General features: G+C 42.5%; 7 protein-coding genes across 17 annotated transcripts; 5 read left to right on the top strand and 2 right to left on the bottom strand.

Annotated features, from left to right (window-relative positions):
- Positions 1-29,938: 29,938 nt before the first annotated feature.
- mitfa (melanocyte inducing transcription factor a) lies at positions 29,939-74,772 on the bottom strand. 3 transcript variants are annotated; one of them, XM_061219210.1, is made up of 10 exons: positions 74,571-74,772; positions 55,870-56,104; positions 35,328-35,555; positions 34,087-34,182; positions 33,633-33,750; positions 32,221-32,313; positions 31,583-31,633; positions 31,166-31,241; positions 30,771-30,918; positions 29,939-30,518 (listed from the first exon to the last, which is right to left on the bottom strand). In XM_061219210.1, exons 1-10 carry the CDS (start codon positions 74,672-74,674, stop codon positions 30,123-30,125), a joined length of 1,545 nt encoding a protein of 514 aa, XP_061075194.1. In that variant the 5' UTR covers positions 74,675-74,772; the 3' UTR covers positions 29,939-30,122. The 3 variants fall into 3 exon arrangements, with proteins under 3 accessions (XP_061075194.1, XP_061075193.1, XP_061075192.1); XM_061219209.1 differs by having other exon boundaries at positions 31,583-31,636; XM_061219208.1 differs by having other exon boundaries at positions 31,583-31,639.
- Positions 74,773-81,912: 7,140 nt separating this feature from the next.
- On the top strand, positions 81,913-140,288 carry frmd4ba (FERM domain containing 4Ba). 5 transcript variants are annotated; one of them, XM_061219430.1, is made up of 24 exons: positions 81,913-82,096; positions 108,151-108,216; positions 108,835-108,929; positions 110,920-111,012; positions 111,773-111,857; positions 114,658-114,714; positions 115,283-115,305; positions 121,340-121,423; positions 122,548-122,613; positions 123,141-123,198; positions 123,846-123,932; positions 129,939-130,015; positions 130,568-130,706; positions 131,390-131,531; positions 131,667-131,800; positions 132,162-132,278; positions 132,760-132,982; positions 133,349-133,405; positions 133,918-134,062; positions 134,923-135,087; positions 135,392-136,140; positions 136,417-136,555; positions 136,935-137,171; positions 138,217-140,288. In XM_061219430.1, coding segments are annotated over exons 2-24 (3,039 nt in total). In that variant the 5' UTR covers positions 81,913-82,096; the 3' UTR covers positions 138,218-140,288. The 5 variants fall into 5 exon arrangements, with proteins under 5 accessions (XP_061075414.1, XP_061075415.1, XP_061075413.1 ...); XM_061219431.1 differs by having other exon boundaries at positions 81,962-82,073; XM_061219429.1 differs by lacking the exon at positions 81,913-82,096 and having other exon boundaries at positions 108,127-108,216.
- Positions 140,289-144,114: 3,826 nt separating this feature from the next.
- Positions 144,115-150,369, bottom strand: arl6ip5a (ADP-ribosylation factor-like 6 interacting protein 5a). The gene is made up of 3 exons (XM_061220192.1): positions 150,139-150,369; positions 147,109-147,326; positions 144,115-145,731 (listed from the first exon to the last, which is right to left on the bottom strand). Exons 1-3 carry the CDS (start codon positions 150,315-150,317, stop codon positions 145,556-145,558), a joined length of 573 nt encoding a protein of 190 aa, XP_061076176.1. The 5' UTR covers positions 150,318-150,369; the 3' UTR covers positions 144,115-145,555.
- An 899-nt stretch (positions 150,370-151,268) lies between these two features.
- Positions 151,269-161,369, top strand: uba3 (ubiquitin-like modifier activating enzyme 3). Of its 3 annotated transcripts, XM_061219322.1 has the most exons (18): positions 151,302-151,348; positions 151,467-151,505; positions 152,687-152,807; positions 153,332-153,412; positions 155,357-155,439; positions 155,971-156,051; positions 156,189-156,232; positions 156,488-156,552; positions 156,647-156,802; positions 157,132-157,234; positions 158,118-158,231; positions 158,466-158,519; positions 158,676-158,712; positions 158,803-158,884; positions 159,501-159,601; positions 159,744-159,807; positions 160,501-160,555; positions 160,731-161,369. In XM_061219322.1, the coding sequence occupies exons 1-18, from the start codon at positions 151,329-151,331 to the stop codon at positions 160,814-160,816; spliced, it is 1,386 nt and encodes a 461-aa protein (XP_061075306.1). In that variant the 5' UTR covers positions 151,302-151,328; the 3' UTR covers positions 160,817-161,369. The 3 variants fall into 3 exon arrangements, with proteins under 3 accessions (XP_061075305.1, XP_061075306.1, XP_061075307.1); XM_061219321.1 differs by lacking the exon at positions 151,467-151,505 and having other exon boundaries at positions 151,269-151,348; XM_061219323.1 differs by lacking the exon at positions 151,302-151,348 and having other exon boundaries at positions 151,474-151,537.
- Positions 161,370-161,579: 210 nt separating this feature from the next.
- Positions 161,580-177,924, top strand: tmf1 (TATA element modulatory factor 1). 2 transcript variants are annotated; one of them, XM_061219204.1, is made up of 17 exons: positions 161,580-162,105; positions 162,663-163,972; positions 164,394-164,497; positions 164,976-165,102; positions 165,518-165,623; positions 165,778-165,920; positions 167,734-167,900; positions 168,326-168,482; positions 169,481-169,573; positions 170,112-170,268; positions 171,359-171,551; positions 171,786-171,855; positions 171,940-172,032; positions 172,330-172,449; positions 173,059-173,208; positions 173,752-173,877; positions 176,801-177,924. In XM_061219204.1, exons 1-17 carry the CDS (start codon positions 161,958-161,960, stop codon positions 176,939-176,941), a joined length of 3,405 nt encoding a protein of 1,134 aa, XP_061075188.1. In that variant the 5' UTR covers positions 161,580-161,957; the 3' UTR covers positions 176,942-177,924. The 2 variants fall into 2 exon arrangements, with proteins under 2 accessions (XP_061075188.1, XP_061075189.1); XM_061219205.1 differs by having other exon boundaries at positions 173,062-173,208.
- A 140-nt stretch (positions 177,925-178,064) lies between these two features.
- eogt (EGF domain-specific O-linked N-acetylglucosamine (GlcNAc) transferase) lies at positions 178,065-192,309 on the top strand. Of its 2 annotated transcripts, none has more exons than XM_061219206.1 (16): positions 178,065-178,171; positions 179,397-179,660; positions 179,943-180,043; positions 180,323-180,431; positions 181,222-181,316; positions 181,654-181,758; positions 182,634-182,740; positions 182,828-182,931; positions 183,760-183,852; positions 184,828-184,899; positions 185,692-185,778; positions 187,455-187,523; positions 187,672-187,733; positions 187,838-187,957; positions 189,678-189,780; positions 191,013-192,309. In XM_061219206.1, exons 2-16 carry the CDS (start codon positions 179,451-179,453, stop codon positions 191,157-191,159), a joined length of 1,584 nt encoding a protein of 527 aa, XP_061075190.1. In that variant the 5' UTR covers positions 178,065-178,171; positions 179,397-179,450; the 3' UTR covers positions 191,160-192,309. The 2 variants fall into 2 exon arrangements, with proteins under 2 accessions (XP_061075190.1, XP_061075191.1); XM_061219207.1 differs by lacking the exon at positions 178,065-178,171 and adding an exon at positions 178,700-178,801.
- A 5,511-nt stretch (positions 192,310-197,820) lies between these two features.
- tafa4b (TAFA chemokine like family member 4b) lies at positions 197,821-240,202 on the top strand. The gene is made up of 6 exons (XM_061220371.1): positions 197,821-198,345; positions 209,508-209,620; positions 211,168-211,283; positions 222,691-222,846; positions 236,424-236,548; positions 239,461-240,202. The coding sequence occupies exons 3-6, from the start codon at positions 211,169-211,171 to the stop codon at positions 239,470-239,472; spliced, it is 408 nt and encodes a 135-aa protein (XP_061076355.1). The 5' UTR covers positions 197,821-198,345; positions 209,508-209,620; position 211,168; the 3' UTR covers positions 239,473-240,202.
- Positions 240,203-279,345: the final 39,143 nt, after the last annotated feature.

The raw sequence follows: 279,345 nt of genomic DNA on the forward strand, positions 1-279,345 counted from the left end.
GCAGACTATGTCTACAGTGTAAACAAATGTATCTATTTTAGCATTAAAGTGAACATTTTTTTAAATGAGGCAAAAGCAAAAACAATTTGCAAATGTCAAGACAGGTTGGGCTTTGCATATGGCTTTGTACTGTATATGACTGAACTAAATAGCCATGTAAATATTTCAGGTTTTATTCTTTGAATTAAACCAAAGAGAAACCAAAGACAGTTTCAGATTTGCACTTATTATGCTTTAAGCAAGGAAAGATATTTCATATTTCAGTTTTACGGGGAAGTTACTACTTCCTGTACCAGTTTATGTGATTACTGGTGTTTGCACTGCTGCATGCCGTTCAGAAAGACATTTTTAAAGCATTCCTTGTTCAGAATGCAGAGCCTAGAGTGCACTTGTACGAACATCAAGAGTTACACACCTAGCCTAACCGCAGGACGCTGGTCTTTGTAGAACCCATTGACCTTTGACCTTGCTTGTGGGCTGTGGTGAATGTGAATTGATTTAGATGTATCCAGTCTGACGCAGGTGATTGTCTCATGAAAGGTTTTGAACTGCAGAGCACACAGTACGTCGTAGCTAGAATGATGTGCTGCTGCCATGCAGTATGGATTTTACCGGACGTTTGGCCCAAGAGAATGCTCACGGTGCACTGTACTGAGAAGGAACGTTATTGTATTGACAAATATGCATTTTCTGTTACTCTAACGGTGTCTTCATTTCATTCAAATAATAAGAATGCAGTTGTACAGATCGCTGCCATACAAAGATCCCTTGTCGTTCTGTTTAAGCACATATTTTAGACAAAGTTTTGGAATTTGTCTGGAAAATACAGACATTTCAAGTACTCAATTAGCTAAGCATTTTTCCCTAGAAGGGCACACCTCCTGAACAGAAACATATTGAAAGTATTCTCAGAGCGCTGAGACAGAGTTTCAAGCAGATTTCTGGTCCTGGTTGAGTTTGTACAGAACACCCAAGCTTACGGGCACTGTCAGCTCTGTTCTGTGTTTTGGCCACATTTAGAGGAAACGCTGCTTGCGACCAATTTGCCTATTACACGCTGGGCCACAATTACAAAGCTGACTGCTCTAACTAATACTTTGTCATAAAATCCATTGGAGGCCTCTTTGTGGTCTGTAACATAAAATGTGTCTGCATAAACAGATGCCCAGTTTAAACCAAAAACATCTGTGCAGTGCATGTCTTTAAGTTGCTGGAACACTTTCAAATTACCTGATCATTATGGGGGGAGTGGGGGCTGGAGGGCTGAGGCTTTTTTAATTTAGTCCAAATGTTGCTTTTTTTTAAGCACATCTTTGAAAGCGGGTTTGAAAGTTTCGCCGAGGTGGGGTTTTTTGCAGGGAATTTCATGTCGGTTTTTAAGTGGTACTGCATCCCAGCTGTTCGTATTGATTCTGTTTCTGATACACAGAACATATCTGAGGAAAAAGAACTGTCACAGAACCCATGTAATGTCAGGTTGAGTCAGTCACCCTGAATAAACATCTCTTTCCCAGGCAAGAATGAGATTAATTAAGAAAGAAAAAGACATCATATAAGATGAAAAAAACTTCACAAGTTAGTATTATTCTTGATAATCATTTAGCGATGCGAGACCGAAAGTGAACATTAACTAAATGATCTCATTTTGTGCTGCATGCTCTGTTTACATGCATTTCTGCTCTCTAATCGAGTGTTTTTGGTGTTTAGCTCCCAGTGGCTTCATTAACAGACGAGCTCTTCCTCCAAACCACACAGCACTAATAGTATCTCCCATCAGTGGCTCTCTCATCCAGCCCAGAGTGGCCTCCTGGGGAAAAGTGTGCCATGAAATATTAACATCCTGTGTTTCCACCATTTTTTTTAAACATCGGTTTTGTCAGCATCTTCTGTACGGCTCTCCGAGCCTCAATCCGTCTGGAAACAGTCGCGACGCTCCGCCTCGTTCCCTGACTTCGGAATAATTTAAGCGTCTCGTATTTGTAATGGACTTTCTGTGTAAACAGGCATGGCGTTTCACAGTGACTTTGCGTAAGAAACGGAGCGCCAGTCGCCGTATTCAAACGGCGAACCGGGGATTAGCGTGAGTGGCGAACGTTAGGCGTTAGGAAGAAAGGAAGGAGCGGATGTGCAGGGAAGCGTTTGCGTCACTACTGACACTTTCTCTGAAGCAGGTGTTTCTCATTCGCTCTCCCAATTCCCTCTCCGCCAGGCATTCAGGAAGTTTCCCTTTTCCACAGTGATGCTGTTATTAAAGAATGTCTGCTTGTGATTACACTCTCCTCTGCCGATCCTGCTCTTCTAAAGAAAGCACACTTCATGGAAATCAAAATAATCTTGAAAAAGGTTGTATTTTTCAGCTAATGGTACATTTTCTTTTTACGATGGTTTAAAATAAAAATAAACTCGAGATTTTAAAATGTAGAGAAGGGGACACACTTTGTTTGAAAAACAGGCTTACAATGAGAGAACTGTGGTTAATAATGTTTATGATATGTCTTGCAGCTGCATTTTATTTACATTTGGCAGTGCCTTACTTAATATTTATTCAATTATATATATGCAGGGGGCCTCAGATTTTTTGGCACCCTTCCTAAGTTGTTCATATAATAAACAACACAGATAATATGTTCAATACAGGACAACTAGTATATACTATTATTTCTATACATTTACTTATATTATATATTTTAATGTTTTTTGGTCAGTAATCTCATTATTCCTGAAAACATGTCATAGGTGTCAAAATTATTGGCATCCCTACAATTATTGTAAATAAAATCAAACAAAATGAAATTGGCAATTTTGGTTTCACAAGAGTAAAAGTGAGGTGGAAAGCATCCCTTTGTCATCCATCAGCATGGGAAACGGCAAAACGGCAAACGGCAAACCCAAGCATCCCGGTTCAAGAATTGCTGAGATTGGTGGTCACAAAGTCTCAAAAAGAACTATAAAATGGCACACCTATACCAACAAACTCTTTGGAAGGGTAGCACGAAGACCATCCAGCTGAGCACAATAATCAAAACCAAGCATCTGTAGTTTACCACTAACGTCATTAGAATTATGACTGGAAGAGAGTGCTATGGTCATGTGAGGCCAAAATTGAACATTTTGCCATACACGCACACAACATGTTTGGTGGCAAAAGAGGCACTTCATACCTACTGTCAATAATGATTGGGAAAGGTTCTCCATAGAGGAATCAAAAATCCCTCCAAATGTCATTCATTTGCCAGGGGTGTCAATAATCCTGAGATATGTTTTTGGGCATTTTTTATTTTTTATTTAAGATTTTGGTTGATTCCCTTTAATCATTACTAAAGCACACTACTTTACACATATTTGGAAATAAAGCGTATGCCAATTACTGTCTTTTTAGTTAATTTACAATATTTTTTGTGCTATGCATATTTATCAAGAGTACCAATAATTCTGTGGCCCTATAAACATGTATGTGTGTGTTTGCATGTGGGCACAGGGTCAAGTGTATGGTTCAGTCGAGTCGAGGTTCAGTCTGCACTGAGACAGTATACAGTACAGATCTTTATTAGGGTCATGAGTATGGTTCAGTCTGCACTGAGACAGTATGCAGTACAGATCTTTATTAGGGTCATGTGTATGGTTCAGTATGCACTGAGACAGTATGCAGTACAGATCTTTATCAGGGTCATGAGTATGGTTCAGTATGCACTGAGACAGTATGCAGTACAGATCTTTATTAGGGTCGTGAGTCTGGTTCAGTCTGCACTGAGACAGTATGCAGTACAGATCTTTATTAGGGTCGTGAGTCTGGTTCAGTATACCATCTCCCTCAGAAACCTCACTGAGCCCATGAGCTGAAACAAAATGGAAAATCCCCGCGGGCGAGTCCATCCCAGGTCCCGCTCAGGTTTTCCAGGTAGCCCTTGCTGATTTCCACCTGGAATTCCCGCTGATTCGACTCACCCCCCAATTAATGACCTCGTTTTAACAATTAAGAGCGGAGGAAGAGGGGGAAGCTCCACGGAGGAGGAGGGGGACGGAGAGAGGGCCCGCGACCGTTCACTCGTGAAGGGAAGCTCCACGCGGCGTGCGCTCTCCTTCGCCGCGCGGGATTGGCTCTCGTTACCCCCGGCCCCGACGCCCCGCCACCCGCCCAGGTGCTGCCGCCGGTGAAGCCCGGTTCCCCCGCGAGGGCAGGGCGAGGTGGGCCAGGTTGCGCGCATACACCCCCCTCGGCGCGGAGGAAATTAAAGAGCCGTGGAAAGCGGGAGGGAGAGGGGGAGGGAGAGAGGAGGAGGGGGGAGGTGATTCGTGGCACTGCACGGGGGAAGGGGGGATGGATGGCGTCGGAGTTAATTACTGAATAATGAGGAACAATTCATTGTGTTCTTGTTAGAGACATCAAAATGCCGGATGGAGCTCACGGCTCAGAGAGGGGGGAAGCAACGTCTCTCTTTCGCTCCTCTTTCGGCGTCCGTCTGTAATGGCGGCGTTGAAGTTGTCCGGGTTTATTGCGAAAGTCCTTGACGGTGCGTATTTAACCTCGTCCCTGACAGCGGGGAGATGTAGGCACTGGTGACTGATGGAGGGACCACGAGGCCTGCCCTGATACCAGGTGCTTTCCCTGTCTGTCCTCATGTGTGGAGAATTTATATAAGGAAACAGCGAGAGCTGCATTAGCCTCGGATCGATTGTTCCTTTCCAGCCCTGAGTCACAGGTCACACTGAAACCCCTCACACTCAGCCCTCTCACCCCGGCGCAGCCCTGTTACTTCCGCTTATGAGCATCCCCCGAGTCTGTCCTGTGATTTCTCAGCACTAAATCAGCCCATGTGCAGCGGTGACCGGGAACAAACTTAAACCTTTTTAAGAGCATTTTGTGAAGGAGCATTACTACAGTATGCTAGTGCTACTGCCTTTCTCTTGATATTAAATGATTTTTGGAGGCCCATCTTTTTGTACAGCCATCTGCATTTTTGTTTTCCTTTTATGGACTGTTGTAACAGCAGTCAGTGCGCATGTTGACTGTTCCCCGTACACAGGGTGATGAAGGGGATCCCCTGCTGCCTGAAACCCTCCCTCCCACAGCTACAGAGGCCACCACCAGCACCAGCATAGCCAGGATACATTAAATGGTAAATGGCTGGTATCTATATAACACCTTTATCCTAAGTGCCGTGTAATTGATGCTTCTCATTCACCCATTCACACATATACTCACACACTAACAGCGATTGGCTGCCATGCAAGGCAGCAACCAGCTCGTCAGGAGCATTTAGGGGTTAGGTGTCTTGCTCAGGGACACTTAGACACAGCCCGGGCGGGGGATTGAACCAGCAACCCTCCGACTGCCAGACAACTGCTCTTCCCTCCTGAGCTAATGTCGCCGAAGGCCTAGGGTGCTGGACTTATGCCATAACTAGTCGAGAATAGTTGTTGACAATGGCTGGAAGATCACAGCTCTCCCAAATTCCCAGTACATTTACTTAACATTGTGGCAATATTGCACTCATGATGACCTATGTCGTAAACATAATCTAGGGTAACACTTTATTTGAACATACGTGAGAGCTTTTTACATGAGGACATAAATAGGAGCTATACAACTTTTATAAGCCCTACATTGCTACATAAACACTACGTAAGCATTCATAAGCACTTGTGTCAATAAATGACATCACGTAAGCGCTTATGAATGCTTACATAGTACTTATGAATGTGCTATGTAGTGCTCAGTGTTACCCAATGTAGATATATGGCAGAGAAAGATCATGGCTGTAACATTGGTACAGTCCTCAGAAGGTCCTGAGAGATATTAGTTGAAGCGTTCAAATGAGCCGGCAGTGCCACTGCACTGCTCTGAAGGAGACATACGGAGCACAACAGTGCTTCCTCTACGAGCCCCTCTCTGCTCTACTGGTGCTACACACACACACACACACACACACACTTTGATGTGTTAAGTACAAAATCTGACCGTGGAACAAAGAAACTGTCATCTGAAGACAGATGTCAAAGGCAAACTGCACCAATTATTATTGAATATCTGTCATGCACAACTCACGAGCTTTCTGTCTGTCTGTGAAACGTATGAGAGGATGAGGAAACTAATACACCCTTCATAAAACGATCATAGAATGCACATTAAACAACCATTAATCAAGAAGCGTGTTAAACAATTACCCGAATGATTTATATTATTTTTCATTTGATTCACTTCTATATGAAGAATGCTGAGGGGGAAGGAATCAAACATGCAAAACAATTAGCTTGTGCAATTCAACTAAATTGTGCAGTCTTTAGATTTCGACAACCATTCATTTTAGAGGATAGTTCAATACCGTGGCCAAAGGTTTATTAAATACAGTAAATAGGTAAATGTGCAAAATGTTTTAAAAATTGTTTTGATGCGGATGCACCAAGCCGGCAGCCTTTTCACGAGAGACAGATACATTTTCAAGTGTCCAAACAAAACACTCCCTGAATTGATTCTTTGTGTCATTTTTCCCCGAGATCACGCACAGGTCCCCTTTAGCACATCCTGTATGTCACAGGACAGAACGTCAGGAAAGGTTCCGTGTTCGCGGAACCTCCGGGCTCTGCTAGTTCAGGTCAGTCTTCTTCAAGCGATCTGCATCGCTCCATCTCAGAAGCACTGAATATGAATGACATGTAAATCAATGCCAATGTATTCAGAATATATCTGAAGGCTTGCATTTCCAAAAGGACATTTTTTTTACCTGAGTCCAGGCAAAGAGGAACAAATGTAATTGAGAGAGAAGCTGAGTAGCCAACCATGTACCGGCGTCTCGATAAATAAAAACGTAAGTAACATCTGTGGCTGACGAAGCCTTTGAAATGTCCATTGTAGACAGATGAAGGCCGATCTCTCAAATGTAAATGAGCTCTTTTTCACTCCTGCATAAATTACATGATTAGATGTTTGGCATCTAATGCAAACCGATATATATCCTCTGATATACGGTTTGAAACCCAGTTCTGTGTACCATATGTCTCCGTGCGTAAGATGTACCACTTGAACACCCTAAATACCCTTTGAAAAGCAAAGCTATAGTTCTTAATTACCAACAAATGAATAGTTGTTCTCCTTTGATATGCTGAAAGCATCCATAAATCTCTGGGTTTATTGAAGTGGGCAGGGAGGAATCACTGTTGGTGATACCAGCTTCACGTGATAATTCATCCTTTATGATAATTGTGGTCAAAGAGAAAACACCAAAGAGGGTGGACGTCCAGCTGTCGCAATATATAACACCACACTTTTTTTTACCTTCAAAAAATATTTAATCTTCTAAATGGCTCAGCCCTTGCTTCTAATTGAAGACCCGGAGTACAAGGTTTCTTAAATGTGGCAGGGCAATTTTCACCCCTTATGTAAAACTGTGTGAGCGAGTACCACAACTTAGAAGGCTCATAGTATTTCCTGACTGTACTGCTGTGTGTCTGTAGTTCCTCCAGCTCCCCGGGAATGCACAGACAGACCATTGACCGTGCAGCTCCCTAAAGGCCTACACCTGGCTCAGGGCTTGTCCCAATCCTGCATGCCATAGCTCTCTCAATTACAAAAATATTTGAATCACAATTTCACATACGACTTTAACGTGTATTAAAGTATTCACATACTGTATTCATTTATTAACCTTTATTTATACAGGGTAAGTTGACTGAGCACATGTACTCTTTTGCAGCAACTCTCTGTTAATGCCCCCCCAAGTAGCCTAATCTGCATGTCTTTGTACTGTGGGACGAAACTGGAGTACCCGGAGGAAAGCCACACAGACACGAGGAGAACATGCAAACTCCACACAGAAAGGCCCAGGCCATTATTTGAACCCAGGACCTTCTTGCTGAGAGGCAACAATGCTAGCCACTGTGCCACCGTGCCACCACAAACAGAAAATAACTTTCCACATGTGAAAAGAAAACAGGTCATATTGAAACACTTGACAATTGACACATTTTAATTACCATTAATGAACATAAAAGTTATATAAACAATAACTGAACTAACCCAATGAGCATTAAAACTACCTCACACAAATGCAAGAAACTGACCCAAGGCTCTGGAAAAGAAGTAACAGCCCATCAGTATAAATATACTGGAAGGGGTCGGGGTGGAGGAGCCAAGCTGTCATCTGAAGACTTGGGTCTTCAATCTGCGTCAGAAGACAGCCAACACCTCTGCCGTTCTGACCAATGAGAGAGGCTCATTTCACCACGGAGGAGCCAGAAGAGACAGCAGACATGACTGGGAGGTGTAGGCTCAGAGAGGGGGTGGAGGCGCACCACCCGAGGCTGCAGAACAGACGGTCCTGGCTGCCGTGTGGAGTAAAAGCATGTCCCTCCACCAATGAGCCTTGACCAATGGACTGAGTCCTTCAACAAACACGCCAGATTCTCATAACTTTCTGCTGCCGCGGGCCCTGAACACATGTGAGGGCATCAATCTTTTCTTCTGTCTCCTACCCTCGACATTACATCTTGTCAATCCCGACAATTTAAACCAAGGCTCAAAATGCGGTGTGTTAATACTAAACAAAACTAACACCCAGATATCTCGGCGAGGAATTTAAGAGGTGCTCATTTCAGATGCCCAGACAGTGATGTGCAGTCTAGCCTAAGAGCCGTGTTGCTTTGTCTTGGGTCAGGTTGCTGCGATTGTGTCATTATTCCTTACAAAACGAATCTTCCGCCAACACGGAACCAAATGACAGCCGTCATTTTTTAGAAAGAGTGAAAATAGGTCCGGTCATCCTCGGAGAATCCAGATTTCAGTAATATTTCTTGCAGATCCTCGTTTTTTTGCCCCCTATTTATTAGGATAATGAATTTCTGAGTGGTGTGCCAGTTCCGCTGAGCCGGCTTCTCGCCCTAATTCTCTGTAACATTTCCACATCGCCGCTGGGGAATATTATATGAAGGCAGGGCTTACAATGCCATCAATATGGCCAGGACCACAATCGGACGTTTCATAGATATTAATGAAACGGCAAATTAAATCAAAGTTCGAGTGGTGCTATCGAGGTTATGATCAATGTCTTTTGCACAGTCAGATTTAATACTGGGCCTGTAATCTGAGCATCCCAAACAAAACATGCATCTTAATAGGGAGATTGTGATTAATAAGTGAATGAGCCGGAAGGGGGGGTGATGCATCATTTGCATTGTAACTGGGGAAAATGAACACTGCTTGACTCCAGCATTGACACTGGGTAACACTGGCCTTAGCATCCCCACATATTGACATAAAGTTCAGCCTCTCAGGTTAAACTTAATACTTACTCTGATGTAAAGTAATGATGCAAAGTACAGGGGCGGCCTGTCGCGTAGCGGTTGCAGTACATGACTCTAGGACCCGCAAGGTTGGAGGTGCAGCCACAATAAGATCCGCACAGCTGTTGGGCCCTTGAGCAAGGCCCTTAACCCTGCATTGCTCCAGGGTGGATTGTCTCCTGCTTAGTCTAATCAACTGTAAGTCGCTTTGGATAAAAGCATAAGCTAAAAAAAAACGTAATGTAGTGAAACCTATTAAAAAGAGATGTAATAAAAAGAAGTGAATTACGCTAAACTAAAACACCTACGTAAACATATTTAAACATACAGTATAATACGAATAATTAAAATAATAATTTTGAACATTAAAGACCTTAAAGACCTAAAAGACACCACATGCACATTTTATTTCAGAACTTCAAGAATTATTTACCAGTTTCAGTCATTGCTTAAAGAAAGTTTTAAACCAACCCGGTTGCAAGTTGCTTGGTCAGCACAACCATACATTAGCGTGGATATGAGTTGGGGATGCACATATTTTTATTAAAGATAAAAAAAATCATAAATTCACGAGGTTTACATTTAAAGCAGATAATGCAGCATGGAGAGTGATTCATGAAAACAAAAAAGGGAGCTCTCAGGAAGTATTTGCATTAATAATGTACGCATATGCTTCTATTCTCCTGCCCCTATTCAAGTGCTATATGGACTTATAATACAGCCTGACAGAATGTTAACCCTTTCATTATTCATTGAAAATGTGTTTTTCTTTTTTTTTACCTGATTCACACATCTGAATTCCTTCATGTCGGAACAGCGGGCGAGCACGACACAAACAAACGGCACACGCTTTCGTCGATGAATAACGCATGAGGTCACAAACAAAATAGGAACTGGACGCTAGGCCCAAAACCTGCCTCCAACTCACAGTTCAGTCCTAAAAAGTTGTTTTTTGTCAGAGATGTTACTCAGTGTAACCACCGAAACACAGCCCAATCCAACACGCCTTCTCAAGGGGTTTCAGCTAGTTTTTTTTGTCAGCGTTGACCTGACACTCCCCCCCTTGCGTTCCGAGAAAATAAAATTCCACAGTGGTATAAGAGCAGTTTTTCAGAGTGAAATTAAATTAAATGTACTTTCAGGAGCTTTAAGAGATGAATTAAACAGCCTTGACGGCCATTTCCATCCCTTGGGCTCAAGCAACTGGGGTTTATCAATAATTGCTCATTTAAACATGCATATAATTAAAACCCTTTTATTCCCAAGTTTAAATCAAGGTCCCTCAAATGTCAACTGCTCGGCTGTTTATAAAGGTTACCCAGCATCCCCGTGTGTGTCCCACATTTTTTAAACGTTTTCACTTTCCGATCTCACCGGAGTTGAGTTGTTCAAATTTTGAAGGACATGACTTTCTCTGAGACAAAATGCAGTTGTGAATAGAAAGCAGAACACCCAGCAGACTTGTTGGTATATTACATATGTTCCCTAATGTATATTTGATACTTTGTTTCAATATTCATCTTTTGCCTGAAACCTCAAGTAGAAGGATGTTTTTTTTTCCCCACAACTAAAACTCATGAGTAAAGCAGAAACACTTATTATTCTTTCTGTTGCAGTCTTTCTGGAACAGGGAAAAGGTCTTCAATTTATCAGTTGAACTTTACTTAAAGAGCCCAAAATTAGAAGGCACAGTGCCATCGGTTAATAGTGGATTTATGGACTAATAATTCTTAATGTGCTATTTAATGTGATACTTATTCGGTATGTACATATAGGACATGTAGTTTGCGAATCCTCCACAAGTTCAGTGCATTGAATTATAGAGCAGTAACTGGAGATCTGTATTAATAAAGCTCACCGCACGTTGATATGTAGTGTTATATTTAATTCCTTTATCCAAATGGGACATACAGTGTATGCAGTTTATAAATCTTTCATTAATTCTGTGCATTGAAGTACCAGATATTTTATATTTATATCAGAGTCATATTTAGGGAACTGTCATTGAAAAAGGCTTCAGCCGCAGTTAGCCGTTATTTTCCCATAAATCATACCATTTTCCTTGGCTGAATTGCACACGTACGGTGCTGTGCATCGTTCACTGGCCCTGCGTCACGGCCAGCCCGTTACATGGAGTTGTCTCTTCTGCAGGACGGGGGTTTTGTATTAATCAGCGTCACGGCCGGTCCTGTACATGGAGTTGTCTCTTCTGTAGAACGCCGTTTCCAAGGACGGGGGTTTTGTATTAATCAAAGTTGATTTGAAGTGCGGAGACACGAGTGCTTTCGGGCTGGAGAAGTGTTTAGCACAACACTGCAGCTCTTCATGGCCCACGCTGCTGACGGTAATTGCAGCACAAGGAGGTCATCAATAATGTATTCAAGATCACTTACACCTCAGCGAGCAAGCCATAGGTCTGTGGAGGATCATATTCTCGCTTGAAAATACTGATCGGGCTCTCCTGGCTACACTTGCAGGGCAAAACAGAGCCTTCCAAAAGGGTTTTGAAACAGTTTGGAGAGACACAGTACATAATAACAGCAAACAAGCTTTTAGTGTGGCAATGTGTTTTGAATTAAGTCCCATCTAACACTTGGAGAGGGTAAGGTGGGAGTTTTCTAGAACATGTTCAGGAAGAAATTGTCAGGCACTAACTGCCACACCATGTTTTTCTGGGAAGGAAACCTTACATCATATTATATTCAAGAATGAAACATTTATGTTCAGAATTAAACATGTGTTGTTATTACTGGAAACAGAAAATGTTAAGTAAAAAAAAGTGTAGACTTAATTTCATGGAAAACTACTACTGCACAAAAGATTGATATTTCCATTATGATTAACAGGAGCCTGCATTTTACACAATTATTTCACATCACCTCAAGGCACACAGCAATAAGACAATTATTATAATTACATTTAATTCTATATTGGAAATTGAACTTGTTTTGGTTACTTGGTGTTTATAATTATGAATGTCTGGACATGTTATTTATTTCTATATGCCGGTATGATTGTTTGTGAACTTGCAAAATCATTATTATATGATATCAAAGCAGAAAAACATGCATATATATGACTTAATTTCCCATTTGATTTTTAGGCTGTATAGGCTAGTACATATTGCTTAGAGCTAACTATAAATCATATCCAGAATAAGCACGTATTACACTGACAAGTCACATATAAAACATTAACACAGTAAGAAATTAACGGCTCAGTATCTTCAGAATACTGGGGCTCTGACTGAAGTTTGCTGCGTGAACAAGCCCATAGATCAGACTGTCCCCAAGCACACGTATCCGCCGTCTCCAGCCTGCCCCCTTGTGGCCATTCAAAGAATAGTCTCCTGAAGATCCCTTACAAATTCTGAACAGCTGTAGTTAACCTCCAAGCAAAGTCTTTTCTCATATACCCAATGTCCCCTGCAATCATCTCTAACTGTCTTGTCACTTTAGACACAGACAATTAATATTGATTATATACCCATGCACTATTTCTTACTGTGTGTTTTCTGCTGAATATTAATGGAGACTGGTGTATGTTAAGGAGGTGAAGCTGCAGTTGCAAAGGTGGCAGTTAGGTGCCATAATGTATGGTGCCATTCGCAGTTGTGATTGCATCTATTGAGTCAATCCTCCAGTGGGCTCCATCACATAAGGAGTCTTCAGCAGAACCTTTGACAGGGAAGCGCGGGCAATTACGATATTAAGGCCATTACACCCGCAAACAAGGGACGCCGCTGTCCAATCACAGGTATCTTTGTGCGTCTGTGCATGACCCATTCAAGCGGCTCTCCCTGAAAAGCTGTTGATGACTCACACTGCTGTAGACAAGAAGTATCACATTCTAATTGGCAGCCGCTATGGAATAACCACAGTAACCCCTACCAGGCTCGGTTAACCTTTATTTCAAGTATTTGTGTTTTCGCTCGCCAAATGGGACGGATAGCAATTACGAAAGCACAAGCACCGCTTCACGTAGAACGATTTGAGGGGTCACTGTGGGTAACCATAACAATGAGAGGAGAGGGGGAAAGAGGGAGGAGAGGGATGGCAGGAGAGATGAAGTTTGGTCTATCACGCTGTTTGTGGCTCAGAGGATTTGATTCTTCTTGAAGGGGCATTGTGTGGGAGAGTATTGTCACTCTAGGATGAGATAGACAGTTGACTGGCAGACAATCAATCTGGCAGTATCAATTGTTTTGTTCCTTCCAAATACAGTACGTGGGCATGTGAAGATAGGAAGAATAATAATAATAATAATAATAATAATAATAATAATAATAATAATAACAATAATAATACTAATCATGTCAATAACAATAATAACAATAACAATAACAGTAATAATAATAATATAAGTGTACTGTTTTGCACCTCAGGATCTCAAAATCTCTTAGTAAAAGGGAAGAAATTCACCTCAACCACAACCTATAATTAGCACACACCCAGATTATACAAGGCAGCCATTTCACATCAAAACAGTCACCACACATCATTTACACACGTGATCAGGATGAGAGGCTTGACAGCAGAGCCATATCTGGAAGTGTAGTGCAGCAGGATGTGGAAATGTAAGACACGTCCCTTTTTAAGGAGGCCGCCCCATCAATGACCACCCTGCACTGTGGGAGCAGAGAGAATAAAGAGCCGGTGCTCCTTCACAGGAGGTGATGCCTCAGGCACACAGCTTAGGAAGGAGAAAAGAGACCAGACGTATGACTTCACATTCACTACCTTAACTGTAGAAGATGTTTCAGTACCAAAACACAGCTAGTAAATACCACAGGCCTCTTAAGAGTAGAGGAAGACAACCCTTTCTTTGAAAGACCAGAGATCTTTAAGATTTTAATCCGAATTGCCCTTTGCACAATTGGATTGCCTGTATTAATAACTACAAACAAACTTGATTTGTCTGAACAAAGAACTGAGGAAAGCTCAAAGCTGCAATATGACTAGGTTTAATTGAAGCTGTTGAATTCCTACAAAAACACAGTTGTGTAGATAGCAGAATCATGGGGTAGAAAAGAATAAATTAAAGTAAATAAATCAGAGACATAGTCAAAACATTGGGTGTGTCAAAATCAACTGTCTGATACATTGTTAAGAAGCAGGAAGGCACAGCAATAGCAAACAACCTGGTAGACCACAGAAGATGACTGAACAATATTATCAATTGTCAAACAGGATACAGGCATATACTGAAATATACTGGCATGTGCTGTTTGTGTTAATAACGAGAAGGCTACACCAGTATAACCCCAGAGGGTTCACTGCAAGATGCCAACCACCGGTAAGCCTCCAGAACAGAAGAGGCAGGTTAGCTAAACATTGATGGACAGGTGAGATCAGTATTAACCTATACCAAAGTGGTGGTAAGAAGCTGCTGCCACTGGAACCAGCTCACTTGTCTGTATTGATGATGATACTGCTGAGGAATTCTGAAGTGTACAGAACCATCTTCTGAGCTCAGATCCAACCACATGCCTCGAAACTCCCTGGGTGGTGTAGCATCCTGCAGCAAACACACAGCTCAAGGACATTTTTCAACAAATTTAGTGGAATGATTTTGATTGACCAGTTCAATCAACCGACCTGAATCTGAAACTGAACATGCGTTTCGCTCGCTGAAGACAGGTTTACAAGCAAAGATCCACAGAAGCAGGAACTGAAGACAGCTGCAGTACAGGCCTGGCAGAGCATCACCAGAGAAGACGCCCAGTCTCTGGTGATATGTATAGGTCACAGACCTCAGGCAGTCCTCGAATGCAAAGGATGTGCATAAACATGATGACTTATGACCCTAAAAAGAGCTGCATTTCTTATAGGGATCACTGACAGTCTGCACTTCATATTCATTGATTCATTTCAAATCCAATATGCTGGAATATGTGTCACTGTCCAAGTACTTACGCACTGTACCATATTCCCATATAGCTTGAGCTGGCCAAACCTTGTTGAGCCTGGAGCTGATCAACCAGCTGCCAATGGTTTCAAAACCTAGCTTGAGCTGTTTTTTTCAGGAGGGCACCAACCAAATTTTTAAACACTTGGACGCGTTACATGTTAAAGACACTTAAATGAACGAGTGTAAATGAAGACGTAATTGTAATGTGCATTAGGCCATGTACATTGTCCATTCCCGTATGGCTGCCTCCCTGCGTTCACCCCTCAAGAACAAAGGAAAGTTTCCCTCCCGCAGGCCTTGCCCACCCTCTATGACTAAGTTATGCCCTGTCATGTACTCAGAGGCATCAGATGCCAAGTAGACCACTGCGGCTTGCAGGTCTGTCACTTGAGCCAGTCGTCCAGCGGGGATATCTGACAGCCAGAGGCCTCCGACTCGCAGAGAGGATGAGAGGGGTGTCAACAATCCCCCCGGAAAGAGGGAAGGGGGGAGAGGGAGAGGGAGAGGGGGAAAAAGAGAAGAGGAACCAGACATCAGGCATGAGGTCCGGAGTGACAGTGTCATTTCAGGACCGCTTCTCCAGTGACGAAAATAAACCCAATTATCCTTGAGGGAGGGCAGAGCGCAGCGTTTCTGAGCAGGCCGTGGTGATGTTTACAGGGCACGCCTTTCGCTTAATGACCTTCATCTCCTCAAACGGCAACGGGTATGCCCGGGACCCTCCATGTAATTTTCTTCAAATATCCACAGATAAGCTCTTTCTGCCTCTCCTCCTTCTCTCTCTCTCCCTCTCTCTCTCTCTCACACACACACATAAACACACTCACCCCCGCCCTCTGATACTTGGCAGATTTGTGTTTCATGTTAACATTAGTTCAGGTTGTGCTACTGTACAGTACGCCCGAACAGTATTTAAACGGAGCAGGTGCCAGCCGGGGTAGGGCAGCAGGCTTCCTCTGTCAGCACCATCCCTCACTGCAAGGACAACAACACTACAAGCGCTTAGCGAAGCAAGCCGCCCGCTGAACCTCCAAAACAAACATATTTACACAATAATAATGAGAAATTACCCGACTTCACACAGACATGACAGCGAGCCAAAGCCAAAGCGCCCAGCCCTTCCCCATTAGCCCGGCATAAAGGTATCCCTCACCTTGATACAAATTCCCAACATTCTGATAAATTAGCGCTTCCGAGGAGCACGCGACACCTGGTTAACATATTCCACCTCAATTATATTTCTCTTCAGCACCCTGTTATCTGGAACCTTTCCTGGCAATCAGAGGTGCTGTTTTCCCCGGGCCAATTTTCTAGATAATGCAGCTTATCACCGTGGCAGCTAAAGTTGCCAATGAAATCAGGCCGCAGTCAACCTCGCGCTCGCTAATTGTGTCCTTTTTTTATGCATATTTACCGACTGTCACTTCAAAGAAATCAGCGGCCCATTGAGAGCTCCGGTTAGCGGGGAGAATTGCTTCTTGCAAATTAAAATTAGCAAACAAGCCGGGGATAAATAGAAGTGAGCGTAGCGCGCGGACGCGTGGCTCTGAGCGGGGCCGCGCCGGGGCGCGTCGCGAAACCCCGCCGGATTCGCTACGGGATCAGGGAGAGATTCGCCACGCCTCGCTACACAACACCGCTCTTCCTCTGTTCTTCTCTCAGAAGAGCTTCGTAGACAAATAGACGCAAACAACGCCCCATTGTTGTGTGACATTTCCAGTTAAGATGCTAATTTGATTCCCTAATTGAATAAAACAATTAAAACAACTGTTGGTTAATTTATCCCTGAAGACATTATTTAATTAAGCTAAAAATGCATTGTTCGGGACCTTAAATTAGCACTTTGTGAACAAATGTATTCGTTCCCTCCAGTGGCAAAATATTTTCAGTCTTCACCATGTTGGCCATAAAGGGATACTCCTTATGTGAAAACACTTGAGTGAAAAAAATGTGTCCAACCTATACTGTATGTCAACAAGAGCGATACCAGGATATTGTAAATATGTTTGAAAAATGTCCACATCCTCAAGTATTCTTCACTGATGATTAGTGTGTAAGATAGTGAACATTTTCAGGATGTTTAGTGTGATGCAGTGGAAAATGGTTGAGAAGTTTAAGTATCTGTTTATACACCTCGGGAAGTGATGCTCAACCTTGTCAGTCCATTGCTAATGCTGTCAAAGAGTGCGGAACTGAGCATTCTTAACGTCTATTTATGTTGTTGAGAGAGCCATTCTGAATGTCATCCTGGGATTTTTATGCAGTCTAAAGAGATGTGCACTCCATTCTTAGGATCTCCCCTGGTTTCATGTCTGCTGAGACTGTTCGTCAGTGAAGAAATGTACCATTTAAATGTAGGCATTTAGTACAGGTTTTTAGCCAAAGCGACTTAAACAAGGTGCGTTTTACACGGCTGGACTTAAGTAAAGCAAGAAACAAACCAGAGCCGTCACACAAATATCTGCCACAAGACCTGCAAAACAAAAGGAAATAATGGACTCCATCCAACAATTCCAGTGGGTGTGGAAACACTTACGGGGACAGGCAGTTGTCTTGGACACCTCTGTGGACCCAGTGTGTCCAGTGACTGCCTCAGTTTCCCCACACCCACTGTGGATGTGTATATGACAGCTGTTTCTGTGGGTGTGACACTGGACAAGAGCAAACAGGAAGCGACAATGACTCACAATCACAATACAGACACTGTCACAGTACAGTCCCATACTGTCTGCACTTAAAACCCTGATATAATCACTTTTTACCATTTTGCTATTTTTCCATTTCAAGATTTTATTTGCTTAACAGAGACTCTTTCATTTTCACATATTCCTCCTTACAACATGAAGCCTTAATTCCAGACAAACACAGAGCTGGTTAACATCAGCTTCATATTTAACTCGAGTACACATAACTTTCTCATGGTGCTCATATTACTAAATGTTTGACATACAAAAGGATACACTGTAAATCACTAATAACAAATTGCTATTGACTTAAACAGTGTGCTCATTTGATACAGTACATTACTCTATTTACATCACGGATTAATTGAGTAATTTATATTGAATGCAACACGAAAACACTCTAATAAGCAGTCGGGGCCCAGATGAGGTAGCGGAGTGAAATTAATTACTTCTTCTTTTACACGCCGCCCTCTCTAACAAAAGAGGCACGCCATTTGTTGCCTTGACCATCACAGATGCTGCACACTGCATGGGATGGTGGTAGCAGGGCTCATTTTCTTTAAGTTGATTAATTATCACACGGAGGCTCCAAGTTACATACAACTTTAGTAGTTAACCTCCTCACCCGGTGATCTCACTGCCAAATGGCCAGGGCCAGAGAGGGAGATGATGAATAAGACACAGCTGTAAAACAGGGGGGCCGCTTCTGAGGAGGCTGACTTTGAGTTTTCCCCCAGTTTGCTGTGGGAGGAGGGAGGGGAGGGGGTGAGTGGGAGATCAGGAGGGGTGATTGGGTGATAAAGTGAAGGGGAGACAGTCGCCGAGGGGAGAGGGGGGCTTGGGAGGAGCAGAGCCGAGAGCTTACAAACAGATTGAGGGAGAAATCCGACTTATCAGAGCAGGAAGCGCGGCTAAAAAAGACTAACAGCGCTAATCCTCGCGGAAGAAAAGGATGATACAGCCGCCGTTACGCGGTTCAAAATGTATTTATCCCTCAAATACACCGCATTGATGTCCTCTCTCTTAAAAGGCAATGAGCTCAAGAGAGAGCAGGAGAGATGGAGAGGGAAAGAGAGAGGGAGAGAGAGAGGGAGAGGGGAGTAAAAAATAAAAAAAATAAAAAAACATCTTTCAGATCTGCCCAGCAATTTATTCCCATTTCAAGTGGTGAAAATATCTATATCTTTGGTGCCAGTCACTTTTATACTCCAAAGGCTGTGAAGTTTAGACCGGTGTCATCTATGCTCATTTTCACAGAAAGGCTGATGATATGGATTTTATTCCCATGTGCATTATCATTCAGCGGGTCTCCCTTTGACTCGCACGGGGAAAAAAGATCACCGCGACATCTTTTGTTCTCGCTCGGGTCAAACACATCATCTCCCGTCCTCAGCCGGCAGCATTATAAATGTGACCGTTTCCGTTTTGAATTTTTAATAATCTAAAGAGGTATTTAATGTTGTTCCATCTCAGGGCAAAGTGGGTGGCGCACCTTTGTTCTCTCCAGAAAGAGAGAGAAAAAAAAAAAAAAGTATTTTATTTAAGCCAGCAGATGGACGGAATGCTGTCATTGTGCATTTTAATAGAGGTTTCATTGCTGCGTTTTCTTACCCAACTTGGCCAGAACAATCCCCATCTGATTATACATTATGACAATATTATAACAGATGTCCAGACCGATAAAGCAAACTCCTACAGGACTGGGCTTAATGTGAGTAATTGATCACTTTTTTTACACGGGCCTCTATTTACCAGCGTGTTCTGGTGTAACAGATTACCCCCGCTGCTGGGACCACAGCCCATATGGTAGTGAAGTTTATTGGCTATTTGACTACATGGCTGATGAAGTGCTGCAGTTCTACTAGAGTAACCTGTTGGAAAAAAAAATTACACAGCACCATGAATAATTCTGATTTTTACAATGCACTCAGTAATATCATATACCATCTCTGTTGCTAAAATACAGCCTCTGCCAGGGGACCGGTTCGGAGGGACCTGCTTTCGCGCTTGAACTTCGGGCGGCTTTTTTACATGCCTATGTAAAACACCCGTCCGCAGTCTCAACGTTAATTATGATTTGAAAATAGCAAGCCAGTAAAAAAAAGCAGCCAGTAAAATTATGGGCACAGTAAAAACGGTGTTGATGCTAACCGAGCGCTGATGTCCTGGATAAATAACAGACTGGTTGTCCCTTTGGGTGAGGGGGTGGCGCATAAGGACCCCCCTCACATCTGGGGTAGAAGGGGCTCCAGATGGGTGTGAGGATGAGAGTGCAGGACTGGGGTCATCTGATGGGCATATGGGAAAATCTCCACCGAGGTCATTTGTAGTGCAACTGCATTAACTACCTCTGCTTAAAAATATTCTCTGTTTGAAGACAGACGCATTATCAGATAGGAGTATGTTTGCCGGCACATGTTTTCAGTATGTATGATTCAGGCACTGAATTCCATTCATGATAAAGATTATAAAGTTAGGAGGATCTTTAAAAACTGGCTGAAAGGCTCAAACGGGAGTTAGAACGTCACTAGCTTCCGTGATATGATGAGTTCACGAGTTAAACGGATCTTTCGGGGGGAATTTTTTATTTTTGGGTGGGGAGTCTATTTGATTGACGTCAAATGGGAGGGGGACGTCCAATGAGGATGCATGCCGCTGTGTGAAAAGGATACTGATTGGAGGGGAAAGGACATTTCATGGGCATGCACGGCCATTGGTACACAATGACATCAAACGATGTAAAATTGAAAACACACTTTGGTGTGAAAATAAATTGAGGAAAAAGTGAATTTTGGATTAAGCATGTCTTTAGCAGGGATGCAGGAACAGGAAAGTGTGCTGTAACAGAGATACAGGAATTACAATGTGTGTGTAACATGACTACAGAAGTAAGTACAAACTGCACTTGGACAAACTGCACATGGTTACTAAAGAACAATCTGCACAGGGTTGTAAAATATTTTAGAAATATATATATATATATATATATATATATACAGTATATGGAAGTGTACAATCTGAGCACAGCTACAGAAACCCACAGGGTCGTCCTTCTAGTCATACGGTACCTGTTCTGACATTCACTGCACGGCCCTGTGAGACACCAAACTGAAGTTTCCCCTTCCTTTTAACAAGGTTTATCAAATCAAAAGAGGAGGTGCGGAGTAAAAATAAAACCTAAAATAAAAAATAAACTCATTATTCACCCATTAAGCCGGCTATGGAAGCTGTATTTATTATCTTCCTGTATTCCTGCTTCTGCATAACATGACCTGCTGCCTGCAGCGGGAATTAAGAGAAACATGACAAATGTGCCTTTTACAAGCCTCTTGATATTGGCACAGTTCTACCAACGAATCAGAGCATTGCAGGGACCAGCCAGGCAAAGACAGACCTTACGAGCACCTGGAAGGGAAAGACAGGAGGAGATGTATACCATGTAAACAGTGACATTTTCATCAGATCCATTTTTTTTTTTACATTTTTTTTTGCTATACATATAAAAGGTTGCGGGTTCAGGTTGAGGTTTCAGCTGGAGCATTGCCATTGCACCCTTGATGCACTCGCCCTGAATAAATTCAGTAAAAATTACCCGGCTTTATAAATTGCATAGTATAGTGGATTGTATAGTATGTAAAAATGTAATAGTGACTTGTGACTCCATGCTGACACTACTGAATGTCTACTGCATGCAGAAATATAACATGAAGGACACTGAAGACGTACTAGGCAAGATGAACCGTACTTTGTATTTGCACTGATCTACACTTCGTGAGCACTTTATTGGGTATTTATTAGGCTTATGTTCTGGACGTGTTGGTATTCTGCTGCTGTAGCCTACCCACGTAAGAAGTTTAACGCATTGTGTGTTCTTCTGCATACCACTGTTGTAATGTAATGTAACTGTTGTAGTGTGGTTATTTGAATTACGGTCACCTTCCTGTCAGCTTTGGCCAGTCGGGCCCTTCTCCACTGACCTCCCTTATTAACAAGGCAGTTTCTGAGATATTCAAACCACCCTGTCTGGCACCAACAATCATTCCACGGTCAAAGTCACTTAGAACACATTTCTTCCCCATTCTGTCATTTGGTCTGAAAAACATCTGAACCTCTTGACCATGTCTGCATGCTTTTATGCCTTTAGTTGCTGCCACACGGTTGGCCAATTAATTATTTGCATTAACAAGCTGGTGTACAGGTCTACCTAATAAAGTGCTCAGTGAGTGTATATCATGTCCTTTCACTTGGACGTCAGATGTTTTCAGCGTTAGAGCAGAGTGAGCTCTGACATGTGCATTGTATGTCCAGTGTAAATCCATCTTTAGTACACGCTGGCCACCGACCAAAATGTGCTGTTATGTGCACACCATGCCAAAGTGAGTCGGCCATGTGCACTTGGCAGAGCATGAAAGTTTCCCTCAGGGTAACGTTAAATTGGGTCCCAGTTTTTCAGGGTTGTCTCATTTGCCAAGTTCATGTTGATTCAGGCATTGTTACATGTTATTACATGCATGCTAAATTTGAGTAAGCCAGTAAAATTTAAGTGCGCATTTTAGCTTTTCATAAATTCTGGTTTTCAAACTACAAACTAAAATATCTTACCCTAATCTTTTTTTATATAATAAATATCACTAATATATCCTAATGTCTACATTTTATTCTGGTGGTATATTCACAACATGAAACAAAATATGAATGCTACCATCATTCCATTAAGATATTGCTATATAATGCTTCTGGAGTGTCATATTCCTGCTATTTTTCAATGAGTGATATGATGGAGACTAGTGGCCGCATACAGACAGAAACATCGCTTTCCAGCATCCGTCTCACATTACACAAAACAATCATATACACGTCTTCATTCTGGCGTCAGAGCGACATCTGCTGGCCGACTATGGAAGTACATTTTCTGGCTGCATTTCAGAGCTCTTCAGGTACAGCACTTCTGCCTCTTAAAGAATTGCTTTGATCTGCTTCTACATTTTTGCATACTGTACCTCAGTAATGTTGAGATAGCAATTTTATTGTACAAAAACTCTAAACAACTGCCTTCCCTTGAACTAACAGTGCGCACATGGAGAGGCTGTTCAGTGTGTTGAAAAAGAAAACACTTAAGTGCTGTGACTGAAGTCTGAATGTGCCTGCTGGGATAATGGGCTAAAGTTGACTACAGTTGAAGTTGTTTCATAGGTATCAAAATAGTCCAGGACAGACTGCAACAACTATAAAACAGGAAAACTCAGTGGACCAACGAGACCCAGAATACGGAAATGTATGACCACTGTAAATTCTGAGTTAACCTTGAGTCCATCCACACTGACCTGACAGAGTTAGCTCCTCTGCCACCATGTCAGCCTTCTCTCCCTGTCCATATCCACCGCCTCCACCCTGGTGCCGACCTCCACCAGGACTTTCACAAAGCCCCTGCTGACCTCATCACCCACCTGTTACACGGATCACCCAGCAGTCCGCCTACAACCTCTATCCCACTTTAACGCCCACAGCCATGGAACTCTCCGGATGATGCTGATGCCATCTCCCAAGGGAAAGATCACCTTCAGCAGGAAGAAAGTTCCCATAAAAATAAAATATGAGAACTGGCTGGAAGAGGCACCGTTGCCACACCAGGCCGGTGGAAACTGTAATTCCTCCGAGCAGCATGGGGATGAGATAAGGGAGTTTTGTCATAAATGTGAGAATGTGCACATTAAAAATGGTCAGGGTGTTTCTGCGGAGTCTTAGTCTTCACACCTGCTCCTCCACGAGGGTTGTCCTTAACACGGTAATCCCACAGTGACCTGCAGGTAGCCTACACCATGACCTTAAACACAGTCACCCCACCCATGGGAAAGAGACTGTTGTCCAACATAAACTTAAAGCCGCGGAGGTACTGTAGTTAGATTTGAATGCATCATTAATACCATGTCAAACCGCTCTCCTGTAGCAGCTAGCTCCTGAGAATGACCAAATGCCAAGATCACAAGGCCAGTGAGTTTAACATATGCAGGACAATGGACTGAACAGCCAGACCAGCTGTCCACTCTTTAGCTACTAACTTTTGAGAAAATGTTTTCATAATACAGTACACTCTGCATTCTGTCCCAAAAGAAGGCCTCAAGACTAAAGCGCTGTTAAATTTTCAGACAATATTACTTTTTAACATCTACAAAAATACAATCGTTTTTTTGCATACATTTGCTATTTCATAGGCAGTTTGAAAGTCTTATAAATGGCAGGTGTCCAAACACAGCAACATTGCTGCCCCTAAAAATAAACCAAATATCAATACTGACGTTATGAATAATGAACAACCTATGCAGCAAAGACTAATTATGTCTTTCCAACGTGATATGTGCTGTAAGATATGAGGCACCAACTACACAAAGCCAATTCCGAGGAGTGAGTTGCCTTTGAGAATGGTTCCATTGCATTTATAAAAAGTACTAACATGGACGTTTCCCTGTAAACACCGCTGATAAAGCACTACATTGTAGTCTCTGTTCCACAGAAGTCTCCCAGCGCGTACTGCAAAGCGATTACAATCTCGGACAATACCATGGAAGAATGAAATACCTTCTGCTTCCAAACAATTTCCGACCCCTTTCTAAATTAACGTTTTTATATCAGAGGGAGCTTTGTGGTGTACCGAAGGCGCCAGTGAACTTCATGCATAATTTATTCCCCCGTTTCCGCGCTGAACACAAAAGTCCTTGACTTTGTGAAGGTTGGCTCCACTGGTGGCGAGGGCAAAGCTCACATTGGAACCGCAGCTTAACCCTCCAGCCCCGGGCCAGCCGTGTGCCCGCAGAGATGTTTATGGACGCATCTGGAACCGCCACCCGCCGACTCCTGACCTGCCTGCGACAGGGATCGGGGACACAATACGGTGGATTACCGCTCCCGCCGGTGTCTGACGTTGTCAAAGGCCTCAAGGAACTCACGCCATGCCCCGTCTACAACGGAGCCCAAAATAAGTTTAAAAGGAATGTGACCCACAACTCTCTATATCATGTAATATGACTAGAAAATTACATTAACATGGATTCTGCGGTTTTGTATCGTGACTTCAGGTGCCCTGGCTTGCCAAACAATTTATTTTAAGACATTCCCTTTGTAAAACTCAATGAAGGGTCCCACCATTCATACTCTTATTTCTGACGTTTTTATCCCGCGATTTAATTAAGCATATAGCAATAGTAGCCTAACCTACTGCTTTTACATGCAATGGTATTTACTTTCAAGAACAAAAACATAGCCTATACTACGGAACCCACGAAGTCCCGAAATGCTTTACTATGTTCGCATGGCTACCTATTTCCCCTACCTATTCCCCCTTTTCTGTAGCTTGTTGGCTCTTGTGGACCGTTATCGTCCACTTACTTTTTGATAAATATTCAGTAATTGCATTACATTACAATCACTTAGCAGGTGCTCTTATCCACATCGAGGTACAGAAGTGAGTTCAAGGGGGATATGAGACTTAATGGGAAATTACACGATCCATTTGGCAATTGGAAATTACCAGCGCAATAATACCTTCGTTCAAGTCCACACCAGCAATACAAACAAAATATTTGTTCCATCGTGGACAGCAGACAAATATTAAAATATGTATCGTGGACATGGAGCCATATAGCCACTAGATGGGGTTACAGTCCCATAAGATATACACACATTTTAGGCCTCTTTCTCACACACACACACACACACACACACACACACACACACACACACAGGTGGAGACTCACCGCAGGGCTCCGCTGGTATATCATCAGAGGAGGAGCAGGGTGAGGGTCAGGCAGAAGGTGAGCAGGTAGAACTACTGAAAACAAGACTAATTATTACAAACTGCTCAGTTATTACTTTATTATTACTTATTAATTTAAACCGCACATACTGTGATTATAATACATTTTAAACTCATTTAATTTAATAGCAGTAATATTGCCTATGTACTATGACATACAATTTTGCTTACATTTCAATCCTATTGAACATGTTTTGACTGCAGCTCAATTGGTTGAAATAAACATTAACTATATACTGCAGTGTACCTGGTTTTTAAGATTATCTAGGATACAGATGCAGTCAAACCTGTTGTAAATGTGTTTCAAATGCTGTGCATGTAAGTGTATCAGGTAACATTTAATCTCATGCAAACAGTTTTGTTATGCCTCATGAATGCAGCTGTGTACAGTATAATACTGTTCCGCAATCTTCCTATATTTGCTCAGCGTATGCATATGTAAGCAGCAACATAGCGCTTTTTGCTCCTGAACTGTACTGTAAGCTGTAGCATTCTGACCATCCATTTTGTGGAACATGGGCTCTCCAGGAAAGTGGTCAGCCCCATAAATCTTCACCCGTCATCTTCACCCGCAAGCCATCCAGTCCCAGAACCTGCTGGAGTCCAGCCACGACACACCCCTGTGTGGAACCTTCTGGCCCAAGCCCAGACCAAGGCCCGGAAAGTTGTACACAAGATCCTCCTACCACAGATGATGACGACCCGAGGGCCAGTACACCGGCTCAACATCGACAGGCGCGTAGCCCATCATTGCCCCTGTTGTTTTTTTCAAAAGGCCGCAAACAACGCCGTAGCCACCAGACACAAAACGAAATCACCCATAACACACAGTTGTGAAAACCAAGTAGTTTAATATGTCTTATCATGACAATGTTTCCACATTCACTTTCAAAGAAAACAGCGCAATCTCTGATCAGTATCTGACACGGATCGGGGACGCGCAGGCATCGATCACCTTACAGTACCGTGGGGGTCTCCCGGGGAGACCGTGTGTGAGCACCCCCTGCTGGGGGAACCTCAGGCTGACGTGTGCTGGGTCCAGGAGGGCTTCGCTCCAGTGCATCACTTGTTTTGAGAACATCCCTGTAAGTGCATAATCCTTTGTGCTTTACCCAAGGTCTCTGATTGCAACCACTGAAACTATTGCTTTGTACTGTACTTTGGACAATACCGCCTGAAGAAACAGTAACAAGTTCATTAGCTAGAAACAGACAAGAAAAGAAAAAAAAAAAAAACATATTTCAATAAAGTAGTCTATTGCATTACACACCTCGGTCACATTTATTTTGGCAACAGGTTTTGGCAGTCCATATAAGATCACATTCAGACAAAAACAAACAAACACTCTTTGATAAAGAGTGAATATTCAGATTATACACTTTTATTTAATAGTTTTATTGTTAAGGCTATGCTGAAGGCTATGTTTAGACCAGCGTGCTGTCGGAGCCTGACTGACATTCGTGAGAGGTAACTTTCAGCGTTCTCAAACGGAGTGGTCATAGGAGATAACACTAATGGGTATTGCTACAGATTGAGCCACCTTAAAGTTTTTCCTGCACTGAAAAGGCTGGTAGAGAAAGGGACACCATTTCCACCACTGCAAACTGCGTGGCCCCTGTCTTCCTTGCCTGACACAGCCCAAAAACGTTCCGATTGGTTTAAAGTCACCACAACAGTCCAATCAGCATGCGTTAGCAAGAGCAGTACACCAACCAGAACCTCACCAGAAAAACCCCTGTACTTCTTCAGTCAGTGCAAGATTTAAAAAAGACCTACTTCTGAAATGTAAGGCACTTCATTCTGAACTAACTTCTCCAGTCCTTTTCATCACATTATTCAGTACACACTAAAATCAGACTCTCCAGCATGGCATCGACGTCTTTGTAAAACACAGGCACGATAAATATTCAAATACAAATACGGTATCTTAATTGCATAGTTCTACAAGTGCTGTAGATAATGCATCAAAACTACGTTCACAACAATCTCGTTTGGTAAAAAGGACACCTATTAGGTAACAGTTATCTGGAGACTTTTCCTCAAACTGCAATATAGAGCTAATCAATATATCCAACATTTTAACAGTTACTGTCATGAAGGCATAGTTCTAAATACTTTGCTACACTTGAACAATATTAAACAGTAGAAATATAGCAATCAAGCCATAGTTACTTATTTAACTACAATCAGTCATACAATACCATGTGTACATATATACTCTAAGTATGATTGTTAGAATAATCAAAATGTAGGTTACCAATCTCTGTTTCAGTCCTTGAATTAACATTCCTTCCAGTGTTAACACTAATGCAAATATCTTACATTTAAATCCGCAAGTCTCCCTATAGTCCATAACAATATAAACACTCGAACAGTTAAAAAATAAAAAATAAAATATATATTTATATATTTATATATATATATATATATATATATATATATATATATATATATATATATATATATATAATCTCCTAAATACTACTGTTAAACACACTGGCAGAGGGCAGTATGCCAATCAAAGCACTGTGTAACAACATGAGAAATAATTTAAATGTTAGGAAGAGACCAGGTTAGACAGGTGGAGTTCTTGAGTTAATGAGCATCGTAAGAGGTATTATCCCTATGGTTAAAAGACAAAATAACAGTCTCAGATACAGCAACAGAAGGTAACAGATCCTTTAAACTGGTGAGGAATGAAGTTGCAGATTTTGGGGATTCCACAGCAGAGTATTGCTTCTTCATTTCAAAAGAATATAATACGTATCATAAAGTCTGCATAGCGTCTGTAGGACGACCCCACGCAAGGAAATGAGAGTCGGACACACCCAATAAAATCACGTCAACCAGTAGCGGCGCAGCATCTTGTGATGTGCTGAGCCGGTGGAGCCCAAGAACAGAAGGCCGGAAGAAGCTTTTCACCGCTCACGGCTGCGTCTTACGGCCGCGTAGAGTCACGAGAGCGACACTAGAACAGGAAAGAGTTCGTGTTTGCCCGTTCCCGGAGGCCGCGCCATTCAACTTTGTTATCTAGTGAGAATATACTAGATTCTTAAATGTGTCCATGTGCAGTGTTTTCAAATTCATTAAAGAGGAAGATGGTTCTTAGTTGACAATGACTTAATATGAACAGTCCCAAGGATCTGCGCACACGGATGCCCCAGCAGCCGTTCGTGCTGTGCAGGATGGAAACAGTTAATTTGCTAAAACAGAAGTAACGTAATGAGTCACCCTTGACCTTTGGCCTGTACAACTGAGGTCCCCTGAGGCTCACAAAGACCCTGCCCAAAGTGTATATTTAGGGGCAGCTGTTGTGGTGGTTTATTACTCAGTTTATTTTATAAATATGCATGACAAAATTTCTCAAAGGCAAGGCAGCCTTTTCCTGGAGGCCGTTTTGTAAAGAATGGGTTAATGTAGATTCAATCAGAATTAAATTAATCTAATAGATCTTTTCTGAAGTCATGTAGCTGTATCTACAGCTTTGTACCGCCAATGCTGTATTCACTAAGTGCTGTGAATATAACAAGCCATACATGCATGATGACTTTGGTTTTTCCTCATGATCATTGTAGGGCTTTTAAAAGAAGTTTAATAATCTCAATGGCAGTTAAATTAAACAAAGGTCTGATTTTCATTTCATAACCAAACCATATATTGTATAACTAAATATTTTAGCTTCAGAATAAAATTACTGCAATTTCCGATCAAATGAACAATTAGTTCTATAGTAATTATTTATTTACTAGGCATTGAATATACCTTCTGAAACAGATTTACATTCAAGAAAGGCAATATCTGCATATAGAGGTTATCAGTGTTGTTATAATTATTTATGAACATACTGCAAATTCCAAAGAGGTTAGAAATGGGTACCAATAAAAATATAGCAACAGCTATTTTTAAATAGAATTCCTGCACACCTTTATAAATCAATAGAAGCGTATATTGTATGTTGGGTTTTTATCTTCATATTTGGTTATCCCATCCACTATATGTGGAGTGGACTCGGATTTGTTTTGCAAGAGCAAATAAGTTCAATAAATTACAGGAATAACTTTCTTGGGATGATGTAATGAGGTTTTTTTTTGCTGAAGGCTTCTGTTTGATGTGGGTCCTCTGTAAGCATTTCAGTTAGGGACGATATAGTATTCCTTTAGATACTGATCTTGACTGAGTTTGCTACTTTGCACAGCCAGATCAGATCTGATAACAAACAAAACCAGACCCCCCCCCCCCCCCCCCAACAAAAGATGGTAAAAAAGATTTGCATAAAACATCACTCTGTAACCTTCAACTCGGGAGTGTGGAAGACATTTTTGCAGTAATTGTGGACTTCGAAGGAGTGACGTTACCTGCCGCCACCAGCAGAGGGTGCTGTAGCAGAGGAGTTACGGCGTAAAACGTTAGTAAGAGTTTGTGCTAGCGGCTAGCGGCTAGCGCTAACACCCGCGGTCGTTCTCCTCCATGCTGATGCTGCTCTGCCGGCTGCTGTCGTCGGAGTCGTGGGAGATGGAGCCCAGCAGGGGGTCTCCGGCCTGCACGGGCGACAGGGTGTTGTCCATCAGAATGTCCTCCAGCTTGGACGCCGCTTTGGAGGGGGTGCTGTAGGCACCAGAGTCCGCACCGCTGCCGTCGCTGAAGCTGATGGTTCCGTCGGACAGGTCCAGCGTGGTGGGCCGGCTCAGGTCCGAGTGGTGCTGGTGGGGGTACAGGTCCTGGTTGCAGTCCCCCAGGACGGGCTCCTGCTTGATGGCCCGGGCAGCGAGTTCTGCCGAGCAGAGCGCCGAGGAGGCCACCACCGCCAGGCCGTGAGCCCGAGCCTGCATCTCCAGCTCCTGAACACCAGCACAAAACACAACATAAAGCACTTCCGCAAGGCACAACACAAGCACTTTGTGACATTAAAGCGCAGACTGTCAGCTTCAACCCTTCCACATACTAGTGTTAAAAGACCACTGCACAGCAGACTGTAGCGGCAGCTGGATAAGGGTGTCAGATAAAGGCATTAGCCTCAGGGGGTCATTTTAGGGGTTCTTGACATTACAGAGACCGTGTCATTCACTTGGGCGCCCCCTGGTATGTGTTACCTGTATCCTCAGCATCAGGTGTCTGTTGGCATGTTCCAGTCTCTTCTGCCTGTTCTCCAGCTCCTTGGCTCTCTGCTGCTCACGCTGAAGTTTCCTTATGTAGTCTACAGAGGCCTTCAAAATGGTTCCCTTGTTCCACCTCATGTCCCTGAGGGTTTAGACGGTCATCGCCAAGCAACAGCAGCAAAACACCAGCAAACAGAAGAGAGAGAAAACAACAAAACAAACAGAAAAGTTATGAGCACACTATGAAAAGAGTTTTATGCATGCTAAGATCAATGCAGACAAAAGATGTCTTTTATACAGCTATTGATGGATTGGATGACAGTAAAACAGTAGTCAACAGATCCTATTTGGTATGAGGATGGAAAAAAACTACTAATTTGATGACTTACGGATCATTTGATTTTGGAATCAAGGTTCCCAGTTCTTTGATGCGATCGTTGATGTTAAACCGTCGTCTCCTTTCAACTAAGGAGTTAAGAGAAGAAGTGGAAAAAGATGAGCACAGAATTTGAGATACAGAATGGACTCCATTTCACCTTAATACTATGATATTACTTGTCCTAGTTGAGTTGTGAACTCTCTCAATAACTTACAAACACAAACAATATTTTAATGGTTAAGGACAGACTTCCTGAATACTTTCTAATTTCACACTATTGTACACCAACATTACATTTTCTGCACAACTAGCTCAAATTATGCAATCCTGGTGCAATACAAATTGTTAACAGTTATTTTCATTAGTAACATTAAACAACATTACAATAATAACCTCAATAACACCAAAAACAGCAGTTACAACATACTTAAGTTGTGGTTGTCCTTCTTCTGCCTCTCCTTGGCAAGAGCTCTTACCTCTGCTTCTTGAAGAAAATAATTTTATTAAGCCACTGTCTGTCAGACTCAGTACATACAATTTAGTAAGTGACAAATTGCAAATGTCTATCAATATGTTTTGCGTATGCAAATGAAAGACATTTGCACAGTTCTCTAGGGGAGTTGCCACAATTTTGACTTGAAACACAAATTCATTACTATATAGGAAGATAAGAAAGGGTTTGTTATCTGTTCTTTCCAGCCACCAAGACATTAACAGAAAAAATAGACTTTGGAGATTAATTGCTTGATTAAAGTAAGATATCACCAGCGACTGTGAACAGCTCAACAATCTCACCTCAGTCTTAGTATTTCAATATCTAAAATAAATAAATAAACAAATACATAAATAAATGCAGATGTTCATTAGACTTTCATTCCATATTGTGTGCCTTTGAAATGAACATTCAGCCAGTTGACTGGGCATAGAACGAGCCATCACATTAACAGTAACATTAATTTAATCGTGATATTTTACATTACTCAACAACAGTACACCGGTCATTAAAGAAAACTAGCAGGGGAAGTGCCATGGTTGAAAGTGGGGTAAGAACATACGATAACATACCCACGGGAAAGCCTTCAGGCCTCTGATAATTTTCGAACTTGCCGCAGGATCCAGGTTTGTCCAGAACGTGCATCATGGCAGGAGCTGGGGTAACTAATCATCACATGTTGTTAGCGTATGTACTGTAAGTATATTGTTTTATATATGTAACACAGGTAGGCTGAAGTCTGGTAATTTGGGACACTTCACTTATTAAGACTGGTGGTAAGGGCAGACTCAGAAACTGAAGTGTACCAAATTACCTGAATTCACCCAACACTCTATTTATACAGTGAGCTCCATAAACCTTGGGACAAAGGTTTTGTCACTTTATTCCATAATTATAGATTTGTAATAAAACAATTTGCATGTGGCTAAAATACAGATTTTCAGCTTTTATTAAAGGGCATGTTTATGTATTTTGGTTTCACCATGTAGAAATTACAATCCCCCCATTTCAGGGCACCATAACATTTGAAACATGGCTTCATAGGTGTTTCTGTGTTCAGGTGTGTTAAATCACTGTTTTAGTGCAGGTATCAGTATCTAGTCTTCATTCTAGGCTTTTGCGTTTGTTATTAGAGTTTGGCAACATGAGGACCAGAGTTGTGTCAATGAAAGGCAAGGAAGCCATTATGAGGCTATGAAATAAGAAGAAAAAAAAAAAAACTGCCACAGAAAGGAAAAATCAGCTTACCAAAATAAACAGTTGGAAATATCATTATCATAATCACAATAAAAGCTGAAAATCCACTTTAACAATATGTGAATTGCTTGATAACAAATATGAATTGTGGGATCAATTTGGTTAAACCATTAAACCCATTCCAAAATGCATTTTGTATGATTTGCCATTAATAATATAAATAAAATGGACACCAGCGTAATACTCTCATACTTCATTCATTTTAACATTTTCTGTTGCAAATTACACCTCAGGAATGCTCATTTTCCAGATGTTACTTGATGTGGACTATTCCAAATGATCAAGTCTGATTCAAGGTGTATAGTATGTCACTAGAACCAGGAAATGAGTCTGCAAGCTAACCTCAGCATTTCAGCCTGACAAGCCCATGATGACTATAAACTACCCATAAAGGCACCAGATTCATATTCATATTCAATAACTATTTCAATGGATGGGCCTATCAAAAAACAATGAAGCAGGTCATCTAGTCAGTTTAAATCTCTTCGGTTCCTTAGCCTGAAAAGGTTATGCAAACTACAGAGCTGGAATCCAGGCAATTGAGAAGTATAGGATTTTAAAAAATACATTTTAAAGTACTTAACTTGATCGCCAATACTCGTCATTAATCTTAGCTAGCAGGCATTACTTATAGTGCGTATTCCTGCCAGTGCACACAGCAGCATAGACAATGACAGGAGCATGGTAAAGGAGGATTATCAGCCTGAGAAAGAGGGAGGAGACCTACCTGAGAATTCCCTTTTGATGTTGCTCAGGTTGGCGGGGCAGGAGTTGCTAATGGTCAGGCCAGGTGGGGGCAAACCCTGGCTGCTGTACATATCGAGGAGGTTGGCAGATACAGGAAGCTGAGGAGGACCAACAGAAACCATACGTTAACAATGAAAACAAAACTCGTAGAGCATAGGAGCACATTTTCTGGAAAGTCCACATTCCAAAGATATCACTGGTTCTTCCTGACTATGCACATTCATTTTTGGGAAAGGTGGCATAAACTACTATTAGGGAATGGCTGTAACTATTCACTGTAATACACTGGTAGTGATTATACGACGCTTTCACTATGGTGCAGTTACGCTTCCTTAGCAGGTGACTAGCAAATTAAATTATTAAGTACAGAGGCCATTTTCTATTAAAAAAGAGAAGTATTTGCAGAAAGTGAAGTGGAGAGAGAAGACAGTTACCGCATTGGTCATTTGGAGTGCTGGGTCCATAAGTCCCAGGATATCATCATTGTAACTTGATTCCAAGCTAATAATGTCATCAATGACATCATCCATCTGCAAAGAAAAGAAAAGCTACTAACATTATACTTAAGACATAGACACCAGATCATAACTATTCATATGAAAAACTGACCATTGATAAAGAGTGATGCAGTGCACAGTACACACTACACCATAAAAATAGGTCTCCATTTTTAGGTCTCAAAACTGACCTAACATTGCAACTTGATTGGCAGCATGGTTCCAAAATATAGGCTAAAATAAGCCCAATCCCTGGAATAACTCTGACCTTGTCCCCAGCCCAAAAGCTTTCAGGTGCCATAGTAATCATTATGACAATAACCCCTCTCTGAGGGAGCTCAGAGGTAGCAGAAGAAAAATGGCGTCTGCTACGACTGTGTCCTTACTGAAGGGGCACACAATCTAACTACTGCGTGCACTGGCTTTCCCTTCTAAGCCCAGTAACATTTCTAAGCCTGTTTTAAATATTCATTCAAATATATTTTTAAATGAATATTACTGACAATAATTTAACATTAATCATCACTGAACTTATGAAAAAAGCAATGCTTTTTTGATTCCCAAAGTTACAATGTGGTTCGACAAAAAGCATCTAAAACTGCAGTCATCATATGCAACCTGTTTTTGATTCAACTTATAAAGTAAATAAATAAAAGTAAGGAGCAAAATGTCTGGGGTGAAAGTGTTATCCAGTGAAATTTCTACACAGTTCTGATGCATGCAGGTGCACTCCAGAGTTGGGAAAACCTCAGCAATGGATTGCTGACTATTTTGATTATGTGGGGTAATATGACTGATTCACTTTAACAAGAACTAGTATAGAACTAGTTTTGCACTGAGACAAGATGTTTTTTGTTATCACATAATTGAATTTTTTTTTTTTTTTTACACTTCACAAAGGTAGACATTTCAGTAATAGCACAAGGAAACAGGCGCACACATGTATGCATGCATGTACACACACACACGCACACACACACACACACACACACGCATGTACACATACCCACACATTCTCTCACTCTCACTCTCACTCTCACTCTCACTCTCACTCTCACTCTCACTCTCACTCTCTCTCTCTCTCTCTCTCTCTCTCTCTCTCTCACACACACACACACACACACACACACACACACAGACGCACACGCACACACAGTCTTAGAGGCCTGGTCACACACCTCTTTCTCGCAGTTGGAGTTGAGCGTCAGTAAGGCCATGGGGCTGTTGGGGGCGCTGTTGCCCGGTCCGGGGGGCATCCCGTGCTCGGAGGGCTGGTTGGTGCAGGGCAGGCTGAGGGCCTGGGTGCTGAGCTTGCTGCCCAGCGTGGTGGAGAGGTACTGCTTCACCTGCTGCCTCTGGGCCTGCTGGATGTGGTACTTAGTGGGGTTTTCAAGGTGGGTCTGCACCTGCCAGGGAGCCAATCAACAACAGCGATATACGAGTGACCACGACTATTAGCATAGTAACCCTCCACATTACGAGGATAAGAATCCGTTTGCAGAGGTACTGATCTTCTTCACATTCTATATAAAATGGACACAGTCTCTTACCTACTTGCGAGGCACTTGGTGAATGACAATGCTATTTTAATTTCAATTTTATATTTATTCTTTGTTTCAAAGGAGGATTCAGCCAGAGATAGATACACCTAATTTCTGGCCTTACAATCCACATTTGGTGTATGCAAGACGTATGCATTAGGCATTCATTTATTTAAGTTTGGACTGACCCAAAAGTCTAAAAACAATTCAAACTGTCATGAGTATTCTCATTAACTGATACTAGTGCCATGTAAACTATTTCCTGAAGACATTAAGACAATTAACATTTTTGTCAACGTCAAAGCTTATGATTCAAGGACCGAAAAAAATAAAATAAAAGTAACATTCCATCTCTAACGATCACTGAGGCAAAAATCTAATTTAAAATAAATGAAAACACATAATATTATGTAATGTAAAACATTACATTGTAAAAATGCTAATAAAGCTCACCTGATAATGGCTGTATTCTAGCATCTCCAGCATATTGAAGTACGTATATTCCGTTTGTGCGCCTCTATTAAGATATTCCCTTTGCCTGACTAGTCAAACAGAGCACTGGACATAAAAATAAGGAGCTCAAAAAGGAGAGGACAGTTTGCCTGCCGCACGTCTTAAAGGCAACAACCCAATTAGTCATGCATATAAAGGAATCTGAAGAGGACACAGGGAACCTTTTTCACGTTCTGTTATTTTATCTAGAATATGAATTTACGGCTTTATAGAGGTCACTTGACGTCACAATCCCCGTGTCACAAAAGGCTCTTTCTACTGGTGGGTTGGTAGTCTCCACACTGGCACTCGCTTACGGCTAACTACCATTTCATCTTTCGTTCCGCTCAGCCGGCATAGAACGCTGTTTGTTCCGAGCAGCCGGCACTCTATTCCTCCTGCTTCAGATTTAAAACGAGGCGACGAATGACATTACAAACTTGCTGTTTGCAGGCATTCAGAAAGTTCATCCTGACCAGATAGGGCTTTCTTCGACGTTTACACGAGTTTGTGTGCGTGTGAGCTGAGTACGCATGTGTATGCGTGTGTGTGTGTGTGTGTGTGTGTGTGTTTCCCCACTGCGGTCAGGAAGACAGACAGTACAACATCAGTGAGCAGCAGTTTGTTTTCAGGAAAAAGTTATAATTTTGATTATAATATCTAATGATATGGGAAAGCAGACTATTAAAGGTAAAAAAAGGCCCTTCCCTGATTCACACCCAAAGCCCACAGTTGTTCTTCAGTCCTCCACCTAAGCATGCCAGCTTTGAGTATCCACTATGGCCCACTATGTGTCCAGAAGCTGTGCATACACATTACCATATTATTATAAAAAATATTTGCAATACTGGTTTCAGTTGGAACCATTTCCCAAGGAAACAAACGCTGGCACAAAATAAGAAATGGTTTGCCATTGTGAATAAACGCAACAGAATCTGTTCCTATGCACAAAGTCGGGAAATGGTGTCATTGCACACAATGCGCTGGAGTACTTCAAACCATGAACCCCTAACACCCCCCTACGAGCCTCTGTAAACCAACCAGGAAGAAACCTGTTTTTATCATTTTCATCATGCACAAAATACTAATTAAATACAAATACTAAACCTAAAATACCAAAAAAGAAAAGTAAACTAAAACTGGAGCAGAATATAGTGGGTTAAGTAGAATATAGTTGAGCCATATTCCCATTTTCATTAATTTAATGTACCAACAACAGCTTACCACTCGTGTGAATAGGCCACACACAGAAGCTACTGAATAAAATATTCTACCTGTAAGAGAGGAAATGCACTCCCAATTTCTGTGACTAAATATTCAGTATTAAATTCCATTTCCTCAATTATCTTTTACCAGGATAGTGCAATTTTAGAAGGCCAGTGTATGTGTTCTGATTCTGATGTTTTTAAACATTTACATACAGTATGCCAGAATTAAATAGCAGTGTTGGTTTACTCGTATTTTGCACCAAAGTAAAACATTTCCACCAAGGATACAAGTGCAGTCTCCAGCTTTACCACATGAGTAGCGTCAGATCAAATAAATCAATGGGCAAATTAAATATTTGACCTGAAATCCAAACACGTTTTCCCCCTTTACTATATCTCACTGTAGGCAAAAAAAAGTGTACGAAATAATACAGTATGCGATTCTAGATTACTCTGCCTTGTTACTTTGGTAAACAAAATGTTTTGTTTGAGATTCTTCAGACAATTAACTTGTCACTGCAGGGTGCCTGTCTGGAGACCTGGATTATACGTCTGTCCAACTGGAGACACAAACACTGGAGACCATGTGACCTACACCAGACTCAATTTAAACGAGTGGGATAATTAGAAAAAAGGAAGACGAGCCCTCGGTCTAATGCAGTATATGTACCGCACTTGTATAGACATGTAGTTAATAGTCTTCCAGCTTCTGAGGATGACCATGTGAACCAACACACTCCAGGCACAGTTGCCTGTCTCTTAGATTACACCATGTCAGTGTGAGTCTTCCAATGAAACCAACCTCTTGTTCTTATGAACTGCCAAAATGTTTCCTTTCTGCGGATACTCTTCCGATGGTATATCCTTTTTTTTGCGACTTGGCTTCTTTGAAGTGCATGGGCCATACAGTTGTGGTTGAACACAAGTGGCAACAGAAGGAAGAGAAGAATAAAATACGAAACTGCGGTTAAGTTATATACATATATATATACACACACACATACACATACACACACACACTCACAAGCACTTCATTAGAAACCCAATTGTGTAGCAGCAGTCAGAATCTAGGGGAGTCTCGGTGGCGCAGCCTGTAGAGCACTGACCGCATGCTCATTGCGAGCCGCGACGTTGGCGGTTGGAATCCAACCGTCCGACATTTGTCACATGTCTTCCCCTCTCTCTCGCTCCCATTCTTCCTGTCTCTCTATACTATATACTGTCCAATAAAGCTGAAAAAATAAAATAAAATATATATATATATATATATATATATATATATATATATATATATATATATTTTTTTTTTTAAACCCATCAGAATCTAAGTGACTTTGACTATGGAATGAATGTTGGTGGCAGACAGGGTGGTTTGAGTATCTCAGAAACTGCTGATCTACTGGCATTTTCACACACACTAGTCTCTAGAGTTTGCAAAGAATGGTGCACAAAAAATAATAATAATCCAGTGAGCAGCAGTTCTGCAGACACAAACGCCTTGTTAATGAGAGACATTAGAGAATGGCCAGACTGGTCAAAGCTGACAGGAAGGTGACAGTAACAGAAATAACCACACATTACAACAGTAGTATGCAGAAGAGCATCTCTGAACACACAACGCCAACTCTAAGTGGAGAGGCTACAGCGGTAGATGTAAAAAATAATAATAATAATAGAAAAAAGTCGAATAAATAGTACTTAATAAAGTGCTCAGCGAGCGTATATATATATATATATATATATATATATATATATATATATATATATATATATATGCGTGTTTTTGTCAGGACCCCCTCAAAAATGAGATGGTACATCTCAAGGGATTTTATCCTGAAAAAAAGACATTAAAAAAAATGTAATCACAAAAAAACGTCCACAGAAATGTAAGATTTATTTGCATCATTATCAACTTTATATTTTAAAGCATCATATCTACAAATATAGCCATAAGACAGCAGAAAGCTACAGTATTAGATTACCATTAGACAACTATAGTCTAGCAGAGAAAACAACATTTGATATTCAAATGCTCCTTTTAAATAGCCAGCCTATGACACTCTTAAATGAATGGGCAGGCGAGAATATGACATACACTACACAACATGCAAAGACAAACAAAGAACTTCCTCCAGTATAACCTGTAAAATTCTTCCACCACAAGGACCATATTCTTCTCAATAATCAATTGAAGCATACAATTACAGACGTAATAAACCTTGAGAAAACAAGCATCTTGCACGTTCTACACAAGCTATGTTCCATGTGTAAAAGAAGGATTTGTCATGCACAAAGCCTCCATGCAATATCAAATGTTTTCCTCGTCTGTGACACGGAGAGTATCTGACTGCGGATATTTACGACGCAGGAAAAGAATTGCTAACATCCGACCAATTCATGCATTCAGAAATTCTCGTCACAACTATGGATGGATTAAACAATATCAATACTGACATGTTTCCAAAAGCATTCCATATTTCTGGTCTATAAAACGAACAGCACTAGTAAAATCCACGTCAACATCAACATTGTCCTGTTATGACAAAAATGCCAAAGGTGCCTCTAATCTCTGAGACAAATCGAGATAAATGTGTGAACTTTCTTTGCTAATAGCAGCATTTAAGTGTTACATTTCCAATTATTACAATAAATTGATTTGTAAAATGAAGCAATCACTATTCAGGGGTAAACGGAATCACAGAAAAAGCTTCTCACATTCAAAAACATTCAGAGAAGTCCTCTATCATGAATTAATTATGAAACGTATGAGAAGACGCATGTATTTCTAGTACTTTCCATACAATTCTCAATCCTCCAACAATAGTTTTTGATTTCAAATATTTTTTCCTCCCCAGATACAGAAAGTGCGTTATGAACCCTGTGTGTTTGATGCACAGGGTTCGATCAGCACCAAACTATTTTCTTCACAAACACAGACTGGTTGGTTTGGGGATTGTTGTATGTGAAACTCTTAAGAAAAAGAACTATGCTCATTGTTGTTTGAATCCTCCCAAGGATTTCTGTCATTACAAAAGCTACAATTTCCCTTTGAGCTTATGGAGTTGCCTGTAATCACATACTCTGGCTACCCCAGGGCATGGTTTCTTCTCCCTGTATTAATTAAAACATAACTTTTCCCTCTCTTTAGATCTTAGTTTAAAATTAATGCAAATGAAATAGAACATCATTCATCGGGCATATATTTTTCCACCTCAGGTTTAACTTGCTAGTTTGCATTTTAGCACTCTTAAATAAAAATATCTCATAACAAAATTGATAAGAGTATTGCAGGATCTCTCTGGGGACTTTAATATGTCCCGGGAAGTCCCATCGGTTTCACCGAGCGGAATGTAGTGGAAGTGTTTTCCATTTTATCCTGCATGATTGTGTCCAGGCCACAGGCAGTGCTTCTTTTTGGAGATTACACTCAAATTCAATTAAATATACACTCCATAAGTAATACATTAGGAAGACCTGTACACCAAGCAAATATTTAATCAGCCAATCATGTGGCAGCAACTAAAGGCAATAATGCATGCAGATGTGGTCAAGAGGTTCAGCTGTTGTTCAGACCGAATGTCAGAATGGTTTGAGTATCTCAGAAACTGCTGATCTCCTGGGATTTTCACACACAACGAGTTTGCAGAGAATGGTGCGAAAAACAAAAAACATCCAGAGAGCAGCAGTTCTGCGGGAAGAAACGCGTTGTTAATGAGAGAGATCAGAGGAGAAGGGCCAGACTGGTCGAAGCTGACAGGAAAGTAACAGTTGCACAAATAACCACGCATTACAACAGTGGTATGCAGTAGAGAATCTCTGAACATACAACATGTCAAACCTCTAAGTGGATAGGCTACAGCAACAGAAGACTTAATAAGTCTGAAAAATAATTTGAATAAGTACCTAATAAAGTGCTCACTGTGTGTGTATGAGAGATTAATAGAGAGATGATGTCTTTCATCCGATAAGAATGTAAACATATGTTTGGCTGCACGATTACCATGTTATTTCATTTTCAAAGGGCAATGCTGAGGTAGTGCCATTGAGTATTTTGTCACACAAGCCTTGCTTGGCCAATATGCAACGCATAAAAACGAAACAAAAGAACGTTCAAATGGCTTTTGAAAAAGCCTGTCTCAGATGTCTCACTCAAGTGCTCTGATGAAGTTCAACTGGCCAAAATCTTAGCACGTTACGAGAGGCTCGCCATCCATATCCAAGTTTTTTCTAAGTTTACTTTGCTGCACAAGGATGTATTTTGACTGTTGGATGTGCCAACACTCCCTATATTGCTGTTCATTGTGTAAAAGGAAATTAGTAAAAAGCTGTTCATGAAAAAGGCAAGCTGGATGAATAAAACCACACATTGTATAATGCACATTAAATGGCAATTTTAGAACCATCTCAAGTACATCTGGGGTTAAGCATCCGCTTATATAGCATGACAATATACTACTGTAGACTGATCTATTGAGAGAAGTTCACATTAGGACGCAGTAATTCCCATGATCGGTCTTCACAAGGAGAGGAGAAGAGAGTATGCTCCCCCACCCCATCCAGACAACAACATGGGCCTTCTCTGGAATGAGAGAGTAGAAACTGAGGTCACACAGCGAGGCCGGCTTTGGGAACCCTGTTTTTACATTCACATTAACCTCAGGAAGCCTTTGGGATGAGGCACAGCGAGGACCCATGTCTGTCCTTCATCCCCGCTATAATTTACCACGTAAGTAGGCTTTTATAGTATTCTATAAAGTGCACAATTAAACATTTCCTTAATTACCGAGCATGGCCAACATTTATCCTTTAAGAAAACATACCAACATAAGCCTAAAATAGAACCTATGAAAGACACTTTAAGACCATACTAAAAATGTAGCTACTTGAAGCTAATACTACTATTGCAATACCACACGTCAGTATTCATACGGTACCACTCATTCAACTAGAAGTCACAGCTTATTTGAAATTGCCTTGACCCAAAATACCTTAATTGCAGTGTGTAATAGCGATCTCTAGGATCAATATGAGAAGTGTTGGTGTAATTGGATAATTCATGTGAAATTTGAACATGACTAAGGGCCATCAGTTAGCATGACAGCTCAACATTAGATTAGCAATGACTTGAAGTTTGGTATGGACGGCGAGGAAGGAACTGGCAGACGACCAGAGATTGCCAAGTGGGATGTAAGGTCTTTGTGTGTAGAGTTCAATAAACTCATTTTCTCAGAGATGTCCTTTTATTTTACAAATATTCACCTTTTACAAATATCGACCTTCACAAAAGCTGTTATTGTCAAAAACTCCATAACCTAAAAAACATCACTGTTTTTCGTCCAAGATTTAAAACTTGTTTTGAGTATAACTTGATTTTTAAACCATATCACAGTATGCATTGTTCTAATTTTCTGACAAAGTGAGGACTAAACCCAGCAACCTAATGGTTGTGACTGTGACCGTTATCCCACACTCACAATCCAATACTCCAGCTCACCATGACCCTCGTAGAAACAGTCCAACACCTTGCAGATACGACCAAATAAATATATCTGATCAATTAAATATAGACATGACAAATATTAAATAGACACATGGCAGGCATTGTCATATCATCAAATAATTTAATCATCTGGGAAAATGTAATTTGATAAAGGTGTGTGTTGATGTCAAAATCTATGATGAGCAAGTGGGGCCCAATGGTGAGAAGGTAAATAATCCTACATGTTTTCCACGCATTGGAGAATTACAGTCATTAGCCATAACATCACCCACTGAGGAATGGCTCCAGCTAGCAAGCTTTCCTCATCATTCATATCGTCATTCAGGAGCGACTCCTCGGTTGGGCTGTAGGCTGCCTATGCCAGTGTTAACTGTACTCGGAAGGAGGACACATGATAGCATTTCAAACTGGGAAACAACAAAACATGAACTGACATTCACATCGTAACTCACTTTAGCATACCGTATCATGGAAACTGAAAGTATCAACTCTTTCTCTAGCACAATGCGACTGTGTCCCTATGCCCATCTAGAGACAATGAAGACTAATTAAATTAGTTACTAACCAACCCGCTAAATCAGTACACAACTCTACAGCTTTGGTTAAAGTTGTTAAATTAAACAGGTCTCCGATTTAATTATCTTTCAACCAAGTCACCCAAGAGGCAGGAATAAATGATAAATGTACATTATCCATAGTTAATAAATAATCATTCATTATCTCAATAAAAAATTATTAAATGGTTTAAAAAAATAAAAAGACAAACCACCAATGTGCGAGAAGAACGGCTTGAAACAACTGAAATGAAATATCACTGCCTTCATATTACACAAAAGTCAAACTGATAAAATATTTTGACAGCCCTTTCCTCCCTCTCTCCATAGCCCTGGAGAAGAGCGAGCGAGGAGGGAGCGGTCAGGCTGAGCGCGTCGGGCGAGGTCACGTGAAGGGGAACACGTGACGCGTTTGGCTTCCTCAGCGGCTTCGCGCTCCCCTCTCCACGGGCAGGGTGGCCGTTCCGTACGCTGCCGTACACGTGAGGACGCAGGAGTCCTGCTCTGCACAGCAGTCACACGCAGCCTGCTCTTACACTCACTCACAGTCTAATGCTGAACAATTAACACCTTCCTCTGAAGTGGACTAGATCACGGTAATGCGCCATTTTCTGGCCTTTCAAAGCACAGTCTAGAAAGATTGATTGTCTCAAAATTCTGTTGCAGGGGTACAACAGCTATAGCATTGCAAAGATATGATAGCATTGATACTATACAGCGAAGATACTACAGCATTGATAATATATAGCAAAGATACTATGGCATTGATACTATAGCATTGGTATCTTTGCACTGGCTATTCATTTTAGAATGGAGTTCAAAAGTGCCCATCAAACTGTCAAGGCCGACTTCTCTGTTTTGAGAGGCATTGAGATGGTTTTAAATGGCAGTTGAATACTCATATTTTTACTTCAGCTTTCAGTTGATTCAGATTTATCTTATGCTTTCATTCTTACTTCACTTTTAATCTTCTTTTTATTAAATAAATCCTGCTTTAATTTATGACTATTGAATGATAAACAAATTTGGTACTTTCTAAAAGTATAGGTTCAATAAGCAATCTTAAATGCTGTAAACAATTTCCATTTTAGAAATGGATTGACACAAATAACTATCAGGTTGATATAATATTTGTTAATATTTCGATACATGTGCAGAAATCTGGTTTAAATGTCTGTTACAATTACATTATTGACATTTGGCAGATGCTCTTATCCTCTTATTTTGTGTACATTTGTTTGATTTGAAGCCTATTCAAAATATGCTGATGGGCAGCTCAGTTGTTTTTTTCCAAAGAAGGACTTATTAATAAATTAATCCAAGAGTTCGACATCTGTTCACTTACAAACATGAATGAAAAGGTGTGGATATTTTCACTCTGTTCCCATTTTAAATACACCCTTTAATGATGCTCTGAACAACTGTCATACTAGCTTCCCAAAAAATATACCTTCTCAGAAAGAAATGAGCTAAAGCAAACATAATTATGCAGACTTTTAGTCTACAAAAATATTAAAGGGTAAAGAAGTTGGTCACATGGGCATGGCATGAAACTTTTTTATATTAAAAAAGGGGAATGCAACTGAAGCGACAGAAATCATTGGTTCTATTTACGTATTAATTTATTTAAAGTTTCGATGAGCTCAACCCTTCAAAGTTGGGCTGGGGTGACGGTCACAGGTCACTTGAGTAAGTGAACTTAAAATACCATGGCTGGGAGACATTGAATGGGATCCATAAAATGTTGAGTTTTTTTTTTCCTTCTTTAAACCAAGAGAGACTTGTGTTTATATGACCCACCATGCGTTTTACTGCTTCTTGGGGGCCAGAGTTTCTTCATCTGGTTAAAAGTAGATGACTTTAGAGGCTGAGCAGGGCCCCGATGACACAGGCTGCTCAGTTCAGAAGAGGAACAGTGAACAAAGATGCGTCTTCTTTTACGAGCGTAGTGTGCCTTTGGCCTGGAGCAAGAATGATAAAGAATGTTCCTTCTCAACTCCTCACAAGCAGAATAGGAAACATTGTCTGACTTACGAGCGATTAACAAAATCCACTTGCAAACTGCCGAACAATAATGCTTGTGTCCAGCTGCACAAACGCACTGGGGCTTATTAAGATGCTTGATACAAGCCTAAAATGATCTCTAAGAAGGGTTTGTTTTGACAGATGCCCACAAACAGGATCCCAAAAGAGGACTGATATGACACATATCCTGACAGAGGGTGACAAATGGGCACAATTTGTCCTGTGCGCAGGGTAATATAAAAACTGCTATTCTTCATGGTGGAAATATTTACATTTTACAAAGGCAGCTTTGTGGAGCAGAGATTTGGGGAGGGTCAAGTCTCAAACCAAAGGAATTTAGCTGCAGTGTGGCCGAGTTATAATCCAGTGAGAAAGCTTGTAAGTCTGTAGTAAGGTCACCCGCAACAACAGTATGAACAACAATGAAGCGCCCTATTAGAGCTATCTGTTTAGATCTACGTAGTTGCCTTACACACACGCAAAGCCCAGATAATTAGAGTCTAATTTTTCATTCGTCAAACATAAGAAGTAAATGCCAGAGACCAAAATGATCCTATGACATCATTATAGGTTGTTATACTATGTAGTATTCTCATAAACTAATACAATTCTCTCATATTTTGAGCATACCATGTAGTTCAATACCAGTGTTTATTTGACACAGCTTTTTTTGCTAATCTTTATCGAAGGTGGCAATAATTCTGGGCAGCAAAGTAATCTCTGTTCAAAGGACAATGATTGATGACCATGACTATTATTGATGTTAGGAGGCCAAGCAGGGTATGACTGGATTTCTTCTTACTTTGATTTTTTTTTTTTTTATGTAAAAAAAGGAAAAAGGCCCTGTGCAAAAGTCTTGGAAACCTGTCAGTTAGTACTTTGTAACTCCTCCTCGGACAACTATAATAGCGTGTAAACGCTTCCTGTAACCAGTCTTTCAATTCTCGCTTTTGGAATTTTCCCCCATTCTTCCTGGCAGAACACCTCTAGCTCAGAAATACTCTTCGGCCTTCTTGCACGTACGGCAAGTTTGAGATCTCTCCATAGATTTTCAATAATATTGAAGTCTGGGGACTGTGGTGGCCATTCCAAAACCTTCATCTGTCTTCCCTAGAGGTACTTCATGATTGATTTTAAGGTATGCTTTGGATCATGTCTTGCTGGAATACCCAACTTAGCCTCTAGAGATTCCTGTAGGTTTAGTGGAAACCATTGCTCCTTCCACTCGCACAATATATCCTGTGCTCCTAGTTGCCACACAACCCCAAAGCATAATGGATCCATGCTTAACAGCTGGCAATGTGTTCTTCTCTACAAAGACTTTTACACCATTTTTTCTCCACATACCTTCTTTGGTGGTGGCCTAAAAGTAAAATTTTGGTTTTGTCTGTCCAAAGCACATTGTTCCAAAAGGCTTCATGCTCCTCAATGTTTTTTTTTTGCGTACTTCAGATGCTTAATTTTGTGTTGAGGTGTTGAGGTGATGGTGTCGGTGAAAGGCTTCTTTCATGGTGTCGGTGGTCATTCTGTTCTTGGTCTCTGGTTATTGCTATTGTACTTATATCAATGATTCTGATGGCATGAAGACTGATACTTGCAGTACTACGAATCATCAGCGTCATTTTCATCATCATCACCACCTTGGCGTGCCAGCTATAAAGGTCAACAGTACCATTAACATGCTGAATACAGATATTTACGTTTTCACAACCTGGCCGTAAACTAAGGCCCAGACCAGATTCTCAGAAATTCTCACCAATGTAGCCTTTCTCAGCATTTCAACAAAGGCCTGTTTTGTTGGGTAATGATTATGACAAAGCATAAACCCCAGAGCGCATTCTGCCCAAAGGAAGTAGGAAACGTACACAATGGCAGAGCACTATGCAGCCTGGCCTGCAGACGTACATTCAGAAGGTCATCGCGGCCACCAACCAGACGAGCAGAAAGCACAGGCCTGTCCTCTCAGGGCAGAATACCATGCTGCCAGGCCTATCAGATGGTATTTAAAAGTCAACTGCAGAGAAAGCGTTTGTTCCGGGGCCTTCCTGAAGCAGCGGTATCGCAGGAGCGCAAGTCGGAGTAATTCGCTATAACATCCGCAGTTGTTTTTCTTACAAAGCAAAAACGAGGGTCAGGGAGAGGTCACGCTGACACAATCTTAATCCTATCTAATGTACATATCTGCTACAACATGCCTGCACTTTCACACATTTCACAACAGAGAACAGAATGAATGTGGCAAGCACATTTAAATCAATTTTTAGTATACAATTCAATATTTAGTAGTTGACTAATTTAATGCAGAAACAAGCACATTTCTGAAAGATTCGCTTTAGCAGAGTATATGAAAGCATTAAGAAGTAACAACATAAAAGGTCAGAGGGTACATAAGCAGAGTTCCCTGACCTGTATTTTCCCTTATGCTAATCTCCCATTCCTTTTTGACCTGAGCTGGAGACCAATGCCTGCAACACATATTTTGCTGTTCTGCATATGTACTCACGGCATGCAATTTAAAGGAGGGAAATTAATAGTCAATTACACTGACAGACTAAAGGAATTTTATGCCACTAATGGTGAGTTCAACTAAACTTTGCTTAGCTTCATATAATACATACAAATGTCCACATTGTTCAGGGTTGAACTATAACAGGCATAAATGTTGAATGTACAATGAGCACTTTCAGAATCTTTTGGAGCTGGTCCATGAGGCAGCTTGGCTTAAATAGTGCATCGTTGATTTCTTGCTAGCCTAGGAGATATGGGCATTTTTCCACATGAACTGAAGTTAATCGATGCGTGCTGGACTGGGAACTGATAAGCATTGCAGTGAGGTAGCTAGACGCTTCAAGAAAAATAACAGAAGGGCAAGATTTGAGTCTTTTCACAAAATGACAGAGAGCAATATTTGTAAATGCCATATGCATGCTTAAAAAAATCCATTTAAAATGACTATTTAATCAGTGAAAAGCTTGCTGATTTAGACCATACCAAGGCAACGAATAATCCGTTCCAAAAGATCGGCCAGCCTTGCGAGCAGGACCTGACAGCTCTGCTACTTCAGCTGCAGCCAGTTAGGTGAAGCTTACAGGTCAAATAAATCCCCATTTGTGCTCACCGCAGGTAGTAAACGCTAACTACGCCCCAGCTGTGTTAATCAGGGCAACTACTCTTTCCCCAACCCTGCTGTCCATATTTCTGTCCCTGCACACCAGTGTAGCACAGGCACTGCTTCATCTGTAAGTTTCAGTAACAGCAACAGTAACGGAGTAATGATAACGAGTAAACTCTTAATTGTTTTAATAAGAGCCAGAGGATTATGATTACATGAAGTGGTATAATATGACCTATATTCACTCAACATTTTATCTTAAATTTCACAAAGTAAAACACACATAAACACTTTGGTGAGTTCAGCACTCCCAAATATTTACTAGCCAACTTGGCATTTATTTGCAAGCCAAAGTTCAGGATAATATTGATTAAATCCAGGCCAATTCGTTTTTAGCTCAACTGTGGAAAAAAGATAGTTATGCAATTGCTAATGATGGTATTAGGTAACAGTAGGCGTGTACTAAACAGTCTCTGGTACACACGTCAGCGCATTGCCATAAGAATGACAAATATTAAATTATGATATGTAGCAGCCACCTTAACCTGCCAGTATGTTAATCACCATTATACACATTACTCACCTTTAAAAAATGCAAAGGCATTAACAGTGAGCCCTACATACATGAAGAAGTTGCATTTAAAAAAGTAAACAACCTACCACAGATATACAGGGCTACAGGCACTGAGCCACAATGAGCACTTTCATCTGTGGTATTTATCTCATTTACAATGAGTAAATACAGTAAATACAAGCTGCCAATTTACTGTCTTTATCTGATCAATATTTACCCTTAACTTTGACTTCCAATTACATGCTAGGATCCAACAAACACAAAAAATCAGTGAAATAATGTGTGGTTAAATTGAAAAAAGTAGCAGTAACAGTAGTTGATTTGGTACAGGCAGTTACTCAGAAAACCAGTGCAAATTATCTTTTGTCACTGAGAACAATGACACTAAACTCAGTGAATATGATCCTGCAGTCATTATTTCTAAGCATTGTGCTCTTTTCCCTTAAATAAGCCCAAGAATGAAAGCAGCAGGCCTAATTACCAGCATTCTTTGCTGAATTAGTGTTCAGTGTGTGGTAAAACTGTGCTTGCCTTTGTCTTGATCCATAAAGTTATCCCTTACTTATTTCTCAAAGGTTAGAGGTTATGTGGCTAATTAAGGGACCAATCAGTCTTTACAAAAACTCATCGGAGCTTAATGTTTTCACTTTTATGGCCCTGCAGCTCTGCCTGGTACCTCTAAGCTAATTTTCGCCTGCCCGCGGAGCTTTAAGGGGGCTCTAATCTAATCATAGACAGGCGGGTTCAAACTGCCCAGCGATCCTGGCCAAACCAGCGCTTTCTGGGGCTAATTCAGACAGCGAAAAATGCATTTAAGTACCTCCTGAATGACAAGAATTTCTTCAGTTTGTCACCTTTGATTGGGTCAGTGCGATGGCCTAACCCCTGGGAGAGTGGATAAAGGATCTAAGGCTGATGCAACTCAGATAGAAGAGCTACATTTGCCAGTAGTTAACTAGCCTGTTCCCAAACTATTGGTATTGTGTATATACTAAGGGATGAAGTTAGAAATCTCAGTAAAAAGCTGAGAGGAGGTATTGGAGTGATACAAACATCCATGTACATCCACTTTTTGTCATTGTGTTTAAGCAGTGAAATATACACACAGTGAGCACTTTATTAGGTATTTATTAGACCTATTTTTTAGACTTCTGCTGCTGCAGTGGACCTACTTAGAGGCTTTACGTGTTGGGTGTTCAGAGAGATGCTCTTCTGCATACCGCTGTTGTAACGTGTGGTTATTTGCGCAGAACTGCGGGTCACTGGATGTTTTTAGTTTTTCACACCATTCTCTGCAAACTCTAGACAGTTTTGCTTGAAAATCCCAGAAGATCAGTAGTTTCTGAGATACTGAAACTACCCTGTCTGGCAGCAACAATCATTCCACGGTCAAAGGAACTAAGATCACATTTCTTCCCCATTCTGACATTTGGTCTGAAAAACAGCTGAACCTCTTGACCACATCTGCGTGGTTTCATGCATTGAGTTGCTACCACATGATTGGCTGATTAAATATTTGCATTAACAAGCTGGTGTACAGGTCTACCTAATAAAGTGATCACTGAGTGTACATCCAGCTACTAGATGTATAAATATATGCATTGTGAGTGTATGACCTTCACGTGTCCAGCATGAACTTCACACTGCAATATCTTATCAAACGCAACACCATTTTACACAGGTTATGGAGTGGCTAGTTTTCTAACTAAATTGCAGTTAAAATAGTGCTTAGTGAAGATACCTAAAATATTGTGCAAAACCTACTATGTTTGCTATATCAATTCATTAGGCTAGCGCAGCATTTCACAGAGTGCACAAGGTGTATGTTGGTTTTCTTCCAACTGGAGTTACTAATTAGCTGAGCTGAGCTAATGAGCTGTCAATGGAATGATGGCATGAGTCTACCACCATTTCACAGCACTGTGCTGTTCGTCATTGTTTTCAGAGAAATGTCTTTGATGAAAGAAAGGGTGTTCATGCTAAACAAAAACATTTCACAATTGTATGTTCCTTAAGTGGCACTAAAATGCCGGAGTAGAGAATAAAAATAAATCCTCATCAGCAGTTGTACAAGCATATTTCTAGCAGCCAAACACACATCACCTACACATTCCTTCACCAGGGATGTGCAGCAGATTGTGGGTCATATTTTGAGGGGGCCAAACACTAAAGCAAGCAATGAATCTAACCAAACAAAGGAATGTTCGGGAATGAAATGTTCAGAGAAATTAAAATTAGTTTACACAATTTAATGCATGCTCTACATCCACCCATGTGGACTTTCTAGATTACCTGCTAGCTCAATACCTGAACTGTTACCATCTTAACCTATAGGCCAGTGGAGGATGGGCATTCCCCTATAGCTGGGTTACTCTCGAGATTTCTTCCCATCGGGGAGTTTTTTCTCACCACTGTTTGAGGGTAAATGGTAAATGGTTGGCATTTATATAGCGCCTTTATCCAAAGCGCTGTACAATTGATGCTTCTCATTCACCCATTCATACACACACTCACACACAAACGGCAATTGGCTGCCATGCAAGGCGCCGACCAGCTCGTCAGGAGCATTTGGGGGTTAGGTGTCTTGCTCAGGGACACTTTGACACAGCCCGGGCGGGGGATCGAACCACCAACTGCCAGACGACTGCTCTTACTGCATGAGCCATGTCGCCCGCCCTCCTACCAGGGAGTAATTTACCTCATATGCTATTTGGGGGCTTAGGCTGATATTTCCCGTGTTCCTTTCTGTAAAACGTCTTTGTGAAAGTCTACTGTGAAAAGCGCGATACAAATAAAATTGAATTGAATTGAAAATTGAATGCAGGGTTGTGGTTTCCACATTCCTTTCAAATGAAAGGTTGTTTTTGAATACAATGTAGAATCTAAAATATCCTTAGTTGCACAGAAAAACCATCTGGTCCAATCACAAACATACACTAAAGCTGAAATAATATGTGAATAATAAGTTAATTATCCCTTCAGTGTGAAATAGTTAGACCTGGGTCTCAGGGGTCATCTCTGGGTTATCTACAGCCAGTGCTTATTCTGTAGGACAATCAAAAGAGCAAAGATTATCAAAGAGTTTGCTCTCCTGTCTCCATGTACTGTATGTGTCTCTGGAACTGAGCGTGACACTGCTGTTCACCTGTGGTCTGTCAGCAGTGTAGAGATGCATTCTCTGAAGAAGAAAACTGTATGCAGACATAAACCATTTCATCTTTCTGTGCGGCCTCCTGTACACATAATATATATATATATATATCTTTTTTAAATCCCAGGTTTGTTTCTTGCCATGCAACTAAACTGGAGAGGAGGGCATTCAAGTTCAATGTTGCAAGTGCTGCATGTTACACATGCACTTTGTGTTTGTGACCATGCACTTTGTGATTTGTACTGACCAACAACCCACAAATGACTGATCCTGCCCCTGTTCGTTCAGTCGACCAACACGAGCACAGAAAACAGGAATGAACATACCAAACGGTGGCACTCACGCAGCTCCAAAATACCAACTCAGTGGGCAGCTTAATCACACCTAATTAAAAGCATCTGGAAGGAACACCAGGAAACGCAGCGGGTACACGGGACTAGGGTTGGGAAACAGCGGCTTAACAGATGCACTGATTGAGGGGACTTACATGGCGTACTTATTATCCATTTAGAGCGCAGGGCTGAAACAACAGAGTCGCTAAATTACACAACAGCCCTATTCCACGCTGGGCTCTAACCTGTCATATTCTGCTTGTGAATGCAGTTCATTATTGCAGCCACTGCTTGCAGACGGACTGCATGAACAGTGTCACACCTGTTAAGACGCGGGCTACAGGAGCGAGTTCTGGTCACATCTGTAAACTTGATTATGTTTGGTTGTTTCCTTCACTTGAGAGAGGAGCCTTTTTGAAGCAAAAAAATACAAGTATGTCCTTTGTACTCGCACGATCCATCACCCAGGAACGTTCTTCACTCATCCAATATTTCACCGTGAAGAAGTTTGACTCCATGCATATTAACCAATTGTATCATGTTCAACCATGCAGACCCCCATAATCAATCCAGGCAAATTCCACTGGCACAATACGTTTGCATTTAAGCTGTCACATTTCAATAGAATTTCCACGGCCATTGTGATAACAAAAGATCATTGCAGTCTAAGGAGCATCTGCATTGATTGCGCCTTTTAAATCAATTATTAAAAATTAAAAACTTTTTCTTTTTTTTGAAGAATGACACAATAAATGTGTTTTCACAGCCACTGAAAGTGACTTTAGTGATGTCTAAACTAAAATGCAACTAAAACGGCAACGTCTCAATGAGCGATGTGGCAGTTGTAAAGGGCCGGTTACAGTAATTAAGTGTGCAACATTTCTGAAATTGTATCAAAGTTAGGCTATTGTAAATGAGGCATTGCCAATTTGGCCAGCGTCTGTGGTGCATGTCTGTGGAGAAGGAAAGCTGCCGGAGAAGTGTGACCACAATAACCGATTGCCTCGGTAGGATCTTCGCGTTTCATTAGCTGCACATTTTCACTCAAAAAATTCCAGTCTCTTAAGCGGTCAGCTCCCCTTTGAAGTCACAGTGGAAAGCTGATAGAATCGTGCAGTTGGTAATGGCTGTCGTTGGCCTTGTTTCTATAAGCTTTAATAGATGAACATGCATATATGTGAAAGGAGGGTTCTCAAAAAAAATGCTAAATGTACGCAATTACACGTAACGTCTTTATATGGTTCGCTGCACACCTACCTAAATAGTCCGCGTACACACAGAGAAAACACTCGTCCTTTGATGTTGCTCAAGTGCTCACAGGATTCCTGCACTTCATTCACTGAGACGAGACCTGACACACGGGCAGTGGGTGGCCATCTGTACATTTGGCATGAGTAAGCAATAGGATTGAGCCCACAAGCTAACCTCACCGGTTCGGAGATTCAATTATTTTGATTTGTCCATGGCACGCTTGGGTTGACATTATCGAGACCATTTTGTATCATGCCTCTATGCTGATGCAGTTGAGTCCGAGTACAAGCATTCTTTTTCCATGACGGAATTCAACATCCAAGAAGAAAATGGCGACATAAATTAGATAAAAGGAACAGACAGTGCCAACATGGAAGAATAATGAACACTATTTGGAACTGTCAACCATTCCATAAAGTTGTTACACCGTTAAATGCTATTACATACAAAGGTCTCCACAGTAGTGGTCATAGTTGTACATGGATTATGAAAACTGTTCAATGGTATTTAAACCTGCTCAATGAAGAAACACCATTTACAAACAACTAAAATTAAGTAAGCATAAAGGAGAGGTACTCCATCTGTAATCAAGAAAAATGACAACTTGCTGAAGATTAACCTATGAAGATTTCAGTTTCTGGTGGGTATTTTTTAAATGATATTGCTTTAAGATCGCCAAATCAATGGATAATGTCACTAAATCATACGGCATTTCATAATCAGGAATTTTAACAAAAAAAAAGTGAAAAAGAAAAAAAAAAGAAAAAAAAACTACACATCAGAGTGAATACACATGTAAAATGTTTAGTAGAGATGGTGCATCAAGTATAGTTGAAACAAACTGTCAAAGGCATCTGGCTTAGTAGTGTAATGATAATTAATGAATGCAAATGAATCTGAAAACACTGCAAAACTTTAAAACCTAACCCATCTCCAGTTCAGATCATCTTTCAGCTGTAAATGACTGATCTGAATGTATCGTTTTGTCCAAAATAAGAATATGCTGTCAAATATAGCACGTAAATAACATCAACTTTTTTGTCTGCACATTTGTACCATTCTTAGAGTCAGACCCTCTAATTTAACCCTTTAGCAGTGAACGCAATTCACGTTCTCCTAATGGACATGAAGCAGTCAATATACATATAGCTAGCACCAGTATCTGTTCTCCTTTCATTTAAAACCATGCAATGATGACCTTTCACTTGCAGTACAATAAAATTAGAAGTTCTAAAATTGTACCTTCGGTTCTCACTGTTGAAATTTGCATATTCATTAAGAAGAATCGTTGAGTGTCAAACATTTACACTTCCACAGGCTGCTGTGAATGTCAATTTCCATTAAGAGCCGCCGCCCTCATTTCTATTCCCAAAAGCGAACCGCAGACACTGCGAACACTCGAAGCCGCTCTTACCAGATCACGACAGTTGGGTGTATTCTGGGCTGCATGCTCATTTTTGGAGTAATTGTAACATTTTTATCCCCCGCCGAAATACGAGCATCAGTTTGTAGTCCACCGGACGGCCGAGGAATCAAAGCAGCGAATGCGCGTCAACGTAGCTGAGCAAATAGGATTAAACCCGTCTAATGCCAGGAGGCTGGAAATACAGCCTGCATTAAAGAGGAATTCTCTCTAGAAAGCTAATCCCCGTATGGATTTGAGCACAGTTCATTTGGTCGGGCTAGATTTTTTTTTTCTTCTCCTACATTGCAGCACACTTGGGCTAAATGAGCCACAGAGGTTACGGAGGGCAAAGTGAAAACACACCCTCTCTCTCCGCAACACAACACAAGAATTCAGCATCATCGCCCACCTGCTAATATCCACCAAGGCCGTAGTGTTAGCCCAGTCACAAACACAGTGGAACTCCACTGATAGCCAAACGCAGTTAAATTACTAAAGCAGGTCCTCCGTGTCACTACGACGGCCAGGCGAGAGGCAGCCTTGCAGGTGAGGACCCACAGGAAGCGGGGCGTTACCTTGAGCACTTCCATGGGGACCTGCGTGGCGGGGGCCAGGCCGGGGGGCGCGCTGACGTTGATGGCGGGGGTCTGGGGCCCGGGGAAGAGCGAGGCCTGCCTCTGTCTGCGCTGCTCCTGCCGCTCCTGCTCCGCCAGCTGCTCCCTCATCAGCTGCTGCCGCAGGAGCACCCGTGAGGTCATCGCTGACACGCTCGCCGGGGCCTTCGAGGAGCCATGCTGCTCCGACGGGTTACTGCGGCCGCGGAGGAGAGAGGAGGAGAGCGGAGGAGAGAGGAGGAGAGCGGAGGAGAGAGGAGCACACTCAGATCAGGACACAAACACTACAGACAGGTAACCACATTATTTTGAGAGGCGCAGCTTTAATAAGATGGGTGACACCTCTGAGTGTCGCTTTCAGGCAGATGAAAAGATGGGGGAGAGAGAGAGAGAGAGAGGAGAGAGAAGAGAGAGAGCATTCAATAAACAGGCATACAAATGGAAGAATAAATATTCCTATAAATGACTATAATGTTTTCCATTTTCTGGAAGTAAACATTTTACTGCAGTTTAAAGTCATAAATGAAATGCACAGGAAGTCCTTCTTTTAAAATGTAGACTGGATGGCTCGATGAACACCATGTATTTCTGAATGAGAACAGGGATTCACATTAAGGACAGAACTCGTAGGTTTTCTCCTCATGTTCAGCGTGTTCCATTAGTCGCGGCTGTTTCCATACCTCCCATTCCTGCCACTAAGCAGATAACTCCGCCAGGAACGTCGGGAGAAATGTGAACAATTCCGGAGTACGTGCCACCCACATTTTCACATGGCTGGAGCTACACGCCGGGCTCTTTGACCTGCGAGGCTGGTCAGGAGCAGGGTAGGCCCCAGTGTGACCTGCTTAACCCGACACAAGGGCCCACTTTTCACACTCAAACACTTCTGGGCCAATGACTACCCTTAGATCAAAACCACAACTCAACCGCGCAAAGCACCCCTCATGCAAGGTCGAGCATTACCGGTCTACCTCTCTGTAGCCTAATCCGACTGGTCTCTAGAAGCATTTAACAACCAAAGTTTCAGTAAAGTTCCTCAGTGTTCAGAGGATTCAGTGAGGAATCAACCAGTTTGATTTATTCAGGATGTACATGTTTGGAGTTTGGATGTAAATGTGATGCCACACATACTATAAGTATGGGTCATGCACAGCATTTTGGATCGACACAGGTATTTTGGATTTTATACGCGCCTCTTCTCCCACTCCCCCCCGGTCCACTTCCAGGAGTAAATTTAGAAGTATCCTCCTCCAGACTGAACCCCCCAACCCCAAAAAATAAAGAGATCTCGCTGTGTGGAAGCTGTCGAGACGAGGTATTCCCGGGGAGTGATCCTTTTGATAAGGCTTTCCAGCCAATGCAGCTGTGCGATAATCGTACTAATTAGCCGGTCAAACACAGCCCTGGCTCATAGCAGCGCTGGTATTTCCATAGATTTACACTATGGTAAGCCTTATTTAAGATAATTGCATCACCTGCACACATGAACTTTTTGACCTTCATTTGCATGGTCTGCCAGGGGCCGATGAGACCACAACAACACCCTTCTCTCACGCGGGGTCCTTAACTGACATTCCCAATGGGTTTCTGCAACTCCACTACAAGCATGACGAGCGACGAAAGCCATGTAATCGATGAAATTATCCACTTCAAATAGATCATTATCATTTTTGAAACAATTTGTTGCAACGAGGGAAGAATATGTGTGCATTAAAAGGAAACACGCTGCATGTGAGATAATAATAAGAAACTCAGAAAAAGGAACTGAAAGGACAGGTGCTAAAAAATAAATAAATAGAATATTAAGCCCCAAAGTGCAAAATGGCTTGATATGAAAACAGAAAGCCACACTTTGCGCTTTTCCATGCCATCATCAGAAATGGGAAGTGGTGGCGTCGCCTTTGAGACCATGCCTGGGGAGTCCCTGACATGCCTGGGCTCCACAGGAGTCTGATTCTAACCACCTGACCAGCTGCCATTGTTAACCTGATGCTGCAGCATCTCTGTCAAACTACCATCGTTGAAAGATATAATGTGCACCTTTGTTGTGGTTTAGTTATAGGTTTAGGCATGAAAGTATACTGTACATATAGACTAGCACAAGCAGCAATGCACCCAGAATAATAGAAGCTAGCTAGAAATAGTAATGCTGGCACTGTCATCTCATTACATCACTCTCACCCAGTTACCTTTCTCTACCACCTGTCCGTTTTAAGTCAGCACAGACTTCACTCCTAACACTCTCTGTCAATCCTGTAATTGAAATTCTAAAATCATAACCTGATCTCAGAATATTCTCTGTAGAGAATGGGGCATTGAGTCTGGCTGCAAAACCTTGTGCATCTCACACAGATAATCTGCTAATGGCTTAAACGTAAATGTTACCAAGCAACAACAAAAAATCATAGTACTGAGACACTGTGGTGGGGGAATGGTCTAGTCAGCAGTGATATCGTATCGGAGTCTCACTTACTCTCCAGTGTTAATCCATTTGAACCTGGAGGTCAGATATTAGATACTTGTGTACAGTATCTAGTGAGCTGACTGACTCAACAGTATTCATAACATTCAGCCGAAGCTATGAGAAATCATTTTCGCTAAGAAGTTTGTCCTTTCCCCACCCCCTGTTTAGATTGAAAACTTAGCATACAACAAATGCTGCATACTTATTGGACACAAGTAAATGTATCACATTATGCAATGCATCCAGCAGGGGGTGCTAATGCTGCCTTTCCAGCAGTGAGCAAACTGAAGTGCTGTCGTACAAACCGTACTTACACACATGCCATTGTGTAACATGTACGTCCTATGCCGGCTCATATAAGAGATGTCCTGTGAAATTCCCACAAAAGCACAGTCTCAGATGACTCCCTCTAGGAAGCTGGCTATAATGATCCTGGGATCTTGCACTTGTCAGGTCTATATTTAGTACGGTATTTATGATCCGGAGCGACATTAATGTGATGAACACAGGTGCAAACATATCAGCTCCCTGTTCTAATGACGAGGCAGTCATAAATAAGGACAGCTGTATTTATGCAACACAAACTTGGTGCACACACACACATACGGACGCATGCATGCATACACTCATGCACACATCCTCTCACTCTCTCACTCTCTCACTCTCTCACTCTCTCACTCTCTCACTCTCTCACTCTCTCACTCACTCACTCACTCACTCAGTTCAAACACTGAGGACAGCGATCCAGTCAAATTTACGACTAATGACCTTTGGAACTCGTGGCTCCTCCCGCAGTAAAATCATGTTTGGGTTGTCATAAAAGTAAATGTTTACTGATGCACTTTACATAAACAGTAGCCCACATTATTCAGCCTGACCTCTTGTTTAGGGCCTGCTTTGGAGAGGAAACCCTCTCTCTTTCCATCTTCAGAAACTCTAGTCAGGAAAAACATATTTGAACTGAGAGGGAAAGATGTTCTTAATTTTGCATTTGGCAACAGAACTACTGTACACATACGACTACACTACAACCATTTTGGTTTTTCTGGCCTGCTCTATCAAAATCAGTCGTATTGACCCCAAAACGTATTTTGAGTTTTAACTAACCGAAAGAGGAGAATGAAACGATTAACAATACCAAAGTTATCTCTCTACTTCAAATATCAAGGAAGTTGAGATCCATTTCATTTTGAGCGCCACCAAACCATGTTTTCGAGAACGGCTTCAAAATTTTGTGAGAGTTGGGAGGCTGGCAGACTACCGACAATGGGCTAACGAACCTCCAGGGCTACCACTTGTCATCTTATGTATAAACCCTTTAAAACTATATTTTTACTCTGCACATTTACTCTTGACATTAAGATATACAGACTATGAAAGCAAATATATTAACATGTAGCCACGAATGCAGCTGATGTGGTTGTTTATGACTGGCGACAAGCTGGCTAGCCTCCAAACAATGCAACTCCTGTTGTGACATGATAATATGACATGACTGATTATGATAGAACGGGTCCCATGCGTACATGTAGTGTTAAACCCTGCAAGTGCACAAACGATCAGAGAACGCAAAATCACACTAGGTCATAGTTTATTAGAACTGACAGACCTATTCTTGCATCCTAGTAACTGCCAACTATTTCAAGCTGCCATTTCTTCATAGTGATTCTATAAATACATAAGACCTTTGGTTTGGTATGGTCCGGGCGTAATTTTTCACTTGTGCAAGTGTGAGTGTGTCACACCTCCACACACTCTCTCTGTTAGTAAACACAATGTTCGCACAGTCCTCTAGAGCCCCTCCCACAACTAACCAAACAAACCAACCAATCACTGCCCAGCTCAGAGGGCGGCCTGGTGACACCTCTAAGAGGGAGAATGAGGTGCTTTATTGTGTTTGGCATATCTTTGTCCTCATGCTAGATCCAAAGAAAGATATGAATGCATTTACATCCAGTAGGATGGTTTTTGAATGACCTCCAAATATTGACGAAGAAACAATTATACACATACCCACACACACAAACAGGCACAGAGCATTATTGTAAATGTGTGTGTATGTACACAAATACAATGTAGGTGACAAATTGTGACCAGTGTTTGAATATAAGGCTTATAAGGCATAAGGTTTGAATGTGTGCAATAAAGACCAACATCAACGATTATGATTAAATTAAATCGGCTAAAAAATAGGGAGCAATCCAAAAGTCAAGTTAGCTACTTAACAAATAACAGTCTTTAGCAAAGCTTCTAAATTATTGTACTTACATGAAAAGATGAGCAGCCAGGAATCAATGATCTCAAGTTTTAATATTGAAAAATGAGTATAATAATAAAATAATCCTACCACTGCATTCACCACTGCCACTCAAGTACCAACCGCACTGTGAGAGAGTACGAGACTACTGCCGTCTGCCCCAACAATACGGCACAGCTGCTAGTGCAAAAGTCATGATGATTCATAAAAGGTCTGCTCAACAGCTCAACTGTACTCCCCCATTGACTTTTGGTACAATATTTCCTCATCTAATAAAATAGACTATTTCAAAAAAATATTTTTTCTTAGGGAGCTACATTTCACCATCCCCAAAAGACACTGGAGGAAATGGTACATTCTACGTGGTACACATTACCCTGATAAGCTAACTCCAGTTCTTTCTGTACAAGCACAGTCATCTGTATGTTTATGATGAGATGGGTTCAGTTTAGTCTGGACTTGCTGGACATAAAGCTGTGGAACCACTGATCTCTGTTTCGTCACCACAGGACAAATGTCAGTCAGGACATTGACAGGGGCAGCACAAGTCTACAGTCGGGATGCCCAACCCTCATCCTGGAGGGACTGATAAACCCAATAAACCAGATGAGGTGAATTAACTGTGTAATCAATTAGGCTCTTAGTAACGCCAACCTCCAGGGCCAGGGTTCAGGGGCCCTACGCAGTATGTACAGAACACACAGAGCACACAGCACACACAGTACACACACTTCATACAGCACAGCACAGCACAGCACAGCACAGACAAGAACATCTATCCACAATATACACAGTATGGCCTGAATTACCTAATTCCCAGCAACAAACAGTACACACAGAATATTATGTACGTAACACACTCAATTATTACACACAATTACTACACACAATATACACAGAATACATCATGGAGTCATTCCGTGAAAAATCAACCAGAGGTGTAGGGGGGAGCCCACTCAATAGAGAATATTCAATAGAGAACATGCAAAGAATGAGCCTCTTTGGATCCGTTGTTCTAGAGATTATAACCTTTATTTGACTAGGAAGTCACATTGAGATTAAAACCTCTTTTACAAATGAGACCTAGCCAAGACAGGGTCATATAGCAGCATAACAAAATCACAATCCATTATTCTTATTTTAAAATCGTTTAATGAAATAAAATAATCAAGATATTAGCTCTTAAAAAATGGAGTGGTCAACCCCCACAGCTTTACAGAATTACCCCATGTACAGCTGTGCTTATTCTGGGCAATGGATAGCAGTTCATACTACAATCATAGCTGCCACGTATGGCACGATAGACTGTAAAAACTACACATCAGAGTCTACAGACCCTTTACACAGTTCACTCAGACAGAGTGAAACACCTGCTAATCGATACATACAAACTTTAAGAAGAACGACACTGATGGTTACACACACGACCCCTCTAAACCTGTAGAATACCACTGCATAACCAAGTGTGGCAAACCCAATTCTCCAATACGCTCGCACACAAACACATAGGCAGCAGTATGTGTCCGATGCACACACACATTTATTGACACGGAGCCCGTAGCATTCAAGCTATGTGAGGAAGGGGAGAAATGTCAGACATCCATCATCAGCACAATTAGTCGAGCGGTGAGGAGCGTGTAATCGCACAGTCACTCCGAGACCTTTCGCCACTGCGAGCTCCGCCGCTGAGCGTTCATCGAGAGCGTGGCATGAGCTTCAGAACATCCCGATTTCAGAGAGGCATCTGGCTTCGTTGTGAAGCCGGTTAAATAAAAATGAATTTCACGAAGGAATGCATACGATGCATACGATTTCACTGGCTTTAGACAGAGAATGTGTCCCGTCGTATCATTCAGAGGGAAAGCCGTGAAAGGAATGCATTCACCACACAGCATAAACACCATTAATGTGTGTCATTTTCCAATCTGCGCTGATAAATGTTGTAAGACATGGCTGTCAAGCAATGAGCATTAGCAACTATGAACCGGCCCCTTATAATCAGTATATGAAACATTCCACATGGAGTAATACGCTATAATAGACCGCATATCAGAAAAAAGGAAAGAAAATGCAAGGTGACCAGGCTGTTGGAATTCTCAGTCTGGGGGCTGATTTCCATGGGTTAACATCAGGCTTACACAACCCAGTTTTGAAGATAGAAGACACAGGGAATGCTGTTTGCCTGAAAGAAACATGCTCAGTGTTTTGTTCAGCATTTGGACGAAGGGATGAGGGTTGCCCACTCTGAGCATGCTCAGTACAAGTGGACATGCTGACCTGCCTTAAAAAAGATTGTTTCAGGTGAGGACGCAGAGATAAAGATTGACACAAAATGGCCGAACATATCCTTGAGTTTTGGGATGTTTCATGTCGCTCTGATGGACCACAGTAAGAAGGAGAGGTCTGATATGGAAGCTCTGCTGTGCAGCCGGTGCTGTGAAATCTCATCCTCTCAGGAAAGGCGGCACCTCACAGAGAACCATATGTTTCAAAAGCAGAGCCAGCGGGCGTTTCTACACATCAGAAACGACAGCCAGCTCTACGTGCAAACCCACGCCGTCATACCGTCAACTGACACCAGCCTACAGACAGTCATCACCTACAGAGAATAGATAAAGTAGTCTCAGTTACACAGATACATCTAGGTGACATATGGCGGACTATCAAAGGAACCCATCATGTGTGACAATGATTTCTTCGTTTGATTCACCATATTTATAAAAGAGTAGGACAAATATGTACTACTGTACAAAAAGTATAAGTGCAACATTTGGGCAGAGGCTACATCCTACAGTACCTGGCCCTCCCACATAGGAAAGAATCATCAAGAGATGATCAGTCTGTCCACCAGAGGGCACACTCCAGCTTTGTGGTTACACTTCTAAAGCTATCTGTCACCATACAAAGTCAGATGGAAAGCATTAAATTAGACAATGCAGGATAACTACGAACACGATTAAGGCAGGAACAGGCCTAAGAGTTTTCAGGAGATGATGCGAATTCATTGCCTTCGTCACTTTAGTCAGAAATATTTTCCCAAAATTGAGCATGATTTTACATTCATTTTTTGTGCTCTAGTTAGATTGTAACTTTGTTACCATTGCAAGTTTTGGGGCGGAACTTTAGTTTTAAATCTGCAAAACCCTCTGCCAAATGCTGATTCTCCCTGGGCTGAATCCGGTCTGCTCAGTGAACATGCTGGGTCAATTGCTTCATGTAATTACAGTGCTTCATTACATTACAGCCAGAGCAGCTGTGCGAGAGGGCAACAGCGCTTTCAATAAACAACATGTAGCAAAACCATAGACGGAACCCCATTCATTTTCTATTTGCACTGATGGCACCCTACAACAAACACTTCATAGAAATGTCCACGGTTAAAAACATTTTATGAAAAGTGCAATGCATAATTAGCTTATTATTACAACACTTTAGAATCCAGTTTCTACTACACTCATGACTGAAATCTGACTGCAGCTCTGCCACAATCTACAGTATGGGTCTGCTCATATGTGCTGCATATTCAGCCTTCAGAGATCATAGGCTGGTCTCTTCCCAACATGTCTGAACATGTCCTATATCCTACTTCCACATTTTTTTAAAAGAACAGAACTTTTCACACAGTCCCTGCAAATCACTAGGCTAAATCCTGATCCGGCTAATGCACTCTAATTATTTGCTTATCATTTGCTCTCAAATGCAGGATGGTTAGCATAGCTTATACTTTGAACACTACACATCACACATCAATATGAATGGATAATCACAAAGGGATTCAGGTTCAGTACCTAGGCCCAGGTTTCAGACTCACCTCAGCACCCTCTCTGGATAATGAGACTCCCAACTTCATATCTCAAGTCTAGTTCCTCACCCACTACCCGACACTGCTTCCCCTACAGACAGCGTGGAAATTACGTAATGGACTGCATGCAAGTTACAGACCTCTGAAGTACATGCATAGAGTAAATGTTTGGCTTCCAACATAATTGCCCCCCCAAAAGGCAAGGGAAGACTACCTTAGCAGGTAAGGGCTGAAATGGGAACCTCAGTCAGTTACTATTATGCAGTAGTGTCATAAAATATGCGTGGCTGAACTGAACGGTCATGTTGGCTATTAGGGGTTGATATTCATAATAGCCTTGCCAAGCACATTAGTATTCTCAAAGTGTGTATATAGCACACACACACACACATGCACACACAGACGTGCAAACAAGTACCAATTTCATTCAGTCTTTTACAGTTAAATTAAAATTAAGGATTTTGTAAAAGTGGTAATATACGTTTAGATTAAAATACATAAACATTGTAAAAATGATCTCACCTTACCTGATTACTCTCATTATTTGCAGTTTGGTTATTCACAGTACTGCAGTTTGCTTCAGCCTGTCAGTGGAAACTTGACGCAACGCGACACTTGGGGGGGGCCTATTTAAGCGCATGCTGTGTCACCGTTTCCACAAGATGACAGAGTTTAGGCCTACTCTCTTTCTCGCTCATCGTCTCTTTTTTGAAGCTAGGACACAGAATGAATTAAGTTTCTACACATCAACCAGTGTTTCATTTCTAGTTCATAATTGACTAAGAATTGTGAGTAAGTTTAAGCCAAAAACAGTCTTGAGGGTTTTCTGCTGGAGCCAAGCACCCAAACATCAACAGCATGCAGCATCAACCAACACATCAGTCTCCACTGCAGTGCTAGACCAGACCAGACTATGAGCACGATCCCCTGTAAGAAAAATGACTTCCGCTTTGAGAGGGCAGTGAAAATACAAGAATGCTTTGCACGAGTCTCAATTATGTGTGCTCAGCATTGGCTCAACACAGAGCCTCATGGACCTGGAGCAGACAGAGAGCACACACTGTTCACAACTGGGCTCTCCTGTGTTTGTCTACCCTGCAGACAGAGAAGGCCATGGAGACTGGTAAAGTTGACATGTTCGCCCCTGTGGGTGTCTCCAGCTATTACAGTGAACTCAAATTCAACAGCCAGCACAAGTATTCTCAGATGGAATTTATAAAGCATTCTCTCACTGGAATTTGAAAGCTTTCAGTCATCCCAGTACACACTACGCTTCATACACAACGTACAACACAGATAGCATTGATACAAGGCTTAGTGTTCTCTGACTAAGCCAGAGAGAACAGACTTCAAATGTATTTTTAAGAATCCTCATGATTTTGACTCAACAAAGTCCAACTCACGTTATATTTTTGTAATGCGATTGCTGGAAAAAACTTATTGGATATTGTCAATATGCCCTGCGGTTTCACAAAACAGGAAGAGGGAGATGTGACTCAAGTGTTTCCATCTACTAATTGGGCCTAAAAATACACCCCTTTGTTCCAGCCTCCTGTGAGTTTCTTCACCTCCCTCTGTGAAATATCCCACAAATCTGCCTCTCCACTCTGCAGCACTTAAGAGTCTTCAACACTTTCCGAGGTAAGGCGAGAGAACAGCTCTGTCAGCATAACTCACTTTATTCTCAGACATGTCATTATCGGGCACCTATCTATCTGTTCACTTCTTTCCAAGAGACCTGATGAACCTACTGTAATGAAGGTCATCTAGATAATGCCCTACTTGTTGTTATTATTATTACTACTACTACTAAAATTGTCATCATTCGTAGTATTAGCAGTCGTAGTCGTAGTAGTAGTAGTAGTAATGGTAGTAATAGTAATAGTAATGGTAGTATTAGCAGTAGTAGTAGTAATAGTAATAGTAGCAGCAGTAGTAGTAGTAGTAGTAGTAGTAGTACTGCTATTACTACCATTACTATTACTACCACTACTACTACTGCTGCTACTATTACTATTACTACTACTACTGCTAATACTACCATTACTATTGGTAGTATTAGCAATAGTAGTAATAGTAGTAGTAGTAGTAGTAGTAGTAGTAGTAGTGGTGGTGGTAGTAGCAACATAGATCTTACACATAGGAACTGCAGAGAGTATGAGGCCAGGAAGTGAACCGGTAGGGAGACATGTTGAGTGCAGAAGAGCCTGCTGCCCATTGAATTCAACGCATTTTGTGCATTCAATTATGTTTTACAAAACATCAGGGGTTCATTGGTCACTGAATTCAATGACCAACTCCAACAGATTCCTTATATTTGGTGGTTTTACTGAATGGGGCACTAAAGGTAGTTAAATATACTGCATTGGCAGTGCAACCATACAGTAACTGCAGTAGGGCTGAGGGCTGAACGCAAAAAGCCCTCCAGGTTACAGTGATAATGTAATGCAAGCATTAAAATGAGCAGAAGCAGAAACAACATAAAATATCATCTTTCATTTCAATCCAAAATTAATTACTGTGGATCACTCAAAAAAAATGTCATACAGTGAGACTGTACAATATAGGCCAGGCATTCATATTTCAAGTGGATCTATTCTAAGTAATCTATCAGTCTATTAATAAGCATATTCACCACATATTCACCAACAAACGGTGAGAATTTGAGACTTTTCAATGACAGAGCTTAGGTGTGAAAGAGGCGAGTTTCTCAGCTTGATTAGCCAGGCACCCACTGAGAGTGTCTGCAATCAAATAACAGCAATCTCCAGCATGCTGAGAAACACAGGCATGGTCTCCGGCCACTTTATATCTCTGAAGTGACAAAGCATGCTGTACTTACACAACCATGTCTGAAGGGAGCCACAGGCACACGTGTTTGTCTGTCAAACCCTGAGTCCACCTTCAACACCCTGCGAGAGATGAAAATCTATCCAAATCCTCCCTGGCACAACTTGCAGACTGATTTGCACAGTGGCTCTGATACACTTTCCATCCCTGATAGTGAATCCATACACTTTCTCCATACTCAAACACCATTCAGAGGCAAACCCAAGCGTAATCATAAAGATAAGGCAGGTATAAAAGGCCCTCAATGCAACTGCTGAAAACAGTAGCAGAGTCATATTCACGGTTAAAGCTCGTCATGGTGATAAGAACAGATTGAACGAACGTGGCCTTTATTTTCACCACCGGGCCTTTAAGGGTCAGCCACCCACGATTGTACAGTCACTGAGAACTCTTGTTCTATAGTCATTTAAAACACTGAAAGCATTTGTATTTGAAAATGAAATTTACACATCCTAACCTGTATATTGTTTTTTTATATGATATATTCGTCCTTTTTGAGGGGCTGGGGTGAAGTCAAAGCATCTTTATTGGTGGGCTCTGATGCCATTACATTATGCAATGGTCCTCCAAACAAAAGAACTACACTGTAATCCTCAGAGACATACCAAACAACAGAACTACACTGCAATCTAATAACTATTGTTTATGAAGTACTTTGAATAAGGAATGAATATGCCATAGAATCTCACTTTAGCTGGTAATTCTTAAAACCATTAAAAAAACTAGAAACTATTCAAATAGTACCAAATTCCACATATTTACATTAAACCTAGTTTAATACAAAAACAATACTCATAAAAATAACTTGCTTACTGTATCGCCGTTGCCCTATATGAAATCGAGGCCTAGAATCAAAACTAGGTAATGAAAGCTCTCTTATACCTGCACTTAGAAAGCGATTGAACATCCCTGGCTAATTACAGTAGAAACACACATGAGGTAATTTGTCCCAAACATTATGGTACCCTGAAATGGGGGGTTATGAATAAAAAGCGCTGTCATTTCTACACAGTGAATGAAGTGTATAAAAATACCAGGTTCATTATTTAATTGCAAATCGAAAATTGCGGCATACAGAGAAATTAAGAAATTAAATCTTTATCCCGAGATATACAGAGCTCAGTGTGTGTATGCTTCCCCCCCCCCCCCCCTCATAAAATCCTTTTTTTAAATAAAGCCAGCACGATCAAAACTGCAACATCTCTTTCCCTCAGGAATCTCACATTCTTTTCTAAATTTATAAGACTAATTTACACTGCATATAGCACGGCGTGCATCGGGAGCATTTTACAGTCTGCCAGTCTTCTAAATGAGGAACATTCATTTTATTTCCAGGCCTTCAAGTGAGTCTGCTTCACACCTAACAAATCTCTTTTACCAGATTACAAGCCAGTAAGATACAAGAAAGCATTTCTATCATTTTGTCCCTCGGCAAAACAAACAAACAAAAAAAAATCTCATTCTGATTTCCGGAGGTTCACACACCACTGAAAACAAAAGTGGGACTGTAGAGTGTAACGATACCTGCTAGTTCCGTGGTGTGCTAACTGGCCTGTAAATGATACTGCACATGAAACCAACTGGGCTATTCCATGCCAACTCTAGGAGGCTGCACCACAGCACCTCTTCGATTTTCCTCTTTTTCTGTGTACTGATAGACACTAATGAGATATAAAAAACTTGAGCTTCATACTCCATTTTGTTTTCCCAAAAGAGCCATTAAAACGTTACAGGATGTCGCAAAGAACAACACGCCATGGCACAAAATGTGATTTATAGAGGTCCATAACTGAGTAAGAAAAGCCAGAAATCTGTGAAAATGTGTATCTAGCTGTAATTGTTTATGTAGACTTCATATACAGCCTCAGAAAACATGCATCTACTTTCGTATATTTGGCCCTAAATGGCCCAATGTCAGAAATTTCATCCAACCCTCTACTTCGGATATGTTGAATTTACATCCTTAATCAACTTTTCTAGAAAGAATGAGCTTTGGTACTCAATGGGCTTTGTTTATACAACACTTCCAACAATCCTAACTTCATACATCTTTACATACATCTAACGCCCCTATTATATAAAATTAAACTCCGATTGCAGTTACGAGTATAGCCACTGTGGACTATTCCACTTTAAATGGGGGTGTAATCTATTACTACAGAAAGATTCCTACATGCAAATCTACAGTACAAATATTTACGCCTTTCCTCACAAAGTTATGAACCTCTAAATATCACATTTTGTGCCATGATGGCTTTTTCATTGTGATACCCGCAACATTTTAAATGGTTCAACCTGGAAAATTTAATGGAGCATGAAGATAAAATTCAGGAATTTTATATCTCATAATTGTCAAAACAAAACACAGAAAAAGAGAAAGATCCACACATAGGAATCTTGAAATTCTCAGACCCTTCCCTTTCCCTTCTCTTTATCTCATGATCAAGTTCTTCTATCTCCAAATGGCGGCACAATTTTCCTCAGCACCCATGTTCTTCCTTACTTTCATTAACCCCCTTCAGGATGTATAATTTCTTTCTACACTCCTACTCAACCACTGCGATAATCATTCCCGGGCAGACTGACTGTTCAGTCTCCACCTTGTTCCACTGCTATAATCTCTTCGGTCTGTTATCCAGCATTGAACACAGCCACTCCGTAACTTGTAAAGCGTCTCTTGCCACATGCAAACTCTTTCAGACACACTTCTTGAAAAACTTCTGCTTTCCTATGCTCCCGGTTTTAAGAAAAATACACAAGCCACAACTTGCTTAATAGTTTCTTTTTTGTCATTATGCCCCTGTTGACCCTTTCTAAGTACCTTGCTTACTTTCCCCAGACGGGGGAAGCCACAGTGCGGGATCAGGCCATGGGCACATATGGTTGAGAGTGGACAGCTCAGAGGACTGCACTGCATGGTCTTCAGCACTGGTTCCTTTACCTCATAGGCCTATATTGTTCAGGGCTCTTTCATCAGAGCTGTATTACACTATTTTCTGTAGTACTATGCTAGAACTCACTGCTGATGCTGTCATATGGTAGAATATGAAATCTTTATGATGATGAAGATGAAAACAAAGATGAAGAAGAAGAAGAAGAAAAAGAAGAAGAAGAATCCTTTAAGTGTGAAGACAGGGTGTTTCACTTCCCATGTAATGGACTGATTTGGAAGGAAGTGAGACTCCTCCCTTCCCCATTTTATACATTTTACCATTCCAAACGGCTATTATGAAATACCTTACTCAACTCATCAATGATGAGACACACACACACATCGGAAAAGAGCCTACAGACAGAGTCAGTAATACATACGACACAAAATATAAATAGAAATATCATGATTCACTGGCCACATTAGAAGAACATATTGAAATATTTACAATGCATACCTTGAACAAATTACTCTTTGACCTAAAATTCAATGGGATTCCTGGGGAAATAATACATGGAAAATATTCTCCTGCAGACTATGGAGTATAATCGCATACAGAACTGGCCATGACTTTGATGCGATTGAACTTTTGACCTGAAAATGTCAAAGTGTTTTGGGAAATAGTGAGTTGTAAATTCTGTCCCTTCATCGGGAACATGGTCGAGGCTCTGTTATGGCTTGGGCATGTTTTCAAAATGCATGCACTGCTAAAGCAACCAAGGAGTTTTTCAAGGCCAAAAAGTGGAATGTTCTTGTCTGGCCAAGTCAATCACCCATCTTGAATCCAGTTGAACATGTGCTTGTTCAAACCCCCTCCCTAAGTGTGTCTAATTGTCGCTGAGCAAGACACCTTACCTCCAATTGCTCCTGACGAGCTGATTGGTGTCTTGCCTGGCAGCCTATCTCCGTTGTGCGAATGGGTGGCATCAATTCTAAAGCACTTTGTAAAATAAATACATTTACCGCAGCGCAATATAAGTGCAGTCCATTTACTGGAACTGAAGATGGCTGCAGTACAGGCCAGACAGAGCATCACCTGGTAACGTATGCCTGTGGGTCGCAGACAAGTACTAGATTATATCGCAACTTTTTAGATCGCAACAGATTAATAAATAAACAGATTATGTTTATTTGACCCACTACTTTTGCACCCCTAAATTGGGTGGACTACAGAATTGATAAAAAATGGATGTGCTGGAGTACAGAAGCGAAAGAAAATGATGTTACTGTCCCAATGCTTCTGCATTTAACGATATGTAATTATTACTACTGGCATACACAATTTAAAGGTAGAACCATTGTGCCGACAAAGAATCCCCTTTTAATAGCAAGATAGATGTAACTAAACTAAATGTAGCCTATTTTCCACCCGTAGTGATAAACTGAAAAGGTTGGTGACACTGAGATTTAATTGTTTTGGATTTAATTGCCAAACACTGAGGTGTAAATGGAAATTTAAACTGTAGATATTTATAACCCATAATGCAACAACCCACACAATAACTACTAATGCAAAGCAGCCCTTGCAATGTTCCTCTTACCTCACACTTATCCTCTGAGATAGTTAACTGTTCCCTCCTGTTCAGCTTGTAGTTCAAACTGAAGACCCAAGTAGCATTAAGTGATATTTTCTGCATAATGTATAGAAAAACAAATGTGCTTGAAGATAAATGCTCTTCTGTTAAACTCGTTTGTTTAATTATCTAAAAATTTGCATTTTTCACTTTGTTTGCCCTCTATCTGTTTGTTTATGCATACCACACCGCTCAAAGCTAAAAAGCCCATTCCGTTTCTGATTACTTGTGCTTTTTAACTATCAATATAATTTACTAAAAAAATAAAAGTATCCTCTTTAAAAGCTCTGCCCTTGGTATGCGCCTGTGCATAAACTTTACTGATGAGTTAGATAGGCTACTGTAAAAACATAGTTTGGACTCTAACACTACAACTTTTAATAAGTGGGAAAATAACACAAAAATAAGAGCCTTTAGAGACTGCAGCACACTCCTGCTGTAATGAACGCATCGTTGCACCGCTATTTTTAAAAATCATTCTCAACAGGAATTACAAGTAAAATAATTAGTATTTCTTCCCAAGGAAATCGTCGTTGTGCTTAAAAACAAATGAACTCACACAAATATGGGTTCTAAACAAGTAATCACGTTAAGAAATTTACTGACGGAAAAAAGGAATCAGTTTAGAATTTAGATAACAGCTTCCCTGCAGCGGCCGATCACAGTTTCCTTCTGCTGATCACAGTTTCGTCCCGTTTCGCAGGAAAAAGCAGCGGTTTCACGGCGCATACTTGGGCGCAGTGTTAAATTGGGTGAACACAGGGGAGCAGTGTTGAGGCACGGTCGAGGACCCACTGCTTTTCATTCCAGGATAATGCCGTTCAGTGGTCCGGTCACATGTTTCTGCCACTGAAAGGTTAGCTGCAGAGCCCAGGCCTCAGCCAGTGTGGGATATATTGTTTGGACCAAGGTCTGGACAGTGGGGAGAGGTCAGAAAATTTGGTCAGAAAAAGAGTCAGTGCTGTCTTACCAGTTCCATTCCCCACTTTGATAGACAATATAAAATGTTTGTCTATCAATAAATATTGATGAATTTGGCAATAACTAGACACTTCCCGTGTTGGACATGTTTGGGAGAATATAAACACAATAAGCTCTTGACTTACCAGTTTGTGGTGGTTACAACATCACTATCCGCGTGGAGATAGTGATGCTGTACCCAACACTTAAGAATTCTAAGTGTGACTTACGATCCTGGCACATTGGCTAACATCTATGTCAATGCTGCCTACCAACTACCAAATCCAGTTGTGGTGTACACAATGATCGCTGGAACAAGAAGAGAGTAAAGAAGTTAGGCTAATAAATATATTTTTTTAATGTAGTACCATTTACATGCTTTTATTTAATTTCATAACAATAATCTATAGCCTAACAACATTTTTGACAAAATAAAAATGTCAAAATAAATTAATTTTAAAAATCGACACACACCCACACACCACCAAAAGGAAAGCGATAGTTAGTTCAGCCGAACTAGGCTACACCGTCTTCTTAGCTGAACTTGACTCAATGACTCTCTACGCAAAACATTGTATTTTTCTCATCATCATGTTGCCTGAGTGCAATGAAAAGAAAGGCTTAGTTCTTCACGGTTATGTTATCTATGCTGCTTCCATTTTTCAAAGTTAATCATTTAATTAACTGCAGATTGCAAGTAATTTCAAGAGGAAATCATTCTAATGCTTCTTAAAATAGCTACTTGAACTAAAACGTCCACATTCCATGTGTGGCTCAAGACAGACAATATAAGAGCAATTTAATTACTGAGACAAATAATAATACAATGACGAGGGGCAATTAGAACTTCTCGGTGTTTTTCCCCGATTTGTCCACAGTACTCGCTGATCCATTGTTATTGTAAGAAGTACTCCTCTAAAACGACCACCATTAAAACCACCAGTTAACGTGTGTGTGCATGTGTACGTGTGTGTGTGTGTGTGTGTGTGTGTGCGTGTGCGTATTCGTATGTGTATGTGTGTGTGTGTGTGTGTGTGTGTGTGTGTGTGTGTGTGTGTGTTGGGGGGATACGGTATAGAAATTGCATCGTTTCAGGCTATACATTTTCCAAAGCGTTTTCCCAGAAGCTACAACTCAATAGCATTCCTAAAATAAGTGCCCCATTCCTGTATGAAATAGCAGTGTTTTAATTAGCCTATCAGTTGAAAAAACACTGTCCTCTTTACTTTTTCTCCTTTTGCGTTTTTAGTATTTTTTTCCGCATACGTTATACAATTGCACAAACTGAAATTAATGATCAAATAGAGCAATTAGCTACTTAATCATAATGGCCCATGCAATGCACAGCCTAGTCTCATTTTAACAAACTAATGAATGCCACGACGACTTAATATTCGAATCCAGTATGGTCCAATATTATTTCTGGACAGCATTATCCTGACAACACCCGAACATTTTACAAAACAATGTTATTAGCAGAACGACCAGAAACCCAGTCAAACAAATCCCTCCCAGAAAGCTATCACAGACAGGGAGTGATGACAGTGTGCTTATAATAATCTGAACGGAAAAGCAGCGTTAACATATGGAACGAATCCAACAAGAAAATCGTTTACTTAAAACTTAGCAAGCTGTCTTACATGACATTGCATCTACCATACGCCAGATTCAATGTCTGTATAAAACCAACTACACTGTTGACAGCATTACTTGCTAAGTTTTTTTTTTTAGACTGAAACATGAAAACTGTAAATTATGCAGCTAGCACGCAAACAGCAAGCTAGCTGTTTAGCTCGCTAACATTTCATTTGCTACGCACTAACCTGTTTTTCAAAGGTTGGCTTTTCAGTTCATAGTATGTTTTTGGTTCTTCGTGAAATTCTTCGCCGACTTCAAAGTCTGCTACGATCCCCGATTCCGATTGCATCCTTCTAGCTGTCAATGTCAAAAGTTGCGCCAATATACACGAATAACAGAAAACAAGAAATGTAGCTTGATAAGTGTAAACCACGCAGTACCAGTCGATATGCTTGCAAACTGCTGACCTCCCTACACGTAGATGGCGCTAAAAACTATAGAATATGTAGTCCTCTATAATGTATACGCCGTATGAGGAAAACGACGTTTGCGCATTAATAAAACTACAAGTACCGTGTGTTAACATTATTCCGTTTTCGCCATCATAATATCCCCGGGACTGATGTCAATGTCAGCAGCTTTTCGTTTTCACTGTCTCATGGAATTTTCCCAATTTCTTTCCTTGGTAATATTATTTTAGTAATAATGGGTTTAAAATGTTTTTAATTGTATAAGGGCTTTAAGAAACGTATGAGCTACGATGGAATGGCTCAGGTTCACACAAAAACTTAACTAACTAGTTCATATTAGTTTGTGAAAATGTTTTACATTTTCCTATAAGCGGAGGAACATATTTCCAACTGGCATAGACTACTGTGTCAATATGCATACATGAAAATTTTCTAATTTTGTAAAGTCTGTCAGAAGTACCTGAAAAGCCTATTCACACGCCCGCACGCAGTTGACCACATGCAGGTTCGTTTAAAACAATACTTACACAGTACTAACGCATTTACAAATGAATAAAACAACGTTTTCAGAGATAGTATTTGAATGCCATTAAGAAATATAAACATACGATACCATTAAATAACAAACTGGCTACGTAAGCAAAACGAGCGGCACTGTCTACTGGATACATACAGAATACTACAGGGTCTAACCTACTAGGGCAGCTGAGAATAAAAAAGTAATACGTGTTGGTACAAATTCTAGAAATGTTCCTGATGGTTTGAGCTTTTTTGAGGGGGTATTTCTTTCAAGTATACTTTAAATCAAACTGAATACTGCTATGCACTAATACATAATCTAGTGATACAACAAAAATGATTCAAATTCAACCAGTTCAAGGATTATTTTTAAATATATTTGGAACTGTTGCAGTTTATTATCTAAATTGCGCTCCCTATTGGTTTTTATCTTTGCTGAATTTTTTTCTGAGCCCAATTTGGCAGTTAGTGACTTTTATCCACTGGGTGGCAGTGCAAGACAAGAAAACGGTGTCTGTGTTTTGTCCGTTTTGCTGTTCTGTGGATATCTTCCTACCAAGTTCTAAGGATCAGGCATTTTGTTTGAGTTTTAAAACGTGAATTTTGGTTCAGAATTCAGATTTTCCTGTATGTTATTAATCAGCCAGTTAGTCTGTCAGGTTGTTAGAACCAGTAATGTGAATGACAGCAAACATATTGTATTGGTTGGATGTTTGAGTTATTGTTTTCACCACAAAAAAACAAAAAACAATATTCATATATTTAGATAAATGTTTAACTTTAGATGAATGTTGAACCCACATCCTGCCTTCATACATGGGGTGCCTGTAGTGTAGTGGTTAAGGTATATTACTGGGACCAGCAAGGTCAGTGGTTCCTTCCCCAGTGTAGCAAAGAGGAAATCCACACAGCTGTTGGGCCCTTGCGCAAGGTCCTTAAACCCACACTTCTCCAGGGGGTATTGTCACCTGCTTAGTCTAATCAACTGTAAGGCACTTTGGATAAATGTGTCAGCCAAATAACATGTAATATAGTACATTATTATCATATCACACTTATATAAATTCTTGGTAACCATCTGCATCAAGGTCCTGCACAAAGATGCCAATTAATGTATTACCAAATAAGATCTGCAATACATTATGCATTTACATTGCAAATCCCTGTGTCCATGGTGACCTTACATTAATGCCTGCTATTCATTAATACAACTGGGCCTTGACTGGAACTTCCTTTGTCTGATTCGCTTTAATGCCAATGGCTTGTGGGCCAGCTACAGTGACACCTATTCCCAGCACCCTGTCTGGCCTCCTCGCACTGCACTGTCACAGGTGGGTGGTCCCAATGCTAACAGGCTATGCCTACATTCCCCACATATCCCTGACCCGATGCTGAATATAAGCAAAAGCAACCACATGAAACATATCAGCAAAACAGAGATGCTGACAGCTCCCAAACGACACTTATATTATTATTAATACCCCAGTGTTTATATGGGCTCATTCATAACTAATCGATTACTTGATGTTTATTTAATTAACTAATCTCCCTTATCCAGGAAAACATATGTACATACTATTTCATATGTTTTATGCAGTTGAATAATTTTTTATTTAATATCTGATTTCATTCTAATATTCATTTTATACAAAATCTGGGGAGTGGTGTATGAAATTGGTCTTGACCTGAAACCTATCAACACTATGTTTCTCGTTATTGACTTATGTTAAATTGTCTCCTAAATGTATACATACATTAAATACAGTGGGCGGGCGGCACGGATGGTGCAGTGGGTAGCACTGCCACCTCACAGTAAGGAGGTCCTGGGTTCGAATCCCGGTCAGCCAGGGCCTCTCTGTGTGGAGTTTGCATGTTCTCCCCGTGTTTGCGTGGGTTTCCTCCGGGTACTCCGGTTTCCTCCCACAGTCCAAAGACATGCAGGTTAGGCTGATTGGAGTGTCTAAATTGCCTGTGGGTATGAGTGTGTGAGTCAATGGTGTGTGTGCGCCCTGCGATGGACTGGCGACCTGTCCAGGGTGTATTCCTGCCTTTCGCCCAATGTATGCTGGGATAGGCTCCAGCCCCCCTGCAACCCTGTTCAGGAAAAGCGGGTTAGGATAATGAATGAATAAATGAAATACAGTGGGCCCCAGAATTATTGGCAATACACAAAAAAAAACAATATGATTACAACTCAAAATGCTTAATTAATGTTTCACTGGACCAATCAAAATCGAACATTAATTGAATAAAGATAGATTTCACCAAATTTGGTTCCATAATTATTGGCACCTCTGGTTTCTTTGTGTATCTTTGTACCACTGGCAAGGATAACAACCTGGAGTTTTTTCTTGTAATGCTTGACAAGGTTTGGAGGGATTTTGGACCATTCCTCTATGCTGTGTCTCTTAATTATGGTTATAGTCAAACAGTTGATTTTGGTAAGCCTATGGTTTGGCCAATGTCTCTAACCGTTTTATTCTTGTTTCTCAGTCTCATAATAGCTTCTTTGACTTTCATTAGCACAACATTGGTCCTCATGTTGATAAACAGCAATACTAGTTTCCAAAGGTGATCAAAGGACCAGAGGAAAGACTAGGAGCTGAGAGCTCTCTTATACCTGCATTAAGGAGGCACTTAAACACACCTGAGCAATTACAAACACCTGTGAAGCCATGTGTCCCAATCATTATGGTGCCCTGAAATGGGGGGACTATCTATAACCACTGCTGTAATTCTCAACATGGTGAAACCAACATCAAAATATAAAAATACAATTTGAGATATAGCCACATGTTAATTGTATGATTCCAAATCTAAAATTGTGGCAAATCAGAGGCAAATCAGGCAAATCAGAGGCAAATCAACATTATGGAGGCCATTGTATCTGTCTGATTGTCTGTCTATCCACTATCCATGCAGTACCATGTCTGTTCTACCTATCTGTCTATCTGTCTATCTATATATCCATCTGTCTGTCTGTCCGTCCATCCTCTGTCCATCACTCTGCCTATATAATCATGCTACACTGTATATCGCATATAAGAGGATCCTTTCTTGGTTTTTTTGTGGCTAGTTCTGTTTTTCTATTTTGGCCCTCAGGGTGTGAATTTTGAATTGTGCATTTTAACTCTCTCTAGCTCACGGAGATGTTGCAGACCAGACTGGTGATATCAACTAAGTGACAGGAGAACAAAGAAATAAGAGCCATGTTTCCTCGAACAAAACGGTTTAACCATGACCCAGAAAACCCCAAATGGTGGTTTCTTTATTCTGGTGACATAAAAGGCATGGCTTTGGCAAGGCATGGAGGCAGAGTTAATGCCAATGTACAATGGCAACAATGACGGTGTACAATAGAGCATTTTGACTTTTGTCTTGCGAGGCGTTAGCTGGGAGATTTTGACAGGATGTGACAGCGTGGCTCTGGGTTTGGCACTGTACTGATGCCTCTGTGGGGGAGCCCAGCAGTCTTCATCTCTGCACCGGCTCCAGGAGGAGTCCTGATTGGTCCTAGTGTCGGGTGTTAACATTCATCCTTTCAACCTCAGCAATTGAGAAAGTAGACGAGTCTTCCTCCACTGCCAAATATTCAGTGAACAGCAGGTCTAAGAAAATAAAGGGGCCTTTGTGTTTCACAATACTGCTGGTTATTGGTCATATTCAATCAAAGATTGTTACCCTTCCATATGTGGAAACAAAATAGTTCTTAGTATAATTAGCAAGCAATTACTTATTTTTTTATTTTTTCTGTTTCATTGTTGTTAATGTAAGGTGTTACGTTCCATTCTAATGTGAGACGATGTATATACACTCTTGGTGTTCATGTGGAATTGAAAAACATATTTTTGTGTGTATTGAACAAAATTGTATTGTGTTTTAACCGCAAAATCCCACCACTGTCTCCTGTACTTTGTACATATTCAGCCTCATAACAACGGTGGAAAATTGCCCATTCATTTCTGACTTACCTTCAGCTAAAAGATCATGTGGATTTATTTTATTTGTTCACAATGGTGAAATAAACTATAATTTATCATGGGTTGTGATGTATTTTTCAGTAACGAACCCCAGCTTCTCGTACGCATGTGGGTAATCATCATGTTCACACATGCATGCATAAATAAATGCTTTCTCTTTCATATAAGACATCTGCTGCTTGAACCAAATGTGCTAATTTGAGCACTGATTCAGCCACTGTCTTTAGTGAGGAAATGTCTACTCAGTCTCATGACAAATCTATTTCATTGTACCTTTTATACTCTTCATTGTGAAATGAATGTAATTGTACCATTTCTGTGACAAAACCAAGTGCCTTGTGTCATCCCCCATTTGAGGTAGTTGGAAAGGGATCAAAATAATTCTCCAAACAACAGGAAAAAAGAAATGCAAAATTGTTGGTGTGACAAGCCTCTCTTTTAATCCCTCCTGCACCTGAGGCCAAATTGAGATTTCGGGGAGGAGGGGGGAGGGACGGGGGGTAGAGACGCACAGACGGTTTTGGGGCTCGCCTAATGAGATACTCATTTATGGTCGGTGGCAGAAATCCGAGAAAGGGGGGGGGGGGGGGGGTGCCTAATTCCCCGGAGGGATCCACTTAGGCTTTGAAGGAACCGCACCACTCCAGTAACACACCAGTCGGTTGCCTAGACACAAATAATAATCTGCTTTGATGGGGAATACATTGAAAATTGTCCGTTTTATTGTTGGCCACCGATGGATGTTCCATGTCTGCCATTAAGTTTCGATGCTGCCTGAGATTGGGTGTTCCTGCCTCCAGTTACACGGGGCCTGCGCAACTGCTCCATTGTGCACAGTTGTGTGTGACTGCCTGGGCTTCAGGCACACCCTTCCTTCCCCTCATATCTGTCCCCTCCTGTGCTTTGCGCTCTTTGTCCTTACGGGGCCAGTCACTCCCGTCAATGAGAGAAGGTTCCGGCAGGCGCTCCGCTGAAAATGAAACCTTAAGCTCAATGGTGAAGATGCAATATGAATTGCCCTAATATCTCTGCAAATATTATATGTGTTATTTCTGTTCTTTCTAGTTTAAATGCTTTTCTAATTTGTCATGGTAATGGTGTAAAGTATGGTTATATCCATTATAGGAAGATGATGCCTTTCTATTATGGAAATGATCTATATTTTTTAAATGATATTACCATATTTAAATATTTAAATATTCACGACATGTTGGTATAGTGAATATCATTCTCCATATGTTGGTACTGCTGAAGATATCACTGGCATCATAATGTTGTTTAGGTTTCTAGCATCAAAACCAAAATGAACTCCCTGTTCCATGAGTACTGCAGGTGCCACAATTTACTGATGATTAAGGCAATCCCATTGCCTATATCATGAAAACTCAGGAACCTTTCCAGAGAGACACTCAGTCCATGACAAACATAAGAAAGCAGGCAACCTGTTACCTTTAATGATTCAGTCAGTTATGCAACCAGTACCTGCAACAGCACCAATTACATGCTAAACATATTTTACATTGAAATTGCATTTTGTCTGGTACTATTAGAAAGCATCTATGCAGACAAATCTATGCAGACAAAAATGTTCCTCAAGCTTGTAAAAATGCTGGTAAAATCAAAGGGGCTGAAGAGCTCAGGGGAAAGATGCAGAAGGCTAACACACTGCTACATGAGTAGACCCTATTCTTCTCACTTGTCTATCATTCTGCTGACCACCATCTTGTTTCCCAGTGTGATTGACATTCAGATGGCCAGAGACAACATAAGGAAGGGCATTCTTTACACAGTCACCATGAGGAAGAGCAGGATCTGCTTCCACCAAACATCCTGTGGAAGTCAAAACAACCAGCCTCAGACACAGGAAAGAGGAAAAGGATAGAGAACAGCAGAACTTGGAGAACTTTGGAGTGTGTGTGTGTGTGTGTGTGTGTGTGTGTGTGTGTGTGTGTGCATGCCTTTGTGTCCAAACAACCAGCCTTAGACCATGAGAAAGATAAAAAGGGTAGTGAACAGCATTTTTGGAGGGTGCGTGTATGCATACATGTGTTCAAAATAGTTTAAATAAGTACAATTTTATAATAATAATAATAATAATAATAATAATAATAATAATAATAATAATAATACAAAGAAGAAGAAGACGGAGAAGAAGAAGAAGAAGAATTGTTAACAATAAATAATATAATGCTATTAATTGCCGTGAATATAGTCTATTAATATTGTCCTACTGTCCATACTAATCCAGAAGCTCCATTTACCGTGTCTGATTGCTTTGAAACCCGTTCATTTCCCTTCCAGCATCTTGGCAGGACAATCATTATTTCTTGTTGCCTTGGACACTATAGAAGCTATTGCATTGGCAGGAGTAGCCTACAGTCGGTGAGCTGCATGAACGATGGGGACTCGCGTACCGTGTGTGTTACTATTGTATTCAAAGGCTTCCATGTCACTGCACGACGTGAACGTTGAGCAGCGGTAATCGTGTCAATAGCGGTCATGCCATGTTAGATGCGATTGTTGGGCATTGGTGTTTCTGGTGTATTGGCTGCGAGGCAAGAAGAGAAGGCGTGGTGTCTGTGGATTGAACGGTGAGCTATTAGGATATGCGGATCAAGAAAGCTTCCTGATAGAACAGCAGCAGAGCAGCGTGCCGGGCGAGTGAGTTTCTGTGAGTACACTGCACTTCTACTGAAGAGAAGAATAACGGATTTAAGACGGTTCGCGGTACCGGGAAAGATCCGCTTTTGATACAAAAAGCGAGGAGCTGAATCTAAAGGTAACGCCGCTGGGAAAGAAAAGGTGAGGCTTTGTTCATCTGCGAGAGTGTATCATGGTTGTGGTATTGTGGTGTGCACTGGGATATATAGCGCTCATTCGCGCTTTGAAAATGCAATTTAAAAGGGTAGTATCCATGGAAGAAATTGGGATAATGCATCATTTCGCTAGTTGTGACACATATTGTAAACCATACAGCCGCGCACAGTTGCCTATTCAGTAGATTAACCTATTAATTTACACTATTTCTTTTGATTGCTCATATGTTGTGTTAAGCGTAGAAGTGAAACGATCCCGATAATGACAAGACCTACACGTAGCCTATTACTGGATGAACTGGCTTCCCCAGAATATATGACGTGTTGTGACATGAGTGAAATGAGTGCATGTTATACTCGTCAATACTCCATAAAATTCAGTCCTTAAAGGCCAGGGTGCCATTACATATTGGACATTATCTTTTTAATTTATGTTATTTTTCTTTGTGCTTCGGATGTTAAAACTGTTTTTTGTATTAATTCACATATAATGCAGGCTAATCGTCTTCAGAATATATCCTTGCAGAAAAAGTGCCACAACTTTCCCACATTTTGATATCCTGTAACTGACATGTGATTTGCTGTAGTCCCAAAGCCTACCATAGGGCATTGCTCTGTGTAGCCTGCCCATTTGGCTCTATTACTAAATAACAAAATAGATAATGTAGCTACTCCTAGTTAAGGAAATTGTCAGCTGATTCGTCTAAATGTAGCTTAATTTAATTCCATTCATTATAGAATGGAGTTTAGATGATTTAGCTAGAGTATCTGCACTGGAAATAAAAACAATAGAAATGCACTGGGGAAAAAAAGGCCCATATCATGCCCCTCTTGTGTCTAGCCCTTCGTGGGCTCTTTTGTGAGAGATGGTGGTGGTGGTGCTTGATAAGCATGTGCCTGCTTGTTTCCTTGTAAACACATGAGGAAAGTGTTGATTAAAGGAACATGTTTTTTTTTTTTTTTTGGGGGGGGGGCTTCAAAGAGCCTCTTGTTCAGCTGATGACTGCCTTGACAAATTCTGTCACTGAGTTTCCTGTTTCCTGTATGTGTGTGTTTGTATGGGATGGGGGGAATGGGGGGTGAACAATAACATTGGTCAAAACACTAATTTTTATAGTACCCATTTGAGGTCCTGTCACTTTGGTACAAACACTAGGCACATTGAAATGAGCTTATTCATTCATTCATTCATTCATTATCCTAACCCGCTTATCCTGAACAGGGTCGCAGGGGGGCTTGAGCCTATCCCATCATACATTGGGCGAAAGGCAGGAATACACTCTGGACAGGTCGCCAGTCCATCGCAGGGCACACACACCATTCACTCACACACTCATACCTATGGGCAATTTAGACTCTCCAATCAGCCTAACCTGCATGTCTTTGGACTGTGGGAGGAAACCGGAGTACCCGGAGGAAACCTGAGGGGGATTCGAACCCAGGACCTCCTTGCTGTGAAACAGCAGTGCTACCCACTGCACCATCCGTGCTACCCTTGAGCCATAATTACACATTAAATTACAGGAAAGTTTCATGAAACCGCAACAATTAGTGTTTTGCTATTGTACATTTTTATCATTTTATTATTATTTTCTGTTGAAATGAACCAAAAAAAATCCAATGAGTCAAAACCATTGCTGCATTTCCTATATTACATTTTTGATCAGCGTTTCATTTAATACTTCTGAGGAGAAAAAAAGAAATGCTTCCTGTTTTTGAATGCATTTATGGCAGTTGTTTAAGGAAAAGGATGTGAAGTTTATCTGCTACATGGCGTGGAACAACATACGTCAAAATCAAATGTTGGCAGGCACTAATGTTTTTTAAATAAAAGTCAAATTTGGCATCTCCACTCGCACCTGAATTTGGAATGTCCAATTTGCAAACCACATAGGCTACAAATGGGCTCATTCATGAACTCTGCTACCGGCTCACAGTATTCTGCCAACACGTGGTTTTAACCAGCTTTCACACCACAGCCACAAAGCATGAATAGAACAAGAATAGAGTGGAGGAGACCCAATCATATGTGTGTGCCCGGATGGCCAACAGGGGTCACTCCAGCAATATCTGCTTTCCCTGCTGACAGAACCTCTCCCATGCATCCCATGGTGCTCACTCATGGCACAGTGCTTTTGCCCTGTGACCCACACCCAGCAGCCATCGCAGGCACTAAAATATTAAAGTGGCTTTAAAATATTTACAGGTGAAACCCATAAACATTGTCCGTGACATTGCTGTTTACTTCTAAGCAATTGATCATGCACTAGATGCCAGGTACCAATACACCAATAAGCTTCCACGGTGCCAAGCAGCTGTGGTTCCACAAATTCAGGGGGACACAAGGGCTCAGACGACTATGCACACACACACACACACACACACACACACCAAATAAACACTCACAGGCACACGCAAATACACAAAATGAGCTCACAACAAAGAAAAAAAGCAGGCACGCATTGTGTTGACTTTAGTCTAGGATGTTCAGTTGCTTTTAATGGGGTCAGCAGTTCCAATTCAATAAACCTATTAACTGACTCAGAAAATTCCATCGCTGGAATCCAGCCAGCATAAATAAGAGTTATTTGCCAATCATGGGACATGAATAGTTTCATCAATACGACACAGTTTTTATTAAACACTTTAAACATAATAAAATGGACTGGGCAGACACCACTCTGTTTTACCTTCTGGAATTACGCTGTACAGAGCAACATACAGAATTCAAGTATCATGTTCGTTCTGCTCCCCTGCCCTCCCCCAATGCCTTGCCATTTAGTCATCAGCACTTTTTTCACAGTGTCAAACAGTATATTATTTCAACACGTTTTTGTGCTGATAATAAAGAAAAAAATGAAGAGTTATGTGATATTGTGGTAAAGCTGGTCTGCATTCAGCGTGTTGAATGAAAAATGAGCGTTTCCTGCTTTGCATTTTCACATTGCTTGCTTTGTAGATTTTAAATTAAAACACGAATCTAAGAACCAGTTCTTCTACTCCCATTTTGGAGCTGAAACCTTTAAACATGCCTAAGGCACAGCTTCAATAACACTTAGTTTTTTAGTTTTGGGTCATGAGTCATGACTTTAACTGATGAGTGTAACCAAGTTGTGTTTTTTTTTTGTACTGTTAAATACGTCAAATCACTTTCAGAAATAAGCAACAGTGTCAGCTCATTAGGTTTTCCCATAAATTGTAACAAAAGTGCTCAAATTTACATTTAAAATGTATTTATTGTAGCTAGGGAAAACTGAGTATAAAAGTCAAGAACAGCAATCTAATTATTAACTATATTTAATCTATACTGTATAATGTTTGACGCATTATATTGAGCATTTTTGTGCTGGATGTATTTTTGCTGGATTGTTTTAATGTTTGGCAATGTTTTAATGGTTGTTTAGTTGGCCTACTGCCCCTTGATTGTTTGAGTTTATGTCAATCTGAACTTTACAACACTTACAGTCAGTGTCTGTTTGTGGGTCAATGGTAATCTTTCAGGTTATGGTGGGAAATCAATAGAAAGCCCATACATCTGTGAAATGGCCGCAATAGTGCCCTGCAGGGACACCTGAGTTAGGTTTCAGTGAAGCCTTCACAATTAGGATGATGGAAGTATGTCAGTGTGCCATGTAAATGAAGTGAAGTGCCTGTTAATAAACAATCACGTGTCACATTAGTTGCAATGCACAAAGTGGGTGTAATACAAATGTATTGCATCAGCAATGCCAACAGAATGTACAGTTTTATATCAATGACTAATTAATACACTAACTAACTAATAAGTCATTGTCCCCAGTTTGAAACTCCCAGTCAGATTTGTAAAGAATGCAGATGATGTGCTCTCTTTCAAAGAAGCCACTGCTTCTTTTAACTGCAGTCCAGTTCACCAGCTGAGCTGTGCATTGTATCGGAGGAGTATATAGTTATTGTAGGCCCATTGCAGTCACCCAAGCTTCCCCCAGGATAGCCCCACTGAGTGAAACCCTCCCTCCATGATCAAGGCTAAGGCACATTAGCGCCCTGTAGCGTTAGGGTTAAGATGTATGACTGGGACCCAATGCTAAGCACCATGCAGCTGCATCCCTTAAGCCCACATTCAGATAAATAACCTGTAAAATTATGCACAGCCCCCTGTAGCCCCCACACTGGCAGAGTCACCTATTACTGCCCAGAGTGGAGCATATCACAGCATGGGGGCATATTTTAGAATATAGTGTTTTGTTTGATGAATGTTAGCATGCATGTCAAATGAAAAATCTACTTCTACTGACGTCTCAGGAAGAGACTTTTCCTGACAGAGGTTCATACCCCAGTCACATAAACAGGAATTGTTGCTTTGCCGGCTGTTTACCAATATGGAAGTGGGCTGGTAGGGTGAGTCTGTGTCTTTTCCATGTGTGGTGTCTCCTCTACTTTTCTGACAGGAAATCCCTTGCTAGGACAACAGTTGTTGCTTACTGAACACTACAAAATAAGGAAGGTAAACAGGACCCTCACCACAACAGTGCTTTGAACAGCCTCAAGAATGGTACAAACAAATTTGCTCTAACAAATTGGGACACTGCTGACAGGTGCAAAACAAAATATATGTTCCCAGTTTTAGCAAGTGGGCAAAATAAGCTACGGTACTTTTTTTTTACAAATTCTATAGATCACTCATTATCCATTACTGGATTAGCACAGATATTTTTAGTCCCTCCTTGCCTAAACAAGTAGCTGACAGTGACATCCCTGCTTTTCCTTCTTTGACGGTAGGCAGAGAGCACTTGAGCCTGGTGGAAAGGGACTCTTCACTGACAGAGATTTCCATGGGGACTGTAGTTTACTTCCTCCGAGCAGAGATAAAAGAAGCAACATGGCGATATGAATGATCTTTTTAGGGATAAAATATACCCCAGTTTGTATCTACTCCAATGGCTGAATAACATGTTCGGTGTTCAGGGACATATGACTCATGACTTTAAATGCAGTCGTGTACATTTCACATGGGACATACAGCTGAATACTTCAATACGTCAATCAGGCGGGGGCCGTGTCTTTGCTCCACGGCTTAGGGCAACAGTAGCAGAGACTACTCCCTTCACGACAAGTCTGTGCAGCAGCACTGCATTCACTACAGTGATTACTCAAGAGGAAGTGCGCAGATCCAATGTGGAGGCATAAGGTGTGATGTTCTACACAGGAAAATGTTCTGTGTGAAATCATCTCTCGTAGAGTATATATTGCTCTAATATTGTATTCGGCTCCTATTGGGCTCTTGGACTGAAATCTTGGCTGCATAATAGCCGGCTCCTCTCTCTATAAAGGTTTCCAGCTCAGGGATAGACCCCCTGCTGTAAAATCCAGCTAGGACAGCTTGATCAGCTGGTTATAAACTGGTCTAGCTGGATATGAGCTGGTCAACTAGCATGGCCAAGCTGGTCATAAAGCTGGTCTAGCTGGGTATGCGCTATTCTACCTGCTAGTGCTTGTGAGTTGTCTGAGCTGGTAGCTGGTCTGAACTGGTCTAAACTGGTCAACCAGCTAAGCCACGTTAAGGTGGGAGCTGGTCAACCAGCTACCAGCTTTTTCAAAACCTAGATTGAGCTGTTTTTTTCAGCTGGGCCAGCTGTCTGAGAAGCAGTTTCATCTGCATTCTGGTGAACAGGTCATTGCCCATATGCCTTCGGTGTGTGTTGGGATGGTGTAACGCGGTATCGATCGCTCTGGATGTGTGTGAAAGCAGAGAGCGCTCGGTGTTTGTCCTTCCCCTGTGCATTCATCACACTGACTCATATACTACAGAGCCGATGGTGTAAAATACAATCAGATAGAGCGCAGTATCGCATTACTGCCTGCCTCACGTGTGAGGGGGCGGGACGCAGGAAACTTGCAGCTGATTTTCCACAACTGTGCTTGTCGCACACCCTATTACAGTCTGATCCTTAATTCCCAAGATGTGGCAGGAGCTGAATAATAATGACTGCTAAACGATTTTACGCTGTGAAACACGGGAGGAAGGGGTGCACTGGAGGACTGTGAGACACTCTAGTTCCACTCCGTATCTCTCTCGACAAATATAGACTGAAACAGCAGACATGTCCTGGGGTCTGGGGCTGGAGCAATCAATAGCGCTCTATCGTTAAAGCCCCCATGTGTGTTTCGCACAGCCCCATACTGGAGGGGAGGAGGGGGGAGGCAAACGGAAACAAATACCCCCCCCGTGTTGCACTGCCTTTATTCAGCTGAAAAGCCCTCAGGCACTGGCTGAATCCATCTGCGGTCTCCACTGTGCAGCTGGGTTGGGGTCTGTTTGAAACCTCCACCATTGACTCCATCGGCTGCTGTGTGCTTCTGTGTAGCTCTGCCGCCACCCTTCAAAATGTCCCCTTCGAGCACTGAAGGTTTGGTCGTTGTGTAAGTAAAGCTAGGCTAGATGGTCCCTGGTGGCCCTGCACTGCTGACGGCTGAGACCTCAGGACTGCGGTCCCCAGCGCTGCCTCTCTAAAGGGAAATGCAGCAGTCACCTTCAGCCAGGCCGTTCCTCAACTCCACGACAACAGGAGGTGAGAGGAATCACCTGCCTCTCGAACCGGAACCGAGAGGAGGGCACCTGACCAATCACAACGTACAGCACAGGGACGGAGGGAGCGGCAGCACTGCAGTGAAGGGAGAGGGGAAATCAGCTGGCTAATGCCGAGTACAGAGATATTGCTGGGCTTGGTTACTGCAGTAAGATTACGGTATCTGGTCGCTGCAGTATACAGAGTTAGCTGTGCCTGGTCGCTGCAGTATACATTATTAGCTGGGCTTGGTCACTGCAGTATACAGAGTTAGCTGTGCCTGGTCACTGCAGTATACTGAGTTAGCTGTGCTTGGTCGCTGCAGTATACTGGGTTAGCTGTGCTTGGTTGCTGCAGTATACTGAGTTAGCTGTGCTTGGTTGCTGCAGTATACAGTATTAGCTGGGCTTGGTCACTGCAGTATACTGAGTTAGCTGTGCTTGGGTGCTGCAGTATCCTGAGTTAGCTGGGCTTGGTCATTGCAGTATTCTGAGTTAGCTGTGCTTGGTCACTGCAGTATTCTGAGTTAGCTGTGCCTGGTCACTGCCATGTTCAGACAGATCACTGTGTCTGGTCAGTGTGGCATACCGTTTGATAACCATACCTGGTCACAGCAGTGTACTGATCGAGGAAATTACATTGTCATTGTAGTGCGCCAAGAGCAGTGTGCGATCTCTGCAGAGTGAACTCTGAGCCTGCTCATGGATGTTTACACAGACCTAACCATGCCTGGCCAACGCTCTCACAGTGTAGAGACTGTGAACGATAACTGTGACTGTTACTCAGAGATAAGGTGCATTTCCTGGATCCTGCAGTATATGGAGTGGGGAGGGCCATTTCCTCTGTTGCCTAGTGACAGAGGGGGCATTGTTTGGCCACTGGGGACAGTCTTTTACACATCTGCTGTGGTACGGCGGTAGAGTGGCTGTCACTCTACGTGCGGCAAGGAGAACAAAGCAGTGCTATACAGTCTCCTCCTTCCTGCAGTATCACGCTCTCTGTGCACTGCACACATCCTCAGATTATACAAGGCACTCCTTTTCAGGTCTGACCTGCTGAAAAAAACAGCCCAAGATGGTTTTGAAACAGCTGGTGGCTGGTTGACCAGTTCAGACCAGCTCCCAACTAGAAATGGTTTGACCTGCTAATACCCAGCTAAACCAGCTTTATTACCAGTTTGGCCAGCTCAATTTTAAGGCTGGCATAACTGAATTTCACTTGCAAAAATAAGAGCCTTTTGAGTTCAGTGAGGCCACTGACATTGAGATCCAGGCTTTGAAGGAAACCGGACACGCCGGCGCTGGGCTGTCCAGGATTGGGTAATGAAGATGGCCTCTTAAGAGGTGACAACAGGTGGCCCCACACAGGACAGTCTAGCTGCTCCCTCAGGCTGCACAGAGTCAGTTTGCGGGCTGGGTGTTAAATGTTGGTGACCCTTCATTATTACCAGGGCAACAGGAATGTAAATGTCAACAACAATGAGGTAGGGGAGTTCTAGAGGAGTTCATGTTTCAGCTGCACTTTGAAGCTTTTTACACTTATACCTCATAGACTTGGTAAAGGATGTCTAACTGAGCCTCAATGTCACCCTAGGGAGTATTTCAGTTGAATGTAAGGCTGTAATGCCCTAGCTTACAAAAATCTGGACATCACATTACTTTTCGCCAAGTTCAACAATAGTTGTGCTTTGAGACACCGTAACAACCACTCATTTGATCGAACCTTTGAGGAACATTTTTTCAAGCCAAGACAACCAGCATCAGACACAGGAAAGTCATGAAAAAGAGGGAATGGGTTGTGAACAGCAAAACTGGGAGTGTTTGTGTATGTGAGAGAGAGAGTGTCACAAGTGCCTTCACAAAGGCTATGTCCAAACTGCTATGTTCTTTAATTGAATGGCCTCCCTCTGTTCAATTTAACAGGATGTGAAATGAGACCCAAATTCCTGCCAAAGCCTTTCAGTCGGTAGATTAGGGACAAACACTATTCTTTAGTCTGGAGCTTCACTGCGTGGTACTCACTGCTCCCCATTCTTCCTGTTCTGTCAAGATGGACCCTTGTGTCCGGCCCTTATTCCTCTTCTGTGGAGTCTTCTCCCGACGGCTTACATGCCTCTGAAATGAATTGGCTGAAAGAATCTTTGACCTTGGAGATGGAGGCCATTTCGGAAGGTCTTCAGAAAGGACAGGAAGAATTTGTTTTGGGCCCTTCAATTTTTTCCTCCTTTGTTTCAAAGTAGCAGGAGTCACAATGTAGCAAAAAAATCACCTTGCTTGGAGGTATAGTTCCTGTGGAGTTGTGGGTGACTGGTACAGTTCCTTGAGACTAAGGTCAGCAGGTACTAAAAGCCTTGTGCACATGGTTAAGCATAATTAAGCCTTACAATTGATCCAAAAAAGTAACGTGATTACATTTACAGTATAAGCAGGAGCACAATGTCTCATTAATTATTGCTGTTGGCAGAGCATATCAAAGGAATATCTATTAAAATAAATCCAAGTATTAAAAAATGTATGGTCGATGTATTAGATTAATTATTGATTTAAATGAACTTGAATATAATGAGAATGCCACTTAAATTTTATTGCTCTGTTTTTAGTTGTCCTCTCAAGGATGGATATTTACATCATTTTAAAGGTTGCTGCTGTTCCAATCACAAGTACAATTATGAATTATAAAAATGTATCTCTTAGTCATACATGACTACGTGCAGGGTTAATGGAAAGTGATCTCTCGACCAGGCATTGTGTGAAGCGTGTGACATGTCAAAGGACCCTATGAAACCTGCATGAGAACTGCAGACTGGAAAAGATTGGCCTTGCACTGGACATCTCTCAAGTATGAACACTGGCATCTATTTCAGCAAAATACATTGTACATAAAGTGCTTAAAAATGTTGAGATGAAGCTGGACCTCATTTCCCTAGCCTGTTTAAATGCCTGTATAAAAATGGAATACAAAGCTCAGGGAAAAACCCTTCCTAGTTCCAGGGTGGCCTGGTGATGCATGCTGTTGACAGAAGTTCACAACAGTCCTTTTTATCTCAGTTGGTAATGCATTACTTATAATAACTGCTTCCTGAACATGCAGGACAGGTGTACTGGTGTTCTAATTCTCACAGTAGTTCACTTCACCATAATTAATAACAGCCTTTAGCTTTTTTTCCCCTGCTATTATCCAACCGTGATTATAGGTAGCAGTTTATCGTAATTAATGAAAGTCTCACTTCAAGAACACGCGGGACAGATGTATACCACTGCTAGCCCTCCGTGAATACAGCTTACAGTGCATTGTAATTAAGCACAGTTAGGACTTGAAGAATCTTTTTAAGCAGGTGTTTGATGTTCACAAGCCATTTGCTTCCATTTGCATCTTGTGGGACCTGGGAACTATTCCAAATATGGAAATACTGGTGGTGCCACCTGGGGGAAAAGGGGTGGGCGGTGCTTTTCCAGGTCAGGGTGTTGTTGAGCTGAGCAGAGGGCTGGGCGGAGCTTTGTCAGTTGGGCGTTGGTGGGGCTTCTTTGGGGAGGCTGTCATAGGGCGTGTACTGATTTTGGGTTCAGCTACTGGAGGTGCAGTAGGGTGTGTGCTGGTTTTGGGTGGAGCTATTGGAGATGCAGTAGGGTGTGTGCTGGTTTTGGGTGGAGCTACTGGAGGTGCAGTAGGTTCTGCCGGGCAGTGCAGTGGATGTTGGGAGCTCCGGTAGTGCTTCCCAGTGTATTTCCTTGGTGGCCATGTTTTCTCTGTTTGAATGAGGGTAATATTTCCATAAACCTGAAAATCCTAGATCTTGAAGAAGGTGGTTGGGGGTGGTGGGCTGTTCACAGTTTTGGATAAAGGTCATTCTCATTCTCTCACACATTTTGAGAAAAGCACTCCATTGCTGACGCAAGGTCAGTGTTTTATCATGATGCTTTCAGCTTCAGTATGTCTTTGATAAAATCACTTCAGCTGTGAAGAAAGGTTCATGTCTCTTCTGTCTGTATTTCACGGTGAGATGTTGAAGCTCCTGTACCCCATCAGTCACAATGTCCCCTGAGAGGAACTGTTCTGTGAAAGGGAGTCTCTCCAACCCACCCCCTGCTCCTTCTCTCTCTTTCCCTCTCTCTCTTTTTCTCTCTCCCTCCATCTCTCTGAACACCTGCGACACTCAACTCCCAAACGTCCCCTCCTGCATAGATAATCAAGCCCATCGGCAGCAAATTTTTCAGGGGCGCCATACGTGCAGTTACCGCTGGGGGCTCACTGCAGACAGTGCTCCTCACATGACGAGAATCCCCCTGCAGACCCCCGTAGTTTCAACTCCCTCTGATGTGTGAGAGCAGAGTCCCGCATAGCAGAAGGCCAGGCCTTAAATCCCGGTTATAGCGGACATCTGAATGGGGTGTTGGTGGCACTCCAAACGTCAGGCTCCGCTCAGCCCTCCCCATCCCTCTACCCCCCACCTCGCCTGGCCAGGCAGGGTACGGCCGCAGTGTGGAGGCACATACAAAAGCTTTTCTCTCTCCTATCTCTGCACCACACGGTGTTTCATCACACAGTGTTAATGCGTGTGACTGAGACTGTGTGTGTGAGGTATTCCCTTAAAGTACAGCATGCATGGGTGTGTGTCTACGTGTGTTTGTGTGTACATGTATACATGAGTATGAGATGGTGTGTGTGTGTGTGTGTGTGTGTGTGTGTGTAAGCTAGTTGACAGAGAGGAAGGCCTTGTCTGCCTTTGTCTCTTTATTCTTATAATGTAGACAAAGTGTCTCTCAGCTTGAGCAGTCCCTGTAGGGGGACAAAGGGACACCAGCGAGACACTTCAATTATTCTCTTCCATTTGTGACAATATTTTCACTGTGTAATACCAGGCACTTTCATATTACATTAATGCCATGTAATATGCTTACAGTTAATTGAAACGCTGGCTTGTTATTGATTTTCCTGGGGGATTTGGTATGTTCTTAAAGAAACAGCATGCTAGCTCTGATCAGTTGGATTAAAGTGAGGAAATGATATTCACTGCAAATCCTCTAATCTGATGTAGCAAGTAGCAACTGCTCTAGTAATGCCCTCTGGAATGATTTGTGGAAATCATAATAATTATTTTCATCCCAGACAGAATGCCCACTTGCATTGTAAGCCACAACACCCCCTCCCATGAGATCAGATCAACATGTGTGTCCTTTTTATTCTTCTGTTTGAATTATGTATGTGGTCTGCTGCTGGTGACAATGTGAATTTCCCCCCTGGGGATCAATACAGTCAGTCAGTTAAAGCATTAGCTGCCAGCCGCTGCTTACTCTAGCTGCAGAGAACTGTGCAGTCAGTGCATCAGCGGATTATGTATGTAAGATAAGGATGGACTTTATTACCCGTTTACACGGATACTGCCCAAAAACAACACAATTGCAGTAAAAAAAAGAAGAAGAAAAAACGGCACATAATCTATCATCCGTATACAGTGGGTTCCAGATTAAGTGGGTTCCCATAATAAATATGCACAAAAAGTGCTGTCAACAAAAAATAATACAGTTATTAACATGAGCTTTATTTTCATAAAGTAGTGTGCTTTATTAATGATTCAATGGAATAAACCTTATATTTTTCTAATAAAAAAAATATTTTGCCCCCAAAACAAGTTCCACAATTATTGGCACCCCTGCTTTAATTCTGTGTGCAAACAGAATCCTTGGGTTGGCACTTATGGACCCCCTCTTCAGTTCTGACCACAGGTTTTTGATGGGATTTAAGTCTGGAGACTGAGACGGTCATTGCAGAACATGGATGTTGTTTTTATTTAACCATTTCTGTGTGGATGATTTTGATGTATGTCTGGAGTCATTCTAATCTACCTATGATCAAGTCTCAGCTTCCTAGCAAAGGCAACCAGATTTTCTGTCAAGATGTCCTGGTACTTTGTTGAATTAATTGTGCCATTGATCTTAAATAGTGACCCTGGACCGCTGGCAGCAAAACATCAATGACCCACTGCCATATTTGACAATAGGAAAGATGTACTTCTCCTTATATGCATTCCTCTTATTGGTCTTCTGCTGCTGTAGTCTATCCACATAAGAGGTTTGATGCGTTGTGTGTTCTGAGATGCTCTTCTGCATACCACTGTTGTAATGTGTGGTTATTTGCGTTAATGTCACCTTCCTGTCAGCTTCAACCAGCCTGGCCTTTCTCCTCTGACGTCTCTCATTAACAGCGCATTTATGGCCGCAGAACTGCCACTCACTGGATGTTTTTGGTTTTTCGCACCATTCTCTGCAAACTCTACGGACTATTGTTTGTGGAAATCACAGGAGATAAGCAGTTTATGAGATATTGAAACCTCTTGCCGTGTATGCATGCAAGTGCACATTATAATGCAAGTGTACATTATAATGCAAGTGTACATTGTTATACATGTTGTTTAGTATACTGTATGAAGCCTTTTTGTTAATCTATTTTTATTAAGGGTGCCAATAATTCTGGAGCCCACTGTACCTGTATACATACAACAACGATGACTAAAATAACTGCCCCAATCATATGTCTATTCATGGATACCTGCACATACATATTACACAAAATCCATCCAAGTACAATATAACTGAATTCAAGAGCTCCATTTGCAATTCATATTGGACCAGTTTTTCAGACACAGATTGAGCCTAGTCCTAAACTAATTTCAATTTTGAAGGGAGAATCTCCATACAAAACTCAATTTAGTACAGCTGTAAGCTTAATCTGTGTCTGTTTAACCAGCCGTAGACCTCAGTTTGTTTCATACACATCTGCTGCCACCAGACTGCAGGTGATATAACCGGGCGGAAAGCCCACTGAAAGTGTCCCCCTCCCTGTGCAACACTCGGCCCGAATGTCTAAATGACCGAATCGGGTCTTGGAAACACTAGAAGCTGGGCAATCAGGATTTTCTATTATGCTTTTCTGTTCCAATTAGGACCCATTGGAGTGATAATACGGTGACAAAGCACGTATGAAATTGAAGGGTAGGGACTGCTAATGTGGTACTGTACAGTCCTGACATCGCCACAGATGGGCCGTATTGGGACTGTCAGCAGGCATGTGTAGACAGCTGTTCCTGTGTCATGTGTGCTACAACAGCGAGAAGGAGGGCTTCCTCTTTTACAAAATTAATGCACAATTTAATGTACATGGTAATTGGCATCATAATATAATCAGCCCTGAGACAAAGACAGATGATAATCTTGGCTGCAGTGTAAATGTGTCATAGTATTCCCCGAAGATGGTGCTCTCTACAAGTCTGTTGATCCTGCTGAAGTGGGATCCTGCTTTTTAATAATTAATTATTTAACTAAGCCCGGGAATGGCTGTCTCAGAAGTGAAATATGTTTTTAAACCAGCTCTAAATTTCCTGGGTTGTGGATAGCTTCATTATCTTGGGTAATATGACTCCACCTACTGGTGATCAATGTTTGCCTCAGAGCCAGCAGTGAACAGTCAACTTGAACAACATCTAATAATGCTCTCTTTATGAAAACACACCAGCCCATTCCTTCACTGCAAAGATAATGGCCATTGTGCCTGGACATTGTAATGTATTTGTCACTTAGTAGCACATGATTTGTCAGTACAGAGGCTACAGGGGTGACATCACAGCAGTATCACTGAGTGTGATGTCACCTATCTTTCCACTGAAGACTTTGTCATCCTCTGCCCTTCTGTGTCTGTTTCTGATGGTTAGGAATTTGAATGGGACTGAGCTGTCTGTATTCCCTCGCCAGTTCTTATCTTGTAAACTATATTTGCAAAAGGATCTATTTGTGTTGAGTACAGAGTGTGTACCGTGTGAGTTTCAGTGAAATCATAGCCAGCTTTTTTATTGCATGTACTCTGGACATTTTGTCCTAGTATGCATGCTCATGAGTGAAGTCATTACCGCACACTGTACTATGCATAATAAGTATGCAATTATCCAAAATGCAGTTATGAGGAGTCAGGTGTATCATTTGCCTTGGCTCCTTGACAATGACATATTGTGAAACATGATACAGCGCAAAATAATAAATGAAACCATGCGACACGGGTGTATGCAGAATATGTTTATGCTGTACTGTATGTAGCTCATGTGTACACTCTTACACGCTAAGGCAATGAAAAATTAAGTGATATTCAAATAACTTTAGAAACGCACATTTTTATTCTTCTGAGATGTCCATTTTAATAAGTTAAATGAATTGCCCTACGTCGCGTTGTGGCATCTCTTAATCCATGTTAATGTAGAGAGATCACATTTAACTTGTGGTCTGCATGCATTTATTGGCATTCAGTGTAAGTAGGTACTAGGCCGAGCATAGCAAATGCATTTCTCCCATTGTTAGAAGTGCTATGTTGATGCCGCAAGGCTTTACTTGGCTTTGCGCGGCGAAGCGAGGTTTGGCTCGAGGAGCGTACCATCTGGGGAGATGCAGAAAGATCTTGTCTCGAAGCAGAAGGTTTTTAGACGTTGGTGATAGTGTTGGTTTGCCCCTCCTTTTTCGCCAAAGGTCATTCAATTCTCCGGCTCCCCAGGGACTCCCGTCTCGTTTTGAATCCGGGCCCCCGATTCAAAGGTTGCTGTCTGCTCTCGTCTGGTCTCGTAGCCACACCGCGCGCATAGCGCAGAGCACGGATATGATCTGTGTTGATCATCCACCTGCAGGCTGTGTATGCGCTCCAGCCCTGCTCTTCTGCGTGCTTTGGCCTCAAAGCTGCTCACGTCTCTGTTTCTCCCTGAAAGAAAACCCAAAGAACCGCCATGCCCTCATGTATTATTTAAGTAAACAGACCTTTTGCCACCACCAACCCCCCCATTTAGAATTCATTGTTTGACTGACACCATACTTACCCATTCCGACTCCCCCTATCCCCAAAAGAGAAAAGAGACATCTCCCATAGGTAGCAGAAGCTATTGGAAACTCTCCAGAAACAATCTTGGGCTGTTTTGAAAAAACAATCACAGGAACGCTACATAACTTTGCTTTTGGTAGTATGTGTATACAAAGCACACCTTTGTCCTACTTTGAACCCGATGGAACAGTACTTGGCAGGTCTGTCACGAGCTTCCACCCTTCTCAGCATTCTAGGCAGTATGACAGTGGGCTTTTTGGGCTTGGCCACAGCAGAGGTGCTAGGCACTGCGATTAAGAATACTGATGATGTACAAACACGCCCTTATGTTCTCTGACTGTTTTTCTTTTCTAAATTCTTCAAGGTCGGGCGAAGATTACTTTTAAGGAAAAATATGTATACCCTGGCTGTCAGGATAAAAAAATATATATCCTAAGGAAATTATGCCCTAATATTATGCGAGATATGGATTCTAATCTGTTGTTTAGTTGACAAAATGATGTGTTATATTGGGCCAAGTACAATGGCTGCAGTTGTGTTATTGCATGGCCAATCCAGAGATGGGAAGTAGTTTCAATCATTTTCCGTAAGATCAGGGTGCCTCAGTTGCAGCTGATCTGCCTACTGAGTTACATACATATGACATAAATGCATGTGTAATGTATGTGCTGCTACAAACCAGTTATGTTTTTTTTTTTTAAACAGCATTATGTTTCAGGCTTGTTTGATCATAACACCACAGTGATGGGTCGAAAAAAGACAGTTTCAATCTGGGGTTAAATTTCGAGTTTATTTAAACGATTTGTCTGCCTGTCTCTGAGCACTATGTTCAACCAATTAAGTGCCTCAGGGGAAGTTAATATGGTTACGGGCTCTCTGTCCTCCCCCTGTGCATTTAGACCTTTGACATTTACTCTGTTACTGTCAAACAACATGGCATTTAGTGTTTTACTCCACAGAGTGAACAATTATTTAAACCAAGATAAGTGTCTGACTTCTGTAGATATTTTCTGGATGACTCAAAAGAAGACAGTAACATAAATGACAGTAACAAGCTTGCGTCTACTGCATCTGGCTATCTGTGACTGTGACAGCTAAATGCTAATGTACATGTGTGTGCGTGTGTGCATGTGTGTGTGTATGTGTGTGTGTGCATGTATGTGTGTGTGTGTGTGTGTGTGTGTACACGTGTGTGAATGTGTGTGTGTGTGTGTGTGAGAGAGAGAGAGAGATATATAGAGAGAGGGTGGGAGTAAAAACGCTGAGATCGCGGTGGCACCCAGCTGTACATTACTTCCATAGCCGCTAACACTCTCTCAGTGCAGCTCTCAAACCATATTGATTCACCTGTCTTCATGAAGCTAGGATTAGCATTGATTTTAACCTTTGGAATATATGAAGAAATGGGTCCTTCAGCTACTATTTGGAACATGCTTTTATGTTTCACCAAACTTCAGATTCTAGTGGGCAGTAAAATGAATACTTGCGGGTTGATTCTGGCATGGGATATGATTCATTTTTAACGCTTCCGGGCAGATTGCTGGGTCAGTTACTTAGCCGGCTCGAGAGAGAGAGAGAGAGAGAGAAAGAGAGAAAGAGAGAGAGAGAGTCAGATTTACGTCTTGTCTCCTCATTCTTCGTATGCAGTACCCACTTCACACAAACTGAGCTGTAACCCACACTTCCTCATCTCTGTAATCCTCTGATACCTCACAAGTTCTGTGCTGCATTTTGTAACTGTTAACAAAATAGTCCGGGGAGATTTCAATCTCACTGACAAATAACAGGATATTGTTCATCCAGATGAAGCGCAGCTTGACGTGACTGTTTTGTGTTCAGTTTGTCACACCGGTCGGTCATCATGTTCTGTTCGCCACGCTGCACTTTTTTCAGCCGACAACGTGGCTGAAGAGTCTTCACTGGAGAATCTGCATCATCACTTTCTCAAATATATTCAAGATGTCATGTCAATGAATTCTCTCTGTACAGTTAAATGGGTTTTTTTTTCTTAGCTTATGACAAGCTATTTTTATTTGCCCTTGTAAAATGAAGTGTAAAAAATACAGAACATTGAGAAAGAAAATGACAGTGAATAGACATGCTAGTCGTGTCTTTATGATTTCCTGTTCTGGAGCAAAGCGTTGTCGCTTTGCATGCCAACCTAAAGCCACAGCCTCTGTTAATGAACTATTTTAGTGTTCTTCTGGAAAACAAGATGGATGGGTGGAGATGTCTGGTGTCCTGAGGAAACTGCACCCCTCGTGTGGAGAAAAGAAATGACCTTTTCAGACTCCCCCTGATGAGTCATGTCTGAAAACAAGGCACTAAAATCTGCAAATATAAATGCCACCACATCGCATATGGAAAAATAGCAGTGCAAAATAGAATTCCATGCGCTTTAAAGAAGTAAATATTAATTAGCAAAGAAGGATGAATGTGTATCTTCTATCTTCTAGACTTCCAGACTGGGGTTCTTTTCATTATGAAATCAACAGTGGAATATCTGAAATATATTGTATGTGTGTCGCATGAGAGTGTGTGAGAGAGAGACAGAGAGAGAGAGGGTGTTGAGCTGGTAGAACATGCAGAGCAGGGCAGTGTGGCAGTCTCTATGTGTGTGGGTGTGGGTGTGTTGGTCTGTATGAGCGTGTGTGTTTTTGGTTTGTACGGTATGTATGTGTTTGTACTGTATGAGTGGTTTGTTTGTGTGCGGTGTGTATGTGTGTGTATTAGTCTGTATTTGTTTGTGTGTTTATGTGCATATTAGTCTGTATGTGTATGTGTGTACTAACCTGTATGTGTGTATGTGTGTGTGAGAGTACAGTGGGTAGGCAGGGCTCAGTAGCAGCTCTGTAGAGTACTGTGTGTGGGGCTGTGCTGGACCAGACCCAGGGGTCCTGCTCTGAGTGTCGTGTGTTTGAGGCTGTGTGTGCTGTGTGTTTGGGGCTGTGTGTGTGCTGTGTGTTTGGGGCTGTGTGTGTGCTGTGTGTTTGGGGCTGTGTGTGTGCTGTGTGTTTGAGGCTGTGTGTGTGCTGTGTGTTTGGGGCTGTGCTGGACCAGGGGTCCTGCTCTCAGTGCTGTGTGTGTGGGGCTGTGCTGGAACAGGGGTCCTGCTCTGAATGCTGTGTGAGTGCTGTGTGTGTGGGGCTGTGTGTGAGTGCTGTGTGTGTGTGTGTGTGTGTGTGAGTGCTGTGTGTGTGGGGCTGTGTGTGAGTGCTGTGTGTGTGTGTGTGTGTGTGTGTGGGGCTGTGTGTGTGTGAGTGCTGTGTGTGAGGCTGGGTGTGTGTGCTGTGTGTGTGGGGCTGTGTGTGTGTGCTGTGTGTGTGGGGCTGTGTGAGTGCTGTGTGTGTGTGTGTGTGTGAGTGCTGTGTGTGTGGGGCTGTGTGTGAGTGCTGTGTGTGTGTGTGTGTGTGGGGCTGTGTGTGTGTGAGTGCTGTGTGTGAGGCTGGGTGTGTGTGCTGTGTGTGTGGGGCTGTGTGTGTGTGCTGTGTGTGTGGGGCTGTGTGAGTGCTGTGTGTGTGCTGTGTGTGTGTGTGGGGCTGTGTGAGTGCTGTGTGTGTGCTGTGTGTGTGTGCTATGTGTGTGGGGCTGTGTGTGTGTGTGTGTGCTGTGTGTGTGGGGCTGTGTGTGTGAGGCTGTGTGTGAGTGCTGTGTGTGTGGGGCTGTGTGTGTGTGAGGCTGTGTGTGAGTGCTGTGTGTGTGGGGCTGTGTGTGTGTGAGTGCTGTGTGTGTGGGGCTGTGCTGGACCAGGCCCAGGGCTCCTGCTGAAAGGGCCTCCCTGTGGGCTCGGCCCCAGACCGCTCCAGACCGCTCCGGCTCGCTCAGTCCTCTCTGAGGTTACATCAGCCGGCGGAGCGAGCACCAGCCGTCTCTGAGCCCTGCTCCCGGGAGACGGTCATGGCTGTGAGTCTGATGTGTGGCGTGGAGGAACTGCTGCTCAGCGGGGGCCAGTTTGTGTGGAACCTGGCGAGCCGCGTTTTCACAAAGTGGTACACGCGGGGAATGAGGCCGTGCCAGCGGTTTGTGCAGAACTGGTGCCACTACGGAGAGCTCTACCAGGTATGACAGCTCAAAGCTCTTTTTATCCCGATTGAGGCGAATACTTCTGGAGCTCTCGCTCGTCTTCTTCAATGAACGCTAGCTTCAAACGAATCATTGTGGCGGTTAGGATTTGATCTAAATATGATAAACGTGTTATTGTGAAGAATCCCGCAGCTGCTTGGGGCAGTTTTCTGGCTGTTTATTGTAAGAGCTGGTGGTGTAGAACGTGTCTTTGAACTGTAATCTGGTGGCTTTTCTACGTGCAGCACCACATGCGATATCCTGTTATATTGGTGAACGCTTATCATGGGTTAAAATTATATAGCTTCTGTTCATCTTTGATACTATTCCCCTCACTCAGAAGAAGTGGGAGAGTGTTTAAAATGCATATGTTGTGCTTCATTATGAATGCCTCTTCTGTGTACTGTACTGTAGCTCTACTGTCAGAGCAGCTGGGGGTTAATCCTGTTCCCCCAGGTGATACTCTATCTGTCATCTGTTTCATTGGCTTACAGCAGCACTAATGCTATTACTGACCTGTTCATATTTTCTACAAATTTTTAATATTACTTGTTTTCAAATGTTTTTAGATATTTTTTTTTTACATTCAAACTGGATTTCTCTGATTGAAAACTGTACTTAGAGGTAGCTGTAATTGTTTTCAGTCAGTGACATCTTTCATTTCAGAATGCCCAAATCAATGTGGAATTATTGATCTTTTTCTTCCACAGTCTCAAATCAATTACCCAGAAGCAACAGGAGCAAAGCCTGTTACCCAAGGATATATGTTTTTACAGCTTTTTTAATAACGCAAGAAACTTCTTTCGCTCATGAAAAGGTAAAGGTGCAAATAAAAGACAAGGCTTGGCTGATTGTGAGTGTTATTTCAGTGGGAGTCTTATAAAACCACTGGAAGGGAAAGACCCATGGGACACATGGAAGCCATTTTGAAGGTCCTTGTCCGGCCCTTTTATTGGCAGATTTGCACAGTGGTTGCACAGAGACGAGTCTCTCTCTCTGAGGTAGTGCATCAGGGCTGATCCGGTGCGCGCTCAGTACAAACATCTCCATTCGGCCAGTCTTTCAGTAATCACAGGGTGCCTTGTGTGGGAGGTCTTCTTTGAACTTTGCTTTAAGTCTGCTCGGTTGTGAAATGTCTAAACACAAAGCTTCTAATTATCCGTAATCATTGCAGAGTCCTGAGGTACCACAGCGTATGAAGGACTTGTTGTTGTAAGTGTGTGTGTTTCGTTTTGGTCTTAAAATCGGCTGTGAACTAATATTTATTGCATCCAGCAACATAATTAGTTTTATATTTTATTAGGTTTGTTCAGTACAGCCAAAGGAAGCTGTGAGTCAAATGACTTGTTTGATTTACAGAAGCCACTGTCACTGACATTGGGATTTTAATGGCAATTTAGTGTGGAGGTGAGATGGGAATTGGCACAGCTATGCGAGGCTGTGTGCAGTGAATGGTAAGTAGCTAATTGCGTTAGGGGGAGAGTAAGGCTGTGGGCTGTGGGGTGGTTCTTAAGCCCCTGCAGGTCACTGGCTGGGGGCTTGTGTGAAGGGGCAGTGTTTGAAGTCCCTACCCCTGAGACACTGCCTCGGTGTGCTGACCTCTTGGTCATGGCTATTAGACATCACATGACCCTACTTTTGACATTTATAACCTCTCTTTCTGCCTGAAGACTCTCTGATGTCCTCTACCTATGGACCACTTCTCTCTCTCTCTACCTTTGGACCACTGCTGTGTGTGTGTTCACAGTTCCCGCCTGTTTTTGTCATAAACACTTTGGTTGAGCAGGAAGATTGAGGGTTTTACACCCAGTAATAGGCCCAGATTATACACTCAGTGATCACTTTATTAGGTAGACCTGCACATCAGCTTGTTAACGCAAACATTTAAACAGCCAATCATGTGGCAGCAACTAAATGCATACAAGCATGCAGACATGGCCAAGAGGTTTTCAGACCAAATGTCAGAATGGGGAAGAAATGTGATCTGGACCGTGACCGTGGAATGATTGTTGGTGCCAGACAGGGTGGTTGATTATCTCAGAAACTGCTGATCTCCTGGGATTTTCACACACAACAGTCTGTAGACTGAAAACAAAAAACATCCAGTGAGCAGCAGTTCTGCGGCAGAAACGTTGTGGTAATGAGAGAGGTCAGAAGAGAAGGGCCAGACTGCAAGCTGACTGCAAGGTGACAGTACCCATCGCAGGTGTGGTATGCAGAAGAGCCTCTTTGAACACACAATGCATCAAACCTCTAAGTGGATAGGCGTATAAGGGATAAGAATAAGTAAAAAAGAATAATAAGTCTAATAAATAGCTAATAAAGTGCTCACTGGGTGCTTATTAAAATAAATAAATTAGGCTAAAAATACAAGCTATGAATAACTGGAGAATAAATGAATCACACATGGATAGTAGGCTTGCTGCTGCACGACTAAAAGCCTGTGGGATCCCAATCCCACAGAATCAATCTCATCTTCTGTTATCTTTCTTGTACCAGAAAGATCTGGATTTCTTTCTTTTCACATCAAATATTTAGTGGTCGAAACCCCCTTGCTAAACAAGCTAAGGCCTTGTCTATTCCTGCCCGTTTCGCTTGGGTTAACTTAGTTTCAATTTGTGCTTTTCTTCAAATGAAACGCTCTCGCACCTCATTCCAGACGTGAAATACCACACCTGAGCCGCAGTGCTCCATGTATACGGTGACTACACGCCCTGGCTGTGGTGTAGAGTGTCCCCCTTGTGTCTTTGTAGTAGGCCAGTTTACAGTCTCCTTAATGCCCATGGCAAACCCCTGGTTTCAGCTCAAAGAGGGTGAGCGCCATTAACCCTCCAGTGGCAAATCATCTGAGATACAGGCACGTGGGGTCAAAGGTCAGCATATGTGAGCACACATCATCATTAAGTCAGTGGTGTGGAGGTGTCTTGTGTGAAATGTTAAAAGATTCCTCAGTCAACTGCTCATATATATATATATATATATATATATATATATACACACAGTCAGGTCCATAAATATTGGGACATCGACGCAATTCTCATCTTTTTGGCTCAATACACCACCAGAATTGAAATCAAACAAACAAGATGTGCAGACTTTCAGCTTTAATTTGAGGGTATTTATATCCAAATCAGGTGAACGGTGTGGGAATTACAACAGCTTCTATATGTGCCTCCCACTTTTTAAGGGACCAAAAGTAATGGGACAAACTAACAATCATAAATCAAACTTTCACTTTTTAATACTTGGTTGCAAATCCTTTGCAGTCAATTACAGCCTGGAGTCTGGAATGCATAGACATCACCAGACGCTGGGTTTCATCCCTGGTGATGCCCTGCCAGGCCTCTACTGCAACTGTTCTTCAGTTCCTGCTTGTTCTTGGGGCATTTTCCCTTCAGTTTTGTCTTCAGCAAGTGAAATGCATGTTCAATCGGATTCAGGTCAGGTGATTGACTTGGCCATTGCATAACATTCCACTTCTTTGCCTTAAAAAACTCTTTGGTTGCTTTTGCAGTATGCTTCGGGTGATTGTCCATCTGCACCGTGAAGCGCCGTCCAATGAGTTCTGAAGCATTTGGCTGAATATAAGCAGATAATATTGTCCGAAACACTTCAGAACTCATCCTGCTGCTTTTGTCAGCAGTCACATCATCAATAAATACAAGGGAACCAGTTCCATTGGCAGCCATACATGCCCACACCATGACACTACCACCACCATGCTTCACTGATGAGGTGATATGTTTTGGATCATGAGCAGTTCCTTTCCTTCTCCATACTCTTCTCTTCCCATCATTCCGGTACAAGTTGATCTTTGTCTCATCTGTCCATAGGATGTTGTTCCAGAACTGTAAAGGGATGTTGTTTGGCAAACTCTAATCTGGTCTTCCTGTTTTTGAGGCTCACCAATGGTTTACATCTTGTGGTGAACCCTCTGTATTCACTCTGGTGAAGTCTTCTCTTGATTGTTGACTTTGAGACACATACACCTACCTCCTGGAGAGTGTTCTTGATCTGGCCAACTGTTGTGAAAGGGTTTTTCTTCACCAGGGAAATAATTCTTCTGTCATCCACCACAGTTGTTTTCCGTGGTCTTCCAGGTCTTTTGGTGTTACTGAGCTCACCGGTGCGTTCTTTCTTTTTAAGAATGTTCCAAACTGTTGATTTGGCCACACCTATCTTTCTGATGGGTTTGTTTTGATTTTTCAGCCTAATGATGGCTTGCTTCACTGATAGTGACAGCTCTTTGGATCTCATATTGAGAGTTGACAGCAACAGATTCCAAATGCAAATAGCACACTTGAAATGAACTCTAGACCTTTTATCTGCTCCTTGTAAATGAGATAATGAGGGAATAACACACACCTGGCCATGGAACAGCTGAGCAGCCAATTGTCCCATTACTTTTGGTCCCTTAAAAATTGGGAACTGTTGTAATTCCTACACTGTTCACCTGATTTGGATGTAAATACCCTCAAATTAAAGCTGAAAGTCTGCAGTTAAAGCATATCTTGTTCGTTTCATTTCAAATCCATTGTGGTGGTGTATAGAGCCAAAAAGAGGAGAATTGTGTCGATGTCCCAATATTTATGGACCTGACTGTATATATAATGTTAATATAAATATAAAGTCACATATATAAGGTGCTAATATAAGTATGTCATTTTGTGTTGAAGAGACATTGACATTGAAGGGACAATGAAAATGATAGAATATATACATTTTATGTGACCTGTGTTTACTAGATGCTAGATGATTTGACGTAATTTCTTGGTAACAATGCCGCATTCATACTGATACATGTACCCTAGATCACACACTGGACAATCCCACAATCCTTTAAGGGTTACTATAGTGACTAATCCCCTCTTAGACAATGGAGCTTGTGTAATTAACAGCTACAATAATTCTCTCTATTAAGATAGATTAGACACAGGCTTATGTTGTTGTATTGACTAGGCCCATAGTTCTCCTCTGTTTTTCAAATATGTTATAAGCTTTCTATTGTAACAACATAAATTATTGGTTTTATTTTTAATTTCCTTCATAATGTTATGCATAACAGTCTGACTGAAAAATATTTGATCAGTATAATTTAGCAATACTGAAACACAAATGCCATTTTGAAAATCAGGAAAATACCACATAATTGGGACATTATATAAAATATAAAATTTCTTAGTGAATGAATTAGGGCAAATTAAAAGGCTGTCTGTGAATAAAGACCACCTTACTAATTTTTATTTGTTACTCTGAATAATACTGTTTGGATATAGTTTTTTGGAGGGTTTTGTTACTGAAAAAGGACAGATTATGTGCAGACATTTTGTAATTGACCATGGCCGTGTCATCCAGTGAGGGAGGTATTCAGTCGGCCAAAGTGACCATGGGTGCATCATACAAGAAAGATTCCTCCTCCTTTCCTCCACTCGATTCCTCCCCCCATACTTCCAGATAGGAGAAAGGAGGATACATTTTTCTTGAGAATTGGGATGCACTCCGCGTTTCACTGCTCAATAGTGACTCCTGCTGGCCAAACAGCAGTTCAGGAAGTGCTTTCCTCCAGTGTGTGGACAGCAGTATGGAAAGATGCACTGGCTTAGTGTCACATGTTCTGGAGCAGACCATGTCAGTGCTCTGATAATGCATGTTGCTGCAATACGCTCAGCTGGTGAATAGAATTGCCATTCCAAATTGGGCGAAAGGGTCATAAAAGCGTAAAAGACAACAGAAGGTGTGTAAATGTCTATTTGAATGGGAGTAGTTGTGAATGGGACAATGGCAGATCAGATTGCACATAACACAGCCAGGGTTAGTTTCATCATGCCCTACGGTGGCTGGGTTCCCGTGAGACTGTCAGTTTCCATTGTACGGGCCAGACCAGACCGACTGGAAGCCAGCTGGTTTTAACCCTGAGTGAAACAAGGAATAAATTACACCTTTCCCACATTCTTGTGGGAGGAAACTCAGGAGTCAACAGGTGAATGAACCACCCCAATGTTTGGGTGTGAAAAAGTTGTGTGTATTTTTACAAGCATGTTCCCTTTTTTTTTTTACAGTCTGTGGTATTCACTACCATTTATTTGCATACTTATTCCCTCATTTGTGAGCAGCATTGTCTAATGTTTACTGTCTGTCCAGGAAGCTCAGAACAAGAAGTGCAGACAATAGGCTGGAAAATATCACTCAGGTGAACATAGCGAGAATCCCGATGGATCTTTCTGTGTCTGGTCTCCCTCTCCAGGCTGCGTAATTCATTTACCCAAATAAATAAAACAGCTGAAAAACAAACGGCTCAGCGAAACCCTCACCTGTGAAATGTGCTGACTCTGCCAAACGACGCACAACCGGCTTTGAGCCGGAGTAACGGCGATCCAATTTATTCCGAGCGCTGGATGACCATAATTATTTCTACTGGAAATTGAATTGTCAGTTCTTTAAACGTGACCCTTTTATGACACGATGGCGGTGGAAGGCAGGGGCAGAGGGGGGTGCTTTTTTGAGTGCGGCCGGTGTTAGTCAGGGTCACGTTTTTTTGGCGGCAGCCAAATGATGTCAAATGATGTACCTCCCTGTTCTGCAGATGACGGAGGGTCGAGTGTGCCAAGTGCTTCTCCTGGACGACAGGAAACTAGAACTGCTGGTTCAGGTATGGCCTCTCCCCTCCCCTCGTTCACCTCACCTCACGTCACAATGAAGGGTTCAGAGGTCGTGGTGTGTAACATTCCTGTTTCTTAAACGTGCGCTGGTGTTTTCAAGAGCATGGTCACTCAGTTTGACTTCAGCTTTTAAGCTTTGGTGAGATGAGGACAAGCTTAGTCATAACAGCCATAGGATAAAAAATTAGTCCCCACGGCGCCACCTTATGATTTATTGTGCTTAGTTTGAATTTTAATTTTTACTGGAGAAAAGCCCTGGTCTCGCGCGAGGCAAGACTAATTCCTAAAATGTGTTATTATCCAATTTTAACCCTCATGTGATTTTAAAAAATCCATTACATTATTCTTAGCGAACAGGTGGGGTCGTAAATCCTCAATAGCATGTGTCCTGAATCTATATTTTATCGTACATTTTATCATACATTGCCTGGACCTGCAATACCAGCACAGAACATTTGTAGGGATTGTATGTCATAGTGGTGTGTATATTGTCACGTTATTTAGAAAAAAAATACAAATGCATACTGTACACTGTATAGGTAAATAAACATTTTTCAGATGAGATCCCAACCTCCTAATTCATGTGACGCTGTTTCTGTTTACTGCAGCCAAAGCTCCTGTCACGGGAACTCTTGGATTTGGTTTCTTCCCATTTTAACCTCAAAGAAAAGGAGTACTTTGGAATAACCTTCATTGATGACACGTAAGTACAACTCTATGTACCCGAGAGGGAAACATGATAATTTCAGGTGTTGTTATAGCTGCTCACCATTTAGAAACAGCAATCATAACAGTGCCTAAAGTGACATGACACATGACTCTGTTTATCCAATTACACACATCCTAGTTTCAAACAACCGGACTTATGAAGTGACTGTCTCAGCCCAAGTGATAGTTATGAGACAAGGTAGACTGAACAACTTTCTTGTTTTCCTCAAAGTGTTTCCGTACTTAATGTGGCAAACAGTCTCTCTGTGTATGAACAAGAGCTGCAGCTGGGGCTCTGCGAGGGAAAGCCAACATTCTGCATTGGTTCACATTTACAGTACTGTGCAGAAGTCTTAGGCGCCTGTATAACATTCTGTACAGATAAGATTCTTTCAAAAAGAATTCACTGAAAGGTCCTAAATAAACGTACTATGCATTTTATATTACATTTTAGTAATTTGGCAGAATAGTTAAAAACTGAATCAAATCAATATTTTTTGTGACCACCCTTCGGCGTTAAAACTGCATCACTTCTCTGAGATAGCTAACGATGTCCTGCAGTTCTATAAGACAATCAGCTGGGAGGTTGTTCTAAGCATGTTGGAGAACTTGCCACAGTTCTTCTGCAGACTTTGGTTGGCTCCTTGCTTCTGATGTCAGACAGCCTTGATCATGTTTTTATGTAAAAAGTAGTCAATTGCTTACAGTAATATGTTACTTTTTTTTTATTAAATACAAAAATGTATCTAAAATTGAATCTTTTGGAAAATGAATATTTGGAAATCTCAAATGTGTTCTTTTATACTAATAAACAAAAAAATTAACATATATATAATAAAGTCTAGGGTGCCTAAGACTTCTGCACAGTACTGTATATTTGGATCTCAAGAAACAGTATTTTCAAAATGGACATTCCAAGACATTTTCCACACAGTATATCAAGCATCAACAGAGCTGGTTTAGAGATTCTTCCATGGAAGCCCAGTTGATTAACATTATTTGTGAAAAGCAGCGATAAAATAAATATACTCTTTGCAATGTGTTGTGTTGTATTAAACACAATCCAGAAAAAGGTATTCGAATGAATGAGTTGTTTTTGTATAAATATCCCATTAAACAGAGAGATGAACTACATCTTTGACCAGACAGGAAAGCGTGTCTCAGATGGTTCCTGTCTGTAACATCCATGCACACCTGTGCCAGAGTTATTCCAGCTGTAACCACAGTAGACGTGTAGCTCCTGGACGAACAGATCTCCCTTCTGTTTCCATAGATGAGTCACCTCTACCTTAAATGTGCATGTGAGGAGCTCATTATTATTATGAACAGCGCATGTTCATACTCTGTGTGTGATGGATTCAAATGCATCTGTAGGCAGAACACACATCCTACTGTTTTAAAATGTGTGTCAAGTTCATAAGGGATCTTTCCTATCATTATTGGTTGAGTTAATTGTGGACCCCATTGAGCAGGTTTGGCCAGACTTTTTGTGCATATTTCGGTTTTTATGAGTCATAACCATAGACAGTGTCTGTTTGAATATCCTTTATGCCTCACATATCATGCTTTTTCTAATGCACAGTATGTTGTAGTCACAGCGTTCAAATATGTATATGAAATTATATAGTACTTAAACACACAAGAGTGTGCTTAAGCAAGAGAGGCGCTTACAGCAATATAAATTTGCCTCTATGAAAGGATACAAACCACAGAGCATGCATACTCAATGACTATGGTAGCCTGTCTACATTTTAATTATATTTTCAATGAAAGTCCTACATCGGGGCTGTTTTTTAAATAGTAAGCTCTTATATGACAGGGACTTCATAGACAGACACATCACTAGGGTTTGGAACTTGTGCAGTAGCAAAGGACACTATTTGACTTTGCATAAATCTCACAGTTTATATCTGAATTTTCTATGGGCTGGGCTCTGGTGGTTATGGGGTCTTGATATACGCTGCTCATTCCTCTTTCTCACTCAGGGGCCAGCGGAAGTGGTTGCAGATGGACCGCAGGGTCCTAGACCATGACTTCTCTAAGAAGAGTGGACCAATTGCCCTGAAGTTCCTTGTCCGGTGAGTATGGTCTCCTTATCTGAGTGTGATTCCTGTGATTTGGATCTTTGCCTATAAAACTAGCTCAGTGATATTAATACAAGTCCTTTACTGTATATCCTGGGTTTTCAACAGGGTGTTTCAACTGCAGACCCATATAGTGGGCTCTGCCCATACTTGCTAAGCAATGACTATATATTATATACTGTAGACATGGGAAAAAATGTAAAAATCGAAAACCCTTTAAAAATATATAAGCATTTAATCTGGCTGCCTTTGAGTCTGGGTTAGGGTCCTTTGGTCAGAACAGGTTGAAAACCCCAGCTTTATATAAATCATTTATAATTGCTTCTAAGAGGAAAGGTTAATGAAGTTCTGAGAGATAAGATAGCTGTTGCTGACCTCAGAATCCAGAGTTACTTATGTTGAAGTTAACATCCAATAGAGGGCACCACTGAATCAAAAAGCCTCTTAATTTTTCACACACCTCTCTCTCTCTCTCTCTCTCTCTCACACACACACACACACACACACACACACACACAGCTGGACAGTAATAATGAACAGGATTACTGTGCCCACATATTTAGGGAATTAGCTCTCTTATCAAGTGTGCATGCTTCGCAGATAATGTAGTTCTGATATTCACATATTCTGTCAGAATGTGATACATTTATGAATTGTATTTGTTTTATTTAGAGATTTAATTTAGACACAACATAATTTGTCTACATTAAATTATCTGACATTAATTTGTTTTCATGTTTCATTTGGTTTGCAGGTTTTATATTGAGAATATTACATACCTGAAGGAGAACACAACGGTGGAACTGTTTTTCCTAAATGCAAAATCTTCTGTCTACAATGTAAGTTCTTCTTTAGTTGACATTATTGTGTTTTTGTCATGTATGTTATATTTTTATGTAATGTGCATAAAATTATAAACGTGGTTGCTGTGTGAAATAATACTGTGGTTTACACAGAGATCAATCACATAATCGATTATAAACCGTAAAGAGTGAGCCCTGCCGTTCCCTGTTCTTTGCTCCTGATGTGTCCTGACATCTGATTATTTACGTCTCACAATCGTAGACTTACTGTCGCAAATATAATTAAATCACCAATTTGCCAGTTTGCACAAGTGCTCTATATCATGTAGAACAAACATGCTCAGTATTGTACAGCTAGCTGGCTGATGTTAAAAGGCCAGGCAACAGGATGACATTAATGCTCTTAAACAGGTTGCTGGGAAATGCAAGAAAACTCAGAAACCAGCATGGTTTAAGACTAATTACCAAATAGCTATGCAAATGAAGTCATGAAGAGGATAATTTCATATGTGGTGTCTTGTAGTTTTTCAAATTCACGCTCATCACCCACCGATCTTGCAGATCCCAGTCATGTACCTTATCCACTATGCTCATTCTGCAAATGAGTCTTTTCTTTTTATTGGCCAAGCTGACCCTTGCTTGCTTTTGAAACTTACAGATGTCTGGTCTTAGCAAGCGCACTCACACTGTTGCTGTCCATGCATCTCCTTTGTCTGCAGGGGATTTACTGTAGACAGCCGTTTGCTACGGAGCAGTTTGAATTTGAAGCCTGGCTGTTCTCCAGCCCTTGATATAACTTGAGGGCCAGTATTAGTTCAGCCGTTTCAGCACCGAAGGCAGACGTACTCGGACAGACTCATTGTTACTGTTGTACTGTAAGCCAAACACAGCTCTATCCAATTAATTTTAGACTTTTCTAAGCTCTGTTCCCCATATTTGAGCCGGTCTGTATTTCACAATGGAGGCTTTCAAAGAATCAAATAGTTACCTGATCCTCAAAAACATCATTTATTGACTTCAGGGGCTTTTTGAAACACTGCCCTGTAATATCATAAACCAGAACAATGTAGCGATTCTCTGCTTCTCCACACTCGAGGACCCTGTTTAAATCGCTCGAGCCAGCCCACAGGAGCCCATCTGCAAGGCAGTTGCAGAGATATTGGAAGAGGTTTGTGTTAATTAAAGAGGGGAGTGCTTAGCCAGACATTAAGGTGCGAGCAGAGGACAGGCAAGCAGTCATGACAAACTACACTGAAGCCCAGCAGAGAAGGGACCTCTTCCAATCACACACGCACACAGAGAGAGGGAGAGCGAGAGAGAGGGACTGAGAGAGAGGGAGACTGAGACAGAGAGAGAGAGAGAGAGAGAGAGAGATACAGAGAGAGACTGAGACTGAGAGAGAAAGTGTGAGAGAGAGAGAGAGAGAGACTGAGAGAGAGAGAGAGAGAGGGAGAGGCAGAGAGAGAGAGCTTTTTGGCGGACCTCCCAAACAGCTCATAAGGGGCATCTGGGGAGAGATAATTGCAGGTGATGATGGCATTAAAGCTAGCCGTAACTTGCGCTAGTGCGAGGTCCTTTATATTGTCTCTTCCTTTTACTGACACAGACCCTTGATAATGGCCCCACCTAATAATTCTTCTCTATTCAAATCAGTCAATTAACCAGCATTGGTGATCATGCACAGTGCAGTAATCAATAATGTGTGTTCAAACATTTAATGAATCCTTATAGAAAGGAAATGTTCTGTACATTTTTCCATTTTCAAAGAGATGATATATACATTTTACAACAGTGTGCATTTAATAAAAAATCTGAAATAGCAGTAAGGGGCAATGATTTCTAAAGTTGCACATAATCTTCAGTTTTGCTATTTTATATCTATTTTATTTCAATATATTCATATATTTTGTTAACGTATTAAGTTTCTGTGCATTCTGTGGGGATTTTACCAACATGATATCTAGGGCAATTTTCTCAGTGCCTACTTTTTCTCAATATGATCATATGTATATTACACTATAAAACAATGTCATATATTTGTGTGGGACTACATATATTGCTTTTTTTATACTATTTTATTTAGCCTACTTATTTTTACCACCACAACAGTTGCACCGGATACATATACATTAAGGGCGGACTTGATCTTCACTACTCTGAGAAGGTCTTAATGCTCAGTAATGAGCTCATCACAGACGCCGTGCAGATGGCAAGGTTGGGGTCTCTTGTGGCTACTGGGTAGATCGACCGGCGTCCATTGAGCCACAGTGACCTAGAAACTGGACGCACACAACTGCCGTATGCGACTGAATTAGGCGACTGAAATAAATAGCCTAAAATACTGCTAAAACACTGCGAAATGAAAAGCAATTCTAAAATTAAATTATCCGTCATTCTGAAGTCGAAAACCCCACTTAACAAGATCCTACGTAGTTAAAAAAAAAAAAAAAAAGTTTTCACCATGGGGTGGTGGGTGGGAACGTGAGCGCTGAACCTGCTTGCAGAGCGTACCATGTTGTTGAGGGGTTTATCACTGCCTGTTACATTGTTAAACATACATTAACTAAGGATCAATTCCATGTTTTAATGGCTTCTGGCTGTTGTGGTACTTGGTTGCTCTAAGAAGGCTATACAGTGTACTCAAGAGCTTATGTAACCGCTTCAATCATTAAAGTCTCCCCTGATCCCTATGGGAATGGTTGAATCTGTAACAGCGGAATCTGAAGGTACGGACTGAGTACTGGGAAGCTCAACGGCGCTGATCAGAGAGTGCTTTCAGTGTAGCCTGGTTTAAAAAGATATTTGTCCACATATTTTTTTTCTTGCTGGTTTTTAGGGGGACATCGAGGTTGAAAGTGAAAACGTCTTTAAATTGGCTGCTTACACATTGCAGGTAAGTGTACTTTTGCAGAAGTGCTCCCTGCTTGCTCAATTGGATCGGTGTGTAGTTTCAGTAATTTTAAACCGTATAAAGTCTAAGCGCTAGTCGTTACCCTCAAGTTTGAACTCGATCAAACGTTAACTACAGCTAGCACAGTTAGCAAGTGCCACCTGCGTACGTGTTTGGTGCATGTTTTGCAAGCTGTTGTTGTAGCTTATTAAAAAATTGGCTCGATTTTATAGCCAGGCACTTCAGCCACTACACTAATGCAAAATATGACTGATCTAAATTTAAATTGCGTAGTGATCAATGCTTTATAGATGTCATGTTTTCCAGTTCTTATAGCAACGTCAAATCTTATTAAGATGCATGCGTTTTCTTGGAAATCTCAAGGACAGTACCGTTAGGCTAATCAAATGTTTAATTGTAACAGTACAAGTAGCTACTAGTAACCACATTAATTTGAAACATATTTACGATTTCCCGTGTATTGTGTATGTATCAACGTTTAAATAATGTCTAAACGGTGTTTGAAACACTGGTGCATTTGTTTCAGTCATTTATTTTGTTTAAATTGCAGGAGGCTAAAGGAGACTACACCAGGTAAGACAAAATTGCATTAAAACACGAATGAAAAACAGGTTGAGTGACCGATTATTGTCAAATATTTTCTGTGCAAAAGGTTTTTTTTTTAGGTCGACTAAATTAACAGCGATGCTTAGGATACAATACTAACTCGTAGACGGGACCCTCAATGCTGTGGTGAAGTGTTGTTGATAGTTGATTTATAAAGCTAATACTCATGCAGCAAGATAATGCATGCAAACGAGGATTGTTTAAGCTGCTTTTTCAGGATGGGTTCGCTCACGCTGATTCTGAACCCGAACCCATTATACTTTTTTTTTCGGTCTTTTTTGTTTTATTTGTACCGGATTTTTTCCCCATAAAAACAACCTGCCTGTTATACAGTAGTTGCATCGCAGTGTGTTTGGACCTCTCCACCATGAGATTGTGCCTGCGAAAAGGTGTCTATGAATGGTAGGAAGTGTTATTGTAATGTGGGGACTTGTCCTTAGGCATAGCTCAATGAACAAACATAAACTTTAAAGGTCATGGTTGTAAGTTAATGTGTGACCACATAGTGCAGGATTTATTTTACTAAAGGAGTCTGCCTGGCTAGTCCTGAAGATGAATTTGACACTATGCCATTCACTAACGAATAAACATACTACACATACATTCAGTATTTACTTTTAGAATGTATCTCTAAGCAGTTTTGACAGTTGATGTGTCTTTACATTTGCTATTATTAAAAGCTATGTCAGAAGCCTTTCAGACTGATATTATTTGCATGTTATTGGTTCAATCAGGACAATTTTGTTTGTTTATTTGAAATGTTATTTGATCTTAATGTGAGTCTTCTATCTCTCCTGTGCTTTCGAGTATGTGGCTTTAACGTAATTGTGGACTGAGTTTCTGATAGAGGTCTGCTTTTCAGTGCATATACTTTGTCAGCAGTGAGGAAGATCAGAAATCATTGGAAAATGATAGCTTCTCGGCCAAGTTTGTTCAGGTGGAGAGCTCGGAAAGAAAAATGGCTTTGTGAAAGGACAGGAACAAAAGGAATACTTCCATAGGTCAGCATCATTGTTCCTGTCGTAAGCAGTGAGAAAGGTGCTTATCTGCACATATAGCGCTGCTTGTCAGAGTGGGAGAGCTTATTATGGCACAACCGGTGTGTTTGTCCCTGGCCTCGTCCCTTTGCTGGCCCCCAGAGCCGATTGTTTGAACACAATGCTTTGTGCACCGTTCGGAATTGTTCAGGGTGAATGTACTGTACTGCGGCATACTAAGCATGAATGCCGTTTGTTCCGTTTGCCGTCCTCGACATAAAAAAAAAAAAAAATCTTCTTCACAAGTAAAACAAATGAGTAACCAACATGATCCAAACTGAAGCGCTTGTTTTATGCTTCCTTTAAATGGTTTGCACAGATCGTTGCACCTGAGTGCGTGTGTGTGTGTGTGTGTGCGTGCGTGCGTGCGTGCGTGCGTGCGCGTGTCTCTGTGTGTGTTCAAGAGTCTTTCTGTACTGGTGTAGTACTGTGAGCCCATAATGCTGCATAGGCTGAGTAGTCACTGGTATGTGTGCTGCAACCGCAGTTAATGTATGAGTGTGTAGGGAGGAGGTCTGCTAAGCTTTGGCCTGATAGCAGCACTACACTAAAACAAGACTCTTTAGTCTGGGAATGAGGGCAGGCAAGGCTGGTGACTGGCTTCTCGTGCTTCCGTCATTCTCAAATCGGCCAGCCATTTTGATAATTAGAAAGAACACATTTAAATGAATGTAATGCAAATGTAAATATGACAGATGGTTCATTAGTTTCTCAGCATTACTCAGGATTAAAGGGAATTATGGGACACCATGTGTAATTACGATTATTATTTCTTGTAAATATTTTCCATCTTACGGGTGAAGGTTCATAAATCATCTGATGGTGTGTGTGCTATAGTGGGCAGGGAGGTGAAGCCCTGAGATTAGTTGTGTGGGAGTCAGGAGCCGGGTCTGGGAGGTGGGGAGGGGCTGGCAGAGGCGCAACCACTCTCCTGTCTACTGCCCACGTCCCGGCTGACTGCTATCACAGCACCCAACCGTCATAGTGATGTAATCTCGGACATCCTGTCCAAACTCCCACTTTGTCTTTCCATGGTCCAGCAGATTCTGTTTTTATTTTTTTTTATCTGTGCCACTCATGTCTTATTTGACACTTATCTGTTTCCCAGAACATCTTGGAACATTTTCTTTTGAATATAGGGTGTGTGTGCGCGCCGTATACACTATATTAGTTTAATGCATTAAGTCAACGCATATTTTGCAAGATGTTTCCGTTGAATCATCTGTATGCTGTGCGTGTAGTTGTGTATTCTGAATAGTGTATTTACTTGCCCCATTAGGCCAATGAAAATGGCTTTTTACATCCCCTGTCTTGTTGTGCACATTACCCTGTGGTTAATGACTACAGTGCGTGTGATGCTTGCCAAGTCCTCACTTAAACTCAGATTTGCCCATGGCGGTGCTACCTCTCACTGAGCCTTACAGTTCAGACAGAACTGGATTTTGGTTGGCTGACCTGGTTGGAGGGATGGGGGTTGGGAATGGTAGTTCGCTGGTTCCGCTGCACCTGGGGAGGCTGTTGGCTCAAAAGCGCTGACACACTGCTGACATTCACTTGTGTGGTGTTTTGGGGCTGGGGTGTGCTTTAACGTAACGCAGACATTGTAATGAATTCCAGAACAGGAGTTTGCTACCAGAGATGCCCTATAAGTCGAGACCTTGGAATTATATGGTTCTAACTGACATTTGACAAAAATGTGTCATAAATATGTTGCTTATAGGGCACTAAATACAGAAGTTTTACACAAAACTACTGTTTGAAAGTATGAAAAAATTCTAAATTCCAAAGGTTGTATCGGCTTGAAGCCCATTCACTTTAGTATCTTTGAAGCTCAATCTTTCAAAAACCACAGAGAATGCAGATAGAAGCTTGTACGGCAATTCTAAGGTCACAAAGTAGTAACCAAGATGGCAGGCTTGCTATGCTTTAAATGGAAAGCCCAATTCCTTCACTGTTCTATCACCAGCACTCTTTAGCTCATTCGCTTTATTAGAGATCCGGAACTCCTCAGCCAGACCAGGAAGGAATGCAGAATGTGTCATCTCCTGAGTGATAAATGCTACAGGGCAGGTCGGCACAATGGCGGGTATAAAACTGGCTTAATAACACTGATTGAAGTGGTGTTGAAGTTAATATAAAGTCTCATTTTAGGGTTAAATAGCGGCATGGAGCCTGGCAACTCCTAAATCACCGTCCCATTGACTCTCATACCAGAGATTTTTAGCCCTTTGACACCAACACGTTGGTGCGATTAGGTCCGTCCGTGAAATTGAGTTGTGTACCCTCTCTAACCTTGTATAATTTGACCTTCGTCACTGAAAAGAACTTGAAGCATGCACTGTGTACACTGTTGAAGTTAGTTTAGTTTACCCCCAGTACAAACTGCCTTTAACCTCTTTGATCACCTGTCTCTTTCCATTTTTCTCTCGCTGTGTAACAATCAACAGGGAAGTTACTATGGATATATCTGTCTGTTGGTTCGTAGTGGAAATGCATAAACTGCTGTGTTGGGCTGAACAGGGCAATTGAACAACAGGTTCACAGATTCAATGAATGTCTGGTTGAAATCAATCAGCCTTTGGGAAAAATTTTAAAGAGATAAATGAAGTCCCTTTATTTGCACCATCCATGATTGCAGTCCTTTGGTCTTGCTGATTTAACGGACGCGTCTGATGGACATTTGCCCTGGCATAGAGAGGATGGTAATGTAGCCTACATAAGCTTTTTTTACAATGCATCTCCATGTGTAATACATCACAGCTGGGTGTCATCACATGTCTAAGGCAGCCTTCTCATCAGACCTATGGGCAGTGGTAATCCCATCTATTCATTGACCTGGGAATTTGATTTAAATACTGTGTAGCAGTGATCATAAAAACACAGTCCTTGTGGGCTGAAACCTACTGCTTTTCCACTCTCCCATTACCTGGAAGTCAGGTGTGAAGACAGTCTGGCCAGTCGGTAGCACTAACTGTTCAGTTCATTACCTGGGAGAAAAGAAGGATTTGGATTTCAGGGCCAGATTTGAGGTTTCCTGCTATATAAGCTCTTTATGATTCACTGTCGTGAATCACTGGGAATCTGCATATCAGAGCTCGAGGATTGTTGCATTCCCAGAGTACTTCTAGTAACTGGCATAGCTTATATCTGTCACACTTGAGATCAGTTGAATTTAGTTTTGAAATGGCTGCAACCACAAGGAAAGTTTATGGTCACGCCCTGGCCATGCTCTTTTTGAAATGAGTTCTTTGGATAGCTGTTTGAGTGCAATTTCCTGTAAAGGATTGACGTATGTAAGAATACATTTGAACCCATTTCTCATGTAACTGTGTTAACCCATGTCTTTACCAGTTCACAGTATAAATATGCATGACCAGTGTTTTTATATGATCTCATATTGTGCAAACACACACTCTGTTTGACAAAGAAATACACTAGCCAGTCAAATCACAGTGGTCTTTGTGGAGCAGTAATGGAAAGGTACTTTGCTCTCCCCTGTTTATCAAGTGACTCATGGTTTATTCTATCGCAGACCTTGACAGTGACATACCGTCTATTCGGGCCTTGGAGAGTATTGAAAAAGGGAGCTTTACCATCACGTTCAGGCCGTTGTTTACCTTTGGCTTAACCTTTTGTGAAACCCCTTCATGTTTCAAATACCTAGCTGAACATTAAAAAAAGCTGAAACAAATGTGTTAAAAACACCAGAGTGAAACTGTGTCTTAAAGACGAGCTTAAAGTATGTATAATCGGTCAATATTTTTTCACACACCCTCACGCATCCTCATTTGACATCCCCCAAATCGACTCCCCGCCCTTCAAAAATTTCCCCTGAAAGATCTGTTCCACTTTTGAATATGCCGTATCGCGGAACTTAGTAGTGCTAAGTTCCGTGATACGGATTCCGTTTCTGATTGTCTTTATGGTCCTATGACTTGGCTTCTGCTGTTGTGCTTTATCAAGATTTCGGTCCTGTGCTGCACGTGATGGAAATAAATGTAGAACAGAAAGTGAAATCATTTCTTAAACCTAAACCATAATACATGAAAGGCCTAATTCTAAGCAAGGCGCATGCATGAAAATGTACTTTGGCATGAAGATGTGTTTGGTTGTTGGTTTGTTGTCCACATTAAACTGACACACTGTTCGCACAAAACGGGCACTATCGCTGTCTCGAGAGAACTGCACATTTTCAACCGCAGAAATACGTGCCATAGGCCTCCAGTACATTATTGTCAACGCAGGAAATAATTGCACGCTTCTTTTGGAAAAAGTATGATTAACTTTCCCAGAAAAAGAGCATCCTAGGGCATTGTTATTAGTCATTGCGAGAGACATCCTTATCATATGTTTTGCAGGACTGCTAAGGAATGAGAACGGTGAAATTTCGGTTAGAGCATTTTTCCTCTGATTCCCTGATGTACTTTTTCCAGAGCCATAAATTAGCTGGTGATAAAGCCCACCTTTGTACAAGAACAGTTGGCATTCTGAGGCCCCTGTCATATTTCCTCATGGGAGCCTTATCACAATGAAGGGGGAGGTTAGAGTTAGATAGCAAGCAAACTCCGCCACCAACTGCAGATAAAGTCTGTGAAGATTTAATGGCGTGGCTTGCATATGATTGTTTTTGCTGTTTTATGTGCTTTTGTCTATTTTGTTTTATAAAAATACTTTTGCCCTTTTTTTCCTATAATGCTTCAATTTTGCTCAAGCCTTTATCCGCCAACACTGAAATGGCACAACTTTATTCTTCTACATCGCTATGGTTTGGTCATGCAGTGTTTTGAATCAACTTTATTAGTTCTTGAGTAGTCATGACACATTCAGTGGATGTGATTTTTTTTAGTGGTTGAGAAGTGTCACTGTTTCCAACAGGTTCATGCAATGCTTTTCCATGATGCCAACACACGTATTCATACTTCCTACATAATTCCTATGAATTTACCCTCAGTCCTTTCTTTCAGTGATGAAACCACAAGAACGGACTTGAAGAAGCTCCCTACTCTTCCAACGAAAGTTCTTAAAGAGCACCCTTCCCTCGCCTACTGGTAAGACGCGAACGTTCTAAACGTCAGCCGAAGCTCGGCAGTTACTTCAAACAGGCCGTTAGCTCAGCTAGCTTCGTTCAGACCTCTGGGTTTGGCCTGGAAGCGACGTAGCGCTTGAACAGAGCAGCTGAGAGGTGCGGTCGGACAGACGCTTCGGCCGGCAGCAGCTGCTTGTCTCTCTCAGGTGGGCCTGACTATTTAAGGCCAGGCATTAATTACGCGCGCCCCTCGGAGGGAGGCGCGGCGGCGGACACCCGCGGCGGTGAGCGGCCTTCCTGTGATTGAGGGCCCCGGCGCGAGTGTCGGCCCCGCCGCGCCTCTCCCGGGCCCTGCGCCGGTGATGAACAGCAGCTGGAACCGGATCAATGCGCAGATTGGAATCTGAAGCTGTGCGTGAAATATAAACAGCTGTGGAGCTGTTCTGCCTCTGCAGGCTGGGAGAGAGGGAGGCAGAGAGTGAGAGAGAGAGAGAAGGGAGAGAGAGAGAGAAGGGAGATATGGAGAGAGGCAGAGAGTGAGAGAGGGAGAGAGAGATGGGAGAGAGGCAGAGAGTGAGCGAGGGAGAGAGATGGGAGAGTGGGAGAGAGGCAGAGAGCAAGAGAGGGAGAGAGAGATGGAGAGAGGCAGAGAGGGAGAGAGAGATGGGAGAGAGGCAGAGAGGGAGAGAGGTGGGAGAGAGGCAGAGAGGGAGAGAGAGATGGGAGAGAGGCAGAGAGGGAGAGAGGGAGAGATGGGAGAGAGGCAGAGAGAGAGAAGGGAGAGAGAGAGAGATGGGAGAGAGGCTGAGAGGGAGAGAGCTGGGAGAGAGAGGGAGAGAGATGGGAGGAGGGGGGCAGGCAGACCGTATGAACAGTGTGCAGTGGACGGGGGCGCAGGGCCAGGCGGTGTGTTCCGCATGGATGAGCCGGGCTGGCGGTGCCTCAGGCTGAATAAATGACTGCCGTTTAATCAGTTTGCCTGCGGAGGTGTTAAAGCACATGGGAGGAGAGGGGTAGGGGTAGGGCTGGGGGTGGGTGTGGGTGTGGGTGTGGGTGTGGGGGGGGTAGGGCACTGTCTTGAGGTTTGTTTGGGGTGTGTCATAGCACAGTCAAGGTGTTCAGACTGTTTACGGTTTTTTTCCACAGTGAGGACAGAGTGATTGAGCATTACAAGACTCTGAAAGGGCTCACACGAGGCCAAGCTGTCGTACAGTAAGTGGAACGATTCTTTCTTTCCCGACTTGCATATCGGTCGAGATGAGTTGTACCGGTGAAGACAACAGCAGATAAACTGGGCCTGAGCCCATATCCCAGAATCCCTCTCTGCTGGCTCGTATAACTAGTCTCATTTAGCATGCGACTTTCCCAGCAGGGACTTAATTAACGGTCGCACAATGCAGAAGTGAATGTCGGCACAGCTCGGTCTCCGGTAAACAGAATGACGGCGTTTCGCGCGGCTGTCCCACACACGGGTTGAGCTAAGGCCGCGGGGTGGGCGTACGATGGGTGTCCCTGAGCTGATCAATGGGCGCCATCCTGTGTCGCGGCCTGAGAGAAATCAATGGCCCCGCCACTGTTACTGACACAGGCCGGTGAATAAATATAATCGAACCCGCTCCATACCGAGCGCGTTCACTTTTCTCTGATGGCTTCTCTGACACTATAATAATGGATAGCCAAAGTGTGGGCTGTTTAAAAACGGTGCAGGGGAAACTAACAGATGTGCTTTGTTTTTAAAGGTATTTGGCTTTGGTGGAATCCCTTCCAACATATGGGGTGCATTATTATGGAGTAAAGGTAAGAATATATAACCCTACAAATCCTCAGCTATTTTAAGTGTCGGGAACTAGCTGCATTTTCACGATCGAGGTTTTCTGGTTATTGAAAATGTCTGCAATAATGGAGCAAAGAGGAACTTGGGCGATTTTTTAAGAAAAAACGTCAGGCTCTCCTATAGAAATTATTTATGACCATTTAGTCAATGTGAATATTTACCTGTCGTTTTATACAACCTTAGTCTGTTCAAGATTGTAGCCCATGAGAACAGGTAAACCTGCAGAATTAAATTACCATAAAATGGATCTTATTTCGCCCAGTTGAATTAATTCCCTGGATGTTTAGGGTACAGATTCTCCTTGGCGCAATGCTTATTTAATCACCGATTAAAGGATTTCTCATTTGGTGCATTAATCATCCTTTCATCTACTGCAGACTGAGCTCTGGTCTGCTACCTGGCTCATTAAATTACAGCATCTGAGGAAGTCAGACAATGACAACAAAGTGAATCACTGATGCTGTCGATTGAGGCTCATCAAGTCTGTGTCATCTGTTCTTGTTCTGCTAATGCTGCCATACTGTCATGGAGATAACTGCACCAACAATTAACTTTTTTGCATCTGATGTCCTAAAAGCACCACACTGAGAGCTGTGTTTTCACTTTACAGGACAAACAAGGGATTCCATGGTGGCTGGGAATTAGCTACAAAGGGGTCGGTCAGTACGATTTGCAGGACAAGCTGAAACCTCGAAAGGTAGCACGGCCGTTTATTGCACGTTTTGTGACTTCTGTTCCCTTTCATATGTGTCACATAACCACACCCCCGACCCCCAACCCACACCGTGAACGATGGTTAATTTTTTACCTAGACTGTAAAAACGACAGCCTCGAGTGGTTCTGCTGGGGGCTGAGGTGTGAAGGAGTACTGGGCACGGTAAAGGTCAGAGTTCATATGTGACATCAATAACCCCGCTCCCAGTATGAGCCTGAGGGCCTCTTATGCTATCTGCAGGAATGCGGCAGGAATCTGTGACCAACATGATAATTGAATAGATACTGCCTCAGGTACGGTAGCTGGGAAAGGCCAAAAAAGAGCAAACCATGATATGTTTTTGATATCACACGATCAAGTACTGAATAGACATTTGTTTTTCACTTTTATTATTTTTGAGGAACATCTGCTAATAGTAAGCGGATACATTAGTTTGCTGATTTTGGTAGGGTGGGTGGAGTTGTTATGGTCTGGGGTGTTCATCTGCTCAGCATGTGTGGAGCTCCATGGCTTTGCCTGGTACCTGTTAGTCATTAGGTCCCTGCTCGCTCAGCTGGGTGCTGTGTGCCAGTGAATAGGAGGGCAGTAATGGGCATGTCCCTCTTATTAAAGCGAGGCGCGGGGACTCTTTCCCAAACCTCCCTCTGCAAGGTGTAATTATTTCGCGCCACGGGGGAACGGCCCTGTGAGGATGTCCGTGGCCCTGTGCCAGCTGGACCTGTGTGACCACATCAGTTCTGTACATACCGCAGCCCCGCAACCTGCGCTCTACAGCAAACCGCAGCAAGCGCATTCAGCGCCGCCAACCGCTAGCTAATGCGCTTTATGAAATTTGGCAGCGCTATTATGAATCTGCTGTCATCGGGCCAATATTGATTGTGCTTCCTGTCAGGCTAGCGGCCTTTATGTGAGGGGGCCCCTCCCCCTTACCCACACTCATGCAGACATGCAGACACACATACACACACATACACACACACGCACACACACACACACACACACACACACACACACACACACACATACACGCATACAAGCATGCAGACACACACACACACGCACACATACACGCATACAGACACGCAGACACACATACACACACACATACACACACACACATACAGACACACACACACACTCAAACAGTCACACTCACAAGCATACAGACATGCAGACAGTCACACACACACCCCCACACACATACACGCATACAGACAGGCAGACACACACACACACACACACACACACACTACCCTACCCTTTCTCCCAGCATGCTGAGCTCATTATGCAAAGCTGTCTGTCATTGTGTGGGTTTCTCACAGAGAACAAACAATTGATCCAGCAATAAAACACAATTAGCTCAGCAGGGAACTGAAAGTGCAGAGTAAGGTTCACGCCGTTGGCTTTGTACCCTCGGGGATGCTGGGCTTCTTACATTAAAAACCTCTAATGTAAAGCTCTCCCAGACCTCAACGCCAATGCACTGGAGGTTGCTTCACCCTTTTCTCCATGTGATTATTACAGTCATGCCTTTGTAATTATTACCGTCAGGCCTTTTGTAATGTAAATGTAGAGAATTGATTTTTAAAAGCTAATTTACCACCCTTTATTGTTTTACAGCAGTGTGCAGAGTGGTGGGAAGATAAGTTAAAATGCAAACATTCTAATGTTATTTCTGCAGAATTATTGTCAGTGCATGAATTATGCACGTCAGCACCATTGTTGACTCAGGGAAAAGAAAAAAGAAAAACGCTAATTGCCTACAACTGCTCAACCACAAAAAATACTGAAATATTCATGATTTTGAGACAAAACAGCCAAATGTTTAATTATACACAAGAAGCGAAAACAAAGAATATAGTAATATGGGTAGTGTTCCAAAACCTGATCACTTCGAGTAAGATTCCACTCAAAATAATTGAATAAAAGTATAAGAATTAATTTATAGTAGCTCCCAAGTTGGTACAATGGTGGCAATAGTATATTGGAACAAAGAAACAAAATGGAGTCATCTGTCTGCGAGCTCCTGTGTGTTGGTATGTGTCAGTAGTCAGAGAGGCAGGGTGTTCCCATGCACTGTGGGTCATACGTGGCCTGTGTCACATGCAGCAGTGTGGCCAAACCAGTGGTGAGCTGCCTGATTCATAGTGATTAATCTTTCATGAATCTCTTCTTTCTCTCTTTCGCTCGACCTCATCCCCTCTTGCTCTCCATCTCTCTCTATCCTCTCACTTATTGTTTACTAATGTACACCCTCTTTCTTCGTCCACTGTCCTATTTCTGTCCCCTGGTTTTCTCTATATCAAATTCAAATTCAGAATGCTTTATTGGTATGAAATACATTTCTAAGTATTGCCAAATCCCACGTACAGAAACAGGAATGGGAATATGACTAGACACGGTGATATACAGACAACATTGTTCTCATGACACCAATGCAAACAGTGTGGTAATGACCACAGTCTCTCTTCCTCTCTCCCTCTCTCCCTCTCTTTCTGTTCCCTCCCCGTTCAGAGCATGCTCTGGGGTGTGCTTTACAATCGTGCATATTTCATAGATGTTGGCAATGTTCCGGCTGAAAAGACCCGTACAGTCGAATGACGGCGAAGTGCAATTTCAGCGCGGCTCGGTGGCTGCTGGGGGGCTGCGCGTCTCCAGGTGCGTGAAGGGTAGTATGTCCACCCATCGTGCCAGAGTTAGAAATATTAAATTACCGTTTTAATAATTAAAGAGACGTTAAAAGGACTGACAGTCTCCGTAGCTGTAAGCCGTGTCAAAGCGCCCTCCCATCCAGTGTAGCGTTAACCCTTCCCTGCTCTGATCTCGTAATATCGTTAAAATACGGAGTAGCTTCATTGACGCGGTTGTCATGGAAGCGGTTGGTTTACATGGCTCCCATCTGTTTCGGTGATTATGAAATGGCAGGGGCGGGGTTCGTCCTGTGAGTTTGCAGGGTGTGAGTCATTGTGACATTTAACACATTTACCGTCAGACTGACGGACACTGGGAGGCTGCAGCAGTGTGTTCTTGGCTGAGCTAGGCCGCACCAGGCCACACATGGAAAACTTTGAAGGCCAAGATTAGATTCCGTTTTTTGGACTTGGTAATCATTTCTCAGTGACCACTCAGACTGTTTTGATATTAGCCATGAAGCAAGGGTGTTTTGTAATGGTGGATATGTTATGGGCTGTAGCATTGTCAAAGTTCTGCAACAGTATTAGAGGCTGAGATCCAGTGGCCATCCGTAAAAGCTCAGTGTTAACTGTCAGTCTTTGTCAGTTTATTGGCTGAGAGTATTGTATTGACATTAGACCATATTTGCCATTTACTGTCATTTTAATGGAATGATTTTGATTTTGCAATAGCGCCATTTTTTGTTTTGTTCCGTGTAGGTAGGCTTTGTTTTAATTCTTAACGACATTTCACTAGGGTGATCACATGATCCTGGTATTTAAGGAGTGTCAAATCACTGGCATATTTTGACAGTGGCTTCATCAGTCCCACACCGGGACTTCTTTTAAAGGGTTTTTTGACGGTTTGCCAAGCTGTGCACCAAGTCAGCACAGCAAGTTCCGTGCTCACCTGTTCAAATACCTTCCAGTCACAGATGTTTGTGTAGTGGAGTGTTGGTGGGTTGGAGGACAGTTTTTGGCCTTACAATGGGAAGGCTCAGTGGGAAGTTTAGAGCCTGCTAGTTCCCATTGTTCATTAACTACCATGCTGTGAATTCAGTGCAAGATTTCATATCCGATTGATTCCCCCAGCATTGCTCTCTGCTGAAACCACGCGGAAGTGTTTACTTGAACTTCCTGCTTACGGGAAATGCCAGTCTCTATGCAGAAATATGCCACAGAAAACCTGTCTTAACTAAAAAATGTCTTAACTAGATAAAAATATAACTAATAAAAATGTAGTTTATGAGGGAAAAGAAGGAGAAAAATACAGTGTAGGATGTTCTGTATCAAAATTTTCCTGATTTAAAAAAAAAAAAAAAAACAATCAACAAAAGTATCACTGTTATTGTCAATGGGACACTTTTTTCCCTACTCAAAAAGGTGACGACAGATTTCTGCATTAACTTCCTTTTTGGACAGTAAGTCTGTCATGCACTAATGTTATGTCACTTAAGCTGATTTATGTGTTTTAATTGAGGAGGAGCAGTAGATATTCTGTCACTGTGAGAGGTTTTAATTAGGCCAGTGTGGCTGTGTGCTGTGAAATTCCCCTGTGGCAGGTAGGCCCCTGAGCCCTGCGCTTGTTTTCACAGGGAGGTGTGGAGTGTCGGGCCGCAGTGGTCTGCCGATTAATGATTAGACGGAAGTCGTAGATTCCTGAAATATTTGTCTTGGGAGGCAGAGGTGGTGGTGGTCAGAGCCAAGGGAGGGATTTAATAAACTCCAAACTAGGCGATAGCAGGGTTCCCCACACATGTGAAGATACTTGAATAAAGGAAATGAATTTGAAGACTTATGTGTGATTCATCTAATCTGAGAACTGACGAGACTGAAACGCAGGTAAAATAATCTCTTGCTCTGGTGAGAGACTGGAGTGTGTGTGAGTGTGTGAATGTGTGTGTGTGTGTGTGTGTGTGTGTGTGTGTGTCTGTGTGTGTGAGAGAGAACCTGTTTTTCTGGTTTGCTGGGGGAGGAAGTTGGTGTGAGAGCAGAAATGGGGAGCTAGCATTCAGGGCAGTCTTGAGTGAAAGTATCATGGCTTCCAGCAAAGGCACGCGGATACTGGCCTGAACCGGAGCTTTCAGTCGATCAGGTGGGTGCGGGCGCTCGTGAGGTGTGCGTGATGTCAGAGGGAGGGGGAAGGGGGCGGAGCCTACACGGCTGAAACTATTGCAACACCTTTCAGAATCGAATAGAGGAGTGCATTGTTCACGGAAGCACTAGCTCCTGTGGATTTAACACAACTTTGTCAGTTCACACGGGATTTAATAAGCGCTAAACTCTTCAGGTAAGATCACTCTTCATTTACAATTAGCAAACTGTAAGGGGAATGAAATTAGATGGTTTTGTTGTGGTTTGCTCTTTTTTTGCTCGTACTGATTTTGTTTCTTTAAAATATGTACAATCAATTTTATCTTCTGAAATGAGCTGTACATCCATAGACTGTCAGTTGAACGTTGAAATACATTCAGTTGATGTTAAATTTAGAATTATTTATATCTCACCAGTAAGCATTATGTACTATACATCTGAGACAGATCAGATTTTTTAATTGAAGGTCATGTGGCGCTGTACAAAGTAATGGTGCTTGCTTCCGGTCGTTCCGGGTGAGTGATAGCCTTTTTTTGTGGGATCCAGTTTATTTTGTTGGTGTCAGGCCGAGACCTCTCTTCCCCCCCAGTACTTGTATGACTGTGTCGATGTAGCATTTCCTGGGATGAGATCAGGAGAATGGAGTTCGCTGCAAAACCTTTGAAGAACAGCCAGTCTCTCCTCAGCAGATGTGTTCTGGGTATAGCTTCTGCCCCATGGTTGGCATTGTGCCTCCAAGGCTAACTCAAACGCATCGCTCGCCAGACGAAACCTGCGCTATGGAGGGTTCTCATTAGACAACAACTGTGCAAGTTGACGTTTATTCTCGAGCTGGACTATTGCTACATAGCAATCTGTAACCGTAATGTGAGCAGTAATCCTTTTTATGCTTTGCTGGCTGTATGTATAAATAATGCTGACAATGCTGCAAGAGCAGGTTAGGCCTGTTGATTTTGGAGGGGTAATGGTGTGGTTTCTTCGCTGGTATTTCATGAATTCACACCTGGAACAGAACCTTATCATTCCGTCAATTGTGTCCCGGGAACTATGCTGTGCATGGTTTTGGGGTCGTTTTAACACAATAGAGTCTTCGACAGTTAGGAGTGTTTTCAGTCTGCCGTTCATGTCATCAAAGCATGCATCCCCTGGTTATTGGCTTCCTTTTTCTTTACCTTTTGGTTGTTCTTGCACCTGACTTTATGTCCCATGTCTCTTCCCATAGTTGTACCAGTGGAAGCAGCTGGAGAACCTGTATTTTCGTGAGAAGAAATTTGCTGTTGAGGTGAACGACCCCCACAGGTGAGAAGAAATGGGGACCGGGCTGTTTCTAAAACCCGCCGAATCTGGAGGGTTATCCCCTCTCCTCGAGTCTGCAGTCTTCTTCGTTAAAAACACTAGGTTCAGGATAATAACCACAGGTTTATATTCTGAGAAATGTCTGGTTGAGTATCGGTCTTCCTGCATTTACATCTATTGTGATGGTGTGGATTACCTGCTCTACAAAGCAAAGGGACTGCCTTCCCACAGTAAAGGAACAGAGCTATGCGTCGATTTTAGCACTTCACGCGAGGGTGCACCCACTCATTGTGTTGGCTAGGCTGCCCCAGCGGTAATTAAAAGTCGCTGAGGCGAGACTCAGATGTGCGTGTCACTACCTACCAGGGGTTGAAATGGTGATGATTGTATGAAAGTTCCCACGGACAGCTGCTGTACATTGTTTAAAAATGCATACAGAATACATTTTTGTTTTTGGCTTTGGAGCCTGTTTCTGCATATCCTGTTTCCACTGGAGCAGCTGCATGTGGGTAACTGTATGTGCGCGTGTCTGTGTCTGCGTCTGTGTCCGTGCAGGAGGGCAGTGTCCAAGCGCACTTTTGGGCAGACTGGTCTGGTCATCCACACTTGGTATGCCAGCCACTCTCTGATTAAGACCATTTGGGTGATGGCCATCAGTCAACACCAGTTCTATTTGGACAGGAAGCAGAGCAAAGTGAGTACTCAGCACTGTGACCTTTAACTCGCCAAACCCCTCCATCTCTGTCACTGCTGGCCATCCCCTCTCTGCATGCCCAACACCTGCCTCTGTCTGAGGTCACATCTGGACCCGTCTGTTTTTCTGTCTGTTGCTGGACTAGCAATGTTAATTCTGTGGCCACCTCCATTGTGTCCATTTGCATGGATGTTCACATTAGTGCAATATTTACTTCATTTTAAGGATTTTCATCTTATTATGAAAGATTTTCATACTCAAGAAATACATCATAACTCATTCTTGAAGTTAAAGTCTTGGCTTCCTGATGCTGATGTTCTTGTATGCTGAAGTTGTAATATGGATATCCAGCACTATCAGAATGTTGTTGTTTTTTTGTGAAAGGAAGCAGACCCGAGACTGATGCTTTGAAAACGGCTATTAAATGCATGAGAAGAATTTTATATTTTAACTTCTGTTTTTAAACTTTATTCTTTTTAGTGAAATTGTGCAAAGAGATATGATTCTGGCAGTAGTAAACAGGCAGGAATGAACTGGAGCTTAGTGTTTTGGGAGACAGATGGCATGGCGGGGCTCTGCTGAGGCACTCCTGTCAGTGAGTGATGAGACTCCACTCAAACAGAACACACTCTTAATGCCTCTTAGGATCCTGATGATGCAAGTGTGTAATTCTCCTCCTGCAGGCAAAAATAACCACAGCCAGAAGTTTGGGCGATATCGCCATGGACCTCACAGACGTAGGGGCTCCGCGGATCAGCAAGCTGGGATGCCTGGACGTGAAAAACCAGCTGATCATGGCCAGCAACGGCAGCCTGGTGTCTACAGGTAGGTGCAGGTGTTACAGGGGGAGGGAGGCGGGGGATGGCCTGGTTTTCAGCCGCTACGTCGTACGTCTTTGTTCTGGATGAAGAATCGTACCTGGGTGAAAACGCGGCCCGTTTGTGCTGTCCTTGTGCGCAGGGTCAGCTGACTCCGAGGTGAGCGAGGAGCAGAAGAAGGAGAAGATCTGTGAGCTGAAGAAGAAGGAGAAGGAGCTGCAGGAAACTTTGGCCCTGAAGGTGGAAGAGCTCAAGGCGCTGTGCTTGAGAGAGGCTGTGAGTATATCCAAGTCACTCACTGCAAAAGAAATGTCGGTTTTGGTCTTTTAATCGGACCTAAAACTCAAAACTTAAGAATTTTCTTTCTCTCAAGTAGAAATATTGGCTTCCTCTAAGTTGCTTTTTGGTTGAGAAGTGCAATTTTCTTACCACACTGGTAAATCTTGAAATAAAAAAATATAATAAAATATCTAATATATATATCTAATATTAGCAAAATAAAATCATATAAATACAATTTTGAGTCCAGATATAAGACTTATTGACTTATATTGGTTTTCGCTCGGTCTTTTTTTTTCTCACTCATGTCACTGTGAGACAATATGGTGGATGTATTTACTCTCAATGTCATTATCAGGCACTGACTGGAAGGCTGCCCAAAGACTACCCGCTGTCCTCAGGCGAGAAAGCCCCTCACATCCGACGCCGCGTGGGCACTGCGTTCAAACTGGATGACATGTTCCCATACAACGAGGTACGTATGCGCATTTCCAGCTGCCTGTACTGTACCACCACGTGTCCTGCATACCCGCTCTGAAGAACCATGTACTGTATGCAGCTTCAGAAGGACAAAGTGCGTTGGGTGTCAGTGGTTAACCGTACTGAACACATAGCCAGGGATTTACACGCTTCAGGGGTTAAATACCTTTGCTATTTGACCTGAATATCTTTACAATATCAGTACGATATGTTCTTACTTGGAAAATGTGAAAGATATGCAGACGTGTGTGGGTTGTGTCGGGGGGAAAAATATTGTTAGCTGAAAATAAACTCTAAATAAATCTTGAATCTTAAAATGCATTATGTGATTATTAAGAAAATCTCATTTAAATAAGAGTACATAGGATGTGTGAGTGTGGGAGAGTGTGCCTAAGCCCTGCTGTTCTCGTGATCGGTGAACTCCCTTGGTGTTTTTGTACTGCTGTGTTTTTAATCCCACGTCTGTCATCGTGCAGGATCCTTACCTGAGAAACCTGGAGAGCAGGTTTGCTCTCCAGCAGAAAATCGTCGAGGCAGCCAAGAAGCTGGCCAGCGAGCCTGAGCTCTGCAAAACCGTGAAGAAGAAGAGGCGGAGAAACTGCCAGGACGCCATGAGGAAGATGAAGGACATCGAGGTCGAGATCAACTCTTATCGGATCAGGACCGGGAAGAAGCCCACGCATCCTGTGATCCTGGCCGGTACGGGAGTCTGGCGTCGTTTAGGCACCTAACTGGGTGCATTCTCCACATCTCTGCTTCCCCTGAAGGTTGTCGGACATTGAGGCATGCCGCTGTTGCCTCTATCCCAGACTAGCTGTGAAGGACTCCTCCAGTTGTATTGTGGGATGGCTGTATTGATTTTGTAGTGTGCATAACCATGTTTTCACACAACATGTCTGCCAATGTTTTTAGCGACTGTATTTTTTCACTGTTATAGTTTGCACAGAGGGGCCTGCTCTTGCGCCATTTAGTCGCTAAACTGTATGTATATGTATATTTATTTTGTAAAATAAAATTATTTATATTTTTGGCCACTCTGAAATGACGAATTGCTGTCTCTCTCAGATGAAGGAACTGCGGCAGATCTGTGCTCCCTCTCTGACAGCTTGACATTGGACGAGAGTGAGTTACATATGCGGCAAATTAACAATTACGTTTGCTAGCTTGTGTGAGCTTTGTGTTCCAGAGATTTCTGAAAGATTATGTGTTAAGGAGTATTCAATATAGCACAATTCCTAACTAGCCATTTATTTCTGGTTGTGACAGGAATCAGAATTGCTTGTTTTAATTCTATGTAAATCTTGGCCCTTCTTCTTGGTTTTACTAATTTGTTAATTGAGTATTGAACCCTTTGAACATTTCCTACAATTAATGGCAAAACATTTAGCTCCAGACCTGCCAAGATTCTCCCACAATTTCTTCACTGAATGAACTAAAAGAAAAAAGTGATTAAGTTTCTGTGCTAGCAGCACTTATTTAACTATTGCACGAATACCATTGAATTCATGTACACTTGCTCAGATTCTGGTTGCAAATGTGAGTAAATCAGTTGCACTACACAGCCATGTAACATTTATGATGACACCAATGAGTCTTGTGCTGTGTCCTGATTGGCCATTTGCCCATCTGTCCAGATGTGTGTGCTGGACTCCAAAGGCAGCGATCGCGGTCGGTGCAGTACTCGCCTGGCCCCAGTCTCACCGAGTCCATGGGCTTCGAATACCTGCCTGGCAGACGGGGTTCTGGGAACAACCAGCATATAGATATGGGCCTCAACAGGTAGGACCTGCTATGTCTCTCTCTCTCTCTCACTGAGATTAGTTAGCATAACAATGGATAGGATTATGTTGCCAGCACTTTCTGAAACACAAAGGGATTAGACGCGTATTCTAAAAGCCAACATTACTCACGGTTTTTTTTTGGTCCGAAATTTTGCAGACGTGTCAAGAAATATCGGAACCTATGCGGGTTCGTTACCCTCAGGTCTAGTACCTAAAAAAACGTGCTGCGAAGATTTCGTGAAAGGAAAGTTACGGTAATGCGAGAAACGCCTAGAGAAAGGTCGTTCCCCTCTACCCTACAATTTGTTTTTGTGCGGTTCAGTACATCCAGCAGACATTGTTTTTCTTGGAGGCCGCAAAAACAGCAGCTAGCTAGTACCAACCTGCAGGAATGAACCAGCCCTGCATTCCTCCTGGCTGCCTGCAGCTGCCTCCCCGGTCCCTGCTTATCAGACACGTTTAAAAATAGAGGGAATAAGCATGTCTCTGCCTGACTGCGGCAGCCCAGACGACAATCGCAAGGAAAGCACTGCAGCGGAAGAGGGAAATCTGGAGAATTTCACATTAAAACCGTATCAAGCTGTGATAATTTACTGAATTACCTGGGTAAAATGTTCCTGTACACCAGACTGTAAATGATTCAGACCTCGAAGATCGTACATGTTTTTTCATGTTAAGTGCTTTTCTTCCCGCAGACTGCCTTAATTCCGCCTCGAATCGATTATGCAGGTGGTTTCATTTTTATTTGTTGGATTTTCTTGTTTTGGAGTCGGCGGGACTCTGGGCTCCTGCAGCGATAAGCGCGGCGGTCTTGAGGAAATCGCCCCTGTGAAAGCATTGTTCTTATCTGTGTCTCAGATTAAAATACAGCGAGGTCCAGGATCCGCTGCACTACAGCCACAGAGACGCCTTATCGACGCACAGCAGCCCCTACAAGCTTCCATCCCGACAGCCCCGTGACGCACAGAGCATGCCCCCCACCCCAATAATGACCCGCAACGCCTACAGCAGCATCCAGCTGAGGTGAGACCCCCCCCCCCTTTCCCTGGAAATGAGTCACCGCTTCTGCTTTCTTTGCTTTTTATCCCTTCATGTTTCAAACGTCAATTCTGGTCGACAGTTTGGCAGTAATTAGAAATGACGCTCCAATTAGATGTTGGATTAATTCTGTGTTAATGCTCTGCAGTCTGCTTTCGTAATGACAAGTCTTCTGTGAAAAGTGCTGTTCCGGTAAAATCGAATTGGAATTGTAGAGGAGTGGATCTTTAGCGATTGGTCCTCTCTTGGTGTGATTGAGATGCCTGATGACTCGGCGTTTCTCCCGCAGGTCGGACGAAGACGCCCAGCTCTTCCGGCAGCGGAGCGGCAGCCTGGAGTCCCAGTCGCAGTTCCTGGCGGTGACGGAGCCCCCGAACCCCCCCTTCCCCCTGTCCCCCGCCCGGCGGAGCAACAGCACCGAGGTCCTGGACGACGGCTCGTCCTACACCAGCCAATCCAGCGTGGAGTACAGCTTCCACGGCAACCCCACCTCCTCCCGCCCCCGCGGGCGCTGGCGCCACAAGAAGAACGTCTACGCCAACTCGGGCAGCATGCCCAACCTGGCACAGAACGACGGCCACTGCTACGCCTACCAGCCCCCGCCCCAGCCCCGCCAGACCTCCACCGCCTACTACGTCACCGGCTACCCCTGCCACCCCGACCCCGAACCCTACCCCAACGTCTACGAGAGCGAACTGGAGGGCCACTACAACGTCAACCCGGCCTACCACGCCCCGGCCTACCACGGGCACGACCGGTACGCTCACTACGGCGAGGACGAGGTGGACAGCTTCGCGCAGAACCCCTACGCCACGCTGCGGCCGCCCAGGAACCGGCCGGGGCCCCGGGGGGGCGAGCAGCTGGCCAAGAACTTCCAGAAGGCCCTGGTGGCGGAGCACCTGCGCGGATGGTACAACCGCAACACGGGACACAAGCACGTGAGCTACGACTACGACCGCGGCTCGCAGCAGAGCCTGGGCTACCAGACCATGCCGGCCCCCTTCGGTAGCTCCAGCAGGGCCACGTCCTACTCCTCAGGTAGAGGCTTCTGTGCGTGTGCGTGTGTGTGCCTATGTCTCTAGTCCAGTCGCCCATAACCGAAATGTCACTGCGACTAAACTGGCCACATGCCACAGTGCATTGTGCTCACTGCGACTAAACTGGCCACATGCCACAGTGCATTGTGCTTCACTAGCAAATTAGCCGAGCTAACCCCGCTACACACGGACGGCTACCTTCAGCGGTGGGTCCTGCAGTGTGTGCTAACATTGGTGTGCTAATTTGTTTCTCAACTGTATTTATTTACTTTTGTAGTCTCTTCAGCCGCCAGTGCTGGAAACTGGCGCAGTCAGTTAGCCGTGGGGCTAACGGAGTACGACATGTCTCCATCGCCCCAGCAGCCTTACCCAGGGTCCTACAGCACAGGCTACAGCAGCACCCCCTCATACAGCAGGTGAGCAGCCACCGGCCTCCTCTGCGTTCCTGTTAGCCTTTTCTAACCTTCTATAAACACTGGGTCAAGGACCACTGTTTGATACTTGACCTTTCTCTGTAAAATCCCACTGCTCTTCTGTCGATTTAGTCCTAATCTTGTAAACGCTTGACTGACCTGCTACACCCGTAACTTAAATATCCTGAAAGTAGCTTTCTGTTGCTTATACTTTTTGTTTTGAAAATGTCTAAATGCAGCAGCAGTTCAGGGGCTGGTTAGCTATGATGCTAGCTGTCTCCTGGATTACAGTGAGCCCCCAGCATAAGGAAGGCAGCTGCTCCCTGTCTTGTTTTCAGAGCTGACTCTCACCCTGTCTCCCACGTTGGCCGCTCTCTTATAGATACGGCTCCTGCCAGCACTCAGAGTGCCCCTGCCACAGCGCTGAGAGCCCGCAGCGCTGTGCCTTCCTGCCCGCTAGCCCTTCCTCCTCCTCTTCCTCCTCCTCCCTCCTCTCATCCCTCCCTCCCTCCTCCCCTCGCTGCGTGGCGGAGCGACCGGGCCCCGCTCCCCAACAGCCCCAGAGCCTCAGAAACGAGCGGCTCATTAAGTACCCCCACGCTAAATGTAGCCCACGATAGTAAGTAACGGCTTTAGGAGTGTGCTTTTTCCTCATCAGTCTTGTCCCTTTTGGTTCTGTTTTGCAGTGAACTAAAATGTGCTGGTCCATGTAGTAGGCTTGATTAATTCCGCTTCTTTTTTCATTTTTTTTCTTTTGCTGCTGAAATTGTAAGAGCATGGCTGTCAATTTGTTTCTGTGTTTGAATTTTTTTTTCTTTTGTTGTTCCTCCCCCCCCCTGCCAGAAAACTTACCCAAATAAAAATCCAGAGGTCACATTTCTCGCGTGTGCGAGTCTCACGCGAGCAACACTTTATTTCTCTCTTCCGCCTCGCGCGACTATGTCACTCACTCTCCCAACCTCTCGCGCACAGATTTCCCGCAGAGTATGTGTCGAGGAGATCTGATATGATGATGGTGCGCACCCCAGAGTCAGTTGAGATGTATGGGGCCGTTGCCAGTTGTTCTGGCGGAAGACGGTTAAACCGCTAATGGGTTGGCGTGAGAAACGGGTGAGCTGCAAAAAACACACGCCGAGCGCACTGCTGTCCGTCGGTGTGAGGCAGCCGTCCGCGGCTGGCGCGCTGCGCGAATCTGCGCACCCTTCTCCCCCCCCCTCGCTTCACGTTAAGGCTGGTGGCGGGCAGGCTTGCTGTGGAGCACCTGGTGATTCTGTGTGAGAAGCACAAAATGTGACCCCTGCATATTTTCCATTGGCTGGTGTGTTCGAGCCTCGGGCAAACACGACAGTGCTGCTGTGTGTATTTGTTGTCGGCGAGTGTGGAAAAAATTTAACCCTGAGTTGAAGTAAAGGACTTCCATTGGTAACCCCCAATTGTTACGGATCACCGCGGTTAATTTGGCTGAAATTGTTTTGCATGGTCGGTGTCGTTCGGTCATGGCTTCCCGTCTCATTGGCGGCCCCATCTCCGCGCATGTTCCATTGGCAGCTCAGGGTTAAACTGTTGGGTTCGTGTTTCAGAGCGATGTGCACCTGTGTGTCCGTGTTGCGGTTGCGGTCGACCCCAGGGTTTCTCACCTTCGCTTATTGTCTTTTTGTTTTCAGGTCGTACGTAGACGTGAACCAAATGGAAACGCCCACCTGCAGTCAGATAAACAGCAGTTTAGATCCAGAGGACCAGATGTTGTACTGGCACGAGGACTCCAAGCCTGGAACGATAGTCTAGGGCGCTGCCAGCAGCCATTGTCTGGACACACACTCTATCTATCTCTTATTTACATGTGCCTTGCACCACACTTTTCAGGCAAGGATTTCTCCAAAAAGCCAAAAGCAACAACAGCCGAGGAATCGAACCACACAAATGCAAAACCTGTTCTGAAATTGATCCTGTAAAAAAGCCCTATGCTTTCAGACATGCAGCATTGAACAGAGGTAGTTGAGTTTTGGGCTTGTGTGTGTGTGTGTGTGTGTGTGTGTGTGTGTGTGTGTGTGTGTGCGTGCGCGCATGTGGGTGCGTGATGTGTGTGGGTGCGTGTGTGTGCAGTGATGGCACTTCAGTTACAGACTTGAATGGCACTTGGAAAAGGCGGGTGTGGGGTTCAGACTCGCTAGCAGCACAGTAAGGAAACTAACTTTACCACTGAGCACACGGCCCTGTTGAAGGATAGTTCAGACTGACTGACCGCCTTGAGAATCTCAGGAGCTTTTTGAAATGAAGGACCCGCCGCACAACAGCTTGGAGTACAGCTCGTCTCTAGATCAATAGAATCTGTAGAAACATCCTGGCACAACTACGTATGCACACAGTTTTCTTTCAGAATTGGAATGCTAACCTTTTTCCCGTGATAATTGGTACAATATATAATTTATGATGGCTGTATGCAATTTTATATGTAATGTTGAAGTGCGCAAGTGTCCCAGTGAAACGTTGCACCCCATGAATGTTTATGTCTAACGGTCTCCTTTTCCTGATTTCCTTAACATGTTGATAATCTATGATAAATGTTGGCAAACAGATCCTCAGAAATCGTCATTTTAAGCACTCGTGGGTTACCTTTGTACTGTGTTTTAGGGATCTGTTGTTTTGCATTATGGCATTGCAAAGTAACGCGCCTCACAATTTTGGCCATATTACTGCCCGATTACAAATATCATGCAGTTTAGCCATTTACATGCACATGAATTATTTTTAATTTGTACAAAATATTTTTTAATTCATTTTACCAGTTATCACCGTTTTGTAGTTCACAACGGCTCCATCATAGAATCCCAGATTTTTCTAAGATACGTATTTGCATCCCATGCTGGATTCCATGGTCTGGTGCTCTTCCCTCGCGACAGAAGGGATTTGTATGTACTTGTTCATATTGTATATATGATGTATTTGGGTTTCTTTTTTGTGATCATTTTTTTATGTGTTTAAAAGCATGTAATATATAGTAAACTATTTGTTTGGTAAGCTGGTTCTTAGTCATTTGTATCTTTTATTACTAAATGCATTTCAATTAAAAATGTAAACATTCAAAGGAATATGCCTTTATTATTTAGAACATTTTTAATGAATTAAAAAAAATGTAATTGGTTGTAGTTTTATTTAAAGAATACTGCTTTCCAATAGCTTGACCTAGATCATTCTATATATTCCAGACCATTGTAGGTATTATTCTAGAACGTTCATGGTTTTATTGCATCCAAGAGAGAAACTGGCCAATACCAGTAACTACCTTAATAAGGTAGTTGTTCAACAGGAAGTGTTTGCGACCTGTTCAGTTTCCTCACATTACTGCGAGTCATAACCATACATTATCTTTCATACTATCCTCATTTCATGCTTTTACTTCTAATTTATTACTTTGGTGCATGTGTGGCCTTTAACCTTACCACTCTGAGTTGCTGTTAGAGTGTAATTATGAGCCAGAGGTTATGGTAATGGCAGGAGAAGTCCCTCTGGGGATGCATAATTCAGTTAGACTGATTAGATTTAAATCCAGATCAATTTAATTAAATGGCTGAATTAATTTGTCTTGAGCCTACATGATTAGTATATGGCCTTTTACAGTAATGTCACTACTACGTGAGATGTGTAGTTTTCTTCTGAAAAGGGATTTTTGTCAAAAAATGAAAACCTAATCAATTCTTCCATTTCCAGGAGTAAACCATTAGTGTGTTCACATGGATATCAGGGATTGGTGTCAGTTTGTGTGTTTGGCAGCATTGGTTCCAGGTGCCATTTTGTGTGACAGCTTTGCACGATCAGCCATGAACACTGAGAAATCTCCCTCCCCTGTTTCCCAGCCTGCATTGTTGCTATGGCTTATCAGCACTGCAGAGTCAACAACCATCCAATAACGCTGCTACACAGGGGCAGCTCACCTGCTAATTGCGTCTAGATACGCGCTGCGCTGTATGGGAGTTGTATCTGCTGATTAAAGTAAAGCAGTTGCAAGACAACCAAATTAATCTGAAAAGTGAAATGTTGTTGAATATTTTGCACCAAAAACCTGAGTACATACATGGAAACGACTTCAGTCAAACTAATTATGGTACTCGGGGACACACCGACTTTATTTATCTTACTCCTATTATAACCAGTCAGGCAGGTTTTCCCTCCTTGAAATGAAAACGGACCAGTTTGTTAGAAGTGTGATTGGGCACTCCCACTCTGTCCCCCTGTACTCCTGCTCCCCAGCATTTCATGTGGGCTGGAGGGTGGGGCTGACACGAGCAGGCCACCGATCAATGGTGCGGGCTGTCCGAAAATCTGACCTCCCCTTCCTCTTCCACCCAGCCCCAGACCCGACTGGAAGCAGACCCTGGCACTCCCAGAAAACCAAGAATGTAGCTCCTCCCCCCACCCCCCCACAGCCCAGGAAGGCTCCCAGCCTGCACATTCCTTCACTCGCGGCTTAATATCCGTTCACTTAAAGGCCACCTCCACAGCTTTGGTTCTGTATCCCTTGCTTCAGCGAGACCAGCTTTTTGCAAGCGTTTGTTTCTGTGAGTTCTCACCTTTTCAGGCATGTGGAGTTCAGCTGCTGCTGTCTCTCTCCCCACTCACCTCTCCCAGATACCAGCTGCACAGGAACATCAGGAACACTTTCCCAGTTGAGTCATGTTTCAGAAAATAGAACGATAGCATATGCCCGTCCAGAATACCCTCCCTCGTCTCTGTCAAACGGGCCCGTTGTCAGTGAGGGTGTGTTCCCTAAACCGACCAGGCCTGGAATGTGCAGATTATGTATCTTATGATACTTGGTCTGAGAGAACTCTGTGACGGTGGAGCACATTTAAGCTGGAGAGGTTGTGGAAATGTCAGGGGGGGTAGGACACCTACATAGTCACTCCCCGATGGGTTTGTGGGAGTGAGAGTCCAGCTGCATGTCGTGGGGAGAGTATACTCATCACACACTTTATCGGCTGGTGTGGGACAATGATGTCTGTGTAGCTGAGGGGGCGGTTTCCTGGCCCTGGGGTTCCCAGGATATTATCTGCATTTTATGTATTTTGGGCCACACTGATTTTGTGTGAGAAAAGGGATATTTACGGGTAATGACACACTTCCGGTAACTCCAAACCAGCTCGTTCAATCCTTAAACATATTTTAGCAGATTGGTTGGACTTCATACAAGGTTTGCATCAAAAGCCAAATTCATGGAGGACACCTCAGTAAAGGATTTTAATATCCAATCGTAGGCATAGGCTTTTCCCATTACTGCTGTGTCTTAAATGAATTTGGAGAGTGCAGACAAGCACACGTGATGGGCCATGAACCACACCCTGGTCCTCAGAACTGAAGAAGACTACCGAGTGACAAGAGAAGAATAGTTCTGTGGAAGCACACATGCGTTGAGAAGATTTGGGGTTGGAAAATAAACGTATTTTCCAACCCCAGGTAAAGGACGTAATGAGGACATCACACACACCGCTCAGAAATGTAAACCACTCCCCTACAGTGTGCATCTAATGCCTCACGAGCAGCTGAAATGCCAGTTTGGTGAGCTTCACCAGGGAGTCTCAAATTAGCCCCAATCAGTGTAGGCCAGATAGGTGAGCAGTGAGAGTAACAGTTTAACCTGTCATCAGGGTTTTGAGGTTAAGCAGAGCATGCTGGAAGCCCAAGAGACATTGTACAACTGACACTACTGTATTTTATAGGGTTTGCTTCAAAGCCTGATGCTTTGCATGAAACAGCTGACCAATACAGAATGTTATGTGACTCCATTCTGCTTGTTTCCCTTCACAAGGCTAATCCATGAACACATGGAAATAAAGAGCTCCTGTAATTCATGTTTAATCGACTAAATTACTTCCATTTATCAAGTGTTTATTTCTTCAACATTGGAGAATCATCTGGAAATTACAAGGTCTGCTTGTCATTGAATCCTATTGACTTCTAAGCTGCTGCCTGTATTCAATTTACCCAAATGAGAGAGGAAATTGTAATTCACTTCTCTCATTTGCATGGCCAATGCCTTCCTTTGTTACATATTCCCTCCTGAATGTGGAACATGGGCAGAAATAAAAATTACTCGCTAGTTATCCAGCTAACTCAATAATCCTGCTTGGTGAAACACGGCCCTGATGGTGTAGAGCAGCTCTACTTCCCATTTTGCTACTACGCTTTGTTTGGGTCACCACCTATTACATAGCCCTAACAGTCTCTCAACCTAAGACGTGCTGTAGGCCCGTTCAAGGACGATTTTCACTGAGGACACACCTGCTTGTGAGCATTTACACGGCTGCTGGAAACAGCTTTATGCAAAGGCGCGGCTGCTGGTGAGGATTTTCGGAAAAAGACGTGCGCCTGTTTGGAAGGATCAACTCAACAGCTGCAGAATAGGAGAAACCAAATGGTGCTGCTGTACTCGCCAAGCCCGTCAAAGGGCCGATTTTACTGATGTCTTATGCTGGCAGGGCTTTCTTCTTCAAATTAGCCAATGAGGTCTCCTTGAAGAGTTTTTCCAAGGAAAAGTACTGGGAGGCAAACATTAATCACTCTTCCCAGCAAGTGGAGAAAACAAACATACTGCCTCGTGACTGGTCCTGACCTCGCACTCGAGTGCCTTGGTGCAGCGCTTTCTCCAGACTTAGTCTCTTTGCCTCTTTCACACACCTTCAGCTAACATATAAACATGGGAAAAGCCAGGCCACTTCTAATGTTGAGTAATTTACAGTGCAGCCCATAAGTATTTAGACAGTGGTGCAATTTCTGTTCTTTTGGCTGTCCTCCAGCACATTGGATTTGAAATGAAACGATGAATGTGATGTTAAAGTGCAGACTCACCTTTAATTTGAGTCTAATTATATCCACACTGGGTGATCCATAGAAGCATTACATCCCTTTTTATACAAAGTCCCTCCATTTTAGAGGACCACCAAAAATAATTGGACAGTTGTCTTCTCACCTCTTTCTGATTAGTCAAGTGTATTCAATTGCTTCCTTAGTGCAGGTATAAGAACACTTTAAAGTATCTAGTCTTCATTCTATGCTTTTGATTGCCTTTTGAGTATGTTAGGGTGTTTGTTAACATGAGGACCAGAGTTGTGCCATTGTCAAGCAAGCCATTATAAACTTCCATAGAAAATACATTTCAGTCCAGTACTGAACTTAATCTGTACTAGTTAATAATAATAATAATAATAATAATAATAATAATAATAATAATAATAATACTAGCTGTCAAGGCCAGAGTCCTGAGTGCGTTAGAGCCTTTTCACAGTCTAAGCCTAAAGCATGCAACACCAATAACAATATAGCTCTACCATTGTCATGTATGACATTAGTATGGATTTGCTGACACAGCAACCCAGAGAGAGGCCTACTTAAATGCATGCTAGAATGGGAATGCTGAGTTCACCTGGTGTATTTGCCCTGCAAACATAGCAATGTATAGATTTGGGAAGTTTTTTTTCTCTATCGCGGATGAATGGAATTCATACAATTTGTCAAAACAAATATTTCAGCTTTACAGAGTGTGATAAATAGGAAATGACACCAATACATTGTTTGGATCCTGCTCTTTTTATTGGCATGGAGTAATGAAACTACCTTTGAAGTATAAACTACCCTTTCATGAATTGAAAATAAGCAAAGCATACTGTATATAACAAAGTCACTGACATGGATATTGCTTCCTTTAGAACCTTTTTGGTGTCAGTTGGATTCATTGCAACATGATTAATGGGGGAAAAAAACTCAGCCCATTACCTGGATTATATTCACACAAAGGTTCAGAGATACCATTAATATGCAGTGCCAGGATCAGCAACTACATGTTTGTATAAAGGGTTCTGTTAATATCGTATTTAAATTGACAAATGGATGATATTCTGTGCATTCTGTTACAGGTGTTAAAAAAGCAAGATTTTACATTCACTCCAGAGATCAACTTAATAAAGATTCTTGTGCCATACAGTCCATCAAGTCAGTTATTCCTAATTCAAACTTTACAAATTCTGTATAGACATCGCCCTACAAATTACATCAATAAACAAAAACTCAACAAATCATTTTAAAACTCAATTGACAATGCTAAATCGATAGGGAATTTACAATGCACTCAGTTTGATCATTTTAATTTACAATGCCATTTCACTGTGTCCAACATTCCAAAACAAGAAAAAACAACGATGGGAACAAGAGAAGAGACCAAATCTTGGTTTACATAAGAAGAAAAATGAGAAAAAAAACATTTTCAATCATTTTACCAGACTTGCATAGCTATGATTGCATAAAGGATGTTTGGATGTTTTTTCTTGAGTGCAAAAAGCATAGAGATGTTGCAACCTGTCATTGTTCAAATGCGTATGTCCGCGAATTACCACCAACGTTTTCTTACACGTTGAAATATTATACTTGACCACAGCGGGACTTGATGCGAACAATAAGATGATCATTCTGAGGTAGCACAAGAAACTACATTTCTCCAAAAATATCCAATAAAAACAGCCGCTACAATTCTAGATATTCTTTAATAAATAAATGCAATTCAATCATTACAGGTTTTAGGCATGCTGTAATAGACTAGCATTCTTCTTAATCCAGGCTTAATTAACTTTAATCTTAATTAAATTATCTCAAGTCCTAAATCATGGTCTCTTTCCAAAAATGAGACATTTTTCAACATAAACATTTCTTCCCAAGCAACACACATAATATAAATGCGAGAAACCCGCGGAAACAAACTGTCGAATGCCGAACAGTTGCGAGGCTAGCTTTAACGACGAATTTCATGTCCTTCAGCGGTGAAACTGATAGGCAATCATTTCTTACTGCCTGCTCCTGCCAGCAGTACACAGTTAATGTGCAATACACAGGTACTGTTTACATACAAACGGGGGAAATAATGAGGAATACAAGCTGCCATTAGACAGCCAGGAGAACATGAAAGGAGACAGAACACGGACCAGGGACAGTTGAGGAGTGACGGCTGGTGTCTGGTCTTCACTGTTTTATCTTGCTCTCCAGGAAGTCCTGGATCTTGTTGAAGTTCTCCTCCTGCTGGCCCAGGGCATCCAGGATGATGCCCATGGGCGTCTTCTTTAGCCCCACCCCCTCGATCTTGTTCTCCAGTTTATTCTTCATATTGCGCAGCCTTGTGGAAGCATGTGCAAAGACCACTGACGAAAGAAATACTACCGTTAGCATCGTATTGTAATATTTATAAGAACTGTATTATAATAGAATTTTCTTTTTGTCATAATACATGTAATGTGCTAAAAATCTAAATGAAAGATCAGGAAATAATCATTAGTTGCATTAATGCATTAGATCACACCTACATAATTGAGCTCTGTAATGCATCTCACTGTTGATAATGTTACAATCAGCAGAAAAAATAAAAGTTATATATGTATATATATATATAGATGTAGGTATATATGGTCCAGTATTTTTGTCCATTATTCATGCAAATGTTTGTATACTTCATTTCAAATTACTGATGGTCACATAATGTCATTGGAGGTCTGGATCATTAACTTCCTAATGAACTGGTGTTGGCGTAATTTGAGATTGTACAGCCATTTTTAACCAGACTGTCACAAAATGAAAGACACTTTCCAGAAATAGTATAACTTCTGGATAGCCTCCAGCCACAGCCTTGAAATTCCTTCCAGAAAAAGGCTCTTTTGGAGGGCAGTCTGATGACATGGTGCCCTGCTGAGCTGGCAACATCGGTCAGATGCCTTTCAACATCCTGAATGTCTTCATACAAATTTACTTCTGTACATGTGGCAAGCACACCACAAAATATCCCAGCTTTGTCATAACATAGACTTTACAGTATGGTGGCACTGATAATGTCCTCTTTTTAATTAGCTCGTGGTGCATCCATCTGCCAGTTGCATGACATATGCCAATCTGCTCTCTGTTTCAGGTCTGACTCCATAGCAACCGGGCAACACGAGTCAATAGGATTAGTATAACTCACACGGGAGGAGCTACATGGCATGACCTGCTTTTCCGGCACACTATCATTTCATTTCCCAGCCTGGGTGCCTAAGCCTGCTGTTTACTGCAGCCACGTTTGGTGAATCACTACAACATTACTCAGAAGTTCCCCTTATCCTGGGCAAGCTACATGGCTAACAGTTGACAAATAAGCCTTATCTGGAATTATAAAATAAAAGACACTTCAGCTTGGTATTCAGTGATATAATCCTATTCAATTCCTTTCATAAACTGGACCCAAAAATATATCTGCTGTATTTAAACCCTATGGCCTGTATACAGTCAGCAGTTTGGCCTACAAGCAAATGCAAGCATTGCAAATTTCCTTTTTGGCAAAATGAGCTTGGCAAGTCAGTTTTAGCTGAACCCCCCAAAGTGCACTTGTGAACAAAGGAATCTTGCTTCTAATTGATAGTCAAAGTCAGGGACTTTAATTGAATCCCAGACAATGTGTTTGTTGTACTCCATTTCAGAGACTGCCAGTGGCTGCCAGTGAATGTGTACATATTCCTGTGGAAGGTTGGGAGACAGTGAGGGAAACTTACGGAGCATTGGGAAAGTGATTCCGAAGATGAACACCATGACCCCCCCAAAGAGGGACATCAGGAAGTAGCTGACACCCATAACAGCCAGGACAAAGAGTGTGGGATTCTTCTTCTTGAAGTTCTTGATCATAACCTTGTTCTCCGCACCCCATACTGAGCCCATGAACACCAGGGTGACAACTGCCCCACCCAGGATCATGCCCAGAGGGTTCATAAACCTGAAAAAACACACACACCACACAGAACCATTATAACACAGTATATGTTTTTTAATGTTCTGTAAATTATTCATAGAGTGTTTAAGTCATTAGTGTTCCTGAAAGAAAATGTAAAAACTATTTATGATATCCACGGATTAAATTATGTAAACACAATAAATGGTAAAATAAACTTGGGAAATGTTCCTTGCCTCAGTTATTTAGCACCACCTACTGGTGACATCCTGCAAATACACACTTGGTCTGGTTTTCTCACCACATTTAAAACTACGAGTAAATGCAAAGCTAACACGACTCGAAGAGTGGAAAATTCCACTTCAGTCCAATGCACTTCAAATAAATATATAACTAGCCACAAGCAAACCTTTATACAAGCAGATATAGTTTCACATTCAGTCACAGAGTCCCATTCATTGATTCAGTGCTTTTACAAATCCCATACTCGAGACTTAATCCCGACTAAGCCAGCACCGGCTGTAGCCAGCAGCCCCACAGTGAGACGTATAACTGCCCATAGCGTATTGCAGGGAGGGAAGGCTTCAATAGGCAGCATAATCACAGCCTTATTCTCTCCTGTGGTCAAATGAGCGACTGCAGTCTGTACCAGCATCTTAGTAACGCCTAGACTAGCGTTTGAAGAGCAGCAGTCCAGAGCAGTGCCTGGAGATGGTAGAGAGGGGGAACAGAGGAGGCTTAAGATAAGCATCAGCTGGCTGTATGCTCTCCACGTCACAGCACAAGGGTGCAAAAACATGACCTGCCATTGCAAATGTGGAGATTGAGTTGAACTTATTGCAGCGGGTCAATGTGAGTTTTCCATGTGCCTTTTTTGCGTGTTTTATAGGGGCAGCATGCAGCCTGTTGGCTAAGGTGCTTGACCGGGACTCAAAAGGTTAGTGGTTCAAGCCCCAGTGTAAGATCCCCACAGCTTTTAAGCAAGGCTCTTAACCCAACATTGCTCCTGGTGGGGTTGTCCCTTGCATAGTCTAATCAACTGTAAGTCATTTATGATTAAAGTGTCAGCCAAATAACAAATTAATAATAATAATAATGATAATAATAATAATAATAATAATTATTATTATTATTATAATTATTCGATCCAGAGAAACCCACTATCTGTGAAATATGGCTTAGACATGGTAGTATGGCTACCATTGGAACTGGCTCACTTATCTTCATTGATAATGCTCCTGCTGATGGCACAGCAGGATGACTGAAGTGTTCAGAAACATCTTATCTGCTCAGGCAATGGAATGCCTCAAAACTCATTGGACAGTACTTCACCTTGCAGCATGACAATGAGCCCAAACATACTGCTAAAGCGACAGGATTTTTCAGGACACGACTTGAAGACGGCTGCAGTACAGGCCTGGCAGAGCATCACCAGAGAAGACGCCCAGTGCCTGGTGATATCTTTGGGTCACAGACTTCAGGCAGTCCTCGAATGCAAAGGATTTGCAGCCAGGTTTTGAATGTGACTTCATTCAAAATAATCTGTCCAATTACTTCTGGACCCCTAAAATGGGAGGACCGTGTAGAAAATGGATCAGCCGATATAGATGTAAATGGATGCCTTACAGACCAAATACTTACACACTGTACTGCATGTTCCTAATGTGACTGATCAAAACTAGTCTTTGTACAGCATAGGACTTGTCGGAACTGCACCTGCTGGCCCCCTTGAGTGTGTCTCTGTATCTGTTTAATCTCCTGCAGCAGCTGATATAATTGGGGAGGGCTCAGGGGCTCCGTGGCCCATAGCAACCATGTGTCATCACGGTCAAGTGCCCAGATCTGGCTATTTTTAGAGAATCACTTCAAATTTTGGGCACTGTAAAAAAAAAAAATGGCACTGCTCACCACTTAGTGAACCACAGAACCATGCGATTTCAAACACACTGCAGCATTTTTCCACGGTCACAGATTCATGTCTCACTTTGCCAATACAAAAAAAAAAAAAAAACTTTTTCATGCATTATTGAACTTACAAAATACAACTATTGGTTACCTAATGTTTAGCAAACTTCCAAATGTTTTTGTATTGACATCTTTATCGATTCTGATTGTGATAGTCTGTAAAAGTAATAAGCTGTAGGTCGTATCCGTAATATAGGCCTTTCTCCATATAAGGTCTCCAAACAGGCAACGTCAATTTCACATAAAACTGAGAAGTTTTGCGTGGTGCTCCAAATATTGTCGTTATGGTGGCAATGCCCTCCTCCATTGGTCTGAAGCGCACGTTAGAATCAGTAACCAATCAAGTCAATACAGCACAGCATTACATCAGGGATGGATATATAGCATGAGAAGAACATAGCAGACTGACGTTAGTGAGTTAGTGACGTTTTTTTAAGCTCAACTGTAGCATATCAAATAGCATGTAACTCTAGTTTTGCATATTTGCCGATCGACGTCTGGTTCAGTTGCAAATGTCTGCATTTCTGTAACCGTTCTATCGTGTCTGTGCCCTTCCCTACTTCGTTTCCTGTACTCATAAAAAAAAAAAAAAAAAAACTGAGACCGAGAGTGCATGAACATTACATTAAAACATAGCGAATACGCAATACTGTATTACGGTAGTTTTCCAGTGAATGCCACGTAGAGTACAAAGGCGTAACGTTAAGTGTGCGCAACTATTTAAAGTCGGCAACAAACCGAACCCTTGCGAAGCGGCGGAACCTTTTCAATGTAACGTTAACGTTCATGCTGACAACAACAACAGCCAGAAAAAATAAAAATGATGTGGTGTAATATAGAACACAACAGAGGCCCGAGTTGAAAGTAGCACTAGCTGCATATAGCTACTTACCCCACAATCAGAAAAACAACAATTACCACCGCCAAATAATTTGTCTGATAATATAACAGATTGCTGACAACCCTGTTATTCCATTTGATTAAATCGGCAAGATCTGGTTTGGAGAACCGTTCGGCTCCAGGGAAGAAATCATCCCAGGGTCTCAGTGGTGCAATTTCCACCTTTGCCATAGCTCCAGCCTGCTCCAGCTAGCTCGCCGCTCGTGACAGATCAACAAGCACCGCATCGCGCACAAACGCGTTCATTTCCACTTTCTCGCGATAACCCAAACGAGGCTTCTCAGTACAATCATGCACTCCTATAGGCTAGTGAGTTTCATACAAAATGTTGGACAAATGATAAGTGAAATGTACAATAAAGCATTTTGACAACGTATGTAATATCAGTTCATTTATGACAATCACAATTAACAGAAATGCATGCATTACATTACATTACATTACATTACATTATTGGCATTTGGCAGACGCTCTTACCCAGAGCGACACACAGTTGATTCGACTAAGCAGGAGACAATCCTCCCCTGGAGCAATGCAGGGTTAAGGGCCTTGCTCAAGGGCCCAACGGCTGTGCGGATCTTATTGTGGCTACACCGGGATTAGAACCACTGACCTTGCGTGTCCCAGTCATTTACCTTAACCACTCCATCGCAGGGCACTCACACACTCACACACTCACACACTCACACACTCACACCTACGGGCAATTTAGACTCTCCAATCAGCCTAACGTGCATGTCTTTGGACTGTGGGAGGAAACCGGAGTACCCGGAGGAAACCCACGCAGACACGGGGAGAACATGCAAACTCCACACAGAGAGGCCCCGGCCGACGGGGATTCGAACCCAGGACCTCCTTGCTGTGAGGCGGCAGTGCTACCCACTGCACCATCCGTGCCGCCCTACTACTACTAATAATAATAATAATAATAATAATAATAATAATAATAATAATAATAATAATAATAATAATAATAATAATAATAATAATAATAATAATAATAGGTATCTAGCAAGTTTAAATAGTAAGTATACATAACCCATAGAATGTATAACGTTTTTCTTTCCCATTTGGTTCTTTCCTCATCGAACTCTCCGCACACTCATCTTTGATTGGCTCAGACAAACGTTCATTATGAAAAAATCTGAAGCATTCTGGGAAGAGACGCACGACCATGAAAATATGGCGGATGTGGTCGAGCCGTAAGTATCTTGAACGAGAACGATATACAATTGCTAACTGGTCAAAATGCGAACAGTCTCATTTACTACCTGCTGAAAACCGAGCATGTGTGAACCTTCTTTTATTCTCTCTTTTTAGGGAGAAGAAAAGAAGGAGAATAGAGGAGCTGACTGAGAAGTTAGTGATGAAATACTAGAAACTGGCAGCAGGTTTGATTGAAGTTACATAGCTAGCGCAGGGAGTAGCTGGCTAACGTTAACGAAGCTAGCAAGCTAGTAACGTTACTATTTGGACATCAGCTAAGTGGAAATTCGTATGAGTTACCAAACGTGGCTACCTACCGACATAATGCCACCCGAGCCACTGCTAAGTAACGCATTGGTCATTTGGGTTACAATTGGTCCAAATCGGTGCATTCACCTGATCTTCTGATATACAAGTCGTCTTAACGTTAGCTAGATGAAGCTAATATTTCACCTGGCTGGTTAGCGGACTAGCTAGCTAGCTTGCGTGTCCTATCTTCTCTGGATAACGTTGGCCAGTTTACACTAGCTAGCTCGTTAAAATATAGCTGACTAAAACATGACCACTTAACGATGTTGTACATTGTGTCTAGTTTCATCATATCCACGTTCATATTTAAATACAAGTTAGCTAGCTAACTGCCAAGTTATTTGGTAGTTAGATGATGATAATGCACTGTCCAGCCAAATTTCCACAGTAGCTAGGTAACACATTAGCAGTAGTTGGCTAACTAAATTGGTTGGCTAGCTAGCTACAGGCTTGACGTTTATTGTGGCGAGGACAATGAGATGAATGCGAATGAAATTTGGTTAACCACAGTGTTCAACTACTACGCTGTAGCTAGCTAGCTGGCAATTCATGTTATTTTCATTTCTAACTAGTTGGCTAGCACGATGAATGTATGCATTTGTGTCTGTAATGTTAAAACATAGACTACAACACATTTCAGTCCCATAAGTTAAATAATTGCTGGTAGCTTTACTCACTACTGACCACCTCAGAATAACAGATATGTAACTGGCTAACTACAGACGATTGAATCTTTCCAGCCCTCCCCTTTGTTATGGAAAGGGGTTACAGATTTCGCGTCATGCACAAATTACTTCAACAGGTGCATGGCTGTAGTTATGAGAGAATAAATATAAAAACATTGGTATATCTGTATAAGCAACAGCAATATTATGTATATGGGAGAAGTTAATTACTCTACTGGATTACACCAAATTGAATGCAATATCCAAACCCTGCAAATATTCTGAGGTTGTCCGTATGGAGAGGGTCTTGAAGTTATTTTCTGGCTGATATGTGTAGCTCAGTTTATGTGTTCTGTGCAGAATGGCAGTAGATGGCGGGAGCGGGGTCAAGGGAGACTGGGATGGGCGCTGGAACCATGTCAAGAAGTTTCTAGAGAGACCTGGACCATTCACACACCCTGACTTTGAGCCCAGCACAGAAGTGAGAGCCGTGATTGTATTTTTTTTTCTTCCCCTGACATTGACACAGCAATATGGATGACTGGTAACCATAATACAAGTGGTGGTAAAATGTTTTTTGTATTTTGTTCACGTTCAGTGAACAAACAAATCATTATCAACTATGTAGACCCTACACAATGAAAACTATAAATCGGAGAGCATTCAACAATGGTATTTATTACCAATTTTTAATGGAGTGTTTTTATTTGAATCATGTCATGTTAGTCCAATACCATCAAATAGCTTCACAATGTAAAAAGCTGCCTGTTTTTCTCGTATTCCAGTAATTTTGCATTGTGCAAGCTGTTCCTGTTTCATTCAGAAGATCTCTGTATAGAAGCTACATCATGTTGTGTATGTTTTCCAGTAAATGGCTAGTTACAGCTTTATTCAAAAAAGTTGTCTTGTTCTTTAATATTAATATTGATGTTAATTCATAGTAATATTAGTGTTAATTGCAGTGTTATTACAGTGACACTTTAACCATGGACTTTTTTTTCCCAGTCACTTCAGTTTTTATTAGAAACATGTAAGATTCTGGTTATTGGAGCTGGTGGCTTGGGCTGTGAACTCCTCAAAAATCTGGTAAGATTTAAAATGTTAAAATTAAAGCAAAATATGGGTAGCTTAAAAAAAAAAAAAAAACCAACAACATTTACCTGTAAAAGTATGACCGTTTTATATCATTTGACCTAACCTGAGACAATTGAACTTAAAGGAGCACTGTCACTTTTTTTTTCAGTTGAGCTTATTTGGATTAAATGCTTAAATTATGTTCAGTGAAATCTGCCTGTTTTTCGGTGCGGTCGGGGTCCAGCATTTATATGTGCATTTAAAAGCCACAAAAACAGTAATTTTATCACATGAAAATTCCATTTAAACACGTTAATTTAAGGTTAAACTGATATTTGAATCATAATATTCATGTTGATTTCCGGAAAAAGAAAAAAAAATGTGGTTGTCCTCCCTAACATTAGCATACAAATATCACGGAACCTACTTTGGCTAGCCTGAGCGATATGATGGGCAGCTCTGACGTCGGCGTGTTAGAGTACAAGCTTTTCGATTTTGACGAAGAAATACGACAGTTTTGAACCGGGATTTACAAAGGAAGCATTGCGTGACAGGGCGGCCTGTAGCGTAGTGGTTAAGGTAAATGACTGGGACACACAAGGTCGGTGGTTCGAATCCCAGTGTAGCCACAATAAGATCCGCTAACCCTGCATTGCTCCAGGGGAGTATTGTCTCCTGCTTAGTCTGAGACAGACAGCGGAGGAACATGGGACAACCAAACATGGGAGTTTGCATCACTGCCAATAATCTCTTCGAACCCTTTCTCTTCGATCGAACCCTTGCTACATCCTGCAGTACTTGCCAACTTCTTCTGCAACAATATGAGGATGAATTGGAAGAAGTATCCACAGTCAAGATTTTGATACAGCTTGTTGGCTAGATATTTACTTACTCGTTGCTAAGCTGCCCTCCTGGTCCCCTTGTCTCTCTCACTGTAGCCATCGTGTCCCGTTCGATGGAAACGTCAAAGTTAGAGAATCGCGGAGGTTCATTCCCATATAGTTTATAATTTCCATTCACGTCGGCTGCGTCATCAGTCTGATTTGGTTAGCTTGGTCGCCCCGGTCTCTCATAAGAATTATGAATAAATATATAATTTAGCTGGTTACAACTGAACCGATTGGCGATTGCTGAGGTTGATGGCTGCGGTGGAGCCGTGCCGTAACTCTGCAAAGTCAGAGCTGTCCTGATATGGCTCATGCTAGCCAAGATAGGTTCCGTGATATATGTATGCTAACGTTACCGTATTTTTGGATCATGTGATCGCCTGTGTGAGTGGCCGCCCATGCCCATAAACCAGTCTCTGCATTCAAGGGTGGAATTTGAGCGCCCGTTACCTTCTGGGTAGGCTGGATATTCAAGCGAAACGCGTCCAGTTACGTCACTGGACGTGTTGGAAGTTTTGCCCCATATTTAGGAAATGGCAAATTAAAATATTAGCACGGTGATGCCTACGCACATAATTTAAGCATTTAATCCAAATAAGCTCAACTGAATAAAGCATGACAGTGCTCCTCTAAAAAGGAATCAGGCGTGTTATTAAGTACCTTTAATGCTTTGTCACAGTTACGCCTTGTATTCTCAAAACATTACCGATACCGGTTACATTGCCGATAAGTGTATGTCTTTTAAGTACGTCAAACCTGTCTATCAACCTTTTCTTAGTGACCTTGTTCTTCACCTTCTGGAACACACTGTTCTGCTGTGCATAAATTGCTTGCTGCTAGTGTATACTGATATAGTGTAGTCTGACGTCGTACACATGCACTGTGTTCAGTTTTGGTTCATTTCTTAAATTTGCATCGCAAAATGCCATGCTTATTATGTATAGCTTGTCTTTGGTTGTAAGAGGAAGGGTTTCAGTTACTTTTTGAGTCGGAGTTGATTCATATGAACGCATATATTAATGATTGAATCCATGTCTTGCTCTCCTCCTGTGGCTGTCCTGTGGTTTAGGCTCTGTCTGGTTTTCGTCACATTCATGTAGTTGATATGGACACCATTGATGTCTCCAACCTGAACAGGCAGTTTCTATTTCGGTCAGTACTCCTCACTTAATTTTTATTTTTTTATTTTTTTAAACCTATAATTACCATGAAACACCCCCCCCCCCCCCCCCCAATGGAATGGAATGGAATGCATGCATGTTTTGTCATAGGGTTATGAAAATTGTAATTAATTGGTGCAAAAATGCCCAGAACAAAAGCTGTTATCTCATTTGGTTATAAACTCTATTTAAGTGACTTGATCTTGCTCTTGGACAGTGAGGTTTTTGACCATTTTGTTGGCAAGTTGAATATGAAGTGAGCTAATCTAGTCTGCTGTGACTATCACTTTGGATGAATAAGAATGTACTTACAGTACTTATATTATCACCACTATTTACATTACAGTGCCATAACTAACTGAAAGATATGAAGCAATAATTGCTGTATATTTGTTGTTGATGAGAAAAATAAAAACAATGAAAGCAAAGTAAAAAAACAAAAACAAAAAAAAAAGAGATTATTATTTATGTGCCAATTATTACACTTATCTATGGCTCATGAATGTAATGTACATTTCTGAAGGCCTAAAGATGTGGGGCGGCCAAAGGCAGACGTGGCAGCAGAATTTGTCAACTGTCGTATCCCAGGATGCAAAGTGGTACCGTATCCTTTTGAACAGGATTTGAGCTTTGTATGATTGCATTTGTACTCTTTCAATAATGTATTCATACTTGTCTGAGAATGTGTTGTAAATACAGTTGTCCTGCCAGTTAATGTTATGTTCTTAACGATTCTGTCAGGTATTTTAAGAAAATACAAGATTTTGATGAATCATTTTACCGCCGTAAGTACGGATATCTGATATCTACCATCTTGTTGTCATGTTCAGGACATTACATTTTTTAAATTCAACCTAGAAGTCTTATTTTTAGCTTTACACTTGTTTCTTTCATGATGAAGATCACTAGACCACAACGTGTGTGATTGTGTAACTGATATGTTATGTAATGTAGCAATAGATATGACTCATTGTTCAGAAACATTTACTTTCTGTGACACCAAAGCAGTAGCATTTGCACCATTTTGTTTTATTTCTCAGAATTCCATATTATCGTGTGTGGCCTGGACTCCATCATAGCCAGGCGGTGGATGAACGGCATGCTGGTACGCATCATACGGCGGATTACGCGGTCTGTAGGTTGGGATGTGTAAGTTCCTCAGCTGACGGGTAACCCCTGCGTGTGGTCTTGTTGCTCAGATGTCCCTGCTGATTTATGAAGACGGCGTCCTGGACTCCAGCTCCATCATCCCGCTCATCGACGGGGGGACGGAGGGCTTCAAGGGCAACGCGCGGGTGGTCCTCCCCGGCATGACTGCCTGCATCGAGTGCACTCTGGAGCTCTACCCACCCCAGGTGAGCGCATGCACGCCGCATCTCAGCTTCACTTTATTATCTTTTATAAATGCATGAAATGCGCTTTTAAATTAAATGCACAAGTGGAAGAGACGCTACGATGTCCGATCAGAGATACTGTAGTCTAGTGCTTAAGGCACCTGACTGGGACTCAGTTGGCAGTTCAAGCCTAGGTGTAGCCACGATAAGATGCGCACAGCTGTTGGGCCCTTGAGCAAGGCCCTGAACCTCACATTGCTCCAGGGGGGATTGCCCCCTGCTTAGTGAAATCAACTTTGAAGTCGCTTTGGAAAAAATGAATTGTTATAAATTATGTTTTCCTGTTTCAGATTAATTTCCCGATGTGTACCATTGCTTCCATGCCCCGGCTGCCGGAGCACTGTGTGGAATATGTTCGCCTGCTGCAGTGGCCTAAAGAAAAACCCTTCGGAGGTGCGTTCACAGACAGACCTCAACATGTATGACACGCAGGGTTTTGGGTGGGACTGTGGGTGGGTAATGTAATGACTGTGTTAATGTTCACTCCTCTGCTCTATGTGTTTTGTCAGCACAAGTACATTTTTTCCTTTCCTTTTCCTTTCTTTTTTATTATATTTTTATTTATTTATTGCATATGTATACACATACAGGGAAATTACAGTATCCATTACAACATGGTCTCAAATGATCCTAGTATACTTAAGTTTCAAATGATTTTTTATTTTTATTTATTTATTTCTGTTTTCATATTATGACAAAAGGTGGATAGGGAGTCATAGAATATTAGTGGCTGTAATCCTTGACTTGTGTATGTGTAATTTACCCAAAAGAGTCAATGGCTTTATAACATTGTCAATTACAGATAAGCCAGTGTGATAAGCCAATTTAAAAACAAGACCATTAAATCATTGATTTGAAATAACTTAAGTACATTTGTAAAGACTAGTAAAGATACTTCTAACCAGAAACATTTAGAGTGGTTGGGTATAAAACAAATGTGCGATTGTTTCTTGTTCACATTTGCAAAAGGAACATTGTGATGAGATATCCGCTTAACTGTTTTAAAGTGATTAATTGCCAGGATAGTACTTGTACGACAGTCTAAAGTGAACCACAAGTCAGACTTGCTATGGATTTATCTTCAGAAGCTAGAGTGAAACAAGATTGAGTATATACTTCTAATAACCTTAATGACAAGAGCCTTGAAAAGAGTCACAAAGTTTAATTCAAATCAGGCTGCTAAGTCTACCGCTTTTGCAGACGGTTAAGTAAATGTATTGGTGAAATGATTGTGATATGTGGTCAGTGCTTTATGGTCGTGGTTTGTGGTCTCCAGATGAGGTTGCGCTGGACGATGATGACCCTGAGCACATCCAGTGGGTGTTCCGGAGGTCCCAGGAGCGAGCGTCCGAGTTCAAAATCACAGGGGTCACCTACAGACTCACGCAAGGCCAGTCTTAACCCCCTGCCACTCTCCATATTGATTGATTATTCTTCGTTCATTGTCACACATCACACAAATGCCCAGCCCACACGGGCTTGTAAGACACCATTATTTCAAGATTTCAAGAAAAATGAATTGTGTGTGAAATAATGCTAACTTAGGAGAGGAAAATCACATTAGTGTGTAATATAAGCAAGCCACACCGTCTTGCAAAGTGGAATACTTATGTCTTTGTTTCAGGTGTTATGAAGAGGATCATTCCTGCAGTTGCCTCTACAAATGCAGTCATTGCAGGTACGTTCCTCGAACAGGGCTGCATTCACTAGCCTAATGGTGACTGTATTGCATTCATGAGTGTGTTCCTCCATGAGTTAGCGTTTTCCTCCGGTGAGTAATGGTGATGTAACCTTACCCATGGTCTAATTTTGGCGTCCTCTCTCCCCTCTTCAGCGGCATGTGCAACTGAAGTGTTCAAAATTGCTTCAAGGTCAGTTTTCAATCTCTTGTTTCCCAGCTGTGTGATGGAAGACTTATGCAACATTATCGCCTCACGCATCTATTATTTCACTTTCTGCAGTGCCTACATTCCCCTGAATAACTATATGGTGTTCAATGACGTCGATGGTCTGTACACCTACACTTTTGAAGCAGAAAGAAAGGTGGGTACAAGGTAACATTAAGGTAACCATGACATTTGTAAGAAATATGAAGGGTATCTTGCTGTGTGTAATTGGATTGTAATTTTTCAGATGCTTGCCAGACATTTATTGTGTACCTTAGTGTGGTAAACCAGCATTACGCTGGTTAAAACATGACCAGCTTTTGCCATTTTATGTGCTACATAAAATTTTGTGCTTGCAGGACAAGGAAATTGGTTTGTTTGTTAAAGGTAAAATAGGTAATTCCGGACTTCTAACGGTCAAGAGGGGAATAGCAGCAACAAACCCCTTCAAACCACAACACTGTTTATCCCTCCCCCTTCTCTTTAAACGCACTGATGTTGAAACGCCATTGGCTGTGGCAATTGGAACCAATTTTCATCCAATGAGCTTGAATTATTGTGCGGTTATACAATGTTTTGTACAGTGTCGGGCTGTCAACTGTATGTTTTGAAACCCAAATTTACTATAAACTATAAACAGGCAGAGGGTGAGCCAACATGTCAGTGAGTCTTGTTCAATGATAGGAAGGCATTTACAATGTTTGTAACAACGTTTTAACACAAAAATCTTACCTATTCTGCCTTTAAGGAAGTGTGTTTCTGATTAACTGTAGGAAAACTGTGCCGCCTGCAGCCAGGTACCTCAGAAGCTGCAGTTTTCTCCGTCGGCTAAGCTGCAGGAAGTGCTGGACTACCTGACGGAGAATGCCTCTCTGTGAGTGCCCCACATCGCCATGGAGACGGCCATGTTTGTTGTGGGAGGGGAGATGTGATTCGGGAAGATCTGCTTTTGAGGAAGAAGACCACCTCTGTGTTCGCTCTGCTTCTGTGTAACTCCGTGTTTTATTGCTTTTCAGACAAATGAAATCTCCTGCAATCACAGCAACTCTGGAGGGGAAAAATAAAACGCTGTATTTGCAGGTGTGTATGTTACATTGAGTGTGTCTGGGTGTTCGCTGATACGAGTGCGGGTGCTTCTCCCTCCTTGCCTTAAAAATGACAGGAGTCTCAGTGAAATGTCTGAACCCCAGGTGCTGTATTCAGTCTATGAGAGTATTAAATACTATAAATTGTATGACAGTCTCATCACTGCAAAAACACACACTAATACTCCCTCAAACAAGCAGTCCGCCATTATATAATTTCACTCAGTCCACCGGCTGAGCCATGCAGTTATCCTTTATTGTACCTACTGAGTTATGTTCACTTGAACATCAGGAAAAGAGGTCTGTCATTTTAATGTCTTGACCTATGATGCTATCGAGTTTAAATAAAGTATATAATATTATTATTATTATTAACTGACATAGCTGGTGTTTGCAGACTGCAGGCATGTAAACTATCCAGACAATGCAGTCAGTACAATTGAGAGTCAGTACAATTATTCTATTCAGGCCAGGGGGACTGAGAGCTAGGACATTTTTGCTTATGTTTACAAAATAAAAATAAAAAACAACAAGCCACAATAACATCCACACAGCTATTGGCTCCTTGGGTTGTATGCTCCAGGGGAAATTGTCTCCTGCTTAGTCCAATCAACTAAGTCACTTTGGATAAACGTGTCAGCCAAATAACATGTCATAGAAAAATCACTGCTTGTTTCCTTTCTTTAAGACTGTAGCATCTATCGAAGAAAGAACACGGCCAAATCTTTGCAAAACACTGAAAGGTAATATGAAGTTCTTAGCGGGTACTAATAGTTTATATGGTTTTGGCTGATATGGAGTGACTATTGCAAAACAACCGGTTCTATGCAGATATGTTGCGATTATGTATTGTTTGTATTAAAATTTTTGTGCGTTTATAAAAAAATGTATTTATTTTATTTTTTTGTGTGCTTCTAGAGCTGGGTCTAGCTGATGGGCAGGAACTGGCCGTTGCTGATGTCACCACTCCACAGACTGTCCTCTTCAAACTAAATTTCACCTGATGAGCCAACCAGAGTACAACAACCAACTAATGCTTCAAATACATAAATAATAGGAATATTTCTGTCTGTAAATTAGCCTTTAAGGTGAAAATAGCTACTGGGTCAGTAAAACTTGAAGCAATTTTAACATGTTTAAATGCAATCATGTAAATAATTCATTTTTTGTGCTCTGATTTGCCCAGGATGCAATTTTAAGTTCATATTCCTTTAGGAATATTTGACCCTAATACAATCCCATGTACAGTTGGCAAAGAAAAAACTGGGTGAAATGACTCCTCTAGTTCCTGGTTCGGATTTCTTTTGCAACTAGACCTAACCTACATACAGTGATATTTATGTATATTTTTGTGCACTGCTGCCACGTAGTATGTCCAGTTATGGGATTTGGCAAAATAGACGGACATGTTTCAAAGTATTTGTCTGTTGATGTGAACATCATTCATATTTATTATCTGTACTGTTTTTTTCTGTTAAAACACTCAACTCTGTCTTCGCAAAAATGGAAACCAGTCGATTAAATATTTACTGGAATAAATTTTTTTCGTATACAATACATTGTCTTGTGTGTGAATGTCTCTAAAACACGCTTACAGAGGATCATCCGAGCAATTATATTTTGTTAGGATCAAGTACATAATGGCTCTTTAAATGTTTGGCGCACATTGATATTACAGTTCAATGGTGTCATGTGACGCTTCTGAGTTGCTAGCACAACATATATGGGGCGTGGGATGTGAAGTCTGCAATCAACAGTGTCCGGAACATGACGTCATCCGGTTTGGTTGTTGCGACGTGGAAAGGAAGTAGACGCTGAAATATGAAAACAAGCTTGCTTTGGATAAGTAACATTGTGAACGCGACGTCATTGATCAATGCAATGACATGAAGCTGCGATTTAGTCCTCTTGTATAATCCGATTTGTACAATTACTAGATCAAAGCAGAACATGTTTTTCTGACAGCTAACTACGTTAGCTCGGTGTTCTGGCCTGTTTGACCAGCAAGCTCGTCAGCTATCTTTGCTGGGCTGCTAATAACGTTAGATGCTAAAGCTAATGTCAATAAGCTAGCTAGACCCTCGGCAGTAACTGTCGCTAATTTGGAATAGTTCAGAGGTCGAGGGAGAGTTTATCGGTTTTTAAATGTATAGCAATATGAGCTGGTTTAACACTTCGCACCTGTCTAGCTTTGCCAAACAAGCTTTGACAACAGCTCAGAAATCCATCGATAGAGTTTTGGACATCAAAGAAGAGGATCAGTGGGGAGATACCCTGGTACCGTCATATGGTGGTAAGTATGGCTAAATAACTATATTATATATATTTCTAATTAGGTAGCTAATCTATATGACGTTTGCTAACTTGTTTATTAGTCAAGTGGAATCGCACAGTTCCGATGCGCTAACATGTTAGGCTCAATCTAGGTTGAGCTCGTGATCTAGCTAGCTAACAAGGTAGCTACCTTCATTCGTGTTAGCTTTGCACAGTTGTTCCTTTCGTAGTGGTCACAATACCGAGGTAGTTGACTATCTTTCTTTGTCATTTTAACCGAACGCAATCTTACTGGTTGTAAACAGCATATCTTATAATAGTACGCTAATTTATGCCATTGCATCGTGGATTTACTGTAGCTTCATGAGCATGGTTATATACTCACGTTATTTTTGCTATTTTGCTAAAATGGAATTCCGATTAATCTTTACATGTGAATGTTCTCTCCAAGAACATTTCCTAGCGACCTTACTATGATAACTATAGGAATCACTTCAAAGATTTCCTGATGCATTCACTGGTCTAGGCCACCGTATTGTGCCGTTTTGATTGGATTTTCTTTTCGTCTGATTGCAGACTTGCCGAGCAAGACGCCCTTGAGTGATGGCTGGGGGAACACTCAGTGGGATTCTCCCCCACAAGAGAGTGCGCCGATATCTCCATTGTCAACTGAGGCCATTACTACACCTGTTACGAGGACTGTTATAGAGGAGTCTGAGAATTTCTTCAGTGCCTTTCTATCCCCGGGAGAGCCGCAAAGTGTGACCGATACTCAGGTGGTGTCTGTGCCCCCAGCCAAATCCCACCTGCTACAGACGGATGAAACGGACCAGGACAGTCCCGTGCCAGCCTCTGTCGAGCCAGGAAGGCTTGAGTTTGAGGAGGCAGAGAAGTGCGAACCGGTCCAGGTTGAGCCCGCCATTGTCGACACCGAGCCCCTCCAAACAGATTATGAAAGTGTTTCACTGGTTAGTGTTCTGGAAGACTCCGAGCCCCAAGAGGCCAACGAGGGCACGGCGAATCTAGACAGCCTGACTGCCGTTCCGGAGCCGACCAAAACAGACAAGTCGCTCCCTCCCCCGAGCCCCTCAGAGTTTGAGGACAGAACCGACGGGGCAGGGGCCGTGGTGACTTCAGCTCCTGGCAGCCCCTCGAAGCCCAAGCCCGCGGCCCCCAAGGACGTTTTGCTGGAGTCGAAAGACCCGAAATCCGAGGACAGGCAGAGCAACACCCCTTCACCTCCAGCCAGCACCTTCTCGTCGGGCACCTCCACCACCAGTGACATCGAGGTGCTGGACCACGAGAGCGTGCTGAGCGAGAGCTCGGCCAGCTCGAGGCAGGAGACGGCCGAGGCCAAGGCCAGCCTGCACCTGATGCAGAGCTCCTTCCAGCTGCTCACGGCCTCAGCCTGCGCCGACTTCCAGCGCCTGGACGACTACCAGAAGCTGACGGAGAGCTGCGGGTCGTCGGACGCCTTCGAGCGCATCGACTCCTTCAGCGTGCAGTCGCTGGACAGCCGCAGCGTCAGCGAGGTCAACTCGGACGACGAGCTCCCCGGGCGGGGGTGCACCTTGGCCTCCGTCACCGCTGGCCCGGCCACGACCGTAGCGCCCGCGCTGGGCCAGGAGGAGGAGGAGGAGGAGGAAGAGGAGGAGGAGGAGGATAGGCTCACGGACACGGCGAAGGACCACTCGATGGACGATAACGAGATGGAGGAGAGCGGCCGCAGTGCCACGCCGGTCAACTCCGAGCAGCCGGAGGAGCTGATGGACACGGAGAGCCCCCTCGACGAGCCCGGACCAATGGCTGCAGCCGGCGAGCACTCTCCTCCAATCACAGACAGCCCAAGTGGAGTCTCTGCCTCTCAGGCGCTGGAGCATCAAAAGGTTACAAACTAATTCATTACTGTTTCTGTACATTTTTAGTAGCCATAGAGCCATACCATAGCCCTATTATTTAATTTATGTGCTGTGATGCGTATCATTTTTGATGTGCGTACCATGTAACTTATTTACCTGATGTTATAAATCCTTTGCTGATGGTTTTATTGTCTTTTAAACTTATAAAAACATGTTCTCTTGTATGATGTACAATGGTATATTTACATAAATCATGTTTATAAACATGACCTTTTGGCAGCTGTCCTGTATCTTGTTCTCAATGTGCCTTTGCAATATGAAAAGATGAAGAAGCTCGCTAACACTGCAAGGCTTCTGAACTATGAGACATAGTGCTGACTTGTCTGCTTTTAAAACGAATTGTGACCCCTGTATTTTTACTTTGAGAGCGTGTGTTTGTCGCTTGCAGGTTATCGATGAGCTGACTAGTCGGCTTGAAAAGAGGGAATCGCAGCTACTGGCTGCCAGCAAGGAAAAGGCCAGGCTGGAAGAACAGTGTGACAATCTCAACGAGTAAGAGCACGACTCAATCATCACTGCTGTAATTCACCTACACAGCAAATCAGAGAAAGGCTCACCGATTGGGGCTGCACAGTTTAGTGTTCATTTATCATAGTTCACAATCAATCACAGAATTCGCAGTCAAAAAAATAGGAGTATTACTGATGAAAACAAAATCACGTGGGCTTCCTATGGAAACAATGGAAAGCTTTAGGATTAACTTATTGATTGTATAACCGAGAGATTACGCCTTAAAAATAAACATGCACTAAGTTCACTGAAGCTTATCTACAGTACAGTACCAAATATTTACTCATGCCCACAACCATATACTGGAAAAAAATATTCCTTCCTTCTAGGGAGTTTTTTTATTTTTTACCTCATTTTCCTGCTATTTGGGGGTTCAGGTTTCCCTTCTGTTACTCTGCAAAAGTACAAAATGACACAACACAAGAGTGAACTGAATTGAGAAAACTCCCGTGTTCCTCAGCGAGATCATAGGCTTGAAGGAGGAGAGCTGCACGGTGCAGTCGCTGCAGGAAGAGTTCACCCAGCGCATCGCCGAGGCCGAACGGAAGGCGCAGCTGGCCTGCAAGGAGAGAGACATCACCAAAAAGGTAGACGCACACGGGCAGCCTTTTTCGGGCTGACGCAGCGCTTCTCGTGTTTCCGTCCGGCGTCTGACGGCTGTGAAAGGGGCCTTTGTGCTCAGCAGGTTCTCCCACTGAGCCGCTGGTCCCGCACGCTCATCCCTGGAGCGCTGTGAACGACGGCGTCAGTTTTTCATACGGCGGCCATTTTTTATTCCCCTTCGCCGCTCCCAGCCGTGTATCCTCCCTCCGTTTGTGCCGACGCTGGAGAACGAACAGCCTCGGCTCCGGGGAGGGTACTTCGGCCCAGGTTTTGTAGTGAAAAGTATAGTTTGCTGAGAGCTGCGGTAAGCTCTCTTTGAGCACGTCAGTGCTGCGTCTAGTATTAGGAATGATGACTGTGCGTTGACTTCCTCGCTGATTCACACACGTTCTCTTTTAGGAGATAAAGGGGTTGAGAGAGGAACTTTCTACCAGACTCAACTCTAATGAGACCATGGAGATCATCAGGGACAAAGAAGAGCAGATAAGAGGCCTGCTGGAGGAAGGTCAGAGTTACATTTAAAGGATGCACCGGTTCTTTTTATTTTATTTTACATTATTCATCTATTTTACATTGTAAGCATTTGCTAACAGCCCACGTGCGGTGTTAGACCCGGCTGTCTCCTCTGTGGCACAATAAAACGATGCTCTCGCTAACAGGCGAGAAGCTGTCCAAGCAGCAGCTCCAGCACTCCAACATCATAAAGAAGCTGAGGCTGAAGGAGAAGGAGAGCGAGACGCTGCTGTCCAAGCAGAGCCGCAAGCTGCAGGAGCAGGACGACCAGCTCAAGCACCTGCAGCAGGTGAGTGTACTGACAGTGGAGGCCTCGGGCATTTCTGGAAGAAAGGGCGGAGTCCATTGCTCATTGCTATGTGACTTTGTGGTTTTCTGGTCATGGATGTTTTTTTTGCGGTCAGGTTTTTTCCTTATTCATTTTTCCTATTCACAATTTTTGTATGTTTGTGGTTGTACTTGCAAGTTTTCCTTGGTTGTGGTTTGTGTAGCTGAGGCTGCATGTGTAGGTATGGTCAGTACTCATATAAGCGTCTATATGGTTGGGGTTGTGAGTGGTTGAAATACCAGCCTTTTAAGTGTGTTATAACTGGGTGTGCACCAATATCATTTTTTCAGAATCCAATCTAATTACCAAGTGCTTCATTCCAAGTACTCATTAAGTCAGTCATCCATACCGGTTTGATCCTGCCCTGGGTGTGTAAAAGTGTCCCTAAGCAAGACACCTAACCCCCAAATGTTCCGGCCTTGCATGGCAGCCAATTGCTGTTGGTGTGTGAGTGTGTGTGTGTGTGTGTGTGTGAATGAAAAGCATCAATTGTACAACGCTTTGGATAAAGGCACTATATAAATGCTAACCATTTACCATTTACCATGCCAGCATTCGGAAGCTGTCGCCTGTGCAGGGTCTTGCTGTAGCGTTAGCTGCTTTGCCTGGCTAGCGCTCACTAGTTGCTGCTGTTTCATTGTCGTGAATTCACCGTGCTCATTTGGGTGATGAACCGTCCGGTGTGTTATTAGGTTCGATATGTTGGTTACATTGAACCTCAGACACAAATATGGCAAACATAGGTGTTCCAGTATATGCATTCGTCATTTTCTCATCATTCATTGAAACACAATTTCTCACCAATTAAATGGTAAATGGTAAATGCAATACAATGACAAGGTTCTTACACTTTGTAGCCTAAACCAAAGTCATGGAATTTAGCAAGACGTGGCAGTCTATATAGCAGAGAAGTTTAGAGATATCCGACAAACAAACACAACGCTTTCATGAATGCGTTTATATGCGCACAGCAGTTAATCACCACGCATACAAGCATGTAGCAAGCGACTGAGAGCAACAACCAACCACCACTCTACCAGCCACTGCATATAACTGCAGGCAGTAATTGACAGGCTTCAGGACCAATGAGACCAGGAATAGACAGAGGCGGGACAAACTGCACCTGCCCCAATTAATGTGAATGATTAGCTGGGGGAAGATATTGATTTAACAAAAAATAGCCCAATCCGTTAGTTAAGACAATCCGCTCAAAACAACCCCCCTATCCATAACATAAAAAGTAGCTAACAGTCTGCTAAACATGTCATTAAAGTATCAGTCGTGGTGTCTGAAACAAACGGGTTCATTTTCAGATGCCAAGTAACTGTATCAGCTGTGATGCCAATGCCAATGCCAATGCCAATGCCTCATTATCAGTGATATGCTTGGAATGTATTGTTGTTTGTGGTTGCGAAAGGTTGTTTTGTTGGTGGTTGTGAGCAGTTGTTTTGTTGCTGGTTGTGGTTGGGAGTGGTTGTTTTGTTGCTGATTGTGAGCAATTGTTCAGTTGGTTTGTTGCTGGTTGCGGTTGTGAGCGGTTGTTTTGTTGCTGGTTGCGGTTGTGAGCGGTTGTTTTGTTGCTGGTTGCGGTTGTGAGCGGTTGTTTTGTTGCTGGTTGTGGTTGTGAGCGGTTGTTTTGTTGCTGGTTGTGGTTGTGAGCAGTTGATTTGTTGCTGGTTGTGGTTGTAAGCAGTTGTTTTGTTGCTGGTTTGTTGCTGGTTGTGGTTGCGAGTGGTTGTGACCCCTGGTTCAGTAAGCCCGTTTGCGATGGCAGGTTCTGGATGGAAAGGAGGACGTGGAGCGGCAGCACCGTGAAAACATCAAGAAGCTGAACGGGGTGGTGGAGCGGCAGGAGAAGGAGATGGCGAGGCTCCAGGGCGACATGGAGGAGCTCCTGGAGAAGAACCGCAGTGTGCAGGCCGCCCTGGATAACTCCTACCGGTGAGGAGCCCACCACCACAGAGCCTGCTCCTGCTACAACACTCTCCACTACCCCACTACCCTTACTCCTAACCTGCCTCACTCACTGTCTTACTCACTGACTTACTCTCAGAGTTACTACTGAGGACTGTGTGCGCCATGTACACTGTTAGGGTTTTCAAGCCCTCACAAAATCGTAATGCCGTCAGCCTCGTGTTGACAGGATGGGGTCCTGTTTAACATCAGTCAATGGTGCATTGAACTGAAACATACTTCATCAAGGCCTGTGACCACATAACCTGGTAATACACAGCTCAGCCAAGCAAAGTTCTGCTGTACAAGTGTATCTTTCACAGCTGTGGTAGTTTGTCAGTGCTTCCGTGTGAGGCGCGGTGCAGAAACACTGATGTCTTTGTGTGTGTATATGTCGGCGTGTGTGTGTACAGGGAGCTGGCAGAACTGCACAAGGCTAACGCTACGAAGGTGAGCGAGGCACAGGAGCTGGCTCTCAGTCGGGAGATTCAGGCCAAGGAGCAGGTCACCATGGCCCTGGAGAAAGCCCAGGAGGAGGCCCGGCTCCAGCAGGGGGCGCTGGCCGATCAGGTGAGCCTGCCTGTTCTCTGCCATCTGTGCCATTGCCACAATACTGCTGCTGTCCAACACAAAATGTTCTCCCAATGTTACTGGAATGTTTTATCAGTGTTATAATATGGCCGCTAAATGGCAGCGACATTGTGAGAACGTTTTGTGTTAGCTGGGTTATTGTTGATACGCTGTATAATATCACCACGGTTTGGCACTGCGATACCATTGTAGTACTGTCGCTGGTGTCATTACTATAGCGACAAAGTCTAATACAGGGTGGCTGACTGTTCCTCAATGTTAAACTGTGTGCAGGCTTTTGTTGCCACCAAAACACTCTCAGCCAATTAGCTATGTACACTTCTCTCAGACTTTTTAGGAATTTTAAGTGGTGCTTGTTTTCTACCTGAGGCTTTGATACTTACCATACCACATTAATCTTTTATAAGGCGCAGCACCTGTCACGTGTTGGACCTCTGTACTTTTCAAATAGGTGTGAGAATAGTTTTTAATTTGGCCTTTTTAGATAATTACTTTTGGCATGAAATCTTGAAATGGATACAGCTCTCCTTGTACACCCTTGGCAGCGCAGTGCTGACCTCCCTTTGTATGTATGTATATGTGTGTGTGTGGTGTGGGTGTGGTGTGTGTGCATGCACATGCGGGTGTGATGTGTGTGACGTGTGTGTGTGGGTGTGGGTGTGGTGTGTGTGTGCATGCACTTGCGGGTGTGATGTATGTGATGTATGTGATGTATGTGATGTATGTGATGTGTGTGATGTGTGTGATGTGTGTGTGCGTGATGTGTGCGTGATGTGTGCGTGATGTGTGCGTGATGTGTGCGTGATGTGTGCGTGTGCGTGTGTGTGTGTGCGTGTGTGTGTGTGATGTGTGTGGTGTGGTGTGGGTGTGGGTGTGTGTGTGTGTGTGTGTGTGTGTGTGTGTGTGTGTGTGTGATGTGATGTGGTGTGTGTGCATGCACGTGATGTGATGTGTGTGTGTGCGTGGTTTGTGTGCAGGTGGCAGACCTGAGGCTGGCTCTTCAGAGGGCAGAACAGCAGCAGGCTCGTAAAGAGGACTTCCTGCGTGAGGAGATCAGCGAGCTGCAGCAGGTAATTCAGCCACACCGTGTATCCCACGGCTTTTCTAACCGCCACCATACGAGGCCACGTATGTATGATCTTGCTGCTGATTTCACTGCCCAGTAGATATCAGGGTACCAAAGTATAGACAGAAAAGGTATAAATGCTAATTTATCCCAATGTCTATTCAAATGCTAAATGATCGCTCTAGTAATTTTTGTACATAATTTAGAATTTCTGCTTCAGGGGGGTATATGGTCTATGTTTGTTTGTTCACTTGTTTTAATGTTTTTTATATTTACTCAAAAAAGCAATCAGACAATAAAGTATAATCGTATCCTATCGTATATCGGTGATGTTTTTGCTGGAAGCATTTCACAGGAACTCTGGTGGTTGTATAATACCACATCAGGTATGATTACAGGGGAAAAAAAAGATGAAATATAGTCCATACGCCCCATGGCAGAGGTTATTCTTATTGCGCTAAAAAAGAAACGCAATTTGATATGTGGTGCAGCTTGAGCAGCCTGGCCACGCCCTGGGCGAACTCTCCTCCCTTTCCGCACAGAGACTGCAGGGGGCGGAGACCCGCAACCAGGAGCTGAGTCAGAGCGTTACCTCGGCAACGCGGCCCCTACTCAGGCAGATCGAGAACCTGCAGGCCAGCCTGGCCGGCCAGACGGCATCCTGGGAGAAACTGGAGAAGAGCATCTCGGACAGGCTCGGTGAGTACGGATACGGAGCTCTGTGTGCCGAACAGGAAGAGGGCATAGCCTGGGGGAGCGTGTCTGTTTTTAACTCTGACTAGTTATTTATTCAGTCACAGTCAACTTTATAAAAAATATTATCAACAACATAGGTCTCAAAACACTTTACAGTAACACAAAGAATACATAAAATAACATGTATGCATACACATATGCCAAACATGAATATACCCATACACAGGTGCAAAGGTCTTGGTCTGGGTTAGCGTGCTGACTCCCTTGGTTTACCCCTGGGTCTGCGTTAGTGTGCTCACTCCCTAGGTCTGGGTTAGTGTGCTCACTCCTTGCGTCTGGATTACGTTACATTACATGTCATTTGGCTGATGCTTTTATCCAAAGCGACTTACAGTTGATTAGACTAAGCAGGAGACAGTCCTTCCCTGGAGCAATGCAGGGTTACGGGCCTTGCTCAAGGGCCCAACAGCTGTGCGGATCTTATTGTGCCTACTCCGATCGAATCACCGACCTCGCGGGTTCCAGTGCCCCTTTTGCTCCCTGGATTAGTGTGTTCACTCACTAGGTCTGGGTTAGTGTGTTCACTCACTAGGTCTGGGTTAGTGTGCGCACTCCCTTGGTCTGGGTTAGTGTGCTCACTCACTAGGTCTGGGTTAGTGTGCTCACTGACTAGGTCTGGGTTAGTGTGCTCACTCCCTGAGTTTGGGTTGGTGTGCTCACTCACTTGGTCTGGGTTGGTGTGCTCACTCCCTGAGTTTGGGTTAGTGTGCTCACTCCCTGAGTTTGGGTTGGTGTGTTCACTCCCTGAGTTTGGGTTAGTGTGCTCACTCCCTGAGTTTGGGTTGGTGTGCTCACTCCCTGAGTTTGGGTTGGTGTGCTCACTCCCTGAGTTTGGGTTGGTGTGCTCACTCCCTGAGTTTGGGTTGGTGTGCTCACTCCCTGAGTTTGGGTTGGTGTGCTCACTCCCTGAGTTTGGGTTGGTGTGCTCACTCCCTGAGTTTGGGTTGGTGTGCTCACTCCCTGAGTTTGGGTTGGTGTGCTCACTCCCTGAGTTTGGGTTGGTGTGCTCACTCCCTTGGTCTGGGTTTAACAGTGGACGCGCAGGCTCAGCTCGCGGTTGCCGTGGAGAAGGAGCGCTCGGCAGCTGAGGAACTCCTGGCCGTCAAAGCCCAGCTGGCATCCCTGGAGTCCCAGAATTCCCTCTTACGGCAGGAGAAGGGCCGGCTCCATGGTCAGCTGGACGCTGAGAAGACAAAGCGGGAAAAGCTGGAGGATGAGAGCAGCAGGTACATGGAAGCCCCCCCCCCCCCCCCCCTCATTCAACTATGAGTAAGCTAGTGATCTGAAATGACCAGGTTGCTGCTGGTCTTAGTGGAAATGTTTGACTCGACCTGGAAAGATTTTTACCTGTCGTCTGAATTAACTGTTGAGATGTAATTCAAGATTATAATGAATTGACAGCCCAGCTTGTAGATTCAGTGCTGTAGCCCCTTTACTCTATGGCTCTGTTTGCTCCTCAGAGAGCACGTGGAGCTGGAGAACTTGCGTGGAGATCACAGTCGATCTCTGGAGGAAGCTCGAAAGGAAAAGGTACGTTCTACTCTCCCCCCGCCAATATGGCATTGTGGATGTACATAAACCCACCTGACAGTCTCCTCCCCTTCTGTGTTTTAGCTGCTTTTGACCAATCAGCTGGAGATGGAGAGAATGAAGGTAGAACAAGAAAAGAAAAAATACTACCTGGCACAGGAGGCACTGAGAGAAAAGGTATTCAAAAGTAGATGTTGTTTTCTGTTATAGAGTTCCTGCCATTTTGTACTGAACTCTGTCAGTGCTTCAGAGTCAATTACACTGCTGAAGAGCATACTGTCCATTTATTCAGCTGGATGTACATAAATAAGCAATTCAGGTTAAGTGCCTTAGTCTGAGGTACAAAGGCAGCCCCCCATGTAAGATTTGAACCCACAACCTGAATTACAGGAGCAGTTACCTAAATATTGTTCTACACTGCTGCCCGGATTTGACACCTGGAACTGATTTGTGTGTGTGTGGCGTTTCCCTCAGGAGAGGAAGGCCCTGGTGCACTCTGTGTCGGAGCCCCCTACATCCTCCACCCCCACTCTGTCCCGCTCCAGCTCCGTTGGCGGGGACATGTCGGGCCTGCAGTCCTCTCTGCTGTCACAGGTAAAGACAGACACATCTACACATCCCTGCTGTTTATCACCTGTGTGTCCATTTAGCCCCAAGGCATTTTTCGAAATTAATACATTTTTCTTAGAACAAACTATTTAATTTTGTTCTTGGTTATTTAGCATTTAACATTTGCATTCAGTGTGACTAAGAGCAGCGATACTCAATCTTACCCAGAAAGGGCCCGTGTGGGTGCAGGCTTTTGTTCTAACCGAACAGTTACACACCTGATTCTACTAATAAACCATTTGAGTCTTTTCTAAGGACCATGATCAGTAGAATCAGGTGTGGAACTGCTTGTTTGGAGCAAAAGCCTGCACCCACACCGGCCCTTTCTGGGTAAGATTGAGTATCCCTGACTTGGAGGACTGCTCTGACTTGAAAATTAGCACATATTACAGACAAAAAGGAGAATAACATGTACAGAACAGCCTGTATTGTAGAATAGACATACAGCTGATAAAGCAAGCATTACATACATTGTCCTTGAAAGCAATATGTTTGCACATTACTGAAGTGAGCAAGCAGACAACATGGACATCTAATGAGATTATTTGTGCTGTGTAATTTAGATATGAGTGTTTGTGTCTGCGGCCTGTCTAGCAGGAGGACAGTCTGGACCACATTGGCATGACCCTGTCCCTGAGCGGGAACAATCTGTACGAGATGGCTCGTCTGTCGGGAGGCTCCAGCGTCGTGGAGAACCTGCAGTCCCAGCTCAAGCTCCGAGAGGGGGAGATCGTCCAGCTGCAGGTGGGTAAAACGTGCCTTTCAGACGTAAAGCTGCCATCATAGCTTTGATATTTTCCAGGCCTTTGTTTCAATTTTCACAGTGGACACAGCTCATGTTAGGTTAGGTCAGCTCATGTCAGCTCATGTCAGCTCATGTCAGCTCATGTCAGCTCATGTCAGCTCATGTCAGGTCAGGTGTGGCCAGGTGTGGCCAAGTTTGGTCTGACTGTAAGATGATGGTGATTTCTCACAGCTCATGTCTGGTCAGGTGTGGTCAGGTGTGGTCAGGTGTGGTCTGACTGTAAGATGATGGTGATTTCTCACAGCTCATGTCTGGTCAGGTGTGGTCAGGTGTGGTCAGGTTTGGTCTGACTGTAAGATGATGGTGATTTCTCACAGCTCATGTCTGGTCAGGTGTGGTCAGGTGTGGTCAGGTGTGGTCTGACTGTAAGATGATGGTGATTTCTCACAGCTCATGTCTGGTCAGGTGTGGTCAGGTGTGGTCAGGTTTGATCTGACTGTAAGATGATGGTGATTTCTCACAGCCTGTGTCTTTCCTCTCAGATGGAGATCTCCAATCTGGAGAAGACGCGCTCTATCATGGCGGAGGAGCTGGTGAAGCTGACCAATCAGAATGATGAGATGGGGGAGAAAGTGGCAGAGATCCCCACACTGCGAGTGCAGCTGAAGGTGAGGACTTTATCAGCCGAACTGCCCGGGTTTAATATCAGCTCTCATTTATCAGTTACAATTACTACAGGCTGCTCAGTGCTGTCTGTGTGTTGATAGGTCAAACTACATCATTTCATATAAAATTTTTAATTGGGGTTGATACTTCTGTCTTCTTGTGTTTGCATAAATCATTGTTTTTTTTGTTCTTTTCGTGGATAATGATGTGGTTTTCAGTTAAGATGTTCTACAGCCCAAAACAAAATATTTACAAAGACGGCATAGTACATTTGTAAATGTTGTTTTCATGGTACATCGTCCCACATGCTATTCACCAATGCTTATTTGTCATAATTATTTTGGGAAAAATAATGACAGCAACTGGGAGAGGAAATCATAGGAAGGAAATGGATTCCAAACCAAAGAACTACAGTAAGCAAACAAAAGATAACAAGGAAACTACGAAAAATGGAACACAAAACACAAAACAAGAACAAAGGAAACCAGCTCAGAGTCATTGTCAAGAGGCTCCAGTCATTCAAAATAAATCTCACACTATCTAATCATTAACATGAGTCCATTGCTAAGCAGGCACCATTGACCAAGGTTAATTGCATTGCTTACTTTTTTAACTTGTCCGCTTAATATGAAAGCTTTTCAGTGAAAATACCTCAGCAACAACAGCCATGATTCAGTACACAACCTTCTGGGGGTAAGGTCAATTCACAATCAGTGACTTAGGCATGCTAGCTGACTGTTCAGGATGTCAAAATAGTATAAGTATGTCCCAACCCTTAGCTGCGTAAAATAGTGTACTGAAAGTACCCGGATGTCACACTATTCTGTGAAATTATTGTAGTGTGAGAACACTGGACACTACGCTGGCACAAGTATCCCACAGTGCATTGTGCTAGGTCGCGACCTAAGCAACCAGGAGGGCAGTGTTCAAACCGAAGGAGAGTTGAACAATTTAAATGCAAGTATTAGCTGTCACTATGCTTAGCGGAACGTAGTTAAAATCAATGGATATATTTACATATTAAGCCTAGTGCATTTTGAGCAATTTTGGACACAGCCACAGTGTTCGGACATAGCCACATGGTCATGCTAAAACAGACGGACGCCAGTGAGTTCTGTTCTAAGAGAAGGCAAAGGAGATTGAACAGAACTTTCTCCTCAAGCTGAGGTAGGGGATAGGCTGAGGGCTGGGAGCAGTCTCTTCCCACCCCAAAAACACCTGCTACAATTATAGTCTCGTCAGCCAGCAGGAGTCTTGAAGCCAATCAAAACGCTAACTGCTGACAGAGTGGATACAGAACAGCTGCACGTCACGTATGATTTATGTGTCTGCTCCTGGAGCTGAAGCAGAATCATTTTTTTAGTTGGTTTTGATATTAGGTGTACCAATTTTTAACTGTGGTAGCCCTTAACGACCTTTCAAAAATGTCTGCTGGCTTGCAGTTTTTTACTAATTTGTCGTGAAATATGGTGGCTTGCTTACCACAAAATGGAAAGAAATCTGCTGATGGTAAAAAGCCATGGACATTCAGCACAACTGACAAGTAGGCATTCCTGCTATAATGGTGTAGATGACATAATCTCCAATGCACGTAAAGCTCATTTTTGCAACTGGCCCAGTTTTTAAATGCCTGCTTCAAGCTTATTCTGTGAAATTGCATACACCGTGATCACATTGTATAAGTATGATTGTGAGGAAATGGCACAACTTCTTGATTGTAAAACTAATCGAGTGTTCAACTTTCATGGATTGCTGCAAAAAAAAACGATCTGGGTGGCAGTGATATATAATGGTTTGTGAACTGGGCTAGTATCCCAAACGTTTCAGGTTCAATGCATTGTTCAATTCCTGGAGCAAAGTTTTCTGGCGGGCACCAAATGTATAAAAATGTATATATATTTTTTATTCTGGAAGTTTCTCTGGAAAAGAGTGTCTGCTAAAGCACTGTAATCTGGTGTAGTAATGCATGTGCTAGCACTATGCCAGTGTTGATGTTTTAGGAGCTTAGGAACTGAACTCTATCATTGACTCATGTATGATAGAGGTGGTACAGAATACCACTGGCTGGTAATTTTGAGGTGTATAGAATAACTCTGGTTGGCTGTTTGTATAGAGTAACACTGGATGGGTGTTGGTATAGAATAGCACAGGCTGGGTGTTGGTATAGAATAACTCTGGCTGGGTGTTGGTATAGAATAACTGACTGGGTGTTGGTATAGAATAACTCTGACTGGGTGTTGGTATAGAATAACTCTGACTGGGTGTTGGTATAGAATAACTCTGGCTGGGTATTGGTATAGAATAACTCTGACTGGGTATTGGTATAGAGTAGCACAGGCTGGGTGTTGGTATAGAATAACTCTGGCTGGGTGTTGGTATAGAATAACTCTGGCTGGGTATTGGTATAGAATAACTCTGGCTGGGTATTGGTATAGAATAGCACAGGCTGGGTATTGGTATAGAATAGCACAGGCTGGGTGTTGGTATAGAATAACTCTGGCTGGGTGTTGGTATAGAATAACTCTGGCTGGGTGTCGGTATAGAATAACTGGCTGGGTGTTGGTATAGAATTACTCCGGCTGAGTGTTGGTATAGAATAACTCTGGCTGGGTGTTGGTATAGAATAACTCTGGCTGGGTATTGGTATAGAATAACTCTGGCTGAGTGTTGGTATAGAATAACTCTGGCTGGGTGTTGGTATAGAATAACTCTGGCTGGGTGTTGGTATAGAATAACTCTGGCTGGGTATTGGTATAGAATAACTCTGGCTGGCTGTTGGTATAGAATAACTCTGGCTGGGTGTTGGTATAGAATTACTCCGGCTGAGTGTTGGTATAGGATAACTCTGGCTGAGTGTTGGTATAGAATAACTGGCTGGGTGTTGGTGTAGAATAACTCTGGCTGGGTGTTGTTTGGTGCTTGCAGGAGCTGGAGCAGAGACACAACACCATCCTACAGATGTACGGGGAGAAGGCGGAGGAAGCAGAGGAGTTGAGACTGGACCTGGAGGACGTGAAAAACATGTACAAAGCCCAGATTGACGAACTTCTCAAAAACCAGAAATGAATTCAAGTAATTCTGAGCAGCCTGCTTTCCTTCAGTGAAAGTGACAATAAAGAACTCCCTGTTCCACGTGCTGTTAGAGGATGGGTGGTATTCTTAATCTGGCTTTGACAGAGGGGCGTTCTTTCTTTACCAGTTTCATTGCATCCATCCAAACATCTGCTTTGCTTATAATTTCAAAAAGTTTTATTTTTGTCCTAAAGGAGTTTTTACTGTTCAATTGTGTATTAAGGGGGAAGAAAAATGTTACAGAAAAAAAATCTCAGTTCATCTTGGGAGTGATCTATGAAGGACAAATATTTTAGTTTCTGACCGTAGTCCTTTAGACGCCATATTTGTAGTTTGTCTAGGTTCAGTTGAAGGCACACTTATTATTTCATACTGATCATTTGACATGTTTAATCGGGTTTGAGGGATTGGTTTCACTGACTTGAATTTTTTAATTATTATTTTTTTTAAACCTGAGATTTCTCACATTGTAATCTTACTTGGCTTATTATTGAAGACATGGGACCAGGTATGTCGTGTGTTTTATGAATCTTTCATGGTTAGAGCAAGTTACCCAGATGTGAGAGGCAAACATTTTGTTGTCAACTTTTGCTTCCTAGAAGAACGATTTTAAATTCCAAGATGACACTTTACTTCCAAAGTCTGTTTATGTTGATTTATCCGTGAATTCAGTATACTCTTAGGAGATTGTAATTATATTTCTGGAAGTAAAAATCATATCAAACATGACGAACATGTAAGATGCGACAAAGTGTGTCTTTCGGCTGTTTGCGTGCATTTAATTACACTGATGCCTATTTTATGTTGATGTGAAATTAAATCGTGTAGCACACTGTAGCAATTTCTTCTAAGAAGCAGAATGAAAAGTATAGCACGTGGGGTTTGACCTAGCGACCTATTTACCTGTTGTAAATTAATGTAAATACAAATTTATGAGAATAATGGGTTAAGGAAAATAAAATATATTACATATGCGATTTCACGGTGTTATGCGCACTTGTTCTTCATGGTTCCGTGTTTGATTACTATTATTTTGTTTCTTTCAATGGCGTTCTTGTATTTATTCATCCAATTAATGTCCGTATTCATCGTGTTTTGTGGATGTGGACATGGTATCATGATCCACAGCACCACCTGGTGTGTAAGAATGTAAAGCGCATGCCGGCGTAGAGTTTCCGGTGTTATGGCGCCTGGCTGCCCGTACTTCTATTTAGTTTCTCAGAGGTAAGTGCGATTATGTAATGCGTAGATTTACATGAACAGTTGAAAGTTGCTATTAAAATTTGGTTTGTGTGGGTTGTTCCAATGCGGCGGTATGCATGTGCAGTGGCCATATTTGGTATGCTGTGTGCACTGATGATCCGCTGGTTCGATGGTGACACAGGCTACATGGTTGCTGTGGAATGCATGAGGAGGCTGCGTAGTGAATTGTGTTATCAATGCAATAAAAAATATATACAAAATCAAGTAATTTCACTCATTTTGTATGCATTGCCTAGTGCCAATATTACCTGAGTCTAGCGCATTGCTATCTAACGTTTCGTTAAATAATTATGTAAGCTGTTGACGATGAGTCAATGACAATAGTGTATTCGTGAATGCAAATGTGTTGCTGCGCAGTATTTACCATTGTTAAATGTCACTACACTGGAGACAAAATTACGCATGAATGACTTATGTTTGGAAAACAACGAAAATGACTTTTTCCAAAACATTTCCATTCGTAACTCATCGTTTAAATAGCCTAGTCTTGGTCCAAGTTGCCCGAGGGGAAGGAATTAAAATCTTCGGACTCGACTTTTGTATCGAGTTTTATTTCGTGTAATGCAAACTGACTTTCTTTGTGCGCTCAGGGTAAATAGCGAGGTGGTGCGTGTAATTATCTACATGGTGTTCTGCTGGCCTGGGCGATTGAGACGTACTTTCCCACGGGTCGAAAAGAATTTCAGCAATCTTTACATATCTCCTTTTCGTGAATGGGTGTATAGCATTTATTCTACACGCCATGTTTATGTTTTTCCATACTTTATTCACTGTACTTATATACTGTGAATGTAGCTGACGTGAAATGTATACGTTTTGTATAGTTCGTAGATCATTAAGTAAGCTTTAGTATTACATCTATCGAGTAGGCTAGTATGAATGTTGTCAACAGAACGATCATCAAAGGGAACAGTTATCTCATATTTCAAGTTTATGCTTGTTGTTGTGGCTCACATGCATAGGTTGCAATAACAGAACATGCACTTGCTTCTAATGTCAACTCTGAAATTCCCCCTATCCCAGCCCTGATTTCCAAAACAATGGTAGGAAAGAGACCACGAATATTTCCTGCAACAGGAGCTCACAGAGCTGAGATCCGCCATAAGCAGTTTCCCACGCAATGTACTAATTCTATACGGTTTTTTTCCCCATGTCAATTTCAAAGAGCTTTCTTGTCTCTCTTTAGGCTCTGGGTGTGTTGTCAGCTAGCGCGACCTGCCCATGTGCTGTCTGACTGACTATGCTGTTGCTGGTAGCACTGAAAATGCTCTTTGCTTACACTGTGGCCAGCTGCAAGACGGACGACCGTGTTTTTACCGACGACAGAAGCCACAAACCAAGGTTAAACTACAGCAGCTTCTCGCTGCCAGAAGACCACATCCCTTACTTTCTCAACAGTAACAAGAAGGTCGCCAGATTCTGCCGGGAGGATCCTCTCTGTCCATTCAAAGTGAGATAACCTATTTCATATTAAAGATCTGTGGTTTTCCAGAGCACGTTGTTTTGTGTTTTGTAGCACTCTGTGGTGTTGCAGAATATATGCCTCAGTGCTTTTATTAGCAGCCTATGTGCACTGGTTTCACAATGTTATAGAGATTTATGATGTTGTAGCTCTTGTGTGAATGTAGCCCCTTATTTGTAGCAGTAAGTCTGGATGTGAGTTGCTGTGTTAAAGACGGTGTTGGCAAACCCCTCTCCCTCAGTTACATACTGTTGTTTTGTCTCCTGGCAGGACTCACTGCGGGAAGGCAAGGCTTGCTGGGGTTATGAGAAAAACTGCTCACCAGAGGACAGGGTTGGCTATCCCGTCTGCACCAAAGTCGACTCAGGATGGTGCGTCCTCACTCCCAGCCAAAAACAGACAGAGAAAGCATCTGTAGACAATAGGATATTTCTGAAAGTAAAACAGAACTATATACACTGAAAAATCAATGTTCAGATTATTTTGATGTGTGTAACCACACTAGTCAGAATAACTTATATTCCCCCGAACTGATCATGCTTCTTGTGTAACTGATACAGTTTGCTGAAGTTTTATGTTAGTGCCTTTTATGGGAATTAGCTGTGTCTGTGTGGGCTAACCCTGTTCACTGTGCCCACATATTTACCCAGGGCCAGCTCAATTCAAGCTGCCCAGGACGTGTTCTGGAAACAGGCAGATTTTGGCTACGTGAGAGAGCGTCTAGATGAAATGAAAACACTCTGCAAGCCCTCAAATCCTGTAAGTTTCACTAAATTTCCTCTAATATCTTAGGATTCTTCAAACATATATATATATATATATATATATATATATATATATATAGATTTCTTTTTTAAAGGTGTAACTTCAGCATTGAAGTCTATAAATGAGTTGCATATCCATATCAGTATTCAAGCTTATTTCTGGAACAAATTGGTTAAATGGCAATAGTGTATTAGCAAAGATGTTGTTACAGATTACTAAACTGTGGTCACAGCTATGGCTGGAGGCTGAGCAATATGAAAGCGTTACGAGAATAGAATTCTCTCTCTCCGAGGGTTGACCTTGTAGTTGACAGTTGCTGTATGAACACTCGTGTTAAAAGTGAGGGTTGCCTCTATGGTAGGCCTCTCTATATGTTTTCCTAACAAAGGATGACCATTGTTTCTACGGCAGGTGTTTAAAATGGTTCCCACAGGCCCTTAAATACCAAGAAAGTGCTTGATTTTGAATGTGGAAAACAATGTGAAAGTTCACACAGAGTTTTAATGTACCTGATGCATTTGGCCATAACTCTCCAAAGAGACTCTGCGCTCAGTCACATTAGCCGGCATCCACATTTGTTTACCAAAGTAGGCAATGTCCCTGACAAACTGGTTACAGCGTCAGGCAGAATTTACAGTAAAATGTGCGCACGTTTTTTAAATTCCATTTTAAGGTCACTGATTTAAGAATATGGCTTTTGAAGGGCCTCAAATATTTAATTACATATACTGTTCAAAGAGCAAACCTGCTAAACCAGCTAAAGATGAGGTTTGTTTTTTTCCAGGGAGATTCCTCTTTGGCCTGCAGCAGTCACATGCGGTTCTGCAGAGCCACTAACCTCTACCTGGACCTGAGAAACCCCCGCAGAGCCCAGGAGAGGTCAGAAAAGCGATCACATGACCAGGATGACTCTTAGCTGGCTCACAGCATGACCCTCTCTGAAAGGAAGCAGCTGCAGAGTGACACATCAACTGCCATTCTCTATGGAACTGGCAGCAGCTAGATATGTAGACAGTTACAGTGGTTATGGATAAAAATTATATTGTTCTACTTAGTTTTTTTCTTATTGATGTTCTCTTCTTTTCCTCTTCCTTCCCCCATCCTCCCCTTCCTTTTTTTGTTGTTTCATAAGTAGTGGTCATGGCAGTTTTAGTTGTTGTAGTAGCTGTGGTTGTTATTATACTGTATTACTCATGGGCGTTGCTGCTCCTTGCAGGTATAAGGAAGACTTCCTTCAGGCTGGGGAGGTTGGTGGTCACTGCAGTCTCAACACTAGAGCCCTGCTTTCAGAAGGGCAACACAAGAGCCCACTCCAGTCCTGGTGAGAGAAACACACGTCACACTCATTCACAACACATTCACTCTAACACTAACACTCAGTCCCCACTAATCACATATTTACCTACAGAAATGTTGTAAACTAAAGTTTCTTAGTTCATTTTCATTGTTATGTGCATGTAAGCATTTTCCTTTTTGTCAAGCAAGCACATATTCTGTTGAACGGACTTCTAGGAAGTTATGTTTATGTTCACCCAGGAGTAGGTGGTGCTCTTACTTTTCAAGGTCTCTGGTGAGGCCTAGAGCCATAAATTAATTCAACATGGATGAGACAGTTAGGGTTTGTCTCTATACTTCAGCAGATTAAAAAACAAAGGGAAATAACCATGGATATCTGAGGAGACCTAACAAACAGGGATTCTCCAGTGCTGTGAGCAGGAGCACTCTGAATAAATAGAATTCCATAAAGCTACCAATAGGCCACAGGCATTTATTCCGCATAGAGCAATGTTCACGCTCATTTAGCAGGAACGGGTTGAACCAGCACTTTGACATGGGTGACATCTTCCTCAGAGGAATTTATTGGACGTGCTTCTGCTTAGTTGTGCTGGATAAACCCTGGAAGTCATTGGGATTAAGCCACTAATTTCTGGTGGACAAGACCGAAGGGAAAGGGAGGAGTTCAAGGGTAAATGGGATTCTTAGAAACCTGCAGTTTAGACTTGTGATTCACATTTCCTCAGAGCAGTTTCTATGTGCCTCCATAGAAATGCATGAAGCCTGTGTATGAGTTCCTTACTCTCCTCATTCAGTTCGCAGTTGGGTGAAGATTTCCCATTAATATGTTGTTTCCTCTAGATTTTACATCTATATTGTGTTAAGTTGAGGATTACTTACATTGTACATTTGCCTACAAAGGTTTGCAGAGCTACAAATGTTCACAGAGCTTAACTTCCGCCCAGTGGATGATGAACATTGTGACATCATCATTGAGAGGCCCACAATCTTCATGAAACTAGATGCAGGTAAAGATAATTCCCCTTTGGGCCTACTGCAGAGTTGAAATGGATTTCTCTGGAACATTTTAATGAGGTGGCTTGTTCCTCTTGCAGGGGTGAATATGTACCATCACTTCTGTGACTTTGTGAACCTCTACATCTCGCAGCATCTAAACAACTCCTTCAGCAAAGATGTCAACATCATTATGTGGGACACTGTGGGTATTCTCCTGCTAACATGCTAAACGTATCACATTAAGATAATTAACCAGTGAACGTATGCCATTGGAATGACAGTATCAGGAACACAAGAGAACTAGCTGAAACACAGACTCTGCTTAAGGCTGAATTGTGCTTCAGAACTGAGGGTTGGCTTGTTTCCATATGAGAACCTAAATCCTTAACACTGTCAAATGTGAATTCGTGGCTCACTTCCAGAAGTGAGAGCAGCACTGTCTGATATTACTGCACGTCACACAAATGCGTGAGAAGCAGTAACTGAGGAATTCTGGGGGAAGTACAGGAAAAAACATCATGATTCAGGAGAAATACTATCCTGCCCATTGTTCTCCCGTTTGTTAGTGCAGACATAGGAAGGAGAGAGAGAGGGAGCGTGAAGAAGGGGGGTGGGGGAGCATGAGAGCGATGGGGGTGGAGTACCTTTCATACAACACACAATGGCTGTGTAAGCAGACATACTGGAAAATGGGGCTTTTGTATATACTGTTTTTTTTTTTTTTTGACATTTCAAAAGCATAACATTTTCATGCTTGCAATTTGATAAATGCTTGAGAATTCCAAAAATGCAGCCAGTACGTATTAACATGTCAAACCAACCGAGCAGTAGAAAGTTTCGCTCATAATTGCTGGTTACAGGTGCTCTAACATTATGTTCTTGCCCAGTGAGTTAAAGACGGGAGTGGAAAAACCAGATGGTAAATCGTAGTAAAGGATAGTTCATAGGGAATAAACAGTGTTCACAGTGATGAATCACAAGCCCCAGCACTCAGCCAACCATCATGCTAATATTATCTTTTCCTGCACAGAGCCTGTATGGATATGGGGATCTTTTCAGCGAGACATGGAAAGCATTCTCTGATTCTGCGGTCATTCATCTTAAAACATTTGATGCTAAAAGGGTAAGCACTGTTACATCTGCATATACACTCACTGAGCACAATATTTAATCAGCCAATCATGTGGCAGCAACTAAATGTATAAAAGCATACAGACATGGTCAAGAGGTTCAGCTGTTGTTGAGACCAAATGTCAGAATTGCGAATAAATGCGATCTAAGTGACTTTGACTGTGGAATGATTGTTGGTGCCAGACAGGGTGGTTTGAGTATCTCAGAAACGGCTGATCTCCTGTGATTTTCATGCACAGCAGTTTCTAGTAGCAGCAGTTCTGCAGGCAGAAACACATTGTTAATGACAGAGGTCATTACAACAGTGGTATGCAGAAGAACATCTCTGAACACACAAGACCTCAAACCTCTCAGTGGATAGGCTACAGCAGCAGAATACCAACACGTCTAAACAATAAGTCTAATAAATGCAGAATAAAGTGCTCACTGAGTGTATATACATTCAGAGTGCTCCAAAGAGAGACTAAATGGATAGTGTTCTTCATTTAAAATGAAGAAATACACACACTGATGGTGTTGTGATTTTCTGACCCTGACTGGTGACATTATAGGGCACAGGTCAGTGGCATCCATATTTCAGTCAGTCCCATGCAGCCAATCAGCACAGCACAGCACAGCACAGCCAGTTTTATTTTGGCTTTTCCTTTCTGGGGTCTGCATTTACACCAGTGCCTTTAGGGTGGAGAAAGGAGCCGCATACACCCTACCTTGTGTATTTGTGTGTGATGGTGTTGTATGGCTTTGTTAAGAGCTTTTTTCCCTGATAGACTGTGTTTACTATGTTATCTGATAGACTGTGTTTACTGTGTTCACCATGTATTCTTATAGACTGTGTTTACTGTGTTCACCATGTATTCTGATAAACTGAGTTTAGTGTGTTTACCATGTATTCTTATAGACTGTGTTTACTGTGTTCACCATGTATTCTGATAAACTTAGTTTAGTGTGTTTACCACATTTCTCACAGATATGCATCAAGGACACTGTCTTTTCATTGCTTCCTCGGATGAGATACGGGTTGTTCTACAATACACCATTAGTGAGTATCCAACACTTAGACTTATAGTAATTCAAAATGACCATACTGTTTCCCATGCATGCATGAGCCTTTAACCATGGCAATGTACAGTATATACACGGACCCAAATGCAATCCTGAGTCACTGGAGATTTATTAAACTGATTTAGACAAAGTACCTTGCTCAAGCAGAAACCTTAAATCAGTGATGTTTATGTGGGAGTTTTCAAACATGGTCTTCTAAGACCATATTTGTTCAGTAAATAAATTAAGTTAAGCTCTGGTGTAAAATCCAGATATCACTTGCTTGAAATGTCAGCTACCTGCTGTTTCAAAACATAGCTTGAGCTGGTCAAACCATGTAGGGTATTGAGCTGGCCGACTGATCAACCAGCAACCAGCTATTTCAAAACCTATCTTAAGCTGTTTTTTTCAGCAGGGTATCACTCCTTCCTCTAAGTGCATAGTCATTCCTGTTTTTTGAAATATTGATTTACTACATTGATATCTGACTCTTTGATTTTTATATGGGCAGTGTGCAAATTTTCTCAGTTGCTGATAGTGCTGATGTGTGTTTAAGTGTGCGAAAGAGGGGAAGAGAGCCAGAGATGGAAACAATAAATCACTGATGTGTGCGATTCATGGATTTCTTTTTATCTGTGAGAGAGAGCTGAGAAGGCAAAAACAGGTGTTTGATGTGTGTGATTTGCAGATAGTGTGTGTGTGTGTGCGTGTGAGTGTGTGCATGTCTGAACGTCTGAAGGAGAGAGAGAGAGAATCAGAAGAAATAAAAGAAGGTTTGTGTCGGTCGCAGATCTCTGACTGCCATGGTTCTGGATTGTTCCGGGCCTTCTCGCAGCATGTCCTACATAGACTACAGATCCCCCAAAATGGCCCCAAGGTGGGTACACACTCCTCTCCCTCACACTCATATGTCACACACACTCATTCGTGGCAAGAGATGAAGGCCGTTGTTTTGGCTGCTGGAGATGTCATGAGAAGGTGAGGTCTTTGTGTATTCAGTGCAGTCTATGAATAGCGAATATGCTGAACAGATGTTTCCCAGACGGCTGTGTTCCTATTAATAGCTTCACTGCATACCACTGTATCCACCTGCTATTGACTTCACTCCCCTCTCCGTTTGTCTGCTACACTTTTTTACCACAAGTATGAGCATTTGCACGGTCACAGACGTTATAACTGCCAGATATTTGTGTGATAAAGTTTTATACAGCTACATAATAGAGACTGATACAAGCTTTTATAACCCTGTCCATCTCTTATGTAGCTCTATTGGACCCTACCATACAGATATACTACATTTGTAATGATGGTTACCATAGAATTGCCCATTAAGCTTTTCTTTGCCGTTTTGTTACACAGTGGGCATTGCAATTGAATTAAATTAATGGGAAATCAATTTTCATATTATTTTGTTATCGTGAATAGTTTTCTTTTTTGCTCATCAGAAGCTTGCATTCCCTGAAATGCTTTCTCAGCAAGTCATACGCAGCTGTAGTACAGATTCCCTGCATGAGGCTTCTGCAGACTGCTGCCTCAGACATTCCCTCTGCCCACGTTTTCCTGTCCAGTTCCAGACTACCGTGTGCCTTATCCTGTGTCATTTTCACCTCGGGCAGCGCACTCCAGCTGTTTGTAAATGGAAGGTTCATTATACCAGCAAAACTAAAGTGACAAGTTCACCCATGATTCATGAAATAAAAATTTAAAAAAAGCTTTCCATTGCGTCACTAGATGGCACTGTTGTATAAATAATCAACTATGCTCCTTGAGGGAGTGCACATTTTTATTGGTTGATGCATATTGATGAAATACTAGGTTGAAATTGTGTCTGTATTTGTGTTTACCTCCTCATTTGGAAAAGCAAACTAATTGGTACAATATTTTATTTCTTTGTTGAAATTGTGGTGAAGCATCACATCAAATTTGCATAGGAGAATTAACTTGCAGTATCATTTGCATTTTTCTTTAGTGAACTACATAAAATTTTAGGAGAGACTTCAGTCGTCTTTGGTTTTAAATTGTTCTGATTTATTGTATTTTAATGGAGTGAAATAATAGTGATTTTTGTGTGTGAATTTGGAGATGGATGATTGTGGCATTAGGGTTTGTTCATTCTTAGTGTCATAAAGGGCCTAAGAACACTTCTTAGTACCTGGCAGCTCCATTGTACTCCAGTCAAGTATTCTGCATGAACAACCCGTGTTGTTGTTAGCACACAATATGGTGCACCCTGTTTATTTTTCAGTAAGAACTGATATGTATGCCTTATCTTGTGAAAAATGACTGAGGGTAAACCAGTTTGCATATTTTTAAATATTCTTTTAAATATTTATTTTTTATTTTAGTTTTATTTTATATGTTTCAATAAGGTTTTTGCGATTGCATGGTGTAGTTTTGTGCAGATAAATGCATTTAAATCTGTATGTTTGGTAACATCTACTTACTAAATTAGAGCCCTCACCCATAACACTGATAATTTGCATTGAAAGAAGCATGGTTAAAATGTATTAATCTGTACTTATGTCAGCCTTTGAATTTCCACTTTGATTGCAGAAGGGAAAAATACGCGTCACGCTACTTGCAAGGAGCACAGAGTATCGAAGGATTTTAAACCAGCAAGAGGTGAGTGTTTGAATACTGTGCCTAAACCTTTTCATTCATTTCTGTTGGAATCTAGACTCAGATTACTGTAATCGGGTCCTGTAATCTAAATGGCTTGTCTTTCAAACATATGTTATTAACCTCAGAGTTTTCCCTCTCCGTATTACAGCTGATAAATGCTTTGAAAACTGTTCCATCTTTTGAGGTCAAACTGGTGGACTACAAATTCAAGTGAGTAAGAATATAAAATGGCTACAGTTGATGGTTGAATGGAACAGAGGGAGTTTTTCCGGTCACAAACAGGATTGAAATCTGGGACTTTGTGTCCCCATCAGGGATATCTCGTTCTTGGATCAGATCAGGATCACTCACAACTCGGACATCTTCATCGGAATGCACGGCGCAGGCCTGACCCACCTCCTCTTCCTCCCAGACTGGGCCGTCATCTTCGAGCTGTGAGTGTGGTGGTGATGTCTGTCCTTCCGATTTACCGGTACCTGTCTGTTCTATTTACCTTCCATTTTCTAATAAGACATTTTTGTAGCCTTCTCCTTCTTGGTGGAAATAAACCATCTTTGTTCTGAAATCCTTGGACAACTGTTTAGAGGAACCCATGGTTGTTAACATCAGACAGAACAGCCACTGCAGTTGGATACTTTAGAAGGTATGGAGTTACTTTAGAATAAAAAGTTCAGCCCTGGAATTATACTCACCTGACTCATTGAAGCCCTAACCAGTAAATCACCTAGGTCTGGGCCTTAGTAATCATCTTTTTTTAAAGTCTAATCTAAATAAAGACTAATCCAAAAGGGTTCCTACTGTTAATTATAATTTATTAACAGTATACATTAATTCATTCATTATCCTAACCCGCCTATCCTGATCAGGGTCGCAGGGGGGCTTGAGCCTATCCCAGCATACATTGGGCGAAAGGCAGGAATACACCCTGGACAGGTCGCCAGTCCATCGCAGGGCACACACACCATTCACTCACACACTCATACCTACGGGCAATTTAGACTCTCCTATCAGCCTAACCTGCATGTCTTTGGACTGCACCAACGCAAACACGGGGAGAACATGCAAACTCCACACAGACAGGCCCTGGCCGACGGGGATTCGACCCCAGGACCTCCTTTCTGTGAGCCGGCAGTGCTAACCACTGCACCATCCGTGCCACCTATTAACAGTATAAATGAAAATAAAAAGCAATCTTGCTTTACAATTTGCAGAAAGGTCTCATGTTTGACTCTGTACTATTTAGAGATCAGGTTTGCTTTTGATCACATACAGATTCATTGTAGCAGACATTTACACCAGGGGTGCCCAAATTTTAGCATTCCACTGTATATAAATGCAGTCCATTTACCATATCTTCCCTCTGCGATTTTCCCCCCACCTTGCACCCCCCCCCCCCCCCCCCCCCCCCCCCTCAGCCTATCTGCCTGCTTGCCTGACTGTCTGTGTGTGTGTCTGTGTCTGTGTCTGTCTCTGTGTCTGTGTGTCTGCCTGTCTGTGTCAGTCAGTGCTGCTGCTCGGCTGGGGAACCTCTGTCTGTACTGCCGTGTTCGGTGTGTGTCTGTCTGTCTGTCTGTCTGTCTGTCTGTCTGTGTGTGTGTGTGAGTGTGAGTGTGTCTGTCTCTGTGTGCCTGTGTGTCACTGTCTTGTCTGTCTGTCTGTCTGTCTGTGTGTGTGCGTGTGCGTGTGCGTGTGCGTGTGCGTGTCAGTGCCGCCGCTCGGCGGGGGAACCTCTGTCTGTACTGCCGTGTTCGGTGTGTGTCTGTGTGTGTGTGTGTCTGTCTGTGTGTGTGAGTGTGAGTGTGAGTGTGTCTGTCTCTGTGTGTCACTGTCTGTGTGTGTGTGTGTGTGTGTGTGTCTGTCTGTGTGTCACTGTCTGTCTGTCTGTCTGTGTGTGAGTGTGAGTGTGAGTGTGCGTGTGCGTCAGTGTGTGTCTGTGTGTGTGTGTGTGTCAGTGCCGCCGCTCGGCGGGGGAACCTCTGTCTGTACTGCCGTGTTCGGTGTGTGTCTGTATCGCTGTGAGATCTGCTCGGCGTGCTGCCATGACAGTGAAATACTGTGTAATTAAAGAGGCATTCATCACGCCGGGACATTATGGGCGCTGTGCCACTTGCAGCTGAGAATGGAAGATAAAGTGTCTGGCCCTGTTTTCCGCAGATATAACTGTCAGGATGAAAGCTGCTATCGAGATCTGGCTCGACTGCGGGGAATACATTACGTGACTTGGCAGAGAACGGACAGAGTGGTTCCTCAGGACAAGGTGGGGAGAGCCGCCATTGCCCGGTAGCCAAAATCACCCTGAAATTCTGCACGGTTTACCCCATTGTGCTCCTGTCAGAGTCTGGGTATACACCCAGGTGTTCATTTCTGTGTAGCCCCAGGGCCATTGTAAACACCTGCCTGTATATTTACTGTACTTTGCATGCGTCTCTTTCTCTTTTGCATTACATTCTCCTCCACATTTTTGCATACACTTGCATCCTGACGCACCTGTAATATTTGGGGCTTTTCTTTTTATTTTACAACATTTGTAAACAATTCACATGTGGTTAAAGTGCACATTCTCTACTTTCATTTAAGGGTATTTGTACCTTTTGGTTTCACCATGTAGAAATTACAGCACATTTCATAAATGCCCCCATCTCGGGGCACCATAATGTTAATGAAATGTAAATTAAATTAGCCATGTTTAGTACATATCATTTGCATGCAATGACTGCATGAGGTCTGTGACCCAATAAAATATTCTCTAGGCTTTGAGAAATTGTTGCATTAGCTGTACGTATGTGTGGGATCATTATCTTGCTGTAGGATGAAGCACTGTTGAACTTGAGCGGATAAGATGCTTCTGTACACTTCAGCATTCATTGTGCTGCTTCTTTTAGCAGTTACATCATCAATGAAGACAAGTGGGACAGTACCTGTGGCACACATACATGTAACAGTGCAAAAGAAATGCACACCACACCAAAGGATTTGCCTTGACTTTCACTGGCACAACTATGGTCCTCGTGATGACATAAAGCCAGTCAGTCTCCAAAGGCAATCAAATGCCTAGAGTCAGGACTAGATACTGAAAGCTCTCTCATACCTGCACTAAGGAAGCAATTGAACACACCTAACACACCTGTTAAGTAATCAGTCCCAAACATTATGTTGCCCTGAAATGCTGAAATGGGGGGGGGGGGGGGGGGGGGGCTGTGTATGCAATATGCTGTCATTTCTATGACTGCATCTATCTGTAAAAAAAAATAAAAATAAAAATAAAAACCCATTCATAAAATTTGAGAATCTACACTCAGACACACACAAACAGACTTATTTTACTTCTACTTCTAACCGCCTGCCCCATTGACAACAACTCTTCCTCGACTCCACCTTACCTCTATACCTTACACAATATCACATAAAATGGTTCCAGCAGTTGAAGATGAAACGGTGAGAAAATGGATGAAGTGTTGCGAGAATGTAATGAATGCCGACCTCTGACAGGGCCACCATCCCACACTGGGGGACCATCCCAAATTCACCAACTACTCGTTCGACGTGACGGAGTTCATGCGCGTGGTCCTGCTGGCGGCTGAGCGCGTGCAGGCCCATCGGGAGTGGCTCCGGCACCTCGAACACGACGAGCTGTGAGGGCCTCCGAAGAGCACAAACGGGGGACGCGCCCTTCCCTGCTGTAGGTGTGACCGAACACACGCCCGCGTGGCTTCGCGTGAGGATTCACGGAATGGCAGTGCGTCGTTCACAAGCGTAGGGGGAAATGAATGTCTTGTTTTTGTAGCTGCTGTTTCTCATTAGCTAGTGTAAGCGCTGTTGTAGTCCTACGTGAGACGAAGTGGAGAAAGAGGCTGCAGTAGTTGCTCTCTAGAATGTAGTCCTATGCTCTCTAGAACATAGACTTGCTGCGCTCCACTTGTAAAGCACTGGCTCCTCCCACTTTCAGCATGCCAATCCAGTTATAGGGCACAATGACTACAGCTGAAATGACATTGACCAATAGAATATGGCAGTGCCTATGTCACATTTTATTCATTGATGCAATTCTTTTTACAACTGTCCCCCTCATACAACTGTCCCCTTTCACACTTCATTGTTTTCACACTCATATTATGTCTAACAACAGTATTTTCTATGTGACACGGCTCGAGCGAGGCCTCTGTATTAATGTGTGATTCGACTGTAGTATTGACTGAACTGTATTTTGTCTCTGTAGGGTCATAACAGCTCTTGTTAACTCCTATCTAGCCAATGTGTTCTTCTTTTATTTAATGCTTTGTTAAGTTAATTTTGACCTTTGGGGAAAATACCTTAAGGAGAATGGCATCGGTTTGTATTTATAAATTGCTATTTCAGTGCACAAAAGTGCTATTTCATACATCTATCTACATCTACAGCACTCAATTATATGTGTAAAGGCAAATCGTTAACAAAGAGATTGACATAGCCAGTTTCTTGAAAAATATTATTATACGGTAATACTGTACACTTGTGTTTGTTTGCCTTTTCTAAAACAGCAAGGGAATTGTCAATGAAATTACACCAGTGAGGAATATGCCTAATTTTCAGTTCAGTTTTCTTAACTGTATATCATGTAATGAATGTTAATTTCATAGTCTGCATTCTAGTTATTACAGCAGGATGTGTACACACAAACATGTGTAAGGGCATTACTTGAATTTGTGTAATATTTGGATATTTGAAGGAAACCATGATATGTTCAGATGCCTTGTTCCAGATGATGTATTATTGATGTATTATTATTTTAAAGTTGAATTTTAAGTCAGCCTTTTTGGTCATTATTATGAAAAACTGAAAAAGCTATTATTCTCAGGGGCTTGAGGCCAATCTGGGGACTAACAGTGCTGGTGAAATCTGTGTGTCTCAGCTTCCCAATTAATGTAATAATTATCAGAGTGGAGTGAAGAATTAATCTGAGCCATTTCTCTTACACAGGTAATGAGAGGTTTCCATCATCCTGCCCAGTTTATATATACAGATTCATCTTTTAATAGACAGTGGCTCATCCTTTGTGCTGAATTTGGGTAAAATAGTTTACAGTTTTGTTTTCCCCGCTATTTTTCTGGGCGTCTCACCTGCAAGCTATTGCTCTAGACGAAAGGGCAGTAGTTTGAGCCTTTCATTGTCACCGTCATAAATCTCTGTGACCTCAAAACTCAGTAGTGCATCTGCGGTGGGTGCCGATGCCAGCTTGCCACTAGATGGCAGTCTAACACTGTGCATGTTTCATTTGCAGGTTCCAAAGGGAAGGTGTAGGACAATATAGATATTAGATTATACCATCTGCTGCATTGAAAAGTGAATCCTATTAAATGTCAGAATGCCACCTGTATTTATATAAATTCACATTGCAGGTGAGGCAAATTATATAATATTACCTTTAAATTATGCCCAAGTGTCCACAATAATTTGTATGCCTGTCTGTCTACAGATTCGTACTTAGTAAACTTAATGAATTGGACGGGTGGAACTGAATGTGAAATTTCACTTGAAAGATGCTTCTGTGGAGTGAAAATGGTGGAATGGAAGGCAGAATTGGTCTCCTGACTATTTATAACCACAGATAACAAACGCTGACCTCTGAAAGAAAGGAATGATCTCTACTTGTGAAATAAACTGATAATTGCCACCACGGCATGTACAGTATAACTTTAGCATCTTTAACTTTCCTCTGTCCTCGCCTGGGGACATTAAGTTTATGAAACTGCTGACAGTTGGATGGTATATAAAAAATGAATGGAGCAATGGGGGAGAAATATGAATTCTAAACTGGAATGAATTTTTATAATTATGTAACTGTTAAAGAAGTACTTTTAAGAAGTTCTGAATCTTCAGTCTCCAATGCATGCTCCCATCTGTCGTCTGTATGGCACATTTCTGTCACTGTAAAGTGAATGCCGAATGTCCATATCTTAGATTTGAGCAGTCTCGGCGTGTGTGTGTGTGTGTGTGTGTGTGTGTGTGTGTGTGTGTGTGTGTGTGTGCGCGCGCGTGTGCGTGTGTCTGTGTGCATGCCTGCGTGTGAGCACACTGTCACTAGGCAATGAACTTATGTACTACTGGTGGTGATCTTTTGCCTTCGTCTTCTGGTATCCATGCATACGGGTAAGTACTACAAAACAGCATGAACGCACGCACAAATACAAACCCATTTGGAGAATATATGAGGCTGCAGACATAAGAGCGTTTTCCTCGTGTGTGCATTATCTGTGCTCTGTGCAAATAGATACGGATGACGGTACTTTTTTCCCCGGCGCAGATGAATGAAGACGTGGCCGAACACACAGGCGGTTTGTTACTGGTGTGGGATGCTGGAGTCTGGCACGCTCCTCACTGCGGTAATAAGCCCTCTGTGGGCTGGTCACAGAGATGCCTGTCTGCGCGCATTTCCATTGTAATTAGAGTGTGTAATGGGTGACTTATGGGCTCGCGGCCCCAGAAACATTGCGTCCTCCCTCGCTCGCGAGTTAATGATGAGGCTTACACAACGCTGCAAACGAAAGGCCCCGCGCTTCCTTTCCAGAGCGTCTCGCTGTGCGGGCCGAGACTCCGTTGCTCAGGTGGCCTGGTTTTCATCAGAAGTAATGGCGCGTCTCCGCCAAAAGTGCTGTCGTAGGATTACTCTCACCCTTTGTTATATTAACATGCGCTACACATTCCGGCTCAGAGGAACCGAATGCATATCAAATATGCATTTCAAAGCCGGTGTTATGCTTTGCCAAAAGAGTGATTTCTCCCAAAGAGGCTGGATACTGTGCAGATATGGACGTGATTCACACAGTTCTGGGAGTGTGATCCAGACATCATTGTGGGGGAGACTTTATGACGCACTATCATTAGGACAGGGGTTTTTGTTTGTTTGTTTGTTTGGTTGTTTAAAAGTGGCCTGCACAGCTTCCAAGGCATTACACAAGATTAAAGATGAGTCAAGATTAAAGATTCACCTCTGCACAGTAAAATATCCAATGTTAATTCAAATCTAACAGAGTAAATCAGAGTCCAATAGGGATGGTATATACTTTGTAGGAGTTGATTAACATTTTACTGTGTGTCTTTGTCCTTCAGCTAGATTTATCCTAATTGAAAATGCCACCATGTTAGTCAATATGAAAATGTTCTGTTTTTGTGGGGTCCATTTCCTGGCTCATGATGCTACTTATTTCAAAAGATTTTACTCTTCTTTTCCTCCGTCTTTATGCACAATATATATTCTGCTTTCTGAATCAGCTCGGCCTAATCTGATTTATCATAGAGAAAATGTTTCTCACCACGGGACAGAAAAAATCAATTACAGTGTGCTCATTTTACCTACCACTTTACAAATACTCTCCAAAGCAAGGAATCTTTTTTCTCTTTCGGAGGGTGAGTTTCCAAGGTAAATGTGGAAATATTGATTTAAAAGAATAAAAAAGTACTCATCTAGTTATGACCAGACATCTCCATAATATTTTATTTGAGGGAACAATTATGGAGAGCATACACCCAGAAGGTGTTCTATAGCCCAAGCTATCTGCAATCCTTTACTCAAATTACGCTTATTCAGCAATTGTCCGTACATACATCCAGTCAAATCAAGGGTTTTCAGAGCATGACTGTGATTATCAGGAATAAATGTTGGTGCAAACAAATTGAACCCCCTGATATAAAGAAAGAGCTTGGATTTTGTATCATTTGACATCCCTGTACAGTACAGTGTGGTATTTGAATGCCTTTGGAGAGGGCCAGTATTTCCCAGCTAAGGCGTAAAGTGAATGAAGTAAGTGCTTTTGATCAAATGAAATGTGGTATTAAGGGTATAGACAGTGGCACCTGCTGTATAATCCATTCAGGTGATTTTTCACTCTGTCAGCAACAAAATGGAAGTTGAAGTTGTGGCCTATTCGGATTTACAGTGAACACTTACCTTTTCATACATGGACGATGACCTGTAGTTTTACTTGATTTTGATTACCGATTCTTCAGTTTTTTCTCTCTCATTTGCCCCATTACCTCTTGGGCAAATGAATGAAGGAATGCTGTGATAAATGTCAATACTCAGAGCACAGAACTATCTCTCTTTCAAAAATGAAGGTATAATTTTAAAAAGGTATAAATTAGGAAATGTCTTGCATAACAGTGTAATATATGCCTACCATTAATTCTGTATATTCTTTGTAGTTCTGGAAAAAATGAAAAGTGCAGTTTGTATACTCTATCCGAGTAAATTCTGAGTGTTGGTCATATCCTTGTCCATTGTGCTAACATCACCTAGCTGTTATTGCATGCATTTGACTTTCTTGCTCAGATTTCTCCATGGCATCCCCACATATGGCTGCTTAACATTTTTTGCTTAACTACAAAAGCCTCAAAATAAAGCCTATAATGTGTAAAATGTGTATCTTCTTGCAAATTACAAATCAAATATCAGCATATATTATGTTGATTTACTGATAATCTTAGTGGAAGCATTTATTTTATTACACATGTATGGACCATGAACCTTTATATGAATATATTTAAGCCTCAGTATTTCTCATTTGCTTTGAAGGAACCAAGTACTAACGTTCCAAAAATGTCCTCTTTTAAACATGAATTTTACGGAACGACTTGATTCTCACTGTTTATGCACCAATTCGTCTTCCCTTGGAAACTGAGAAATTTAGTGCATTTCTCCGGAAGATTGTTTTCAGACTAAAATGTATATCCAGCAGTCATTCTAGCTGATAGAGCCTTTAAAATAAGTAATAAAAAGTCCAGGGTGGGTCTTCACAAGGTTGTGGGTAATAAATATTTTATGAGATAAAGATCTGGTAAAAATAAAACGAGTTCAATGTTGAAAATAAATCACTAAATGAATTGGATATACCACGTGCCTAGTTCGGTTGGATTGCAATCATTCATGTTTGAAAATTAGAACACATTACATTTAATTAAATCTTAACCTTCTAATTATTGCATCTAGATCTGTATCTTATGTTCTATTAAATAAATGTCATTCAGATGTAAGCAATCGTCAATGACGTTTTGACTGTGTTTGCAAACTCGACTTGCGTTTTAATTGTACTATGAGGTTGGGGGTGGAGTTGATTACGTACAGGTAGGGGACATGCCCGGTTCAAGAGCAAAGAACGATCATGGTACAGTTGAGCAGCATACGGGGAGGATTGCATATGTTATCTCACAGTTGGACAGCAGATAAATGGCAATGTTTGTATAACCCATGTTGTGTCCTGGCTCATGCTCTCGGTCTCGCATCTAGACAGTGCATGGGCAGAGAATGTTTCGTATTCAGCTGTTGTGAAAATCCAGAGCTTGTACCAGCTGTGTGCCTCACACTCCGTGTTCAGTAACGTCGTACCCGTCCGTTTTCGGCGCACAGACCAGCGAACGCCAGATTCCCTACTCACTTGCCCCGACATGAGATAAGCAGGCGTAATCTCTTGAATGGTAATGAAGGACGGCTGGGATGAGTGAAGAACAGATGGTTGTGTAATAAGTTTTGCCATGACTGTGAAGGCTTCTCCTCAGGCCCGCTGACATTGGTCGGTATGCCCACCAAACAATAAGTATCTGGAAGATAAGGTATGGGAAGGGCCCACAGTAGCCTATCTTGCGCTCTCATATTACCTTCGATTATCAGAGATGTAATTTTCTAGACTAAGGCGTTAAACCGCAGATTGTTTTTAGAAAACAACCATAGTCGCCTAAACTGGTTCGGGGGGATGTTAGGCTATCACTAACACAACATCGTTTTTTTTTCTTTTGTATATTTGAAAGAGCCAGTAGGGTACTAATACTGGAGACTTACTTCGGTGTAAATTAATTTCAATAAAAATGTAATTATCAGTTGAATCCCTTTCCTCCTTGTACTTCACAGGACTTCCACTGGTTTGACGTCAGTGAATTGAGGAGTTACGAGCACGCCAAAGCCGTTTAAAGTCTTACACAATTGAGTGCAATTAGGGTTCACCCTCGACTCATTTGCAATTTAACTTACACACTTCACACGCAATTTAACTTCATTTGACCTGATCGTAAATCTTGGTTTTACGCATGGGCTTCACGCTGACAATACATGGACAAAGACCTCGAATTTGCTCTTTGTAAAATATTGCAAAGCCTCATCCAGTTTGATCCCTATCCAGATTCACCGCATGCCATCATTAGGGCAGAGTCGTCTTGTAAACTATGACATCACTTAGCGGACTTGAAATATTGCAAATGGGGCGGGGGCTTCGCACGTGTTCGGACTGGGGAGGGCAGGTTTGCAATTCTCTTGTCAAATCGATCTCAACTGGAAAGGAGTGCGGGGAGCAACTATCACCTCAAACACCACCATCATTCAGAATTGTTTCCAGCGGTTAGTGGGTCCGAGCATTATGTGCCGAGAAGAAGAACCTCGTATTAACTCACCAGGAACATAATTAAAACTGAACCTGAAAGCCGCCTTTTTTGGATGTAGCTACTCACTTTTTCAGACTTTTTTATGTGGATGTAGAGGTGACTTCCCTTTTCTCACCGGCCTTTTTCGTTTTCTTCCTTGCTCTGTGGTGGAAAGCGGTAACATGGGCAAAATATGCGCATCATCTACTTCTAAATAAAGAAACCACAGGTCGCTGTAGTGCGGCGGCATATCTGCTTTGCGCTCGCGCGTCCAGAGGTCCGGCTGTATCTTCGCGCGATGGACTGGCAGGTTTTGGGGTTGCCCTGCATTTGGTAATTGGAATCGGTGAAGTAAAGAAAAGTAAGACAACTGTGACCTTCTCGGATTTCTCGCATTGTGTTTGTGCGGACGGGAATGTCTTCGATTTGATAGATTCGGGTAAGCAGGTCTTTTTACGTGTTAAATTGGTGTATCGATGTTTATATTGACTTCGTGTTTGCTTTTATTTTAAGGTGCTTGTTAACCCCAAGGTTGGCCACGGGCTTCAGTCGGTTATTTTTGTGAGGGCAATAATTAAACGAACAACTGGAATTATGGATTTCAAGATTTTTGTTATAATTAATGAGGGATGTAGGCGATAGATTGCCTACTAATACACCATATCAAATTGCTGCTATTGTCGGCTAGCTACTTACAGAGAAACGTGTCAAAATTCCAGAAGCGGAATTACGCACAATATCTCTTAAAACTGCTTTTGTTTGCGACTTCATTACTTAATTTAGAATAACTGTTTCGCTGAGCTTACCTTGCTTGTACGGAGTTGTTTAGAGAAATGAAAAGGTGCCGGTAACGCTAGCTCGGCAACTCCGATAAACAGATGACCTTTATAGGCTATTCATCTGCATAAAAGAAAGTAAAAGCAGACAAAGTGCGAGAGACTGGGACATTGATATAAGAAGGGTTAATCGTTCGCTATTCTGTGCCTCTTAGCACCTATTGAGTGGTCCGCAACGTTGATCCGCTGATCCGGCGGTTTTTGCTAGGTTTTTAATAATTTCTCTTAGATCGTCATCAGGAAGAATTGAAAAGAAGCAGGGCGAATATACTCATTAGCACAGAGTGCAGCTTGCATGAATCCGAAAGTACATTTGATCTTAGCACGAATCCGCTGCTGAAAGTACTGAAAGATAGCCTACTAATCGTGACAGGGGTGTCGACAGGGTAGGTTAATCTCATATTTCTTTATACCTATGCATAATCATCCTTACGTGTCTCATTCAAATATGGAAATTGAGAATTTAAATTGCAGAAATACATGACTTGGACAATATCATGTTCGTTGTTTTGCATTATATTTGTCCCTCCTCACCACCACACATCTCGCAAGTATTTAAACTCTTTACCCCCCCTTATATCAACACACACATCCGTGTCATTAGTTTCCCAGTAAGATACAATAGGTTGATTGGGGGGGGACCCCGTTGCTCTGAAGGGTTCCGAGTCTTAATTCTCATTGACAGCCACATTTGGAGTCAAGCGGAGCAGTTAATCCTACCGAGATTACTCTCCCACTTTCAACCCTCCTGGACCTTTCCCCTTTGTAGGGAGCTGTGTCACAGCCCTGCCTTTGAGCTTCACTTTGAATGAAGGCGGCGAGGATTCTCTCCAACATCTGAGAGGCAGCGGCAATCAACAGCCTTCCCACAGTGTCAGCCCCTCGGTCCCGTTTTAACTCTCCACACTCCTCCCAAACTACACTCTGCATGCCAATGCGTCGTCTTCTACCAGGCCCTCCAAATTAGCCACTAGGACGGAAACTCGTCCGTGCTTCATTAGCCCCGCCTATTTTATGGTTCAACATTTTCTCCTCCCCTGACGGAAGATTGCACGGTTGAATAAATGTGAGGCGCTGTGCGTATTTTTGACAGTGAGCGCGAATGAAGAAGGAAGCCGGCTGCCCATGGTAAAGTGTCCAATAAATATGGCACACAGCTGCTGCGGAACAGGTCGACACATCTCCCCTCTACTCTCCATTGACATTCGCAGATTCACTTCCCGACTCTATGATTGATAGATTAAGATTAGAAGGTTAAATTCCGCTGAATGGGGAAAGAAGAAAAAAAAAACCTGCAGGACTGGCGCCGTAATGCAAGCGCTCGTGACGGCAATTATTTCTGCTGCCCCGACACTCCTTCCTTCATCATAATACAGTTCCGCTGTATGGAATGATACCGCTATAAAACATCACTTCACCCATGCAGCTGTCCTGACATATGCGACAGAGACAAAGGCAAACAGCCGTCCCCTTCTCTTTCTTCTTCTGCCCCAAAGCCTAAAGAATACGAAGTATTCACATGACGCTCCGGATAGGAATCCTCTCCAATACTACTCTGCCCTGTGAAAGGTTGCCTGTGTGACTTCATCAGTTAGGTCTCCTGATACACAGGGGTTAAGCAGAGGAGGGACGTTCAGAATAGTCCGTGGTCATGCAGTGATTGTCCTAAGCTTTCAGGTGCCTATTGAACGCCCCAGAGATTTTGGTTTGTGCGAATAGTTGCCTAATGGTGGAAAAATGAAGCTTTCATATTGGAGGTAGGAGGAAAAGCCAGAATATTTTTTTGGACTACTGTGAAGTAATTTACCACAGTTGAATTATCTCCTTTCTCAAAGTGCAGAATTAATTTTCGCTTTTTAAATTGTGTACAGTACACTTGATTGAGTCTCACTGCTTTGAATTCAGGCAGCCGTGTCCAGCTTGATTCATCCAGGCTTTTTAATTGCATTTAACAAGATTTGTGTTGATTGATGCATGGTGAAAAAATGGACACCTTTCTTGGTAGTTATTTGTGCACAAACATTTACCCAGCCAGCAAGGGACATTTCAGCTGTCCTTTCTATTGATAGTTTCTCGGCGACAATTCAAATAATGCACCGAAAAACAAAACCAATTTAGTACAATATAAGCTTTGCTAGGCATGTATTACATCTGACTTTGTTGAACCACCTTTTACAGTTGATCGCCTCACCTCAGTGAATTACTTGCCTGTAGTGTAGTGGACTAAAAGACCTTGATGCCGGCCAAAGAAAGGCCGAAAATGCAAATGTCAGCCAGTTTTTCTCTATACATTTGTCTCTTGAAAATGAAAGAACATATCAAATGGTGCATTTCATTTTTATGGCAATACGGGCCCATTTTATTTTATATTTTTACATTTTACAATGAAAGGAAATCCTTTATCTACACAGTAATTGGGCTTTCATAGATTTTGAGGAATTTAAGGAATGGGTTCCTTGGACTGTATCCTCATTGGACATTTGGTATGCTTTCCTAATGGCATGCTTCATCGCTTCAATTTAATTTCCATAAAAATGTAATTGGGTGGAGAAAAGCAGGTATTCTATTGCATGTCTTGTGCCTGGTTTGATGAGTGTTGCCTTTTTCACTTTTCTAGCTTCTGGTATATGCACTGGAGCAGTATGTGCTTCCAATTCTGTGTATGAAGAGAGATTTTTATTTCTTTCGATATTGAATTTGTGTGATGTCACACCACAGGGGATGGTGGTAGATGTGACCCCCCCTCTATGGAGGTTATGGGTTCATCAGCACTGCATGCTCATCCGCAGGTTCATGACCATGCGGGAACACGGGTGATGTGGGGGTCTGGGAGATATATATGTGTGTGTGTGTGTGTGTGTCTGTGTGCGCGTGCGTGCGTGTTGAGAGCGGGTTGGCAGTAAACAGGTTAGAGACCTATCCCGGGGCACTGAGGGATACGATGTCAAGCTCTGGAGACTCTGAGATAAATGAATTCACTTATTGACAGCTCTGACACGTCTCACTGGCTTTGTAAAATGAACAATTGATCAGTGTTTCTGCCGGCCCCCTCTCTGCACGTCCCGCACGTTTGCTCATTAATATAATTACCGGGCGCCCGGCTGCAGCGCTATCATTAGCAGCAGAGAGCTGAAATAAGCAACATGCTAACTCCGTCTGCCCGCTTTTCGGGCCCGCGATCGGGGCCTCCTCATTGATCGCCCTGATCCATAAACAAACCGCATTAAACAGGGCCCGCTGCATTCGTCCGCGCCACGCGACGGGAATCAACCCAACTACACAAACCCGGCTCCCACGGAAAAATCAAACGGAACCCTTTGTCGCAGGTTGTTTACGTTCAATTAATCATAATTTGGATGGGAATGACACAGAGCATAATTAATTTGCATTATCCTGAGGTGATTTACATTTCGTATTTTGCTTTTGTCTCTCAGCAGTTTAATTGACTGGTAGGGGGGGGGGCAGGGGGCAGTTTAATGATCAGCTCTGTGTGTAATATCCCACAAGCCTTTTCTTCGTGCAGCACTAGCTTTTGTAGGGTTTATTCTCCCCTCAACGTTTCACACTGGGAGCTTCACAGTATACAAAAAAATGTATCCTTTCCTTCACTCCTCTCCTCCTATTCAGAAGTATGGGTGGAGGAGACGAGTGGAGAACAGGAGGGTGCATTTCTTGAGTACTGGGACGCGCCCCATATACACTGCTGCCATGCAGTTGCACAGAGCTGCCCTGTTTGAACCCTTCATCAAACTGAGAGCAATGCCTCTTGAGATACATATGGACAGAACACACACATTTCCCAATAACCTTGCTTCAAGTATTTATTGATATTCGCTTCACCTCGCTGTAAGAGCAAAACTGTAGATTTGAAAAATACAAATATTTTCATTTTTATCATCATTTGATATTTTTTACATATTTTATTCACAGTTGGTCAGGGGGTTTGTCTCAGGGACCCACTCAAAACAGAGGCTGGGAATTTGGTGCTGGTGGTTTTATTTGCATGATGTTTGTGATGGTGACCTCACTCTGTTCTGGGAGATTATGAATTATAAATTGCCTTATATAATTTTTTGTAAGGCATTGGTCTATTGAGAAGATCTGGGCTTGAAACCTTGACCCTGTCTGTGTACATCTGTGACAGTGTTTCAGTCATATTGCTCATGCACACCTCAAACTCAGAGCTTGTGAAAATGTTGCCTGCCAGATATTAAGATTCCTGGAATAAACACTGTTCTTGAAGAAATATTCATGGGTCTTTTGTCTGAAACCAGCTCATCCACACAAGGTATTAATAAAATATGGACCATTGGTAGACAATATACTAAGTAACTGTTTTATATTAAAATGACAGATTTGGTCTTATAAAGAAGTGGTGAAAACTTTTCCAAAGGCAATAAAAAGTTCTGGGATTCATAAATATAAATACGTTTTTGCTGCCATAAATCGTCTCGTGTTTCAGAAATACAGCAGCTGCTGTTACCATATCACGCCACTAGGGGTCATTGTCATCTTCCATCACTGACCTGTCTGAAATAGGAAAGTTTTATTTTCCTTGGCTCCCTAACTTCCCTACCTTCCCTACAGTCTAAACCCACTCACACTATGGTGGATTAATGACCCATTTAAAAAGCACAGTAGCAAACGCTTTGAAGAGCGAATGATTACTGAAATTGTGTAGTTTATATTGCAGTAGTCTGGCACTACTGAGGACACGAACACAAATCACACAGAGGGTTATTACGTCTGCCTCATATTCTCTGGACGGAAATAAAGAGGGGAATGTTTACTCCTCCACCGATTTATTGGATCTTACAGCAGCCAGCACTGTAAGACTCCTCGGTGCCTGGTGCTCCGCAATATCAGGCCAATAATCACTGCTTTCTTAACCGAAACCAAACCGAACTCTTGACCTTGTCAATGCAACATGGGGAAAAAAGTGCTTTTAGATTAGGACCTTTTCACGCATATTCTAATCACTTGCTATGACGAATGCCACTCCACCGAATGAACTGCCAGTGTGAAACTGAATTTAATTCCTCCTTTTCCTGTAAGCCATATACTCAATATTACCCCCCCCACCCCACCCCACCCCCACCTCCTCCCCCACCCCCACCCCCATTATACCGAGAAATCTTCAATAGCCTATCCTATTTAAATCTGGACCGAATCCTGCGGTCCCACCTGGATGTACATCTCTGGTTTGTGAAGATAGTCAGTGCCCGTTTTATTGAGGAGCAAGTTGACATTTCCAGTTAAGTACCCCTGGTTGGGTCTCTCTGGCACATTTAAATGTATTCTTTCCCTTTCACCAAGTGCCACAAAGCAAAAAAGTAACAAAACATTCTGGGCTATGTCTCGGTGAGAATCAAACGGACACGTCTGAATCCGATTCGCTGTTTCAGCAGCAGAAGATTGCTTTATTTCATGTGAACATTAAAGACTCAACGGGATCCATGAAAATACACCCGATTGCGGTTGGAGGCCGGAAAAAAATCATGAAGGTTATTATCAGTAAAATCGACAGAGAAAATGCACATTGGGCCAGCCAGAGCAATGGGATATGATTGAAATATTCATCAGCAAATATAAACAGTGAAGAAACTCGGCTTGCCATAAATGTCCCGAGTCCAGAAGTGCAGTGGTGGCTCAGGATATTCCTGCGGAGACAGAACATAAGCATCGCTATGCAGTAGCTCCGGCCAAAACCAAGATAAATGCTGTATCTTCTGTCCTTGAACACAATTTATATTGGACCCATTTTGGTCCATTCCTGCAAATGGGCTATAGAACACAATATAAAAGTCCATGTTCGGTTCATGGTCATAGCATTTCTTTAAACGTATTACATGCGGCAGAAATAGCCGAGGTTTGCGGGTTTCCTTCAGCTTGCTCTCCTCTCTGCTTGCACAGCACCAATCTCTTGGAATAGAATTCTCATGCTTGGTAGGCCTTCGCATTACCTTATATATTCGCTTCTTGGCTGGGTTCAAACCAGTAGGATTAAAGTGGTTCGAATCCCATGCTCTCCTGAACTAATGGATGCTAGCAGTTTGTTGTTGACCAGATTATGTTGGGGTTTTTTCCCCCTTATTAACAGTACCAGGAGTTTAATAGGGTAGGGTCACTATTCCATTTCCAGTGTTCAGACACCTGCAATATGGATTATTACTACCATTATAATGTACAAAAAAATGTAGTTCATATAGGCTAACTACAGCAGAATTAATTTATGGACCCAATTTCATACACAAGCATCAGGGATACATAGGCTATCTGTGGTGAATTTGACTAGTTTCTTGTCAAATTGAATTATGACCAGCTGTTTGTAGTGGCAGTACATAATTAACTTCCAGGTGTTTGGTGAATGAAGTTGCGATGGTTTCTCAGGTCACCCCTGCACGTAGTTCCTCCCAAAGACATTCAAGGTGCCTACTGGTGAACAGTGTCATCAATGAGAGATGTCCCTCTCCACGTGGTGCTAATTGCCTTGTTGTAGCCTACTGTGTGGCCTGTTCACTGGAGAAGATTCAGCAGAGACACACATGATTCAGCAGGAGTGCTCCACGTACAGCAGTGAGTGACACCACAATAACTCAACAAGCACAACTATAAGTTCCTTATTTAGTAGAAGATGAAAAAGGTAAGGATGCTAAATATTACTCCCTAATATAAGGCCTCTACGTACTTATTTGGACATTTTCACCAAAGTAACAATCGGGACTTGGACTGCATTTCTTAGTCTTTCACAGATATTCTGGTATTTCAGAACATCTCCATAATGGTGGGAAACGACTCATTTCGATGTATTTGTTGAGCCGGCTCACTTAGCGATGTAACCGAGTTGTGAAGAAGGAAACTTTTGAGTGCGCCGGACGATCACAGCCTTTTGATTCATGGCACAGAAGTTTATTTTTCGGCGCGGCCGTGCTGCATGTCAATGAGCCGTCTGTGTCACTCAGGAGCGCAGCGCTGCGATTAAGGTTAAGGCAGGTGCAAATCAATCCAATTCTCACATCCCCGCCAACGCAGAGCTGGGCCTGCTCCAGGTAATGATGTGGACTGAAGTCCACAGCCTTGTGCACATGAGGAGACACTTCACTTTAATATACTGGCAAATACAGCCGTGGATCATCTTCCTGTACAGTCTTGCCCCTGACACTTTCGTATCTCGGCCATCTATTCGAAAGCGTGGAAGAAATTAAAAGGCATTCCAGGGAAAGGGAGCGACATTAAGGATATAAAAGCGATGTCCGGTGAGGTCGGTTTCTCGGTCGGGGGGTGGCGGTGTAAACGGGAAGCCGCGCTCACCTGCGGAAACGGTGGGGTACAGCGAGCCTCAGCCGCTGTGGGTGCGGTAGGAGCGGCTGAACGTAGTCCTCTATTGTGAGCGTTAATGAACGTGTCCGTGAACAAAGCTGATCAAAATGCACATCATGGACGTTTAAAGAGAATACTAAATGTGTTTCTGGGCCTTGGTGCGGAATCTAATCAGGGCAGCTCAGGAACTGGCTCCACTTCGAATGCATCTCCGCTCATTTGCTCGCCCACTCACTCACATGCTCGCTCACTCACTAGCTCATTCACTGACTCACTGACTCACTAGCTCATTCACTGACTCACTGACTCACTGACTCATTCACTGACTCACTGACTCACTGACTCATTCACGCAAACATGGCCACACAACACACACAGTGCCAGACAGCGCATACACGGACACGCGCGTACAGTACACCGACACACTGAATCTGCATGCCGATATGCATGCGCATACACTTTGGGCCCGCCATGGTGACTGTCACGCACAAGCACACATCTATAAAGATGGAAACACACGTGTGCTCACACACACACACACACACACACACACACACACACACACGCACACACACGCGCCGTGGCACGCGTCGCCTTACAGACGGTAACACACACACACACACACACACACACACACAGACAAACGTCCGCGGAAAATACCAGACCCGGCGCTGCTCTCTTGTCAGCCGCGGTGACGGATCTTTCCATCTCTCATTCCCTTTCTCATTCCCTCTCTTATTCCCTCTCCTCCCCCCCTCTGTCTCCCCCTCCCTGGCTTTGTAAAATGCCAGTCTGACCTGCACTGTCTCGTCACTGTCTCACCACTGCCTCCGCTGATTATTCACTTGCCCACACAGACGAGTGACCTTGCTGTAGGATTGAAAGTTGTATTTACAAACGCTACATCAGTCAGCAGAACCAATTTTGTGCAGTGTAGTGCGTCTTCGCACTATTGTGCTGTTGAGAATGGGGAATATAAAGAAGATTTCAGCGGGGTGTTATTGTAGATGCCTGAATGACAGGAACCTACCCATGAGGCAATAGTTTATGCTGCTCACATAAATTTATCAGATATTAAACTCTATTAGCATATTCGCAGTGCTGTATGTGGGCAGGTACCCAAATTAATTTATATGCAGTATTGCTGTGTTTAGAAAAATATTTAGCAGTGAAATATTTATTAATTATATCTTCAAAAAAGTTCATATACTTAGTGAATTGCAGCATATTTAATTTCCATAAGGGCAGGTATCACCAGTAATGGAGCCAAAGCACTATGCTGAAACTTCCAGACTCCTTGAAGATAAACTGAAAAAGAAACATGAATGAATTACTGGAGAACGTAATTAATTCAGTCAAACACATTTTTCTACAGCAGCTATCTGGCATGGGTTTTAATAACTCGTACTATAATTCTCATAATTCTCATTAGAGTGGGATTGCACCTGGCTATTCAACAATATTGTTGGTCCCCCATTTGGAAATAAGGCAATAAGGAGATGGAAGACACATTAAACCAAGATAAACATGGAGTAAATATGGTGTGTGTGTGTGTGTGTGTGTGTGTGTGTGTGTCTTTTCTTAATGTGTGTAATGACTCAGTTTCAGTAGAATAATGTTATCATGATAGAGAAGCATTGACATTATAGCACAGAGTTATGTACCATACAACAGAAAGGGGAAGATTGAGCCAGAACTGTTTAGTAAATTTAAATATAACTTTAATTTCCATTTAGAGAATTCAACCACAAAATAAGTATATTTAAATTTCTTTGTAGAATCCTAATTGTATTAGCTGCATATATACAATAAATCTTGAAACATATCTCCTTAAAAGTCCTTATATCCCCATATGAAAACAAGTTTTTCAACAGACAAAATATGTTCCCATAATAGCCGGTGTGTTGTTGCGATTGACGTTTTTCCTGCTGCTCTACACGTCCACTAGGGGGCAGTGCGGTAACGCGGTTTGCGTGTTTCATGAAGGGGTTACACCCAGTTGTGTACGATACACCTGCCTTTCACTTGGGTATGCAGATAACACGAGTGTGCATCACTACGGCTCACAAACACGGAGGCGTTTGGTGAAGAAAAAAGTGAACAGCCACCAACACCTTATCCGTTTCCTTTCATCCTGATAATTATGACACAGACCTGAATATTAGGCCTAATTGCATCATTTTAGTACAAGTTTAATTTATGTCAAAACAATTTTCACAAGACGCGGAAAACAAATTAAATGGATTGCTTAATCTTCAAAGCCATTAAAACCCTAATGAGACTTAAGTCCCCATACTGTAGTGTGTAATTATGTGGTGAAATGGGAACATGAAAGGTACTATCCACAGTGTACTACCCCATAGTGCCTGTTTATAATTCTACAACTAGTACTACTACTATTTTACTACAAGTAAATTATCACTACTACTAATAATACTACTGCTAATATTACTGCTAATAATACTACTGATAATAATTTACTCCATGCATTTGCTGTGTGGGAGAAGCTGTAAGTGAAATCCATGTGAAGCTGTATGTGCACAGATCTGAGCCCTGGTTCTAGTTTTCTGATGCTGGTGGGTGTTTACAGATAGGCCGTCTGAAATCCCTTGGTCAGCTGGATTTGTTCGGAGAGTAAATGTGCGACTGATTTTCTGCAGTCTGCCCGGTGGCTTGGCCATAGAGAAATGTTTACCTCTGGCAATTACTGTAAATGAGACTCTCTGGAGTGTGTGTGCGTACCTGCTTGGCTGTGTGTGTCTGTGGGTTAGTGTACGTGTGTATGTGTGTGTGTGTGCCCTTTACTGCATGTGTGTGAATGTAGGAGCATATACCTATGAATTGTAGTGTCTGTGTGTGTACAGCATGCATGTATTTGTGTATGTGTGCGCTAGTGAGTGTGTCCTTGTGCGTGTGCGTTTGTGTGTGTGCGTTAATATGTGTGTGAGCGTGGATGTATGTGTTAATCTGTGTGTATGCGTATGTATGAATGTGTGTGTGTATATGTGCGGATATGTTTGCGTTTATGTGTTCGTGTAAAACTGCATGTGTGCATGCCCCTGTGTTTATGTTTGTTCTACGCCTATGACTCATGGTCTGTGTGTGCCAGTGTGTGTGTGTGTGTGTGTGTGCGTGCGCGTGTGTGGATCCCTCAGCAGGAGGTCTTATTCGTGTTGGTTTTGATGCGGGGGGAAGATCATGGTGTGCCCGGGGGTAGGTGAACGAGGCGTAAACAGTAAACCTAATGACCACTGTGACAACACTCTCCTATTGTGTCACCTCACTTCCTAACTCTGCCTCCTGTTGCTAGGGAGGTCACTCTAGACCCCCGGAGGAAAACACGGCGTGAAATATATTTAACAGGCAAGGACGAGGCAGGATCGGCAGCAGGGTCAGTCCTGGGCTTTAATGGCTGTTTCTGAACTCGTCCTCCTTTCGTCCTCAGTGCCCTGGACCGTGTGGCGGCACACGCCGACAGCAATGGTGATTTGGCCCTGCCGAGCGAGCGCCCGTCCAGCGGTGGAGTGAACACAGAGAGGCGAGCGCGGGGACTGAAAGGTACACACCACCTGACGGGGCGAGGCTCTGCCACCTCTCCGCGGTTTCTCTTTCAGCCGTTTACCATCAGCTCACAGAAAGCTGTGCTTTAAATCTATGTATTTATCCTTTATTTATCGAGGAGAGGGCAATATGTATGCTTTAAAGTGGGAGGTTATGAGTGAAGTGTTCTGTTTGTGTTTGGAGAGCACGGACACGGATGCTACGCTTTTGGAACTGAAGACGTCGAGAGAATGAGCTTTCTCTTTTTTCCCCTCATTGTGACTGCATAAAATTCACATTCAAAAGCAGAAAATGTTTTACTGGCATCGCAGACACGAGATATGTAAATGTCAGTGTATGCAATGGGGTGGAGGAGAAAAGAGGTGAAATTTGCTGAAATATTATATCGTAGAAAAATACCAAAAAAATGCAATACTAATATCAATCATAATAAAATAACTAATTTATGTATGGTACCCCAATTGCTTACTCATTGTCCCTCAGGCTAATGTACACCCATATCATAATATACAGATAATGTGGGAATGGAAATGTATTTTTCTCACTTCTTTATTGGAGTTAAAGGAGGGATCATAGTTTCATACTTTTTCACAATGCGAAAAAAGTGCTTCTCTGCCTCTCTTCTCACAGTCCTTGTTTCTTCGTTTACCATGGCTGTCTTTCTCAGTTTTGTGCTGGTTTTTGGTGACCAGGACCGACTGCCTGCCAGACCTCATGTACGAGAGAGCCATGGATATTTAGCTGGTGTTGTAGCTGTGAGTGTGGCGGATGTGTCGTGTGTGTGTGTGTGTGTGTGTGTCATCAGAAGAGTGTTCAAAGCTCGAGGCAGCCCAAACAGCTGGACCCAGACAGACTGGACATGATGTATTTAGTGTTGGCCACTGAGCTTCATTTAGGATTAGTTCTTTTGCAGCTCTTGGCTCAAGTTGCCATTCGAGAAGTTATTTATTTATTTTTTTAAATCTCATCCTTTTCTCTTTAATCTTCTGTTTCCTTCTTTCGCTGCCTTGAGCTGAATTGGTTTTCAGTGACTCACAGTGACGGATCCTCGTGCTGTCTTGTCCCCTGACTGTGTGGTAGTACAGTTTGTCAGGGAAATATCCATTCAAACTTCTTATGGTTGTTAATAAAATGACTTGGTACACAATGAAGTACACAATTTGCTGCTATTTGTCTTTCTCTCTGCTTTCCACAGTGTCTGCAGGGATATTTTACAGCGGTTGGCTCTTCCTCTCTCTCTATTTATCTATTACTTTGTTTTTCTTAGTTTCTTAGTTTGTAGTAGTTTCTATGGTCTCTGACTGATTGTAGGATTGGTGAGCTGTCCCTCTTTCTCTCCCCCTCCCCCCCTCTCTCAATTTAATTAAATTCAAATGCTTTATTGGCACGACATATTACAAAATGTACGTCGCCATCATGTATGGCATGTTGCATGGCAGAATCTCCATGATAAAAAATAACAGCAACAATCAATCATAGTAACAATACACCAAAAAAAGTGAAATGTGTCTATGTTTGTTAAATGCCCCTCCTCTCTCTCTCAGGATGACACAGTGGGGGAGATGTGTTTGGCCGCTGGCGGGCGTTCTCCTGGCATGCGCGATGATTCTCTGCTCCCGACCGGTGTCCGCTGGCAACCGTAGCCTCCGGGGACAGACAGGTGAGCCCTGCTCGAGCCACCGCAACACCCCTGCGGCTCATTAGGGTCCCTCTCCGCAGCCCTTCTCCGACCACTCCTCACCCGCGTCTCCCTCTCCCCCCGGGGCTCTGTCACCTGTCCAAACGTTACATCGCCACCGGAGTCTACGGCCGTGTCCTTTACGCTGAGCTCCGAGTGCCATGGTCTCAGGCGAAACTACCTCTTTCTCTGTCTTTCCTGTGTCTCAGAGCGCGGGTGAATACCGCTGCATTAGAAGCACATCGCAGTGTGTGATGATGGCATCAGTGCAGATGATGCACTCTTCATTGGCTATTGCAGACCCTAGTGGCAGATCATTATGAGTAGGGTTTTGTGTTTCCCTTGATGATTACCCTAGAGGATAATGCAACATAAGCACCTGCCCGTCTTTAAAACCCCCTACAACCACCGCGCTGGATCGGGTAACTCTGTTGGGGGTTAAAAACCGTGGGAGTCCTGCGGACAGTCATTTCAAATGTTTTTTTTGGAAACGACTGAATTTGTCAGAGTCTGTTTACAGTGATGTGAAAAAATAAGTACACCACATAGAAATTGTTGGCTCTATTTGGCAAAACAAACATTCGATCCTCTTTGATACTGTGCCTACGGATAAAGGCGATACAAAAACAAACAAAACCAATAAAGATGATGTTCTAGAAAAGCTTTTTCAATCATTTATTCAACAAAAATATCAATAGATGTAATATTCTTCTGTGGAAGAAGTAGGTTCACCCTTTGTCTCAGAAGCTAGTATTGTCCCCTTTAGCAGAAATAACTGCTTTTAGGCCTTTTGCAGTGTCCACCAGTCTCTGACTTCGACTTGGTGACATTTTTGGCCACCTTTCCATGCAAAGTTCCTTCAGTTTCAAGATCTTTGAGGGTTTTCTTGTGTAAACTGACACTTTCAACCCCCCCCCACACAATATGCCTCCGGTTCAACTTCAACTTTTGGGCAGATGCCCTCACATTATCTTCAAGCGCTTATCTTCTGCATCATATAATATGATGCAGAATTCATAGTTCAGTCAATGACTGCAAGCTGGCCGGTCCCTGAGGCAGCAAAGCAACCCCAAACCATAACATTTTGCATACAAACATGCTTCCCCGTTTGTATGAGGTTCTTCTCCTGAAAAACTGTCTTTGGGTTGCGCCAAGCATGTCTACTATTACTGTATGCAAACAACTCTGTTGTTCATTCGTCTGTCCAGAGCACATTATCCCAAAAGTCTTTACCTACTGTATATGTTCATTGGCAAATTGTAGTCTTGCGTTAATGTTCTTTTTGGATAGCAAAGGCTTTTCTCCTGGCATGCCTCCTATGCAGGACAAATTAGTGCAATCTCTTTGTGATTGTAGATGCATGCACTTTGACACTAATAGTTGTCTCCCTGCAACCATAGCCGCAGTAAACAATAGGCCCTGCCCAATAGGCCTGAATGTGTACTGTTGCCTGTCATTGTATGCTGTTATTGTGAGCTGCTGTATGTGCTGTTGTCTGACATATACTGGTGTACAGTGTTGTCGAAAAGATTTTCACCTCGGGGACAATAAAGTCAAAGAGTTACCTGCATATCCTGTGATGAAATTTTGGGGTTCTTGGAGACTTCTTTTTGCATCAAACGGTCTGCTCTTGGGCTGAATTTGCTGCGATGGCCAGTTCTGGACAAATTGGCAGTCGTTTGAAATCTACGACACTTGTAGATGATTTTCTTTAGGGTGGAATGATTTATTAAAAATAATTTGGAGATCTTTTTAAATCCCCTGCCAGACTTGTGGGCATCCCTACCTTTTTCTGAAGGCCTGTCTTTAGAGCTCTGTAGATATTGGCATGATAACACCACACACTTTAATAGCAAAGAGAACAGTCCCTAGATGTCAGAGGTTTAAATAAGACCGGTTCCACCTGCACTCCCTGAGGAGGTTCTAATCATTGGCACCTAACCTGGAACACCTGATTATAATTTTATGGATTTGAAAGTGTGATAAATGTAGGGGTGTACATACTTTTTCCATGTGACTAATCAGTTTTTTGCTTATTTAAAATACCATTTTGTGTGTCATCTTTTTGATTATATCACCTTTATTAACAGGCACTGTTTCAAAGAGGATCAAATGTTTGCTTGTTCGCATATGTTAAAAAGTCGACAATTTCCAAGGGGTGTACTTACCTTTTCACATGACTGTATGTGTCTCATATCATGGGAAGGCCTGGCCTTGTAGCCCTGCCTGCCCTGTCTCATGTGAACCTTCAGTCCATATAGCCGTATTAAACATTCATAAGGGTTTTCTGAGTGCATTGCCCTGCATAAGGGTGTTTACAACAGACATATTAACAGCAGTGATAGAAGAGTGAAGGCATACAGAAAGAGGCTAGAGAACAAAAGAGGCTTATTGCTTTGCTTACAGATTTGATAATTTTACACCAAATAGTGGACTCCATTTCATAGAGGTGGTGATTTGGGCTGCAGTAGCGCTGCAGGAGTGACAGTTGGCTCTCCCCTCTTGCTTGCGCGCGGTAACAAGGACCGCTGTGAAAGGACACTAAAGGGCTCGGGTAATAAGGATATCAATATGCATGACTTTAAGTGATGGAGTAATAAGCCTCCCCGCCCCTCCCCCCAGCCTCCCAAACCACACTCACCTCTGCCTGGAGAAGAAGAAGAAGGGGAAGAGGGGGAAAAAAAAACAACGCGGGTCTTGCCGGAGTAAAGTCCAGAGCTCTCCGCTAATTGACACCCACGAGCTAACTAATTCTGATTTGCATAATTCATGACATTCCCTTCCCCGGTGGCAACAAAGTGACCGGCACCACATAAATAATTTAGGATGCCAAGAGGTCAGAATTAGCCTCTTTTGCTGAATCATTCATAATATGTAAAATCTTTCCTCATATCAATGTTTTCCTTCTAATTATTTTAGTTTGTTTTGCTCTGCTGTAAGGTGACCTTTACTGGCACTGAGAGGCTTTGAGAAGCCGTTTTGGGAAACTGACTGTGCCTCTCTTCACACACTGGAGAAGACAACGATCTACAGGAATGAGGCTAATTACAGTCCCGGTCTATTTTACATGCCAGAATACATTCTCAGCAAATCAAAACATAATTTTTATGTTGGGAAAACACTAATGATTGTTTTAAATGTGAGGTTTTAATGGAAATTGTCTCTAACTGGAAGAACCAGAAGATGTTATGATTGCTCGCAGAGAGTTTATGGTATATACATCCATTCATTTGGGGCTGTTGGGGGGCTCACTCAGTTAAGGCACTGCACTATGCTGATGGATGAGCCCCACAGTCTCTAATGTCCAAACAAGTGCCAGGTGTAGCCGGTAGATAGTTTTGGCAACACACCGCTGTGCCTCCCAGGGTATTGGGAAGTTCAGTCGGTTGGGATCTGCATTTCTTCGCTATCTAGGCACAGTTTTGGAACCCTTTTGGATTATTCTTTGTTACTTTTTTAAAAAGATGATTACTTAGGCCCAGACCCAGAAGATTTACTAGTTAGGACTTCAGTGAATACCAGGGCTGAACTTTTTATTCTGAAGTAACTCCATGACTTCTAAAGTATCCAACTGCAGTGGCTATTCCGTCTGCTGTTAACAACCATGGGTTCCTCTAAACAGTTGCCCAAGGACATCAGCATGAAGATGGTTCACCAAGAAGGAGAAGGCTACAAAAAACTCTCTACAATTCAAACGGCCTATTTTCACTGTCAGAAACATTATTAGAAAAGGAAGATACACGGAACAGTTGAAGTCAAGGCAAGGTCTGGATAGAATGGCCCGAGACTTGGTGAGAAATGCTCAGAAGAACCCACACATCACTGCAAAAAAACTGCAAAAAAGAGTATCAAACACAGGTCTAGTTGCTCACAGGACAACAATACAACGTACTATAAACAAAAGACCGACGTGAGTTGCCACAAAGAAACATTTCCTATGACCTCAACACAAAAACATCTGAAGTGAGCAAAAGAAAACACTGAGGAGCCTGAAGCCTTTTAGAACAATGTGCTTTGGACTGAAAAAAACACCAAGTTTTAGCCACCAAGTACCTTTTTCGACAAAGGGTGAAGCCCTTGTCGAGAAGAACATATTGACAACTATTAATCATGGAGGTGGATCCATTATTCTTTGGGGTTGTGTGGCAGCTGGGGGCACAGGAAATATTGTGCGAGCGGAAGTAAGATTGGATTCCCTCAAACAGTACAAAATTCTCAAGGCTAATGTTCAAAGGTCAGTCCAGACATTGAAATTGAAGAGAACTTTGAAGAGAGCATTTCAATGATCCCAAGCATACCTCAAAATCAACCTGGAAGAATGGGGGAAAATTCCAAAAGTGAGAATTGAAAGACTCTTCAGCTGGCTTCAGGAAGTGTTTGCAAGCTGTTATAGTTACCCAAGGAGGAGTTACAAAGTACTAACTGACAGGGTTCCCAAACTTTTACACAAGGCCTTTTTCCTTTTTTATGTTATTTTGAAACTGTAAAAAATAAAAAATAAAATAATCTTGATTTGAAGAAATGTGTCATGTTTAACTTTGTGGCATTCATAGGTCAGGTCCGCTTCTGTTCACCAAGATATTAATTGCAAAAGGTTTTTTTTCCCTGGGGTGCCCAAATTTTTGCATACGACTGTATGTACATACAATGTATACATATTTCTTTATTTATTTATTTTTCATATCCTGCAATGTTTCTTGTGGCCACAAGGTGGCTCTGAAGCTCCAGAAATCCCTCTCAAAGTGCAGAGGTCTTCTCCATTCATATTCACACCATATAGATTACAGCAGTACACTGCAAGCATCATAGAAAGAGGTCCATGAAAATAAATGACCTATCCATCTGAAATAGATGACTAATGCCTTATGAAGTTGTACCGAATTCTCTCTCTCCCATCCCCTCTCTCTCTTTTTCCACATGCATATAATCAAAATTCAAGATAATTTTCTTGTGCATATTATCACAGAAATGTTTACACACATATATAAAGCACGTACGAGCACGCGCACACACACACACACACACACACACCCACGCACAAACACACACACACAGGGCGGTGCACATTGAAAAAGCTTTTGTGATGTATCCGCTTTAAGGGCTTCTGGCAGAAGAGGCCTTTATTGTTGAGGGATTTGGGCTGTGGAAGCAGGGGCAGGATGTCACAGAAAGCGTGACATGCACCTATCCGCCCCGTGTGCTAATAGGCTGCAGCATTCGTATGAACCGAGCCCAACTCCAAAGCGCAGAGGCAGCGACTGTGGAGGTTTAAATTACCCTGTTTCTCCTGCCTGTGTGCTAACATGCGTCAAGGCCGTAGCAACCGCAGGTATTGTCATTTATATCACTCTTTTATGAGGGTTTCTCGGATTAGAGTTCATAATAGATTAGCTTTTTTCGGTTAAATTGTCGGGTCTCATCTCTGCTTTTCCCGGCTCAGGCTGCTCTGTATCTATTTGAGTGGAGCTGGGATGAGAATGACATGTTTCCTTGATGGCAGTGTGACCTTGAGCAGATAAGATTGGGTGAGGAGTGGGGGGGGGATCCATCACAACAAATAAAGTATTCTTTTTGTAAAAGCCTCGTTCCTGCCCTTACAAGTATTCTCCAAATCTAGCCGGCTTGGAATAATGTTAACATTCATGTGGGTGGTGATCCGTTTTGATCTGTGGTGCAGACATCTGTGATTGCAGATAACATGGTCTGAAATAAAAGCCATATGACCTCCACACTCTGATGAGGGAAGGGGTGAAACTTTACACTTGATGCTCAGCACTGCAGCGTTTGAGTAATGTCCATGAAAATGAACATGATACAGTGTCTCTCACTGGTATGATGGTGCAGTGGTACAGAGTCTCTCACTGGTATGATGGTGCAGTGGTATGGTGTCTCTCACTGGTATGATTGGTATGATTGTACAGTGTTTGGTTGTATTTTGTGTTGGGTGGTGGGTAAGATTCGCGTATAAGTGAGGTGAGGGTCCAGGGCACCTGAACCTCTGAAGTAACCTGTTGGATCTGCATAAAGTGAGCGATGTGGATGGTGAGAGGTATTAAGGTGAGATAATGCCAGTCCAATTGACAATGTGTTGGGATAGAGGAAGTGTGAGGTGGAGACAGTCTCGTGATGCTGCTCAGTGTGAGGTAACAGGCAGAGGAATGAGGAACGAAAGAAAAAAGTGCCAATCCAGTGACCAAAGCCCTGCTCTAGAGAAGGCAAGGATATACCCTGAACTGAGACCGAAGGAAAAGAGTGGAAGAAGCAAACCAATGATTTTATTAACTTTAACTGCAATTATGAATACATAGTCACATAGGATATATAGAAAATGACAATATTTTTCAACAAATAGCATGCACATGTAAATTTTTCTGTCTATATACTTCAATAAAATATAACAAATTGCGTATAATGTCGTGTTCATTAACACAAAAAAAGGGACACACATTTCCTGGGTCCCCGTGAAGTGATGATGCTCACAGACTGACGAATAGAAAATATAGCGAGACACTGAAGCAGACATGGCAGTCAGTTATTGACAAAAGACAGACATGTTTTTAATAAATGACACAATAATTCACCTACCTCTGCCTGTCAGAATACATCAGTTGCTTCAATGCCCCTTCAGTTCAAGGTAACGGCATTCGCTTTGCTGCTGAAGAAATGTTTGATACAGGAATTGAAGCATTTAGTCATGCTTGAAATTTCATTTTATATCTGCCAGATTTCAGATTTACCACTTTAAAACCATTCTAACATGGTTTTAAAGTCCCCGTACGTGATGGCTGAAGCCGAATGAAGAAGCAGGTGATATATCACTCTCTCTCTCACTCACAGCTTGGATTTCACTAAATCAAGCCGTTCCTTTAGAATTGGTCTGGGATACGAGATGACATAATTAGGACATGTGGAATAATTTAAAAAGTTTGGCTTTGTAAAAACTCGTATACACAGTACGGCGTGTAGTGAATTGCTGTGTGTGAGGAAGGTGCTTATCTAACGTAAGCCCTGTGCTTTTATCGGCAAATATTCTCCGCCTCGTTGTATAGTGGGATTGACTACTCGGCTGTGACCGCAGATGTCCCCGAGGGTCCCTGTGCTTCTGTGATCTGGCTGGGGTGCAGATGAGAACGGGGGGCCCCACAGTAGAGCAGTGCGGAGCCAGCCAGTGTACTGCAGGTACCGTAGATAGCTACTTTGACTGTGGCCCAGGTTGCCCTGGGCCTTTCATGAAGCTCAGCCAAAACAACAGCAGTCGGATGAAAGACGCACTGTAGTCGTCTGCCCTACAAAATACACGACTTATTTCATGCAATGCTACAAACCATTTTCCACATTTTCACAAGTCTGCAATTGATTACCTGTCATTGTTTTTGTCCTAGTTGCTTCTGCTGTTACCATATCACTGGCAGACCTGGTACAATCATTAGTTACCTGCTGGTGTTACCTTTATCCCACAGATGATTTGTATTAATGTCTTTCTGAGGGGTCAGACCATAGACTGTATAAAAATATACAGGTCCGACCTGTGGGTCAAATGATGATAGCTGATTTCTAATTGGTCCAAAATGAGCGCCCTCACTCTTTCTGCCACTGACGATCGGCGAGAACTTAGCGAGGCCAGTGGCAATGGGGGGGCATTTAGGCTGAAACTGGCGTTAATGGTTTGAATGCACATTTGTATTTATGAGAAATGACTCGATACATTATGGCAGAATCCCATGTTGCTGGCTGCGAATGGATAGGGAGTGCGAGTAATGAGCCTCTTAGTCTACACAGCGGAAAATTTAGAAGAAATGACGTTGCCTTTTCGTGTGTGCTTTTTTGCTAAAGACTATTGCATTAGCGATGCGACACCCCCACTCGCAATTTTTTGCATATGATTTCCCACTGCTTTTATGCGGTAATACTTTTTGCATAGCCTAGTTAGCAGTCAATTTAATCTGGTTTTTCTCCCTCATTAATTCCGTCTCGCGATTTCGTGGCTTCGGCGGCAGATATTCCCATCTTCGCGGCTGTCCTGATGAATATTGTTCGCTCTCTCAACACGGAGCCGGTTCGCCGCATGTATGATTAAAAACGGCAGTCTGTAAATTGGCAGGCTATCTCCACCGGAGGGAGCGCGGACGTTCCTCGCACAGCCCTCCGCGTGGATGAGGCTCTTGCCCCGCACGACCTCATTATGTCACGGCGACGCCAACACGCTTTGTTCTACCCCTCAGCGGCTGCGAGGCGGGCTGACTCTGACAGGCTAAGCCCCTTCCCCTCCAGCTCAACTTTGCCCAAGTTACTGGCGGACTCGCGGGGGAAAGATTTCAGAAGGAGGAAGCCAGTTACACACTGCACTGTAGGGCATCACTTCCCTATTCACGGTTATCAGATGGCGCAGGATGTTCGGTAGCTTTTACACGATGATTAAACTCGGGATATCTGGGAGCGTAGTGTCACACTAATAGTCATGTTCAGTAAGGAAATTGAAAATCTGTTTCCATTCTCAGGATGTGAGGGCATACATTTGCTAGTGTGATTTCCCCTCTCCCTTTTCGCGAGTTAAATCGTGGCACACCACAGATGGCACAATTATAGTCGTACAATATACGCTCAGTGAGCACTTTATTAGGATTTTTTTAAGGCTTATTAAGTCTTCTGCTGCTGTTGCCTATCCACTTAGAGGTTTGACGCATTGTGTGTTCAGAGATGCTCCTCTGCATACCACTTGCAATGTGTGGTTATTTGCACTACTGTCACCTTCCTGTCAGCTTTGACCAGTGTGGCCCTTCTCTACTGACCTCTCTTATTGACAGCACATATCTGCTTGAAGAACTGCTGCTCACTGGATGATTTTTTTGTTTTTCACACCATTCTCTGTATGTGAAAATCCCAGAAGATCAGCAGTTTCTGAGATACTCAAACCACCCTGTCTGGTATCAACAATCTAGTCTTAAAGTCACTTAGATCACATTTTCCCCATTCTGATGGTTGATGTGAACATCAACTGAACCTCCTGACCCATATCTGCATGATTTTATGCATTGCACTGCTGAAACATTAATAAGTAGGTGTACAGGTGTTCCTAATTAAGTGCTCAGTGAGTATATCTTTAATTTACTTAATGAGCTTATAGATAGTTATTTCTTTCTCTCTCTTTCTTGCTAATCAAAGTGGTCTGCTTCTGTATGATTGCACACCTCCTTCTCCTAATCACATCTGTTCTTGTTCTCGCCTGTTATTTGGTGACCCCGGGACCGCTGTATTCTGTATTCAAATGCAAATTTTAGCAAGGGAGCTGAAGAGGACCCTTGACTCAGGAGGACTTCTCTGTCAGAGATCCTCCAGCAGCCCGGAGAACAGTCCCAGCATGCTTTACATTACATTACATTATTGGCATTTGGCAGACGCTCTTATCCAGAGCAAGTTGATTAGACTAAGCAGGAGACAATCCGCCCCGGAGCAATGCAGGGTTAAGGGCCTTGCTCAAGGGCCCAACAGCTGTGCGGATCATATTGTGGCTACACCGGGATTAGAACCACCGACCTTGCATGTCCCAGTCATTTACCTTAACCACTACGCTACAGGCCGCCCCATGCTGTTTCCTGTTGTCCGCGGACTTCCTTTTCCTTAAACTGTTTTAATCTATTTCCGCTAATATATTTATTATGCATGTTTATTTTTTGAACACGTGAGCATGAATAATATTATCAGCTATGATATATAGTAGAGTAACCATAGTATAATAATGCCCTGCTGTCATGTAGTTACTGTTGCTGAGAATCCAGGCTTGTGAAGATGACATCACTCAATGAGGGAATATCAGCAGTAGTACACAGAGAGCCGAGCCACAGAGGGCCCAGCTAGGACCAGCAGGAGCTGGGGGTTAATCCAGGTGCCCTTCACCCCTCTGGAGGGTACAAGGCAGGGACGCCTGGGAGCCTGGAGGAATATGGAGGAGAGCGGCCTCTTAAGCATACAGGATTACCCAAACCGCTTTTGGGAAAACTGTGCTAACTAACTGGAAATTGTGCTGGTGTTGGGGGACGGAGGAGGTCGTGCCCTCCTGAAATAGATCCCTTTCCTGTCGCGGGAGAAGTGATGTGGCCTGCGTGTGTATGTCAGCTGCGACGGCAAATCCGATCGAGTGAATACGAGCGCACATCTTTCATGGTCAAAGAGCGGGAGCTCTGTGCAATCACTTGTGAAGATTGCTTTCAGTATTCAAACATGTGGAAATCAAGCAAGTGGACATTCATACGCATGTATGCTCACATAAATACAAATTCACACAGGCATGTAAGCAAACATGTATGTGCAGACTCACCTACAGAGAATACACGTACACGTTACACACACGCACACATATAAAGGCGAGTGATATGAAGAAAGACCTTTGCCTGAAGCGGCAGCGCTGCATTGTGGGTAAAACGCAGCTCATGTAACTTTAAATACACAGGAGCGCTCACACGCATGCACACACTCAGGGAAATGACTGTTTTCACAACAGTTTGTTAGACTTTTCCGGGCGCTAAGAGTGTCTTGTCGACGTCTTAGAAAAGCACTCCAGTTCGGGCTCGGCGATGTGTTTAATGGCATTCAGTCCCCTGGAAATCCTCCAGCTCAGACACTCGTATTCGGGGGAAAGCGCAAACCACAACATGAAGGTCCTCTGTTCATTATGCATAGCTGGTGCGGGCAGGGGGGCCGTGTGTAGAATAGCAATGGAGACGGCAGAGCTGCCAGGTCTCCCGCAGCTTGTTAAACGCTGCCACACTTATAAAAAATGTATTGTTCTCACTGTTATCAGGAGGTTCATTATGACCAAGAGAAGTGTGAGGGGGACTGGGTTTTTATTTACATACCTATTTAAATAAAATATGTCCTGGACGTGAGAACAGACCACAAATCGGGGAACCTTTTTGTATTAATTACCTTTCTGTATTGGGATTGGGATCGGGGTAATTAAAAGCATTGGAATATATCTTTTAAAAATAATGTAATATGAAAATACATTTGGCTTGAGTACATTTCCATGATAAGCTAAGCATTGGACTCAATAAAGCGGTTTAATTATTTCAACTCAATGAAGAATTGTTTTTGTTTGTGGTGTTGTTTACATGTTAAAATATGGTAACGTCAGTCTTCATCTCGTCTCCTCACACCCTGCCTCCCTCTTCCTCTTCCTCTTCCTCTTGTATTTCTGCCATATTTTTCCTATTCATTCTTATCTCTCCCCCCCTCTGTCATTTGCCCAATCCCCATCTCTCACCCCCTCTCATTGCCATCTTTCCCTCCCTGTTTCTGTCTTCCCCTCCGTGTCCTGCCTCCCTCCTTTGATCTGTGTCCACCGCTCTCCCTCTCTCCCTCCCTGACCCTGACCCTCTCTCCCCCGTCTCAGCCCAGTACCAGGTGAAACAGGGTACCTGCGAGGTGGTGGCCATACATCGCTGCTGCAACAAGAACAAGATCGAGGAGCGCTCCCAGACGGTCAAGTGCTCCTGCTTCCCCGGACAGGTTGCCGGGACAACGAGAGCGCAGCCCTCCTGCGTGGAAGGTAAAAGTGCCCCCCCCCCCCCCCCGAGTCACCTCCGCGGGGCGTTTATTAAATATTCACCACAGACAAGGAAGAGGGATACTTCCTGCTGAACGGAGTATGAAAGAAGCCTCAGTCCCCTCACAACATCTATAGAGCTTTTAAGCAGAGTGCATTCCTCTGAAATGTGTGGCTCATACTGCCTTGTCTGCCTCTGGACTCATTGTGGATTGTGTAGCAGTTCAGGTTTCCAGTGAACACAGAAGAGAAAAGGCTACAGCGGGTAATATAGTGCTGTGAAGTGTCCTCTTCCCTGCTTTTTTCCTCCAGTGTAACATAAAGGGTAGAAAACTGTAGCACAACAGCTGTCTATATGGTGGATGTCCTTACCGAAATGACAAAAGCAAAACCACTGTTTAAGAGCTATGATTTCATTTTTAAACGTGTCGACAACAAAACTGCTTGTCTGATTGGAGGAGCGTTAAAAGTGGTGGGGAAATTTTTGTACTAGCTGAAACGGGATTTAGAACAAAATACAAATAAAGAAATATCCGTGCAGAAATTTCCCTGGGGATTGTGAATGTCACTGTATGCACTTCTGGCCAGTCATTTTTAAATTAGTATGTAGTATTTTATATTCTTTACCTGCATAGCAGCTACCCTTGATAACTTACATTTTATACAATTTATGTGTGATGTTTTGTGATATGAATTAGATGTGAATATGCACAATAATGTATTTCATACTGAGAAAGCATAAATGGTCTTTGATGATATAAAATGGCTTTCCAACGGGGCCAGTTGGAATGAGTTTTTTATTAGAGTGGATGCTGAAATACTAATAGTATCTAAAGCTTTTTTTTTTCTTTACTTAGAGAGCTCTCTGATTCCTTAATGGCAATAAGAATCGCTCTTTGTGAAGGAAAAGCATCCAGTGAACACTGCCTCGTCTATGGTGTGTGCAGTGACGATTTCATTATTGAGAAGTTGAATGAAAACCTTGGCAACTAAAATGGAGTAAGAAAGGGGTCACCGTGGCTTTCAGTCCAAGATGAACTGCTGAAAGAACCAGCTTTGCTTTTTCACACAATTTCCAAACAAAGAGAAATCGCTCAGGAAAAGCTTTTTTTTTCCCCCAGAGGCTTTTGTATTGCTTCAATTACTTTAATTCCGTGTTTCTCAGCCTAATTTTATATGCACTTACAGTAGGCTTATATGAGCAACAACATCACCCCCTAGAAGAAATTATAATTAAGCAAATATATATGCAGGAAATGTTTTTCATGGCACTAATTACTAATGGTTATATTTGAATAAAAGTGTGTACCTCATAACATGCAGCTCATATATTGCTTTATTGTGTAGTGGTCAGTTTTTTAAGATCGAAAGTTAATTTAGAGCAGACCTGATCAACCCAGAAGATATAAAATAACACTGTAACAATAATGACAAGGCAATGTTTGGAAGAGCGTTTAAGTTCTTGAAATATCTTATAAAATCAATTTAGAGATGGTAAATGTGATTAAGCAAGAGTCTGACAGCTCTGTTTTGATTACATAACACTTATCAAAAATAACGGACCGGTTAAAAAGAGTGAGTCGAATAAGGTGTGACCTTATCAGTTTTTGTAGCAGCACTGGCATGGCAGAGCGTTGCGTAATTAGCCGTAGCACACAGGGTGTTTTAGTCCGCAGGTTCTCAGTCTCTTTACCGTATTGTCTTCCCTAGTTGATCAGATTCCTGCCTGACCCAGTAATGTGTGAAGTGCAGTCCTCCGATGGTGTGATAACTGCCCAGCTCAGCTGGTTGATTGCAGGTTGATAACTGCAGACGGGGTGGCTCAGGGAATGCCCCTCAGAGGAGGCTGGTCTGCGTCGACTCTGTATCAGTGAACACTGTGATTGCATAGGCCCACAATTTCTGGGATGATGCAAGATGGTGCAAGGCTCATTGCTGAAAAGTCTCGGGTTCAAGCCCCTGCTTTTTGTCATTGCACAGTAGCTGGACACACCTGGCTATTGACCAGAGGTAGTAGGATGGGTTTCAACGTGGCTGTACATTGTATGACTTGCAGGCTCCCAATAGTCATTTTCAGATAACCAAATGGTAATAAAGGAATAGGTTGTAATGTTGCTTCTCGCTAGTGATGAGCTACCATTCCAAGCTGATCCAACTGCTTTTTTGGCTCCCGATTGATTGTTTGACATGTAAAAACATTTGGGGCCGATCGGCTTGAATTTATCAGATGTGAGAGGTCTTGTGATCTAGTCAGGAGCTCACATAGCCTGTGTCGCAATCTCACATCCGAGCTCCCAACGTCATAACCCACAGGAAGATCCTATAATATACACCTGTTCTACGTCAGCCTGGCTTCCTGATTGGCTGGTCCCCACAGTCTAGCAGCTGCCATCACTGCAAGCTGTGCATCTTCTCTGATAAGTGGTAGCCTTGCTGTAGTACTGTAGTACTCCTGTAGTGTGGAAAATTGTCACTGGCCTGTGAGTGAGTGTCTCAGCTGCACTTCTTTGTGCAGAGTTAAGTCAAAAGATGAAACTGAGTTTCCCAATAATGGAGGAAAGAGGCAGGGACACCTTTCAACACACACACACACCAACACACACATGCATTCATGCATGCGCACACACACACACACACATCCACATGCATTTGGCAAGAGGGGACCTTGAAAATGTCCCCTCTTGGTTTCTATGTCCCCTCTTGGTGGATTAGTAATGACACCATAGTCCCCTGTTAGATAGGTAGACAAGCACACACACACACACACACACACACACACACACTTGACTTGAACATGTAATGGCATGCCCACCAAATACTTCCTCTGATATGCTGATGCATGCTTAGAACACTCAGATTTGATTGAAGGTTATGTAGGACCCAGTTACACTCATCTTTTTATGTTCTGTGGATATGATTTCCTAATAATCTGAGCGCAAAAAACATCACGCATGGCTGGCATTTGGAAAAACCCAAGGTGAAACTCCTCTGGAGGTAGCGGTGGTTGGATTCTGTCAGCATTGAATGTAAATTGTAATGCGTCTGCACAGTCCTGTCACCAACACTACAGTGTAAATAATGAACATGTTGAGGTCACAAGACCCACTGCTTACATTGTGTCATCAAGTCAGATCGAATATGAGGCTACATGCCTGATAATCTGTGTGCAACAACCTTGGGAAATGTGATATCGGTATACATGCAAGGATTAAAGTACAGTATGTTATGAGTAATGTTTGAACGGATATGGATATGGTAAATATGTCCGATGTGATGTGTGAAATATTTCACGCATATTTCGAAGAGTGTCGTACAAACTACAGAGCACAGATTACACCCTCAGTCCATGGCCCTGTAGCATATTCACTTTCAGTTATCTCAGCTTTCAAATCCTTCAGGCATTTGGAATATGACCAAAAACGTCTGCTACTGCTGCCAATAGTAGTACTATTTATACTAGTGATATTATGGCTGCTATATAATAATAATAATAATAATAATAATAATAATAATAATGATAATAATAATAAAAATACGCTGCGTTGATTTAACATTTGGCTTGTTGTATAAATGCATTTATTTGTATTTGTGTAATCTCTGAGTGTTGTGGTGCAGAGCGAAAGGTGTCGTCTCTACTTACATTCTCCACTGCAGGTGGGAGTCGCCCTCTAGCATGGCAGCAGCTGGAGACTGGGGACGGTAGCAGAGCGGAGAGAGAGAGTGAGAGGGAGATAGATAGAGAGGGAGAGAGGGAGGGAGGGAGATAGAGATAGAGAGATAGAGAGAGAGTGAGGGAGATAGAGATGGAAAGAGATAGAGATGGAGAGATAGAAAGTGAGGGAATGAATAAAGTATCTATCTATAGAGATGGAGAGAGAGAGGGAGATAGAGAGAGTGAGTGAGGAAGATAGAGATGGAGAGAGAGATGGAGAGAGAGGGAGATGGAGACACAGAGATAGACATATATAGAGAGAGTGGGAGATGGAGATGGAGAGAGAGAGAGAGAGAGAGTGATATGGGGGGGGGAGGTCATTTTGATGAACCTGCATCCCAGCAGGGCTTAACAGGTTTTTATTAGAGAATGTGACAGAGCTAGCAAGAGCCAGTGACCTCCATCAAGAGCTAACTCAAGTCTTCCTGAGAGACAATCCTGCACGTCTCCGTGCTTGTTTTACCACCAGGGCCCCTCCGCCTCCATCAAGCCTGCGCTGTAAAATAAAGAGATACGTCCCATTTGTCAAGATAAAGAATTGCTCAGACAGGATGCGATAATGCATCTTTAGGGCTTGAGAAAGTAGCTGCTGGTTTGCGCCTTAATTTTTTGCAAAATGTTTCTGTCTCCTATGCCCACAGTGTTTCTCCTGCAGTTTGAGCTAGCTTTATTTAGATAAGGACAAAACCTCTCTTTATAAATTTTTCTGTTTATGCCAAAAGGCCGCTGAAGAACTTCTCTGAATATCGCAGATTACTAGGCCCTATCAGAGATTACCAGGCCCTGCTTTCCCTGTGATATCAAGTACTTCTGCACTGATAATCACACTATCCTTACTCTTGTGTGTGTGTATTACATGTGTGTTACGTGTGTGTGTGTGTGTGTGTGTGTGTGTGTGTGTGTGTGTGTTTGCGTGTGCATGTGCATCTGTATATGTACAGTTAAATGCAAAAGTATTGTGCCAGTGACACAATTTTTATTCTGTTGGCTCTGTATTACAGTGCATTGGGTTTGAAATAAAACGATGAATATAAGGTTTAGGTGCAGACTGTCAGCTGTAATTTCAGGGTCTTTACATCCATACCAGGTGAACTTTCTAGGAATTCCATTCTTTTTTTTCTTTTTTTTTTTTAAACACGGTACACTGGTGAATCCTTAGCAACATGTATTGAATTGTATTTAAAAATCAATTGAAATGCAAAAAAGGGAGATAAAAAAATATTGTGTTGTGTCCTCTGTACCTGTCATAGCATTCTTTGTTCTGCGGAGATGTTCAGTGGTACTACACTTCTTTCACCAGTGGAGGGCGCTTTTCCCATTCATATCCCTCATTTTGCTACAAGGTTTTTACAAGTAATGAGCAAAAACTGGAGCAGACACATTCATTCTCCTAAAGGCACTTATTTAGGTCCTTGATTCAGGACTGATTAGACTTCCTGTCCACTACTAATCCTCAGGTATCTAATTTACAAGTGTGTTAAAAAAAGAAAAACCCTTCATGCCCAGATACGAGATAAATCCCCACGGCTTAAAATAGAATAGTGCCATGAGAGAATATGAAAAATGAAAATTTAAGAGGTGTTTAATATCTAGGGGAACAAATATGTTTGTATTACCCTAGAACTAGCTCAACGCTGAGACTGTGCTAGTGTGTCACGTCCTGCGGATTACAGCACCCCACAGACAGTGCTCTCCATGTGCTTGGCTAGTCATTAGATGGAAAAGCGTAAAGGAAGCATCGAGGGACTGCTAAAGACTGGTTAGGGCAGCTCATTTGATATGCCTTTCTCTTGTAAATACATATAACGGTGCATCTGTGACAGCTTCTCCCACTGGAACAAACAGCTGTTCTACCTGCAGCGCTGCAGTACTTAGCTCTGATGCAGCTGTGGGCCAGGCCCTCGGGTCAGACCGAGCAGGGCTCTGAGGTCCAGAGCGGACTTTGGGGTGGCTGGTGGAAATAAGTGGCTACCCCAGGTCCCCTCTGAACGCGCAGCGGTACAGAGGTCCCGCCCAAAAAACTCAGGGGACTAATTTACCCAGACACACATTCGCTTAACAACCGCGCAAGTGCATCCTTAATGCGGTACGAACTTCCTCCTCCTGACGTGAAACGAATTGATGGAGTAAGCTATAATTAGATGTTGTTAACGCTGTTTAAATTTTATGCGGAAGCCGTGCCTCGACGGCGCTGCCTCTCAGTGCTGCGATGTTCGCACGCTGTTTCGGCAGTTGCTTCCCTTCCCTTCTCTTCTGTGCAGACACGGGGCCAGATCGAGCGCCGTGCTTAGAGTAACACAGGCCCGGCAATTGAACAAAAAAAAAAGATTCATAAAATATGAATGAAAGCACTGATGTAACCTGCCAGCAATTCTCTAGTGCACACAAAACGCCGCCTCCTCAAATTAACGTTTGAAATGGCCAATCAGCATCAGCTGAAGTGCAGGCTCGCCCGGTACAGTTATGTTATACCTCCTGCAGGCACTAGCATCCGGTTACTTCAGTCATATAGATGCCCACTAGGCCCTCTGTACAGACGTTTCTATTGACAGAAATAAATAACACCCACACATCATGGCTGTGCCTTTGTCATTCTGTCTATTCAGCAATGACTTATCTCAAGGGCAAGGGCCATGGCCTTTGTATGACAATAAAAATACATAATTTGTTATTATTCTCAAATTCACAAACATTGCTGTTCAGTTTCTATTAGATTGTATAGATTGCATGCTTGTATAAATGAGTGATATGTAGTAAATGCATACAGTGGAATATGATTAGTAGAAAATGTCTGCTTGGTGTATTCAATGCAGTATAGGCTTAAAAAAAACATTTTGCCTCCAATTGGCAGAACAATGCTGGCTGCTGGTGTGTTGAACTGTTCATGAAAAGGCTCCTTGTGCCATTTTAGTAATGCGTTGGATCATTTACTCGTCATGGAAAAGTTGTTTGGGAAAAATACAGCTCCATAATTAATGGCCAACGAAAGCGATGTTTAAATGGCATGTCCCATTACTGGCCAGTTAAATGTGGACAGTTATCATTAGCGTTGCTTGTTTATGGACGGTCCGTCTGTGCGCTTGTCTAAGGTGAGGACTTTGTGCGGGCCTCTTCCCGTACCGTCGGTGGTTCATTCTCTATATCCCCAACGAGATTCAGTGGAGATTAAATGAGATATATGGTCTGAGGTTAAGAGGGATTTAGCCGCGTACAAATGAAATAGCTGGCTTGTATTTATGTGGCTGTGGAAAGTGTAAAACATTCCCATGACAGCCCTATTGCTGCTCCACAGGGTTGCGTTCAGCACATGAAATGGGATTCATAATGCTCAATAAATAAGGGTCAAAGGGTTATCCATATTTATTACCACACTCCTCTGCATTCCTCACCAGGGCCCTGGTAGACTGAGCATAATGTGACTTATATGGAATCATTATATGGCATTAACCTGTGTCAAAGTCAGCATTGTGAGCTGGAGTTGGAGCTTGTCAGAATCAAGTGATTTCAGGCATGGCAGTGGAAGGTCGGAGAATCGGCGGTAATCTAATATAATGCCGTAAATGGATTTAGATTGGTAGTGGTGAGGTTGGGTTTCTCAAGGAGAGCTCCAGATGAGCTGATGTGCAGTTGAGCTTTCGTAGTGTTTGGCCCCGCTTTAATAAGCACTCTCAAGAGTGTGTGTGCGCGTGTGTGTGTGTTTATGGGCGTGTGTGTTTGTGTTTGTATGAGTGTGTGTTTTTATGTGTGTGCGTATGTGTGTGTGCATGCGTGTGCGTGTGCGTGTGCGTGCGCGTGCGCGTATGTATGTCTGTGCGTTTGGGACATCTGTGTGTGTAGATGCATGTGCGTGTGTGTTTGTGTATGTGTGTGTTTTGATGTGTGTGTGTGCATGTGTGTGCGTGTGCGTGTGTATGTTTGCGTGCGTGTATGTGTGTGTGCGGGCCTATGAGCATGTGTCTGCGCTTATGTGTGTGTGCACGCACATGAGTGTGGAGAGGGGTAGGGTGTTACTAAATCATTTGTGAAGGAGATGGATGCTCCTTGGTTGCAGCTTGGCTCAGTGAATGGAACTGCTCGAATGCTGCAGGCTTTCAGCTGGTGAATCCTATTTTGGAAGTCAGCAAGTTGCTTCACCCTTCCCCTGTCGGGCAAAGCAAATCAGATTCCAATGTCCACATGGTGCACGTGTGTGTGTGTGTATGTATGTTCCTGCATGTCCACCATTCACTTTACATGGGAATAACCTGGGGGCCCAGGCACAGGTGTATGTATGAGGCCTTCCTGATAAAATACATATGCACACAGAAACCAACAGACAAATACACACACACACACACACACACACACGCATGCATACACACACACACACCCACACACAGGCACACACGCACGCACATACACACGCATCCACACACACACGCACACACACGCGCAAACACGCACACGCAGGCATGCACACACACCCAGGCATGCACGCACGCACACACACACGCATGCATACACACACACACAAGCACACACACACACACGCACACACACGCAAACAAGCACACGCAGGCATGCACACATGCACACACACACAGGCAAACACACACACACACACACACACACATGCACACGCACACGCACACGCACACGCACACGCACAAGCACAAGCACACACACACACAGCACAGCATACAGCCAATGCTCAGTGCTCAATGCTCCTGACAACTCCTGTCTTTTGTTGCACTGCTTTCCTTCCATGGCTTATCCCAGACTATGCAGAGACACTGCTTTCCTATTTTTAAAAGAGCATGCAGTACCAGTCTGAGGAAACATTATTTATAGAAGAGCTGATTAACTTTTTAATTCTCTAATGTTTCTCTGCAAAGGTAAAATAATGGTAACTAAACATGCATGGGTCAGGGGGTCGTGACTACTTCGTGCTATTCCATGTAGTGATAGACTGCCACTTTAGGAACTCTCAAGTTTATTTTCTCCATATAAGCTTAATTCCTGTGCAGTGCACAGTACACACCATCATGGCTATTGGACTCCGTTGAATTTCATATGCAGTGCTTTCTAGCCAAGACATTAGCAGGGGTGCAGTTACCAGACTGTCCACATGAGGTCAGAAACATTTCAACAACAACCCAAAAATGCAAAACTGCAGCCTGAAAATGCACTGTAGCTAAATGTGATGCTGGTTTATGTATTTAAATAAAATAACACAGTGTCTTCTGTCTTAATTCTCCATGGGCTGCCTCATTACACATATGTTTGATGTTTTTGTTTAATCCTTGAAATTGAAAATGCATGCAAATACCCTGCACAATTGGAATATATATATATACACACACACACACACACGCACACACACACACACACACACATACATACACACACACACACACACACACACACACCTACACACGCACACACACCCCAACACCCACACCCATCTCAGCAAGACTCTCTGCTTATTTTTCGCTCTGTATGAAAATGATTTCCACACCCTGGTCTAGTTGGGATGCATTATGCAGTGTGTCGGAGGCAGAAAAGTCCAGACATTGCATAAGCTGTCACTCTCAAACCCGTGATCCATTCCGACACAATCAGTGACATTTGTCAGTGTTCCATCAGGCCAAATGCATTCCCTTAATCTAAACATGAGGCCCCTCACTGGTCTGACATTTCCCCCATTCAACTGCTGGGCAGCCCAGCCTCTAGAGAAAGACCCACTGCTGTGTGAGGTCACACCTGACCACTACCCGCTCTTAACCACCGGCGACCGTGGAGTCTAGGGCTCGTAATAACACCACCTTTACTGTAGGTGTAGTGCCTTTATTTACTACTCTTTGAAATTAACATTGACAGACTCACCAAGTTGCTGCACGCTTGTGATTTTAATTTTAGCAGCCAATGAATGAGTCGCATAAATCAGCCGCTCTATTACCAGAGACAATGAATTCAGCTCTGTTATTATTAGCTTTTTTGGTAAGTAATCTTTATCCGAGGTGATGGCATGTTTATTTCCACTGTGACCAATTAATTCTCAATTCTCGCCCCGATGAGAGTTTAAAGTCAATTCTGTTTATTTCTTAATGAATCTGCTGTAAATTGCACTCACAACCGCGCGGTGCTGGAATGGAAGTTTTTTTTTTTCACTCTGTGAGTCCTGTTATTAACTTTTCTAGTGGAGCGGTAACCGTGTGGTTTATGTCCTGTCAGCTTCTGTTGTACTGCGTAACCAGCTGCCTGTAGTGCAGTAGTGCCTGGCGACACCTCCTCCTCCCTCTCCAGTCCCTCTCCTTCCTTATCTTTTCCCTCTTTCTGTCCGTTTTTACGCTGTTCTTTCACATGGTCAGCTGGCAGCCAGAACAGGTGCGCTGGGTCACTGCCTCTTCCTCCTGCCCCTCCTGCCCCTCCGCTCATAACCAGGGACCAGGAGAACAACATGGCTGTCGTGTCATGGCTGGGTCAGGTGTGCCTGGCACAGAGAGACTGTGAGAGAGTGGGCATGATGGTGTGTGAGAGAGAGAGAGAGAGAGGGGGGGGGGGTTAGGGAACAGTGATCTCATAGAGGGACATAGGAGGAGTGTGAGTGTGCACTAATCTCACAGATGGGAAGAGGTAAGGAGTGCTAGCTGAACTCATAACAGTGTCAGTGAGAGGTTTCTGAAAGGGTTCTTTCTCTTGCTTCCATAGAGGAGCCAAGGGGTTCCATTAGTTCTTTCTGGATCCCTCTATTAAAGGTGTAAAGGGTGAAAATGCACAAACAAAGAACAATTTTGCCCAACAAAGAAGCTTGGCAGGGTTCTTCTGTAGAATAAAAGGGTTACTTTTGAAACCATTTTTTTGTAGTGCATCAGTTCTTACTTTGCTCAAATGGGAGTAACTTTACTATCAGTCGATAGTGACCTTTTGGTTAGTCTGCTGGATGATTCAGTTAGATGCTCCTATTCAAGGTAACTTACTCAATGATACAAAAGTGCAATCTTTTAAATGGTAAATGGTAGGCATTTATATAGCGCTTTTATCCAAAGTACATTTGATGGTTCTCATTCACCCGTTCATACACACACTCGCACACCAACGGTGATTGGCTGCCATGCAAGGCACCAACCAGCTTGTCAGGAGCATTTGGGGGTTAGGTGTCTTTCTCAGGGACTCTTCAACACACCCAGGGCAGGGTCGAACTGGCAACTCTCCGACTGCCTGACGACTGCTTTTAACGCCTGAGCCAATGTCGCCCCACTACGTTTACTTTTAACTACGTTGTAAGTACTAGTCAACTACTGTCTATAAATCAGCAGAAGATTGATAGCTCAGTGCCCTTGTTCACCAGCATAATCTCATTTTTGGTTTTTTTAAGCTTCTTTTTGCTCTGCAGTCTGAGCTGATATTGTACCATAAGAATATACTGTACTATATCCAACATCTGCAGAAGGTAGCTGCCCAATGTGGTTGTTGCCCAATTTCCAAATGAGTCACTGTGTAAAATATGTGCAATGAGGAAGGGAATCCATAAACTGTAGAAAAAATATGGACCAAGTGACATCACTCATTGCCTTTCCACAAGCTTGTGAAAAGTGCTTTGAAACCGTAGAAGTGCAGTTTTCTTGTTGTACAAATTGGAGACAGAGACTGTACAGTAGGGAAAAGAGGGGATACATATCATTTACTAAGTGATGCACAGTGACTCAGTGGTGATGCAAACTGTCCAAATGACACAATAACTTAACAAATCCGCACATGGGGACACATTAGACAAATAAAAAACACATACTGCAAGCATGCACTTGTGGGAAAAAAATATTGCTATTTGACCATATTGGTAGCATTACATTGAAATAGGTGGCTGAAAGACCTACTGTATACTGGAGCCAACCGCAGTGGTGCTAAGGAGCAACAAGACCAGGAAGTGAGCTTCAGAAACCAAGCACATTTCTGTCTGCTTGAGAATACCCCGCCAAATAAAGCCCTCCCTGCAGGTGAAATTATAATTTGGCCTGAGGGACTCCTGCCCACCATTATAACTCCCGTGATGAGGCTTTGATTCTGTACTGTATGGTGCATAAAAACTCAACTCAATGAATCAAGAGCCCCAAAATTATATTAGTTGAATACACACTTTTGTACCTTTTAAATGAGAATTTTCTAGGGGATGATCTTGTGTAATAAGCACATTTGTAATGTCTTACTCAAAACTTGTGTTGTACTTACGAAACTCCACTTTTGGAATAATAATATTTAACTATTATGTATGTTTTTAATCCTACACTTTCTGGTCTCTTCAGCTAGTACAAATGTAACCTTCCCAGTAAGTCATTGGCTGAATTCCCCCTGCTCTGCCCACTAGTCCTGTGATTTTCCTTCACAGACAGACACCAGTGGATTTGCTGCATAATTTAGTTTAAACCTATTTTCCTGGGGATTTCTCGTCCCCCATTCATTTTTGAAGCAGTGACGACACTTTTGCAGAACCCTGTGAAAAGCAGGGTTTAATTGATTCCTTTGTACAGGTTGCGTTCCTTCTCTGAGCGCGTATGACGAGGAAGTGACGGCTTAAGCTTGTCCATCTACGCTTCAGTCTAGACATGAAATCATCAGAGTGAAAAACGTCTCGCTGAGCTCGAATTCTCTTTCTAAAGACGATGAAAGGGAGAATAAAAGAGAGAATGTAGCTCCTGTTCTGCCTGCTCTGCTCCGTAGCCTTGCTGGTCAACCCGTATGGGGGAACATTTTATAACCACATTACTGTTACTGCTGTGTTATTTCCACCGTCTTTCAATACTTCCATTCATTTTACATTGTCAGACATCTGTGACCAACTGCACACACACTCCCTTCGCTGCCCAGACTCATTGGACGTGCATGAGTAATGCCCGGGATATAATGGCACCCCACTCGAAAGCTTTCAGGCTGGTTGTCTCTCATGCAAGAAGCGCTTTTCTTCTGTATTTCATGTAAGAGCAATCTTGGGACACAATCAGCCCTTGCCTTCCAGTAGTCCACCATCTCATATGGTTTCCCTGGTATTCCCTCTCATGCTGAAAGCGCTTTTGGCGCTAAGTAGGACTTAATCAGCAGGCGAAAACATTCATGTTTTCAGCAGAATCCTCAAAGAAACTGCCTTGTGTGGCAAACGATCAAAGACATCTGTCCTCTGAAGGAACTTTTTCATTCATTCCTTTTTATCAGTTGATTGCTTCGTACTAATCAGTACCCAGACTGAAGGGAAACTCTTATTTTTTTGTTATTGCATTTGTTGTTTTTTTTCAGTTGGTTACATGCTGATTATATTCACAGTAACTTATTATTGCCTTTCTGTTTAACATGACTCAGTTCAAGGTTTGCTTGAAACCTCTGCTTTATGATCATGTAGCTGGGAGGTATAGTGACATTGTGGTTGGTCTAGAAGTCAGCGATGACAGTCGTGGAATATGACCTGGGGAAAGGGACTGATATGGTGTGAGACACTGGTGTGGAAAGCATGTCAAGCAAGAGCTGGGTCTGGATACTTCGGTTAGTGTCAGGCACAAGTGTCTGAATGAGGCTAGTACTGTCGGCTATTGCCTGGATAAGACTGGATCAGTACCCTGGGGTTATCTCTCCTGTGTTGATAAGACTAGATCTGCATCTCTGCTGTGGGAGAGACTGAATCAGTGTAGTGCAGCTAGTGCTGGAAGCTTGTCTGAGCTTTTAGCTGGCTAGCTTTAGCTGGTCAAACCATGTCAAGGTGGGAGCTGGTCTGAACTGGTCAAACAGCTACCAGCTGTTTCAAAACCTAGCTTGAGCTCTTTTCTTCAGCAGGGCAGTGTGCTGGGTTGTCTGTTCAGTGAGCTGGAGTTAACACTCAGCACGTTTTTCTCTTGTTGTGCAGCTTCCATTGTGGTGCAGAAGTGGTGGTGTCAGATGCATCCCTGCCTGGACGGGGAGGAGTGCAAAGTGCTTCCCGATCTCACCGGCTGGTCCTGCAGCACCGGGAACAAAGTCAAGACAACCAAGGTGAGGACGGAAGGACGTACTTACAGACACACAGCAGGGAGGAGAAGGACGCACACACAGCAGGCTAGAGAAGGATGTACACACAGACACACAGCAGGCTAGAGAAGGACGTACACACAGACACACACACAGCAGGCTAGAGATGGACGCACACACAGACAGACAGCAGGGAGAAGGACGCACGCACAGACACACATCAGGGAGGAGAAGGACACACACAGACACACAGCAGGGAGGAGAAGGACGCACACACAGACACACAGCAGGGAGGAGAAATACACACACAGACACACAGCAGGCTAGAGAAGGACGCACACACAGACACACAGCAGGGTAGAGAAGGACGCACACACAGACACACAGCAGGGAGGAGAAGGACGTACACACAGACACACAGCAGGCTAGAGAAGGACGTACATACAGTACAGACACACAGCAGGCTAGAGAAGGACGTTCATACAGTACAGACACACAGCACAGACGCACAGCAGGGAGGAGAAGGACGTACATACAGACACACAGCGACAGGAAAAGCACAGACACACAGCACAGACACACAGCGGGCAGGCTGGAGTGTGGAGGTGTGGTGAGGACTCCACAGTTGACAAGGAGCTGCGATAGTTGTGAACTCCCGCAGCTTGACGCTATTGCTGGTCCCGCTGATAGGATCAAACAGCAGAGCACATTTATTCATGTCCTGCGTGGAAGCTCCGTCCTCTCTCTCTCTAGCAGGCATTGGCAAACTCCACCAATTACATTATAGAATCGCCTTATGTCACACAAAATGTAATGTAATTTCTATTTTAAGCAAGATGCTTCCCGAGGGACTGGTGGAAACCTGCAACAACTAATGGTGCTCCAGCCTGAGAATGTGATGTTGTTTGATGTGGATTGCATTGACAGCTATTACTATTCAGCGTCTCAATTAAAGCTCTGCAAACAAAACTTTTATGTCGTCCAAGATTATGCTTGTTCACGTATTTGCTGCTAGGATCGTGTGAAAGCCTGTGTGCAAAGGAAATTAATCCTACCCATGGAATACATACTTTGATGATAAAAGACATAATAATTGAACATAATTCCAGCTTTTGTGTGGAACATCAATGAACACTACTTAATGTACTGACTGGGGAAAGCCCAGTCAACTGAAAAATCCTGTGGTAAGATTCATTTGTTAATCTTATCAAAAGATTAAGCAAAGAAAAGCCAGGGATGGTAGAAGACATTTTGCGCACATGTAAACCGAAATTTATGCCAAACCCCAACAATCATTATATTAATTAAACATTTCATGTGTGAGTGAGCCACTTGTCAGAGACAAATTGATTTAAACAAGGGCCTTCACGGCCTTTGTAATCTGGTGATCTATGAAAGTTAATTTGCGGACCGTTTGCGGATTGTTAAATTGAGCAGGTGCGGTTTATTCACAGGTGAAATATTAAAAAGAAAACAGTTGTGAAGAGTGCAGAAACACTATAAGAGTAATTGCTTGGAGAGCGAAATAACAGCGCAACATCTGTTGCATTCATTAAAATGCATTATGGCTACTAGTTCCATGGAGGGCTTCAAATTAAGGGTCCTAATTAAATTGGTAAGAGCGTGGACAGAAATGAGGAGTGAATAAAGGAGTTCTGTTTGAATTAACGGCCCCAGCAATGGCACGATTGATGTGAGTGAAGTTATCACGGTTATCTTTTCTTATTTATATCCCCCCCATGACCGGGGAACCAATCAGGCACAGAGGGGTGGGCGAGGGGGCGGAGCAGAAAATATGCCTTGCTGCATCAGTGAGTGTTAATTCTCCTTTTACGCTCTGTAAAGTAAGAACACTGTTGGCGTGACACTCCATAGCAGATGTCACATGGGACTGCACTATGGCTATGTTCCCTTTCTCATGATCTCACACTCTCTCTTTTTTTCTCTCTCTCTCATCTTTCACCCTGTCTTACTTGCGCTGGCTCTCTCCATCTCTACTTTCCTTTATACGGTATGCCAGGGTTGCGTGTGCAAAATGCATTTTCTGTAGATGTGCTGAGCATAATGTAACAGCACACAACGCAGATCAACTAGATCAGAACAAGCCCATGTGTTGCCACCACACGCCGTAACGCTTCAGATGAAACTGTTAAACTACTTATTGCAAGTTACATCAGCACAGTCCTGTTAGCTCTCTTCAAATATAATGCAAGGAATGTAGAGAACCCTTCAGGTAAAAATACAGTTTTTTGGAATGTGGAATGCCGAATAAATATGTGTTTGTGCTCACCACTGAAAACTAGAAGACTGCAGTTAAGAAGACAATCTTCTTCTAAAGAAATCATGTGAAGCGGCTGCCCTTTTCGACCCACAATCAACAGTTAAGCTCAGACAGACATTATGCTGGAGGAGAACACTTCATGTGTAGCTTGTGTATGCAGAATGTGGGCACCCAATTCAGCAGAGACATGAACATCCCGGGGACTGAGATGAGCCACACTGTGATGCCCTCGCAGGGATGCTGGCAGGTTCATGATTCGATCCCGGGCCCCAGGCCCCAGGCCATGGGGGCCACCCTCACTCTGAACTCCATCTTAATGGGGCGAGCCGCGCAGCAACCACAAAATATTATGTCACATGCAAATTGTCTGTAGTTTGAAGCCGTTTAATGTCTTTGTACTGCAGTAGTAGATTGAGTTGCAGCGTTTTCTTTTCTTGTCATCTGTCATCCTTAATAATGTGAAACACTGTGAAAGTTATTTCAAAGATAAGACCATCATTAACCATCCTGTATTAATGCACTAGAAACAGGCTTTGTTATATTAGGATATTGGACACATGGGAGGTATTGCTCTTTTCTGCAGCATGTTTACGGTATTGGATTTTGAGCCACTGAGTGCAACTCATCCGTCTCTTTTACATTGTCTTTTTTTCAGGTTACACGGTAGCAAGGAAACTGCTAACCAGCTACGAAACCTAAGACTTATGTATTTAACTTCCACGTCTAAACAAAAAGGCAATCTACGCAAGCGAAAGAGAGCAGTCAACTCAACAGGACCCAGAAGGATATGGTGAATGAAGAAATCAATCAATCATATACAATGTCAAAAGGGCCAACGAAGAGATGGATTTTAAGCACGAGGCGGGGCGGGTGAGAGGCAACGGCGGAGCCAGGATCTCACAGATACATACAGTCGTAGTTGATTCATAATAACGATACTTGTCAGTGCTATATCTACATTGTTTGCGGAGTTTGAAATCAGAGTGTGGCAGTTCGGATGCGTGCCACCGTCACAGAGACAAACCGCTGGTGTCAGAGCATCAGGGCGACACTGCGTCCGGTCTGGAAGTAAACTCAAGAGGAGGCACTGTGGAATCGCGCTGCTGTGAAGTTTAGCCGTTTGAGCGAGTTTATATTCGCAAGCAAGGGACTGCTCATGAATTTTGAATAAAATTATTGTTAAATTACTCTTGTGGGTCAAGTTACAACCATGTAATGTTTTCTGAAAGTCATTTCGCAGTTCTAATTAAGGTCGCTGATAGGATCATAACAACATATTAAAAATTCATGTAAGATATTTGCACTAGTTGAAACTGTTTTCAGAATTTTGTTTTTCTAGTTATTTCATGTTTTTGCTGTTGATGTCATATAAAATTAAAGATCTTATTTTATAATTTTTTTTGCCTCTGCTGTCTAACTTGAAGAAGGCTTCAGAGCTACCAACCCCTGCTATCCCTCCCCTAATAATATGCTAGAATGAAATTATCATATGCTTAAGATATACAGTACTGTGCAGAAGTCTTAGGCACCCTAGACTCTATTATATATATGTTTATTTTTTTGTGTGTGTTAGTTTAAAAGAACACATTTGAGATTTCCAAATATTCATTTTCCAAAAGATTTTTGGAAAGAGAGATTTTTGTATTTAATTAAAAAAGGTAACATATTACTCTAAGCAATTTAGTACTTTTTACATAAAAACTTATGTTAAGTTCTCCAACATGTTTGGAACAACCTCCCTGCTGATTGTCTTAGCCAACGCTGTCCTGCAGTTCTATATCTCAGAGAAGTGATGCAGTTTTAACGGCGAATATTTTGATTTGATTCAGTTTTTGACTTTGTATGTTTATTTAGGGCCTTTCATTGAATTATTTTTGAAAGAATCTTATCTGTACAGAATGTTATACAGGTGCCTAAGACTTTTGCACAGTACAGTACATAACCTGTGTTTTAATGAAGCATGTGACACCAAGTGCTTTTTGTTTCACATTAACCAGCACTCCCTCTTTATTATTACGTAAATACACGTATTTATTAATGAATTATTATCACTTGCTTATCACATCAGTACTTGACTGCATACATGAATCACTTGTTTTAACACTAGTATTATATTCATTCACAATGTTTTTTTTCTCCTTTACTTGAATACATATAAAAATGATCTTGGTTGTATACACTCTTACTGCTTTCAGACAGATGCGGCTCTGGTTCCATTCTGGAGTCTCAGAACCTTGGTGCTTTCTGGCGAACCAGCCCACATCCATACCAGTTTAAGTTCCACCGCCTTCCATCATCAATGGAGGGCGTTGCTCAATGCACAAGGAAGGCGGAATATGACACGCCCACTGATGACGTCAAGGTACGCAAGGAAAAACCAACTATTTTTTGGTTCCAGCTGAGAACCAACTTTTCAGGTTCCAAAGCAATTTATTTTCAGTCTGAAAGTGCCGGCTGGTTCAAAATTAGGTTCGGGAACCAGAACTGGCAGGGAGCATTGCTGGTGTGAAAGGCCTATCTGTGAGCACTTTATGAGGTATTTATTTGACTTATTGGTCTTCTGCTGCTGTAGCCTATCTTAGACATTTGATGATACATTGTGTGTTCAGAGATGCTCTTTGGCATACCACTGATGTAATGAATGTGTGGTTATTTGCATTGTCACATTGCTTTCAGCTTCGACCAATCTGGCCCTTCTCCTCTGACCTCTCTCATTAACAACACATTTCTGCCCACAGAACTGTTGCTCACTAGATGTCTTTGTTTTTCACACCATTCTCTGCAAACTCTAGAGACTGTTGTGTGTGATCCCAGAAGATAAGCGGTTTCTGAAATACTCAAACCACCCTTTCTGGCACCAACAATCATTCCAAGTCAACAGTTGAACCTTGTGACCACATTTCCATGGTTTTATGCATTTAGTTGCTGCCACATGTTTGGCTGATTAAATATTTGCATTAACAAGGTGGTGTACACAGGTCTACCTAAGAAAGTGCTCACTAAGTGTATATTACATTACTCAATTATCATCACATTCAAAATAGGGTGCTTGTGCGAAGTCCAGAGAGTGTGAGAGGAGTTGACTGGTGAGCTCACATCAGCGTGAGCCAATTCTCAAGCCAATCATGTGGAGAAAAAGTATGTTTGTGCTCTCCTGAATTAATACAGGATGTTGTAGTGATTAAACCCATTAGGCATAGCTATCAGGAGCAATATCCCATAACTACAGAGCTTTTAGTACCGGGTCTGTACTGTAGTTCTATTTCTGTAATGCACTGTATCTCTTGAAAATGGCGAGGGTGTTTCCGGTACTAATGGCATCCCACTAAAGGTGTTGGAATTAATTACTGATTGCTTTTCTTGTCAGTGTTTTCCACTGGCATTCCGCTTTGTCATCAGTACTGAAATTTCTGCATGAAGCACACCATGTCAGGTTGTTCAGCTGAATCAATTTGCATTCATTCACTCATGAATATAAATGAAAATTGACAATGCTTTCATATCAGTTTGACTTTTTGTCAGCCATTGTTCTGAAAAATGCTTTTTTTCCCTTGGTTTTCTGTTTTAATGATATTTAATGCTTAAAAAAAGAACACGATTATACAAATCTTCTCAGCTGTCTCAGGCATGCAGTGACGATTAGACATGCCTTTTCTATGGGTTTGTTATGCACGGTGAAGGCGGCCATCTTAAACGACTGTCGATGTGCCCTCAGCCAAACCCAGCGTGTCTGCTTCTTCCAGGGTGAGAGACCCTTCAAAGCGTGTGCTTTGTGAACTGTGATAAATCTATCGTTGGTGTGTTTCCTGCGCAGAGCTTGCACCACTGGGGACCAGCGGACTAGTGCCCGCTCCAAACTCTCATTACCGAGCCTGGCTGCTGCTCCCTCTCTCCTGGGAACAGCCACGTATTTTTAGGACCCTGCATTCTGTAGCTTTTTCTGCTCAGCTCCTCCATTCTGCACTCCGCTGGGCCTCTGACAGACACACACACACACACACACACACACACACACACACACACACGTGCGTACACACACTTGCAGTATATAGTACACTCTAATATTCTATTTCATATTCTATTGCTGAGCTGAATTATTGTGTTAGAATATCTGTTGTATCATGTTATCATATTGTAATCACCATCATTGAATGTACTGTACATGTGTATACAGTATACGTTATTGTACATCCTCATGCTAACAATTCAATGTGTCTTTATGTGTCATACGGGTGTGAATCTGTATGTCTACTTATCAGGCAATGTCTGTATTCCTGTGTTCATGTGAGTGTAAGCGTCAATGTACAAACCTGAGTGTACGAGTGTGTATGGGCATGTACTCATTTGTGTGCATATGTGTGTGTGTGTGTTGAAAAGATTCCTTCAGCAGAAAGCACAGTCGGTGTGACTGCACTAGCTAGATAAACAGGCAGGACTGCTCTCCGAGTGGCAGACATGATCTCCAGGGATATCCTCGCCAGAGATGAACCTGACGCCTCATCCCATCCTACATGGATTTTTACCACAGAATCAATATTTGAAGACAGTCCAGCGCTGCTCCTGGGCGGCCGGGGCCTGCCTCAGCCTCCCTGACCGGCGCAGCTCCACCAGGCCTGGGAGGAGGAAATGAGAACTCTCCTCTGTTTGTTTTTCCTGCCGTACCTTTGGCCACTGCGGTTTAAGGCCTGCTGATGAGGAGATGTGTGAAGACGTTCCGTATCAGGTGTAAACTCCAGCTATGGCCAGCTTGAAATTACCAGCCACCAGCTGTTTCAAAACATAGCGTGAGCTGGTCAAACTATGTTGAGTATGGAGCTGGTCTGAACTGGTCAACCAGCTACCAGCTGTTTCAAAACATAGCGTGAGCTGGTGATACCATATGGAGTATGGAGCTGGTCTGAACTGGTCAACCAGCTAGCTACTAGCTGTTTCAAAACCTAGCTTTGAGCTGTTTTCTTCAGCAGGGGTCTCTCACAAACTCACAAGCTGGTGGTGAGGGAGGACGTGGGCCAGCATGGAAAGCTGGCAGGAAGCTGTCAGAGCGACGGGAGCTACGTGGCGTGAGCCCTTCGCCGTTTTCGTGCGGAGGAACACCTCACGGCGCGCGGTCGTGGTTTTCAGGGTCACGTCCGGCGGTGTTCGGCCTGTTCGCCTAGGGAAGACAGGCTCGTGGGGAAGGGGTTTTTACGCCTTTCTGGCTTTGTATGCAAGAGGGGTACCTGCGGCGTACCTGCACAGGAGGAGGCGGCGGGGGACGGTTGTGGCGGACGTCTGATTTGGGGTGGGGGGGGGGGGGGGGTCTCTGATGGTGGGGTCCTTTCATCTGTCCGGGTTTGGACGCGGCGCCCGCGCGCCACACGGGCGAACACGCGGCGCGCAGGAGCGAGCGCCGGGCGCGTTTGAAATGCTAATGGGAGCGAGAGCGGGAGAGAGAGGGGGAGAGAGCTGTCTGTGTGAAGGTATTTACAGTACGCCATTGTTTGTGTTCAAAAGAGTGCCGTTTCCCAAGAGGCCACTAGCATTAGCAACTTTTCCCCATCTGATCCGCATCCGCCTCTCTCCCTGGCAATTTTTTGAAGACTCAAAATTTGAATGTTGGAAGAAAAAAAAAAAAAAATCAGGAGAAAAAGATTTATTTTGCTATCCCTGTCATCTTTGGTTGAGTCCAATTTGTATTTCCCCAAAGCAGGCCGAAAAAAAAGACATGTTTGTATTTGCCGCGAATGAAATATGCAGATGAAGGAGAGGCTGCCACGCGCAGCTACAATGACATATATTTGAGCATTCAGCTTCGCTCACTGAAATGCATTTATCACAGATGGAGATAGCTCTTTCAGTGCCGTGACACAGGAGACAACATAGATCTGTCAAAGCAGTACACCGTTTCTGATTCTGACGGAGAGATTACCACCAGCATTCTCTCACACTACTTTCAATTTAGCGTGATTCTGTTTGACTGCCAGGGCAGGCAGTGCAGTGCAGTGCGTATACATGCACAGAACAGAGATAATGCTCTGTTCTGTAACTACGGCTGGCACTCCCCGACCGTTGTATATTTATGTTTTCCTGGGAGTGGCCGGCATCCTAATTCTGCAGTTATTAGCATTGTCATGCCACCCTTTCCAGCAATACTCTCCGCTCACCTTTAGCAATGGTTCAGAGACTAATTACATTAGTCAAGCCCCACACGCAGCACGGCACATATTAAAGAATTACATTTAAATTCAATTAAATATTAAATGCTAAACAATCAAAAGCTTTTAATATTAATTTGCTCTGTCTGTGTAGAATGATATTTACGCCGGTGCGGCTAAAGATTCATTATGCGGGTATTCTCCGATTCTCTGGAGTATGCAGACAAAGTCTGTTATCTCCCAAAAGCAATTAGTTACTGGAGGCTCTATTGACCTGAATGATTGTTTGAGTAGCCAGGAATATTAGCATGGCATCCACCCTAGAGCCCCTCAGCTACCGGAGGTGCCAATGTGACCAGCGCTGATAAAACTGCCCCCACAGGACCGTGTTTACCAAGTGTGGCCGACATGGCACAGGAGTCATATAAATACTAACATGGCACCGCTAGCATGTCCAATAGGATTTCTCAGAATTCGAGAAGCGTTTACTCGCAGTACGGGGAGACAAATGATTTTGGATTCATTGAAAGCAAGAGAAGATGGAGCCGCTCCGAGCCCCAGGGTTAGCCGCAATGTCATGCAGGCTAATGTGGTTAGCATGTTTTCCTGTTCATTTGGCAGCCTCACTGTTTTATGAAAATAAAGAGTTTTCAAAAACAGACTCTGAGTCTGGGACAAATTATTTGCGGTCTGAATAATTCATTTAGTCTGCTTTTGTATGAAATTTCATATCTCTTTGTTGTGTGTTGGTGGGGGATTATTTATTTTAGGAACAATCACTCGACTCATTAACAGTGAGATGTAAAAACGGAGGAAGCAATGACACATGAAGAGATCGTTAGAATACCAATGGTAAGCGTTGTGCTAATTGAAGGATGGAAATACAGGCCTGCATATTGTATATATAATTTCTACTCTTCCTGTCAGTGTGGTCTTGTCTTTATGGATATATTCAATATGATTTATTCTAGTTCAGGGCTGGTTGTCTGTCTGATTAGGGGAAGGTTGGGGGGGGGGGGACGTTCTTTTGTAGGGAATCTCGCCAACAAATGCCAGTCATGCCAGACAAAGCTTCTATTGCCCTGACACGTCAGTCACCATATGCATCGCATGACAGCGTCATTTTATATGTAGCGCACAGGCACCGGCTAGCTCCTAGTAATCAGTTCTCCTCGCTCTCTATTCTTGTTATTTTCACCTCTCACATCGAATGTTCGTAGTCCATCACGACTGTGCATCATCGCCCGAGGACAGGCAGAGAAGAGCAAAATGGAAAGTTGAAATAAGGTGAGCGGGGCCTGGAAGAGAAACTCGCTATCCACTTAAGTCTGGTTTGATTTTATTTCTCTGTGAGGACGTTAGGATACATTCTTAAGAATGACTCACCAGCATTCAAATGTGCATTATATACACATTATATGCACACACATGGGCACACGTGGAGGGAGAGTGTGAACATGAACCATTTCTTCCGCAGACCAAAATAAATAAGAAAATGTGAAATGCTTTGTTGTTCAGAATAGCCTTCTGGATTTGATCTATTTTCTCGCCATTTGCAGAGCATCTCTAAATTGAGGAAATGTGATTTCCTGTCATAGTACATTAGCGTCAAATTTGTAATAGGCACAAGAGTAAAGACAGCCAACCCCACGGCAAAATGTATCAAAACAGAAGACAACCGGGTGGAAATGCCCTCATTTAGACTGCTACATATTACACGTTTACAGCCAAAAATTTGTTATTTTTGCCATGAAAGATTTCAGGCGTAAAACAATATGGAAAAGTTTCATCCATTCAGGCTTTCAGTCTGAATGGATCAAGTGATGGTATGTCCAGATATATTTGTGCCTCTGATCCAAAAGTCAGCACTGTAAGTCTCAGATAACGAAACAACTAGTCTATACCCAAAAAACTGTATCAGTATAAGCTGGGTGCAATATCAAGGTGCAGCAGGGTCTGACACCAAGTATCTAAGTATCTACACCGTGTCTAAAAGAGGTAACAAAACAATAAAGTCAAAACAATAAAATCAAGCAAAGCAATGAGACCAAAAATTGTGCAGTTATTTGAAACAATAATTCAATATGAAAATAGTTTGAAAGAGCTAACTAAAATTAGAAAGTAGCCTAACTACCAGAAATTATCAAAATAAGGTTCAAATAAGGTGTGGCTGGCAGGAGTCATGTGAGCAAAGTTGGTAGCAGTGACTGAACTGTGTATTTTTATGAATATTTGTTTGGGTCACACTTTACAATAAGGTTCCATGAATTGCCATGAACTAATGTAGTCTTTAACTAACTACTACCGAGAAGTTAATATGTACAGCTCTGTTAATGTATTTGTACATCAATAATTCATGTTAACAACTACATTAGTTAATGTCAATTCATGAACCTTAAAGTATGGCTGATTTTTATAAATGTCTTTGTGCTGTTTATTTGTTTGTTCTATTTTCTGTAGAGGAAATCAGCACTGTATGAATAGTGTTATAAATGTACGGAGCTTGCAACACAGGAGAGCTGGCAGTGTATGGCTGGTCAGAGTTATGGGGGAGCAGAAACAGAGCGCACCTGTAGCGAGTTTGAGGTCATCGGCACTGCAGAGGGTCTAAAAAAAGAAAAAGAAAAAGAAGGAGCAGTTGCAACAGAGGGTCAGCAGTCGAAGCTGCCATTGAAACAAATGGCATGAGGGCAGAGTTTCTTCCAGTGTATAGCGGTGGGTGATTTTTGGGAAGGCTTTGTGGTTGAGATGTTTTTGTAACAGTAAGCTGAAAGATTATCTCTTACCCTGGGAAAGGGACTAGTCACACTGCTATTCCGAAATGAGTGTTTTCAGCATATTATTAAAACCTATGTAAGTTAGCTTGTTAGCTAACAATTGTTTTGGAGAAGCTACTGTTTATCTCTGGTGTTTAAGTTGAGGTTAGTGGTTCAATCTCAAAGAGCTTCTCTAAATAAATTAGTCATTGTTAATAATATGAGTTAATAATATATGTAGCTGTACTGACAAACACTCCAGTCCAGATGTAATAATGCACTAAAACCCTACCTGCACTAAAAGGAGTTGAGGCCGAGAACTCTAGGGTGAGTTCCTCAGTAGCAGTGTGTGTTTGGGCTAATTGACTATTACCTGGAGTATATTTGCAGAAATTGTTGCGCAACATTCTCTTTAACTTGGTGAGCGGGTGAATGGGGTGAGTGTGTCTAGGCAACCCTCCCCTGCTGAAAAAAAAACAGCTCAAGCTTGGTTGGTTTTGACCGGTTAGACCAGCGTCATACTCAAGGTGGTTTGACCAGCTCAAGCTATGTTTTGAAACAGCTGGTAGCTGGTAATTTAAAGCTTGTCATAGCTGGATTTTACACCAGTGTTAGCATGGGAGAGGGACCAGTGAAATGAGTAGAGTGGGAGAAAGAGGGAGTGGAGAAGGCCATTACACTGCTGTGTGCACATGACTGCATACTGCAGTGTTAATGAATTGTATTAAATAAAGTTTCCATGTTTTTCTTATCTTTCTTATCTTCTGTTGATTTGGTGAACATCGGCAAAAGAAATACAACTAACAGCAAATCAACAGCTAGTTGATACAACTAACTGCAACTAGTGTGGTTGCTCATTAATATTTCTGAATCTGATTTAAATATCCTGCACAGATACCCGCGTAATTCTAGAGGGGTGATATCTGCTTGCTTTGTAATTGAAGTTAATGAAGGGCCCAGCTAATATTATATAACAAAGAATTATATTTCAGCCCGAGTCATCACTCCTCAAAGGAAGCCTTCTCTTAATTCAGTTAATCTAATTGAGCTAATTGACTGCCCTTCTTACCACCTTCTTCAGCCCCCTGGGGTTTCTCCTCATAATGTGGCCCTTATTTCTATTACGGCATTATCTCTGCTGCCCTCATCGGTGCAAATTCCAAGATGGTTGCTCTGAGGAGACATGTTGCCTCTTCTACAAACGCAGGGTTGAGTTTTTTCTTTTCCTGTTCTACTCCTAGCTCCATCCATTGGGAGAGGCTCGAAAAAAAACAGGATACTGGAAACGTGGAATATTGTTACCATGTCAGTTACAGATGTAGTAAATGCATGGCAGATGGGCAGAGGTTGATCCACAGGTCGATCGTTTATACGCCAGGCTTTTTTCGAAAAAGGCAAGACTGGGAGTTCCTCAGTTCCACTTCTAGCTCCTAGATGGAACATTTAATGGGTTGGAATGTCCTTAAGGATGGCGGGCCTCGATCGATTTCCGGGTCAGGAGCAAGGAAAAGAAGAAAGAAGAGAAAAACAGGCAGTGGGAATGAGCTCAGTCCTTCTTGGCTGTCTGCAGCCTGTGGCACAGCAGACCGTCACCTCCCCCTGTTAACCCCCATGGACCTTAAAGACCTCAGCCGTCTTCCTCCTGGTGTAGGCTAGGTCCATTAATCGTCTCCAGGTCTACCCAGGAACTGCTCATGTGCAAACAGCGATGTGGAGTGGACGAGGAGTGAATAGGGAATCGGACCTACCACATTATCAGAAACTCGCAGGTTTAATTCCCAGTACAGGTAGGGCTCCAGTGCTTTCTGTGTCCTTGAACAAGGCTTTTGAGCCGTGCTAATTGCCGGCTGGTGAAATAGATAATGTGTGACATGTATATGGCCTTCGCCTGGTATTCTTTTGCATGTGACTGTCTCAATCCACCTCAGCCACTCATCAGTCCTCACACCATGTTGCTATGCGGATGACAAATATTTCATTTTCTCCTTCTGACATGACAGAGTCTCTTCAACGTATGTCGCTATAACGAGTGGACCTCTATCACCTCTATCACGAATGTCTATCACTGGAAAATGTACACATATATTTTTTTTACAATGTACTGAGCTGCACTGCTAATGCAGAACTCCCCCTTCAAGTTTTTGCTCCACTGTTCCACCTCCCCCACTTCATATTGCATATATCACAACTTCAATATAACCCATACATACCTAATACTGCCTTCCATTTCCCCCTTCCCCCGGTACTGGTCATCTGTCTTTCTAAAAATGCATTACCTCAAAGGGCACCCCTTATACTTACTCCTTTGTCATGGAAATTTCTTATCTCTGTAAGAAAAACGAGCCACTTCCCACTGTCCATGCGCAAATGTAAATATTAGACTATTTTTATTTTAGAACAAGTGGTATTTTTACATTTACTTAAAATATTTCAGATTAAGTGTCTTAAGTATTTGTCTAATAAGAATGCAAATGTTCCAGTTTCTCAAGACAATCTGTTTCAACTACATTTCAAAGGTTTAAACATACAGCAGCTTAGCTTGAAACTGGTGATATTCTCGTTCAGTTTAAAGCTATATTTTTACATGCAGCTTTCACACAGTTTCTTGCTCTCATAACAGTCTGTTTGAAACCCTTGATGCTTTTGATGTGAAACATGGCTAGCATGCTATTGCAGTTTCAAAAGTACATATCTATACATATTTAAGTTGTGTTTTTGGTATTTTAACTTTTTGAAAAATTTGAATATTTGGCATGTAATATTAAGATCCATTACATGGTTTTAGGACGTAGTCTCAAAAACACCTATCATTAATATTATTCTGAATTCTTGCATAATATTGTGTTGTATTTTAATGTTACACGGTGAACTGTGCCTTGTTATTTCACTATGTTGTATTTGAATTTTGCATTTGAGTGCTTTCAGACTTTTCCCCGGATAATGGACATAAACAAAATAGTATCGTAAAATCCACAATTAATAAATAATGTTTCAATAGTAGGAATGAATAATTTGTGCAATATGATCAGTTACAGGTATATAAAGCCTATTGTTATTTGTTATCCCTTTAACACTTTGGGAGCAGAATGCATATGAAATTCATGCACCACAATTAAAGCTGATGATCAATATATAATTCATGGCCAATACCCCCCGGCGGTCACATTTCCATGTAAAATTTGAATGTTCACTCGCGTCCCATCCTTTGCGAGGTCCCGTCCCTCGAAACTTACGCTCACAATAAAAGAAGCATCCCGCCACGGGGAACACAGGGGGTTTGGACCATGTTAAATGAAAAAGGGAAGGGAGTGGGATTTACGGTTTCCATGTACCATGAGGGCCGTGTAATCCCCCGTATCCGCTGTGACTGCCGCGCGCCTCTCCTCGGGCGGGTGTTGTGGAAGCGGTGGCGGACACGGCCTCCAGATGCGGGTCTGGCACCCCCGTCCGACCCCGCGCCTCTCTCCGCGGGCGGCGAGTGTAAGTCGCGTACGCTAACGCGCTCTCCCCGCGTTTTCCAGGCTGTGGCTCTGGCCCTGTCGGAGCAGCTGTCCGTCAGCGGTGCCATGAGAAATTCCCACACCGGTGTTATCAAACAGAGATTCCGAGGGAAGCAAACATTTTACATTACAAGTCAACCTTGTAAACAAGAACTTTTGTACAAAAGACGGAGGTGAATAATTGATGGGTTGTAAGAGGATCCAGCTTTGAGGGATTTTGAGCATTGATTCTGGCTGTGAGAGGGGAAACAGAGCCAGCCACCTTGGTGCAACAACATTCAGCTGCTCCCCTCTGTCTGTCCCTCTCCCTCTCTCTTGCTCTCTCTCTCTTGCTCTCTGTCTGCTGTCTGTCTTTCTCTCTCTCTCACACACACTCTCTTTCTCTCTCCCTCTGCATCTCTTCCTCTCTCTGTCTCTGTAGGCTGTCTGTATTTCTCTCACATACATACTCTCTCCCTTTCCCTCTCTCGCTGTCTGTCTGCTGTCTGTCTGTGTGTCTGACTTTGTCTCACGCACACACACTCACTCACACAATCTGTCTCTGTCTGCTGCCTGTCTCTCTCACACACTCGCATACTCTCTGTCTCCTGTTTGTCTGTCATTCTCTCTCTCTCTCTCTCTCTCTCTCTCTCTCTCTCTCTCTCTCTCTCTCTCTCTCTCTCTCTCTCTCTCTCTCTCTCTCTCTCTCTCTCTCTCTCTCTCTCTCTCTCTCTCTCTCTCTCTCTCTCTCTCTCTCTCTGTCACTCACTGGGGCTGCATGGCTGCCATAGTCTGGCAGAGTGAGGAGGAGGCAGTGAACATGAGTAGAACAAAGGAGCAGATGGTGGCCGAGAGAAAGCAAAGCCCCTGAGTCAGGAAGACCTTAATCCAGAATGTTCCACCCTGCCAACAGTGAGATACACCAGCAGATAGTTAGGGAACAGCAGAGAAATCCAGGCCTGGCAAAAATGATGGAAGTCTGTGAATTATAAATGGTCAAATATTAGCTAATGCACAAAGCTAACTAAAACATTAATGTAAATATTAATAAGTCAGTTGCAGCAATACTGATTTTAACCCCAGTATACTGTACTCGGATGCACCATCTATGATTTAGTTCTACAGCCCATTTTTATCTGTAGTCCCTTGTGAGGATGTACATATACAGTCATAAAAATGACAAAATACAAGCATAAAATGCATCACATGGGGTCTAGTCAGAACAGGGCACAGTCAGATGCTATGGCAACAGCAGTGTGTTAGATTCTGAACTTAGAATATAAAGCTAAAACAATTGGCACAAATACCAGGTTTGAGGCCTTCTGAAGCAAACCATTATTTAGCAGTCAAACAAAATGGCACTACAGAACACATTACACTACAAAACAAGGCAGGGGTGGGGGCTGTGGAGGGGTGGTGTGGATAAAACCAACGGCTCCACCACAAGACCATAAATGTCTTAGTGTGGGCGGCTGTGACATATCCTGTTTAAAGGAGCGTATTGATTGCACTCTAATTATAAGGGATGTTTGCGCTTACCCTGTAAATGTGCCTTCTCTCATCGATTAAAGCGCTTGACATCTCACTCGCCGTTATAAACTCCGTTCGGTCCTGAGTCATGTCTCGGCTCTGCGTTACGCGGCTTCTCCGACACGCCGGGCTGTCTCCACCGGTCAGGCTTAACGTGAGCGGACGTCTCCTTAAGATAATTTTCACAACCCGGTTTCCCGGGCCAACAAGACGTCAGCACTTTCATAGATCCGGAGCCCAGTCCCTAGACGGGCTCATCAGCTCGACAGGGATGTCAGAGTGTGCAATGTCACCCGCTCCGGCCATGTTGGGATCATTGATCTCGGATTCGCCGGGCTGGCTCCGCGGAGATCCCCGCGCCGCTGAACATCGCGCGGTCCTACGTGCGGGCGAACGCTTCTCCTCTGTTCGAGGGCGCGGTATCCGGGCCAAAGCTGCGTCCCGTGGCCGCGCCGTGCCCCTCGAATACGTCCCACCGGCAGCCTCAGTATTTATTACCGGGCAGGACATAATCAGTGTAGTCCATCTGCACTGCTGTGGGCCTGTGGCTCCTGCATCGGGCTCAGGAGCAGATGTGTATGTGGGACCCGCTCCAGATCACATACAGTAACTGCTGTTCCACACTTTCTCAACCCCCCCCCCCCCCCCTCCTACTACACTTCCTTAAATCTGAGGGGTGAAAGCAACCGTTAAATTCTTTTTTTACGGTATGTGCGAAATAAAAAAATAAAATTAAAAAGTAATAGCCTGACCTCGTAATTCAAAGTAAAGGATAATGCATATTACAGTGGCAGAGTCGAAGGCTGAGTTCCCCCAGGCGAGATTTATTTGTGCGGACGCGCATTATTCCGAACTTGAATACTGCATGCGGTATGAATCACGGGGATTACTCGTGGTGTCTGTTTTTTGCAAGTGCATAATGAAATACGCTGTGGATCTAGGACTTGCAATTGGTGCAAATAATGGGTCTGTGATTACGAGAAGATAATCCTCTCTTCCGGAGTTAAGAACATGACTAAGAACACGACGATGATTGGCTGGAGCTCACCCCAATCAATGAAGATGAAGAAGAAAATCATAAAGTAATGAAGTTTCAGCGTGCTAAAAAAAGACAAGACGCTATTAATACTCGAGCGCATTTACTGAAGTGTGCCGAATCAAGAGAAGCAAGCCGGTGTCAGATCAGGGAGTGCGATCGGCCAATATTTTCTGCTGCTGTAATTGTTCATTTATGAGTTTGAGTTGAGTCGTGGCCCCTAGTGCTCCCGCGGTTAATAATTTAGATTAAAACCAGAGGGCTCCCTGAAAGGTAACTGACGTTGCTTTAATTAAAACCCGTTTCTCTCTGAATTACCTTGACTGCGGTTCCTGTGTGAGAGGGGGGGGGAACACAGAGAGTGAGTCCTTGGATGCGGTTGTAATTAGACTTGGTAATGACAACGGTCTGTTTACTGGGTAAACCCTGCTAATGCTAAACACAGCTGACTTATGGAGTCCGGACTGTACTTCAAACAGAGTCCGTGGCGGCAGTCCATATCAATTAGCTAGCGCGGGGTGATATATCATTCACTTACTGCTGTGCCGAGCTGGGCCTCCTCCGGAAGCAATTTCCCAACATTATTTGTAGGCAGTGGATATTTTCGCATTTACATAATTGAGGATCCTATAGAAGATAATATGGAAATGATTCGAGTACTGTACTGATTACTCTTTATAAATTGCTAATAAAGTTATCTATTTCATTGCATTTATATGAAATGTTGATATGTGGGAAATCTATTGCCTGTTAATAACAAGCAATGAATCACTTGTAGATGTTATTAGTGAGCCACTGACACTTAATGCTTAATTGCTACAATGAAAGTTACTGAGCATAATAAATGAGAGTAATGTCATTTGCAGCCACCGATTTAAAGGGGAGATACACATTGAATATCAATGTGCGCCAGTGTTTGCGCGCAGTAGCTGGAGTGAATATAAATGTAAGCGCGCACATTCTGTAACACAGCCACAGTTAACTAAACGCTCTGTTATCATATATTTCCTGCTCCTTTCTGGGTCTTTTTTTTCAAACTGAGCAGATACTATGTCTGTTGGGCTTGTGGTGTTTGCTCACTATATTATAATATATGTTCCGGAGACAGCTCCACAAACGAATGTGCGTTTCACTTGGCCGCCCGCCCGGGGAATGACATTCAGGTGGAGCGTGCCCTCCGCACAGCCTTCGCCTGACTCCTGGCCACCTGCTCCGTGTCTCCCAGAGCCCGGGGCCCCCGGGGCCTGGACGGGCGTTTCTGCAGACGCGGGGTATGCTGAGTCGCACGTTTCCCTCCTGTGCCGTCACTTCTGTCTGGTTAAGTGACAGCGCGACGGAAACGCGGAGAGGAGATTCCCCCGGGGGCCGCCGGCGCCGCCGCGCCTCGCTGTGATGCCACGCCGTGTTCGGCCGTGTCCTCCATCTGCGGGGAGCCTTCTGCTGCGTTCTGGCCTGACCTCTGACAGCCTAAGAGCGCACGAGAAGGGCGCCGAGGTGAGTCTCAGTTTGCCCTGACACAGCAGCCTGAAGCTAGCAATGTATAATATCAATAACTGTGGCTTGCTAAATATAATTTGAAGCAATGTGTAAACTTATGTATTTATCACAAATGGCTGTTTAACGTTAAAACCGATAGTTATGATCCACGGCAGACGAAACGAGACTCCCGAAATAAAAATAAAAAGTTTATATGCAATGTTGTCAAACGGTACTTGTCCCAGATTTTATTTTGATATAAAATATCACATGGTCTTCACAGAATTGTTGCTAGCTCACGGGGCTCTGTGAGGACACTGTGAAACTCATGTCGAGGAATTGACGGCCATCACTCGTAGAACCTATGTTTAAGGGAGCCCCAATGAAATGGTTTCAAATCCCAAAATGGTTTCAAATGCTGCTGCTGTCTTCAGTGCCATATCATCTGTCATTACCTGGAATTTGGGTATTCAGTATTCTGAAAGATGACTGAGGAAAAGATAATTGAGTAAGGTGCAGCTCTATATTTAAGAGAAAGAATAGGCTGGATAAAACCAAGATGGATAGGGGCATGGGGGTTATTCAGGAGCTGAGAAGTGTACCATTAAAACTCTATGAGCTAAAGTGGCGGCATTAGCTCAGGAGGGAAGGGCAGTCGACTGGCAGTTGGAGGGTTGCTGATTCGATCCCGCCCTGGGTGTGTCAAAGTGTCCTTGAGCAAGACACCTAACCCCAAAATTGCTCCTGGCGAGCTGGTTGGTGTATGAGTGTATGTGTGAATAGGTGAATGAGAAGCATCAATTGAACAGTGCTTTGAATAAAAAGTCCTGGCTATGTCATTTGAAACTTGGAAATTATTTATTTTCTCTTCAATTCTGAAGTGGTGTTTTCTTACCGCGTCAGAATATTGTAAAGATGAGCTGAGGAGATCAGTTATATTTCATATGACTTAATAGTATTCTCAACCTTGTGTTCAACTCCTATATGTGACTGCCAGCATATGTTGATATACAGAAATAGCAGAATTCCCCTTTCACTGCAAGTCCATTCAGCTGCTGCCCCCATAACCTGCAGAGAATAATGACAAAGTGTTACTTATCGCTGTGCCGTTGAATAGTAATGTGCTATTACTTTAATAGTAAAACTGAAAATGAATAGTAATATGTATCAGTCTGCTTTTAGAGTCTGCTTTTAGTGCTGTGAGTAGAGCAAAAATTAATGCACCTTTCATTAGGCTGGTAAACGCTGAAAATTACCCTCACGAATCGAGAGGAAAATGCGTTAAGGATGTTTGCAAAGCGGAGGAACCTAATTCACAGCCATGTTTTAACCTGCTCTGCCTGTCCTGACATCTGGATGGTGAATGTTCACATTGCACAGAAAGACCTTTTCATACACTGAGGGATGTGCTCCCATCGTCTTCCTTCCCCGCAGCCTGGACTCAATTGAGAATGAGCAATATCACAATTAACCTTTAAAGTAATTACCATTGCGTGGCAGCTTTAAACAATGTTGCCGAGGTCTTGTCGGGATGTTTGTTCAACGGGAGAGGACCATAAAGGATTAACGAGGGATTGGAAATGAAAATGAAGCCGTCAAAGAGGAACCACGGCTGGGGATGAGGTGTATTGTTTACTGATAATAATAACAATATTATTAAATGGTTCTAGATAAAGAGGTTATAGAATGTCACAGGAATCAATTAGCTTTCGGGTACGGATTTAAGATTCATTAGCGACAGTTTAATTACACAGAAACAATGTGCTGATAATTACAATGGCGATAATTAAAAGACTTAATACGACAAAAACCGCACAAAGAATATAATCATGAACAACCGGGTCATCATTGTGTTGACATGATCAACCGTTGACTGTAAAACCATAAAAGGAACTTTGGCTCTCCATGGAAACATGAAACAAAAGCAGTGATTTTGGTGGTTTCCCAGTTTTTGCAGGTTTAGGGATGTAAGAGGTTTGAGGCATTGTATGTTCAGAGATGCTCTCCTGCATAGCACTGTTATGGGATTATTTGCATTACTGTCTCCTTCCTGTCAGCTTTGACTGGCCTAGTCTGGCCCTTCTCCACTTACCTCTCTCATTAACGCCTTTCAGCCTGCAGAACTGTTGCTCACTGGATGTTTTTTGTTTTTCGCACCATTCTCTGCAAACTCCAGAGAATCTGATGCGTGAAAATCCCAGGCGATCAAGCAGTTTCTGAGCTATTGAAACCAACCTGTCTGGCACCAACAATCATTCCACGGCCAAAGTCAGTTTGATCACATTTCTTCCCCATTCTGACATATGGTCTGAAAAACAACTAAACCTCTTGATCATGTCTGCATGCTTTTATGCCTTCAGTTTTTGCCGCATGATTGGCTGATTAAGTATTTGCATTTACAAGCTACTGTACATTTTTACCTAATAAAGTGCTCAGTATATTTCAGTTACAGGCGGTATGTGATCTTGTCCAAATATTTTTCACTAGATGAAGTGAACGCATCTACTCCCGGACTTTCTGTAAGTTGCCTTTACTTCGGCTGTCAATAGCAGAGCTGGGAGAAGAAGCAGCTGCAGCCTACATTTGTAGCAGCTCGGTATCAGGGATGTACCCATGAGTTCTGACAGGTATGTGCTGTTCTCTGACAGCTCGGTCCAGTGAGCCGACACCACTCCTCTTTTCCACACATCATCAACATCGTTACCGGGGTAATGTAGTCGTTCCCCCATCTACTTCCTGCACACTGGAATACTGATGAGATGCCAGCTGCAGTTTCCAACTCCAAAACGCATTTGTCGATACTTTAAAAGGTGAGTGGCTTTTCAAAAGAACAAAACTGTGGCCCTGAATAGACATTGGCCCTGTCTTTGACTGCTCGTGCATCTGAAATCAATGCAGTTCATGCTCAGTGGACATTAATAATTTTATCTCCAGGCCACTGTTGTATCACCTACGGTATTGTGAGTTAATATATATTTAAGAATTTAGTGGAGACTTTTATTGAGAGTGCAAGAGTGACTGCCGCAGAAATGATCACCTGAGGTTTGGAAAGTTCGACTTGATTTCAAGATACACTTTATCCCAAACATAAGCTGTGTAAGGAGTTAAGTACCTAGGAAACCAAGTGAAATGACAAGCCAGCTTCTCTACTGGCCAAATAAAAGTGTATTGAGCAATAACTACAGTAATATGAAAATGTACTCTCCCCTTCTCATCATATGTAGCGTGAAGCCTGGGCTTTAATGTTATATTCCCACATGCAAAAGGTTTCTAAAAACCATATATATTGGTTAGTATAATTTACTAAATGATACATGAAACCCATATTTATTTTTACATGATTATGGCTCCTTTTATACTGTATACTATTGTGTATAGTTTGTGTAAAAACTATGTTATGGAACTGGCATATATAAATCTTACATTAAATCACTTGTTTTTTTAACATATAAGACACATAATATGTTATAATGAGCTCATAAGAATTGTATTCAGTATGTATAACATAAGTATGTAGCTACTGTATTCATAAAAGGGACCATAGTCATATAAAAATACAGGTTTTCTATGTTTTATTTAGTAACATACATACATTTTTGTTTGTTGCATATGAAAAGAATTGGCAACTTTATTGTCATTGTTGTTCTCATTATTAGTTTCCTTGTTATTAAAGTTCTGTAGTTTGTATACATAGCTTGAAAAGCCTTGCCATAGAACTGCTACAAGTGATGTAAATAATTTAACATTCATAGCAGACTTATCTTACTGTTTGCAAAATATTTATTTGGTAGGAATTCAGTGGATCCACTACCATTTAAGACTGAAATGTATGGGGATTAAAAGGCCCAAATACGCAATACTGCTGAAAATCATAGACTGTGACAGAGTCGATTACGTGAAACTCCGATTCTTTTTCTCCATAGAGACATTCTCCTTTGAACCAAAATCCATATATGGGTAAAAACAATGTTCTCTGCATTACGTTGGACTTCAAAGAGGTATTCAGAACAATGGTGTAGGCTTGTTTTCTCCCACGCGATGCTCCACCTACATGCCTATGAAATGTTGCTGACTGGAGCTATCGTGATACGCAGTGCAGCGGAGGTGTGTAGGGAATATGCACAGTACTGCGATTACAGTGCTCATGTGTTCAATGGCAGTAGTGGTATCAAATTTAAAATAGTATTACAAATGATGTGCTGTTTTTCCATTTAAAGCAAGTCCCAATTCTCTCTGAAATGTTCAGCTATTATATTTAACAATGAACAATACCTCAAATGCTGCTGGAAAGAACCTTACTAATATCCATCTAATATCCATCTGCAGCACTATTTGAATTCGGACATCAGTTAGCTGTGGACAGGTAATGAAGGGTAAATCCCACGAGAGGTTTTTAGATAAGTACTGTAAGGAGTCCATCACCTCTGTTACCATCCCTCAGTCGTCCCCCCCCCCCCCCCCCCCCCCCAAAGATCAGGGATCTCATTTGGAGCCATTAGGTAGAAAAAGTGCATGAGCAGTCCACTGGGACCAGGAAGGTCCCCCTTGGCTCCCGCTCATCCCAAACAGCCTCACGCCAGGCATGACAGGAGTCAAAACAGATCAGCGGCGGCCGTGTCATACCAGTCACGGCACCGTGCGAGACGGAGGCTCCCCAGAGACTGGGAAGCCAATTCAGTTTAATAGAGTTGGGCGATCTGTTGGGCATCCCAGAGCTTGCATACATTAACATTTCAGCATTAAATAACAGGGAGCCCTCCATAGGGAAGCTTTCCTTACAAACACAAATGAGGCATTTGTTCCAGTGCTGGCAGGTCCATGGACGTACAGTGGAGGGTGTGCAACAGGGGTCAATTAAAGCCTATGCAGAAAATGTTGATGTTACATTGTGTTACCCTGGCTTATAGCCAGCGCGTGACGGAGCCCGGCTAACAAGATACGCGCTGCTGAGAGTGATTGTGATGGATGCAGCTTTGTGACGAGTACTAGGTACAATGTGCAAATGTGCCGTCATTTTATTATCTACCGATACTCCTGCCATCTTGCAGACCTTTCCTTTCCTTTTTACCTTTTTTTCTCTTCGGATCACATCGCGCATTAGGACGTTTTAATTTAGAAGTAGACCACTTAAGAGCGAAAAGCTTTTTAGAAAAACAAATTGTCTCGTAAAAATGCCAACATTTATTTAATGTGCACTCTCGAGCAGCTGCTCTGCCGTTTTGTGGTGAAGATCGAAGCACAGCGGAGGCAGGTGTGGAGAGGGTATTTGTGTTTCATGAGACAAATCGCAATGTTTGCTCTGGGTAAATGTTAGAGGAATGACCGTGCTCCACTTGCGCTTCATATCTCCCTTAAACAAAAGCAAACACCCTCGCTGTCAGAATTTCTGGCCTGACCAGAAAATAGTCACTATTCTATTACGACTGTTGATGCGGATAATAAATCTTAGGCAGTTCATATCACCACAATTATTTTGAAAAGATACCCAGAAGAGTTGGGAACATTGTGGGGACTAATTTATTACTGTTGCACGTCACGTACAGTACATCTGCTGTGACAAATGAAGGTACCAGAAAACCTTTTAAAATCTATCTAACACAAAGAACAAACAAATCATATCTTTGCAATCCTTAATCAGAAAAATAAAGATTTATTGAAGCATTTCATTGGACTTTTTCATGCTTTGATATCATTCTTTGATTACTGCTATAGTGCGATATTTTGAGTTTAAGCAATGATATGCCTTTTGACTTTCTTTGCCTGGGAGTAAAAGACGAATGCAATCTAAAAATATTCACATTTATAGCCGCATCAGTGGCTTAGAGCAGACTGTGTATGTGACACATTGGCCTAACACTTCAAAAAAACAAAAACAAAACAATACTGTGTCATATATAACTACAGCATATATCCATATACTGTAGCGAATGTTCTCTCCATCAGGTGAATTCCCTGAGGAATTATGTAATGGCAACCAATACCAAAACTTTGCTTAATTCAAGCAATGATTTAAATCGCCTTTTTCCCCCCAGAGGCAATGTCCTCACCGTCTCATGGCAACCCGCTGTTCTCATAACAACAACCTGCACGATTCCAGCAGCCTACCTTCTCATTCCCACACACTGGGGGTGGCTGCTTAGTCTGTCCAAGGCAGACAGGAGCATTGTGGGGAATTCTGATGGCTCTCTACCCATGTTAGAAGCACAGGGGTCCAAGAACGAGGCGACATGATTTGACAAATTGTGCTTGTGTGACTTTGAGGTTGCCTTTGTGGACACAATACACTGTTTGAGTTTAATATCGCTGGCTTGAGGCCTTGAGGAAGGCCTGGAAGAGGGGAAGCAGAGAGCACGTTGGCTTTCCCCCCTGTGTGCAGTTGCAGCGGCTACTGCCGTCACCTCGGCAGCCCATGTTGCGATAAGTGAGCTTTATGTTAGGGCCGCCAGGTTTGGCTTTTTTTGGCTCATATTACCCCAATTGTCATTGATTTCTCCCATTGAAAATCCTGGCCTGCTGGAGTTTTGGGTTTTTCCTCAAATATAAAAAAAACTTATACTGTATGCTGAGTATACCCAACATTAATTTTTGAAAATTTTGGCTGGCAAGCTTTTGGCTGCCAAGTTGTTAACTAGGGATTTTGAAATCTGGCCTGGCAAGCCTAATTTATTTTCAAGACTACAGATGAGCTATCCATGCAGTGTAATCGCCCCTCAGGAATGGTCTTGAGAAATCTGCCCCAACCATGACCTGTGACAGCAATAATTAATTGCTCCTTCACTTTCCTCACCAAATCATTTACACCCGCTGCCTGGCGGCGTTCCATAACTGAATAAAGAGATTTTTGTGTGATCTGTCTTATTTTTGTGAAAACAATGGACATTTAGTATCAACACCTGTTCAATCCCCAAGCCCCTTCCTCTCTAATTTTCCTGATCTCTACTACTGGTAATAAATGGCTGGACTGCTTGACTCCATGGCAGTGGAAGGCCAGTCCCAGTGGAATACAATTCCAACTGGCTGTACTGACTGCCATTGATCCCACAGCCACTGGAGAAGAACCTGCTTTCATTTGCTGACAGAATCAGTGAAGAAAAAATCAAACAACTCATTGTCTTTCAGTCCAGCGCCCAGATCAGCCCCGAATGAGGTAAAACAGTACTTCTGCTACCGGACTGTGCGTTCATGTTTTATTAATGTCATTTGCGCTTGAGATGGTGATTTTTACGTGCCTGCTATTTCCTTGTCACAAAAACAAATTAGCTTGACCTGAGATTAGTCCTCTGAAAAAGGACTGGCACCTTATTAATTTTCTTAATCGCGTCCCTTATTACATGTTGGAATCATCCTTGCTAATTGTGTGTTATTTGACTCTCGCAATTTTAACTCACTATGCAAATTATTTGTGCGAAGAGAGGCATTTAAGAGGATTCAATTAAACGCATATTGAGATGAATGCAAAGCATCCCCATCCGTGATTTCAAAGTCATTTCTTAGAAAACGGTTCATCTTTAATTCCCTCTTTTTCAGAGATGTAAGGCAAGTCTTGAAGAGGTGGTTGTGATTCATTTGACATATCAAGGAGTTCGAGTCAGTTTCTGATTGCGGAGAGGAAGATTGAATCAGAGTAACAAACACAAACAACTACAGTTTCAACAAGGAAGGAGGAAGAACGAACGCAAGTGGATGCACTCCCACAAGGGAGGCTTTTAGCATGCTCTGCCTGGCCAAACCAAGGGCGGACCAAGAGGCCAGAGCTCCATAGCTGCCAACCTCCACTTCTACAGGTAGATGAGTCCCTCATGAGTCTCACTGCTTTCTGAAAAGGGGCTGGAAAGTTATTGGAAAATGAAAACAGGCTTATGGGTGAAATGCCTTATGTAATGTAATATATCCATTGTTTGAAAAAACATATTTTAAGTGTTTATTCTTGACAAGAAGAACATTTTTCTGTTCAGTACTGTCAGTATTTCAGTATATTGCCTGATAAATCATGCTCCAGTATTTATTTCTAACTCTAACTATTTCTGGACAATAACGTGGGTAATGAAAACAAATTTAGAAATGAATTACCTCAACATTAATAACAACCGAGAAAAAGGTGAACCAGTTCATCATTGATAACAGCTCACACACTGAAATATACACACGCACACACTCACACACACACACTCAGGCACAAACACATGCACATGCTCACGCTCAAACACGCACACACATGCACACAAACACACATGCCTGCACACACTCACACTGAAACACACAATGACAAACAGAAGAGGCCCTACACCAGGCCGGCATGGTGTTCTGGTTGGTGTGGATATGACCTTGGTGAGGAAGATTGCAGCACTGCAGTAAAGACAATGGATCCCCCTCGAGCTCCCTCTGCAAGCCGCTCCTGGTGTGCTTTGACCTTTTACATCAGAACGACGCCGTTATTTCATTTATCATGGAGATATGCGTAATATGGATGGATGAAGGGGAGGAGGGTGATTTTTGAGTGGTCCCCGCAGCCCCGTTTCCACAGCTGTTACCCTCTATCCTGATGGCCCGATGAGCAGGCTGTAAAAGCAGCCAGACAGAGGCAGGTGCCCACTTCCTCCACTGAAATGATTGAGCTTCCATCTTAATCTACGCTCTGCTGAAGCACACGGATGAACACACACACGCGCAAACACACACACACACACACACACACATCGGATACATTACGAAAACCTAAATACGTGCACTCAGAGAGAGAGAGAGAGAGAGAGAGAGAGGTTCCAAGCTGATGTCGCGCTCATTTCAAAAATGTCACAGAGGCAAAGGCTTTCAGGGAGATATATCGATTCTCCTGGATTTTTTGTGTGTGGAAAGGCCAGGCGTATTCTCCTCCCTGGCCTGGTTTTTATGCACATTGATCACACCAGTAGCACACCCTGTAGCAGACACATAGAGTGACCACCTGTTACCTCCAGTTTGCACAGCGTGCGACTCACTGCCGGTCAGTTGCTGGACCCACTGTGTTTCATTCATGCTGGGCAGAGAAACTGAAGTGCAAGTTTGTTTCGGTATTTTGCGAGACACAGTTAGATTCATTTATTTTTGTTTATTGAAGTAAATTAACTTTATTTTACTGATAGGAGACAGATGAATCAAGATGGGTTTTTTTCCAGATCATAGTAAAAACGATTAATTATTAAAGTAAAGTAAAGTAAAGTAAAGTAAAAATGTGCTGGAGTTCACAAACTCTGCCTTCAGTATCCACCACTCTCTCATTCGACCACTTTATCATGTACACTACACCTGCTCATTACCGTGAATAGCCTGCTCCTCCAAACAGCAAATCATGAGGCTGCAATGCAATACATGGAGAATGCAGACCTGGTAAAGACGTGCATCCGGTGAGTGACAGTTCTGTGGTCGGAAAACAACTTGTTAATGAGAGAGGCCAGAGGAGAATGGGCAGATTTGTTCAAGTGAACAGAAAGTTCAGAAATACTCAAACTGCTTACACAAAACCGTGGTGTGAAAGCACAACACATCAAATCTTGAAGCGGTGGGGCTATAGTAACACGAGTCCGCGCTGGGTTCCTGTCAGCTAAGAACAGGAAGATGAGACTATAGGGGGCATGTAATCAATCAATAACAGGATGATTGAAGATGGAAAAATGTTGCCTCCTCTGTCGAATGTCAAATTCTGCTGCTCATGCAGCTGGTGGAGTCAGAATTTGGAATGAACATGAATCCATGGATCCATCTTGCCAGCCTTGTCTCATTGGTTGAGGCTGGTGGTGCCGTTGTGACTTCAGTTTGCTCCAGTGGCTTGCAAAGGCCCCAGATCTCAGTCCAGTAGAGCACCTGTGGGATGAGGTGGAGCAGGAGCCTGGCAGCGCCAATGTGTGCCTAGAAAATCTGCAGGAGCTGTGTGATCGAGTCAGCATGGACCCAAACCCCTAACGAATATTCCCAGTGCCTTGTTGAATCTATGCCACAAATAATTCCGGTGACAAAATTAAATGAATTATGAATTAATTATGACGTCTTCTGAGTTATATTAAAAATAATTATATGAAAGATTAATCCTGATAATGACTTAATTGATGAACACAAATTCCTTTATATTACCAGCCTGAATCTGGCATATTCCATTTTCTTCAGTGATCACACTAATAATGTTAATAAGGTCCACTAAATGAGATAAGAAGGGTATATCGTTTTTACCATTTGAATGGAAATACCTTTTTTTCATATCATAAATGTGTTGCATCTATTGTGTTGGCAAAGGAGACAAAGATATATTTAATTGCACTGTTAACGCAAGTGAACACTATGTAAAGAGTACAAGGCACTGTATATAAATTAATAATGTTGTTATTATTGGGAAAATTAATTGTGTATGGTGAAATTTTCTGCAGTGTAAAATTGACTTTTTGGCTAAGACAAAGCCACAACAGACAATATGTTTATAATGATATGCACAGATTCCTGAATTGGTAATGTAGCAGAAGAATGAAAGTCAAGTAGTGACCTGTGTGTGTGTGTGTGTGTGTGTGTGCATGCATGTGCGTGCGTATATTTCTGTGTGTGCGCTTGTGTGTACTTTCTGTGACATATGCTTATTCATTTTTAAAATAAGCAGCTAAAGAGATGTCAGGTTTGTTTGTGCTGTCAGTCAAGATGTGTCCTTGACTTCACCTTTTTTTGTGACATCGCTAGTTCCCCCAATCCCCAATCAGCTCACACTGCCAACAGGCTTCCCAATTTCAACAGAGGGAACCGGTGTTACACTGTACCTAAACAGAAAATACACCTACAAAATGGCTTAATGAAATTCCAGCTCTTATAATGCGGACAGATTGTATTATCTAGTGATCCCACACTGGTTATTATTGTCGTGTTTGATCATTGTCAGTTATGCACAGTATGCTGCCACCGCAAGTTCATTCAAATTACATTTTAATGAATGATGAATTATGTACTATTTGACTAATTATTGATAATATAGTCTTACAGACCATATGGATTGCATGGCATGCTCTCAGTGTTTAGTGGCTCTATAGTTTTTTGTCATTATTTAGAGCAACTCTGAAATGCACGGCAGCCTTCCAAGGTCTTCTGAAAGAAAACCGCTAAGTCCATTTCAACAAATGATTAAAACATTGTATTTGCATAATGGATGATAAAATGAGTAACTCAGCAATAAATTAGAAAATAAATGATCACACACACACGCACACACACATAGTTGCGGTTCAAACTCATTGCATCATTTATTATCCTAACATTTTCTCCTTTCTGAATGCCCAAACAGAAGAATGGCTAGGGAGGTAAAAACACAAAGATCTACGTCTGACTTGGTTTTTGGGGAGCGTTTGTTGTGTGCATTCTGGTTTTCAGAGCATGATGGTAAAATTCCTCTAGCCATTCTTGTGAGGATTAGAACAGATGATGCCATTCATGAATCAGAAATGACCTCTCCATTGCAAGGAGCTGTCCATTTTTAGCTAAAACTTTAATCTGGTTTTTCGGCCAGAGTAATACAAACCATTATTTAAATATTTATACGAACTTGAATGAGCACTGACTGTGATGATATAAAAATAAATTTTCATAAAAAATTCAGGATTTCTTCTTCTTCTTCAGCAATTATTTCTTCAAAACACTGTCTTGTAGAATAATGGCAACAGGCCCACCTCATTATTTAATGGTCGCCCTACAAGACAGGATTCCATGCAGTTTTTCCACTGGCGGTAGGCTACAGATTTTTCTGCCAGTCTCTCTCTCTTTTCTTCAAGGATATTTTGTACAGCGCATGATCAGATAAAGGTCCCTTCAGTGGCGTGTCTGCCTAATTAATATCACCCAACTCTGCGGGGTAGGTCGAGTACAGTAGAGCTCAAGTTAACCTGCCCGGCAGCAGCTAGTTTCAGAGCAGCTGAAGCAGGCGTATTCAGAACCGACAATTTCGACTTACAAGAGCCGGATAACTTTGTAATCCTATTTTGTGTTAGAAAAACATTGCAGCCTAAACACTGTGGTATAAAGCGTACTTTATAGCTTTATATCTCCAGAGGTGAGTCTCACAAAGACTTGAGAAATGGCTTAAATGAAGCAAGTCATTTCTACCATTTATAATATTAATATAGGTGGCACGGATGGTGCAGTGGGTTGCACTGCCGCCTCACAGCAAGGAGGTCCTGGGTTCGAATCCCCGTCGGCCGGGGCCTCTCTGTGTGGAGTTTGCATATTCTCCCCGTGTTTGTGTGGGTGCAGTTCAAAGACATGCAGGTTAGGCTGATTGGAGAGTCTAAATTGCCCGTGGGTATGAGTGTGTGAGTGAATGGTGTGTGTGCCCTGCGATGGACTGGCGACCTGTCCAGGGTGTATTCCTGCCTTTCGCCCAATGTATGCTGGGATAGGCTCCAGCCCCCCTGCAACCCTGTTCAGAATAAGCGGGTTAGGATAATGAATGAATGAATGAATAATATTAATATAACTTATTTTAATATTTTACTTTTTGTGTTTTCATTTTGTAATGAAACTGGAACAAATTGTTGTTTCTTCTTATAGTTTGGTTGCTGGAGCACTGAATGTCTGAGTTGAGCAATCTCATGGTACCGACAATGTTGTCAACAATGACAGTAACCCAGATAGTGTGAATATTTCTGTGGTAATCACTTGATAGAAAACAGATGTGATTGACAACAAGATTATTGTTGTATAATTTATTGTGGCTTAATTGGTAATTTTACAATTCATTTTAAACATTGCTTTTTAAGCGCTAGTAAGACAGCCAACTGCAAACATGTAGGCTATTAAAAGCTATCCTTATCCCTGCTGAAAAAAACCCCCAGCTCAAACTAGGTTTTTGAAACAGCTGGTACCTGGATGACCAGTTCAGATGAGCTCCATATTCAGCATGGTTTGACCAGCTCAGGCTACGTTTTGAAACAGCTGGTAGCTGGATGACCAGTTCAGATGAGTTCCATATTCAGCATGGTTTGACCAGCTCAGGCTACGTTTTGAAACAGCTGGTAGCTGGCAGTTTCAAGCTGTTCATAGCTGGATTTACACAAGGGATAGCTATTTAATTACACCGGTTAACAGTAGATGACAGATTTGAGAATCAATGAGCCAGTGGAAATGCTTAAAAAGCTGTTGGTTTTGATATTGTGAATTCATATGTAATGTAGACACCATGTTTTTGTTTCATTCATTGCAAAGAGGTATGTGTATGGACTTGTTTATTTTGTATTACGAAGGAGCGTTATGTAGACCTATTGTAAACTTGACATAGTATAAATCTGCATATTACATAGGTATGTGATTATGTGTATGAAGTTAAAATGTAACAGAAAACTAGTTTTAAGCCCTTCCCTGATTGTTCAACCAAAGCAACTATTATTTATAGCAACAACACAATTCTGCGTGTTTGTCAGTAGCGCCCCCTACTCGAAGCATCTTCTAGTGCCCTTGAATGCTGCCGTCAGTCAGATTGTGCTCTCTTGATCCAGTGTACATGGCTGTGCTTTTTAATATGCTGGTCCACATACAATATCTGACCAATATGTTCAACTACAGTGTCTCACTCAGCATGTGAATCAATGACCATTGCCATGAGACATAACCATTGTTCCAAATTTCTACCCTTTGGAAAGGAAAAACAATGAGAGGCAGATAAAACCAAACAAAACCAAAAAAACATAGCCAGCGATAAATTATTCATCTTTCAGAGCAAACATCTCTCATCTATAGTGGACCATATTAATGTAATGTTTGTCTTTCAAGACCATGCAAAGCTTTCACCTAGAAAATGGCGGCTTATTTCCCCCCGCGGACCGCCGGCCCTTTGTTGCGACGCAAGTGGCAGCCACTCTTCAGCCCACCGTGAAACCCACCCCGGAGAAGAGATTGTGAAGAAGTTCCATTGGTTTTGCATACCACAGAGAAATCTGCTCATTCGTATTCAGAAACGCTCTCTGTCGGTGGACCGCTCTCCAGTTCAAAATGCATCACTTTGTACTTTTTTTTCCCGCGTGCGGGGGGGGGATCTCGGCTCGTGGTTGGGCATGCAGACAGCACGCTTTGCTCTTCATTGCTCTATGAAAATGACTTTCTCTGAATCCAAATGACGGCGGTTCCCCGGGGGAGGCCAGCTCTCCTCCTGCACCCGGCCCCCGCGCCCTTGCCTGCTCTCTCCATGCCCTTGCGTTTCCAATTTGCATTACGCGGGGAGCGGAGACGCTTATTGGCCGCGGACAGATTTAGGAATAATCTCTTCTCATTAGCGATGGATCTACCTCCACAATTATCCCCCGATGAGTACCTGATTTAGTCTCCCTCTTAAAGGGGTATGGCGGTTACAGTGTTTCTGCAGTTACAGATATCAGCAGTTTTAAGGACTCTGTAAGCCAGTAAGGATAACATTTCAACTGTATGTTTTTTGAGATGTAATATTTTCTTTACTTGCTTTACTGTTGACAAAGGCTGCTGGAAATAAATTCATATTTCAGTACAAATCTTTGCTGCTATCCTGTTGCCATTTTCAGCATTCTCTGCGCTGTTCAGGGCAAGCCTTGACCTACTGTTATTATGCTGAATATGAGTGTCTGTGGCTTTGACACAAGTTTAAGTTTCTGTCCATCTGTACGAAGGTGTCTGTGCAGTTACATTCTGTTGCTGCAGGTTTCCTGTGTGGGAGGAGAGCAGCAATAACAGTGTGTGCCTTCAGGTGTTTATTTCCCCCCTTCCTCTCATCATTTATTCACTCTGTTCCAGTGCTGTGACAAAGACCTGCTCATCCATTGTTTTATGCTAATTAGCACTGCCGATGAATTTACTTTTTACCTGCTGGTTCATTTTGGCATTGCTTTATCATGGTTCGCTGCCTTAGATGTGAACTATGATAAAGATATCTGTCTGTCTGTCTGCTTGCCTGTCAGGACTGTAGACATAAGTTCTCATATTGTTTCCATTCTAAATCTTGGTGAGATGCCTGAAGATAGTGAGTCTTATGTCAAGTCAAGTCAAGCCAATTTTATTTGTATAGGGCTTTTTACAGAGAACTGTCACAAAGACGCTTTACAGAGTAACAGAAGGGCAAAAAATGCCGGAAACCAGGCCTGAACTTCCCAATAGCTGGTGCATGAGGTAGAAATATAAGAAATGGTGCACTGTAAAGAAAAGGTAGAATGCATCGAGCAGAAATGTGATAAAACGTCCATCACAGCAAATCAAATGGGGTGAGCGGGTTAAAGTTGAGATAATAAACTAGCTGGAAAAGGAGAAAGTCCAAATGAGGGGTAGTTCCGAGGGGCAGGGTGATGCATCTGTAGCTCCAGGCTGTGTCAAGGCATGGGCATGACCCAGGTGAGGAGCAGGGCTGGAGTGATCTGTGAGTTCAGGGCTGAGACAGAGCTGGAGTAGTCTGTGACCTCAGAGTGAGGCACAGGGTTGGAGTGTTCTGTGAGCTCAGAGTGAGAAATAGGGCTGGAATAGTCTGTGACCTCAGGGCTGGGGTGGTCTGTGAACTCAGGGCTGGAATGTTCTGTGATCTCAGAGTGAAGAACAGGGTTGGAGTGTTCGGTGAGCTCAGAGTGAAGAACAGGGCTGGAGTGTTCGGTGACCTCAGGGCTGGAGTGGTCTGTGACCTCAGAGTGAGGAGCAGGGTTGGAGTGTTCGGTGAGCTCAGAGTGAGGAACAGGGTTGGAGTGTTTGGTGAGCTCAGAGTGAGGAACAGGGTTGGAGTGTTCAGTGACCTCAGGGCCGGAGTGGTCTGTGAGCCCAGGGGCAGTGACAGGACTGGAGTAGTCTGTGAGCTCAGAGCTGGAGTGGTCTGTGAGCTCAGGGGGAGTGGGACAGGCCTGGAGTGGTCTGTGAACTGTGGGTGAACCACATTTCCCTCAACAGAAACTGAGTGTGCATTTGCAATGTAATGCATGTAACTGTTCCACATTTCATAAAGGTATCCATTAAAATTAACAAGAACATGAGCAATATGACATCAAGCTTTAAAAATGCAAATGTTATGATTTACTTTTTTATTTTTTTTACCAAGTGTCCATGCATACATGTATAATAACGTATAATTGCACAACGCAACAGTTTTATGCAATGATACTGCACATAAAGCAGTTCAGATATGCTCTCACAACAGACTCATCACAACAAACTCACTGCTATTTTCCCAGCTAACTATTATGTGCATCAGTTTGGCTGAGAGCATTCTCCATATGTTTTCTCATCAGGGGTCAGGAATGCACTTCCACATTTCAGTTCAGAACTTGCTTTGGAATTGACTAAAGGGACGATTTCACCACACTAACTGAAGCAAAGTGGTTTTCACAAATTCTCCATCAAAATAGGCAGGATCCCCAAATTAACCAGCGCTGTACAGTACACTGTGTTTCTGAGGTTATTCACTGGGACATTTCTGAAGGATTGCTACACTTCCTGCAGAACTTTAGGACGTGTGTGAGCGGATTTAGGAGTAGGGGCAGTGTAAATCTTATGTTCTTGCATCTGGATGGGTGATTTGTGCAGGTATAGGTAAGCGATAGTTCATTCCTCACACCGAGCTGTGAAAAAGAGCTGAAGAACCTGGTGATCTCAGCAAGAAAAGCTTCTTCTCAGCGAATTTGACAAAATGATGTCTCATTGTGGACCTCCCCTGCCCCTCCCTCTTGAGTCTTTTGGCTATACCTGTTTCTCTAGTAGCTGAACCTGTCTCTCCTCTGCCTCTTTCTCTCCCACCAGAATCATTCATTTACATACAGTATGCACATTGTCTCTTTCATTCAGTTTATTCTCTGTCGTCTCTCCTTGAATTAATCTGGTGAGAAAAACCTTCAGAGCATGAACAGCAAATGTACCAACTACAATTTGTACATTTATTTTAAAAAATCTTTAAAAACAATCAAAATAGATTCATCGTATTTGGCCCCAGTGATGTAGTCTAATGACTTTTGCTCTATAAGTATAACACTGCCTTGTATTCAATCAACTTATCTACAAATAAATGCAAACCTCCCCCCCACAAATACAGTGTGGCAAATAAATGTTCTTAAAGGCTGGACTTCTGTTTGTGAACATTTGCATTTACTTCTGAATTGTGTTCGCTAAGCAGCAATGTTAATTGAATCCTTACCATGTCATTAATCAGACAGGTCTTGAGGCATATGCGACAAGGTGATATAAGCCTTAGAGAGGACAAATTGCCCACCCATCAAGGGGAAAACTGTGATTCCAAGAGGAGCCTATATCTGGGCTAGCACAGCCACCAATTTCTAACTTGGCCGAAAGTTACAGTCAAATGCAACCACTGCACCAGAAACAGTGGTTCGGATCAACCTAAGCATCAGCAAAAAGTGGTGAAAACTTGACGATGTAGTAATCGGATTAAGGCCAGCGTTCAGTGCTCAGCAGTCTTCACCGATGCAACAAAACTAGATGTTCCTGCAATGGGATTCCTGCAATCAATCTCCAAAACCAACATTAGAGGTTTCAAATCAGAATCTTTCAAATACAGCATTCTACTGAGTAGTCAATAATAATATAATGTACCATTAGCTAGTGAAACCATAACATTAATCAAAAAGAGATTCAGCACCGACATGTTTGCAAATAGTTCTCGCTCGCTAGCCAACAAATTGTAGCCCCCCTCTGTACATGAACTGTTAATGGGGACAGCATATGAACATTATGAGAGACATTAAATATTGTTAGGAAACAAATGAACCACCATAAACACGTAAAAAACTATTTCAAAATTCTAGCACACAAAAGCTATCTACCTAATGTTAACTAGTAAGGCACAAAGATAAATTGTGTCACAAAATGTAAAATGCTTAAAGTCAAACATTTAAACACCAATTTTTTTTCACAGGTACGGCTTCCCTTGCCTTGCAGTTAGCAGGCAATTCCCAGTGTGTCACCACTTCTCAGGAACGCCTAGTCTGACTGCTCTCACCTCAGCAGACATTGCAAGGAGCAATTAAAGCAAAAAGGAAGTTTTTCCTACTCTTTTCAGAACACGTGAACAAGTTTATGACTTGCCAATAAAATGCTGTGGACAAAACTGACCTTTTGCTCAAGAGCTAGGGACATGTCCCTCTAGTCTGTGGTGGAAATAAACCTATGGACTAACCTCTCTATTTCTTGTAAACAACAGGTCAGTGAGGAGGTCCAAGTGTGATAGTCTAGCCAGGGTACCTTCACTTGCAGTGATTGGTGATGACCTGTTTGCGTGGCGCAGCATTGATCAAGCCGCTTGCTGCTCTTTCTGCTGGCTCTTCTGGAAAGGCCCGCTCTCCAGCTGGAGAATGCGTACTGTCTCGCCGCTTGTCTAATGACTCCAGATGATAATATGACAGCAGTCAACAATATACCCATACAGTGGGAGGAACTATAATGCCAGTTGGTGTGGGTGTGAACTGAAATAGCTTCACCGTGTGCCTTGTTAGCAGACAATGTAAACACTGCTCTTGCGCCAATTAAGTACCTTATGTGCAGAAATACCAAATATTCCTGAGTGAAAAGTTCAGTGCATGTGCAGTGTTGCTATTGCCTGACCCTGTGGAATAGGTTGCATGAATGACAAGTTAATGAACAGTAAACATACAAATTAGAGTTAAAAGTCCTGAATCATTAACGTCCATTAATTTAACCACTGTTATGGAACCGTCCCTCAATGAAAAATTGTTGACACCTTGTGTATATTTATTTTTTATGGTTCGTTGATTCTCTACTTTGAGGCTTTGTTCCTCCCCACCCCTCTCCCTGTCTCTCCCACCTCACTCAAACATGTCAGCTGCCATATAGCTTCTGTTCTCATACTGTATCATACTTTTTCATACATCATCTGAACGGCAGCTGATCGCATTTGAACTTACCGGACAGTTAAAAGACAGCTGATAAGCCATATCATTCCTTTATGTGACAGTCTATGGAACCAAAGCAGCATTAAGTACAGTATCGTCAAGCCCATCTCTGATCAGACCTCTTTAAAGGGCGTAATGTGGTGAAGCTATTCCACGGGGGACGGCCACGGCAAATGAATGAACAAAGAGGAGAGGCTTAACAAAGTTGCAAGGAAAAGCAAGGATTATTGTAATTAAATATAAAAGGGCTTTCTGATGTTAATTCAGTGTCTTTTGATCAACGCGAGTTCAATGGAAACCACCCAGCCTACCAATTGATGAAATAAGCACATCACCACAGCGTTCTTTGAAAGACCTAGTTGTTAGCTCCAATGATTGTCCATTCGTGGAGGAACTGTGATTCATGTGAGTATCTATTCAACATTATCAGTGTTTCTCTATGCCTCACATTGTCTACTCACGTTTACAGTTTACAAATAACGGGTAATGGTTTATTTTTGGTTAACAACATTCCTCTGATGGGATATTGCATAATGCTGTTGAAATGAAGCTGTTTTCAAAGCCGCTCAGTCCTCAGGCAAATTTGTGTGATGAAAGATATTGGGTGAAGTTTTCACAACTCTGGAAGTGTATTTACAGAGTGCTATATAGCAAGGCTCCCACGTGTGCACCCATGTGTTTAAGCAAGAGATCTAAAGCTGCCTTTATCCTCTGATGAACTTCTGCACCAAGTCCAAATGAGGAAGAAATTAGGATCACGAGGCCCTGCTGTGAAAGCATTCTAATTAGTGTTTACATCCACACCTATGTTCAAAATTACAGATGGCACTCTGGAAAGTAGGACATACATCTATAAGGACATAGATATTTATTTCCTACAGGTACAGTACCCTCACTGAGCCCTTTAGTAGTAACACCTGTACACCTGTTTACTCATGTGATTATCTAATCAGCCAATCGTGTGGCAGCAGTGCAATGCATAAAATCATCCAGATATGGGTCAGGAGCTTCAGTTAATGTTCAAACTGCTGATCTCTTGGGATTTTCACATAACAGTTTAGAGTTTGCAGAAAATGGTGAGCATGGAAAAACCAAAAAAATTCCAGTGAGCAGCAGTTCTGTAGGCAAAAACTTTATTTATTTATTTATCTTTTGAAATGGATTTTAAACTGGTATTGGTTGTGCATTGTCAAATCAATCTTTTTTTTTCTTTTCACTATTCTTTGAATTGCATTCAGCTGTAAGAATATGTGCTGTACAAATAAACTTGACTTGACTTGACTTGTTAATGAAAGAGGTCAGTGGAGAAGGCCTAGACTGACAGTAACGCAAATAACCACACATTACAACAGTGGTATGCAGAAGAGCATCTCTAAAGACACAACACGTCAAACCTCTTCAGTAGATGGGCTAAAACTCAAAAAAACTAAAACTCTGAAAAATAAGTCTAACAAATACCTAATAAAGTGCTAACTGGGTGTATTATGCACACTTTTTTCAGATTAAAAGGTGGAAAATACAGGTTCAGAAATTCCTCTATTTTGCTCCAATCACTTGCATTTCCTGATTTGCACAATTCTTCAGCTAGGAGGCAGAGCTAAACCAAGTTCACCGGTGAAAGATACACATGACTGTTTGTTTTCTGCAGAATAGATATTTGAAAAGTAACATTTTAGCCCATTACAGTAGCTGTAGCTGCAGAATAATACACACAGGAACTCCTGGGAGTGAACGTGCATCTTTATGCAAAACGCATGTACGTGAACCAGGACTAATATTGCAGATTCCGCAATGGAATGTTCTCCCTGCTGAAAAAAAACAGCTCAAGGTTTAGAAACAGCTGGTAGCTGGTTGACCAGTTAGACCTGTTCTATACTCAACATGGTTTGACCAGCTCAAGCTATGTTTTAAAACTGCTAGTAGCTGGTATCTCAAGCTGGTCATAGCTGGATTTTACACCAGGGCTGTGGAAGGCTGGATACAGTTCAGTCAGCAGGTATCCAGTAGATCCTGCAGTACTCACTTTATCTGAGACAGCTTCCTCAGCTTCACCCAGGTGGAAACAAATCACGCTTCTGTGAACCACTTCCTGACAGAAGTACTGATCGTGGTCCACTGTTTAAATGCATGTGAAATATTCAGTGTACTGAATACTTCAAGTCACACTTCCTTAGACTACATTCAGTGTAAAGTATGTGGAACAAAAAAAAACGAAAAAAACAAAAAAAACAAGCATTGATAAATAGACAGTGTTACACACAAGCATCTGCATGTAATTCCAGTCTGAAAAATAGGACCATTCCAGGTTTCATATGTTTCTGTTTTTGTCTGAAACAACATAGTATGACTTCTGTTGGATATAATGATCTCAGTTAAATCAGTTCAGTGATTTCAAAAATGTATTCAGACAAAATTGTACAGTTTTGGTTCCTTTTTTTGTATTGTGTGATGTGAGCCATATATCATGGCTCTTGACAATGAATAATATAGACTCATATATACCTACATAATAATAATAATAATAATAATAATAATAATAATAATAATAATAATAATAATATAGGATTTACGTGTGCCTCAATTGAAAGGGGAATTTATGCTGTGCTTGTTCTTTCTCCCTGTGGTTTAAATTTATCTGCAGGTCATTGACTCCCAAGTGGGACCGAATTCAAAGAACAATAGTGACATTTCATTGTTTTCTTTCAAACTGGAACAAAAAATGCTCTGTCTTTTACAGCAGAGAGAAACCCAGAGGTTTGCGTCTCACAGGATTCAGTCACTGCAGGATTACAGACTCTAATGGCACAAAGCCTGTCATATGATGTTTATTGTACATTCATCCGTGGAGAATTATATTGCATCACAGTCTCAGGATTTAGCATCAGATTGACTGGTTTTGAGATCTGAAATCGAGAATAAGGATAATTTCTTTCTGAACTGGCTCTTGTATCAATTGTAAGTCCAGTATATAGCCCAGCGACATAGTGTTGCTGCGACCGGCGATGTGCACGGGGGCGTAGCTAAGGGCGGGACTGGCGGTTTCTCAGGCAATCGCACAGGGACCTGGGGTGGGAGGGGCCCGTGCTGGAGTTTGTGTGTTGGTGACAAGAAGACTGCTGAGTTGTATTGATGAAGCGGGAGATGACATTTGCTCATGCTAAAAATACCTTTGATTTGCATACCCTATGGTTACAAACCAATAATGTGTTTTTCCAATTTTTTCAGTTTGGCAGTAGAGCAAGTGACTGACACATTGTAAGAGGTGACAAAAAATAAATAAAAAATTGGTTCTATTATCTGTATATTTATCTATTTGCAATTGTGCTTTGAAAAGGTTTGTGGGAAACAATTTGTTTTTGATGATCTATCACATGATTGGCCTGCTTTGAACTGGACTTGATCTACATCTACATATGCTTTAACTAGCAACTGCCTTTGGCGATGTTTGCACTATCTTGATTCTCAATTTCACGATACAACTGCCGCCACAGCCAAACGTTCGTTTTCAAAACTAAAAAGTGCTTAAGGAGCAGAATGGGACAAGAGAGACTAAGTGGGTTATGAATACTTTCAGTTGAAGATGACAGAACCGGAGATATGGACCTCTGGAGCTCAGTGATGTGCGGTGTCAGTGGCTGGGGTGACACGGTGGATGATTTAGCTGAGCGCAAGTTGCGCTGGACGTCCTTTGACATGAGTGAGCAGCTTTTTTGCTTTTTATCGTGAAGCTGTTATTAGTCAGTAATGTCATATTTTGATGTTGTCTCCTATCTGTTAGTAACTGTACTGCTAACTGTTTGGAGGACTGGCTAGCACTTATCCCTGTGCTTTATCTACGGTCTGTGGTTGTGAATAACTGGTACATTCGCACTGCAAGTGTGCGTGTGGGTAATGCTATTGAAGGGGAGGGGGCCTCGGAGTATAATTTGAACCATAATGGATCTTAGTTACGCCACTGGATGCGCATTATTACTTTTTGCAAAAGACAAAGTCCACAGTCTAAATTGTGTGACAGTAGAACTTTTGTGAATGTTCTGCAATGTCAGTCAAGCGACACTCTTTCGCTGGACTTTAAACTGGCCTCAAGCAATTAACGGGACGAAAGAGCCTTCCTGTGCTTTCACACTGTGAACACCTCCGATGCTTCAGAGATGAGACCTGAGCGAACATGTCACTGCTGATCAACATTTTCTGAGTCATTAGCCCTCCAATTGAGCTTTAGCTAATTACAAGCAATTGTGGTTATGTCAGAGACATTAGAGGTCCAATCAGAAACATGTTTGGCATTATTAAACTGTTTAATACATTTTAGCTGTTATAGAGAGCAATCAGGAAGGTATACGCATTTAACTCTGAGACCAAACGGACTATGCAAACCACCTTAATGACTTGCCATTTGCTGACTGGAGAATTAATGGTCACTGGCAATATGAGAAGTACATGCAAACTGTTCATATACACATAACATTCAAAACCCTCGCCTCTTCCTGGTTGTACACAGACCACCACAGCAGATTTGTAAGACAAGCATTACATTTTCCAGATACTGCATATATGCAGTACAACATTGGCAATGTATTTTTTCATCTAGAGATTTCAAGTTGGATGTGGACAGTTGTTTCCCAGATGGCTGTCAGGAATATTTTTTTTTGCTAGGTGACAATCAATCAGAAGAGGAAGGGCTGTCATTTACGCAGAGTCATTTCCTAAAATAGAGCAGGACCTCCAACACAGCGGGATTCCTGGGCTGCATATAGAGAGAGTGAAAAAAAGAGCACATCGCTTTCAATTACTCTGCACTGTGCTTTTCACATTGCTATCCAAAAGCACTTTGTGCCAGGCATACCACTTAATAACATGATTTAAAAATGGCAAAAAGCAGAAAATGGCTTAATTGAAAAGATTTTCCCATCCATTTTGGCACTGTCCTTAATTTTTTTAGATAAATGAAAATGTGGTACATTGTCAGTCTGTAACAGCTGGACTTGTGTTTTAAATGAGGCTGTTCTCTTGCAAACAAACACAATATGTTTTGTGTGCACCAGAGTTATCATATGCTATTCAATCTCCAGTGTCTTAAATCTCATATGAAACAAAGCATACCTCACTGAGGCAGAAAAATGTTATGCTCATTTATAGTTTGTGTAATTTGGTGGAGAAAAATACAAAGTGATTGATACTGCTGTCATTTGTCCAACTATATAGTGAAAAATCCTGTATTTTAAAAAAAGCTTGCTGGATTTAAAGCAGCACTGATGGATAAATCTGA

Source organism: Conger conger, chromosome 14 (assembly GCF_963514075.1).
Source record: "Conger conger chromosome 14, fConCon1.1, whole genome shotgun sequence".
Lineage (NCBI taxonomy): Eukaryota > Metazoa > Chordata > Actinopteri > Anguilliformes > Congridae > Conger > Conger conger.

Excerpts from the sequence above, each read along its gene's own strand:
- mitfa (XM_061219208.1), bottom strand. The coding sequence starts at position 74,674 with ATGCAATCGGAATCGGGGATCGTAGCAGACTTTGAAGTCGGCGAAGAA. Across the intron at positions 56,105-74,570 it reads AGCCAACCTTTGAAAAACAG|TAACCCGTCGGAGCAGCATG; the intron begins GTTAGTGCGTAG and ends CCGCGGCCGCAG. Across the intron at positions 33,751-34,086 it reads CACTCCAAATGACCAATGCG|CTTCCTGTATCTGCCAACCT; the intron begins GTAACTGTCTTC and ends GGTCCTCCTCAG.
- uba3 (XM_061219321.1), top strand. The coding sequence starts at position 151,281 with ATGAAAAAATCTGAAGCATTCTGGGAAGAGACGCACGACCATGAAAAT. Across the intron at positions 152,808-153,331 it reads ACTTTGAGCCCAGCACAGAA|TCACTTCAGTTTTTATTAGA; the intron begins GTGAGAGCCGTG and ends TTTTTTTCCCAG. Across the intron at positions 155,440-155,970 it reads AACAGGCAGTTTCTATTTCG|GCCTAAAGATGTGGGGCGGC; the intron begins GTCAGTACTCCT and ends ACATTTCTGAAG.
- tafa4b (XM_061220371.1), top strand. The coding sequence starts at position 211,169 with ATGACACAGTGGGGGAGATGTGTTTGGCCGCTGGCGGGCGTTCTCCTG. Across the intron at positions 211,284-222,690 it reads TAGCCTCCGGGGACAGACAG|CCCAGTACCAGGTGAAACAG; the intron begins GTGAGCCCTGCT and ends CCCCCGTCTCAG. Across the intron at positions 222,847-236,423 it reads GCAGCCCTCCTGCGTGGAAG|CTTCCATTGTGGTGCAGAAG; the intron begins GTAAAAGTGCCC and ends CTTGTTGTGCAG.
- frmd4ba (XM_061219429.1), top strand. The coding sequence starts at position 108,127 with ATGATGTACCTCCCTGTTCTGCAGATGACGGAGGGTCGAGTGTGCCAA. Across the intron at positions 121,424-122,547 it reads CACCCTTCCCTCGCCTACTG|TGAGGACAGAGTGATTGAGC; the intron begins GTAAGACGCGAA and ends TTTTTTCCACAG. Across the intron at positions 136,141-136,416 it reads GGCCACGTCCTACTCCTCAG|TCTCTTCAGCCGCCAGTGCT; the intron begins GTAGAGGCTTCT and ends TTACTTTTGTAG.
- eogt (XM_061219206.1), top strand. The coding sequence starts at position 179,451 with ATGCTGTTGCTGGTAGCACTGAAAATGCTCTTTGCTTACACTGTGGCC. Across the intron at positions 183,853-184,827 it reads AAACATTTGATGCTAAAAGG|ATATGCATCAAGGACACTGT; the intron begins GTAAGCACTGTT and ends CATTTCTCACAG. Across the intron at positions 187,734-187,837 it reads CTGGTGGACTACAAATTCAA|GGATATCTCGTTCTTGGATC; the intron begins GTGAGTAAGAAT and ends TGTCCCCATCAG.
- tmf1 (XM_061219204.1), top strand. The coding sequence starts at position 161,958 with ATGTATAGCAATATGAGCTGGTTTAACACTTCGCACCTGTCTAGCTTT. Across the intron at positions 171,552-171,785 it reads CTGGAGGATGAGAGCAGCAG|AGAGCACGTGGAGCTGGAGA; the intron begins GTACATGGAAGC and ends TTTGCTCCTCAG. Across the intron at positions 172,033-172,329 it reads AGGAGGCACTGAGAGAAAAG|GAGAGGAAGGCCCTGGTGCA; the intron begins GTATTCAAAAGT and ends CGTTTCCCTCAG.
- arl6ip5a (XM_061220192.1), bottom strand. The coding sequence starts at position 150,317 with ATGGCAAAGGTGGAAATTGCACCACTGAGACCCTGGGATGATTTCTTC. Across the intron at positions 147,327-150,138 it reads GTTGTTTTTCTGATTGTGGG|GTTTATGAACCCTCTGGGCA; the intron begins GTAAGTAGCTAT and ends GTGTTTTTTCAG. Across the intron at positions 145,732-147,108 it reads AATCACTTTCCCAATGCTCC|TGGTCTTTGCACATGCTTCC; the intron begins GTAAGTTTCCCT and ends TTCTTTCGTCAG.